This window comes from Melopsittacus undulatus, chromosome 1 (genome assembly GCF_012275295.1).
Source record: "Melopsittacus undulatus isolate bMelUnd1 chromosome 1, bMelUnd1.mat.Z, whole genome shotgun sequence".
In the NCBI taxonomy this organism is placed as follows: Eukaryota; Metazoa; Chordata; class Aves; order Psittaciformes; family Psittaculidae; genus Melopsittacus; species Melopsittacus undulatus.
In genome coordinates this window covers 114678336-114910943 of record NC_047527.1, presented here as the reverse complement: position 1 = coordinate 114910943, position 232608 = coordinate 114678336, and the positions used below count along the sequence as shown (strand labels likewise).

The 232608-nt window shown below is 40.6% G+C and overlaps 2 protein-coding genes across 3 annotated transcripts; both read left to right on the top strand.

Moving 5' to 3' along the window:
• Positions 1-71971: 71971 nt before the first annotated feature.
• Positions 71972-188383, top strand: MYO3A (myosin IIIA). The gene is made up of 36 exons (XM_031052492.2): positions 71972-72075; positions 82295-82477; positions 85284-85418; positions 103766-103870; positions 104677-104776; positions 118773-118849; positions 119946-120091; positions 121714-121779; positions 122183-122338; positions 132626-132725; positions 134899-135015; positions 136031-136135; positions 136219-136302; positions 137072-137274; positions 139904-140002; positions 140103-140217; positions 143934-144060; positions 145035-145245; positions 147189-147336; positions 154493-154646; positions 155654-155742; positions 157477-157606; positions 157727-157897; positions 160023-160102; positions 160734-160811; positions 162814-163019; positions 165136-165247; positions 166756-166918; positions 167495-167581; positions 170519-170642; positions 171779-172748; positions 173421-173559; positions 180495-180604; positions 183231-183271; positions 185029-185169; positions 186999-188383. The coding sequence occupies exons 2-36, from the start codon at positions 82310-82312 to the stop codon at positions 187111-187113; spliced, it is 5172 nt and encodes a 1723-aa protein (XP_030908352.2). The 5' UTR covers positions 71972-72075; positions 82295-82309; the 3' UTR covers positions 187114-188383.
• Positions 188384-190034: 1651 nt separating this feature from the next.
• Positions 190035-231046, top strand: GAD2 (glutamate decarboxylase 2). 2 transcript variants are annotated; one of them, XM_034065292.1, is made up of 16 exons: positions 190035-190137; positions 190403-190462; positions 190610-190759; positions 191877-192110; positions 196944-197034; positions 197866-197978; positions 201955-202070; positions 210570-210649; positions 214781-214835; positions 216057-216173; positions 217308-217372; positions 222162-222240; positions 223902-224051; positions 225790-225897; positions 227626-227715; positions 228362-231046. In XM_034065292.1, exons 1-16 carry the CDS (start codon positions 190062-190064, stop codon positions 228533-228535), a joined length of 1758 nt encoding a protein of 585 aa, XP_033921183.1. In that variant the 5' UTR covers positions 190035-190061; the 3' UTR covers positions 228536-231046. The 2 variants fall into 2 exon arrangements, with proteins under 2 accessions (XP_033921183.1, XP_030908378.2); XM_031052518.2 differs by lacking the exons at positions 190035-190137; positions 190403-190462; positions 190610-190759; ... (3 more) ...; positions 201955-202070; positions 210570-210649 and adding an exon at positions 212663-212730.
• The last annotated feature ends 1562 nt before the right edge of the window (positions 231047-232608 follow it).

The window sequence follows — 232608 nt, the reverse complement described above, 5'->3', positions numbered from 1 at the left end:
TCGAGAGCAAAGAATAGAACCCACACCTTCAAAGGAAAGTATCCTAAATAACGGGCTGGATTCCCTGTGCAGCAATACCTCGCTGTCCCTTGGCCACTGTGTGAGTATTTTGAAGAAAAGCCAGTTTTCTTTCCACTAAGGAAACTGGGTTTAGAGCAACAGAAGATTCATAAAAGGATTATCACGTCCAGCTAATCTCTAAGTTTGAAATGGGAAAACAGGAATTGTTACTGAACTCAAACAGCCGATACATTGCCCCAGTCATGATCCACACAGCAATGTGGGTGAGAATCCCTCCCTTTGCTTTTTGGTAGCTTTCAGACCACAGGTCAGACACTTAATGTCAGACATGTAATATTGTAATATGCAGTGTGCCTGTAATACAGCACTGTAAGTTTCATGCTTTGGCTTCCCAACAATCTGCTGGTACCAGTCACTATAGCCCCTTCTCCCTTCCCTCTCCCCACTCCCTCAAAAAGACAAATGAAACTTGATACTTTTAGCATCAATTCTTGATAAAATAGAATCATAGAATCACAGAAACATAGAACAGTTAGGGCTGGAAAGGCCCGTAAGGTACCCAGTTCCAACCCCCTGGGATGGGCAGCAGCAGAAGCATGGTGCCATGCACCTGCCTCAGTCAACATCAAAGAGGTGCAAAAGTGCAGGTCACATCCAGTGCCAGTGCAATCTACCAGTTCTGGGATGTGATCAAGGAGGAAGCACAGGAAACAGATTCTCCTGACGATGCTGCTTCTGGAGCTTGTCTGTCAAAGCCACACGAGGCTGGGGTCTCTGCCTCTCCTCCTCAACATCTCTGAAACAGACCTTCTTCAGGATGCTCTTGGGTGCAGCCCTCAGATCCATGTTGTTTTGTTTGTGGCTGTGCAGGACAGCTGCCCAGCCCTGTGCTTGTCCTGCTGCAGCCTGCCGGCCGATGCTGGGAGAGGCTGGTGCCTCTGCCACCTCAACAACATCACTGAAACGGACCTTCTTCAGGGTGGGTCTGGATGGGACATTCAGGTCTGTGTCATTTTCTGCTGAGCTGCTCAGGGCAGGTGCCTGGTGCTGTGTCTCTCCTGTTGCAGCCTGCTTGCCACACTCAGCAAAGAATGGTACTTTTGCCTCCTCTTTGGCCACATCTCTGAACTGGTCCTTCGAGACGGTGCTGCACGACACATGCACATCTGCACCACGCGCTGTGACGCAGTGCAGGGCAGGTGGCTGGTGCTGGGCTTGTACTGCAGCAGCCTGCCATCTAAAGCCATGAGGTTCTGGTGCTGGTGCCATGGGAACAAGAGGTGCCCGGTGCTCCTCTGCCCCAGGAGCTCTGGCCAAGCAGCTCCCCTTGGGCTGTTGCAAAGTCTCGATGCCTTTGGGCAGGGCTGGCAGAGACTTTGCAAGCACGTTCTTGTTCAGCCCCAGCAACTTGCCACAGAGGCTGCCCTCAACGTCTGCCGCTGGCATCGCTCGCTGCTGCTCTGCCTCTTGCCATGTCCTCCTGCTCTGGGAAGCACCAGTGCTCACATAGGTGTCAGGAGCAGGAGCAGGCTGAGTGGCAGTGGCCTTGCTGCCATTAGCTGCACTGACAGTGTATCTCCTTGTCACTGCAGCCCTGCCGTACACTGGGTCCTGGCTTCCCACTGCCTGGTGGCAGAGCCCCCGGCTCTCAGTGCTGGTGCTGCGCAGGACCGTGCTTACATTTCCTGTGCCCTTCACTGTGGCACAGGCTGTGGACCTGAGTGCGGCAGGCTGACAGCTCCGTGGCCGTGCAACAGTGCTGCCATGTGCAGGGACACAGGGCAGCTGGGCAGCGGTTGTGCAAAGCTGCTTTTGGCTCTTGCATGTACTGCCTATGGCCACATCCCTGAATCTGGCTGTAGGGGCAGAGGGTGCCAGTGTCAGGGGAGGCAGCCTGCGGCAGCTGCTGGCTGCTCTCACTGGCTGACATGGCGGCCGAGGTGCCCTTTCCACCAGTGGTGACAGACAAAGTGTCTGCTCCTCTGTCCTGCTGCAGGGCAGCACCACTCTGTGCCCCAGGCTGCCCACCTGCAAGAGAAGTGGAGGAGAGAGGCTGTGTGATGGTGTCTCTTGCACCCGTGACCCAGCTGGCTGAGCTCACGCAGTTGGGCTCCCCTGCCAGCCCCATGGCAAGGCTCTGCCCCACAGGTGGCTGCTGCCTGCTCCCAGAGCTGGCTGGGGAGAGGGCTGGCGACCCGCAGCCCATGCCCACTGCCCACAGCACCCCTGTATGCCCGGGCAGCCTGCGGGGCACAGCATGGGGGGCTCAGCTTCCTCCCCCCTGCACCTCCCGCCTGCCCGTCAGCAGTTCCCATGGTTGGGAAGATGTTTGGCCCTGTCTCCCTCGGGATCCTTACCTCTGCCTGCTGGGTCACGATGGGTGGAAGCCTTCCTTGGAAGGGCAGCTGTGGCAGCGTGATCCTGTGCGGCCCTTGCTCAGCCTGCCTGTGTCCCACCTGCAGGCAGGAGGGGCAGGAAGAGGTGTGTGATGGAGGCGGCTGCCTTGGCACAGCAGGCCCTGCAGGGCCAGCAAGACCAGCCCCGGCACCGAGGCTGTTCCGCGTGGCCCTGTCCCACCACTGGCCTCTCTCTCCTGCCCCAGCCCTCAGCTGGCATCTACTTTGCACCCCTGGACTGCCTTTGGCAGGCTGGGAGAGGGCGTTTGATCCATTGACCACTGGCATCTTCCGTGTCCTTGGATGCGGACTTGCCATGGATTCACACGGCAAATGCCACCTCTAGGGTGCTCCAGGGCCTTAAATACCCCACATAACAGTCGTAACAATGCCTCCGTGGTTTCCATGGAGATGCCTCTGCCCTCGCCAGTTCCGAAGGTTTCCAGCTGCTCATGGGCAACTCCACAGCAAGCCCTGAAGCTTTGTGATGGTGGCAGCATCGTGCCCATGATCACTGGGCACCCAGGGGTGCACTTTTCTCCTCCCTGTTTTTTTCCTTGACAAGATGAAAAGGGAACAGAGAAAAGAAAGAGAGGTGAAAGAAGGAAAAAAACCAACAAAAATAATAAAATACTTGGTAACTGGCACTTTCTCATACAGGTTTTCAAGTTTTGGCAAGAGATGCCAGCACGAGTGTTTGAGAATAACATGTCAGAAAAGCACTTTGGAATTAATTAAATTGTATATTTGTGGACACTTTTTCATATAATGGTCAGCTTGAGCAGCTCTTCCAGCTGACACCAGACCTTCTCCTTCACCTTTTCCACTGCAGTTTGACTACAAGGACAAGTATTGGTTTCACCCTTACACATGGATAAATGCGGTGTCAAGGTGCTGTGGCCATGACACATCAACTCCTCTGTCACTTGGAGCTCATGGTCCTCTCCCTCTCCTCCTCATCCCACATTCATCTTAAAGTGACCACTTCTCAACCTTCCTTCCCTTTTCACACACATTAGAACCATAGAATAGTTGGGGTTGGAAAGGACCTTAAGATCATCTAGTTCCAACCCCCCTGCCATGGGCAGGGACACCTCACACTAAACCATGTCACGCAAGGCTCTGTCCAACCTGGCCTTGAACACTGCTAGGGATGGGGCATTCACAACTTCCTTGGGCAACCCATTCCAGCACCTCACCACCTGCACAGTAAAAAACTTCTTCCTTATATCTAATCTAAAATTCCTCTGTTTAAGTTTGAACCCGTTACCCCTTGTCCTATCACTACAGTCCCTAATGAAGACTCCCTCCCCAGCATCCCTATAGCCCCCCTTCAGATACTGGAAGGCTGCTATGAGGTCTCCACGCAGCCTTCTCTTCTCCAGGCTGAACAGCCCCAACTTTCTCAGCCTATCTGAGAGGTTCATATTGAGATTCATCATTGAGATTAAGTGAGGTTCATAATCTCATTGTTTATCCCTCCTCAGTTTGTCATATAGAAAAATAGGATTGTAGTCTTAAATATCATTAAGATCACATCAGTATGTAAATATTTTTCAGGAAAATCAAGGGAGAACGACTTAGCATGGATGAAAAAGCAGGTAGAAGTCAGCATTACAGCTCTGTCTGATGCAGATAATTTACCAATCAGAACATACCCATCTCTGCACAACACAGTATGTTTCCTCCTGAAGTTAGATCACTGTGACAAAAGTTAGGGTTTTTCTGGGACAAAAGACAAACTCTTACAGAAGTAGGCTTCAAAGAACAACTTCTGTGAGCAGGACATATGGCAAGGATGGCCAGGACTGGCCTGAATAACTTATTTAACTTATTTCACTGAACTGATATTGGCATGCTGAAGAATGATGGAAACTGCAGGATTTTTCTACATGTTTCACCGTAACTCCACTGGCTCCTTTCTTGGGGAAATCAGACCTATGGGAGTCATACTAGAAAAGAACATGATTTAATCAGAATTTTAATAAGCTCACAATAAGTAGTTCTATGTGACATGAAAGCCATGAATGCAAGACAGCTCTCTTACTTTCAGTGTAAGACTCTCACTACAATCTGCAGGCAGTAATGGACAGCATATTCACGTAAATAAATGATCTTTCACTGATTTCAGCGAGCTTCAAGGGCAGCTCCCACTAGTCTCTTTTGAGAGAAGTTCCCATTTATATCTTTCAAAGGAGAACTGAGCTCCAAATTGCTCACAGCAAATATTCATAGAAATGCTTTCCTGAAGTCTTTTTTTTCCCTAAATATCCCACATGTAAATACATAAAGACCTTTAATCATCAAACAACAAAAGAACCCCCCAAAAGATAGAAAACTCCCCTGAGTGAGACAAATCCCAGAGTCATCCTCCTTATTGTTTTCATCATGCAGAACTAGTTTTCTTAACCCACTGCATGTTTTCAACCTTCCATGATGGCTGTGGGATATGCACTTCCATGGCAATAATACTGAACATACGTTATCCTGTCAGTACTGACTACTGGACTCAAGAACATGGATTGTGTAAGACCACATAAATGCTATAGGTTTTATATATATCTGTATATATTATATGTATATATATTTATACGCAACCAAGGAATATTTTCAATGCTGGCAGCTAAGGAAAAGCCCTCAGGATCAGGTGACCTTTAAAGGTTGCTTCCAACCCAAACTACTCTATGATTCTATGAATCTTGACTCCAAGATCATTCTTTCTTGTCAGTTTGTATTCAGTGCATGGCTTCAGAGAATTTAGAGACAATCCCATAAAAGGCCTTTGTTGTTAGTTATAAATTAGAGTTTTTAGATCTGCATCAAGCAAAGGCATTTTCTCATTGCATGCCCTACTTTACCCTTTACCCTAAAGAATTCACTGTGGCCAAACTGAAGTAAATCATGTAATCAATCAGAGCTGGTTAAATGTACAAGCAGTTTTACACAGAGTAACTTCTACATCATTCTATCAATGTAAAACATGATGGATATTTCCTTGGTTTAAGTTCATATCAGCAAAGATGTTCTTGAATAACATGGTGAGGATATTCTGAATAAACTAGAGACAGAATCTCTCAGCACTCCTAAACATGGAGAAAGCTTTAGGAATCAGAAGCAAAAATTCACCTGTAGTTGCAACAGCAATGAGCCAAACTCTGAGAAGCACATACATTGTTCTATGACAGTCATGCTTATGTGAGGTAGAAAGTTTGGGGCTAGAGAGATTAATTAAATGAACATGAAAGTACATCAGTGAGTACATTGCCATCTGATCGTATGAGATACTTAGGCTTTGTGCTGCACTCCTGGAATTCACACATTGCTGAGGCTGTCTTAATTTCTCACATGCTATTTTCTTGGTACCTATTTTCTCGGTACCTATTTTCTCTTCCACATGCTATATCACAGAGCCCTCTGGCTGAGAAGTATAGAACTGGACAGGCCTCCCTTCATAGCATATCAAAACCATCCCTTAATTAGCTGGTGGATGCAATTTGATTTAAGACACGTGAAATACTGGCTCGTTTTCAGGAACTGAATGCCTTTTTCCTTGTCATACTGAATAAAGACAGCACTCCCTAGTCTGACTGGCACTGAGCAGTCTTACAGCTAAGGCACACGCCTGCGTGTAGACACATCCTCTTACTCAAAATCTTCTTGTAACTCTGATGGCTCTTTCACAAGAACTGAGAACACACTTTGGGAAGAATATACCAAAGGCACAGTATTACAGGCATAGTTACAGTAACTTGAACCTTGAAAGATTCCTGAAGAGATTTGGGAAAAAGAAAAACACTTTTCTTCTCCTGTTAGTCTTGCCCAGTACATTCAGGTCCACATATTCTGGATATTTTCTTTCTCTTGCCTATTGTTATCTACCAATAAACTTATCTGTTGTAAATGTGACAGATTGGAAATTCAGATCTAGCTGAGTTTTCTCACGCAGTTCTTTTTCAATATGGTTAAAAAATAAATAGAAGTAAATACCACGAGGTTTAACTTAGTCACACAATCTGTTTTTTTCGGTCCGCTTTTGAATCTGTTTGAGTTCAGGGCTGATGCTAATCCTCCACAACATGCAGTTGTTTATTCCACGGCAAATCACCCGGATAGACAGGGATGCCAGCAGCTGAGCACCTTACTGGAGTAAAACATGAGGTCGGGCTGCCCCCTGCGGGCTGTATCCAGCACAGGCATGAACAACAGCTCCTGGAAGCTGGTTAATGCTAGTACACGACTTCTACGTCTGAACACCGAATTTCGACGTAGTTTGTAGATGTAATGTCAAATATAACAGTTGGCTTCCTGCTGCCTGGTTGCTACTGCTAGAGATGATGGAGGAAATACAGACTGCACATAGCTGATGCAACAGTCAAGCCCACCAGGTATAAATAACAGCTCAATATACATCAGCTGGGAATTCTGAGAGTACCCAGAGACTGGGGGTAACAGCTGCTGGACATAAAACCAGAGAAACCAAAGGGAAGGCACATGAGTTGCCAGGCAGGAATTAAGGACAGTGCATTACAGTACCACTCCAAGATCTAATCAGGAACAGGATCCCTTATTACAGACACAGATCTGCTTACTTCAGCATTTCACAGCATGAGGCCTCAATGTCAAACTAGTCCAAAGCAGCCTGAGGCAAAAGAACAGGGATGAGCAAGAGAAGCATCTCAGGATGATCCTGGGTCTGCTACAGACTTCATTTTCTCTGCTTGCCATCAGTAGTGCCTCCAGCTCAGTTCCTTAAAGGCTTCCTCCAAGTGCAGACGCTTGTTCCTACAGGGTTGATGACTCAGAAAGAATTACAAAGGATCAAGTTGTACATAGTTTTTTCGGAAATGTACTTTGGCTCAGAGTACGGCTCCTGAGCATGAAATTCCAGCTGCAAGTGTTCTGATGGCTCCCTTCACCCTCTGGAATGGGTTGCCCAGGGAGGCTGTGAATGCTCCATCCCTGGCAGTGTTCAAGACCAGGTTGGATGAAGCCTTGGGTGATATGGTTTAGTGTGAGGTGTCCCTGCCCATGGCAGGGGGGTTGGAACTAGATGATCTTGAGATCCTTTCCAATCCTAACTATTCTATGATTCTACGATCAGAAATGGACAGGACGCCCCTGCACCACCGCCTCCCTGGGGACGCGAGCTGGTGGCAGAAAGCCTCTCTCGCTGCTCACCAGCAGATGGAGCAGTCTCCAACACCAGAAGCCGCAGAAGGAATAAAAGAGTTAAAAATGAAAACACGAATTATTCCTGCAAGAGAACCCGTGCGCTCCCCGCTCCCCTGCTTCGAAGGATCGCTGCTGGCCGCTGCCCTCTCGGGCACAGCAAGTGTGTCCGTTGTGCGCACACGCAGCAGAAATGACTGTGTCTGACAGAAGCAAAAGTAGGAAGTGTGATGCAATGATGCAGCGATTCCCGTTGCTGAAAGCAGTGACGTGCTTGCCAGTGACGCTGCTTCTGCTCGTTACCGGAGCATGATGTCCAGCCACCTGCTTCCGTTACACCACTGCCCTTGAGTGACGGCACTGGGATAACCCCTGTGTGTGGGGAAACAATACGGTGAGAGCCCTCTGTGCTTTCCCCAGACCTCCAGCACATGCCCGTGTGTTTTGCTGGGGGAACTGGCAGGTTGTATTTGAACAGGGTAAGCACACAGTGAAAGCTAAGAACAGAAATCATCAGCAAAACAAATCCCAGAGCTGATGGCTGAAATCCCACAAAATGGGCACCATGAAAGGCACAGGCATGGGTTTGTGATGCTTTCAGCACAACATTCCGTGCTTCATGCCACGAGACAGGACAACACACTGACGGGAGCCAAGGTGGTGCTTAAAGTCCCTGCATGGCTCTCCTGGCTGTGACCCCAGTTCCGAATCTGTACAAGAGAGATGACAGAGCCCTCCATCTACAGGGGGCACCCCAAGCACACCCCCATTGCTTTCATCACATCCCCCATTCAGGACCCAACAGGAATTTTATGGAAGTTACAGAAGAAAGAAACACCCAACATATTATTAACAGAAAGGCAATAGTCATCTTTTCCCATTGCTTTGGGGAAGATTACATAAGTACCCAAGAGTTTACAGAGGTAAAGAAGCAAAGCGATAATTGATTTGATTCAGAAATCATGGCTCTGGGGGACAAATTGCTCACAAAGCAAATCACAGCACAGCTTTTCCTTCTTCTGAGAGAGAATACAACTGCATCAGGAGATCATCACTCCCAGGGGAAAAATAGTTCTGTGAAACCCCCCCACTGCACCTATGGAAGTGCTGTCTGTGCCCAGTTGTTCCCATGGAATAACAATGCTGGCTGCAGGGCTTGCTCTGTCTTGCAAACAGATTAAACTGCTGCCTCTTAAGCTTATTGGAGATATTGCCCCTCAGCCTTCAGGATTACCTTATCAGCAGCAACCAGATGGAGCCTATCAGGGCTGTGCCAGTCATTCCACACCCGTTGATGCTATGTGGGAGCCAAAAAATTAATTGCTTAGAAATGTAAAAGGAAAAGTCTAAAATCGGGGGGGGGGGGAAGACTAAAGGGAAAACGCGGGGCGGGCTGGCAGCTTCTTGCCTGATATCGGTATCAGTGTCAGCACATTGTGGAGAATGACTTATGCGGCATCTGATGCAGTTTGCAAACGCAAAAGAGGTGGAGACCCCAGAGAACAGATTTTTTTTTGCAAGAAATGCCTATTTAGCGGCCAGCAGCCATGTTTAATTTGCATGCATTTAACTCATGGAGATAACAGCTAATGCAAAAGCTCTCTGCAAGGATGCCGCACAGCAATGCGCTTGGCTTCCCACTCCCATTCGAGGTGCCATTACTGCAGAGATGCTCCCAGCAGGGCCGGGGTTCCCTGTCGCACGGCTCTCTGTGAGTGAGGAGCCGCGAGGAGGCGCTCCCGTCTCGGTGTGAGTTCCCACACCCAGGCGGGCTGTGCCCGTCCCCAAGCCTCGCTGTGCTGGGGAGCAGGAAGGAGCAACGTTTCCCTGCTCCCCGCCTGTGACAGCCTCCAGCTGGCCGAGACACGAGCACGAAGCAGGTCAGATCTCCGTGGCTGCACAGGGACACCTACCATGAAACAGCTTGGGAAGCAAACACATGTGAGCTTTTCCGGGCAGCATCAGGCTTGCTCCATCTTCAGTAAATCACTAGTTAGGCTTTGGATGAAGGGAATGACAGCAACAAAATAGGGGAAAATGCAAATTAAGATGCATATGGAAAGTCTGTCATTTTTAGCTGTGCATTCTGCCCTGAGAAACACCAGACCTTGGGAAGAAGTGAGGGTGTGGGGATGTTACCCTGCTCCCTGTACCCATGGGGTCCTGTGCAACCATTATAGCACTGGAGGAGACACAGGGCTGTAATCTCACCCTGCCCCACACCTCACAGTATCTCTGTGAGAGTTCTATATACAGCTTATTTTTATACATGTAACATATATGCAGCTCTGCGTGTTAGGCACACAGGCTGCAGCTGGGCAAGTCACACAGCAGTTTTGGCTTAATGGCAGTTGCTGATTGGCAATGCCACTGTGGGGCAAGCAGTGTGCTCTCAGCTGCCTGGGCCACCTGGCAAATACAAGCCTAGTCATGGCAATCAAGATAAGACCCAGAAGATGCAACTAGGGTGTCTGCGAACACACTGGGGAGACAAGTTTCCTTCCTCTGTCTCTGTAAGTACCAGTATCCCAAAGGCTATTAACTCTATCCCAGCTGAAACCAGGACAGCAGGTCATGGCAGAGGTTTGTGCTGTGGGGAAATCACCTGTCACACCCCAGAGAAGCCCCACTCCAAGCAGTTACTCTGGAAAACTGTGTTTTTGGGAATGCCTTACCATTTTGATTCTCTGAAACTAACTTTGCATGATTCACACAATTTCTGAGCCTATTAAATGGTGGCAGTCATTCCACAATCCTTTATTTACAGATACAGAATTAAAATAGCACTGCTAAAACCAGCCAGGACTGAGGAGTACTCCTATTCAATTTTCATGGCATGCGTTATTCCACCTAGTGGTTTTGGCATAGTTTTAATTAAAATTGGCAAATCTCTTAGGCCAGCCTGCATTCATGACCTTTAACCCTGAACTTGTTAATTCCTCGCTGAAATAATCAAGCTTTAATTCTCCAGCTTTGCCTCTTCCTTTAGTTCTCTTGCATGTACTGATTGAGGCAACTATCAGAAATTTCTTATTCTGCTGATTAATGTTCGGACTTCCCTGACCTCTTAAGAGCAGTGGGATTCTGATACCCTGCTTCTGTACAGAAGTCCACAGCTGAACCTCCTTGCATGGACAATTCATGCTGGGTGAGGTCATGGAAGTCTTAAAGAAGTCTATAACAGCATTGCTTGAAATTCATATGGGTGAGATGGAGAACAGCTAACAGAGGCAGCCTACTTTCATGCAAATAGATGACCTCTTCCTTAGCATTGTACTTCATGTCCTGTTGTAGATAACAAGTTTTGTTGTTCTCAGCATACAAAGTAAGCCTTTGGGAGCTGGAGACATGGCTGAAACTGGGTTTATGTACTTGTAACCAACAAGAAATAGATTTTTACACCTAGGCTGCAGCACTGATATTGAAATGGGAGCTTGGCTGGGCACAGGAATACCACTGTCCGTAGGGCCAACTTGTCAGATCAGCTCCTGATGTGTTAGCAACAGGGGCTAACAAGGGCTCTCTTGAACCACCTTCAATCCCGGGGGAATAGCACAGTTCCTGGTGGACAGTTTGGGGTGGGTCATTCAGCATCAGGTGCCTTTTCTGGCATGTTTAGCATTAGGGAAATATGTAGAAAGCTGGCTTAAGGATGGTTGATAATGGAGTGATGTAGGGAAGACCTACATACCATTTCAAACAATCTATTGTAGAGATGCTTATACTAGGTAAAAGGGGTAGGACTCTTCTTGTCTGGCTGGTCTACCCTCGGGCTGGTCACAAGGCTCCTTCAGTGTCAGTCAGCAGAACTAGTTGCCTATAAGTCTTTACCTATCTGACCTATCTGCTAGAAGTGTTCTTTCTGATAGGATGAATCACATCCCTGGAATTGCCTGTTCCTCTCCACTGAGTTTAAAGAGAGTTATATGTCTTCTTTTGCCTGGCTGAATTCCTCCACCTCAGGCAACTGGCAGGAAAAAAAGCATTTCCATTTGTAAGAAAAAGAGTCTGAGTTTCTCACTGCCTCTTAGTACCGGAGGTGCCTCACTTAGGGGCAGAGTCCCTGCACACTCATCTATAATTGTAGAGAAGAGCAGACACCTCCAGGGTAATCCTGATTTACTGACAGTGCCTAACTGCAAACAGACACCAGCAGATAATGCTGCTCCTGCAGGCAGCTCACTCCTGCACCCAAATACAGCTGCAGTCCAGCTGTGGTGAATTAAAATACTTCCCAGCAACTGATACATATAGGAGCAAAAAATCAGAATCCTACTGAGCTGCATTATGGCAGCTGTGCCACAGAGTACACCTATCACAGCAGAAATCAAAGTTTCATGGAAATGACACAGAAAAGATGCCTCTCAGAGTGCCACAAAAGGACCCAGAAACACACTCACTGTAAAATAGTAATCAAAAATGTGAGAGCCAGGGGGTTGCACAGTCCTTTAATTTCAATGCCTGTGCAGAACAGTTGAGGGGAAGGGAATATAAATACATACATGTATATATATTTACTAATAATTTTCTGACAGAAAGTTGTCAGTAAGATGTTGTCTTTCGTGAGACAACAGTGACATCCAGTGGTACTGTAGGTGTAGCCGAAGAAAGGTAAAGCCTTCCTTGGGGCAGGCTCCCTCACACTGGGACAGGCTCTCAGCCTCCCGGCCCCTTGGAGGAAACAGGCAGGACACAGGCAGCTGCCCACAGCCTGGAGCAGCACTTCTGTAATGGGTGAATCTGTAAAAAAGAAGAAAAAAAGAAGGCATTTTTTTCAGACCACGGAATGACAACACATGCATTGCAGAGCCTTTGTATCTTTACATACAGGGCAAAAAAAAAACAGCCTGTTTTCTGGAAAAGAACATCCATGTGTCAATCAAAGTCTATTTCTGTGTAAACAAATGCATGATGTAAAAATTATTCCCAGGCATCTAATTTCACTAGCTTTAAGACACAATTAAAATTGCCCCTTTCTTTTATTTTTACATCATTTTCTGTTTTGCATACTGATTAATAACCTTCTCAAAAATATTTTCCTTGGTCTTTCTTTGTAATCTCTTCCAATCTCCCTTTATTTTTCTACTATTCAGATTAGGATTGGCTCAGTTAAATTTTCTTTTCTGCTTCTGACCACTGCTTTTGAATAAGCTCTCAGAGAGTCTGTCTCATTCAGCTGTCATTTTGACTTACTCATATCATTTTCCATTGATTTTTTTGTACAAGTTAATTTTAATCCAATTTACAGTGACAGTAATCTGGGTATCTTCTTTTAGTTAGTTTTAGATTCCCACTCATTTCCTCTCCATTGACAACTGTTTGACTTTCTCCATTTAAATCATTGTACTCACTCTGTCTTGGCCAGGCTGCTCCCTTCCGGCTGGGGCTTACTGGCTCTCGCCTGCTGCTGGCTGGAAAGCAGAGTGAGGGACTGAATGGCTGGGAGATCAGGTGGCAGGAGGCAGAACACTATAGACAGACACCCTCCCCACCGTGGGTTTCAGCTATTTAGTTGTGGTAAGAGCAAGTAGAGGGGATGCAAATCTTTGTGCCAGCATCCCCAGCAATCACAGTACAAAGTCCTGCTGGATGCAGGACCACAATGCCAGAAGTGATCAGTTCTGCAAGGTCCCAAGGGACATCAGGTCCAGCTTCCCAAGGACTCATGGACGACAATGGGAACTGGGCTCTGCAGTTCTACCACTCCCTGGGTTTGTTGAGGAAGAGTTGCTTGGCAGGGGCACATGTAAAAAGGCATTAAATAGTGGTGCAAAGCCAACATCCAGTAATCAAAGCATTTTGAAGCCCTCCCCCTCTCCTCCTGAACACACAAAGCACGTTCTTATTACTGCAATAAAATGGACGAAATTTCTTGCATTTTAATTGTCCATTGTCAGGCATGAAGCTACAGTGAGCTGCTAACACTCTTCTTTCCAGGGTAACTCTAGGAGGTATTTGTAGCTGTATGATGCTCTTCTTTCTTTGGTTTTGTTCTTTTTCTTCTGTCTCATTTTCTTTTCTTGTATGATTCACCCATCCAATTCCTTCTTTGAAATGTAAATGAAAAAGCTATTCCATTAGATCTGTATAGAAAATCATCAATGCTCTTATCTATAATAGCCTAACCACACATTTGGGGAAAAAACCCACACTGTAATAGGAGCACATTTTCCTCTCAGTAATGTACTTCTTTATAATATTTAATTAAAGGAGATAAATAATCTTTACAGTTATTTTCCTATAGATAGGTTTTTCATTTTTTCTGGAGGAATAGTGGGCAAGCTCTTTAAAATGAATTAAAAGGTAGCTGTGCTTGACAGGAAAGGAGCAAAGCTGTGGTATTTTCTGCTGCTCATATTGAACACCACCACCACAAACTCAGCTGAATCTATTAGGAAATACTCTGTGCTCTTACCCTACTATACACACATCTTTTGTCCAGTTGCCAACTGGCTTAATCTTTCATCAGCAAATAATTTTCACTTAATGACAACATAATCTAAAGTGCCTTCTCCCTCAGGAGCACACGTTTCCTTTTTGTCCAACATAAATTTTTCTATGCAGATTGCGGCAGTTACTGATGCATGATGAGCCTTATTACAGGTATTGATTTGTCTTAGGCTGCTGTCTAGACAAGTAGTTACATTCAACCATCACACACACACACAGATCTGCCTTCGTTTTTCAGTGACTCCTTGTTTTACTCATTGAGGCATAGGCAGGCTTGCTCTTGATCAGCTCAGGTGATCGTCTGAAGCTGTGTTGCTCCCTACTTGTGAGGACACAGCAAGCAAAGGCAAGGTGGAGGGTGTAATGGACTGTCACAACTCACAGATTGCACGGGTTTATTTTTAGATCAGTACATCAGTCACACTGTTGGGTGATGAGAGCTTGCTCTCAGAGGATTTCTGTCCAAGAGGCTTTTTGAAGTAGCTCAGTAGTCCTCCCCACAATGCCTGCTCAAGGCTTCTCACCCCTGAGAGGCAGGTGAGGGATGGGGGATGGCTGCTTGAGCACTGCAGGAGGAAATGAGGGAGGTACAAGAGGGATTCTGAAGACAGTGAGGGTAGCACCTAGCTATAAACCTAGTAGGGCTGAAAGTCAGTACAAATATCTTCAAGATACTCTGTAATATTCCTGCCTTGACATAGACACACTTCTTGCTATACTCCTTGCACTTGCTTAATATTTAGTAAAGTCCCCTGAAGGTCTTGGACCCCAAATTTTTTTCTTTAATAACATGCAAAACCCCTTGAACAAAGTTGCACAAACATCATTCTCTTATTGTCTTGCATCTCTGCACTGATACTTGCTATGCTACATATCAAATGTGCAAACACCTTGCTATCAAACTGTTCCACTTCCGAGGAAAATGCTGCCATGATACCCTGAGGACCACTGCTGCATGCACACCGAGTCAAAACTTTCCAGGGATCAATTTGCAAACAAAAAGAAAAAAATTTCCTTCGAAGAACTCTGAAAATGATTAATCTTGTTTCTTTACTGCCTCAAATATTACTCTGGGGCTGGGTTTCATGTGCTTTGAGATCTTTACTGAAGTGCTGCTACATCTGTTCAGTATTTATGTCTTCATTCTTTTAAGGGCCATAGTGTTATTTGCACAGTCTCCACTTGGCTTCTTCTTTTAAAGAGGAAAAATGAGCACCACAATCATTATGCACCTTCGCAGACTGTGTGGAACTGTGAGTGAATGAAAAGCAAGCAGACTGGGAACAGGGCCCCAGCCCTCAGGCAATTGCCTCAGGCAATGGACGTCCTCAGTCAGGTGTCCTCTGTGGGCTTCATCGGACTACATGTCTTGTGGGTTACTATGCGGGGAATCACACTCAAAACTTGTTTCATCGGAGAATCCCTTGTTTTGATGAGTTCAACACTCTCTTAAATGTGGGATATAGGGTCTGATCCCACTCAAGCTGATCAAGTCCTGCAGCCCTGGAGAAGTGCCCTAACTAGTGCACAGCCCTCACAAGAGGACCAGGCAGACCAAACCCATGGGAAGTGATGGCACCTACCATACTCCTACGGCTATTTATGTTGGTGGAAGCAGCAATCCCCACCCTGCAATGGACTGGAGGACCCCTGTGGTGCTTCAGACCTCCCCAGCTAGTTGGTGCAGATAGCAAGGTTCCCACATGAGTGGGCTGGGTCTTTACCTGTAACAGCTTTCTCCATAGGTATACAGAAGCTAGGAAGAGCCACAAATCCCTCTCCTAAAATTCTGGGGACACTGCACCCAAATTAAACGCCTAAAGTCTACATTTACCTCACACTTACTTTAGAAACACCAAGCTAGAGCTACCAGATATGTTTCCCCTTCTCTGTCAACACCCATTGGTTGAGTCATGACATTAGGCATAAGTACTTCTGCATTTGCAATCAATATAAAATTAGCAGCTTCTTTCTTTCTTTCTTTCTTTCTTTCTTTCTTTCTTTCTTTCTTTCTTTCTTTCTTTCTTTCTTTCTTTCTTTCTTTCTTTCTTTCTTTCTTTCTTTCTTTCTTTCTTTCTTTCTTTCTTTCTTTCTTTCTTTCTTTCTTCCTTTCTTCCTTTCTTCCTTTCTTCCTTTCTTCCTTTCTTCCTTTCTTCCTTTCTTCCTTTCTTCCTTTCTTCCTTTCTTCCTTTCTTCCTTTCTTCCTTTCTTCCTTTCTTCCTTTCTTCCTTCCTTCCTTCCTTCCTTCCTTCCTTCCTTCCTTCCTTCCTTCCTTCCTTCCTTCCTTCCTTCCTTCCTTCCTTCCTTCCTTCCTTCCTTCCTTTCTTCCTTTCTTCCTTTCTTCCTTTCTTCCTTTCAATAAAACTGTCTCAGAGTCTGAGAGTAAGTGCAGATTGATAAATAGTTGAGATTTATAGTTCAAGTCAGGCAAAATTCTGAAGGATTTGGGGGTTGTGCAGAAGTTACCTGTTTTCAGTCACCACCAGACCTTGATCTCCCAAGCACTTCCATGCACCCAGTCAGCAGCTTACATTTTCAGAAATGACTAGTGATCATTGAAGCTTACTTAATATGAAGGAATTTCTGTCTGCCTGTACACACCTATTACGGTGCCTGAAATCAGACCTTGAAAATGCCCTTGGAGTCCACTGGCCACTTGATAAATACAGAGCAAGATGTGTGTGACTTTTTCAGATCTTTCATGGACTGTTTGTAAAGCAGGGTAATAGAACCATGAGTAAAACAAAGATGCAGCTGAATCAGAGGTAGGTACCTGGGGGTTCTACCTTGAATAAAGCAGGTCTTTTCAAAGAAATCAGTTTATCAATGTCATTTGTATGCATGCTGCCTTAAAAATTTTACCTTCAAGAGAAATTGTCTAAAGAAAGATTATCCTGTAATGACACAGAAACAAATTGAAGGATTTCACGACACTTGAAATCATGGAGGATCTCCCCACTGAACTCGATGGGAGAAAAGCCAGCATCTCACAGCTTACATCAGCGTGGCTTACACAGGCAGCTCTGTTACCATAGCATCAGGGCTTCTCTTGCAGCACATTTCCCATGAAATGCTGGTTAAGATTTTTTTCTTAAATCCAAGAATCTAAACAGGTAACATGTTTATGAAATGTCTTAAAAAGAAAAGATATGGTCTGCTATTACTATACCATAATAAGAATACTGAATGTGAAAGTTTCCCTTTGGTATTTCTGTCTCCTCTTTTGCAAGATGTTGAATTATCATTTTCCATCAATATACTACAATTTCCATTAGCTGGAATGGAAATCTGCCATGAACTATGGAAAATGGATGGGAGAATAAACATAGGTACTCCATCATAGCACAGCATTCTGGGTTTGGTTTTTTTTTTTTCTTATGGTTATGTGTATTATAGATGCTGAACAAACAAATACTAAGGGGAAATCTCTCCAGTCTTGGTCAAGACCCAATTAAACAGAGAAAATAATAAAGGAATGGCAAGATGGCAGTTATACCTCCTAGTATGTCCTATGGAGTATGTCCTAGTCCTATAGAGTGGATTTAGGAACTTCAGGTACTTTTCTCTGTTGCAGAAATTAGAAACCTCATCACCTAGGATCTCCCAGAACTGCTTAAAGAAATAGTCACCTTCAGAGCATTTTTGATCCCATTTCTTCAAGAGGTATCCCAGACTGATAATGGTCAGCCAGTTGTATGATTAAATAGGATAATTTCAGCCCTGTGTTCACAGTTTATAAGTATGGAGGGACTTTTTATGGAGACTCAATTTATGTCTCTAGGTCCAGGATGTAGTTAATAATTTACAGATATCTAAAATCGTATTTTTCAGCAACACTGAAATACTTTTGACTCAACTTGTAGATTTTTATTGGCTTCTTTGGTCTCATGAAACAATGAGCTCCCATTTAGAGACAGGGAGGCCTGCCACTGTTGTCCACTGCTGTCTTCCTTTAAATCAGTACCTTTTAATCAAAGAAGAAAGCTTTGCATTGTAGCAGGCAGCTTATAAAGTGGCTTTTACCAAGCTGAGCCACTTATTTTGAAGTGTCTCTACAGATAAGCCATGTGTTAACTGAGCAAGGTCTGAGGGCTGGAGACCAGGGTCTGCTCCCAGCAACACCAATACAAATTTGGAGAAACCTCCTTGAAGTCAATAGCTGGATGTTTAAAAGCTGAAAAACCCTCTAGCCACACTCTCATTCACCTCAGTTTGCAGCTATTTATTCTCTAGATCTTCCTGTTGTTATCAAATGGGATATTTCATTCAGAGGGAAACAGGAACACCACTTTGTTTTTCAGCACCCTTTTAATCTTGCAGCAGGATTAAAATGCTTTTTGGTTTAATGCTAATCATATGCTGCCTGATTTTAGAATGGCCTGGAGTTCTAAATTACTTGTTTTTTGTGACAAGGGTGCTTCTGAGAGGATTAGAGAATTGTGCACGTCATTTAAGGTCAGAAAGGCCTCTCATTCATTTTCAACATACCAAAACCTTTTTTCCTAAATATTTAGTTTCCCTGCAAATACAACCATATACATTATGCTGAAAATGAAGGTATCTTTTGTCCACTTCAGAGGCCAGTCTGGTAAGAGAAGCATCCTGCATGTAAGCAGTGATTACTCTGTGCTCTCACTTCCAAAGCGGATGTCCTGAGGTACCTGCAGCCTCTGGCTTGTTAGTAGAAGTCCCCTTTGGCACTCTGGTCTCACACCAGAGGGGCATACCCAAGGCATGTTTCTTACTTAACTTCTCCTTTTGCCAAGTTGGAATAGTAATGTTTCTCTGTAGTATTACTATTTCGTTTACCTCCTTTTGCCCCTCAGGCAAGGCCACTGCAAAGCTTGGGTTCAGGATTGTGTAAATAAGGATTAAAATCTCCTTAAGGGTCAAAATATCTGTCTGCAGATCTACTGCACATTTTGAAGAGTTGTTTTGCTTACATAGCCCGATAAGTTCTTGGGCACAGTGATAAAAGGCAGAGAGACTAAATCATCTTGGAGAATTAAATTATTTTCTTATAAATTACCCACTTCCACTTTTCCAGTCAATAAATTTAGCAACGTTTTACAATATCTCTTCCTAACACTGTTACATTTAAGTGCAAATTTTTAGTTCATGTAAGAGTGTTAACGCAAGACATTTGAAGGTTTGGAGTCTTTGTCAGCAGAATTGATTGGCAGCCTGAGGCAAAAAATATTATAGTGAGAAATATACAGAATAGATTAATTTCTTATTGCATTCAAATAATTTTGGGGAGAGCATTTTCTGTGCTAGCTTAAACTCCTCCCTTTCCTCCTGCCTCTTCTCACCTCCCCCACACATACTTAGGTCATTCCTGCTGATATTTTTACTGCTTCTTTATTGCAATATATATATTTTCAAAGGTTTGAGTGTTTGAATTTGTTCCAAGAGCAGAGCCCTAAACAATGAAAATAATCCTATGCATCTCAGTGTTATTTGAACTGATCTCCATCTTCAAATATTTATTCTTCTTAGGCATATTAGCTTTATTTAAAAACATTTTGTTACGTTACTTGATTTGCAAATAAGTCATTTAGCATTCAGATCTTTTCTAGGGGAATACATTTCAGATAAGATCAGCTTAAAAACCTTGACATAGGAGAGAAAAGTTAGCGAAGTACAGGGAAGGTGAAAAATTAGTGACTATTTCTCACGTGCAGCAGCTAAAGGACGTTAAATGACGTTTCCAGCAAGTCTCAAAAATGGAGCAATTTGACACAGAATGCATAATCAAACAGTGGCAGTCAGCTGATGCCACAAAATGCCAAATGTGGATACCCATACAATGCTGGTCACTGAAGGTACGACAATGAGCTAATCTTAGCTTTTGTCCAGCTCAGCCTGTTGGGTCTTACACTTTCAGGTTCTTGTTGTGTTTCTTACCCTGCACCTAGAAAATTTAGAAATTCATCTAGTTTCAAAATATTAGATAACAGCCCATGCTAATCTGTCATGTAGTGAGAATTCTTACTATATATGCTGAAAGCCTGACTGTCTCACACCATGGGGACAGGAGTCATGTGGCTCAGGCTGACTTCTCAGCCCTAGCCTCTTAGCCGGTTCAGCATGTGGAACAGCTGCACTGTTTTGTTTCTTAGCCCTCAAGGAGACTGATCCCATTCAGATGGTAGATGACTTTTTGAAAACAAGAAAACAGAACTTGAATAGACATGACAAGCAGTGATGCACCAACACTTTGGCAAGGAAAAATGTTTCCTTTCTGTGCCAGTCCTTCATTGTCCTCTCAGGTAAATACATTGCCTGCCAAGATCTACTCCTTGCATATACACAGAAATATGCAAATCTTCAACACTGTGTTTGGGAAAGGCAATAGGAGTGAGGCAGCCGAGACTCAAAAAGTCTAATCATGGTCAGGCTTCAGCTCCATGCCTTTTTTTCTCCCTTTAAAAGCGAAAGAATATGTCTGTATTGCTTGGAAAATTGTGCCTGACAGCTGCTGGCAACAAGGTTTTTGTATTATCCACTGCCACAAGCAAGCCAAAGCCTTGGCAAGGGGAGCATTACGTAGCCCTGGGACATGCTCAGACATGGGTGTCAGCTCAGACACCCAGCTTGGGGCTGATACTCCCAGGGAGCTCTGCTCTGGTGCTCTGGGGGTAGGGAGATTCCTGATGCAGCCGGATGGCACTTTCTGGAAACACTTGAATAATAAATAACCACTGGCTGTTCTTGGGTGTCAGCTACAAAAGGCATCTCATGAGGCTCTGCGTTCTTTTATATAACCTATGATCTGTTTTTCTTTTGTAAACTGTGCACCTCTGGATTAGCTGAATTGAGGACCTGACCTGAACTCCATGGTCATGAACTCTGTGGTCCTGACCTGAAATTCATGGTCAAGCTAGGCTAACAAAGATACAAAGCATTTTCTGTAAAACAAGCAAAATTATGTGGCTTAGTGGCCTGTTTTAAGAGAAAGAGGAATTTGATCTAACCCTTTGAGTTCTTGTACCCTAATGATTTAGAAATATCAGACTTTTCAAATTATTCTCTCCTTCTTCCTAGTTGCAACAGAGGTTTAAAAAAAACCCAAAAGTATTGATAGATTTTTGTATGTGTACCTTATATGTGCATGTGTTTTTTTTTCAAGGTTGGGAGAGCATTTGACAGCTCAGATGAAGCACCTCTGTCACTCTGTGGCTGCCCATGTTGTCAATGCCCATTTTCACAGCAAACAGGTAAGATCCCCTCTTGTAGAAAAGAAGGTCGGACAATGCAGCATAGAGGCTCCACTGCACTTCCTTAACCCTTCAGCTTTCAGGACTGAAGGATCAGTATGTATCTCTTTGGTGTGACACTGGGGAAGTTATGATCCTCCTTTATGGTCACACTAATGCTGTTTTTCTAGGCTGATTCAGTATTCAAAAACCATGCAGTTTCATATGGCAGTTCTTTGGCTCCTTTACTACATCTGCTCCAGTTCTTTTTTTCCTCCATCCTTGCAGTTCAACAGATCAGCTTCATTTAATTTGAAATAAAGACAATGGATCTCAGCACTGAAAATTTTCACCCTTTGAGAGGAGAAGGAGTCAATAAGCAGCTGCCGCGTGCACAAGTGTTCTGTGAGGGCTTTTCTCAGACTCAGCGGGGGAAATGGGATTCAGGCAGACTGTGTAATCAGTGATTCTCTCCAGCTCCTGAAAAAGGGCAAATAGACTTAAATATCCAAATTTAAAAATGCAGCTGAATGGACCATGAAATACAGTATTGACAAAGCTCACCTTTGAACAGTGCTCTTCATTTTGCAGAGAATGTGGCTCCTACATATGAGTTGCTGTGGGAAGAACATGAAGAAAATAGAAGACAGCTGTGTAAAATAAATATTTCTTTATTTCTGTTGTGAGCATGAAATATCTCTAAGCTCATCAGGGTTTGTAATAGAGGTGTATTATTTTTCATAAATAAAAATGTCAGAAGTCCAATGTATGGGTTTGTGAGTTTAATAGAAATGGTCTCTGTTGTAACAGTATGCTTTATATTCTAGTCACGATGCATCAGCAGTTTATTCTGGAGTTCATTCTGAGGAGGTAATGACTAGGAAAATGACAAAGAAAACTGTTACTGACCATTAGTGAGCAATCACTCTGTCATATTACCAAGATAATTTAGATAAATGTTCGGTTTAGCTGTCTCCAAGGGAGACAGGATGCTGATATCTTAGATAGTGCTGCTTTTTAAAGCTTTTCCATTTGATGAATATATATTTTCGCCTCAAAGACACAGACTAGTTCCCCATATCTTCCTGATGGAAATAGTAATAGCTCATTTTGGTGCTGTCATCTTTGCTCAGTTGTGTAGAGCATGAAGCTACACAGTTTTGCAGCAAATATGGAAAGCTCTGTTTGGAAACATAAGGTATTTAATAAATGAATATAGAGCATACCATGTTTTTCTTCAATTGGCTTCTATTATTTTAGCAGCTGCTAATTATGCAGTGTTGATATTTAGAGAAAGAGTAACAGATTTATCTGTTCCGTCTGGATAATCAGGCTTTCAGAGCATGTCCTTCTACCAGCATTGGACTTAACTCTTCCTGTTTCTGTTTTCCTTATGAGGCCATATCAGGTTAAATTAAAAGGTCCAGAGTTTCAGTTGAGATAACCAGATTTTTTTTTTCTACTTTGTAAATTATTTTTGTTGTTGTTCTAATTTTAAAATTGCCATTTAACTGCAGTCATCACTGGCACAAGATTGCTTACAAGGAGCTGCACTGGATCAGCTTGGTGTTAAGACATGGATTCATAGCACACAGATCAAAGACTTTCAAGATCCATCTGCCAACACTATGTTTCAGCATCCTGTACAAGACAGGTTCTTCCATGTTGTACATCAAATACCATATCTTTCTCAAAAATATATAGTTCTGTAGAAAGGTTTTGCAGCAGTCAGATGATTGCCCGTATCTAAAACCAGATATCCAGTGCAGGGTATCCAGAGAAGTAATGTCTGCATATTGTAAATACAGTTGAATTTGAGCTCACGGGAGAGTTCTGCCTAGCATATTGAAGTGCTGTAAAGCAGCTATTTCCATATGTCCATGAACTGGCCTAAAATGTATGTGCAGCTACTCATCCTGCTTGGTAGGGGTCACCCAGCTCTTGTTCCCAACCTGAGCTTTCATCTTCAAGTTGATTCCATTGGTGTGATCTATGTGGAATGGAAAACATCCTGAGCCGAGACCAGAGAGAGATGCAAATCATCCCAATTCACCTCCAAGGCTGTTAACTCTCCAGGTACAAATGGTGATTCATATCTTCAACTTCAGCAATCTTTTAACTAGGGATCAAACTAACTAAAAGGATGGCACCTATAGTGTCAAGAATTGATGTTGCAATAGATTTAGGATTAGACCATGTTACTCCTGAACCTTTGGTCAATTTTTGCAGTACAGCATAATGCTTCTACCTCAATTTAAGTAGCATAGCAATTGAATATTAGAAGGCCAAAATTAAGCAAATGGATGGGAGGTGGGGGAGCTGGGTGACCAGTGCTGTTTAATATTTTCATCAATGACCTGGATGAGGGAACTGAGTGTACCCTCAGCAAGTTCGCTGACGACACTAAACTGGGAGGAGTGGCTGACACACCAGAAGGCTGTGTTGCCATTCAGTGAGACCTGGACAGGCTGGAGAGTTGGACAAGGAGAAACTTGATGAAATTCAACAAGGGCAAGTGTAGAGTCTTGCATCTGAGGAAGAACAACCCCATGTACCAGTACAGGTTGGGGGTTGATCTGCTGGAAAGGAGTGAAGGGGAAAGGGACCTGGGGGTCCTGGTGAATAGGAGGATGACCATGAGCCAGCAATGTGCCCTTGTGGCCAAGAAGGCAAATGGCATCCTAGGGTGCATTAGAAAGGGTGTGGTTAGTAGGGCAAGAGAGGTTCTCCTGCCCCTCTACTCTGCCTTGGTGAGGCCGCATCTGGAATATTGTGTCCAGTTCTGGGCCCCTCAGTTCAAGAAGGACAGGGAATTGCTTGAAAGAGTTCAGCGCAGAGCCACAAAGATGATGAAGGGAGTGGAACACCTCCCTTATGAGAGGCTGAGGGAGCTGGGTCTCTTTAGCTTGGAGAGGAGGAGACTGAGGGGAGACCTCATCAGTGTTAACAAATATGTAAAGGGTGGGTGTCAGGATGATGGAGCTAGGCTTTTTTCAGTGATATCCAGTGATAGGACAAGGGGCAATGGGTGTAAACTGGAGCATAGGAGGTTCCATGTGAACATCAGGAAGAACCTCTTTACTGTAAGAGTGACAGAGCACTGGAACAGGTTGCCCAGGGGGGTTGTGGAGTCTCCTACGTTGGAGATATTCAAGGCCCGCCTGGACAAGTTCCTGTGTGATGTACTCTAGGTTACCCTGCTCTTGCAGGGGGGTTGGACTAGATGATCTTTTGAGGTCCCTTCCAACCCTTGGGATTCTGTGATTCTGTGGATTCTGTGAAAAGACAAAACTGATGTAGGGGCTTGTTAGATAAGCGGGTTGGAGATACAGGCTACTGTGTCTTGGACACAGTGAACTCATTTTGGGTGCCTGGGTACAAGTAATTCTCTGCTGCAATCCCCCTGTTTGAGAGGAAGGCAGTCCCTCTGCCTGCAGGTAAAAAGAGCCAATGAAACCCTAATTAATAAAGGCTAAACTTCCACCATTAATGTATCATTGATATAATTAATTCAGTTGTTTTACTCTAATGATTTATTTTACTTAGGCTAGAGTTTTTGGGGTTTTTTCAGCCTGCTTTTTGACACAGCAGAAGTCATATTGAACACATGATGCCACAGCTATTTCCATAGCAACAGGCCTTTCTAAATCTTGATTAGGATTTCTTGGCAGAGCTGTTTTCTCAATGCCTGGTTTTTGAAGGAGAAAGCTTTAGTCAAACGCAAGCCTTTAAAGAAGACATATATGGAGAAAACAACTAGGGAGGAAAAATATTTATTTTATGGAAAAGCTCTTCAGACTTTAGCAGGATGTGTTTCTATAGGGTTTGTGAACCCACAGCAGTTGTGAGATAAGACGTATGCTAAATATATCACATGGTATACGGTATCAAAAGATGAGCAAAAATATCAGCCTTGGGGGAACACTTTTCCTTTGTATCTAAACCACACATTTTTTTCCTCCAAAAGTGTGTTAGAACATTAGGGACTGTAGTGATAGGACAAGGGATAACGGGTTGAAACTTAAACAGCAGAGATTTAGACTGGATATAAGGAAGAAATTCTTTACTGTTAGGGTGGTGAGGCACTGGAATGGGTTGCCCAGGGAGGTTGTGAATGCTCCATCCCTGGCAGTGTTCAAGCCAAGGTTGGATGAAGCCTTGGGTGATATGGTTTAGTGTGAGGTGTCCCTGCTCATGGCAGGGGGGTTGGAACTAGACGATCTTAAGGTCCTTTCCAATCCTAACTATTCTATGATTTTATGATTCTATCTCCTTTTTTTACAACAGATTTTTCTTTGTGTGCAGGTTCCTCTTTCAAGTCAGATGTGTTTTCATCAGGGCTGGCTAGTCTTCATCCAGGGACCAAAGGGGAGTTACATACTTCTGAGGTCACTTGTCAGGTACTCATGTTTGTATTCTTTTTTCCCCTAATACATCTCTACTTTTCTGAACTTTTCCATCTTGAAGTATTTAATTCACTAAAAGTGCAGTTCTCAGAGGGGAAAGGGAAAGGATATATACTTGTTATGCAGTCAAAAAGCTGGGGCTAAAGATGCTGATAAGCTGACATAATCTCTCTAATATTATGTAAAGGTTTCAGGAGCTTTCTGATTAATCTGAGTCAATCCTAAGAAATAACAGAAGAATAAAGAAGCCCCAGTGTACTTTCTGCAAACAGTAGCCTAAAGGCCAGCAATTATTTAATTTGGTAATCTTATATAAGAAAAAAGTTTCTATTTATTTATCCTAGCTGGTTAATTAATATGAGCACAGTGGTCCTCCAGCCTACGGTAAGTTCTGTACTGGCAGAGTAGAGTAGTGAAGCTGGGCCAGTTGCAAAATGCCAGTTTGAATTCCTTTGCCAGGCTGAGCAGTGCAGATTTATTCCACAGAAAGTACCTGTTTTTTCAGTCTGAAAATGTTCAAGCCTACAATAGATGGGCAAAACAAATAGAAATGTATCTCCTAGATAGATTCGAGCAGGACGGCAGCTGCCACAGGATCCATTACAACATTGTAAGACATTTGTCAGTTTGGCACTCTTTCAATTCCTTTATTTCTATTTGAATAATTATTGTAAACTGTGGAAAAGCTTATTTATTGTTTGATGCTTTTTGTCACAAGAGTGGCAATAGTGGCCAGACCACAACCACAAGCAGCCCAGGGCTCTGTACTGAGCAGTGCCCAGCAGCTGGAGAGCAATAAAACCCTAGGGCAAGCTTGGAATGAAGCATCCTGGCTCTACCATTCCAGCCTCTAAACATTTACACCTCAGACACCTCTCGAGACAGAAATTACAACTCAGGCACCACTGATAACCACCTGTGCTGTTAAAATTGACCATTTATCATCATAGAATCAGAATAGTTAGGGTTGAAAAGGACTTTAAGATCATCTAGTTCCAACCGCCCTGCCATGGGCAGGGACACCTCACACTAAACCATGTCACCCAAGGCTCCTTCCAACCTGGCCTTGAACACCGGCCGGGATGGAGCATTCACAGCTTCCCTGGGCAACCCATTCCAGTGTCTCACCACCCTTGCAGTAAAAAACTTCTTCCTTATATCCAGTTTAAACTTCCCCATTTAAGTTTGAAACCGTTATCCCTTGTCCTGTCATCCCCTTTTTTCTATCTTTTTAAACAGTTAATTTATTCAGGCCAGGGTATTCCTCCCTGAGAGCAGAACTGAAGCCCCTTAATAAGAGACCTTGTCAAATAACTTCTGAATATCTAAATTCATGACATCGTGTATGTTAATGTCTGAATCTATTGATGCTGGCTGGAAATCATCTGATCTCAGCAAGTTGTTGCAGTTTGGTTTGTCCACATTTGCTCTATAACTTTTCCCACTGGCTCTTCGTGATATTTTTCTCCACGTGTATTTGATACTAGATGTCTCTGATGGTTCATAACCAGCACCTGGAGCACAGGCTCTACACATGATGTACAGGAGCACTGAAGGTAAAACAACCTAAGCAGAACCAGGGCTCCCATTTTGCATCTTCTCATTTATGAAAGTAATTCTAACACTTGTCTTTTCATGCACAATATGGATACACTTCCTAATCTGTTCTTTGTTAACCATTTGATATGTTATTTAATAAATACAGAAACTGTCACATTGAAAAAAATTTAAAACCCAGTGTGATGAAAATGGTACAAATCCTCCAGTCCTCCTCTGATGTTCAAGGTTAGAAAAAGGTCCAACAGTGTGGGGTGTGTGCTGACACACAAGTAAGTAATTTGGACAGAACATTGGTGGGATGGAAAAACCACTCAAAAGCTGCAAGGTGGCAAAGTGAAGGTTGGCAGTGCCTTGCTGAGATCATGTCAATGGTGTTCTCCTGGCTCCTGCTGAGACCCACCAGGCTGAAATCCACCAGCCATGAGGATGCTGTCATGTATGGCCCGTGGACCCTGGCACTTCAGACAGGGTGTCTTAGTCCTGGTTCAGAGACCTATTCCACACCCATGTTGCCCATGACGCCCCTGACACCCTCAGATGTCTGCACCTGTTCTCCCTCTTTAGCAGCATTATTGAGAGGGTGCTGGCCTTCTATCTTCATTGCTCACTGCCCTTCTTCAGTGCTGCGCATCAGAGCAGATGTGTGATAACAACAGCCCCAGCAAGGCAAACTATAGCATTCTCTGTCTGTCCTCTAGCTTTAAAGAAGCTTCTCTGACTTCCCTGACGCTCACAAGCCACCCCTAAAGCCTTCACACAGTGCTGCCTCCCCGTAGCCCCGCACAGCTGAACAGGCAGTATGTTTGAATAAAGGAAGTGGGAAAACACACAGTGAAACACCAAAGCTGCCCGTCCAACCATCTTCCAAGATGTTATGTTTCCCGAAACGTTGATGCCCTTATACACCTTAGGGAGAATTTTAAATTGCGTTTTCTCACACCACCATCATTCAGGTTGAGGATATCTAATAGCATGAGCAGAGGCAAACTGTGCTGCTAATAGAGCAACATGAGCTGTCCACCTGTGGGTGGGGAGAGACATGACCTGGTGTTGCAAGACAAAAATTGGAGTCTTTCTTTTCTTCTACTTTTAATGATTATAATGATTCAATGTTATACACAGTGACATTACAATTTTATTTTGATTTTCTGTCAGCACACTTCTGCCCTGCATAATCTTTATTTTCCTAAAACAGGAGGAAAAAAACCCCACCTTTCTGTCATGATCTTTTAGTGTTTTGCTTGAGGACACCATTATGTGCCAGCCATTTTTTGAGTGGGGATTTCAGTATATATAGTAAGTGGTTATATGCTTGGGTTAGTTTATTCAGGAGTAGCAAATCTACACAAGATATATGAAGTAAAAGGATGTGAGGGAAGCAAATGAGTTCCCATTCTTACTGGATCATGCAAAAGATAAGGTCACAAGACAAAGTAGGGTCACTTTCAGATAAATTATATGTAATAATATCAGCAAAGAGTTTCTTTGATTAAAGTTAACTTCTAGAGGAATTAAGTGATGTTATGAAAGCGATTTCCAAATACAGTTGCAAGATAACCTTTACTGCACTGCCTCTATGGTTATCAATTAGAATACATATCCCCATGAAATTAATCTGTCGGTTATAATAGCTTTGTAAATCTTAATGTTCTTCCATGTGCAGTTCAAGAGGTAAATTCATGGCACAAAAAGAGGACATATTCTTTCCTTCAAGGAAGTATCTGGTACTCTCTAGGCATACCAGGTATAAATCAATATAAGCTCTTACACATACTACACACACATATGCATACCTATGCATGAAAGTAAGTTATTCAAAACCTTTTATTTCTTTTAAATGTGGTGTTCTATGTTGAATAAGGTGATTAGCTCCTTTATTTGAGTGGCTTCAACACTGATCACATTTTCCTTTGGTCACCACCATAAAAATGAAATAATTCATCATAAATTAGACAAACATGGATTCCTGACATTTAGTCCACTGGAAAGAAGACAGATAAATGAATAAAGAAATAGATATCACTATTTGCTTAGGTTTATTCTCAGATAGCAGAGTTCTGAGCAAGCCAGGTGATCATTTTTGCAGTACTGCTCAGGGCCCAGCACAGTTCTGATGGTTTTGGTCTCTAATTTCAGTCAATTTTCCAAACCTAACAAAAAGTAATCCTAAAAAAGACTTCATTGGCAAAACTTCAGGAAAATTCAGTGTACTACAAAAAATATGCGCCATGAGACCGACACAATGTAGCATGCCTAGCTGTATTGCATTGCACTCATAGAATCATAGAATGGTTTGGGTTGGAAGAGACTTTAAAGCTCATCCAGTTCCAACCCCCCTGCCATTGGCAGAGGCACCTTCCACTTGACTAGGTTGCTCAAAGCATCTTCCAACCTGGTCTTGAGCATTGCCAGGGATGGGGCAGCCACAGCTTCTCTGAACAACTTGTGCCATTGTCTCTCCACCCTCATAGTGAAAAACTTCTTCCTCATGTCTAATCTACATCTAACCTCTTTCAGTTTAAAACCATTCTCCCTTGTCCTATCACTACATGCCCTTGTAAAAAAGACCCTCTCTAGAACAGACTCCTTATATTATTGTGTTATGGTAACCTGAATAAAACTACATGCCTTCTTTATGCTTAACAATCCCATGCATTTAACTAATTTTGCCTTCAAAATACTGGTGGGGGACATTTGTTCTTCAAGAGGTGTGTCATGAACATGCCACAGCCTTGATTAAAGCAGTATATATTATTCAAGCATAATCAAACATGTTTTAGGTCTGGTGAGTTACTGAACATCACAACCATAAATCACATGTCAAAGTTTCTCCAAAATAATGCAAATACCTCAGGTAAATGCTGCCACTGTTATTACAGAACCTTTTATACTCATATAGCCCTAGTAGGTTTATTATTGTTTTCTTCCCTCAGATCTCCTCAGTCTGCTCCAGATGACAGGTATAAACCCAGAAGACTGACCCTCCGTAAATGCCAAGCAAACATAAAACAATTGCAGTGCCTTTTGAAAACACATCAGTCACTCATCTCTCAGCACATCAGTCACTCACCTCCCAAGGCTGCAAGATTTTGATCTGAGTCATTTCAGTCTTTCTTACTTATTGTTCTCCATGTCCTTTGTTGGGTTCAGGATTGCGTCAAGCCCCGAGTGAGCATGCTGCTACTTGGCTTCCTCCTCCAAAATTCATCTGGTTCATTTCCAAAGAGAAAAGTTTATTTGGTTTATCAGTTACCCTGCTACCCTCAGAGGGTGTCCTGGTGCAGGCCAACATACTAGGCAGTAGTGAACTAAAAGGATTCAATTTCTTTCACAATTGCTTGCTACCCTCAAGCCCCAGGTACTTTCCTTGTATGTCTGGGCTTCAGAGTATTAACTCCCACTGAAAAAAACTTACTTTTTACTGAAACAAAATCTCAGAAAATTATGTCCAGCCTCTGTTTTTATAGGTTACTCCAATTCAGCAAAATGTTCACACCACAGTCTCTTTTTAGTCTTAAAGCTGGTCCCCTTCAGTCTGGTGGAAATGTAGAGTTGACAGCAATAACTCTTTTCAAAAAAGACCTTACTTAAAAAGACCAAACCCTCATGTTTTACAATTAAAAAGGGCACAAATCTACCTGTTCAGTGTTGTCTTTGGCTCTTGGATTCTGATCTCTCAGATTACATTGATTACTCCACATCCAGCAACTTAGTAAGAATCTGTCTGATATTCTGTGGATAGAGATCTCCATGCTTTAATGAATTCAATTGACATTTTGTTCTGTTATTAAACAAAAAGAAAAGGAAGAGTTGAATGCCAGGGTTCATCAGAATAGTTATTTTTGATTCAGTCATTAACTATCTGGAGCATAAATGTGACTGTTTCATGTAGGAGCAAGATATATTGCTTTTAGCTTTGCCTTTTGGAAATAGATCATTCACTTCCCATTGCATTTAATTTTACCATAGGAAAAAACTTAATGTGACTTATGAATAAAATCATTATAATCACGATTATTGAGCAAGATGAGAAGTTTGCCAGGAACTGAGCAATTTCTGTTCCTTGGCTTCAAATTCTATTTACTGAGTAATAATGTAATTTGGAAAATAAATGAAGACTAAGATTAGCCTTGCTAAAGAGAAGACAAGAACTGTTATTAGGCAACATTTTCTCTCAGGTTGTTAGAAATAGTGTTCCATATGTTTCATCATTTCTAGTTCTGCTGATGTAAATAGTTTTCTCTTTACATAACTGACTTAACCCATATGTCCTAGAAATCCAAAAAGACACATATGCCTCATTCATCCTGCTATAACATTAAGGCTGAAACAGCCCAAGTCCACATTAAAGTGTTAAGCTGTTAGCCATGGGAATCATAAAATGTGATTTTTCCTGCTTCTTGAGGACTCAGAGCTGATTATTATCATAGACAGGGCTTCTTCTTGACTGGGGTAATTCTGTGTTATATTAGTGGGTGTGTGTCCACATCATCACTGTGTTTCTGACCAGGAGAGCTCTGTTTAAGCAAGCCATCACTACCTAGCACATGGTGTAAACAAGAGCCTGCGAAGTATCTCCCTTTTGGGTGAAGCCAAGAAGGTGGGCTCTGCAGTCAAGGTCTGGTGCTTTGGCCAGCCTTGGGTGTTTGGAGGTCGCCCAAAGTGGTCCCCAGCTATGGGCAGCACGGACATCTGGCCCTCAGCACCAACTTCTTTGCTCAGCAGGTCTGCCACAGTGCTCCACTCTTCCTGCCAACAGAGACAGCAGTTATCTACTTATTCCTCATGTCAGGAAAAATTATGTTAGATGAGCAACTGGCAGGTTTGTCTGAGACGTGGCTGGTAACTGATGAGTGTCATGGTATTGACAGATCAGTCTATTATAAGGGCAAAGAGAGGCTGATGTGCTTGCTGTTGTATGATGGTGGATGTTGCAAAGAAGAAAGATACCTCCCTGTCATTAATATCTGCACCACCCAGTCATAACACTTGTAATAGCTGGAGGAAGCAGGGCAAATAATTAAAAAAGAAACCCAAGATTTGTTTACATTTTCAAGTAGTGGCATCAGGGACACTTCAGGTGTAACAATTTGTTCCCACGGCTTGCTACTTTCCCTACATAATAAAACCCTCATTTCAAATCTGTTCAGTTTGCTGAGCTCCAGCTGCTCACCTTTGCATCCCTGTAGCAGCCAGATAGTGGTGGATTGCTGCAGTGCATCTTGATGAGGGTGCCCCATCCATGTCCCACTGCTGCCCCATCCAGCTCCTCTCCAGGTCCCAGTCATGTCTGTACAGTTCACACATGGGCTGTTGTTATACGTCTGGTGTTCACCGTCCCTGCCACATGCAACACATGAAGTTCTTTGGGAGGAAGGACGTAGTCTGAAGAGTAAGTTCCTTTTCCCAAGCACCCCAGCAAGAGCAAAGGCAGTGCATTATCTCTGCAAGCAACTAGATGGTTTCCCAGCTGGTTCAGCAGTGGGGCATCCTTGTGGCATCATCTGTCTAGACGCCCAGAGCAAAACAATGTGTGTAATTGAGGAAATCATTTCCAGCTGCTATCACCATGCTCTGAGACACAAGTGTAGACACAAATCCATCTTTCACTCTTGGATCTGGGGCCTGCCCCTGTGAGGAGCTGCTAGCTAACAAGAATAACCCCTCTGGACCTTAGCACCACACATATTCATAATGTAAAGCAGATGCCATCTGTGTATTTAAGAAGTGGGAAAAAAAAAAAGAAAACACAGAAAGTTGGACAGTCATGTGTCATACTGGTTTTAAGAAAGAGCATCTTATTTGGCATTTCCCCCATTAAGTGGACTTTGTATGAGGGGCACAGGGTGTGGAAGGAGGAGAGTGTCTTTCTTATGATCTGTCTTTCAAAAACCTTGTATCCAGATAGAGTAAAACTTAATAATCTCACCCAGGACAATTACTTGGATTCCAATAAAACATGTAAATATAGTAAAGATTAAAATCCTTCTGTCAATAAAGAGCTTGAATCTTTAAAAGTTCAAACAAAACCAAAGGGAATGACTGCTGACAAGGACCCTTCAGTTCAGCAGGATGCTGTGACTGTGGCTTTACAGTGGAAGTCTGGCCAAGAAACAAACTACTGTTCCCCCTCCTATTGTGTGGACACACAGTAATGTCAAGTAGCTGAAGTGCTTGCAAGGCTTTTGCTGCTTGTGTGCCCTCATTTCATTTCTGCAGGCACATCTGGCAGTGTCATGCTTCACTAACAATAAGTGGTAGCATATAAATGGGTGAGAAACAAATGGGGGAATATTATTAGCCAATATGAAACTGCATCAGTGTGTTAAGATAGTTTCAAAGTAATAGATGTTGTCATTTAAATTAGAAGAAAATGCATACCATTATTAGGATCTAGCAGGAAACTAAAATAGGTCATCCCCAGGAATATGCTATGCCTATTGATTTTGTGTAATAGTACTAAATGAAGTTGTAACTCTGAACTGTTTTATCAAGACATAACCCCATTTTTTGTAAGATTTTTATTTTCAGGAGATGGTTTTAATCCTTTCTGTGTGTTTGGGAGAATGTGTGACATTTTACTTTCTTTAGTTCATTTGTATGTTACAAAAGACCAAATATACTTGTCTTTTTACAAACAGGACACTGCCAATTGCTAGGCAAGGGCTTTGTGAAATCACCTGATATGTGGCATCTATTTTTGCTCTTGTATTGCCCTAGCACAGTCAGAGTGAAAGCTTTACAAAATACGAAGCTCATAGACCTCCACAGCCAGTAGCTGCTGCTTGATTTTGCCAGCTTACAGAATATAGCCGAGCAATAAGGCTTTTTCCATGCAAATAAGCTGCTTCTCAAATTCAGTATAACATTAGTGACACTTAACTGCTAGCAAGGCTGAAGCCGCACAGTGTCACTGGGATCAATGAATTGACTGATTATGAATGGTTATATTTTAGTAAATGGCAAAGTTATTTAAGGAGAAATTTGTCAGGAAATTCCACCAGAATTTTATTGTGATTAATCTGGCTTTGGAGATGTCACAAAGTTAAATCACCAAACAGATGAGGAAATTAACCTCTGCTGACTGTAAATGCAAAGTGGTGTGTGGAATCTGTAGCAATCTGTCCATCACTGCTTACTTCGCTTCTCTTTCTCAGCTTAAAGTACCTGTTTCTCTACTAAACAGAACCACATAGAAGTAGAACTACTGCTACTAGTAACATTTTTGACACTTTTTATCTTTGCAAAGATTAACCAAATAGTCTTCCATGTTCTGAACAGAATTTGCCATCATGCATAGCCGAAGGCATTTAAAGTGTTTTCAAGACCTTCAGGGCAGAATTTTCTCGTATTTTGACAAGATTTCAGGGTTGCTGTAAGCAGCTCAGATGGATTTTTGGACAAAATGGCATTAAGACAAAGGATTTCTCTATACATACAAATTCCAGGTTGATTTTGTGAACTGTCTGTGTCCTTACGAGTAAGTTTCCAGATTCCCAAAGCCAAGGTAGGTAATTGCCTGGATTGCTGGGAGGCTGCCAGCCATACCCTGCTGCCTGCTCTGCCTGTGCTGAGCCAGGTAGCTGCTGGTACAGAGGGAGGAAAATGTGACAACTGACAGAGAAACAATTACTTTTAAAAGAGTTTCCATACGTTTTCCCAGAATCGCTTACTACCCACTTTTGCATACCAGTAGCAGCAGAGAAATTGTACTAATGACCTTTAACTGTTTCTCTTTCCTCATACCCAAACTCAGCCATATCTTCATTCTAGTTCAGATGCTTCTCCAACACCTTCATTAGCTCGTCTCCCTTAGAGGGGAATTAAATAATTAAATTTGTCTGTACTGCAATTATCAGCTATGCTGTATTTTATTCTATACACCCCCTGTGCTTGTGTTAACAAGACAGAGAAAATGCATGCCACAAACAGATCTTGTTAGGGAAGTAAAAGTACACCAGCAGGGCAGCAGCAGGAATGGAGCACAGGAAAAGTTCAGGGGAGAAGCTGCATTTTGGTGTAGGACTCCAAGTACAGGGTATCCTGGTCATATATCAAAGCAGTGAGACATGGATCACACATCTGTGTCTTACCTCTTTAGGAGAACTACACATTTTTAATGTAATCCAAAATGAATAAAAATGGCTTTTGCAAAGGATGGAACCATTCAAAGTGCTCCTGAATTGTTCAGCTGCATCCCACAGTGGCTCTGAGTTTGGAGGTCTGAGGAGGACTATACATCAACTCACACTATGGTACCTGCAGCCGGCTGGAGCAGTCAATTTTCCAAGAAATGAGAAAGGGCAGCCAGTACATTGCCCGGAGGGATGCCAGAGAGGCTGAAACATGAGATCATTCTGAAAAATTTCTGCAGAATCTGGAGGTATTTCAAAGGAAACTGGGGTAGCTACCTTGCTTAAAGGCTGTGATATCTTGACTGCAAGCAGCTATCGCTCCTCCATAGCTAGATCTGAAAACAAGAGAAGGACTTTTTCACTCAAGACTGTGTCTATTTAACATCGACATTTGAGAGATTAAATTTCTGTAGCGTGATGCCAGTTCAACATTCAGAGAAGGGGACCACCCTGTACCAGTACTATTGAACTGAACTTTGGACAGCCAGTGCCCAGGACCAGTACGTCTAGGCGTTTGTCCTTGTACCTCTGTAACTGAGAAGTCCTGAAAACCTACTTTGCTGAAAAATGTTGCCTGTGGTTCAGAGTGTAACCATCTTGTCTGAATACATATGAGAAAATAGAATCATAGAATAGTTAGGGTTGGAAAGGACCTTAAGATAATCTAGTTCCAACCCCCCTGCCATGGGCAGGGACACCTCACACTAAACCATGTCACCCAAGGCTCTGTTCAACCTGGCCTTGAACACTGCCAGGGATGGAGCATTCACAACTTTCTTGTGCAACCCATTCCAGTGCCTCACCACTCTAACAGTAAAGAACTTCTTTATTTCCAATCTAAACTTCTCCTGTTTACATTTTAACCCGTTACCCCTTGTCCTATCACTACAGTCCCTAACGAATAGTCCCTCCCCAGCATCTCTATAGGCCCCCTTCAGATACTGGAAGGCTGCTATGAGGTCTCCACGCAGCCTTCTCTTCTCCAGGCTGAACAGCCCCAACTTTCTCAGCCTATCTTCATATGGGAGGTGCTCCAGTTCCCTCATCATCCTCATGGCCCTCCTCTGGACTTGTTCCAACAGTTCCACGTCCTTTTTATGTTGAAGGCACCAGAACTGCACACAGTACTCCAAGTGAGGTCTCACAAGAGCAGAGTAGAGGGTCAGGATCACCTCCTTCGACCTGCTGGTCATGCTCCTTTTAATGCAGCCCGGGATATGGTTGGCTTTCTGGGTTGCAAGCGCACACTGAAGCTGGCTCATGTTAAGTTTCTCGTCGACCAACACCCCCAGTCAGAGCCTTGTGAGTGGCAGCAGCACAGAGCAGCTGAGGAAAGAGGTGTGACACCTTCCTGGGTCAATGTGAGGGTGGACTACAGTGGAAGTGAGCAAAGTTTGGTGCTCTCTGTGGAATCAAGCCAAGACATCTCTCAGGAGACTGATCTCTAAAGTATTTATTACTAGGGAAGGACTGATAGCAGAAAGCCCATTTCTTACATATTTTTTATTTTTTTTAAAAAACGTTTACATTTCGTGCCACCCACACAGAAATAGTGAGAATGATGCTCTCATCTACTGAGCCATACACCATTTCCAGTCTTTTGGGTTCTGTCTCAGTGAATCTTAAGTATTTTAAAGAGCAAGGAGGACAAAAGCACCTTTCACAATGATAATTACCTAACCCACCTGCATCAGAAGAGGGCCTTATATTTGATTGCTTTTAAGAAAAAGAATCCAGTGGCAAACAATGGAATTATAAATCTATTATTTGGGATCAGTCCATGACAATAAATCAATGACGGTGTCTCTTAGTTCCATTTTCAGCCTCCGTAAACTCCTTAGTACCCCTTAATTGGTTTGAGTCTCTTATTGATTTTTACAGCTTGCAGGGGTCAGCAAGGTTATAGAGAAGCTGTCTCTCTCCTTAGCCTGCTTCGTGTTGCCACCCACTGCATAATAAGGCTCCTGCTATACTTTAAAATGCTAATTTATTCTCTTTCAATATTTGAAACAAAGTACCAAAATTCTGCATTAAGCATATAAGGAACTCATTGTCTGTAAAATGCCAGATTTTTAAGCAGTTTTCAATGTCTTAAAATATTGCAGAACCTTATTATAAGGGGTTTAGCATGACTGAGTTTACTTACATATTTCAATATTTATGTCTGGAAGAGAGACAAAGAAAAGGGAAAAAAGATGAAAAAAAAAGGAGCAATTACTCACAGCTCACTTGTCTGAATTTCTGCTCAGAGTAGATATATGATGTTGTCCCTCCCCTCCATCATTGCCATCACCTGCAAGGGCTGCTAATAGGCATTATAAGGGTCTCTCAACTATAGAAGTACTAATAGATGCCATTCTAATGCTGTCCATCATAACAAATTATAATAATCTACAGCATGTCCATAGAGAGGTAAGAACAAAGGAGAGATTAGTAATTGAAATAGTGCAGCGGCAATTAAAACACTTGTGGTTAGCAGCTGCTTCTAAATTGCTAGAAATTAGTATTTACATAAACAAGGACTTTCCTTTACCAGAAGGGGCTTACGTGTCATGTAGGGGTTGCTGTTCTTTTTTTCTAGTTTCTAGGCATCAAGCAGCAAATGGAGAAGTTCAGCTGCATGATCATATTTACTCCTTCCTCCTCTAAAGATCATCTTTAGGGCATTTGTATGATGTCCTCTAATAACAAAGAAATTAAATTGCCTTGAGGAATACGCCACATTCTTAACTTGTAGTCCAAATGTAGACATTTAGTTTCTTTCTCATACATTTTTGAAAGGTCTTCCTTAGGTATTTTGGGATTCAATCCAGGACTATATATCTTCTACAGAATTCCATTTGGTCTTTAGTTTTCTCTAGGTAATTCCTGTTTAAAGGATAATATTTGACTAAACTTCCTCTCTATGGAATTGTCTTCTATCCCTGAGGCCATCAGAGCTAAAAGTATATTACTGGCAGGTTTCCTTTTCTGATTGTTATAGGTATTTTCCAAACATAAATAAGACAAAATTAATAAGGAGGATATTATTTTAACCCACTTAGTTATGTACCTATTACTAATCAATCAAATTCCTCCTTGGCTGTAGAACCAGTTATTCCAAGAGAGATTTCAGTGGTAAGTGGCCAAGGAGCAGCCTGTGCCAAGGTGTGGCAGGGACTGGGGCCAGGGCTGGCTGTTGGTGCAGGGCACTGGGAGATGAGTGAGAAAGTGGGAAGGAGAAAGGTGATGCTGGCTGTGGAGGAAGGGTTATTTCAGCACTCAGGTACCGACAGGAGGGTGTGGTGGCAGAGCAGGTATATATGAGAGACACAGCAGGGGCACAGTTGTGCCCAGTGTGAGACAAGACAGGCAGGGGAAGTCGGTATAGCATCCTCCTATATAATATTATTAAATATATTTCTGTGGTTGGTGCTTCTAACAGGCCAGAGACAGCTTCAAGCAGAGAATCTATTTAAATGATTATTTAAGAACAAGGTAATCAGTAAGCAAAGATGCTTGCTGGCTTGTTTGTTTGTGTCTCTGATGGATGCAACAAGCTGGGGACAAGGGAATGTTTTCAAGAAAAGCAAAAAGAACAGTATAGAGAGCATACTGGTTTACTTCACTTTATGAAAACATCCTCTACCTTTACACTCTTTGAACAGAATGTCTTCTCATAGCATGCATCTCAGGTAGGAAGGTTTTGCTAGGGCACTGTTACAAAAATGACAGAAGTATCTCCTAGAAGCATATTGACAAAAGGAAATTTTCAATGTGTACTGACAAGATGATGCACAAATAATATAGCCTTACCTTTATTTTCTGTAGGGAAATTTTGTATAGGAGACAGAAAGAGAACTTTTAGAAGGGAGAAAGAAGAAGTAAGAGAGAAAAGCTATTTTATCTCTGGGAACTGAACACTTTATCAGATACAACAATGTGGAACAGTAATATATTTGAAATGGTTTTTGTTACCTTTTATAGACCACTGACTGCCTCTGTAAGCATGTGGAGGGCATGAAGATTTCTCACCACACAAGGTTTTTTTTTCTTCTAGAAAATCAGATATTTAGTAAAAATGTCATATTACAGATTACCATCTAATAGTGAGAAATTAAAACTGTACCATAGCAACTTGATAATGTATGTATGCTTCATGGTGTGTGGCGGTTAATGATTCAAATTAATGCTTTAGAAAGGTAGTGGTTTCTCCTTTATTGAGATCTTAATACTGCACGTTTTTCTAAATAAAAATTATTTTGGATGAATGTTTTTGAAAATATCAGTGGAAAAATAGTTTTAAACTGTTTTTGTTCATTATTGAGTGCACAAATCCTCATTAAATTTATATCTTGCTGACCTACTGGTGTTTATGGCTTCCTTGGACGATGTCAGGGCGGCTGACTTTGAGAGAGTCAGGGAGGCTGACATTCCTCAAACCTTACAATTGACTGTCTGGTAGCTGTACCTCAGTGACTGGTGGCAGCTGCTTTTCTAACTGGCTTTACAAGACGCACTTCCAACCCTACTGGTTTCTCTGCCCATCTCCTTCTTTTTCTGAATGGCGGCTAAATTTTATTTTCTTCTCAGTGATGGTATCCTCCACTGTATGACTTCCCCATTACCAGTTTTGCTCATTCAGACCTGGTTTGTATCTTCACCACAATACCAGCTTTTACTGTGCCTGCTGTGCTGGTGTCACCTGCCACTTGCCAAGACCTGCAACACCAGGCGACACAAACTTGCTTGAGGAACCAGCCACACTAGGGCACAGGCTTCCATCTATCAGTCCCAGCGCCTTGACAGTTTGTATTGCCTGGTTTTGGGTTCTCCTACATTGGAGATATTCAAGGCCCACCTGGACAAGTTCCTGTGTGATGTACTCTAGGTTACCCTGCTCTTGCAGGGAGGTTGGACTAGATGATCTTTCGAGGTCTCTTCCAACCCTTGGGATTCTGGGATTCTGTGATTCTTCTCAAAAATTATTAAAGAAATTAAATTTTCATAGGATTGGAGTAAAGGTCATTTTACAGGTTGAAAGCTGGGTAAGGAGCAAGAAGCAAGTGGCACTATTTAACAACCACATTTCAGGATGCAGAGAAGTCAGCACTGTGGACCAGTTCTTGGGCGAGTTTTGTTCAACAACCTCATTAATCACAGTGAAATCTCCAGGTCTGCAGATGGACAAAGCTTTACTGTGTAGCAGGATACAATCAAAATCATGCCAGATGCTGCTGAATAGAAATGGCAGGCCCCACAAAAGAAGGTCGTTGATCTTCAGGTGCCTTGAAGTCATTGATTGGCTCAACACACAGCAGCAAGCAAGGAAGCCAGCAAAGTGCTGCACATCAACAGGAACAATACTGAGAACAAGATAGAGTTTTGGCACTTTGTGTGTTGCGTTATGGCATACCCATATATTCAGAAGTGAGCATGCAGTTCTGGTGTGCACAGAAACGCAGAAGGGGCAGGGGCAGCGGAGGGATCACAAAGGTGGGACAGCTGCCCTACAAGGAGAGACAAGAACACCACCACTTTTCAAATGGGGTACTGAAGGAGAGCCCAACCTTCTAGTCTGTCCTCATAAGGCAACTGTAATTCCCCCACTGAGGATGTGCTTAATATTAACAAGATTGTGAAGGTCATGGAATAAATGAATGCAGACATGTTAGTAAAAAAAAAAAAAATCCCAGATTCTCAGAACTACGGTGTTTCATGAGCAGGAGGTGAGTTTAAAGCAGATGAAAAGCAAGCACTTCCTTACACAGCAGGTAGCTGTGGGAACTTGCTATCATGGGACGTTTCAGAGGCACACACTGTCAGTAGGTTTAGAAGTGTTCACATCAAAATTGGGCAAGTTTGTAAGGAGTTCTTAAAAGGCTTAGACTGGGATAGTCCTTCTAACATCCCTAATCCAACAGTCACAGATGCTGGGGATGTGTGAGAGGATGGACTGCAGGACGTGGCCAGGCTCATGTGCATTTCCCAGACAGCAGCTCTGACTGATGCTGGCAGACAGAGAGCTGATCATCTGTCTGTGATCCAGCAGGGCATCTCCACTGTCCCAAAACATGCATGTCTCTGATACAGTAGGACAGCCACAGCCACCAGAGTGGACAGGCCCTTCTCCTCCCATCCACTGTAACTCTTCATCGCCCTGTGCAGATCCACTTGCAGAGCAAGAGAAAACGTAGCTTGCCTTCCATGCAATCTGCATGCACTCATATACCCTGGCAAACCAAAGATAGATTCTCAGATCTGTCTGTTTTGAACTTCTGTTACTTGGCGAGTTCAGACAACAATTTTAGTTTTCACACGGCCAGGTCCTATCTGGCACAGACAGAGCATGGTCATATCTAACAAGCCTTCTGAATTCAACCTGATTCTTACTAAACAGCTTCAGTATCTCTCCACTGTACTCCCCTGAGTCCCAAGCTGTTGATTAATAACTCATATAATTAAAAGTTAACAGTAAAAGAATCTCCCATTATGTTGATGTTCCATTTTCTGTGAAATTGAGATATGGCTAGCTCAGGGGGGAAGGGGGGGAAACAAGGAAAAAATAAAATAGTGAAAGATTTTGTACAGTCTTTATCACTTTAAAGGAGTAGGAAAGGAGGAACATTAAAGAATAAGAAAGTAAATCTCAAGGTCAAAAGCACTGCTGTCATCATATGGTCAGTGCTATTTTCATTTGTGTATTTCTGGTAAGAATGCACTTCATGTGATGCTGCAGGAGTGACGCAGGTGTTGTTCATACCCCTGGAAATCCTGCCCTGCCCTGCAGAGGCAGAGGATCAGGTACCTTAGTATAGGGTGGAGTCAGGAACCACATAAGTGTCAGGATGTGTCTCAGGAAGCAGACAGATTTTACCCAGGAGCAATGTGCCAAAACCCCTCAGAGGCCATACTGAAAGAATGATAAAAGATTACTTCTTCTTTTTTCCATAGTCTGGGGAGAGTGCTCTGTGCCCAGATGGCTAAAGAATTCCACTAATAAAGACCACTGTTTTCATGTGCAAACACCTGTGGCTTCAGGAAGGAAAAACTCAATGCTGATTTAACTCTCATATATTCCAGTTATTCTTTTATGTCTGAAACCATGTATTTTTTAACCTGCTGGCAAAAACTTGCGTAATAACATGGAGCAAAAGCCTGAAGGACAGAAAACCCAAATGTGAGTTGAACATATCTGATCTGGAAGTAAAGTGACATGGGCAAGAAGACTGCTGTGTCTGCCATATCTACGCAGGAGAAAGCAGAATGCAACATCTAACCAGAAGGATATATACCTTGAGTCTTCTACACAATGTTCCCAGGGATCAGCTGTGGTACTCGGCAATACCTGTTCATCTGTATGCCACAACAGACACTGTGATATATAGTGGTCACTGTTGCTCTTCCTAAAGAAGACCTTCCCACTTTGGGAGCTCTGCTCTGCCTGCCCCGGCGTTGGCAGCATTGGCACCGGACAGAGACAATGAGAGGGGAGGCTGCAGTGTGGAGCTCAGAGAGCAGAAAGTGCCTGCCCTGGTCTTGTGAGGTGAGAGTGCACACCGGGCAGGGCTGCACTCGGTATGCCCTGGTGGAGGTCCTGCTGCAGTAGGGGCTGAGCTGCAGGACGCTGTCAGTAGCCAGAAAGTGTCAGAGAAGCTGAGAGGGAGCAGGACTGCTTGCTCCAGGCTCAAACTGTGCAGGGAGTGCAGCATCCACCATACCACATACAGGAAAGGAGGAGGGAGTTAATCCAGAAAGCTGGGAGCTAGTAACCAAAAAAGAACCCAACAACAAAAAAAGGAAGAAGGGGTGTTTGTCCTGCTGTAACCAGTGCTGGTGCAGGCTCATCTTGAGTACTGTGTGCAGTTCTAGGCCCCACCATTTAAGAAGACCATGAAGGTCCTCGAGTGTATCCAGGAGGGCAATGGAGCTGGTGACAGGGCTGAGGGCACATCCTGTGAGAAGCGGATGAGGACGATGAGTTTGTCTGGTTTGGAGAAAATGAGACTGAGGGGTGACCTCATTGCTCTCTTCAGCTCTTCCCGAGGAGGAGAAATGGAGAGAAAGATGCTGATCTCTTCTAGCTGGAATCCATTCATAGGATGTGTGGGAAAAGCACAAAGCTGCACCCAGGAAGGTTTAGACTTCACATTAGGAAGCATTTCTTTACTTAGAAGGCAGGCAAAAATGGGAAGAGGCTTCATACAGTGGTGACCAATGCCCTACGCTGATCAGAGTTTCAGAGCTATTTGGACAACAGCATGCTTGAACTTTTGGCCAGCCCCGAACTGCTGGAGCAGTTGGACTTCAGCTTCCATTTCACTCCATTCTGTTCCTTTCCATGCCCTGCATTCTCACTAAGTTGTATAACGATGTGTCCATTATATAACTGAAATGCCAAGGGGTTTTCAGCACCAAAACCACTTTCAAAGACACAAATAATACACAAATCAGATTACAGGTGGAAAGAGTATATTATTTATTTATAAACACAGGTTTTTATTGATCTTATTTTACTTGAGTTTAGTTCATCTTAGCTTAGTTTAATTAATATTACAAAGGAAACCCATGGCAGGAGCAGTACTGTGGTGTTGTGAGAGCAGAGCAAGAAGAACCCAGCCAGAAAGCAGCAGGGAAGACCTGACGAGGGGTCAGAGGACAGCAGCAAGTCCCGGGTCCATGCTGAGGCCACCCTGGGAGTCCAGAAGACTGCATCCCCCAGCATGTGGGGCACGAGGGCCACCTGCGTGGAGCATGAGCAGCTGCTTTTGGGACACTATGCACCAAAGGAGGCCCTGTTGAAGTCTGAACCCATTACCCCTTCTCCTATCACTACAGTCCCTAGTGAAGAGTCCCTCCTCAGCATCCTTATAGGCCCCCTTCAGATACTGGGAGGTTGCAAGGATGTCATGCGGAACAGTGTTGAACACTTTGCAGAAGTCCAGGTAGATGACATCAACTGCTCTACCCCTGTCCATCAGTTCCGTAGCCCCATCATAGAAGGCCACCAAATTGGTCAGGCAGGATTTCCCCTTAGTGAAGCCATGCTGGCTGTCACCAAGCACCTTGTTGTTTTTCATGTGCCGCAGCATGCCTTCCAGGAGAATCTGCTCCAAGATTTTGCCAGGCACAGAGGTGAGACTGACTGGTCTGTAGTTCCCTTGGGTCTTCCATTTTCCCCTTCTTGAAAATGGGGGTTATATTTCCCTTTTTGCAGTCATCAGGAACTTCACCTGACTGCCATGATTTTTCAAATATGATGGCCAGTGGCTTTGCAACTTCATTTGCCAGCTCCTTCAGGACCCGTGGATGGATTTCATCAGGTCCTATGGACTTGTGTACATTAGGGTTTTTAAGATGGTCTCAAATCAGATCCTCTCCTAGCTTCATATTCTTCTTACATGATACTTCACTGAGGGTTTTAATACTATTCCACAGAACTGAGTCACTTGCTTGTGTTTCATGAGTGTTGCAGGGAAAACCTGCTTGGCCCAGACAGTTTAAACCAAATTGGGATCAAAACACTTTGTTGAGCTTTTTAGGAACATGAAATTAGGCAGCAGTCAGTGAGGTGTTGCTTTCAACTAGCAGTACAAGAGGTAAACCCCCAAACTAGACACATGTTAACAAACACAAGCAAATATCTAAACACCCTCTGCTACAAAGGTTACTCTGTGTAACAAATGCAGAAGAGATTTCTTGAATTCTCCTTTCCAAGAAGAAGACCTCACCATAGGCAGTGTAGTAGCAAATGCCAATTGGTGTACTGATAAGGAATGGTGAGGAAATGCTGCATGCTCTACATTTCTGCAAAGTTCATGCAGATGGAACCCAAACCCCTTTCCTTTCACCTTTGGAATCGTCACACTCAAATGACAGTATGTGGTATAAAAGCCTTTACGGATACAGTATGAACATACAGATTTATTTACAGGGACACCCCGCAGCGATGCCCAGTGTGTGGCCGACATGGGCAGGGACATCCCCCTGGACCTCCTGGGCACAGGCACTGCCTCAGGGCCAGCACCCCAAAGGCCATTCTCCAAGGGATGCTGGGTGAAGGGGCAGCAGCAGCAGCAGGGCTGCAGTGGGCAGGGCTGCGGGGGCACCGTCACCCCTGTGTCACAGTGCCAGCACCCGGCAACCCAGCATCACAATGCTCTGGGGCAGTATGAGTCCAGTGCCCTCCCCTGTCCCACTGCCAGAGTGCCCACCCGGCACTGCCACCAGGACAGAGCTGGCAACCTGAGGGCATCCGTGAGGCAGTCCTTGAGGCACCCGGGGAATTCCTGGGAGGGGGGAGGGGGTTGATGGGGGCAACCCTTGAAGCTGCATGAAGCTGCAGGAGGTTCTCTGCTGCAGTTCCAGCTCCTGGAAGGACCATGCTCAAAGCTCATTGGATGGATGGAAATCCTGCTTCAGTCAATGGGGAGCTTGCCGTCCTTATCTCCTGGGCACCAGGGAATTAGGTGATGGGGGGACTAAGGGAGGGAACACTTGAAGCTGCACGAAGCTGCAGGAGGTCCTGTGCTGTGATACCAGCTCTTGGAGGGGCCACACTCAAAGCATCATCGGATGAATGGGAATCTTGCTTCTGTCGATGGGGAGCTCGCTGTCCTTATCTCCTGGGCACCAGGGAATTAGGTGATGGGGGGACTAAGGGAGGGAACACTTGAAGCTGCACGAAGCTGCAGGAGGTCCTGTGCTGCGGTTCCAGTTTCTGGAGAGCCCACACTCAAAACATCATCGAGGGATCCTGCTTTAGTTGTTGGGGAGCTCGCCATCCTCGCCTCCTGGGGAGAGAGTGGCAGTAACCAGAAGAAAAAGGATGCACAGGTGGCTCAGTGCCCTCCCCCAGTGCTCTGGAGCTCCCACTGCCAAGCACAGAAAGTATTCGTGCTCCGAGGATTCATCAGGCCAATGGCATTTTGCTGTTGTTGGAAGACCCTGAGATGGCTTCAGGTGAAAGCAGAAAAAGCAGTGCCAGTGTCCCCTTGTCCCCTTAGAGGCGTAACCAGCATGTGGACCAGGAGCAGGTCTTGCTCACGTGCTCAGGGAGCAGCCGATCGCCAGCACTGGGGTCAGGAAGGAATTTTCCCCCGGGGCAGATTGGTACCGGTCCCTGGGGGTTTTTTGCCTTCCTCTGAGCACTGAGCATGACCACTTGTCAGGGCTCCTCTGGTCCTGGTGCTCTGTGTTATCGCCTGGTGCTCATGCTCTACGAAGGTGGCCCCGTGTGTCCTTCAGCTGGGGGGGAAGGGCTTTTTTCCCCCAGGCTGGACTAGCAAGTGTCCCTGGGGTTTTTTGCCTTCCTCTGCAGCTGAGCACAGCCCCTTCGTGGGGCTCCTTTGGGTCATGGTATCCCAAAGGCAGCTGCTCATGCTCCACGCAGGTGGCCCTCATGCCCCGCATCCGGGGAAGGCAGCCTTCTGGATTCCCATGGTGGCCCCAGCATGGTCCCAGGACTTGCTGCTGTCCTCTGGAGTATCGAGCACCACTCCTCCTCAGGTCTCCCTGGCCCTTTCTGGCTGGTTCTTTCTTGCACTGCTCTCACACCACCATGGCACCACTCCTGCCCTGGCTTCCCTCTGTAAGGCTGCAAGGAAAGGTTTTTCCAGCTAATCTGAAGGGTCTAATCTAAACCAAACTAAAATTAACTAAGCTAAACTAAATTGAATTACTTTATTTAGAAATAAACAAAATGCTCCTTCTACCCATAACCATTCTGATTTGTGTCTTTGAAAGTGTTTTTGGTGCTGAAATTCCCTTGGCATTTCAGGTAAATAAGGATCTCGTCATTGTACAACTTGTGAGTGCAGGGAATGGAATGCAATAAAATTGAATGGAATAGAACAGAAGAGAGTGGAATGGAACTGAACAGAATACAACAGAAAGCTCTGCTATGTTATGCATATAGAATCATATGATAGTTAGGGTTGGAAAAGACCTGAAGATCATCTAGTTCCAACCCCCCTGCCTTGGGCAGGGACACCTCACACTTAACCATGTCACTCAAGGCTCCTTACAACCTGGCCTTGAACACTGCCAGGGATGGAGCATTCACAACTTCCTTGGCCAACCCATTCCAGTGCCTCACCACCCGTACAGTAAAGAACTTCCTCCTTATATCCAGTCTAAACTTCCCCTGTTGAAGTTTGAACCTGTTACCCCTTGTCCTCTCACTACAGTCCCTAGTGAAGGGGGGAACCCTTGAAGCTGCACAAAGCTCCGAGAGGTTCTCTGCTGCAGTTCCAGCTCCTGGAGGAGCCACGATCAAAGCTCATCAGAAGTCCATCTGGCACAATACTCTTCTCTCCAGTGGCACCCCATACATGTCTAAAGGAGAGCAGATGAGGAGTGCAGGTCTACTTCTATCAGATCAGGTATTGCTGACATACAAAATATTTGCAAACATCTAGTTCAGGAGCGTAACCTGCTTCAGGCTGAGAGCTCCGGTTTTGAGCCTCACTGATGTTTCTGCAAAGTTCATGCAGAGGCAACCAAACCCCCTTTCTGTCACCTCTGGGATCCCCGCATTCAAATGACTGTACGGGATATGAAAGCCTTCCTTGATACTGACCAGACGCAGGGCTTAGTTGTAAATAAATAAAATATTCTATCTACCTGTAATCTGGCATTTTGCTGTTGTTGAAAGACCCTGAGATGGCTTCAGGTGAAAGCAGAAAAAGCAGTGCCAGTGTCCCCTTGTCCCCTTAGAGGCGTAACCAGCATGCGGACCAGGAGCAGGTCTTGCTCACGTGCTCAGGGAGCAGCCGATCGCCAGCACTGGGGTCAGGAAGGAATTTTCCCCCGGGGCAGATTGGTACCGGTCCCCGGGGGTTTTTTGCCTTCCTCTGAGCACTGAGCATGACCACTTGTCAGGGCTCCTCTGGTCCTGGTGCTCTGCATTATCTCCTGGTGCTCATGCTCCACAAAGGCAGCCCCTTGTGTCCTTCAGCTGGGGGGGGAAGTGCTTTTTTCCCCCAGGCTGGACTAGCAAGCATCCCTGAAGTTTTTTGCCTTCCTCTGCAGCTGAGCACAGCCCCTTCATGGGGCTCCTTTGGGTCATGGTGTCCCAGAGGCAGCTGAACTTCGCAGAAACGTAGAGGGCAAACAAGATTTCCTCACCATTCCTTATCAATACACCAAGTGGCATTTGCTACTGCACTGCTTATTGTGAGGTCTTCTTGGAAAGAAGAAGAATTTCAGAAATCTCTTCTGTGTGTATTACACAGGCTGTTTAGATATTTGCTTGCTTTTATTGACATTCATGTGTCTACTTTGGGGGTTTAGCTTTTGTATTGCTGCTTGAAGGCAACACTTCACTGACTGCTGCCTAATTCCGTGTTCTTGATACCTCAGTAAAGCTTTTTGATCCCAATTGTGTTTCAGCCGTGTGGGCTGAGCAGCTTTTCCCTGCAGCACTCAGGAAAACTAAGTAAGTGACTCAGTTGTGTAGAACATGTGTAGAAGAGTTTTCAAAGCCTCAGCTAAGCGTCACGTGAGGGTACTGTAGAGAGGGCAGAGATTTAGAGTTTGGCAGCAAATCCCTCCAGCCCATTTGTTCAAATCCTTGAAATATAGAATGACCGCTGGTCTCTCTCCCCTAGGCTTCTTTCTTCTTAATCTAGAGAGTGGCTAAAAACTGGAACAGGCTTCCTACAGCGGTGACCAATGCTCTATGCCCATCAGAGTTTCAGATGTATTTGAACAACAAACAGCCTTAATAACATGATTATCTTTTGGCCAGTCCCAGAGTTCTCGAGCAGTTGGACTTGATGATCATTGTAGGTCTCCTCCAACTTCTAATTTTTTTCTCCCTACTGCCTTCTTTCACAAATTGTACATGCTGAGGAAATTCTGGATGAGGGTAAAGACTGGCAGAAGGAATACAGGATTTTCTTCAACTTTGTGTAAAACAACTTCCTCTTGCAAGTAATAGAGGAGCTGACAAGGAGATGTGCAATGCTTGACCTCGTGCTCACCAACAGGGAGGGGCTGGTTGGGAATGTGATGCTTCAAGGCAGACTTGGCTGTAGCAGTCATGAGATGGTTGAGCTCAAGATTCTTAGGACAGTGAAAAGAGTGTGCTGCTAGACTTCAAGAGAGCAGGCTTTGGCCTCTTCGGGAACCTGCTTAGTAAGGTTCCATGGGAAATAGCCCTAGACGATAGCTGGGGCTCAAGATTGCTGGTTGGTACTCAATGATCACCTGCTACAAGCTCAGGAATGTTGTGTCCCTATTAGAAGGAAGTGTGGCATATGGGCTAGGAGATCTCCATGTATGAATAAGGATCTGCTGAGGAAACTCAGAGGGAAAAAAGAGGCTTATAAAAGGTGGAAATGAGGACAGGCAGCCTGGAAGAATACAGGGATGTTGTCCAGGAAGCTAGGGACCAGGTTAGGAAAGCTAAGGCCCAGTTAGAATGAAATCTGGCAAGGGATGTGAAAGAACACGACAAAGGGCTTCTATACGTATGTAGCAAATAAAAGATGGACTAGGGATAACGTGAGCCCTTTCCAAAAGCTATCATGAGAACTGGGTACCCTGGATTTGGAGAAGGCTGAGGTTCTCCATGACTTCTTTGCCTCAGTCTTCACTGGCAAATACTCCGACCACACCACCCAAGTCTGAGAAGGCAAACGCAGGGACTGTGAGAATGAAGACTTTGGACCCCCTGTAGGAGAGGATCAGGTTCAAGATAATCTTAAAATAAAAGCCAAAAATGCAAAATCACTGGCATTGCTTGTGCCTAAAGCCAGGCAGGCTGCCAGTTCCTACAGAAAAGGAGATTAAGAGATGACAGAATTAATAGAGTTCAAAGGTAGAATGCAACTGCAAAACTCTGAGCCTGATTCATTGCCTGTGGGTAGGTCCTGTCTGAAAACCAGCTGGAAGTCAACCACCCTCTAGAAGAGGCTTTAAGTATTTGACTGTATAAAACTAATGGAGGTTTCTGCTTAAACGTTTCTGTGCTTGGTCCAGTGTACTGCAATAACTGTTCCCATGCTTAGCAGCAGTATGAAATACCCTGTGTGTTTCCTTCCGATGAAAAGAGACATCCATAACAAGTGACATCATCACCTGATTCAAAGCATTAAACCACTTATACTGCCCAAACTTGCTCCCACTCCTTCCTTTGTTTTATCTGGATCAGATAGCACACGTCTGCACTACAGGGGAAAGTCTGTGTTTTCACTCATGCCATTTCACTTACCCTTTTGCCTCTCCTTTCTCCCTAAAGTGTTCCAAACTCACCATTCCTTGTTGTTCACATTCTCCTTTCTGAGCAGGCATTATACAGCCCATTGTCACCAGGTTTGGACCTTTCTGCCCTGATGCCAGGTACTCCTGATTCAGAACAGATTACCTACAGTGGCATGAGTCTATTGCTCATCTGGTGACTGCCCTCAAGGCAGAGCTACCCAGTGTGGAGAAGATGTTTGGACTTCCCACTAGATATGAGTTCAGCTGAACTGGGGTGGAGGATTTGATCTGACTGGATTTTGAATAGATATGGACCTATCACAGAAGGTCATACTTTGAAATAATTCATAATGATCACCCTTTCAGCACCAAAAAGCACCCCAGTAGGCACCACATGAAGAAGGGCAAGGCTTTAAGATGGACCACAAGAAGATCATAGAGGAAGATGGAAGTGCTGGGACTGAAATGTTCTGCCCTAGATATGAGGGGCTCAATCTTCTTGAGACACTTCTGAGAGAAACATCAAAGATGTTTCTTTATTTGAAGGCGATTTGCCCCTTCAGAAGAAGAGAACAAAATAAAGGGTGATGACCAAAGTCTGTGGAGAGAGAGGACACTTGAGAGTGTAAAGAGAAAGGGTCTCAAAAGCCAGGATACCTTTAAATTGCAAACACCATGAGAAGATATTCTCAGATTGCTACCACAGTCCATAAATTAACTTTGGTCTTGGTCACCACTTTGTCAACAGTGTGAGCTATTGTTTTAGGTCATATTTGCTGTGGGGCCAATCTGTCTACCCATGCTGCATGGGCCACAGCCCTGCGCTGGCTGGTCTGGCAAAAGGAAGTACAGAGTGACAAGCTAAGAAACCAAAGGCAGGCATAAATGCAGATGCAATAACTTTTACTTCTAACGAGTATTTTGTGCAATAATATGAACCATTCCAGGGTCAACTTCCCAAACCCAAATGTCCATCTGTATTGAAGCAGCTGACTCCTCCACTGACACAGCACCAGACACATCTCATGTCCAAGACTCAGCACATCCACCAGACCTGTGTGTGGCATGAGACATACATGACTTGATGGCAAGGGCCTTCTTCTGTCCTGGCATGACAACAAGAACTGCTGTCATACTCACCACTGTGATTAGTATGAAGGAGCTGAGAATGTAACAGAAAACAAGAACACTATGAGTATGCTGGACTGAGACAGGGCAATTCCACACAAGGAGGGGGGATGCAGGTGTCAGTCTTCAGTTCTGTGAGTATATACTGACTGAATGCAACTGAGTACATCTGTACCTTTTTTCTTAAAAAAACAAGCATTGCCTTGAATAAAACATCTCAGACTGACCCAAAACTGTATTTGTATTTTTTTCCCCAGTTCTTCACTTTTGGAGTGGTATCAGAACAACAACTATTAACACAATTATAATTTTAGTATCTGATTTTTAAATACAACTCTAACAATAGAAACAATCCACATCTGCAGTTCTCTGTCAATTTTCCCATCATGGCATTTCCAGTAATTTGTCTGCTTCTGATTCTCTCCATCCCCTTCCTTCCAATGAGAAAATAACAGTATTGTCCTTCCTTGTTCTTTCAGTAAAGCACGATAGGAAGTACCAAAATACTGGTACATACTTCCATGACTATATATATAGCCAAAATATTTTCTTGCCACAGAATGAAGACCTCAGCAGAAGTCATCGTACACAGCAAAATGGCATACACAGTGCATAACTACAAATGGTTCAAAACACCATGTTTATTTTATAGTCATATTTAAAAATGATGTGTTGTGTCATTTAAAAATTATGTTTATTGTATCAACATTAGACTTTTCTTTGTGTCTCTTTCTCTAAGAGAAAGACAAATAATGTCAAATTGTGACTTGAAGCAAAAAAATGTTTCATAGTTTTAACAAAACATTGTGAAGAAGTCTTCAAGTGGTAAATGTTACTTTTTGGGATAAAAATTACAGTGTAAGAGTTTATAAAACCAAACTTTCTGTATATGATTAATGTATTAGTGGTATTACTGTATTGACATCTTTGTTGTTCTACTAATTAATTCAATAGCCAACTGGTATCAATTAGGTTCTCTAGTGATTATTTCCTTCTCTGGAGGGTTTATGAAATAAGCTTGATGACCTAATGTGATTCTTGAAACCCTTTAACATTTGAACTGACTGTGCATTGGTGAACACAGGTATAACATTGTGCACCAGGATGCTTAGAGAAACAGTATAGAATACATACATTTATATATAGGATACATATTTTATATACATACATTTTTGTAGCAGGGTCAGAGCAAATCATTACTTGAAGACTTGCATTTTAGTAGATTTACTCCTAAGATGGGGTGGAGAGAAGAGTTCAACAATTTCACTCTTTCGCTGAAGGCTCTTGTGGGTCCTATCATGTCACTGTAGATCAGAAATATCAGAAGACTTACCTCAAAGAAGACTGAATATTCCCTCTTGAACCCATTGGTGCTATGGGATAAAGCAATACATGTCTGACAATCAGAAGGTATCACAGACAGTTGCATCCTTCTTGTATGGAACAAGGGATGTCACTAGAAGAGCCCCCCATCCTATTGTTACAGATCTCTGCTTAAAGGTGCTTCCTGGAATCATCTCTGCCCTGTCCAGCCTGCTTTTCTGCAGCAGCTTTTAAGGAGCAGTACACAAGTCTGTGTGGCTGTTAATCACCTTTGGCTGGCCAAGAGACTGCAGACCTTACAGCAGTCATCCATGACTCTGTCTCCATGAGGTTTGTCTACTGTAGTGCAACTACTTTAAGTCTTTGCTGAGCAGTGCTGCTGATGGAGGGAGCATCAAACGCCTTCTTGCAAAATTGCCTCAAATAGGTATGGTTCTTTTCAGTGCTTTGTCATGTATACTTACAGTGTTACGAACAACTAATTTCCCTTCTATATTGAAAAGTGATATAGTGAGATTTAGTATTGCATGATTTCTGTGCTATCTCTGCCCTTCAATGCTAAACAACTGCCTAGAATAACAAACAAATACCATTGCAGATGAGCAGGGGCTTGCACACATTCAATTGAATTGTAGGCAAAAATGCTTACGACTAGCTAATATGCTTTATGGTAAAACTGTTTGCTGATACAAGAGTGCTCAGTGTACTTGGAAGCTTAGAAGTGAGTCACTTCATTTAGTAGAGGAAATAGGCACCCAGAAACTGCCTGATTACTAAGCTACTCTTATTTTCTTTTACTTGCAAAGATTCATCCAGGTGGGTCTACAAAAGATTTGAAGCTGTGCAAATGAGGTGTGCAAAAAAAGAGAGACTTTAACAAGGTTGAACTTACAGTCCTCCCAGGATGAGTTTTTCCAAACTCCCATTCTGCAGAATCTGGCTGCTTTTCTTGACTCTTCTTTCCAGCAGGGCTTGATCCCCCCAACCCTCTGAACCCCTACAAGCCACTGAAAGGGGCAGAGCTCCTCACAAGCTGACCACAAATGGGTAGAAAAGGAGTGATTCCTACACATTTCTTGTTCCCAACTCCCAACCCATGCTCACCCACAGGGCTGGTGCAGGCAGCAGGGCTCACGGAGAGGTGCAAGCAGCCAGCTGAAGGTTGCTCTATTACTTTTTCAACCTTTTCCTTTTAAAGGGGAGTTGAAGCCCAGCACTGATTTCCTGAGCTACTTGCTGGGATTGCCCCCTACTGGGGCAGGAAGAGCTGGGATCCTGATGAGGTGCTGTAGGCAGAGCAGGCACCAAAGAGCCAACAAACCACTGCTCCCTACTCACTGCTGTCCATTAACCTCCCCGGCTGTCTTGATAGTTTAAAAAGTAATTACTAGTGGCACCAGATTTCTACAGCAAAGCTGCCTTTCTCTGTAGGAAAGGCTCTTTAGGTCTCGGCTTCTCTTCCTCCTAGTCACTGGGAAAAGAGAAGAGAGCAGGTTTGGTGTAGAGGAAGCCCAGGCACTTCACAGCCTACCATGCCCCCTGAGAAGTTTTGTTCTCTTCGTTTAGAGGCTGCAGCTTGAAAATGTCTCATGGGTCTGGAAATGCTACTGATTTGGTGGATAATGTCTTGTAGTAGTCATCTGTCACTGCAGCCCTTTCCATGCACCTCACACAAGCCAGGCCTAACTCCATCTAAAAACTCTGACTTAAATGGGGATATGGGTGGCACAGCTGTTTAAAATGCTTCCTTAGTTATTGTGTGTTAGCATATTCCTGTGAAAGGGTGTGAAAGAGAGGGCAGCAGGGTGGAAGTCTGCTCTTTATCCTCACTGCTCCCTTCCTGGCCTGAGGAAACCCTCTAGAGAAGAGACTATGCCAGACTGGGTTAGCAATTGAGTGAAGATCTGGATCTTTCAGAAAGACAGCAGACAGTGTTCTGTCTTTGTCTGTCTGATGTGACACATCAGAATGGTTTAGGGACATTGTGCTACTGTCCGTTTAGTTTTATAAAACAATGAGAGGTACTCTAGGCACTAAATAACTCTGGCTTTGCCTGTATGTGACTTCCCCCTATATACACATTAGACATAAAAAAGGATCATTAGGCTTAACTTCCCATTTTCTCTTTGCATAATCATGCCCTACTGTAGTGGAATGCTCCCTGCAATTTCATCTGGCAGTGATAATCCTCTGTGCATCTTGGTGTGAACTGTAAGATGTGGGGTGCATTACTAATCAGCTGCCAGGAACTACTCTAGCAAACTCTATTTCAGATGTAGCTGAAGCTATTTCTCGCATGTGTACATGCAATGTAACTTGCTGTTACCATTGCCTCATTTGGAACATTTAGACTGTTAAAGTATTTCACAAAGGTCTATTGAACTACGGACTTATTTAGTACTTCACTTAAAATATATCACAGGTGGCTAGAAGTAATTTCTTGACATACAAGACACATGTCAGCCTATGATCACTACAGTTTCCCAGGCTGATTCACATCATTTGCCAGGTGTTAGCTGTAACCTGCCCCTAATGCAGTGCATTTTACTGGAGCAGTTTACTGCACTAAACTTCCCAGCTAATTCCCCTAGGATACTCTTCACAAATATTTGGGCAGTGCGCAATCTGATAGAGCTGATAGGAGTGTTTGCAGTTCTGCTTTATTTTATTATTGATTTCAAGTTGAGTTTTAATAGGGGAAAATAAATCACTGAACAAGTCTGTACACTGTTCCAAGTATGAACCACGGAACTCCAGGTAGTCAATCAATGTTCAAACCAACCCAGTGACTGCTCCGAAGGACAACCTGCATACGTATCAGAAAACTTCTATATTTTTATATGCTGATATAATTTGGAAAACTGCATCTCTTACTTGTAGGAAAATTACAGTTTTTCTTGTAACCAGTAGTTAAAAAGAAGTTTTGATGCAGAATGGGTGTTGAGCTGCCTGAAACAAAAGTTTAGCTTGGCACTTAGGGAAAGGGTACAGCTAACAGTCCCCCTGGACTTCTTTTTCTGTCTTAAGATTTCAGCAAGTAACTTGTCAGGGTTTAAGCCCAGCTGGTAACTCAGTACCATGCAGCCGCTTGCTCACTACCCCTGCTTCCTCCCTCAGCTCCAGGAGGGATGGAGAGGAGAATAGAAAGAATGTAACTCCCATGGGTTGAGATAAGAACAGTCCAGTAACTAAGTTATAACACAAAACCACTACTGCTGCCACCAATAATAATGATAAGCGAAATAACAAGGAGAGAGAACATAACCGCACACCACCCGCCAGCCGATACCCAGCCCAACCTGAGCAGTGATCTAACACTTCCAGGTAACTCCCCCCAGTTTATATAGGGGGCATGGCATGCTGTGGTATGGAATACGTCTTTGGTTAGTTTGGGTCAGGTGTCCTGTCTCTGCTTCCTCCCAGCTTTCCCTCTTCCCTGGCAGATCATGAGATTCAGAAAGTTCTTGGTCAGACTAAACATTACTGAGCAGCAACTAAAAATATCGGTGCTGTTCCCAGGCCGAAAGTCAAAAACACAGTGCTGCACCAGCTACTAAGAAGGAGAAAAATGACTGCTACTGCTGAACCCAGGACGTAACTGCAACCTAAGTGTGACAGGAATCAAGAGACGTATTGGTCCTTATATGTGATCTTTCATCCTTATGCCAAATTATTATAGTCTATCATATAGCCTCTCTTCATGAATTACTCTCCTGCAAGACTTGCAGGATAAGGTCCACTGGAATTTAATCCCAGAGGGAAGGAATTACAATCAGTAATAGAGATACTGTGTGTGCTGTATGCAGACTTCTTACTGGTGTATTTAGCTTGATTCTTCAAGCCTGGAAACCTGAATAAGTGTTTTAAGAGTGTGTTAACAACTCACATTTATCTTGGTTCATAGAAATTCAGCCAGAACTAATACAGAAAACACCTTTATTTTAAAGAAGAGAAACACTTACATAAGGTTTAGATTAGTTCAGTGGATATTTATTGTAGGCAGAAAAGCTGATTCAGCAAGACAGGAGTGAGATAAAAGCTATTGTGGTTACTCTTGGATACAAACACTTTAAAAGTGGTCAGACCTTTAACAATTAATTAATTAATTAATTGGACAATACAATTCAATTAATTCATTGCTGAATAGCTGATTCTTGGCTTTTCTGTCCTTTGGTGTCACAGAGAGCCTTGGTTTGCTCAAAGCATTCCGTGGTACTCTGTTCTCTGGAATATTTCTTCCTATGGCTCACCAAGTGTAGACACAGGAGTCACGGACAACGCGGAGACGATCAATGTGATCAAGCGATTGCCAAACTTTATTAGATACAGTGCTCCTTTTATACCCTTACACCCTTATGTAACAGCCTTGGATACTGAGCTCTAATTGGTTAGTCTGGAGGTTACTACCGTTTACGAAGCTAATGTTTATAACTTGTTGTAATTGCAATTAAATACCTTACTCTAAAAATACAGTGCGAAACTACAACCTCGGCAGAGATCATTCTCTGCGCGTTTTCAGTGGAAAATTACAGAGGCCTAACAAGACAATTGACCTTGCTTATGGCTGCCAAGAATCTTCTTACTTTACAGTAATAAGGCTCAGGGTATCGGGATCACTCACTACGTGGCCTTGGTTCTTTAAGAATTCCCACACACCAAGTATGATTTTTCCTGAACAGAAGGTACTACTTTGGTTCATGCCATCCAGATTTATGAACCACCTCCTAGGCACCTGCAGTACAAATGTGTGCATTTAAATACAAAGTTTGGTTTTAAAAAACCCAACAACTGTACTGTTATGTCCTGGATGTTAAATAGTATTTGGAACCCTACCTGCAGAGATGGCACAATGTACCTACAAGTGCTGGTAAACCCCCAAGTTTTGTTTGCTAGCTAGTCAGCTGGAGGGCTGTGGGAATGGAGACCTTAGGTAAATAGCTTTACCCTTGATAGGTGACAGACTGTTCTGTATTTTTATTGAAAGCCCATTAGTAGCCTGGCCAGTCATTGACTTGTGACACATTAACACAGCTCATTTAAATTGTAAAAGTTTGGTAAAAGTCTATTGTCTGAAAATCAGTTATTCAATCATCCAAGAATGCAGCACCACAGAGTAAAGGGTGGACACTGTGCATATTAAGTACTGCGAAGAGGGGTGGCACTGAGCATACTAGGTAGTAACACTGGATCTCAAGTTCATTTTAAAAGGCTTGGTTTTATGCACAAAACAGAAAGACCAAATTTCTCATTCTGCCACACAGAGTCTGTTCCTCTGGTATCTATGTCACAGTCATAGACCAGCTGGGTGAGCCTGCAGTGCCACTTTTAGGGTACAAGCATTGTCAGATAGGATCAAGCAGGCCCAGCACTCTCTCCTGCTTTTAGCCTTGGTGCAGCTCTTTGTCTTGTCTCCGCAGCCGTTTTCTTTCCCATCTGCAGTAGGTTCCATTAGGCAGTCTCACAGCAGTCCTTGCTGTCTTAGTTTTCTGAAATATCATGGCTTTTTACCTACCCCAGGGCCTATTGTTTCTCACCCAAAAAGCATATGAAAGTTTGACCCTTTGACTGTGGCGATTTCACTTAAAAAATGCCACATATATTTCTGACATTGCTCAATATATGGATCTCTCACCTGTCAGTTTGCCTTGGTTGTCAAATGCACTTCACCGCATTGGTCTTGACTTTCTGCAGTCCTAAATGACTGCACATGGGCAGACACGAATATATGTTTTCAGCTGACATAGCAAAGGAAATTGCAATAACAAGGAGCCATAGCCATTATGTGTTTTCATTGATCTGGAAAGCCATGCTGAGTGAGCACACTGCGGCTCAAGCTCCATCGCTGCACTGTTAGTCTGTGGTGTGCAACTGTCCAAACTTAATTGATTAGTTGGTCTCTATTCAGGAGAAGTTTCTGGTAATTTGAACAGATACATAGGTATGCTTGGACAATACAATTCCGTATTTCCTCTGGTTTTCATTCAAGGATATCTCCACCTCCAGAACCTACATTTCTTACCTGGTGACACACATCTCATGAATATTCCAGACTCATCCCCTGGGCCAGGTCCCTGGCTGCAAAGCTGCACTGCCTTGGGACTCCCAAATACAACATTTTTTACCTAGAATATCACTATTTCACTTCATTTTCGTTTGGTATTCTTAAGTGGGCAAGTTACCATTTTCTTTTAGTCCAGTATTGAACAGAGCTCTCCACAGGACATTGTTGATGATGGTGATGGCCATGGCTCCTGTCATGACAGGGCCTGGGCTTCAACCAGGTGTATTCTCCCCATGCTTTGCTGTTTCTTGACTTACCTGGCTCACTCCATACTCAAGACAGGGTCAAAACTGGGGCAGCCGGATAAATTGGGATGTTGGTCTCACATGCAAGTTTAAGCCCAAGGCTAATGTAAAAAAATAGATCTGAGATGATTACAAAGTTCTCTTCCCAATTCTGCAGTTTGAAAGGAATTATCTCAGCAGCTCATACAGACAGATTGCAGCTCCAAGGCAGAAGTGAGAAAGTGAAGATTATTACCTAGATTGTGATTAAATTCTAGCTCTTCTATAAGACATAGATTAAAGGGCAAGAAAATTAATTAGTGCACTTCAAACCTGGGTGATAGGTGAAGCACCGAGCAGCTGCTTCCTTCCTCCTTCCAAATGCAGAGGCCCTGATCCTGCTAGTAATGTGTGCAGCACTGGTGAGCAAATCCAAAGCAATGGATGAAGCACCTAACTGCAGCTGCTAGCTATCTATCTGCAAATGCCTGTGCTTTCTGTATGAAATGAACTTACACCTTTATAAGGAGAGTTAGTAAGGCAAACCAGATTAATGGAGTTAATCTGCAGACAAGGTATTGAATCCACGTGCATGAACAATCATTTTTCATAGTGAAAAAACTCGCTGTGGGGAATCAGATCAGCTCCAGAAAGACATGTGGTAGTTCATGGGTAGCTTTATATAGCCAAAATCTAGAAATCCCATTTTGGATCTTTCAAACCAAGAAAGTAGTCTATGAATTTAGCTCCAGAAGCTGCCCTGCATTTGGCTGTAAAATGGGCAAGCACAGCAGGGTTATGGTAGACAACAAAACTCCCAGAGTCCTGAGATTTCACCCTGCCAGAAGGAGAAAGAGTAAGCTCTAGCAAAAGAACTGCGTGATGGATGCTGCTTGATTTCCCAGCTAGAAGATAAACTGGGGGAGTCAAACTGGAGCCAAACAAAAAGTTCAGTGTAAATCACAAGAAAAATGTATTTTATAGGTATGGAAAGTATAGCAATATGCAGTGGATGAAGGTAAGCTGACAGATGAACTGTCACTTAAAAACTATTTTTTTGCGAGTTCACAGGTCGTTTTAGTTCCTTCAATGGGACCAGACTGGACTATTTGGGGTTTGTATGTTAAAATGTTTAAAAAGAAATAAATTTCATGCAGCTGTGGCAGTGACAAGAAATGGATGCCTGCCAGGTTATTCTAGTGCCTGAAGAGCTTCTTTAAGTGTGATTGGCCAGCTATTCCTTTCTGCACTGTTTCTGCTTTCATTTCTTCAAGAAATGCCTTGGGTTTGCTGTCTGGAATCTCAGCATTTTGAAAGACCTCCAAGGCATCCACAGGCTGCATGAGGTAGGTCCTCAAATATTGAGAAGCCATTCTCAGCTCTACCCCAGCTGGCATCATTCTCAGTTCAGACAGCAGGACAGAACTCTCCAGATGCACTTCATGATTCAACACCATGCCAGCATCAAAGCAGACCACCAAGGCAATCACTAATTTCCACAGGGGTTGCTTTTATTTCAGTGTGCCACAGAAGGGTTTTTCTTAGCTGTTGCCTTTTGTAGTGAGGTTTTCATTGGCTTTGAATTAGACTAAAGCAGTAAGTCACTATTTATATATTTAGCAAATGCTGGTGCATCAGCATTATTTTTGACATTTAAATGTATGCAGCAAAATCAGCTGAGTTAGCTTCCCAGTTCAAATGAGAAGTGCTGTCAGTATGCCAATCATCAAGTTTGCATATCCACTGGGAAACCACCCATGGCTTCAGGGAGGCTGCCCTGTCAGAGTGATCCAGACAGTCATTGAAGGGCACCCCCAAGTCCTGCTGTCTAGTCAGTACGGCTGCCTCTAGAATGTTCTATTAGCACTCCCACTGCACTGGCAAGGAGAAACATGAGGAGCAGCCAGTCCTTGCAGTGTCCTCAGCCAGCATGGCCTCTCTGGGATCCTGTTCAACCCCATGTCCCACTCAAAACAGCAAGGCATTGCCAGCAACACTCCTGGAAGGACATCCTGCTCCCCTTTGCTGGGCAGTTATGCCCAGGAGAAGACGGCCTTCCTGAAGCCATCTAGCACCACTGCATTTGCTGAATCTCAGAGAGGTTTGTGTTGGTTTACATTGTGCACCAGACACATTCTGGTAATTTACTCATGAATGCACAAGTAGCAGAATAGGGCAATAAGCCTTTTACCTCTTAATGGCAGCCATGGAAATTGCAAACATCCACGACCCAGACTCTCATTTATCCTTGCAGCATGTTCAGATGTTTCCCAGCATTTGATTTTATGGTCTTTTTTCTGATTTAGATACCTGTGTGTCCTGTACTGAATAGTTCAGAGATCTGAATCTTTCTCACAGTTGTCCCTGTGATGTCCCCTTTTAGTGTTTCCATTTTTAAACAGTGGAGCAAGATATTTGAAAGACACTCTGGTAGGACTGGGTCCCAGGTAACAGTAAATATACAGGAAGAAAATCTACTTTATTTGGGCTGAAGGAATGCAACTGCAAAAAACATTATTTATTGGGAAGAAGCTATGATACCACACCATAGAAACAAAATTGCTGACGAGTAACTTGCTCAGTACAACAAATGAGCATGACTGCATTTATCATGGAAATATCTGCTTATACATTAAATAAAGTGTCAACAAGCGAATATAAAATTTACTTGTTTTATCAAAGCAAATGTCATCAATGCTTTTATTTTTCCCTGATTGTATTGCCTTCCTTTCAACTCTGCCCTTACAATGTAGATTTCAGGCTAAATATTTACGTTACTCATTCTCAGGTTTTATTAGAAGCTAGAATAATACTGTTGCCATTTACCCGTATAACACAACAAAGAAAAATCCCAGCAGAGGTGGAAGAGTGGAGGGACACACTGCATCATCTTTGTACCTCTGCTGATTTCAGACTGCACATGATAACAAGCCAAAAGTATTATTCCGTCAGTTGTTCTTGTTGTTGTTACATGGTTCAGGTTTCTGTAGTCCCTCACACTGTTCCTCATTCTGCAACTGAAAGGGTTTGTTCTCTCATCCTTATGTGAGAGATTAATTTGTCACATTCCCATTAGCACTAATAGGAGCTATTTGCAAAAACCTCTTGACAACTCTGAGCCAGGTCATTCAATAGCAATGCAGGCCTAATTCAGCTCCAGAGGCAGGTGGACACTGTCTCAGACCTGTGTGAAATGAATAAAAATGGTGTTGTGGACTCAGTGTGCTGTGTTGAGTTCCTTGCAAGTTACCCTCTTGAAGAACCGCGAGGGAAGCTATCTTGACATTGAGGAGTGTTCTCTAAAATGATGAACCTTGAATTTAGTCTTCCACATTTTTCTCTTTGTTCTACTGGTTCTAAAGAAAAACAAACAAAAAAACAAACCCAACCAGGAAATATGGAAAAATAGTAAATAGATAGAATAGTGAATACTAAACATAGAGAAAATAGTAAATAAAAATGTTCAGTCAAACTTTCTGATGCCTATCTAATGTCACTTTCTTGATTCTCATCTTGAATTAGAAGTAAGGTAAGTTGTAGAGGCAAAGTTATAAACTAGAATCGATGTCACTGGCAATCCCAATTTACCCAGTTGGATTTAGAAACTACAGAATATATGACACATGAGAAGAAAAAGTATTTTGAGCTATCTAGAGAAGAAAAGCATGGGCCCTGATCCTGCTGGCAGCCTGCAAGGTGCTGGTGAGGAAACCAAAAGCAACCCTCCTGGATGACTTCTGACCCAGGGTAACAAACATGCAGGAGACTTAAAAAGGCTGACAGAAGCTGGAATGAATTTTTTTATCAGCTCCAGCCAGAATCTTAAGAAAGGTACTGTAGGTGAGGTTTGCCTGGAAGCTGCATGAATCACGCTGGCTTCCCAGGAACTGTTTGAAGGCTGAAGGTTGAACATAATTCTGATTCATCACTGTATTTCTGACTGTAAGCACTTCAGTCTGTGCTGGGGGACTTCACCACAAGCGCTTCAGTACCAAAGGTTTTTACAGCCTGCCATGTCATCCACTTTGTAAACAAACCACGTTTTGTTTAGTTCTCAGTTTTCCATAGGATGAATTATATCTCCCATCTCAGAGGATACAGCCTCCTCTCTGTGGAAGAAAGCTGACTTCAACTAGAAAACATTCAACATGTCTGCAGTTTGATTTGAAACTTTCACTCCCAAATTGCATGATAAAACTGAGATTAAAACCCAGCATATTGCGAAATAAGCTTTAGAGACTGAGGATGTGTCCCTAAACTAGTGAAGACAGAGCTGCCTATTTTGAAAAGAGAAGAAAAAAGATAATGCATCTACTGAGAAGAGGCAGGACAGTGGTTTATTGTTCTAATTGATCACAACTCCACTGGTTCCTTGACAAATCTGTCTTAGCATACCTGCACAAGAAGACTACAGATTAGGAGATGCATAACCATCCAAGCTTTGGTAAAGACCTTCCAGCTGACAAGCTCAATAATATGGCATAAACTAGAACTAGTTATAAAAAGAGCTATTTAAAGAATATTAACTCAGCATGGATTCATTTCCAGATACCCTTTTGCAGGAAAATGTCATCACTTTTAAAGCAGCTGGTACATCCGCAAGCCCTCTGTCTCTAAGTGAAAAAAAAATAAGACCCTCTGTCTTAGTTAAACTGCACCTGACATCAGAGCAAGCATTGTAAGATGGTACTGCCATCTTCATGAATAAGGAACATTTGATTTATTTATTAGTTTGAAAGTGAGAAGATTCTGGGAATTTGCTGTCAAGCCAAAAGACTTTCTATTGCATTACCTGTTCTTCCAATTTGTATTAATGAAGCTGCAGAGAGAAGGAAACTAGCAACTGAGTTAGTCTTTTATGAGCTATTTCCTTACTTATTTCCTAAGCAAACACAAAAAGTAATGGAGTCCTCTATATTCGTGTTCCCTCAGTAGTGGCTTAGGACCTAAGTCACTTCAGGTTACCTAGGTCTTAGGACATAGTCCTATGTTAGAAGTGCCTAGGAAATGAAAGTCTCCTGTCACCTACGTGTCAAGAGAAACTGACCGGAAGGTTCTTTCCTACCTTATTTTCTCGTGGCTGGTCACTGTAACGAAACAGAGTGCTAAAAAATGAGTACTCACCCCATGTACCTTATTGTCTATCATTTTGCCCATCACGGAGTACAGTCTGTATCAGTTAAAGATACTTTGCCATTCTGAAAGTTGTTATTTTTCTGTTATATCAGAAACTGTAGACATCCAGCAGGCTGATGAAATACTTTTTATTAGTCCCAAGGGCCTAGCTGTTCAATAAATTAAGAGCAGGAAATCCAAGACATGTTATCTCTTCTCTCTAACACTACCTGAATTAATTGGCAAATTGTTCTTTGTTGCATAACAGGTGCAAAACACATCATACCCTGTGCCTTGCTCCTTCTGAGACATCCTTCCAAGGTGCCCTATTGCTTTCTGTGCAGCAGGTCTTCTGTATCTGCTTCAAAATTAAAATCTTGCCTTCTGTCAGTGAGCACAGGCATCTTTACTGCCTGCTGCAATGTCTGGCAATGGACCGATGATGTGCAGGTAGGCTGAGGAACATTCAGAAATCCTAGGAATAAAAAGTGCCAGAAAATGTAAAGTATTGCTCCTTATTGTTGTAATATATCTAAATAGGCAGTAGGGGAAATAACTGAATTTCATTTAGAGATACTGCTTTTCAAGGATCAGTTGTTAGCCCATTCCAAAGCAACACAAGTTTTACTGTTACCTCGAATGAGATGGGAGTTAGGAACATAGATGCACCTGATAACCAGAAACCCGCATCTGCTCCCCAACTAGAAAACAGTGCCATATTGAAATCCCTCATACAAACACAGTGATTAGTTGTTTGTTACTTGCATGCAGCAGTGTTCTGAACATTAAGCCAGATACGGAAGCTTTCACATAATGAATTTGAGAGTTCCTTCGCAAGTCAGACAGGTATTGGTAAAGAATTAATCTCATTGTCCTCTGAGCACTTACAAATGGAGCAGTCAGGAGGTTTTCATTGCATGGCAAGATACAGGGATCAGATTCTGAATCCCTCCTAAGCTGCAGTCCCTTAAAAAAACACAACAGTAATTGTTTGTATTTGTGGAAAGTTTGTAGGTAATTCTCTGCTTGCTACACACAGCTCCTTTCTTTGGATTGAAGCAGAATTGAATGTAGAAATCCTAGTTCAATTGTCAAACGCAAGCAGGGGAGGCAGTGGGTGGCCTGCTCTTTGCTGTGTCTCTGCAGTGAGCGCTAGCCTCCCCCCGCTGTTCTGATTTCTCTTTCCCTCTGCATCCTGTGGTGCCTGCTAAGTAAGCCAGTTGCCACAATCAAAGCTAGAACCTCAGGATACAAAGCCATCTCCCAGAAATAACAACCTCTTCTGAACCAGACAGGCTGATTGAGGAGGGCAGTGCACAGGAGAGCAGCAGCAACCCTGACCTCGGCATGGCTTAGCAAAGCAATCAAAAGTTGCATTGTTGTCTCAATTGTGTGTGAAAGCAATGATTAAGTACTGTGTTTTAGCAAAAAGGGAAAAAGGAGATAGTGTTAGCTTGTGCTGAGGTTGTTCTCCACGGGAGACTGTGGTGAGCAACAATGGGGTAGGAAAACATCCTAATCCTGAGGCCAAGTGTCTGCAGTGGAAACACTGAATTTCCATAGTTATGAACCAAACCTGTGGGATACGTAGTCCAGTGTTGGGTTTCCAGCAGTGAGCAATTTCAGATCCATCAAAGAAAGGTACAGGAAGCACTGTAGCAGACAAAGGTGTGATAAGCCAACCCCATATAAAGTGCCTTATCCTAATTCTTGACTTGGAACTGGCTTGACGTCTGAAATGAGAATTCGTCCAGTCTTTCCAAATAGTGTGTTTGTGGATGCACAGTTGTGTAAGGGCAGGTGATGGAGGTGGAAGTAGCATTGACTGTTATAAATTATCATATATAGTACATAGAGCTTAGCTGAAGAAAACATTATTATGGTTACGAAGTCAACAACAGCCATTAGCACAAGCTGTGCTTGCAACTGCCCAGGACTGAGACAAGATCACATCTTGTGAAAAGCTGTTCTCAGTGACAAGCTTTGTAGCAGTGCGTGAAGCATCCTTACCTCTACTTTCAGTAATACATTTCCACCAGTATTCTCTTATCCCTTGAGATACTGTGCTGACAAAACTAGTTCGAATCCAGTTCACACTCTAGGGACACCCTAAGGGAAACCCAGTCACCTATATGATGCTCCTAATTTAGAGTTCATTGAAATTAAATTTCACTGTGCCTGATACAGTCCTCAGAGACAGTTCAGCATTAGCAGCTACAAAGGCTGCTGAGTCTGAGAAGCAAGTTTTATGCTACTCAAGCAGTACATTAATGCACCTTCATGAAGACCATTTTTATCTTCAGGTCTGAAAACTTTCACATGGTTGGATCGATCTTGGCTTCTCTGCAGGTTTGCTTAGGAATCCTTTATAAAAAGGAATTTTAAAAGGCAAACTAAAGATCTAATTCTGGCACTGAAGAGCAGCTAGACACAGTAACTGCTGGACCATTACACTAATTGCAACTTAAATGTTTTAAAGAACAGACAGATAAGTTTACCTCAGCTTTGCAAAGGTATATTTAACAAACACACAGAGTACAGTTTTATTTGATACCTAGATAATGTAAAGGAGAAAACAAGCTTTTTTTGACTTGGCTTTGGGGTTTTGAGGTTGGCTTTTTGATTGAATTCAAATCTTGTTTATTGAGACCTTCAGAGCTTATTCAATAATCTACTTCACTCCAGACAATTTACATTGCCATACTGTTGTGTCTTACAGATCATACTGAACCATTTCAGAAACCCTCTGAGGTGTAAGTGTGTATGAGTGACAAAACCAGTAGTACCTGATGTAGAAATTATCTATAAACTTATAAACTGCAATCTGTGTCACTTATTTTTTTTATAATGCCAACCACAACACAGCACAGCTAAGATGTGTATGAGAACTGGGACCTATTCAGAAAAACACAGAGGAGTTTTAAGTTTACCTTGATTTTCTTATGAGTATTTTTGACAGGTAACGAGTATATTAACAGGTAACTTCTTAAATGTGAAACCTTCCTAGCTATAGCGGCTTATATAAAACACCAAAGCCAGTCATTCTAGATATATCAGTCCCAAGAATCTATAAAATCAGTCCATCACCACTGGATATATTGGAAACTGGTTCCTTGTAGGTCTCAAATTTAACGTGACGTTAAAAACCATTGTAAACCAGGTATGTTTCTAATGGAAGTCTGTATCAGTCGGTCTTGGTCCTAAAGAACATTTTCCTGACAATAACTAGGAAGCAAAAATATTTTCTGATAAAGTTTGTAGCTAATGGGAAAAATTGGAGGAGTTATAAAGTCATGGATAGAGCAATTGGGACCATTTAATTATAGAATTTATTATTTTTTTTATTATAGAATCATAGAATCACAGAATAGTTAGGGTTGGAAAGGACTTTAAGATCATCTAGTTCCAACCCCCCTGCCATGGGCAGGGACACCTCACACTAAACCATGCCACCCAAGGCTCCTTCCAACCTGGCCCTAAACACCTCCAGGGATGGAGCATTCACAACCTCTCTCTGGGGGCATTCCAGTGCCTCACCACCCTCACAGTAAAGAATTTCTTCCTTATATCCAAACTTCCCCTGTTGAAGTTTTGACCCATTATCCCTTGTCCTGTCATTACAGTCCCTTTTATTGTTTCAAATTCTTTGCCTTGACTTGAAGGTACTCTGAGTACTGGTATCTTTTGTACTTCAGTCTTCAAATTACCCTCAGTGTTTAAAAATCGATGATTTTATTTCAAAAAGTGCTTGATCCCTGGAAAAGTCCTAATGACAATTTGGCTCCAAAGAAACCATCACCACAGAAATGCTGGAAGTCATCTGTGGGAGTGGGGAAGAATTGCCTCCATTCCTGCTAGCAGCTGAGATTACAAGGCTGCCCTGTCATTCAGCAGAGTGCAGTGTTGGGAATGCTGAGTATGGTTAACTAACTGGGAGAGCACTGGGACACAATTATGGTAATAAAGACAGGTAAGATACTAAAAACCAGGATAGCACACAGCTTTCCTGCTTCTTTCCTCTTAAAGAATAAAAGAAATCTGCATTTTTTTTTCCAAAATAAGTATGTATTTTTCAAATGTGTTTACAATCATCCAGAAAAGAGGAGGAGCATTCAGGAAGAGAGCAAACTGCAGAGCAGGAAACTGGAGCTCAGCATGCCTGTGTGCTGCACGCATAACCAGGCATGGGCCCCTTCAAAATGTAATCCTGTTTGTGTCACTGTTTGCCTACACTTCCTAACTGGATTAAAAAGAAGAAGATGACAAATCCAAATCCTCCAAAAGCTATCTTTGGAACATCCTCAGAGATTAATGACAGATTCACAAATAGGGAACTGTTTATAAAACTCATTTGTGGTGTGCCTCTGGATTAGGAGGCTGAGGAATTTATAACAGTACTAACAGAATAATGGAGAAAAACTTCAAGAAAAGCTTTTCAGGTTATTCTCAGATTATGCTGTCGTTCTTCATTTGAGGCTAGTGTGATACAACCAACCTGACTCCTTCTCACCTGAAAGAAAAAGAATTTTCTAGGGTTTATTTATTTGTTTGTTATTTTGTACCTGTTTGGGATTAATGAAGTGTGGATTTGTGAAGTGTGTGAAGTCTGGTGATGTACTTGTTACCTCTGGCTCCAAGGGAAGGAGAATCAAGACTGACAGCAAGCTCCCAGTATGTCTGAAACTGTGTAAAACAGGAAAAAGAAAAGGGGGGGAGGAGCAGAACAAAGCACACTTGAGACATTGTGTATCCATTGGAAGTATTCTGCATTTTATATGATATTCCAAATTTGAAATTCTCTAATAATAGTAATTTGAGTAGTTCCAGTGTCAAATTTGCAAACCACACAAGCCGTATCTTTTCAAAATCATGGTACTTGCTTTAGAAAAATATGGTTTATAAAAGAAGGCATAGCAAAACAAAACTTGTGAGATTTCTTAGGTTATCATTCTTTTCCATCTTGTTCCTGAATATTTAGATTAAATCTTACAGTTCCTTATATATTATGAAGATTAGAAGCTTAATTTATCCAAATGGTAACCTCAATATCCAGTTAATCCACAGTTTAATGAGCTGATGCCCTGTGACTCTTGCCAAGGCTATTGGAACTGATTCAGTCTTGAGAGAAGTTGGTCTTATGTAAACCAGAACATTTTTAGTGTCTGGAATTGAAATTTGAAGAATTGTGATGAATGTTTGTGGGAACTGTGAACATGGAGAATCTTCTGCAGCAGCCAAGGCTGGTTGAAAAAATCATGTCAGATAGAAAAAAGTGAGAAAGTGATTTGGAGACCTACTGGTCAGGCAGATCTCACGTGCAACTTTTTGTACAGAAATATATGTGCTCTGGCTACTGATCAAGACTGATTCCCTCTCCTTTCCACTCATACAAAATGCCATCTATCATTACTGGCTGACACTTCCATTTGTGCACTGTGACCCCTCCAGAGGCAGAAGAAAAGACACATTTGCTCAACACTGGGTCTTCTTTTATTACCTTATATGAAAAGACCTCCATTTACCCCATTAACAAGCATTGTTAAATGGCAGCACCTGGAATGAAATGAACTCAGAGACTGGATACTAGATGCTGTACAAGTATATATTATGTAGGAGCCTCTACACTGAATAGCTTCTGGGCATTAAGTCTTATTTTAATTCAGGGTGGGAAAGAATTATAAATAATCTTATAGAAATATTCTGCTGGTTTTTGGTTGTTGTTTGATTGTTTATTTATTATGTATTTAAAGGTCATATCAGAACAGCACAGATAACTACATGTATATAACAAACATCATTCTAACTGCTTGAATTACCAATACCTTCATGCTGCTTATACTTCATTAGATCACAATCCTATTTATATAACCTAGTGCATTAGTAATGTCAAGAGTGATATTTGTTTAATGGGTAAGTTTTCCAGTGCTAGACTCCTGATTACATAAACCTTCAGGGGCTATGGAGAAAAAAACAGCTGTAAAGAAATACAGTTTATTTATTGTTGTTCACTTGGATTGCGCATAGTGTAGGCACTGCTACTCCAGGACTTAACGGAGACCCTCCTGATTCAAAAGTATTTTACAAAAGAACATAAAGTGCCAAACCTGAAACCTCTAAGCAGTCAGTAGGGGAACTGCCGCATTAACAACATGACCCATGTGACCAGTGTTACCACGTGACTGGTGTTTATTGCTTAGTTTAGTTTCTTAATCCCACAGTTTTCAAGGCAGCTTTTTGACTATGAGAGATCTGTTCTGCAAATTTGGACATGGCAGTTCTACACCTCCAAATCTTTACCTGAACACATTCTCAAGATTGGTGCTTTACGTTACGCCCAGGTATGCAGAAAGCTGCAATTCTCACATGTCCCACTGTCTTCTTACTAGTTCACATCACTGAAAATCCTTTAAGGTTCTTTTGGTGATCAGTATGTTCCAAGGAAGGGATAAGTGTACTCTCTAAGTAACTGCTGACACTAGAAGCCATTTTGTAGCACAGATCTTCTCTGCACTTATCACTTGGCCCCTGATCTTCACTCCTGCAATTTTTAGAACACATGTGGAAGGGTTTAATTCCAGAATTTCCAATAGCTCTTTCCCTTATATTTTATTTAAAAACAAAAAGTTAAGAACCCTTTTTAAAAACTGAGTTTGAGATACAAGTTCAAATTGTGTCTGACTTAGGACTTTCTTAGATGGAAAACAATACCTGCAAAACCTTATAACTTTGCTACCTCAAACCCTGTGGAGTAGAAACAGCTGTGAAATTTGAACACAATGCCTTGCATATGTTTGCTTGGTTTTGTTGTGATTTCATTTTTTCCCTATGAATCCCTTTTTTTTCCTATGAATGAGTTAGGCTACCAACATTTAAAGGCACTACTTTCATGCTAGATGTGCAACTCCTGGGTTTAATAACAGGGGCTGATAGTGAAATTTAAGTGAAGAACTGTCACTTTTCTAAATCACTCCTGCTTCCTTCCTGCTTTTTGATTACTATAACACTCACTGGTGTTTATGGACTTCTTGAGACAGTGAAGAAAGGTTTGGAGGGGGGATTTTCAAAATTCTTTTGATTGCAGTTTTAATTGGATTCATTAATTACCATATAATTTTTAACTATTTTCCTGTTTGTCAAATGTTCTGTATTACACTTGCAACTAAAAGAACCTGAAAACCACATTCTCCAAATTTCAAGTAATACAAGCAGTTCTTCGTTAGGAACTGGGTTAGGTCACACGGCATGAAAGAGCTGTTAAATAGTCACAACTTTCCATCTGTGCTGATCTGGGTTGGATGTGAAAGGTTTTGTATCCTATTAACAATCTCCTGAGCTAGCCAGCCCCTTAAATGTGATTACGAGGATCACACATCTAAGACCTTCAAAAGGGGTTATGGAGTTCTTTTGATCAACTAAAGAAAATACCTGGCAAAGCTCAGGGTTGTTTCAGAGAAATCTTTGCATTCAATAAGTAACTCATGCTTTTGGACATACTTGGTATTTCATTATGGTGGATACCATTTATGACTAAGCTAGCTGTAGGCAAACTCTGTGGTGGTTTTCCTAGAGGATATTTACTCAGGTGTCACAGGAAGTATTGTTTCCCTGTAATAAACACCCAAAGGGGAGGAGTTCCTCTTATTTGCTACAGGCTGTGCTCAGTTAAGCAGCTAGGGAGGTCAAAAAGCAGTTCCCCAGAGAGGTAAGTTCTTTAATTTCTATAGTGGTGATCTCTCTTCTGCTAGTTAAACATGTTTGTTTATTTTCTTAAATTATTATTTTTGTATCTGCTGATCTTTGTCTATGTTATTTGCATATGTCCATGATTGTCTATGTTATTTGCATATGTCCATAATTAGCCATCAAAACACCTCCTCATGCATAGAATAGTATTAAAGCTCAATAACAAAGAAAAGAAAATACATGAAAAGAGAGAATATGTTCCTTACGTTCTACAAGCTCTCCATGCCTGAGCTCTGCCCAGGATTCACAGCCTAGCAGCAGGAGGAGCTGCTTTTGTAGGCGGTTCCACAGTGTCCAGTACAGCAGGATTCTGACTTTATTTGGATGTAGTAAGGACTTCCACAATACAGCAAGTATTTTATTAAGTAAATTATAATATTAATTTTAGTGCCTTAATCACAAGAGCACCTTCTTTTTCTTTTCATCACTAGAAGCTTCTCAGAATGTAAAAGTGAGTTTATCAGTTCTGAAGTAAGAAAGGTCCATGTTACTTACTTATGCTTCTGGTCTATTATACTGCAATGATAAGTTAGACTTACTTATCTACTTAAAAGATAGTGTAGTATAAGACACTGTCTTGTGGCATTAAGCACAACTTAACCTCATACCAGATACAACTGAAGATGATCACTATCTTCTACTAGATGTCAATAAATAATACTTGTCCTTAATTATTTCAAACTTATTTTGGAAGAAAAGGTACATATACCCCCATTCACTCAAGAACTTTTAAAACTTACCTGGAAGGCTTCTGACAGAAAAGCAAGGCAATGAATTTGAGGAAAAAGAGAGGCAAAAGCCATGGCATGTTGATACGGAGAAAGAACATGAGGAGGTAAAAATAAATGAAGATATGTGGCTAGGCTGTGTGACGCTGAATGTCAATTAATCACTCCACATCTCAGCTTTTCTGCAAAACCAGTGTCTATTTGACATGTAAATTGTCATTCACTAAGGGCTGCAACTCCTTGTTTGTTTGAACAATGCCTACCTTCATAGACCTCAAGAGCTGGCTGTGAGTTTTACTTGTTTAAACTAGGATCCTTTCTGCAGCAATGGGCAGTTATTACTTACACATCATTTGGGATCATCTGAATGAAACAGATACTAGTTTTGGAGAGTTTCAAAGACCAGTTAACCTGAACAATTAATTAATGCAGAAGATTGGAGTGTCTAAAACACTTCACTCCAAATGGACTCAGATGAGTCACATCATGGATTTTGCCTTTAAGGCCCTCTGACAGAAGGAATCTTACATCTTCAGAGCTAAGGGAGAGTGACTTTAGCATGTAGGTATCAAGAAGCAGACAAGGCAGGTAGGAGTGGGATTATTTTAAAACAGCACTGCTAGGAGTGGAAGGGGATCTGTGAACTAATTACTGAAGTTATTGTCACTTCTGACTTTAAGATTGTTAACTTATTGTCTAAACATTTCTCAGCTCCTTGCTTCAGGCCTCAGATGCATGCCAGCTCTGCCTCGGAGAAGAGGTATGAGGGTCCACCATCCCTTTTTTGTACCTGGGTTTCCACTAGAGGCTTCTAGCCTTTCATCATGGTGCACTCTGGTTAAACTTCTGCCTGTAACCTGCCGTCCAGCCAAACACACAACTGAAAGACAGTGGGTTCTAAGCACTCAAACACAACTGAAATCAATGAGTGCCTTGCTCAAGGAGGGGGAAGCTTTGCACAGTGCTGTTCATGTAGCAGTGCAAGCCTAAAAGATATGGATGTTTTTACAACTGAGGCCCTATTCTCCTAGTGCTTCCAGTCCCAGTTAGTAAAATGGGATTATAAAACTAGGAAGCTCATTTTGGTTTTTTATGGGGGAGGAGGAATGATTATGAAGGGACAGAACATCCAGCTGAAAGGAGTTAATAAAGCCTATATGGCACCTTAAACTTTTACTCATTAATTCCTATGTGCATAATGCTGCACACAGTCTAGAAATGTTAATTTTTATACAGTAAAGAAGCAGTCATTTGATGGAGGGAATTAAGAAGGCGTCTTGTCAGCATAAATATCTGGCTTGTGGTGTTTGCAGTTTAAGAATATGTAAGTTTCTATTGATTATTTTCCCACAGCAAGGAATTTTATAAGGCTTCTTATCCATGTGATTTATTTGATGTCAGGATTGGGTCAAGCAGCCTTTCCCATCACAGATATATTAATGTGGGAAGGCTGTACATGAACTACTTGGTCTCTGCACTGATTTCATGAAAGACATATAATAGAGATGGCTTGGAAATAATTCCCCTACTGTCAGACCTATCTGAAAACAAAACCCAGGTTCAAACATTATGGGAAAAATGGAACAAGATAAACTCCGTGTGACAGGAGAAGTCTCCAATGGAGGCATGCATTCCCTGGTGCTGATTAAGTTTGGCTACTTTTTTTTTGCAGTGGAAGTGCTAAGCATCCTCCAAGGAAAACATAAGAAGCATAGTTAAAGCCTGGCTCGTATATTAGCAGCTGTACTAGAAAAAACATTAATTTCCCAACTTTTTGAATACTTTATCTTGCAACTTCACCCTGCTATCTTGTATTATGTTGTGGTGCCGCTTTGCAGCTACCCGTTTGCAACAGGCACTAACGTGAGCGCTTTGCACGCACCAGGTCTCAAGTATTTTTAGCGGCGCAGGTAAGCCTCCCGGGAAGCCCGCGGCCCACAGCCGCAGTGTAATCCCCGACGGGCGGATCGGCCCTTATGCCTGTGGTCGCGCTCCGTACGCAGACAGCCCCGGAGTCCCCGGCTGAGTTGTAGCCTTGCCGGGCTCGGCTGCGAGCTCAGCATCCGCCCGTCCCCCTGCCTCGAAGGGAGGACGGGCAGCCCGGCGTCCCCGCTGTGCCCTGCCGTGCCCTGCCCTTCCCGGGGCGGACCGAGCTCTCCCGGCTTTGCGGCGCTTGCCGGGATTAGCGGGGCAAACCTCTCATCCGCCGTTGACCCCGGGCCGGGACTGCGGCCGGGCCAGGGCCGTCCGGAGCAGGAGGGCGAATCCGAGGCACGACTGCAGGAGGTGTCCGGCCCCAGCCCCCTCGGCAGCGCTGGCTCTGCGGGGACAGGAGGTTCCGCTGCGGGTAATCCCCTTCCCGGGATCGGTGGGCAGGGCAGGAGGGGGATTCCTGTAGGCGCAGCGTGACTGGCGGCTCCGCCGCTGCTGAGCAACCACGGCTCGCCAAGGGGCCTCGGAGCAACCCAGCCCTCGGAAAACGACGGGCAGGCAGGACAGATACGACGGTGCCTCGCGCTGCCGCTCCTCTGCCGGGCCGGGCGCTCCAGGCAGCGGCGGGGCGTGCGTGCGGGGCCGAGTACACAGCGAGTGGGTCCCGTCCCCGGGAGGCGTGTGGAGGGAGCGGGTTGGTACTGCCTTGTCCCTGTCCTCTGGGCTCACTCGTTCAGGCCCCGGGGCGGATCCTGCTTCTTTCTACTTTTTAAGTTGTTTCTTTTTTTCTGAAGGAGAAACGTATATAATCTTACTGTGCTCAACAGGGTCCCGGGGTACACACATACCCCGTAACTTCTTGCCTGCTAATGTTAAGTGCTGGCAAGTTTTCTTATTGTCTAATGCCTTGCTTATCATGCCATCAAACGACTATATCGTCTTCATTGCAAGCCCTGCCAAAGCTCATTGATAAGCTTCTAAATTAATTTTGAGTTGCCACTTAGCTGCTGTTTGAAGTTGTGAGACATAGGGAGTGAGCGAGATTGCACCGTATTGATTTTTATAGCCATATAAAATTTTACTGTGTTAAAATAGGAAAATTAAGTGATGCTTTAGCTTTGAATGCTATGTTCTTTGCTAGTATATCGATCTAGTGTGTAGCCATTGAAAAATTATTCTCATCACTTGCAACGCCTCTCTTCTGGGAGCCACAAAATGAGCTGGGTATGCTTCGGTTCATGGTTTGCTAATGTCAGTTCATTACTTCTGGTGGCACAAGATCCAAATATAATTTGATAATGAACCATTCCCCCTTCCATTATTAATCTTGTTTTCATGATGGTAATGTGCCTGCATAAATATTTTCTGTTTGATGACAATTGAAACAAAAATCCTTAGCTCCAATTTGTTGTCAAAATATTAGAGCTTTTAGCATAGACTACAGTAATTTAATTCACCTTTTTGTCCCCATGTTCTTTTTGTAGCCTCTTCCTAGAGCTAAAGATTGGCTGCAAATACGGGGTTGTTGTGCTGTTGTCATAGAATCATAGAATAGTTAGGATTGGAAAGGACCTCAAGATCATCTAGTTCCAACCCCCCTGCCATGGGCAGGGACACCATGTTTGAGCTCTGAAGGATTGTTGCCCTTGTGCGCAAGATTAGATTGATGCTTACAGCCCTTGCTGATTCTTTACCTTAAAAAAACCTGTCCTCCAATGGAGTTTCCTGAGAACAGTAAACCTCAGCATACAGTAGGACTTCTATTGCAGGGCATGGAGGGGAATGGAAGAAAACCAGAGTGGAACCTCACACTGATATAGATCTCTTCCAGCAATGGCCTCCTGAAGAGCAGAGAGTGAAGAGCTGGAGCCCTCCCATAAGCAGGCTGACCAGTTCAGTTAGCAGCAAGTCAAAATGTCAAGATTAGCTGAATAATAATCAGCAGATGAAATGTCAGTATGGACACCCAATATGCATTTATCAATAGGAGGAGATCAGGTACCGACACCACACAGTTCTGTTTCTCGACTGCATGTAGAAGTTTTCAGAGGTCAAGGAGTCCAGAGGCATCAAGTTTCTCTAAAAGCTGTCTTGCTTAGTTAGGAAAGTTCTTTTGGATACCAGTCAGCAAAGAGGAAAAGTGTTTTTAGAAACAAAAGAAACAGTTACCCAGTCCTTCAAAGAGTGAACACTTAAAAGGTGCCCTCAAATATGGACCATTTTTTTCCCTTGAGCAGCCCTAAGGTTAACATGTATATTTTGAATTGTGCCTGGAAAATACATTGTCGGAGGTAAAGTTAAATTTATCACCACTTCTTGCCTCCAAATACTTTAAAGTAACAATTCCTTTCTACCATTACATTAATTTAGTGTTCACTTGCTGGGTTCAAAGTTTGCTTGGCAATGTCATTGCATGGTTCTTGCCTTTTCTGTGCATCATTAGACAGTGTCCAAGTTGCCTGCCAACTTTCAAGTGATGGGATGTGACTAGCTTGAAGTTTCCATGACTGTAGCATGGATCTCGTACTAATTTTGTCAGTTGTCAAGGTATAACTTTGTTTCCAGCAATAAGGTGAGTAGGCTAGGATTCATTTCACCTAACATGTCTACTCCTGAAGCTGTATAACTAGTTCCCTGTTGTAGTCAATGGAAATTTAGCCAGGGTAATCATTAGAGTCTGGAGAGCAAGTCTTCTTATGCTACGGGATGTGCTAACCAGATCAGGTAAATCAATTTTTGATTGCTTTGGCTAACTAGAATGGGATTATGATATCTAGCTTAGGTTCCAATAGGTATATTGTACACATATCAAGTTAGGTGAATTTCAGGTCCTGTGTCTTTCTTATTTGTATAAGCACACAAGTAGACTGGCTGCTAGAGAAGGTGATCGATTTTCATTCTTCATCTACCATAACTGGGGCTAAAGAAGGTTTTATTTTCTCTCTGAAAAGTTTCTTGCAGATGGGAAAAACAATTACTCAGTTCTGGGAAAACACTGGGGAATGTGTAGAGTGGAAAGTGGTAAACAAACTGGTACACAATCAAAGAAGATAATACAGATAGATACATGGATAATATATAAGTTATGTAATTGTGCAGATTTATATTTTTGTTCGTGTTTTAGAGTAAAATTATAATGCTGAATGCATTTGGCTTTTGAAAAATGAAGTAAAAAAAAAAACAAACCCAAAATTGTGTTCATAGCACTTGATTTTAATTAATTGCCAACCTAGATAATCTGGTCACACTGACCTTAGATTTGTCTGTACTTCCCATTCAGATATATGTTTTATCATAATTGAAATCAGAGGCCAAATATCCCCCAGAATTAAGTGGGGGTGGTACTGTGATTTCCAGTGCAAAACTTACTATTTGAATGATGGATGAGAAAGTATGCTGCCTAAGTGGCTCATTATAGCTACATTTATACTAGCTCAGGATCTGAGCTGCAATCCATGTTCATGGTTGAATAATAAAATTATTTGTACATTTATCCAAAAGGTGGTAGGTATTAGTATGATGAATGGTGTATGTAGCCTCATGCTCTTGGATTATCTGAAGGATTCAATGCAGCAACCTTTAACTTTCTTATTAAGTACTTGTCAGTGTGGCATAAACTCATGAATTAAGAGGAAATGTATTGTGGGATTTTATTGTGCTATTGCATTAAGTATTTCAAGGCCCCACTGTGCTTTGTGATTAGTACCAGACCAAAGAACTTATAAACCACATATTGTATAAAGGCATCAGGTGGTGAACAAGTCAGGTGAGAAGGGTTTTTTTCTTTGATGTAACAAGCCTCTGCAGTCTCTACATAAACATTGCCTGCAATTTCTTTTTCTTTTTTTTTTTTTAGGGTGATTTTTTTCTGACATCCATTAGGCAGGAGGTTTAAGTTTCAGAATCTGAAGGAGTGCAGATGTCACCTCTACAGAGGTAACAGACCCAATAGGCAATGTAAACCAGTGTTGCTGGCTCCTGTGACACATGTGAAGATGTCTGGCAAATTACAGGGTAAGGTATGTGCACGTATGTCAGGTTAAACTCAAGTAGTCTTTGAAATGAGAAGCGGGGAGTGGTGTGGATAAATAAAAGAAATCAAAGATAACCTTGGTAGGTGTGTTTTGAAATGAACCAAGGCAGTCCTGATTCTAATTTTCAAGACAAGAAGAATGTGGTATTCAGGAGACAAGATACTGATGGGAACCTGAAGGCTGGATTCATTTTAATAATATATGAATAGGTATCTGCTTTGGTAATCATGTTGGCTCCCTTTATGGAGAAGGATGAATGACATGAGGCAAGGTTTTATCAGCTCCTTATGGAAGAAATAGAGAGAAGCTTCAAACTTAGGTGGTATAACAGCAATAAAAATATTGGATTGATGTGTAATATTCCATGTGAAATTCAGGTTCCATTGTGCTTGCAACCCAGCCTGCAGAACAAAACCTATTGCTTATTCCTTCTTGACTCTGTTGTCTGTAATGCTCTATGGCCTTGACCATAAAGCCCTCAAGAGTGCAGTTAGCATGAGACTTAGGTTTTGGGTGTGATAAATGAGCTTCACTAACTTACCTTTGCAGTGATCTGATAGCACACAGGAGATACACTTTGTTCTTCATGAAGCTGCCCCTTCCCTTCCCTACTCCAAACTAGCTAGATACTGAAAATGATGGAGAATGCAGTGATCTACCAGCACTGATCATGACCAGGTCATTTTAGGGACACGGTTTAGTGGTGGACTTGGCAGTGCTAGGTTAATGGTTGGACTTGATGATCTTAAAGGCCTTTTCCAACCTGAACAATTCTGTCGCTGGATATCTCTGCTATGCAACCTGAGGTCTGCTGCATAGGGTATGTTTGAGGTGACCTAGGAAGTGAGAAGTCACACAGGGGCTGGCTTATAATAATTATAATCTATTTATTTTTATAACTAATGTCAGATCCCCCTATTAGAGGAAGAAAACCACCCTACCACACTGGTTTATTGTCTTGGAACTACAAAACTATTATTTTCCAGCCTCAAATACCCTGAATTTAATCACTCTGTCATAGTCCATTTGGATCTCTTAAATTTATTGAACAGCATGCTCTGTGGTTTAAACTTTATTTCATGAGCTCATTACGAAATACAACAAACAAGCACAACAAACAGGGGCTCAATCCACTTTTGCCCAGATTGATTTAGCATGAGTTCACTTATTCACCATTCACATTATAAGGCTTCGTAACTTACAACCTGTAACTCTTCATCTGTGCATCTAGGAGAAAAATGGGGTGGGGAAAAAAGAAGATAGTTACCAAGCTGAGGACAGAAGTGCTTGTCTTTTCCTCCTCCATCACAGTGTAGGTGTCCCCTGTATCCCACAGGGAAGCACCACTTGAAAAGCTTTGGGTAAGCTGATGTTTTATGCTTTTGAGCTTGGAGGCTTGGCCCACATCATTTCCCTAAGGAGACTGCCAGACAAAAGATAATGGCTATAGGACATAGTGATTTGGAGGTGGTCATGGTACATATTGGCCCTTTAGCTCTTTCTGTGCTGCCTACCTGGTGCTCTGGCTTTGACCTCATGGTGCTGCTCCCAGCATACATCAGGCCTTAGCAGGAGCCAGGTTTGACAAAATCTGAGTGAATTGTCACACTGAGAACACCAGAAGTATTTCAGAGGGTTTTTATAGAAGTTCAAGGGTACATTCCCAGCTCAGAAGTTTGGATCAAGTTGTGAGTTGTTTTTTAAAGTAAAATTCTAATGGTGAGGGGTATGATAAATTACCCAGTTGTTTGGGCATCTAGACATATTCCAGAGACAGTCCAATTTATTGCTGATATATGAGGTTAAATCATTATCAGCTTTCTTGGCTTCACTGAGATGTAATAAAACGTTATTCATCACCCAGAACAGAACACTTGAAATCATTCAGTTTCATATTTTTTTAATAACAGAAGTGGAAGCTAGAACAATTTATCTGCAGGGGCCTGTTCTTAAACATGGTGGAAGTGAGGAAATACGATGTTCAGTATGACTACTCAAGTTATGATTTTGAAGCTGTAAATTCAAAGACAAAGGATTAGTGTGAATAAATTCTTTCTGGAATGGCACTCTTAAATTATTGAACTAAGTATGACAGCTATTGAATTCAGTGTTTTTAAGTATGTGGTGACTTTTCTTAAGACGAGGTGATGTTCAACTGGTGTGATTTGCAGGGGAAAATGCAAGTACATGTGGCAGTGTTTCTAGTATGTTCTCTGATAGCCAAATAGCACCTACAGGATCATGTTTCCTAAACCCTTTTACAGTTCTCTTTGTGCCAGTCTCAACAGACAAATAAGCAATGGATTCTGGGAGTCAACGAATTTCAGCTGTGTTCTTTTAATGCATAGGAAGTTAACAAAGCCTGGGGAGCTCTCTGAAGCTGCAGGTTATGATGTCCATTGTTTTTTGTTAGAATGTTCTTGCTATAAAACCTCTGTGTACAGGGATGGGCCTTTGCTTAAGGGTGTTTTTGGAGATTCAGGGTATCAGTTCCCTGTTTGACTCTGGCACAGGCTGGTCTTTGCATTCCTGCATCTTATGTACTCATCTTTGAAGAGGAGGAAATGAGTCTTCCTTTCTTTATCTTGTGCCTATCTCCTGTCATAACCTGCCTGGGTCAAAGGCTCTTACTGTGTACTCTTGTAGTGTGGGGCATAGCAGACCCTAGGTTTTGGTGTAAAGCTACATAATCTGTAGAAAATAATTTCTGAGTAGACAGACACTGATAGGATTTGCATGTCTCAGAGTCACAAAATGTTTGAGGCTGCATGGAACCACCAAAGGTCATCTAGTCCACCCTTCCTGCTCAAACAGGGTCTCATTTCTTACGAAGGAACTCTCTATGTTTTTTTTCATCTGCAAAAACCACTAGTATAAATTGAGTATCCAGTAAAACTTAAACAAATAGCTAACCTCCATTCTAAAAAGTAAAGCTCAGGTACATAAATGTTGAAATTCCATCATTGTATCCCACAAAGCAACATTTTGGGATTAGGAATCCTAATTCCGTTATCATCCTTAATTTGCTTATTATTTTGTGTAGTCCCAGTTATGAAGTCCCTCATTACAAGCATTTCTATATAAGCATAAAATAATTTAAAACTAACAAAAAAAAATCCAAAAAAGCAGAAATCAAAACAGAATTTTGAGCAAAACAATATCTGAGAATAGGCAAAAAAAAAAAACAAAACCAAAACTAAACGAAAATAGTTCTCCCCCAAATGTTGTAACTCATTTGTGTTCATTTTCTGGTGAAGAGAATACTTTGCCTGGAAGTGTAAAGCTCCCATGAGGTGGAAAGGTAATGCCTTAGCAAGAGGCTGCAGTCAGTGTCCTGGCTGAATTGTGCCTATCTGAGTCTCAGGGAGTGCTGGACATTATGCTTTATGCACAGTACATGCAAAAACATTTCTCTTAGCATTTGTAGGAAAACAATTGCTATTAACCATTTATTGAGTGAACGTGAAAATTTCTTCCTTTCTAGGAGCCATCATTTGAGATGCTTCCATTGACTGGGAAAACGATCATATTTGATAGCTTTCCTGATCCTTCAGATACCTGGGAAATAATTGAGACTATTGGCAAAGGAACATATGGAAAAGTTTTCAAGGTGTTAAATAAGAAAAATGGCAGCAAAGCAGCAGTCAAAATTTTGGATCCTGTTCATGTAAGCTACTTAAATTACTTGTTTTGTGCTTCTTTAATTGTAAGTGAATTAATGTGGTCTTTTCTGTTTGTTTTTTTCTTTCCTTTTATAGCTTGGTAAATCATTTGCATTGGAAGTGATGGTGAAATAAACTGCTTCGGCCTGCCTAAGTGTCAGGCTATGTATCAATGCATTTTTTGAACCATAAGTGATCTTGGAAGTGGTTGCATGTGGTAGAATTTAGAAGTATACCTAAAGTTTGTTACTTTTGCTTTTGATTACCCCATGTTTATCTCTTAATTCCAGAAGCAGATCTGATTATTTTTCTTTTTAGTACCAGGAGTCCTAGCTGCTTTATTTTTACTGGTGCTCCTGTTCCTTTTTTAGTTGCACACTAGCCAGTAAGAAAATTACATGCTTCTAAGTTGCATTAGATGTACCTGGAAGCTTCTATTTTGACTATATGCTTTTAGCTACATGCTGTGAATGATAATTTAAAAATAAAATAGCATACTTTATGTTGTTGGTTCTGTGTTTTCATAATGTGCCAAATTATGTAGGTTTCACAGAGGGATCCATCTTTTCAAATGGAAAATACAAAGGAAATAGCACCTACACACAAAGCAACAGGTGACTGGGAGGTGGAAATATGTTGTAGAGTATGTTTTTGTTCTCAATAACTGACATTTGTTGGATGGTACATAAATGCTCAAAGAGTAAGGAAGAACCAGCGTATCCCACTGGTGCTGCATGTGGCTTGGGATTTTTCTTGATTCTTGAGAGCAGTGACCTATGAAACTTGGACAAATAACTGTTCTGTTTCAGGTGGCCTCTTTGAGCTCATCTTTTGCACTTCCAGCACAGGGTTGTGAGGCATGTGCTTCCATTGCACAACCTCTGGGCTGGGAGGGAAGAACATGCCATGCTGTGTGAAACACTGCAGGTCTGGAGCTGTGCAGTCACACAGGGCTCTGTCTACCCCTGCATATTACAGTGTCAAATTGGGATCTCATGGCCCATAAGTCTATGAAATGAGTTTGTGATAACATAGCATCTTGCATTTTCTTTGCTGTGTTTCATGTTCATCTGATTTTTATGTCAGCATGCTTTCAAAGCAACAAAAGGAGACATCTCTGCAGTATGTACCTCTCCCAAAGTAATCATGATTTGTAGCCGAATGGTAAGGGTCTTGATTAATTCATGTACATTGGAAACTATTTTTGACTCTGTTGCTTTCAGTAAACAAGGCTTATTTGCTTACAATGAATAGGCAGAACTTTTAGTTGGTGTTCATCTAAATGCCTGTATGGAAGGAAATGCTTCTGCTTTCATCTGTTTCACAGTTGTTCAGGAGTGATTCTTAAGTGGCAACTGGCTATGGCAGAGAGGGATTACTGAAGGCATTGTGGATGTTTTCAAAGTGGTGTGCACTTTGAAGGCCATAGGAAAAGGATAAAGGATGATGACAGGAAGAAAGAAGAGGTAGTAAAGCTGATATTAGAGGAAAGAAATAGATTAAGCAGGGGAAAAGGGAATAGAATGTAAAGAACACAGAAGAAATACAATGGACAAATATGCAACATAAGAAAAAGAAGGAGGGAAAAATGTGTAACTGGTAAAACCAGATTCCTTATTTGAATGAAAAAAATGGAAGTCAGTAATGCAGTCAGCATCACACTGCAAGACTTGAATCTTTTATCTGAATATATTGGTTTTGTTCTGAGAATAGTATTCTTTCCCCCCTCCTATTTACAGGAAGTCTAGGGTAGCTGCTGAGCCTTCATGTTGCTGTTAAAATGGCAATCCTCTATTAGAAATAAGGTGAAAGCAATACACTAGTTTTTGTTTAAACTGAAAGTATTATTAATGGCTGCAGAGGGAGCCATTGCAATGAAGAAAAAGATACTTTCTGTGTTTTCTTTACATTTTAGATTTTTTTTCTTTGAAGAGGGTCTCAGAATTCTCTCACCTGGGAGGTAGACTGAAGAAAATAACAGAAGAAATGTGTTTTATTTCACTTGATTTAACTGATATTTCCACATTAAACTGGGAATCTATTTGATCGTGGGTCATGTGAGACTGAAATAAGCACTTCATGTTGAATGCTTTAGAGCTCTTGGATTGTTTGTGTTGAATAACAGCTCAGCTTTTTGAAACTGAAACAGGAAAGCGAAGGTGTTGAAATGAGAATATATAAAGATGGAACTGAGAATGCTCTTAGTCTTGTTCTTAGGACTATTAAGTAAATACTTTAGAACTTTTAACCAAATCATCCTATGTCTAAGTCACATGAAAATATTCCCTGTAACATCTCTACAGGAGGAACTCTTATGCAGGTAAATATGTTAAATTCAACCAAATATTTAAAGTTTTCTTTTTTCATAAAATACAGAGGAAGATTTTTCTTTTTAGTATGCACAGAATGAATACTCTATTAATTTCATTCTCTCTATTTTCTTCTTATAATAGTAAAAATCTCATAAGATTGAGTACCCCTCAGGAGACACAAACCCATATTAAATCACAGTAGGACAGGGGGCTAGTTCTCTTCCAATTTCCCTAAGGCAGTCAGGGCTATTGTATGTTTTGCGTATAGACTTTTGCCTTTCTGGGTGGTTTTTTTTGTTTTTTTTGTTTTGGTGGGTTTTCTTTTTTTTTTTTTTTTTTTTTTTTTTTCTTTAATGTCTGCAAATTCATGGGGTTTTTTTTTTCCCTTGCTGTATTTCAAACTCTGTTTGAATAGACAAAAGTGTTATGTGTTGGGTTTTTTAAATGGATACCATTATTTATTTATTAACCTCTGTGTATTTCTCATTTGTGACACTAGGATATTGATGAAGAAATTGAAGCTGAGTACAACATTTTGAAAGCTCTCTCTGATCATCCCAATGTAGTCAAATTCTATGGCATGTACTATAAAAAAGATGTGAAGAATGGAGACCAGCTTTGGCTAGTTCTTGAGGTAAACAATTTGGAAAAATAAGTTCTTTTCCAGTTGGCATTCTTGTGTGGAGTGAAACTCGATAGTGGTTGCATGTGAAATGATAAATGCTGCTGTTCAGTCTCTACAGTGTCCTGAATTAATGGTCTGCTCAGAGTTCAGCATTCTTATTTTGGTATTATACTGATAGTGCTGTGGCTTCAGAATTAGGATATAAATTCTGATACAGCTTCATAGAACTTGCTGCATAAAATCTTCCTTTGGTGAAAGCCTTGTCATGGGAATCTTCCTCTAATAGTATTTCTTTAAATATGACTAAGGTAGGATATAAAAGTTAAAGAAACCACCATGGTGATTTTTTTTTCCTAAATAAAATGATAGAAATTAATTAATTGAATTGCTTTTTTTTTTTTAATGGAAGTAAATGCACAAATAGATAAGTCAATAAAAACAGGGTACTGCCCAAATACTGTTGCATGAAGCAGGATTTCCACAAATGCAGTCAATGCAAGGTATGGCCTGTGATTTGGGTGTTTCAGTCTTTAGTTTAGGAGCAAAGAGCTTGATTGTTACGGTTTTTATAGATCCACTATAGCCTATTCTGCAAAAACTGCATCCTCTCCCCAGAGGAAAAAGAAGAATGTCTGTGAAAGGAATAGTGTGCCTTTCATAACAATCAAAGCTCTTGCTGATGTTTGATTGGTGTTTAATAAGGTTGAGATTGGAGAATTGGTTGTATTTTATGATTTGTCAGGTAAGTGAATACAAATGTCCTGCCAAATATCTCGGTGACACAATATTATCTAATCCAGAAAAGCTCTAAAAATACTGAAGTTCTGAAAGCTTTTCCAAATTCTTCTAACTTGCATTGGGAAGATGTTTTTAAGAATAGTTTGCCTTGGAAATAGTAAATTATTAGGCTACACTGACATCAAAAGATGTTAGCTCTTTGTGCAATGAGCATCTTTGAAGATCTAGCTTCTGTTGTGTCTGCTGGGCAGTTGAAACTCCATCTGTGAAACTTCTGGCCTGTAAAGGACGGATGCCAAACTGCCAGGATGGAACAGACTGTGAGGAAACAGTAAAGTGTTTATATTTTAGCTTTTATTCTCACAGTGATTTATTTTCTTAATCTGAAAACCAAAAACCTACATCCAGAGTATAATTTTTATATTTATTCTTTGCATGCCAATCTGTACATGTGTAAGTGCTAGTATGAGTGTGTGGAATAATCCTGGATGCTTTCTGTCACTGCACATCCATGAATACAATGGATTTCAGTTAGGGGGTGTGTGTATAAACATCCATAAGTAGAAAAATAAATCCCAGTGGTGATTTTGGTGAAGCTTTCCCTTTAGTAAAAGTATCTGTGAAAGAAAACTGTTGTGGAAAAGATTCCTCTATTAAAGTATCACCTCCCTTTCAGCTTGTATGCACCTTTATAGAGCCATTGCAGTTTGTTTTTCACAGTGACTATTTAGGTGTCCTAAATAATGCAAATATCCTAAAATGCAAATATCATAATCATCTCCATTCTGTCTTGTTGCTTTGGGTTGTTTTGGTGTGGTTTTTTCTGGTGGTTTTTCTGGCTTTAGGGTTTTTTAAAAATTCATGTCTGAATTCAAAATGGTGGTGATTAGACTTTGCTTTAGATTACAGAGAACTCTGTTTCCATTGCTTTTTGTTTTGTTTTAATTGATTTTATCATAAAAGAGCATTTTCACTTTAGAACTGTTGTGTCCTCTGAAGAAGGAAAGCCAGTCTTGAAATTTAGACTTGTTGAGTTTGATATCAAAGAAGAAAGCTTCCTCATCTCCTTCTCTCAATAAAGTTATCAACTATTCAGAGTAACTTCAGAAATCCCCCCTCTCCATAGGCTGCACTCAGATATGCTGAACATCTGCTCCTGTGTTTGATGCTATTCTAATCACGATTGTAATGAAGAGGGTTGTGGAGGAAGCTTGCTTGCCATGTATATTTAAGCTTTGTCACATGTGTCCAGAGCTGCAGGCAGAAGAAACTGGCCTGTTGAGTTTGCATTGAAATCACTTGAGTATGTACTTGGGGTGAATCAGCTTTGTAGTTTCATGCCAGCAAACACCAGCATGATGACACAGCTAAGGCAGCATGTGCTGTAGCCCATTTCTTTTTGCTCTGGATGCTAGTTCAGAAGGGAATAGATCTGAGATCATTTGAAATCAGCTGATGAAGATTGAGCAGAGAGATAAAACATATTAGGCTCTACAGGTGAGCCTATGGGGCAAAGGCAGGTGGAAGAACAAGTGACACAGCCCTTGCCCAAGATCTGGTGCAAATAACAACCTAGTCAAGACGGAGTGAAGGCTGAAAATACTACAGCAAGGTAAATGGTAGGTATTACACAGCTCTTACTTGCTACTGTAAGCCAGAGGCCAAGAATCATAATGCAGCATATTTCTATAGTTCATTTCCTACACAGATAGCATTTTAGTCCATTTTTAAAGACACAATTATGCATGCCATATATGTGATAGATTTTGGTTTGTGAGCCACATAAGTAAGCTAGTATATTTTATAATTCTCAGTATATTTTTATAGGAAATGGAAGGAACAGGCATTGTTTTATAGGGAAAAAAAATGCTTTAATGAGTTAAACCTTAGCTTGTTATTAAAAAAAAAAAAGGCGTGAGTAGAGCAACTTCCCACCCAAAAATACAGGTATGTAACATCAAAGCATTTTGTAGAAACCCCTCATTTCCAGAGTGGTGGAGGGAGTTGCCAAGAAGTTACAGAAATGCATCCCTTTGTGTGAATGTCAAGCAGACTGACAAAATATTCTTTTTAGGTGGTTTTGTTCTCATAGTGTGTACGTGACCATTTCGAGAACATTTACAATGCCCTGCTGAGTTAGACCAGTGGTCTGTGTAGCACAGTATTTTGTCTCCTGTGGTGCCACTAGAAGATGCTATTTAGGAAGAGTCTGTCCAGTTTTTCTTCAGTCAATTTCCCTCATGCTCTCCAGCAACCATGACTGTTGTATTAAGGAAGTCCCAGACTATTCTGTTTACTATCCATTTATGGACACACTAAACTTGATGCTGCTGCCATGCTATACAGTCTTCTTTTAGAGCATATAAGTTTAATTTTTGTGTCATTATTATATCCTTATTTCTATATATAATATTCCATATAGTAGAATACAATGTTTTCAACATTAGGAAAACATTTCCAAATCTAAATGTTTTTCAGTGTGTGGCAATAAATATAGAATCCTGTTCATTTGAGAGGGAAGAATGTTACAATTTCCAGTAGACTGCTAGCTCTCTTTTCTGATTAGCTCTGATGCTGAAAAGTGCCTTCACAAACAGTATTGCAGTAGCTAGTGCAATCTGTACAGGCACTGGTTGTGCCCAGTCTTGACTGAAATGAACCTGATTCATCTTTGTTCTCATGTAGAAACCTTTTCTTGTTGTACGGTAATCTTCATCAGAGAAGCCATGTGAAACTGTAGAATAGCTTGTGCCTGGAATCTGCTTTTCTGAAGTGCCACATTAGCCTTCCCATTCCCTCAACCTTTTAACATGGGAAAATAAATGCATTAAATAATAATTTATTTTAATTAAAATAAATAATTAACTTAGTTTTAATTATTTGTTTTCATTAATATAATGCATTGGTAACTTGTATCATTCTGCATTATTGCAGGCAAAGTGGTATACTTTGAGTTTGATCTTCTGAATGTTTCTTGATATTCATTGAACCTGCTAACCAGACACTGAGAACTCAAAAGAATTGCAGAAAGATTAGAATAAAGGATTATGGTGATCCAGTTGGCAGCTGTGTTTGCTAATTTAAAATTTGCTTGAAGTGGTTCAAATTTGTTACTTTCCTTTGATCTTTCAAAGTTAACATCAAGAGGAAAAATTTTAAACTTAGAAATACCTGAGTTCTCTTTTTAAATCCTTGGGAAGTTTCTATTTGTGTTGCCATTTTTTTCAGAAAGGACAAAATCATTGAACCCAGTAAACAGAAGGGGTTTGAATTAAACTAGAACACAAAAAAGTTTAGTGAATCAATTCACCTGGTACTTTCTTCACAAATGTAGACAAAGTATGTGTTCCATTTAATCAGAGTGAGGACACTGACAGTTGTGTAGGTAGACACATATGGAAAAAAAGATTAAAGTACCAACCTGCTGTAGCAGGGTAATGGTAGCCCATTGCTACTAGATTAATTCCAGTGGCTTGGCTGGTCCGGGAAAGCTTGCACATCTAGCCAAAATACTTAAAATTGTAATAACTGAGAAAAAAACTGTGTAACAGAAACTGTTGTTCTGTGATGGACACAGAGTAGAAACCAGTGTAGTTCCCACTCAATTACCAGTTGTAGGGGCTGTTGCAGGTGTTCCGTGAACCACATATAATGTGTATGTAACAAGCTGAGACCCTCCGATATAACTCCTTTCTGGTTTTGTGGCGATCCTTTAGAAGAATTACATTTTTTAATTTGCCCAGAGTTGGAGAGCTCAGCACAATGTATAGAGTATCAATTACTCCTTTCTAATCTTAAAAGTGAGCCTTCCTAACAAGAGCTTACATCACAGCTTTAAGCCAGATACAGCAAAAGGATTTGGAAATTGACAGCCAAGAAGGTAACAGAAGTCAGTGGTGATCTCAAGCAGCTGCGTTTGTCACCACTGTAGCAGAGGAGAGTTATTAAGGAGGATTTGAAGGAGGATAGTGCTGTGGTTTTCTGTTTGTTTTGGCTGCTCCTTCAATGCAGAAAGGAAGACATGTTATGCCTGCAGTTACCCAGTAATGGATGCTAGCACTCTGAGTTAATCAAGGATAGGAGTAGATCTGTTGCTGCCTAAGGAAAGACTGCTGTGGGTCTCAACAGGAAAAGAAACTAGCCCATGTTTGATGCAATTGAGAAGGGGCAGCCAGCATGAGGGTCCAGGAAAAGAGTGGCATGGTCAGAGGTGGCTGGTTAGTGCTAAGAGCTCACTAAGGCCAAGAGAAGATGATGTGGCAGTAACTCCTGGGTAAAATGAAGACTGCTGAACAATACATCTGCACCGCTGCATCTGATCTGGAGTGAGTCTACTGTGCTGCTGCACTGTGGTATCTGCTGTCTGGAGAGAGAAGTTTAGCATAGTGGATGCTTCCAGATGTTTGCAAATGCTGACTGGTCACAAAGAGAGCCCTAGAATTCATGATGTATAATTTTTCCTCACAGAATCATAAATGAACAGTGACAGCATAATTTACATGTGTGTCAGATAGAGAAAAATTAGTATAATTAATGCCCAAATCTAGTGTGGCTAATAGTCTTGGATTCTTTACTGACTTACTCTACATGGAAGAGTTTCTGATCACGTTGCCTTTTCGACATCACATGTAATTTTAACATATGGTAAAACTCACTGAAGTGCATCATTCTCGTTTAAAGGACAACAACAACAACAAAATAAATTCCTCTGCTCTGTTATATGTTGTCCTATATATGGAGTATGTTTGTTTAAAGAAATACAAGAAATACCACTCTCAGCAGGTCCAGTTGCCGTGAGAAATGGAGATTTACCTTTTTTTCTGCTGGGAGCTGATATACTAACACTGCAATTCTAGGTTGCAGTGTAGTTCGCTAAAAAAGAGAAGAAACCACTGTCCAAAGTTCTAGGTATCAGTATCTTTCTTTTTTTAAAGAAGAAGGCTAAAATGGCCAGAAACACAATATGGATTTCCAGGATCAGGACAACGAAATTCAGGTGCTTTTCTTACCTCCACATGCATTAAGAAAAGCAGAGGCACATCACCCAGATATTTTGCTGCTATTCTGTAGCTTAACATGGATGAAGCTTCAGCTGTTTGAGAGCTGGGAAATGTAAAACTCCAGAACTGGGTGAGGTAAAACATAAAGAGAGACAAGAAACTGGAAAAAAACACCACTGCCCCTCCCTGTCCCGTCTCCCCCCCCAAAAAACTTAAATCCAAGAGAGATTCTTTTTGCAGTAGGCAACAATATATTTACTTCTGACTCATCAATTTTGACTTTATGAGCCCTATAAGGAGACTGGCATGTTCTCTGTGTTCTATAAATAGATCAGTATTTTTAAAACCTTTGTATCTTGATAATCTTTCTTGACCAGGCTATCAATTTCTTTACCTCATTCCTATATCCCAGTCTAAAAGAGCAAAGAGTCCTATAACATGTATGAGGCAGGAGATGCCTGTGGTTCTTGCGGTCAGAATGTGCTGTCACCCCCACATGACCAAGACAATGAGGCTCTGCTTCTATTCTGCATCCAGAACAGACGGCTGCTTCAGAGTCCTGTTTGTGTCAAAGCAGACTGGGCATAGAAAAGAAAAGCTGAGAGCAAGACAGGTAGTTCTATCCTTGTCTCTTCCTGAGCTTTCCAGAGCCACGATGAATCCTGATGGCTGGCTTTAAAACATTTTTCTCTCCATTAGCTTGGTCTCTCTTCTTTCTCAGCTAGTGGTGTTGTCACTGTTCACGGCACCTCTTGGCGTGTGGAAGAGGGAGAGAGGAGCTGCTGTCAGTATTGCAAAGCAGGCAGTGCTTGTTCTTGATGTGGAAACATGTTTGGCTGAAAATATCTGCAGCCTCACAGCTTGCAGGAAGACTTGGAGCCCGGGTAGATGCTGAACATACAATATCCTTTTTGGATGTTGCATGGTGGGAGTGGGAGTGACTTAGACTAGCATATCTGCAGTTTAGCAGGCCATTTCATGCCATTAAAGCTGTTGGGACTTCAGTTGTTGAAGTCCATTCAAGTGAAGGTTTTGTCTTTAAAAAATAATTCAGTTGTATGGAATGGGTAAGAGTATGGAAACTGGAGTTTTTCTTATTGCTGGGATAGTTTTGGCAAGAGTGGGAGAAAACAAATCCAGCTATATGTATTTTTGTGCAAGGCCTCCCTGAGTAGCAAGCAATTGCTGGAGTGAGCCCCACAGTATCTGTGAGAATGCCTAGAAGCAGGACCCAATAGTCTCATTTTCACTTTCAAAGAGATAAGCCTATCTGAGATAAACTAGAGACACTGCTATATCGGTTACTTCTCTTTCACATGAAATAGAGGACCTTGCGGTATGTACAAATGAATAATTTACTTAGGATTTTCCTTTGGCATGTTTATAGTCATAGAAACATAGAATCATCTAGGTTGGAAAAAACCTTTAAGATCATCAAGTCCAACCATTACTCCAGGACTGCCAAGACCACCATTAAAGCATATCACTGAGGTGTATGCTTTTGTAAGATACAGCAGCTAATATATGCAGACACTTTTCCATCTAAGGGAATAAAGGCAAGTTTGTGGAGTTTAAAAAAGCCTTTGGTTGGAAGTTGATCTGTATAATAGAATATATATGATAAGAGCTATAATAAGAAAAAATATATGCAACTTTTTTGTGTGGAAGATTTAGTATAAAACAATAATCTTTCAGGAAATGAGCATGGTGGAAAATGACTCATCCATTTGGGGTTTACAGTGGGTGGGGTGGGGGGAAGTGAGTTGTCATTTGTCTAAATGTTATCAGGTGTTTCCAAATGACACATATAGAAGAAAAATTAAACAATTGAAAATTGCTTTTTCATATTTCTCAACATGGGTCATTTTTCAATAATGTATTTGGTTATAATTGCTCCATTCAGACTAACTCCCAATATTTTGATCCATTACATGTCTGAATTATCCTTCATTTCACCATTTCTAATGTATCCCTCTTTGCTTCCCAATTATAGCAATTTTTCACTCTTGAATTATATCCTATTTTCTCAAGATCAAAGTTGTGTGGCTATAACTATCATTTGATGCTTCGAAGTTCTAGTAAAAACTCATAATTTCTGAAATAATGAGTATTTCATGTTACACTGTTGTTTCTACAGTCCGCATCTTTTAAACAGCCAGTGAGCACACATTATGGCCCACCTTGCTGGAGAATACTGCATGTACAAAAAGCTAGTTCTATGTAAACTCTAACAGTTTTTGCCATGGTGAAGTAAAGCCAAAGCCCAGAAAAAAAAAACAGTTTTATCATTCCACCATGTCATTGAATAGCATGTGAATACTATGCTCTCAGATTCTAAATATTTAACATAATTTCATTTTCTATACTTTTTTTTTAGTAAACACAGTTTTACTAAAGATGTGAAGTTATTAAAAAAAAAAGACAAAAAGAAACAACAACAAAAATGAAAACACAGGAAAACCACCATCAAATCCAAATCCTACATTTGCATAGCTTTTGGTGAAATCCCAGATTATCAAACTGTCTTTAGCTCTGGTGAGGAATGACATCGATCATCTTAAGAGTGCTTTGGCTAAGGCTTGTCTCTTTTTGCTTCAGACATCTGAGATTTAAATGCTTAAATTCAAGTGTGATAGACAATATAATTTTGCTGTGTTAGTTCTCAGTTTACAGGTTGGGTCCCTTTATACAGGGAGTGACTGGAGCAAATGGACTTGTCTGTAGTGTAGAAAGGTCTCCTTGTCTTTTGTTGGCCAGAGAGGGCTGGAGTTGACAGATTATAGAAGAATAGTGTAGCAAGGAATAAGGAGCCAGGTCCTGCAGGAAGCAGCCATGTGTCAGTGGTGACAAAAAGAAAAGTTTCCTGGGCTCCAGAAAGGATGTCAGCATTTATTGCAGTTCAGAAAGCTGCTAACTTTGATGAAACCAAACCCTGGAAGCAAGGAACTGCCTTGTCTACCGAGCAGGAAGAGCTTGGTTTCCAGAGCACTCTAATTTCAGTTCTGTCTGATCTAGTCTCTCAGAGTTAATAATTCCAGTAGCTTATTTAAAAAGATCCCAGGTCTTTTGAGTTTAGCATCCTTTTGGTTCTTGCAGAATTCTCTTTAAGAATGTTTTGGAATGATCTTCAGGACACTCTTGCTGTGATAGGGTCCCATGACAGTTATGGAGTTGCAGTAGCTCCTTTTGTAGTCACCAGAGAGAGGCAGGCAACTCCTAGAGCCATTAAGCTGACCTGTCCTGCATGCTTCTGGAAGAAGAATTGCATTTTAGCTGAGTGTGTTTCAGCTTCACTCCTTTTGTAAAAGCAGCCTTTCAACAAGCCCCATTGTTTGAATCAGTGCTTCCCCAGCCATGCTTTCAAATTCAATAGAGAATATTTCTATGGCAGTAATTTAAATTATGGTGAATTACATTAAATTATTGTCTTTATGTAGGAGCATAGACATAAAATGAATTATATGTAGTGTGCACATGGCAGTACTTGGAACTACTGTCTCGACCCCAAATCATGTAGAAATGATGCTACAAAAGAGGAAGGTGCTTTGAAACTTTTCTTGATTGGTGAAGAGGGAACAAAAGCAACGTGATTCTGAGCAAGCAGTAAAAGCTGTGGAGTGCTCGCTGTCACCACAGGGCTGCCTTATTGGCTTGCAAGTTTCTATGTGTTTTCCAGAGCCTCAGCTAAGCTTGCCGCAGTCAGTAGAAATAAGTCTGTTAATGTTACTGATCCTTAACTTAGGCCCTGCTTTTTTTCCCTTGCCAAGTGAATGGTTTTGCACTGTAACTTTTTTTACCACTGTTCCTTGTGTATAATAAAATGATGAATTGCGCTGCTCTCTATATCAAAATGTTCTGTCTTGATGAGCTGCCTCTTGCATTTGCTCAGAAAGTTCTGGGCTCATAACTGACCAGTGCCTTTCAGTTTTGTGTTTAGGTTAGTCGTGATTTTGCACAGTGAACCTTCCATTTATTTCATTTTTTTAAATAAATTTAAACCCACTGTTGCACCGTTACCAGGCTGCGAGGCTGTAGTTGAAGCTCCTTTAGAAGTTGAAGCTCCTTCAGAATTTCTATTGTAAATGTATTATCTGGTGAATTAGATCTCAGTTGCTTTACATAGCGCTGTTCCAAATCATAACTTGATACCAGTTCAGCTATACACTCTTTTGGGGAAGATATGTAGACAAGTGATAACATTAATTTCTTCATTGGCAACTTCATGGGAATGAAAAATGTATTGCAACATAAAGAATGTAAATTATGGGATGGTGCAATATGAAGTTTGCATCAGAAGTAGCTAGCAGGGGAATTCAGCTAAGATGTTCCCCGTAAACCTTTTGCACAGCACTGTTGCCTACTTGCTTTCATTCTGTTAGAGACAAAGCATTATTACAAATGCTTTAGAACATAATAAATCCTGCTTTGAGGGGCTTATTGCTTTTTTTTTCCTGTTTATCTAAAGTCCAGTGACTTCATTCAGTTATGTTGAGGTTGAAAGAAGAAATTTAGAAAGCTACAATATAGGCATAGATGCAGCTTTTTCTATTTATCCACAGCGTGAGGTTGGGATATCTATGTCCTGAGAAAAATAAGCGGCTGTGAAGGCTGGCATTGCATAAGATGAAATAAGCAAATTTTTCCTCTGGCTGTCTGTCTTGTCAATGCATGCACTTGACAAAGAAAATAAGAAGTTAAAAGCCAAACTGAAAGTGAAGAAATCAGAAGCAACAACAAAACACCCATGAGGCTGTGACTAACACAGCCCTGAAGGTGCTAGATCATGTAAGAGAGCAAAATTATAAATAGCACATGGTTTGTGATCACTGAAGCTAAGTAACTCAGGAAAGATGTCTGGTTTAGTGATATGTTTCATTTGGGCAAAATGTAATCAGCTTTACCTAAAAGCATACGGCATTGCTATAGTTTCTTTTGGTTATGGTTATCTTGTATTGCTATTAGGAAAAGTAGGAACCCCAGTATATATCTTTCTTCCATTTGAGGTGAAATTAAATCTGTGCTGCACAGACAGGAGCTGCATATTGAGCCACTTTGCATGTTGAAGAAACTGATTTAGTTCCTCATAAGTCTTCACAAGGACCTTCAAGTATTTGTGCTAGGTGTCAGGTGCTGTCAGTAGAATGTGCTCTTTGGCAGTAATACTTATGAAATCATGTCACACAATAAGCAAAGAACAGGAGTTGATCTGGTCACAGCTGACCCTGTGTGACAGCCAGCATTGTGAGATGGACAGTCCATCAAATTCTGTCTTGGAGACAAGACAAAGAAAGTGGCTGAAGAACTGGCTGTATCAGGTTGATTCATTTTAATTGAGAACTCAATTGCAAAGTTGAAGATGGAAGGAAATTTGAGTGGAAAATATACCAGAGTAATTTTATTCACTCTTCTGAGGAAAGGAAGGATGATGGGGCAACAGGGTAAGGATAATGGGCTTCAGGAGAGTATGCTTTACCCAGCTTGGTGAACTGATAAGTACCTGTGCTTAGTAAAGTAGTGTAAAAATGAAGGAAATCAGGGTAGCTGGCAGTTATTAAATGACATTAAACACACAATAGCAAATTAGCTGATGCAGAGAAAAGAAAAAAAAAAAACAACCCACAGTATGAGATGAGTAAGAATGGGTTGGGAATGTCTTCAAATAGGAGAAACAAAAATGCACAGCTAAGGTACAGGTACTTAAGGATAAACTCAGAGAGGCTAATGGAGAGTGATAAAGACAAGATTATATTACTGAGACACAAGAGAAATGAGATACAAGAATGTTTAATATACATAGGGAGAAAATATAATGACCTAGGGAAATACAAACCAGTCTGTTTAACTGTGATATCCACAATTATTCCAGCACAAGTTAATAGAAACCACTGTAGAAACACCCAGAATCCAGTAATGTGGTCAACTTGGATTGTGCCAGAACAAATCATATTAATAAAATCTTTTCTTTGTGCAAGGTAACTGGTACGACAAGGGGAAAGCAATATTTGAGATGTGTCTTTTGTAAGGTTTTGATATGGTCCCGTGTGACATTCTTGTGAGGAAAATGTGGAAATACATAAACAATAAAGCAGATAACCTCTTTTTCATAAAACTGGATTCAGTTATTCACTTTTGGGCTGGGAGAGTCTCAAATGGGCATCTACTTTTGCTCTGTTCATTAATAACTTGGGTGATGAAACAAAGTCCACATAAAAAGTTGTGAGTGGACACCTAGTTTAATTACAGGCACATTGGAGGGTAGCATCAGATTCACAGTTGTGAGTACTGGAGGGATTCTTTTGAATCACAGAAAACAAAGGTCAGTAGACACATGAAAAATACTGCTATCCATGGGAAGAAGAAATGGAGAGTCTTCTGTTCAGCTCTTCCCAGCAAAGACAAGAGTTCAAAAGGAATTCTGTATGCAGTTTGGAGCAAACATCAGTGGCAAATTTCAGGCAGTCTAAATTTAGAAAACATGGATGATTTCAAAGGGTTTCAGCAACTAAGTTTGTACAGCCTTAAAAAAAAAGAAGAATGACATATCATGACAGTAGTCTGACAGAGATAGTGTTAAGTAGAGAATAATGATAATTCATTATCAAAGACTACTGGAGGGAAGGGCAAAAATAAAGCCGTTTTATTGGAAGCAAAAAAATATTCAGGTTGGGTAGTAAGAAAAATGCTTTAACTTTCAAGCTAGTGAAACAAAAGCAGGCTACTTAGAAAGATTGGAGTCTCCCTTAGTGGGAGATTTTTAGGAGCAGATTAGACAAATACCTGTTGAGGACTGGCTGGAGCACCATCCCCAAAGGCATGCTGAGAGAATTGAGTTTGCTTGGCCTGGAAAAGAGAAGGCTCAGGGAAGATCTTACGGCAGCTTCCAGTACATAAAGGGTGCAAACAAGAAATCTGGAGAGGGAAATTTTACAAGGGCTTGTGACAGGACAAGGGGGAATGGCCCTAAGCTGCAAGAGGAGAGATTTAGATTAGATTCAGGTTTTTCACTGTGAGGGTGATAAGGCACTGGCACAGGTTGCCCAGAGAAGTTGTGGCTGCCCCATCGCTGACAGTGTTCAAGGCCAGGCTGGACAGGGCTTTGAGCAACCTCATCTAGTGGAAGGTGTCACTGCCCATGGCAAGGGGATTGGAACTAAATGATCTTTAAGGTCCCTTCCAACCCAAACCATTATCTGATTCTGTGAAAGTACCAGATTTCTATGCAATGCAAATAAAGTGGACTAAATTATTTCTCAGGGTCCCTTTTACTCCTATGTTTCTGTAGTCTTATGGCAATAAAATAGCAGCAAATAAGAATCTTTTGTTCTTACAGCTGGAAGGTAGGAGTCAGCTCAGAGACTGGCAGTGCTTCTGTACTGAAAGATCAATTGAACGGATCAGATTATTAGTCTATTCTAAAAAAAAAATAGACAAAAAAATAGAGATTAGTGCCCAAGATGCTTTTAGCATTCTTATGTATGATAACATTAAAGTGAGGTATGACAATGTGACTTTTCTGTAACTATCGTTTGTGCATGCTGTTAAGTTGTGCATATGTGATGTGCTACCCAGTCATTTATGCCTGTGCAGCCTTTAAACGCAAGGCAGGTAGTAATTGTAGTTGCCCTGCTATTCTCATCCAAGCTACAGAAATAAGATGAAAGCACCTTGACAACTGCAGGATGCTAGCAAATGTTACCTGACAGCTTAGTACACATGCATAAATTAGGAGCAGTTGGATGATTAAAGGCTGTAATAGCCCTAACAAATGTGCAACTGCTAGTTTTCTTAAAAGCAAAGCCGATGCTGAATCCTTATTCAGTGGGTATCTGAATCAAGAAGAGCTCAACAGAGAGAAATAGATCAGCTGAGTCAGACTGTGAGCAAGTGTGACCTAAAAAGAACACTTGGATGACTGTGATCTGATGGCAATTTTAACTGACATTTCATGCGTTAGGATCATGCTATTTTATAAATCTATTGCTGAAGACTTCTTTGCATACAAATAGCTCAATTAAAGTAGTACAGGGTTGTGGCAGATGGGTGGGTGGAGGATTGTATGTCATCCCAGTATGAGTCTTCGCCTTTTGAGTGCTGGAAAATCATAAGGGAGGAACCCTTTGCTACCACTGTAGAAGAGTCACAACCACCTCTTCTGACTCAGCTATGTACGGCCATCTGAGCTACAGCCTTTGCATACAGGTTTTCACATGGATCAAGACTTCTATCAAATTATTCTTTCCCTTGGTCTGAGTATGGAAGATTTCCTTAGTCCTTTCCCCCATTACTGCTGTCTAAATACCTGAACTAGGGACTGAATATATTAAAATCCAAATATTATGAATTATAGAAAACTATAGTTTGAAAGGGACCTTTGATGATTATTGGGTCCAGCCCCCTGCTCATAGATGTTTAACTCCAATGTTACAGGTTTACACAGGGTCTCTGCCGTTCAAGTTGTGAATTATCTATAAGGATGGAGACGGCACAGACTTTCTAGATAAACTGTTCCAGTGCTTAACTACTTTTGTTGGAGAAGCTTTCCCTTTATGTTCAGTAGGAATCTACTGTCCTGCATTTGGGATTGTTGCCTCTCATCCTTTGCTATGTGCCTCTGGGAAGCATCTGTCTGTTTTCTCCACCCCTTTTTAGGTAGCCTGCAGGGTTCAGTTTACTGCCCTTTTAGTTGCTTATGTTTTCGGGTAATATTTGCATTCTGTCATTGCAGGCACTGCTGCAGAAAGGACTCAGTCAGACACTGTCTCCACATCTGCCAGTAACTAAAATACTTGTAAATCACAAGGGAACGATAGAAAAAGTAGCTAAGATTAAATTGATATAAATTGCTCATGTACAAAGTTATCATGATATTTCTAAGTAGCATCCTTGTGGGAGGATCACTAATATCTTCCCTTACCATGTCCGACAGGCTGGACATTTACAAAAGTCTCTCTCTTTAAATTAAGCTTATTTAAAGAGCTTAAAAGAGGATTTCTATCATTTGCTGGGAAAATACAGCCTTTGGAGACCTCCTAAAAGCAGTTCAGAGTGAAGGGCTTTTGTTTTTTTATGCACTTCACATACCTGAGTATGTGGTACCTGAGAACCAAACTGAGAAAGTCTTTCAGTTTACATCTACTACTACTAAAGATGCCACTAACACTACTTCCATACACATTTTTTCCTCATGGAATTAACTAGCTACTTAAAATAGGTATTGTAAAACTGATACAAAGTACAAGAAATGCATCTGTGCGTGTAATAGAGAATGCGTGCATGTGTGTGTTGAGTGTGGGAGAAGGAAATAGAATTAATACTCTCTTCACAGTCATGAACTAGATCCTAGTCAACATGTCTCATGACAGGTTGAAAGACATTAGATTTGGTGAGTTACTTTGACCTTTAGGAAGCAGCCCTGTGTCACACAGCTCAGATGGACACATAGCTTCTACTCTGTGTCTGTGTCACAGATTCTCCACATGTTTCTTGTCTATTTATAGTGTCCTTCATCAAGGTATTCTGAGGAACTTTTACTGAATGATGTGGACTTACAACACAGACTGATTAGCTGTTTGATCATGTGCTTGCAACAAAATAACAGCTACCAGCACCTCTCTTCTCTAGATGCTTCACTGGAAAGATCTTTTGTAAAACCATCTCTGTTGTTTTCATCATTTCTTGTAATCCAAGCATTACAGTTGGCTTAACTCCAACAGAACAACTTTGGTAAGAGACTACACAGCTTTTTACTATGGACAGCACGCTACTAAGAAGCATAATTATAAGCTGCAATATTTAACAACACACCAGAAAACTTCCATTTTGGCAGTACTGCTAAATAGTGTTTACCCTATCACCTCTCATTGAAGGACTGCATGCAAGTTGTGAATTATCTCCAGGGATGGAGATAACACAGACTTGCAGATAATCTATTCCAGAAGAAATGTGATTTTTTTTAATGGTTTAGGGATTTTTTTCCCCTTTAAGTTGTTAAGTCGTGAACTAGATCCTAGTCAACATCCCCAAGAGTATCGTATTGCACTGTCTGCTCAGATTCCCAAGCAAATATGGTTCAGTACTGCATCAGGCAGGAGTATCATCATTTTTTTTTTGATCCTGTTAGGAGAGGGACTTTTTGAGGTGTTTATGATAAGCTTGCAGTGAACACATAAGCAATTTGATAGCCAGAGTCAGGAGAAAGAATCACCATTTGAACTTCGGTTAAGTGCATAGTTAATAGGGACATGTGGCAACTTCGCCTGCAAAAAAATAGACAGTAGAAATAGGAAATGAGACGAGATGCAACATTTTACCCATGAGGACTTGTTTAGCCTGTAGAAAAATAACCTGATATTTTAGTTAAGTTTTATCTTACAATACTGATCTTTATCTCCTAATAGGGATTTGTATCTTATGACAGGGGTAGAAAAATTATTTAAAGCTACATGTTTAAGGAAAAAAAAACCCCACATTGCTGACCCAGGCAAATAAATTCAGTCTTGGCTTTAATGCCTAAACGTTGAAGAAGGTAATTTCTGGGCTATAGTTTCTTCCCTCTCCTACCTAGAAAAAGAATATATTCCTTTCTGGGTTAGCTTTCTTTATCTTGAACAGAAAGACTAGCAGATATCCAGCTCTGTAAAGAAAACAGAAGAATATCCACCTGTGAGAAGCACAATTTTAATAATAGATAATGAAAAAAAGTAGTTTTAAGAATATCATGTATGCAATTTATTTCACAAGTGGTTTGTTACTTGTGAAACAGTTTCAGTGCTCTGAAATGCAAATACAGTACATTAACCAGAATTGTCATCATCCATTTGTTTTGATTAAACGTGTCACTGGTGTCACATAGTTAAAACAATAGAGACCCAGGGAAGATAATGTCATTGTAGAAAAAAAAAAGAAGTAACTAGAAAAAGTCAACGGAGAAGGCAGACCAGCATGGCTAAAGACAGTAAATTAAATCCTGCTTGGGAATCTGACCCTAATCCAGCAAAGTGCTTAATCTCCTCATTTAAGCATATGAGTTCTTATCTCTCTAAGCATGCATGTTGTCCCACTGAAGTAAGGGTAAGATTAAGAGAGTTCTAAGATTGTTGTCGTAGAGCTTGGCACCTATCAGACCAGTGCCTTCATTGACCTGATGCAGGACACATTTTTCACCAAGACTTACATATTAAATAGTTTTTGTGTGAGCATTCTTGTGCTGCAAGTTCAGTGCAATCCAGGGGTTCCAAAGGTAGTCAGAAAGTTATTGTAATGTTTGGGTGCAAAGGGCTATGAAATGATTTTTTGGTAAGGTGCAAGTCTTTCTGTAATTGCAGCACAGAAAAAATGTAGAGGTATAGAAGAACAGATTAAAAACATCATATAATGAGTATCTGATGTCTGGAATTCTGCAGTTGAAAGGTTTTATTTATAAATTATGCCCTTAATCCAAATAGACTTCAAAATACATACTCAAAAGGAATTACTGTTTTGACTGCATTGGTAAAATGTTGTACATAAATATTTATTGTCATTTGAAAAGCCACTGGATGATATAATATTAAAATTACAATTTATTTCACTATCCCATTGGAAGCAGCTGCTCCTCTACAGAGGTAATGTCAATGAGTATTGTTTACAGAGGTACAGTCAATGAGTATTAGGTGCATTATGGATAGTTTAAGGGCTTAAGTACCAATTTTTTCTCTGCGGGTGTGTAACTGCTATAGAGTTAGCTGCTAAAGTTGCTAAAGCTACACTGTTGCTTCTTCCTGTGGAAAAACTGTAAGTGATAAAAATGAGCATATGAAATATTGCAGATCTAAAATAATCTGTTGGTAATGTGAGTGCACTGACCTTTTAAGGGAGCAAGGCTAAATCTCGGCTTCCTGTGTATATGGGACAGGACATGAGAGTCTAACTGGACCTTGGATGGGAGAAATGATTATCCAGAGTAGATTGTGTCTCTGCATCTAGAACAAGAATCTGACATGGTTGATGCTACAGTGGCTATAATTAGTCTTACACCTCTGGCCCACCTTGTTTCAGTGGGAGTTGATACCTGCCTTTCCAAGGTGCTTTCATTGTCTTCCATGATGTATATAGCATGTGTATAGCATCCTTCTACTCTAGGAATTAAGGGCTGCTTGACAAAGAGGGCATCTTTCCCTTTGGACCATTTTCCTGTTGGGAGACTTTCTCTGCTCCCTGTCTTTAAATCAATTCTATGTCGTATGTGGCTTTTGTACTTGAGAATGGATGCAGTAATAACGCATTGCTGGTGAGTTGCACATGATGATATAAGAAGCAATTGGCATGCCCCACAGAACATGCCTTTGAAGCAAAGTTATTGCACTATAAGCTTCTTCTGTTTCAGTGAAAAGCAATCATGTGTATAGGAAAACAAAGATATAAACTGCTGTACTTGTATTTGAGCAAGAATAATTAAATGCAGAAAATAGTGGGAAAAAACGGCAAAAGTTGCTGTGTATGTTGTTTGTACAAATGATAGACATGAGAACAGTTTGTGGTTTGCCAGTTTAATAGGAGCTCATTTGGCTACAAATACAAACCCCACTGAAAACTGAAACATTCTTAATTCCTTATTAACATTTCCCTCATGTTTTGTAGCTGTGCAATGGAGGATCCGTGACTGATCTTGTGAAAGGATTTCTAAAGAGAGGTGAAAGGATGAATGAACTTATAATTGCTTACATTCTACATGAAGCTCTGATGGTAAGATAAGCTCTCAGTGAAAGGACTGTCAGTATTCAGTTCATATTTTTTTTTCTTTAAATGAATGAAGATCATGTCTTCACTAACACGGCTCACTATCTTGTATTATAGCAGTGTTTAATGAAATCAATGTAATGTGTAATTCAGATGGTTCTTTTTGAACAAGCAAGGTGAAGAAGAATTAGTATGTTTCATTATTAAGAGAATTAAGATTTATTTCTGACTATTGTTTAATTTCCTCAGTAAACACAGTTCTGCATCAGAATTGCTTTGCTTTTGAGAAACAGGAGAAATATGCCCCAAATACTGTTCATTTTCTTATGTCTGTATCTGAAATACTATTATAGCAAAATGATCAACAGATTGAGTGAATTCAAACACTACTACAAGAATACTTTTTTTCCTTTTTTTGTTGCTGATCAGGGTCAAGTGTAATTATTTTTCATTTTCTTTTAACCAGAATTTGGTGTTCTGCAGTGGAATTTAGGCCTTAGCAGTTTTCTTTGAGTTTATACTCTAAAGGTGTCATGTAAAATGTAAAGTTATAGTGCTTTTTTCCTGCTTTCATCTTGAAATTTCTACTTGACATAAAATGGACTAATTAAAAAATATCTATTCCTTAAGGTATGCTAAGTGTTGTGTTTCCTTTTTTTCTGATAAGAATGACATCTCTGTGGTTTTGGATTAAAAAAAAAAACATCTGCTTTACAGTTTTCCATCTTTTTCTGCTAGCTTTTTGTTTCTGTTTTGTAGTATAGAGGACAGAAGTGTCAGTGGAAAGTTCATGTTTACATCTCATCTTTTAGGGACTTCAGCATTTGCATGAAAACAAAACTATCCACCGTGATATTAAGGGAAATAATATCCTTTTGACCACTGAAGGAGGAGTCAAACTTGTGGATTTTGGTAAGTTATTTTTACTTATATATACAACTAATGTTGTACATCTGAAGGATGGAAAATAAAGTAAATCAGAAAAGAATAATTATGTTTTTAATAAGTTTTTGAGTTCTTCGTTAAAAATTGCTTGGATAACCAAAGTTACTTTCTAACTTGATAGAAATATAATATTCAGAGACTGTGTGTTTTTACAGCTTTGGGATTTCCAGCAATTTTGTTAATGCTGTTTTGATAGCATGGCTAACAAATAGAAGGTATAATTTGGTGGTAGTAAGTGCCAAGTGTTTTGGGGCAGACACAGTGAGTGATATGGCAAAGTTAGTTAATAGAGTTCAAATAAGGTTGGTACTTAGTTCCTTCAGGACCATGGGCTGTTTCAGTGAAATAAGAAGCTGATAGGGAAAAGCTTCCTATTATATATGAGAAGACTTAGAACTTACTACGTCTTGTGACGAATATATGAGCTTCACCTCAGTCACATATACTTCATTAGTGTGATTTGAAACAAAACAAGAGATATTGCAAGAAAGCAGTAGAGGGGGAGATATTACGTAGGTAATCCCCATTTTCCAAAGTCTGGGAAGAGTAACAGGTTATTTTTGGCAAGTCTAAACCTAAGAACTGGCATGAAGTGAAAAGGATATGATCAAGTCTGTTAGGCCTAAAGTGATTTTTGAATGTTATCATCTGGTTTCACCACCAAAAGGGAAAAGCAGACACATATGTAAGTGGATGCAACCTGTTACTTATCAGCCATACTACAGTGATTTGCCTTAAAAGTGTATTGACTGCTGTTCCATATAAGGGGGTGGGGGTGTGTGTGTGTTTGTGAAAAATAGCAATGCTCATTATTATGAACTGTTATGCCCTGGTAGCACACTGTCATCTAATGTTTAAATTCAATTTCTTGGTAACTACTTCACAGCATAGCAGAAAATTGTAAATATGATTCCATTCAGAAGATGGAGAATCTGAAAGTTTTCCTTTACCCTCCTTTTTTTTTATAAGATTTATTCAATTGATGCATAGCAATTGTTTGAATTAATCATGGGATTTTAACTCCCATTGCTGTAGCATCTTCCTGCCAGTAGACTGTGTTTGTGTAACTCTCATTACTTCACATTTAAAATCCCCACGATTATTAGGGTTACTTATCTTCTGAAGATTCATGTATTTATGTTCACTATTTTATTCATCAAATAAAATGTTCTATTGAAAAGCCTTCAGACTTCCTAAACTATATTCTGTACACTTACTAATATTTTCTGATAGTCTGGAAGTTTAATGTCAGGCAAAATCAATATTTTTGCTCACAGGTTTTTAATGTATTGTGTATACTATGTTTTTTAAGGTGCTGAAGGCAATTAGAGCCGTGGAGGATCGATGTTTCTGAAAATTAACTCACTTATGCAGATGTCAAAACATACAAGATGTAGGGATGAGGACCTGAATTCTTTATTCCCCAGTTACTGCAGTCTGCTGCTAAGGCTGTAATTGAAAAATAACCTTAAAATCTTATAGGGAAAACTGTGATTCCAAAACACAGATGAGAATACGCACAAGAAACAAATATATACACACACACATAAGTGGGTCAAGGAGGTACCTGTAGTGTCTGCAGTCCTTCATCTCAAAGGAATATAGAAACTGCACCTTAACTTAGAAGAGGTAGAAAGAAATTTTCCCTGGCCTTTCTCACAACACCTCCCCCCCCCCCAAAAAAAAAAAAGAAACAAAAAACCAAAGCACAGTATGAAGCCAATAATGAGTACTTAAATAGGAAAAAATTATACAGTCTTCACAAAATGATCGTGGAAGACATACCACTCACTCTTCAGGCTGATGTTTAAGTTATTCAGCTGAGATTTGGAAGATTTGTGTCTTCTGCTTAAGAGGATTTAAACCCACATTAATCAGATTCCGAGAGTATTTTTAAGCCAGGAATGTGACTTGATCAAAATCTCTCCTGTTGGTACTGCTATAGAGTGTTGTACATAAACATTTATTGGATCAGGGACTGAAACTCATAGCCATCTTTTAATACGTAAGCCTGTATGTCTGCAGGCTGCAGAATGTGATAGACATGCAGGCACAATCCCATTTTCTTCCAGTAAATACTCAGTGGAACAAATTTTTTTGTTTAGGTTGAACCAATTATTATGTGGGGCCAAGCAAGCAAGCAAATAAAACCAACCCAAATAACCACCCTGGCCTTTCTAGCATGCACACAGCTTTTCTGTTGTGGGGAGGGGAGCAGAGGCAGTGGATTAAGGACCTCTTCAACCACCAAACACACTTGAAAAAGGAAGTGAGCCATTCCCAAGATAATTTTGTCTGTGCCATTCTCCTGCATGCTGGTTGATGATGAAGTGTTCCTGAAGAGCCCTTTGTTCTCCTCTCCTGATATTCTTTATGGTGATTTTCAGGTAAACAGGTGCATAAAACATGTATCTGAAAGATGGATCTGTGAAGTGCCTTACGGGGCACAATACTAGAAAAAGACCTATCCTCAGTCTGTATGTGTTGTGTGGTAATACAATTTGCACTTGTGTCTTTTTTTTTCTTTTTGTCTTTTTTTTTATTTAAGGTACAGTTAGGAACTTTTTAAGAGTTTTTTCATAAACGAACAGTTAACTTTCAGTGAATTAAATCACCTTTGAAAATAGCTTTACTTTCCCTTGTTCTTTCTTTGAACTTGATGGTATAGAGTACCACCATTCTGAGTCCTGTCTTGCACAGCAGTACTGGCTTTCCAGAAGCTTCATTTTGTGACACAGTTCATACACGTTGCCTTATGGTTGTTGTGTCATAGGTATTTGTGTATGCTGTGGCCGTAGTTTCTGGACACACTACAGTCTGTAACAGATGACCCTCACAACACTCTTCGGAGGAAGTAAATTACTATAATTCCCAGTTAACAGCTGGGGATCTGAAACTTTGAGAGACTGATCTGCTTGAGGTAGCTGAGGAGGTGTGTGGAAAAGCTTTCCCCAAATTCAGGCTAATAGTCTGACCCGTTTGCCCTTCTTAGACGTATTGATAGTCAAAAAGATGAGAAGGACTTTGAAAGAATACTGTGACAGTGCCTCACCCAGATTGGTTTGAAGAATGAAATTTTTGCTTTCCCTTAAAATTCTGGTGTGATATTGCTTAATTACCCCAGTAATATTTTCATATCTAAGAAACACTCAATCTCTGTTGACATTAATGATGAAATCAAGTAAATGAGTTTATAATGTCTCCACACCAAAGCATCTGGAGCTCAACTACTTATAAAGGTATTGCCAGACAGAAGTTTTAGTCTAAACTGTCCATACCACAAGAATTTTGAAATGCTGTTACGAGGAAAGCATCCTCTCTTCTCACATCCATCCAGTATGATAACTTAGATTGGCAAAGATAAACAAAATTAGTCTTTTTTTACTACGGATAATGAGTAGCAACCAAGGGAATCTACTCTAAGCATCCCATGATCAGAGATTCAGTCCCTGAATTCATTTAACTTCTAGATACATTAAAAGTTTGTATTTTCCTTATGTGAGAAGGTTGACTGAAGGCTGTTTTTCTACCTCAACATTTGTGGGAATTAACTGTTGTTCTGGTAGAAAACCTTTGGGGAAGGATGTTATGCCTGAGAATTGAAGCAATTATGCTCTAAGCAAGGAGCATCCTCTACCACATCAATACAAATAATAAATAGCTGCACTATATTCAAGAGTAGCTGCTATGTTTTCAGTATAGGATAGAGATTTGATGGAAAAATATAGATTTACATTAAAGTAAATTCCCTGCAGCACTTTAAAGGGAGACAGCTGCATAATATATTGTATAAAAAGGGTTGGAGGCAAGCAAAGTATGAACTAAATTCCCATTTTATAAATATTCTTAATTATATTCACAATTGCTTATTAGCGTTCCGGGAAGAAAGTCTATTACATCTGTTTCTCAGCAGTCTGGTTGAATGCTGTGGATTGATGTTAAACAGCCACATTGAAAAGAAATTCTACCACTAAAAGTGCAGAAAAACACCTATTAAAATTTTAAAAAACTTCTAGCATGTAAATCCAAATTAATTTAATGCTATATACCTATTGAAAGTCTTGTGACAAATTAATCTGCAGCTTTTACTGCCTAGATATCTTTCAGTGTCTGACCTTGTTTCATCAGTTAAAAGATTGGCCTAAAGTCACTTGCACGCATAGCACACCTCATCTGTAATAAAAATTCATATATTCATCTGCATCTTACAGTGTGTAACCAATTTCGTAGGGAGCCAAGTGTATAACATCTGCTTAGGCTGACAAATATTTGCTTCTTTGAATAGTCACTCTCAATTTAATATCTTTTCTTGAAATCAGGATGCTGCACAGGGCCTTTTGTGTATTAAACAATATTAGTCTAAGACACAATTCCCACTTGGAAATTCTGAGATGTCAAATAATGTGCTGTTTGAAAATGGGAGAAACTTAGCTGTATTATTATTTTTATTATTTTAACTTTGGTCTGAAAAAGTCCAAGTGACATTTCATTTCGAAAGATTGTGTTTCTGAAATCCCCTGCCATTGCAATGAGCCTGAGAGCTTAAAACCCAGAGCTTTTCACACTTGCATGTTACTGAAAGAAGAAGATCCTATAGAACATGACTCCCTGTCAGCAAACTAGACTTGTTGCTGACATGTGGAGATCTCATGGAGGAAAGAACCACTTTTCCACTGAAAGTTCTGAAACACCTAGAGTTACGTTGCAAGTCATTCTTTTAGCTAAAAACAGGAGAGTGTAATGCTGATGGAAAATTCCTCCTGAGCTCTTTCTGAGGGTTAATCTTGTAGGCTGACAGCCTTGAGCAAAGGCACAGGTAGCTCATACTTCTTAAGGGACTGCTGAAGCCTGCTGCCACAGACTAGAAATATCTCAGGATGAGCAGTGGTTGTCTTGGAAATGCCCACAAAAAAATGTAAGCATAGATTGTACACCATCACTTAGGCAAATGTATAGTGTTCCAGCAGTATTGTGCCTTGCTGAAGGCCATGTCCTTCTATACATCTAATTAAAACATGCTTCCTTGTCACATGTAATTAGACTGTTGACATTATTACCAAGAAAAGTCATAGGAAAAATAAAAACCAAGTCAGACATCCCAACTTCTCAGTAGATATTAGAAATATTCAAGAAGCCAGACATCTAAATGGATACTAGAAATACTCGAGTTCCCATAATGAAAATAAAAAATTGGAGGACTCATTAAATCTTTGGAATTCAAGCCAATTTTTAACGACAAGAGTTCCCATGATTCCTCCCAGTTTGCCTATGACTATCACTGGGGAAAAGGGGATATTGAAAAGGATGGGCACTGTCTATTTTTAGTTTCTTCTTCATTAATGGTATCAGAACTCTTCATCGTTAGTCTCTGAATAAGAAATACATAGGAAAGATCGAAGGGCGTTTTGTAGGTAAAGCAGGTTCCAGTGGAAGATATGGAAAGAAGGTAATGCAATCTCACTGCTGCTGGCAGATGGAAAATTACAAGCTGTTCTGCATGTAGTTAATAGAATAGTGGTTTCAAGGGTTCCTTTAATACTGTGGATAAAGGGATTGCATGAGTAAAACATGTATTGTAACATTAATGGAATATATAGTGAAGGTAAGGTGATTTTTGTACTTCAGCCATGCTCAGTTTGCATTTTTTCTGCTTTTTGTTTTACATCAAGTATTTGATGTAAAAGTTGCATGTGAATATTGTCTTGGCATTCCAAATGAGTTTCAGATATCACACTTTGCATGTAGCTAGCACAGTTTTATCGTGAATGTATAGTAACCTGAGTCAACTAGACATTTAATATGAATTGGGGGAGGGAATACTGTATTGCTCTATTTAAACATACTGGAAACTAACATTACTTCGTTCAGTACTTGAACTATTTCTTCCATATAGTTTGGAAACTGCAGGTAGACAGAGCTTTTGTGTTTGGAATATAATAGGGTTATTGTTTTGCTATGGAGAGAATTAGCATTCTTCTTTTAAACCTATTTGAAGTCATTCAAAGTTAAGGCAATGTTAAGGCTGGCAGTTCTGGTTGGCCTTCTTATAATTGCAAATTGGAATTTGTTAAAACAAGCCAATTGTATGGCACTCTTTTTGGTAGTGTATTTTAATGTGAACTTAATTTTTACTTTAAAATGCATGCATAATTTCATTCAGATGATAACAAGTGAAAATATTAAGTTCATTTTATGATTCAGTTGAGTTCATAAAATAAATTTCTTGGGTTTTTTTCTCCTAGAGGGAGTGTTTAATAATTCTGCCAACATTTCTCTTCCTTACAAATTCTGTTAGTGATGCTTGACTGCTAGTAGTGATCACTGGTAATTGATCAGTGTAAGTTCAGATGAATAGATGTTTTTGTTATGTTTTATTGCATTATATTCATGCCTATTCCCATAGAGAAATATAGGTCAAAATAATTAGTATTCTGTGACTGTACTAAGCAGGTAGAGTTTCTGAAGTATAGATGTGGTGGCAGCTGCTATAATGACAAAGCAAGAGTAGCAAAATCAGTTACACTATAGAGCATGTCCAAAATATAGGGGCATCTCAAAGTAATTAAGTAGTCCATAGTAGAACTGCATCTTAATAGTTCCACTGTGTAATTGCTCACCTCTCCTGATTTTCTGGTGCATGAGGAGCTTTCTGCTGGTCACGTGGGGAAAGCATCTGAAATCTTGGGACAGAGGGTGGGGAGGGAACCACAGCTCTGTTCCCTTGCTGTGACACAGTGCTATGGACTCTCCCTTCTGTGAACAGACTTGATAGATGCAGTTTGTTGACTGATCACATATCAATCTAGCAAGCCTTGTGTGGCATCTGGCACTTCAGAGGGAGAGAAGGCTCGCAGGACTGTGCTGCAAATGCACACAATACAATTTGGGCTGCAATAGATTGGGAGTCTAGAGCCACCTTGTGCTCAGTGAATGGGTTGAGAAGACAGTTGTGACTGATTCAGGTTTGGAGCACTGTTGGAACATTCTGGGGAGGGACATTTTAATCTCTGTCCCTTTTAATATATATCATGGGTCCCAGCCTCGCATGTCCTGTGAGGAGAAACCATTGAAGAGGAACTCAACATGACCTTGAGTAATTTTCCAGACTTGTAGATTACTTACTCTGGAGTAGTCAGAATATCCTATTGCATCTCTTTCTCCTTGACCTGCATTAACTATAAATGCTGTCTGAATCATTCAGCAAAAATGAAACAATTAATTAAAATAATTTAATTTGAAAGTATTAAAAATAAAATAATTTTTTCTGCCCTTAGCTTACTTCAAGCAATGAATCATAGCAAGGCTTATATTTGCCTTAGTCATTCTAGCATGCATCATAATAAAGCTATCTGCTTCACTGATTCAGATCAAAACCAGGCTATTATGTGTTGTCATTTTTGCATACCATATAGTGTCACATTCACACATTGCATCTAAAAAGCATTTACTAAGGGACTGTGGCAGAAGCCAACAGAAGTAGGAGACTTTGAAGAAAGCTTTCTTCATGAGCAGCTTGTCAGAATGCTTTGAACCCAATCATAGTAATAATTCCAAATTTTTCAAACTAGGGTTAGCAGGGATAAGATGGATTGCATTGGCTTGAGCTGTGGAACATTTTCGTTGTTGAATGTTTAATTCTTTGTTGAAGGCTTAGTCCCTAAAAAATTATTTTATGGGCCATGTGTGAATGAAAACCTTTGTGCTGTTCAATAACAACAAAAAAAAAATCATGTGGCCAAATTCTGTATCCAGGATAAGCTGTACACTTGGTCTTTCAAGTGTTTTCTTCTAAGGCACATAAAGATGTCACTGATGGCTTAAACATTAAAGAAGCTTGATGCAGAAAGCTGGTGTCATATGCCAGAGACACATGAAGTGAGAAAATATCCCTATCTGGCCAGCAAAGGCTTGTTCTTGGTTTTCTCACGAGTCATATCTGTGTATACTAAGATCTGTTAATTTTTACCTGAAATTTGAAACCAATTACTCATTTGTACTGAAGTATTCCCATCCTTATGTATTTTAAACATTCTGTCCATCAGCGCAAATGTTGCCAGTAACCCTGATAATCTTAACAGGAGCACCAAGTCATGTAACAAAGAGAAAAATCTCCAGGGTTTTCCCATTCATACACAAAAAAAAAAATCTTTTTTGGGTCTCAAAAGTGTCCATTAGTTTGAAACCTCGTATGTAGGAAGGCAGCATCTAAAAAGGAGGACTTTCCTCACCAACATACTTGAGTGTTCATATCATAGAAGTAGTATCAGTTAGGTTGGAAAAGACCTCCAAGATCATCTTCACCAGATTGTGTGTAGCTGCCCAAATCCCTTAGGCTCCAGAGAAGACTGCTTCTCCTATCTAAATACATCTGGCCAATTGTGCATCAGAAAACAAATGTTCCTGTGCATCCCTTTCAGGAAACCAGCTGAAGCCCTGAAGCATGAGATTTGATTAGAATCATTGGCCTGGTGCCACACTGAACTGTTAGGAGCATGTGGAGGGCATCCCATGGTCACCTGCTCTACTGGAGGCCATGGAAAGGGTGCAATCAGAACCATAGACTAAGGGAAGCATGAGTACACTGCCACACCATCCTGACAATCTCCTGTATTTTGAAAAAATTCTCAAGCTTCTTAAAGAAAGAAGCTGTATTAGAACCTTTTGTTTAAAAAAGATTATGTATCTCATAGATGTAGCAAACGTTCTGTTTTTTTTTTTTTTTTAAATCACTGCTTGCTATTTTATTATCAGTACATGCCTGGTAATGATTCTGTATCTGATTTAGGATTTTTGTTTTGTTCCTCATATGCCTAAAAATGCCTTTTCTTTGCTTTTAATCTTTGTGGTGAGTTTACTGTGAAAGCCACTGGACTTTGGTTCCCTTAGTTTTAATTTATATCACACTATATTTCTTAGTTCAGACTCAGTTTTTTTATCCCACTCTTGCTGCATGCCTCTTGGCTTGTAGTAATCACCATGGATTTTTAATTTTCCAGGCAGCTCATATACATGGTCTTCTTGTGTACTAAGTTTTTGATCTTCCTGGAGTTGTAAAGGACCACTTGGTTACTTTTTGGATTTGTTTAAAATTTGCATCTACTGTGCATGTTTTCCTGAGTGGGATACTTTAGTTTTCATCATTAGCACCCTACATGCGTTAAAATAACAGATAAAGACAAGGATGTGGTGCTAAAAAGGCAGAGGCACTCAATGCCTTCTTTACCATGGTCATTAGTTGTTAGACTGGCCTTCAGTAATCCCAGATCTGTGACACCAATGGGAAAGTCTGAACCAAGGCAAAATTACCCTTGGCAGAGGAGGATTAGGTTAGGGAGAAATTAAATTCATTGGACATACACAAGTCCATGGGACATGATGGAATGTACCCAAGAGTGTTGAGGGAGCTGTCCCATGTCATTGTAAGGCCACTCTGGATAATCTTTGAAAGGTCTTGGAGACTGAGTAGGTTCCTGAGGACTGGAAGGAAGGAAGCTATTGTCACTCTGATCTTCAGGAAGAGCAAGAAGGAGAATTCAGAGAACCACAGGCTCGTTACTCCCACTTTGAGCCCTGGGAAAGTGATGGAGCAAATAATCCTGAAAATCATTTCTGAACATATGAAGGACAAGAAGGTGATTTTGAGTAGGCACTGTGGATTTGTGAAAATCCAATGCCTCATCATAACATGACATGACATAACACACACCTTTCAACATAAAATACTGATGAAATTTCTAAATATTTTTGGCTCCTCATTTCAACTTTGTTTCCTATGTTTTTATTTCCATGTTATTGGTCAGAACCTTATATTAGTTCTAGATGTAATTTGAGCCCTTATCACCAAGTTCTCAAAAGCTCACCCAAAGAAACAGTATTGTGCTATTTTCATGTAAAACCTTGGTTTTGAGGTCAGTTGATTGTCTGTAAGAAATTGTGAGCATTGACATTGTTTCAAAAATGTTCTGAAACACATGTATCTTTATGGCCTGTTAGTAACATTTTCTGTTAAATACCTTTATGCTTTCTATCCATGCTAAGTAAATAAACTTGGGATCAGCATTCTGCTCTCCCTTTACGGTCTTAGTGGGGATGCTGCCATCAGTGCAATACAATTAAAACCTGGTGTGTTTTGATATTTGCCATTTGGACTATCAGAATTGCTTTGTTTTAATCTTGTTCTTTCTCTGTTGTCTTTTGTCATGGATTTTGAAGGAATTATGTGTATTATGTTTTTAGTATTTTGTATGCATTTCAGCTGATCTGTATGAAGTTATCCTGTCTGTATATGTACCATTACACCAATACAACCTGAAAGAAGCAAACAAAGAAATGAGACAGTGTCAAGGATAACAGCAATTACAGAGGAGTTATGACACCACCATTGTTCTGTGGGAAACAGCTACTTCCCTCTCTGCTTCCTGGCAAGAATGGTGGCTTCTTCTCAAAGTGAAGCTTAGGGTGCTAAAGGAAAACCTTAAACCATTGGGACCTGTTGTCTCCAGATCTAGTAAAAAGATGAAGTTGAGTCATTTATGAGGGATTGTCTTCACACCATTGCAAGAGAGGCAAAGGAGAGTCTGCTTTTTGCATCAAACATCATGGAACAGGAATGCCAAAACTTATCTGTTGGCGAGCTTATGGCAAATGCAGTGTAAGATGCTGGTGCTGCTTTACATCTGTTTCTCTGGGAGATGAAGAAAATATTGGGAAATAATTCAAAGCATTTCAGCTTGTTTAGATCTGGTCCGGAGACTAGCTTGAGGAATGGTTGGGTTGCAGGTTATTAACCCAAGGAAGGTCACAAAGAGGATGTTTTGGTTGAGAAGTGGACACTGAAGGGAGAAATGAAGAAAGGTTATGAAAGAGGTAGCCAGAGAATGTAATAGCTAAAATGTAAGCCTTTTGGGGTAGGGTCTGTGTTTTTATGTATAAAGGCAGCGGCTAGCACATTGGTAATGCAGTCTCCCTGCTGTGTGCTGAATGTGAATTTAGCAGAATTTGATAGGGCTCACCATTCCCCCTTTAGCATCAACCAGTAAAGTGTGCATACTTCTGTCACAGGACATAACCATAAAACGATGTTATACAGCCTCCCAATTTAGATCAGAACAGTGTCTTCTCAGATTGGATGCTACTATGAGACAAATCTTTCCTAATAATAGGGAGCTCATTTCTGCACTGTTTTGCTTTTACTGAGTACTAAGGTCAGAAGTAGGTGGCTTTACTTTCAATGTTATTCCAATATGCCAGTTTTTGCAATGAAAAGCTTGAATACTATGGTGTAAATCTCCTAATTTCTAGGTTTTATTAGTAAACTAATGCCTAAAAAAAAAAAGAGGGGGAAAACAATATTTTTGTTGGGGTATGGTCTGCATTGGTACTATTAATGCACTTATTCATTAAGCTTTTCACTTTCATGAGATTTACCATTTGTTTGTGATAAAATGCTCTTTTATAACATATTTCTAGATTTTCTTAGGAGAATATTTGACTCATTTCACAGCAAAGCAATAGTGAAGGGGAAGGGGGAGGAGCAAGATGGGATTTTTATAAAATACACAAGTTAAAAAAAGCTGGCCAGCTACATGCTTGACTGGTTACTGAAATGCTGGAAGAAATGTTACTAAGTGTAGAATTGCATCATATTTCCTCTATACACAGAAAAAGCCTGAGGAAATATCATTTGTCATAAAACCTAGGCTCCATAATCTGAAATGCCACTTTACTGCTAGGAGCAAAACGATAAAAACCCCAAACAAACAAAAAGCACACAAAAACCTCAAGAGCCTGAAGAAGGTAGTGGTGAACAGTTTAAATTAAATCAGCTTTTTATTGAAGTAAAAAAAGGGGGAGGGGGAAAAAAACCTTCAGTTTAATAATTACACTTCAAAGAGAAAAAAAGCAACAGTGCACAGACAGAAAAGAATGTGCACATTAATGTTCCTTTTATATTTTGTTCTTTATCTCTACAGAAAGTCGTGATTATTTAGAATATCTGACAATGGAATCATAAAAATTTCTTTGCCTGCGGATCTAAATCCTGTTTCCTTGTCCAAAACTACAAAAAAGGCCTTAGCCCAGGGGACTCCCACAACACGTACAAAGAGAGAGAGGGAAGAGTAGCTTCCTATCCCTTCAAAAACGAGGATCATGTAATGATGCTGTTGGTATCTCTGCGATGGTGACAGATGTGTGGTGATGTGTGCTTACTCCTTGCTTTCTGAATGATGTGTTTTGCTGAGGGCTTGGAACAGCCACAGCTCAAAACAAGCAGCCGGAAGCTGGACCTCGGACAACTCCTTGAGGTGCCAAAAACAAAGCCATGCTCAGCTGAGCTGAAGTAGGACTGATGGACTTTGTACTAAGATTGACCTACTTTCCATGGTGTAAACTCTGTGTATCAGTCTTTCTGCATGTAGGGAGAGATAAAGAGATTTTACTTTCTCAAGCCTGAAGTAGACTTGGGGGAGGCAACCATAAAAGCAATGGTTGTGTTTGTCTCAAAGGAACAGGCAGGATCTTTCTTGCTGCCTTATTTTCAGCAGTTATATACATTTCTGTGACAGGCAAATGTAGATATTTTTTGTCAATCAGAGCTGAAGACATAGCTTTAGACTGAAAAACAGATCAAGCCCTTTATGATTTCTTGACCACTACTTAAAAAATCCCAAATCAATCAAATTCTGCCTAGACAGAGATTTAGTTAGTATTTCCACTGGGCAGTTACTGTGAATTGTTCCTTTTACGACACATCAGCAGAATTTTCAGGAAGATTTGTTCACCCATGTTCAAACCAGACAATATAGGGCTGAAACTGGTCAGTGGTGCTCTCTGGAGCTTCATAGGTTTCAGAAAAATGAAATGGCACTCACAGAGTGAAACTCAGTCTTTTTAGAAGAGGAAGCAGATATGCGTATGAAGGCAAATTAAGTGAGCTTCAGTGTCAGTCTTAGACATTGGAGGAAGTGTAGAACTCAGCATGTCTCTTGCCATCCGTGATATTGGCACCTCAGACTATGCCTGTGGTAGACCTCACAGTTGGCCATTACTCAAATCCGTAACAGTTTGAGACTTGCTAGTAGAATGAGAGTTTTTCTCCATGTGTGGGCCTCACAGCTGACTCATAAATCTACAATAGTCCAGAACATGCTGGCTGGGGGTTGTTTTTCTCCATATTGTGCTCTTTCCTTTGTACACACTAGAGATATTTCCAACCAATACAAACTTGGTTTGTAAAGAAGAAAATTGGTGGCAGGCTGGTCAGAAGTGTTCTGTATTCCACTTGAATTCCTAATATTTCAGTGTCTTTTAATTTAAAATTGTAAGTAATCTTCAGACCTCAGAGTTCACATTCTAGCTCTTGGCCTGAAATAGTTAATTCCTCTAAACTACAGCTCATGTTACAAAGCTGATTTGCAGGCATTTGTTGTTGCTTTGAGAGTGTGCTTTGAACATGGAGAGACTTCTTGTCTTGTAAGAATCTTTCAGGTTTTATTGCTTCTTTTTTATGGCAGAGCCACTAAGAGATGAGGATAAGTATCTTTTATAATGTTCAACCTGAAATATATTAATAATGAAACAGAAGTCTGAGCGTTAAAAGAAAAAAATAAATATGTGGAAAGTACACAACTCTTTATTTTTTTCTTTTCCCTAAAGTGCTCTACTGCTCTCCTAAAACAGGATATAGGAAAATTGTAATTAGCCAGTCAAAATATATGTCAGATTACTAATGAAGTGCTCATCTGGGTCTAAATCCCAGTCCTACTCAAGTCACTGGAAATGAAGGATGTGAAGAACTTCAGGTGAAGTGCTGAGTACCTTTGAGGACTTGGCCAGACAGATGTATAGGAGATTTGCCTGCAGAGGAAGTCATAGCATGAAGACGAGGATGTCAACACTCAGAAGGGCTGTCTTGGATGGAAATAGCAGTTGCTCTGATTATGGCTTCCCTTCCTTCTTCCAGGTGTGTCTGCCCAGCTGACGAGCACTCGCCTCCGTCGGAACACCTCCGTGGGCACCCCATTCTGGATGGCTCCAGAGGTTAGATTCATATTTCAAAACATTCTATCCCTGGTATTTGAAGGATTGCATTCTGTATTTCTGCTTGCTCTTTGTCTTTCTTCCCAGCCACTGGTCTGTTCCCCAAATGAAATATCAGTGTCCTTTAAAAAAGCATTTTCAACTCTTTTTCTTACACGTTTGCAGGGATTAGGTTAAAATTGGGTTTATTTTTGAAATTAAAAGGTTAAAACCAGAGAGCAAGATGTTAAATTGCTTATTAAAATCTTAAAGAGGAGAGAGTACTAGCATTAATCCTTTTCATCCCTCCAAGCTCTGAAACTATAGGTATGTCATATCTGCATGGACGGAAGGAGGCCAAGGTGGTAATTTTTTAATACATTTTAGGTTTTATCTTTTGATTTCTATACCTTGAAAGTTTTTAATGCTGTATATCCATAGCTGACAGCAAGAAATGGAAGAGTTTATTATGAATGAATAAGATTTACAATAATAGTGTGTGTATATATATATTCATATATGTATATATATAATATTCATAAGATACTACATATTTTGGAGGTTTTTCTGGTCTGAAATTGAAGCATACAAAGATACATATTAAGCTGAGTCAAGAAAGATATTTTGTTATAAATAAGCCTATGCACTTGCAGTATTTGTGCACCGGCAACACATGCATGTACATGGACATGAAACTACTCTGTTTATACTCGTTTTTATAAGCATACTCTATTCATAAACATTGTTCTACCCATGTAGCTAGCAACATTCATGTTGGTTTAAACCCGTAGCTAATGGCATGAAAAATTCTAGATTCATTCAGCATTGTGGATAAGCTGAAATATACATGAAATCAAATCCATTTGCTGTAATCCAGTGGCAAATGCATTGTTGAAAAAATGGCTTCATCTTGAAATTGGCTGATTTGGGTGAACAAGGACCCTGTAGGAGACAATGAGCATTGCTTTTTTTCAGCAGCAGGATGCCTTAAGTTGCTGAATGTATGCAAGTCTGTCAATTTCACTGGGCATCTCAGTCCTGTAAGAGATTTCCCCAGCTGTGGGTATACTCTTACATTTGGACATACACTAACCATGCAAGTCTTTTACTCCAACAGGTGATTGCCTGTGAGCAGCAGCTAGATAGCTCCTATGATGCCAGATGTGATGCATGGTCGCTGGGTATTACTGCAATAGAGCTGGGAGATGGAGATCCACCCCTTGCTGATTTGCACCCTATGAGGGCACTCTTCAAAATACCAAGGTAACACCTTGATATACTTATTTCTGCCAGGTTAGACAGAGCTTTTTCCTTAACTGTTACTTTCTCCAAACTTAGACTGTGTAAGTTTGTGTGTAGAGTTTCTTTGTATTATTTATACTAGGGGAAGGTTAGAAATACTTTGTCCAGCTTTGTTCTCTGCAGGCTCTGCTTCATCCCTGTGCACACATTGAGAAGTTCAGAGCTGACTGTGACTACATTTGAGAAAAAACCACAAGGCCTTCTCCTGTGTGGGCTGCTGCACAAAATACATGAGCACAGGACTTAGCATGCAGAGTCCTGTATATTTTGTCATAAAGAATGATTTATGATAGAAATACAGTCTGAGCATGCCTCTGTAGTGAACAAGCCGCATACCTGTCCTCAAGAGTTATCTCATGCCCTTTGAATCAAAGTGTTCTTCCACCACTCACATACATTTAGGCTGCCACTTTTCATTAGTTTGTGCTGCTCCTAGCAGTTCCAATGTTGCTGTCCTCGGGCAGTGCAAATAGCAACTTCTTACATGTTTTCTTTGAAGCTGGAGGTAAAAGTACCCAAATTGCCACTTACAGCATTTCAGGAAACATCTATCTCAAAGTCAGTAGGGAAGGATCATACAGCAGTTTGTGGATTTCATTCTAGTTCGAGAAGTGCCAAAACAGTTGAAACCACACAGTCTGCATGAGTGCTTCAAGTCCTTTCAAGTGAAGTCACTCAGATTAGTATAAATTTTCTTCAGGTTTAAGAAATCTTGGCTGTCTTGGCACTGAAGCAGAACATGAATGCTCTTCTTACCTTTACTTCCTATGGGACAAATAGTTGCAAACTGCTGTGGTCGGTCATTTCAGCGGGGCCTTCAAAAAACTATTGAATATAGCCTTACAAATAGTGGGTACCTTTTTGCCCTCGAGCAAATGTATGATCAAAAACCTTTCATTCCATTAGAGGCAACCTGAAGGTGATGGATTAGAAAAACAGTTATGATGATTGGTTGAAAATAGACAAAAGTCACCTTGTCTATAGGTATTCCTTTTGTTTTTGTGTCTATACTTGGTCTTCTGTTTGAATGGAAGGCTGTTAATTTTTACCAACACGTAAGGTAAACAGCACTAACAACAAAAAAGAAAGTAGTAATATTTAGGCCTTCCTTTGACTTCTGATTAATTTCTGATGGATGAGAAGTAGTTAATAAAGAGCTATTTTCTTCTGACACTTTGTTCAGCAAGTTGATTAATTCAGTCCTTCTGGGAAAACCTAAAATAGAATTTCTTTGTAAAAAGAAGAAAGTATATTGCTTCAGGCTTGTAAAGAGAAACTTGCCATTACAAGTGAATAGTGATTAATGGGTTGTTAGTTCCACTTCCCATAATTGATTTGACTGAAAAAATTATAGTGATTCTTGGCTATGCTTGGTCGATCATCTCTATGCTATTTCTCCTTGTTAGTTATGGAAAGCAGGAGAACCAGTGAGGTAGTATGTCATATTATAGCCATGCTCTTTTTACCAGTTAAAATCATTATTTTTTTCAGTGCCCTTCTAAATCTCATTACTCCGCCTGCCTTCATACATTGTTTTTGTCAAGTGAGCAGCTTATTAACTTATTGTCGCATTGACCTTTCAGGAATCCTCCTCCAACGCTACAGCAGCCTGAACTGTGGTCACCTGAATTCAATGACTTCATTAACAAGTGAGTAGCAGTTGAGACCACAGTAGCTGAATATGAAACATGTGTAAATGTCGTGTGTAAAGTGTCTTTGTATTCACTATGGAAATCTGTTGCTACTAATACTTTTCCTTAAAAACCTTTGTAAATCCAGTTTGGCTTTCAAGTGAGAGTCCAGATTTAAAACATGAAGTAACATTTTAACACACTTGATGTTTCTGTTTTTCTTACAGATTATTTAGTTTTAAAATGCAGTAATTTAACAACTTGGACTCATCAATTTGGTGAAATCTTAACAATTTTCAATATGGAGCTTTTGTGATGAAGATAGATGTATTTATTATGGAGACATGAGTAAACTACAGACAAGCATTTCAAAACTGAACAGCAATCCCTCAACAATGATATGTTTTTTCTGCCAGCACAGGTGCTTGACTAAAGATTATGAGAAGCGTCCAACAGTATCTAGTCTTTTGCAGCATGATTTTATTAAACAAATTGAAGGAAAAGAAAACGTGCTACAAAGACAACTCATGGAATTTATTGATGTTCATCAACAAATGGGAGTAACTGAAAAGGCAAGGTAAAAGTAGCTAAAAAAGTAGACCAGTTGGGACAATTTTGATACTTGAACTGTTTCAGAATGGCTAGCACTCTGGGAAAGGTTCACCTGTCATAACTGTCGCTGGCCAAAAAATACACGGCTTAATCTTTTGATTCCCCTGTAGAACCCATGGCAAGAGAGGGGCATTACGATTCACATGTAGGATGAAACAGTCTTTAGAAGTGCCTTTCCTTTGTCCTCTGACTCAAGATGCAGATTAGGATCTTAACATTCAGACAGCTAAGGTTAGGTGAAATTAAATTTATCTTTTTCTTATGTTTACATGATCAGCTAATGTTCAGTTTAAGCAAGTATGCTAAAAATAGCTATCACGTTCCTGCAACAATTGGATACCACTGACTGAATGAAGTGTATTGCAAATTCAAATCCTATGTGTTATTGTATAGATATTTTCTTTCTTCCACTGGTATTTAGGAATATCAATTCTGAATAAATCACTTAGCACCTGATGTCTTTTATTTAAAACAGCTGAGAATGGCTTGGCTCAATTTTACAATCTAAAAAAACCCAATTCAGTATACTGAAGTAGTGTGTCAGTTGTGAAATGTAGAAGATTGGTATTGATGTACTACTGGTGTGACTGCTCCTATGGTTCACGGTAAAGCATGGCAATTTTTCTTTTCTTTTAAATGGAACATTAAATTTAAAAGACATTTTGGCACTATTGTGTATAGAAAAAGCTTACTGAAATCTGCCACATTTCCTTTCAGACATATTTATAGTAACAATACATACAGCAGTCTTCAGTTTTAACTCTGGAAAATTTTCTATTTACTCTATGCTTTAAAGCTAATTAAAAATCTATTTCTAAATAATTTATAATTTTCAAGTTTCCTTGGACCTTAAATGTATGTGGAATGAGTAGTACTTCTGCTTTTCTGGCATTTCAGAGAAAAACTATGCAGTTGGCTTAAATTTAAGCTTCAGACTGGATTTGTATGTGCAGACTTGATATTTACGTAATCCAGAAAAATTCTGGAATAGAAATAAGCTTATTAGATGTCAGTGCTGATCACTAAAACAGCAACATACTCCAGACTTTAAAAAAGTATTAATTTATGAAACATAGGAAAATTATATGTTGGTAAAATTAGTCCAAAATACTAAGTTACATGAACTGAAATCCTGATAACACTTGTGACACTGGTCCTTTTGAAGCCTAAATAATTTTTAAAAACAGGCTTATAAGTTAATTTTCATAAGCTTTTTTGCCCATTCAGTAGAACTCATATATTTGTTTTCTATCAAATCCTATACATTTTTCCAAAATCCTTTTTTTTTCTAAATCCTTTCTTTTTTTTTTCCTGTGTAAATGCTGCATAAAGCAAATAACATGAATTTTATTTCCTATACAACACATACATAAAGAAAGTGGCCCAATTTGCATGCACACAGAGCAGTCAAATAACACAGGAACAGGATGATCTATTAGTACATCCAGAGATAGGCCACGAGGATGATCAGGGGCTGGAGCACCTCCTGTATGAAGACAGGCTGAGAAAGGTGAGGCTGTTCAGCCTGGAGAAGAGAAGGCTGCGTGGAGGCCTCATAGCAGCCTTCCAGTATCTGAAGGGGGCCTACAGGGATGCTGGGGAGGTTCTACCACACTAAACCATATCATCCAAGGCTTCATCCAACCTGGTCTTGAACACTGCCAGGGATGGAGCATTCACCACCTCCCTAGGCAACCCATTCCAGTACCTCACCACCCTGACAGTAAAGAATTTCTTCCTTATATCCAATCTAAACCTCTGCTATTTAAGTTTTAATCCGTTACCCTTTGTCCTATCACTACAGTCCCTAATGAAGAGTCCCTCACCACCATCCCTATAGGCCCCCTTCAGGTACTGGAAGGCTGCTATGAGGTCTCCACGCAGCATTCTCTTCTCCAGGCTGAACATCCCCAACTTTCTCAGCCTGTCTTCATATGGGAGGTGCTCCAGTCCCCTGATCATCCTCATGGCCCTCCTCTGGACTTGTTCTAACAGTTCCATGTCCTTTTTATGTTGTGGACACCAGAACTGCACACAATACTCCAAGTGAGGTCTCACGAGAGCAGAGTAGAGGGGCGGGATCACCTTTGACCTGGGTGTCCCTGCCCATGGCAGGGGGTTTGGAACTAGATGATCTTAAGTTCCCTTCCAACCCTAACTATTCTATGATTCTGTTGTTCAAGACCAGGTGGAATGAAGCCTTGAGTTATATGGTTTAGTGTGAGGTGTCCCTGCCCATGGCAGGGGGGTTGGAACTAGATGATCTTAAGGTCCTCTCCAACCCTAACTATTCTATGATCCTGTGATTCCTCCATCCTGTTTAGATTGTGTTTTATTCACTCTTCACATGAACCAGTTTAAGGGAATGTAGTACCATGTGATGAAGTTACCCATGCTTTTACAGTTGATCGAATATAATTTCTACATAAATTTTCCCAAAGAAAGATGGAATTTTCTCTCTGAAAATAGTGGTAATTTATTTTCTGAAACTGTGTTAAAGATCTAGTTATTTAACTAATTTAAATGGCATGGTTAAACTAATAGCTTGGTCCATACTTAAGAGCAGGCTGATACTAATATAAATCTCATTTGCACTGATTTAAGCAAGTCTTTCCATACATGAGATCAGTGAAGGCAGTATGAAAGACTGGAAGTAAAAATCACATTTTACAGTCACTGTACCTACAGTCACTTCAGCTTTAACATGTGTATTGTCTACATTTGCTGGAAGATTGTCTTTCATAGCAGTGCATGCAGCAAAAGACTAGCTGTCTCCTAGAAACAGTAAGAGTACCCATCTTAATATCTGTTACTATCCCTGTAAAAGCAAGAAAAGTAGATATTATTTTCAAGTAGCTGAAACTAGTAAAGTATGTACATTATTTTACTTTAGAAGAAATTAGAATTCCAGGCCTGTAAGGGAGAATGGCATTTGTTCTTTCTGCATGATAAAAGGTTTATACAAAAATCTTTTAATTCAGTGGTCATACTTTTTTAACGTCTTTAAATACTAATGTATGTATCTTCTAGCCTTCAGTCTGCACAGAGTAAATGGTGTCAAAAGCAGTGTGTGTACAAAAGTAGAATGTAAATCTGATCCAGAGTCAAGGCATAGGCTGTGTAGTGGCAAGTCACCTGGAAGAGGCTCATCTTGAAATATTCTGGCATTCTTTTTTCTCAATTATTCTGTTATAGGACTGTTTTTACGTTGGCACTATAGGGCCCTTTTGTGAAAATCCTGAACTTTCACCAGTTGCTGGCAACTTTCCTTGTACAGCTCTCTCCTGGTCTCCGATTAACACTCTCAGTCCATAATTTGAAGCTCTGCTGCTTTTTGGTACTGGAAAGCAAGTAGTTTAAGGCATTAAAAAACTTACTTCCACTGAGGGAAGAAATCTTCCTACCTGTGTCGTGTTGGATAAATGGGCATGGCATATGAACTCAAGAAATTTGGTAATATTGACTTAAAGCTGTAAGGAAGGAATCCAGTTATTGTCTCAGTATGTGTTTCCTCTCCTCTTCAAATTCAACTTTATTAATAAAAATTTTGTATTTCAAAAGAAGAAAAATGCCTGGAAGTTTATAGCTGAGGTCCAGCCACTGCATCTTCCTGTGTGTGCTCAAAATCAAATTACCCACTTTGCCCAGCATGCTAAGGTGTTATTTGATTCTGACTGCCCTCTGCAGTGGTTGTGTGTTGATGCACTTTTGTGACCTTGTCGTTTACTGAATGTGTAGGGTATATAGTTCAGAAAGAACCGATCCTGTTAGGTTATGTCACAGGCTCAGAAGTTTTTACAGAAGGCCAGATCTTCAGATCCAGTCTTTGAGCACTATGACTGCTCAGGAAGAGTGTGTGTTCTCTAGGCACAGAGGGGAGCCACCCTACAATCATGCCATTGGCACCATTGTTCCTGAGGTATTTTCTACCGTTGATGAGTCACTGAGTCATTAGAACATTGCACTGGGCCTTCTGAACTTTCCCATTATTGTTATTCCAGCAAAGAGGAGCCTAGTTTTTGGTTCTGTATCCTTTCTAAACACCTAGCAAGAGGAATAGAGCCCACTGACCTCCTCAATAACCAGAAACATCAACTTAATGGGCAATATGCCATAGACCTGCTCAAGACTTAATGTGGGTGATGGAAGACTGTACTGTTTTTTCAGTAACCTCTGAACAGTCTTATACCACTAGCTTATCTTGTGCTACTTGAGGCTCAAAAAAAGCATGTATACTAGCAGTGAGCTTCATTACAAATTCCACTTTTTTACTTTGAGAAACTGCAATACATTTTTTCTCTGAAGTCATCACTTCTTCATGCGAAAAATATCTGTTTGCAACTTAACCTTTTCTAATTCAGATCTCCTGTTGAAATTACAATGCCAAGAGCATGAGAAAATATCCCTTGATACATTAACATTTTCTAATACCATCGTAAATGAAACATCTCTAAAATTTGCAGTTTGGAATGATGAAGTAAGCTGAAGTAGATAAATTAATGTTATGAAGTAGGTGAAGTAGGCAAAGTTGCATCCTAAGTGCAATTGTGGGGTTTTGTTTAGTATTTGTGTTCTCACTGAACTGTGAATTCTAGGTGAGGAGAGCCACATTCAGGATAAGGGCCTTGGGCTTCTGCAGGGGTTGACTTTGTCATGGCTATGGCAAGAAAAGCCTTTTTCCTTGTGCAACTCACAGCATGGAATTTGCCTCTTTTCACAGGGGTTCATGACTCATAATGATATTGGTACTACTTTTCCTTTGGTCTTTTCAAATTGATGAACTTTCAACTAATAGAAAACATTCTGTTACAACCTAGTAGTATGGTCCTGAGATTTTATGCAAATAAACTTTATCCCATATCTGTTACTCCAGTCCTCAGGATCACCTAGCTCTTTACATACTATATTCCGATTCTTTTCTATATTGATAGTGACACAAAAGGCATGATAATAGAATTTATTGCACAATCTTTAACAAAAATAAGACAAATTCTCTAATGACCAAACAGTAACCTCATTTGAGCCTAGCCATTTACCTTATGTTTCCCCTCACTTTTAGCAAATCCTTCAGTCACATGCTTACATTCTTGTAAGTCACATTATAGCTGTGAGAATTTATGATTAGTGATGAAAATAATTATTAGAAATGAGTGCTGCAGCATATACCCCCAAACTGCTCTAAAAAAATCCACTTTTTGCTAGGGCAAATGAGGGGGAAAGAACTGCATTGTAAAGAGTTTTCCTTTGCAACAGAAATAGCTGTCTTTGAAATGTCCTCCAGAACTGTCGCATCTACACCTGACAGTCAGGCTTGTAAGACTTTTATCTGGAGTTGTTTGGCTGTCTTAATCTTGACTGCTTTTACAATAATCTCTGCAGAAATGTGCAATGATTAGTACAGTGTGTATTTCCTGGGAATTATGACTCATTCCAGAATGAGCTGTATACGCAAGGGATATTCACTGCACCTAGATTTCAGCAAATGACTCTGGTCCCCAGGTTAAGAGCCTCATTGTTATATACCCTCTAAGTGAACATAGGAAAGAGACCCGTGCTACTGCAAATTGGTTCCAAGGGCTTTGGGGTAAGCTGAATTACTTTCCTAAGATTTTGTACTTCTGTATTGGTCACGCAGGGATACCACTAAAATCTAGTGACAGGATGCAAAACAGTTGCTCTATTTAACTATTTGGAAAGTTCAGGTAAGTTTGTGGAAGTTCAATGTACAACATGCATAAAGGTTGTTAAAAGCATGGGGTACGCTACAGTTTCTTTCCACGACTTTCCCTGATTGCAGAGACTTGTGTCACTTGTTTTCTGGGTGTTCTCTCTCTCTATTTCTATCTCTCTGAGTCATTCTGCAAGTGGAAAGCAGCTGACAGCAATCCTTTAAGCCCAAATCTGCAGGGCAGATTATAGCTGAGGAGAAATCACCACACTAGCTTGACTAATGCAGCGTGAGGATCAGGGTAAGACAGCTCACACAGAGTTCAGTGCTGTCTTGGTCAAGGTCTCCAGATGAAATGTGTATCAGTGTGGGCTTTGTAGGATAGCTGTGCTGCAAACTGCTTTCAGGCTGCAGAAGCGATAAAGAGTTTCTGGCAACACAACCTCCAGTCCCATGCTTCTAGTTAATAAACATCTCTACAGCAGAATAAGAATCTCCTTCCGTGCAATACAACGGACAGCAGCAATGCCTGAATGACAAATAATTTAGTTGCTGAAGCAAAACAGGAGAGAGAAGTTACTCCTGCATTCAGGCCTCCCTGGAAATAAAGGTCCACAACTGCTACTTTACTGTTGTGTCAGTCCACGTACTTGGCAACTCATTTCTCCTGAAGGTGGGACACCTCACCAGGCATTTGTACATTCACCTTCATCTTCTCAGTATGGTTCTGACCACAGAGCATGGACCTGACTCATGATGGCAATAAAGAACTAATCCTAAAGGGTCCTTTTAGAGATCTCTTATTTGCTCGGTTAAGAACACGTATTTTTCCCTGAAAATTGTCAGGGATACAGCCATCCCTTGAGACTATTATGAAGATGATGAAGGAACAATACTCTGCTTTTGGAGGGCATGGTAAACCAGCACAGACTTTGGCAAACAGGTTGTGCAGAGCAGGACATGACCTAGTTGGCTAGATGTGGACCACCTCTGAATCAAAAGCCCTGTAGCTCTGCTGGGCAGCAGTGTGCTCTCAGCAATGTTGCATAAGCTTGGGCACAGCTCCCTGAGACTGCAGCCGGTGCTGTCCAAGCATTTAAACATAGAGGGAGCACAGGTTTTCCTGCAAAAGCATTGTGCACATACAGCTGGAGCCGTATCAATACACTTTTCTAAATTCAAGTGCAGAATTTGCATTGATGTAAGACTACAGTCTTATTTAAGCATATGCCACCAGGTACATCTGATGAAGACAACATTTTTGATTTGAAGTGTGTATTGTTCTGTGCAGCCTCCAGAGAAATAGTGACCAGCAGTGACAGACCCTGTACAGGTTTCTCTGTGTTACTTTTGTTTTTTTTCTGTTTGTCACTTTTAATGTTCTTTATAACTACTGGGAGGGGTACAGCTGTTCCCCCCTTCACCTTACAGAAAACAGGATTATTTCTAGTTTCTTCTTTACACCCAAACCAAGGCCAGCCTTTTCCCTGTCACTTTTTAGTTTATAGATGAGTCTTAAGCCAGTTTAAGTGGAGAGTTCAATGAGGCATCATGAGTCACACTTTTCTTTTCATGGTATTTTTGGAACTATCAGAAATCTTTTAAATACATTCTGACAATTTGAAGAAGAAAAAGCTGCAGTTGCCTCGTTTTGATTTAACTGAATCTTGAAAGATAAGCAGGGGGTGTGAAGGAGGATGCACAGAAACAATGCTGCCTTGACTCATTTTCTTGTTCATACTGGGATGATATTTCTGGCCTTTAACTGCTTAAATTGCTTGTTGAGCATGGCTGTAAGATCTGATGCCTCCAATGAATAATTTCTGAACAGAGAAACGTGGTTATTTCAGTTCACAATGTCTATGTGCATGATGATAATGAAATTTCAGTACTGATATCAACAGCATTGATGTGGGGGGTTTGATTTGGTTGGAGTTTTAGCAAGAGGAGCAGTATAACTGCCCTTAAGGGGACTGTGCCCTTTGACAGCAAAGCAGAAAAATATTGTGTTCTGCAAATCTGCTGCTCTGCTGTACTCTGGAGAATGGACAATAAAATCTGGTTTAACAAGCACTAGTGTTATCATAATGTCAGCTGAAGAGGATTACAGAGGAATCAATTTTATGTAATTAAGCTCCCCTGCCATAAACAGAGATTGTTTCCATAAAAGAAAAAAATAAAAAAACAGAAGTCTCCATGACTGGAGCATTCCCATCCTTTCTTGCAAGGGAGTTGTCAGCTTCCTACATTAAATGAACAATGGTAATTGAAGCAAATCTTGGGAAATACCACTCTGTCACTGATAGGCAGTAACATTTAAACCAACAGACAAAAATGTACACAATGTGTAACAATTCCACCAGAAATGTAAAGCATAGCTTGACAGATGCCTTGTTTTGGGTTTTCCTTTGGCAATGTAAAAATAGAACAGCAGAGCTTGATATAGTCCTGCACTTCCTGCGTCTTTCCTTCCTGTACATGTTGATAGGTCTTTCTCAAAGTCACACTAATATTAGGTGCATTCTCTGAACACAAAATGACCTTCATGCAGGAACAAAGGAGAAATTGTTTCAACTGTCCAAATTTAAATTTTCAACTGAAACTGATTAAAAAACTGTCAATGGGAGCTTGGGCTATACGGGGGGCACATTTCCATTGAGAGGGTAGGATTTTCCGTGTACCTCTGGCTTGTGAATGCAATACTATACTTCAGCTGGTAAATGCAGATCAAGCAGCAGCAGACCATGCAAGGCTGAAGAGTGAATTTAAATCTTAATATTACCACATCATTTTTAATACAACCTGGGTGTACATGCAACCAAAAATTGTCTCATAGTGTTATTTTAAGGACAGTATTATCAGGACATATCTCACAGTAAAAATGGACTCCAAAGGAAAGGGAAGAAGAGCTCAGACCTAGGAGAATTGTGATTGCTTTGCACCAGACTCATCCCTTTTGATGATGCCTGCTTGCATTCGTGTGCATTTTCTGCTTCAACTTCTGTTATATTTAAACATAATACATAGCAGATTACAGCCCAGTTTTGTATCTCTTGCAGCAAAAGCTTTCTTCTCCCACACAGACACACACACACACTCCTCCTGCGTCTCTTTTTGTCTGTTTGCACTGCTTATGTTGTAACAGGTCCATGCGTTGCTTTTCACCTCATGTAATTGGGCCTCACTACCATCCTCACAACTGTATGTAGTCTTTTGGGGGCCTGTAGGAAAGGAAGGAAGGAAGGAAGGAAGGAAGGAAGGAAGGAAGGAAGGAAGGAAGGAAGGAAGGAAGGAAGGAAGGAAGGAAGGAAGGAAGGAAGGAAGGAAGGAAGGAAGGAAGGAAGGAAGGAAGGAAGGAAGGAAGGAAGGAAGGAAAGAAGGAAGGAAGGAAGGAAGGAAGGAAGGAAGGAAGGAAGGAAGGAAGGAAGGAAGGAAGGAAGGAAGGAAGGAAGGAAGGAAGGAAGGAAGGAAGGAAGGAAGGAAGGAAGGAAGGAAGGAAGGAAGGAAGGAAGGAAGGAAGGAAGGAAGGAAGGAAGGAAGGAAGGAAGGAAGGAAAGGAAGGAAGGAAGGAAGGAAACATGTGGAGGCGGGTTGCTTTCTCATGAAGATCCAGGGAGCTAAAACCTTTTGAGAGTTGTCTGCAAAATAGCTGGGTGTAAAACTGTCAGGAATTGGTTCCTCTCTTCCACCAGGGCAATGTAGATGCCATTGATCCATACTGTTCATCGTGCTTTCTCATCACTTGGCCTCCACACTGGGTTTTGGGCAGCGATATTGGCACAGAGGCTATGCTAGCTCTTATAATAAAGTCTTATGTTTATGTCTTGATGTTAAGGTTGCAGAATTAGTCAGCTGTGGTGTGAAACTCCTGCTTTTGCATTATAGATAAGGGAAAGACTCCAGTGGTAGCTGACATCTGCATAAGGGAGGAGTCAACTGCCCCATCTTGGTGCAGCTGCCCTCTTCCTGCTGTCCTGTGTTCACTGTACAGTAAAGTACTTGCCTGGGTAGAAAACATGCTTTTACTCATGCCATATATCCAAATGTCAAAATTAAGTAAAGGATTTTGTCTGGAATCAAGGTAAAAAGTGAGTGTGTTTCACATAACACAGTTTTCCTGCTGTCTCAATTTGCCAAGGCGTATGTTCCATGTGTTTGAGAAGTGTCTTCCTACCTGTAGTATTAAGGGGAGTGAGGTCATATAAGGAGATCAGATTTTTGATTTGCAGGCAGGTGCCAGAGTTTGACTGTTAGGTGTTTTAAAAATATGTGATTTTTTTCCCTGTGCTGCATAGCTCCAGTCTTGCAGCTGATGTACAGGTGTTATCAAGCAGGGATCTATATACTCAAAAAATTCTTCATAGTATCACCTATGTGATCAAACCATAGATTTTGAGTAGTGAATTACAGGTGCGCTGCACTAAGAAGTTATATCTTGTCCTGTCATTCAAATATTTGTGTGAATTCAGAGCAATGGAAAGCTAGAATTTTTTGGTTGAATTGCTTTCAGGAAGGTTACAGATGCAAGATCGGCTCTGTGTTTCCTTACATCAGGAAATCTCAGGAAGTCTCATTCTTTTATAGATTTGAGCGTATTCATACAAAGAAAGGGAACTACAGTAAGTCACTCGTTTCAAACCAGGAAGAAGTAGATGATTTAGCAACCTTGGAGGTACTGGATGAGGTAAGAATCTCCTTTTTCACATTTTCCTGAAGGGGGGTAATTACATATTAGAACATGATGGTGTGCTTTGATTTTCAAGTTCAACTATGTTGTCACACCTGTGTCAAGTGTGTAAGTGTAAACAATGGCATTTTACCGGTTTATGCCAAATATTTTAGATTTGCCATTTTGCAGGAATAGTTCCAACTCAAAGGTAAAATACCCTCTGCAGTTACAGCCCAAGAATGAGCTGTAGTACTATTTGCTTAACGGAGTTTATATTACTGGATTTTATTACAGCTAAGTATCTAGTCTGCAATGATGTGCTAACCTGAAATAAGTTCAGGTCCAAGAACAAGCACCTTCTACCTTGCTGCTTCAACATTTAGAGTGGTTTTAAACTAGCTTACTGCCCTAGGCTGGGTTCTCACTGACTTTGGTGTGGAGATGCTTAGAGATCAATTTATGTCAGCTGGCACTCTGACCTGTCAATGCCTTCCTGTGAACTTTCAACAAAATTACTGATACAGATCTCACTGTTTTGTCAAGGTTTGAAAACAAGCCCACTAGGAGCTGGGGAGCATGCTTAAGGGAGGGGGGGAAGTCTGTTGTTTGTGCTTGAAGCTTCAAAACCAGAAAGAAGAACCACGCTATAGCACATTATCTGCAGGTCTTAGAGGCCATCAGTGGTTGTAAATAAACTGCCATTCTTCCTCTGCTGGGCTGTGGGTAAACTATAATTCACATTCTCTTATCTTCCGACATCCAAGAGCTCAGTTATAGTAAGGTAATATTAATAGAGCTAATCTAAACTTCATCTACTGCACAAAGCTGAGATTTAAGCATTTTTTTAGTATTGAGAGTAGCCATATGCTAGTGAGACTTTTTTATCTTTTGGCATGAAGCATATAAATAATCTGAGTGAAAGAGAAGACACAAAAAAACAGATGAGCTAGAAGTGTATCTCAGTATCTCTTCTGAGGCTGAGCATTCTCAGGAAGCCTCCACCTAAAGGCATCATTTGACTACGTGATATTTTACTGAATCAAATCCAGTTTAAAACCTCTTTCACATATGAATGGCAGCTTCTCAAAACTGTCTTCTTTCTTCCATTCAAACTTTTTTTCCAGTTTAGGTAGCCCATCAGAACAGCAAAACAGGACACCTTCTATCAATCAGTGCAAGAAATAATTGTAAAAAGGGCAGTAGTTCCCCTTAAAAAAATGCGTTAACGTGTATCTGGTTGCATTAATGTGTATCTGGTTATGGCCAAAAGCAAAACAGCATTCAAAACCAAAAAGGGAAGAGTTTATAAAGACAATGGTAAATCAAGGTTTTCTCCTTGTGTTTTCCTTCAAAAGAAATTTAACCTCTTCAGCTGTTGAGAATTCAGGTTTTAAGTGTTATTAACCAGAACACAGTGCACAGCACTGTGAACAGGTAGATGTGAGGGAAAACCAATTCCTTCTGCAGTCCTCTGCTGCTTGTTGTTCTGTTCCTGTCGGGATACAGCCTAAACATTTTTACATGTACCTCAAAACAGTATCAAGGCTGGTTTGAATTTCTTCATCCAGCTCTATGTCTTGTTTTGATTGGAAACCTAATCAGGTACATTACATACCCAGCTCTATGCAGAAGATTCTGAGGGAAATTATGTCAAGAAATTGGGTGTGCCACTATGGCTCTTTTTTCTTGGTTCAGGGAGAACTGGAGCTCCAGCAGCAAAGAGCAATCACAGCAGAGAGTGACTGTTAATATAGAAAGGTCCGATCCATTCAAATCTGTGTCTTATCATAAGTGAGAGTGATGTTAGACCAGTTGTAATGGCAGCTATGAATTCAAGCATATGGCTCTTGCATAATTGATTACATGATGCTGTAGCGTTAGAAATGAAGACAGGACTGTCTTAGGGAAACCTTTGATTAATCAAGTTACAGCAGTACTTATTAGCTCATTTTCCTACAGCCACTTGTGGATCTGTAAGTATATATTGTTCAAAGTGAGTTTGGATGCAAGAAGTTAGGAATGGCAATGTATTTGAAAGTGTTACTTGCTTTTCATCATTATTACCTATATTCCTGACTATTAATACCTTCCCTCTCCATCCTTACTTGTAACCATATTATTTTATAAATTTGTATAATACTCTTTTTTTTCCTCATGTGAGTCAATGTTCCTGTTTTTTCTCCATCAGAACACAGTAACAGAGCAGCTGCAGAAGGGTTATGCCAAGGATCAGATCTACACCTATGTTGGGGACATTCTTATTGCTGTTAATCCATTTCGGAACATAGATATTTACTCTTCACAGGTGTGAAACTCTAGGTTTGGTTCTTTTAAACTAGCACTGATTTCCATTGAAGTTTGAATATTAGTGTTAAGTATAAAGTAAGATCATTCTTGAGATTACGTCAGTTCACTCTGAAAAACGGAATTACCCATACAGTTGTTTCTTCAAGTACATGTTGACATACATCTTTATCACATACTGGATTTCAGCAAAGAAATGAGAAACTCCAAAAAATTTATTTTCTGACATCTTTATGTCTATGGTATAATGTCTATATCATGTCTGAAGTGCAAACAGCTGTATTTGAGCAAGTCATCCATTTTGATCAATACATAGAAATAGATTTTTGACATTGTTATACTTCTAGTGACTTTCAAAATTCATTCTTGCTTGAGGTAAATTGTGCTAGATTTCATGAGATTTGTTGACTAGAACCCCATGGAGTGCAAAGGTGCTAGCTGCCCATAGCAGCTACTTCAGAAGCAGTATCTCTAAAGAGAAGTACTTTTTTCCATGTAAATCTTACTCCCCTCTGTGGGAGGGAGTCCACTTTCCTTGGAGAACTGTAAATGGCTGGAGGTAGGAGCTGGGGGCATTTGCTCCGAAGAGAGCTGGGGAAGCCATAGCCATTTAATTGATCAGACAGTTTATAAAGTAGCTCTGTAAGATTTTAAGTTTTTGTGAATTTGCCTGTCCATTATACAAAAGGTGACAGATATGAGTATCTGGTCATACAGGAATTTTGCATTATTAATTATCGTATTCTGTAGGTACAGGAAAGTTCTTAAGTTTTGACATCAATATCATGCAGAAATACTAAATGGATGAGAAATAGAAAAAAAAATTATAATTTGGTCCTTGATGTCTGGCAGTGTTAAATTTTCTTCTGATAATTTGAGTTTCACAGCATAATCATCACTGTTGGTAACCTCAGCACGCTGTACTCTAATCTGAAAATAAAACTCAACTGTGATTTTAAATAAACAAAAGGTTGTTAAGGGACAGCTGGTAATGTTTTCATTTTCCCCACACTTAGCATTCCAAACTGTATATTGGAGCCAAACGGACTGCCAACCCTCCTCATATTTTTGCTGTTGCTGACATAGGTTATCAGTCCATGGTGACATACAACTCTGACCAGGTACAGATGACATTGTCTTGATTATGTCGTTTGCTTGACTGAGATATGTAGTGAGCTCAGAGTCATGCTCTTGTTCTCTTCAGTGTATTGTTATTTCTGGAGAAAGTGGAGCTGGCAAGACACAAAGTGCCCATCTTCTGGTTCAGCAGCTCACTGTCCTGGGCAAGGTATGTTTCAAAAGGGGTTTCTCTGTAAGGCTTTGCTCTTAGGCATAATTGACTGAACCTATGGACAGGGCATTGGTATGGGGGCAAGACTGTAATCTGTTTTGCAAAAAACTTCTGTGACTTCAGATTGGAACATGATGCAGATCTGTCTGCCCCTTCCTCCCTCCTGAACTAGGGTCATTTGGAAATATGTTGGGGATTCTGCAGTGAAGTACCCACTGCAGTGAGGGCTGTGACTTAGTCTGCTCTTGCTAAACTGAGTGTCTTCAAATCACCCAAACTGTACTAAATAAAATCCTCTTCTAGCTTTTCACCTCCTTCCACAACCAGATTGCTGTCAGTGGAACATAGTCATTCTGGGAAGTGACCACATAGTGTTCTAAATAAAATGGCATTTTTGCATGTCCCAGATGAGATGGAAGCAATCTGATCTATTGGTATGGTGCAATGCAGCAGTAAGCAGTTACTAACAAGGATCCTAAAAGCAGGCCAGTCATCTCAGAGTGCTGGGCTGCAGAAATTGATTACTTCTGGTGCTGTCATTATCATTATGTGTGTTATCTCTTCCAGCCAGCCCTTAGTTTTGCAGATTGCTATATTCTGACAAGTTTCATGATTTAAGCATGCTTGTATTTACATACAATTCACATGGGAATGGCTTCCCTAGTGATGTCACACTTCACAATACGAACTAGAAAAGGAAAGAAACAAGAATGAATGTATTTGAATGATTATTGATGATTTTAAGCATTGTCTTTTCCATATCCAGGCTAATAACAGGACCCTACAGGAGAAGATCCTCCAGGTGAATAACCTGGTAGAAGCATTTGGGAATGCAGGCACTATCATCAATGATAACTCTAGCAGATTTGGAAAGTATTTGGAAATGAAATTCACTTGTGGTGGCACTGTAGTAGGAGCTCAGATTTCAGAGTATCTCCTTGAAAAATCCAGAGTTGTCCACCAGGCAGTGTAAGTATGAAAACATTTGACCTAATTTGGGGGCTACGAAAAAACTGTATTTGACCTAATTTGGGAACTACAGGGTAGGACTACAATGTAGGAAATTATCTTGGATCAGAACCTGAAGATGAATAAGGTGCTGGGATTTTTTCTTATAAATGATACATGAATAGCTTATAAATCTGTAAGCTAGCTGAAAACTGTTTCTGATCTTTTCACTGCCTCCTGGGTTATTTAAGCCAATCTCATAAAAATGCAAATGTGATATATAAAGTATATCATAATGTGTGAAGAATTAAAAGGAGAAGAGAAGGCTGCATGGAGACCTCATAGCAGCCTTCCAGTATCTGAAGGAGGCCTATAAGGATGCTGGGGAGGGACTCTTCATTAGGGACTGTAGTGACAGAACAAGGGGTAACAGGTTAAAACTTAAACAGGGGAAGTTTAGATTGGATATAAGGAGGAAGTTCTCTACTGTGAGGGTGGTGAGGTACTGGAATGGGTTGCCCAAGAAAGTTGTGAATGCTCCATCACTGGCAGTGTTCAAGATCAGGTTGGACAGAGTCTTGGATGACATGGTTTAGTGTGAGGTGTCCCTGCCCATAGCATGGGGGTTGGAACTAGATGATCTTAAGGTCCTTTCCAACCCTAACTATTCTGTGGTTCTAAAATGTTTCTAATAGTTCAGTTGTACCTTTCTTTGTGGAAGTTTGAGTAATGTATTAAGTATATTACTTGGATTTAATTCCTCTACATTTCCTTAGTACTGCAGTTTTGTTTGCAAAATGCTCATTTTCCATTTTGGGGTATCTAGTAGGATCTGATCATTCAGGGTTATGGACCAAAAAGCAGAACAGACCCATCTCTGCCATGTGTGTATCTCATAATATAAAATGACAGAAAAATTAAATGGCATTTCAAATTAATTTAAATTATTGTCATGTATTTTCCATCCTAATACATAGCACAATCAGATAAAATTTACTTGGGCAACTCCATTTCTGACATAATAATAATAATAGAAAAAAACCAAAGTTTGAGACAAAGAATGTTGTCAGTGATTTAAATTTTTCCCCTTGCTGATCACTTACTCATTTTTACTCATTTTGTAGTTCTACATGATCTTGTTGCCTGTTGTAGAGCTGTAACAAGAAGAACATCAGAGTATCACTTGGAATGTTTCAACAAACAATTTAAAGTTAAAAGCAGTTTTATGGAATGGTGGGGTTTCCCACAGTTGAACATAAGCACAGATACTTCTTTTTCAGAATAAAATGAGCTTTTTCCTTAAAATACCACTGTTTTCATAAATTTTCATGGGTTTATTCTTTGGCTGTCAATTTATATTTAGCCACATGCTGAGACAGGAAGTCAGCAAAGCATTTACATGCCTCAGATGCTATTTAGGTAGGTGTTTAGATGCCTGAAATCACTAGAAAATGCCACTGAAGTGTTCAGCATGAAAGTCACTCTAAGAGGTTATATTTTGTGGCATAAACTTCCAAGGGCACTTGAAGATGTTTGTGCCTCTTCTGCTCTTCTGCTAGAGCAGGAGTCCCAAACTCACATGGAGAGCCAGGAATGACTTTTTGCAGAAAACCCAGTGACTGATTACCCAGAAAATGGGAGACTCAAGTTCCAGACTTACTTCAAGCCAAGAGATTTTGAACCTACAGGTTCTCCTGCCTTTCCCAGAGAGTACACAAAACATCAGGACACTGTGAGGTTTCAGATTGTGCAAAGCATGGCTATGCAACCTTGTGTAACCGTAAGGGGGGGAACTGAAGGACTGACACCGAGGGGGAAGATAAGGGATCTGATCCTACCCCTAAAATTGATCTTGTTTTCTACTGCTGGCTGTCCACAGTAAAATATAGCAACTAAACTGCCTCTGATCTAGGCAACCCCCACAGACAGGAGTGCCCTGGGCTACGATCCTGTTTCACAGGAGCATGCATTAGTGCTCCTGAGACACATGCATCAGCTCATTCAAAAAGCAGGGGTTTGAATACAATTCCTTTTTTCCATCTCATAGTGACTGACTTGGCTATCTCAGGGTTCAGTGGTGGTAGCAACTTCCCACCTAAGCATCCAGTTTTTCCTCATAAGGTGCACTGGAACCTTGAATGTGCAATAAGGCTTCTCTTCTGGGTTTGGGCACCTAACTTTTAGGCAAAGCATGACAAGTAATAAGGCCATTTGCTGAATATCTGCTTCTGTGCTTTCTTGGTTCAGGGCTAAAAGACACAGCAAACACAGTGACTCAGGAATGCATAGTTTTCCTGTGGTCAAAAGCTTTTTATGAAATAGCTGGAGGTTGAGCAGCCCATTTAATACAGGTGGGTGAGCAAATTGCAAGATCTCACCCAGCATCTACCAATTGCATCCATGGTAGAGCAGCATTTAGATGGTTGTAGCACCGAGCAGCCACCCTGGCAGCTTTGGAACAAACACACAGAGGCACACAAAGGGTGTTCATTTCACAGGAATTTATGTAATAGAGCTTCTTTCAGAGTGTTCTGTCAGTTTGCATCAGGCTTGCCTATTATTAAAAGAATGTTTAATAATAGCATGTATGTCATCAGTAAATGTAACCAGGTTACATTACTAAACCAGTTCGTTTTTTCTCTTGTTTCAGAGGCGAGAGAAATTTCCATATTTTTTATTACATTTATGCTGGTCTGGCAGAAAAGAAAAAACTGGCACATTATAAACTGCCCGAATATAGACCTCCCAGGTAATGGAGTTTATTTGTACATAAATTGATTACTAAGAAATGCAGTGTTGAAATCTTAAGCTTATTTATATTCTAACTCTGTATCCATCAACTCTTTCAGATATCTGCAAAACGATCATTTCAGAATAGTGCAAGATTTCATGAACAATAGCTTTTATAAGTCGCAGTTTGAATTAATTGAACAGTGCTTCAAAGTCATAGGTTTTACACTGGAGGTGAGTGATGATAACCCCTGTTTGGGATGAACTTTCACAGCTACCTTAACCAGGAAAAACTTACATAAAGCATTCAAATAATCTCCCTTGTTATTTTCTTCCTTTAGCAATGGTGTTTTTATTGTTTAGGATATTGCATGGTCAACTTACTGTTATATTACCACATTTAAATTTTTAAGGTTTCAAGGTATTGATAATCTAATAAAAGGGTATTAGTCAACAAGACTTTGAAATCAGTGAACACAGCATAGCTGAGTAGCTGAGGAAAAAAAGGCTTTTGCAAATTAAATGCATAGAAAATGATGCTGCAACTATTTATTAGCCTATAATTTTAGGCCTGTGAATATGAGTCTCATCTCTGTTTTAAGATAAAATCCATGGTGTGAGTTCTAAAAATTCATTGAGTTGATTTGAGTTTTGATGAACTCAATACATTTTCACAACTCCAGGGGTAAAGTTGAATGAAGTTTTTACATCCTTTTGGAATGAGTCTGATCACTAAACATTAACCGAACCCATTCTTTTTTTATTATCTCACATCATTGCTCTGCTGGCCATTAAGCTCCTCTCATCAGGCTGTCTTTGGTATAATTAAAATAAAAACAAGCCTCTGAATTTAGAAAGTAGAATGCAAGGGAAGGAAACCCCATCCTGCACACTAGTTCTCTCTTAGGGGAAGTGATGTATCTCAGCCAGAGGTTACCACTGACTTCATTTATCACAAATGATAGTAGGGGTATGACCTGTGAAACACAGCAGTAGTGCTGCAGAATGGATGTGTGTTTTAATTTCTTTGACAAAACCGTGTGTTGTAAGGATCTCTTCACAGAAAATTACTCCAGTAGAATATTTCTGGCTTCCCTCAATGTAGCTAGCAGAACAGATTTATTCTCTTCTGTTCCTCCATACTAATTTTGCATTAAGTTGTGGTAGCAGTGGTGTTCACAGTCTCTTTCTCCTTTACATGGTTATTCACAACTGCACTTAGTAATTTCACACCTGTACTATCACATCTTTTCATATCTGTACTTTCACCTTTCCAGAAGCAGCATCCAGAAGGATGCACAGCTCAGCACTGATAGCAGTTTTGTCACAGCACTGGAGACCTTGATAAGTCCTAATTTATACCATGAAAAGCAGCAAGCCTGGTTTTGTTCCCAATTCTTTTGTTCACTTGGATGGATGGAACACTTGGATGGATGGAAACAATAACCCTGACCATCCAAAAGAGACCTCCCTATATATTGAAGATCCAGTTAGAACTAGGTCACTGGCTGCATTGTGCAGTTCTAGCATGGATCTTTACTTGATTAACTCAGCAAGCCACTGTGAGCTGAATCTGTAAAGAATTACTCACCTGTACAGTAATTCTCCCACAGTTTCAGAAGCAGGTTGAGTACCACAGGCAATCTAACTGTGATTACATGTGAGCTCCATCCATTTTAGCCTGTCTTACATTCTCCACAGGGTGAATTAGTGTGTCTGAGGTTGTGTTTGCAAGTGAAGGAACAGAGAAGTCACCTTTCCCCACTGAGATTCTAATACAGGATACATGTGCAGAGACAATTTATTTTCAGTAAGAAAAAGGTACTTCAAGACAATGATTTTGTTCTCTAAATTCACTGTTCAGTAATGCAGCCTTCAGTTTTGACATTCATGCCAGTGCACAGAGGAGGAGGTTCTGTATAAGCTTGTTCCATGTTTTGTTGGCAGAAAACCTTGGACAGAATATCTTCTGCACTCCAATTAAAACTGAGACCTAAACAGGGCTTGATTTCTTTCAAAAACTTCTGAAGTGACTGGCAGGCTTTAATAATACCTGCTGTCAGTTCTCACTGTCTTAAAATCACGCTGGTTTATTTCAGGCTGCATGGCAAAATTAATAGGAAAGGACTGCCTGAGGTGAACAGTAATCACACTGTATGAGACAGATCAAGCCAGATTTCAAACACTCTGGAAAAGGGCACAAAAATGTCAGCAGCTATACACACTGTACAGCATAATGGTAGAAGTTAAGCTATCCATTTCTTTACACTTCATCTATGTCCCTAAGCTTAAAATGAAAATGATTGCTTAAAACCTAGGTAAACTGCATACCAATTATCCTAAGCATAATGTTTTAGAGTGAGCTTATCTAGTTTGTCTTGCTGTCACAGGAATAATTAATTTAATAACTGCTAGATTAGGTTCTGAAAGTGTTGAAAACAAGCTCAAGTATTCTAGAGCAATTAAGAATTTTGTCTGAGTAAATGATGCATGACAGGGTACCAGTAAACTATTGAATATAAGGAATAAAGTGCTGTGAAAAGTCCATCATTATAAAATACCAATTATATTTTTAAAAACTGCTTCATATGAAACTACTACAAAACTTATAAAACTGCTATATATAAAATATGCTATTAATGCATACCTCAAAATATATAGTGTCAGAGATTCTTAGCTTAAAACAGAGTCTCTTTTACAGGAACTCAGCATTTCTGAGTAGAAAATATTCAAGAGATCGTCAAGTATACTGAGAAACATTCACAGTACGGATGAAAATTCACAGTTCAAATCTAAGTCAAACCTGCAATGAAAGCATTGTTTCATTATTCGCAAATCTGATTTTGTCATATATAAGTACTTAAGATAATTTACTGTATGTATCACTTCACTGTTCAGATGGATATTTGTCTTTTTTCAAGGCACAATCCCTCTTCAGAACCTACTAAATCATTTGAAATTTAAATACATTTAAGTAAAGTCTGTGCTTAAGTTCTTTGGTGAATACACAGTTCCTAACTGACGTTTTGAAGGGTAAGGTGCCACGGAATGGACTCAGTCAGAGATCAATGTGATCAGACAAAAAGCCATTTATTGCAAAGCATTAACTCCTTATATACTATTGCTTACACACACCTACAGCAATTTGGCATATCATGATTGGATACTTGTCCTGAAGACCCTTAGTGACTAACATATAATTGGTTAAGCACAGGTGTGAGAACTTGACCTCGAACGCTTGCCAACAGTCCACAGTTCTCATCACTCAGTGAATTCCAGCTTCTTCTTATCTTGCTTGCTTAGGCTTCCTTGGGCCTCTCACGGCCTTGCTGTATCTTTCAGCGTTATTCAGAGCTCATGTACCAAATATCCATTCTCCTGTGAGAACACTGTCTCCACAGTAAGATGCTTTGCCAAATCAGGGATGTGAGGTCTCACTCTTCTCCCAGTGAAACTTTTTCTGATTATGTCAGTGAGAGCCATTGCAGACCTGTTTTTTTTCAGGGTGCCTTTGTTTCCGTGATCCAAGAAACATAGATGCGGATTTTTTTTGTGTTTTTGTTGATTTAGGTATAACATTCTTAGATGTGGTTGTGCCTGCAGGCACAGTAAAGGGCTGATACAAATAACCTTTGAATTATTTCTGTGTAAAAGGATTATGTTCACCACTGTTTTGTGCTTTCCCTAGTCAGTGTCAATCCTGTCCTGTTGACAAGTGTGGAGGAGAGATTAGGATATAGTGTGTCTTGCCCTCTTTGGGTGTCTTACACTTGAAAGACTACGCTGAGTACAGAACAGGCAAAGAAATACATCTGCTGAGGAAGTATTCCTAAAAGTAGTGGGCATGTGGCAGACAACAGGAAGAACACATACACATGCCTGTTGCACAAACCAAAGTGATAAATCTATCTGGCTATTCAGTATTGCATCTTTTTTAATATATTTTTCAGGAACTTGGAAGTGTGTACAGTGTCCTGGCTGCCATTTTAAATGTGGGTAACATTGAATTTTCTGCAGTAGTATCTGAACATATGATAGACAAGAGCAACATTTCTAATCCAGTAGCCCTTGAGAATTGTGAGTATTTTTTCTTAATTTAAGATTATTTTCCTTTACGACTGATAGCAAATTTCTTTTCTTGCAAGTGAGTTATCAGTGAAAACTGTATTCACCTGGAAATTTTGCAAGAATAATTAAATGCTGAAAATAGATAATTCCAAGATCACATGATTGCAAATACAAAATGAAAAAACTTTCCATGTTATGCACCTCATTTGACTAACCAGTTCACTGGCATTCAGGAAACATGACTAATATTGCAAATGCCTGAAAATCAAATCTTTAGAAGTTTTCCAAGGTTCTTTGAACATTTGATGCAGAACATCATTAACACATTGAATAGGTTTTTCCCAGTTTCTTTTTCACATTATTCATTATTTGTTCCCCACATGTGTCTGTTGAAATATGAATCACTAATTCTTTGGAAGGGATGCCTTATGTTGCAGGCTGCCAGGAGGCAGAGGAAGGAACGAGTCAAAGATTCTCAAGAAAGTTGCTACTCTTTCTCAGTAATTATAGGTGGGGAGATAACAAAGTCTTCACAGCATCTTCTTAAACATTTCCCGGCAGAAAAATACTGTAGAAATGGGAAAGAAGTACCCCATTTTTGGCTCAAAAGGAGGGAAGCAGTGGCTTATGTGGATAGATTATAACTGAGAGAGATACACCTCACAGCTTACATACTCTTGATATAGTCGCCTAGATTCCCTAGCATTTCTCTGTGGAAAGTTAGGAGAAATAGCCTTCTTGGTAAAGCACTTTAGAACCTAAAGGCTTCTGCTTTGAATCACTTACTCATTGATTGCAGTGGAAGGTAGGAAGGTAGATAAATAAATTAGATACTGACACTTGTTTGGCATGAACGTCCTCGTTAGTCATAGTTCAAGACTTTAATTTGGCACTTATTGTACACTGAATTTGCAACTTTGATTGCAGAAATGCTCATCTTCAAAAATCTGCTTCTGAGCTATGCTTGTGACCTTCCTTTCTAGGTGCATCCTTGCTGTGTATTCAGGCAGATGAGCTGCAAGAGGCCCTCACTTCTCACTGTGTAGTGACTCGAGGAGAAACAATTATTCGTCCCAACACTGTGGAAAAAGCCACTGATGTCAGAGATGCCATGGCCAAAGCACTGTATGGGCGCCTCTTTAGCTGGATAGTCAATCGCATCAACACTTTACTCAAACCTGACAAACATTTAAGGTAAAAGAAGCTTTTCAAGAATAGAGATTTTCTGTGGGAATAATATCTACACTAAAGCATTTAGTATTCTTATACACTTATTCTCTGTTACCTTTTTGTTTATACCACCACCATATTAAAAAAAAAAGGTTTTAGCCTATTCAGACTTTGTAGTGAAATTACAGTAGATACGGATAACACAAACATCTGGTGTTTTCCTGTTTTACCTTTACTCATTTAACCCTTCATAAATTACATATTAACTACTTTTTCATTTATACTTTTTCAGGGTCAATTTTTGACATTCACCTGTTGATTACATAGGTGAAATTCTTCTCTTATTTGCACGATGCCATTGCTTCTGTCGCTGTTATGAGTGTGGTTTCCTGTATGTGTGATAGTACTTTCCAAACACACTCACTGAGGTTAATGTCCACCCTATACCCTTACAAGGTGACAGTTTAAACACAGAGACAAGAAAGATGTTGGGAATGAGAATATAACACATTTTGTGGCTTGCGTTGGAGATCCTATTGGTCAGAGCCCTCTATGCCTGTTAGTAGCAGTGGAAATGGACAAATTTACAACTACCTGAAGAGGAGTATCAATAATAAATAGCTTTGTTTTGCACTCAAGGCTGCAATCCTAAAATTTGTCTAAACTTTCAAATATTTGGTTACAGCAGAGCATCAATAAATAGAACTTTAATCAGTAAGTGATAGGATAAAATTCATTCCTATGTCTCTCTCTCACATACCTGTTAGAGAGACCTTTTCCAATTGCATACTTATTATGCTGGTGAGGAGGAAGAAGGTTTGATCTGACATAGTCACTATAGAAAATAAAACCACCCAAAAATCTGCTTTGGTTTTGTGGTATTAAAATAATTTGTATCTTCTATCTTTATATAATTAGCTCTGAGAAGGGGCAAGACAGACAAATGTCAGCAGTGTATTCACCAAAAATGTAATTTATAGGCAGATAAAATACTAACCAAATTCAGGTCAAAATAAACAAATACTTTTGGTCCCTCAACAATTAAACACTTCCATTTCTGAGGTGGACTTCACAAAAATGTTAAACTGCTGTTCATGAGTATCTTGAGGCTGGTTCTTCATATCTAGTTTCCTTATTATTTTATTCTAAAAAATAATGAAATACTGTTTAGAGATAGCCCCTCAAACGGGTTTCATACATAGACTGTGATTTATTTTTTTAGTTTAGCCAGGGAAAACACACTAATGTCAACTTCAGTTTTATATAAAATTATGTCCTCTTAATTTTTTTTTTCAGGAAATAAATACAAAATTAACACTTTTTTTCCAGTTGCAGAAATGGCCATGTGTCTCTCAGAATACCTTAGCTAAAATTTCAAACCAATGCTTTTACTACTAGTACTTCTCTGGAACTTAATTGGTAATTTAAATTAATATCACACTCCAGTACTTAAAGTAGTTATTTAGATACAGAAAAGGTCTTGCCATTTCATTTTTTTACCTTTAATGTTGAAATAAGTGGATTTAATTGTTGCCAATAAATAGCAGAGAGAAGTAATATTTAATGACAGCAATCTTTAATTTCGAAGATGGTGAGTAAAGCCTCTTATTACATGAGAAACAAAAAGCACTGCTTGTTTCAGTGCTGTAGTCAGCTTTAACAATAGAATAATAACTAGCAAATATTAGTTTAAAAGTAAAATTGTAGATCTGCTATGCACTTATCACTTGACTCAGACGTGATTCAGTGTATCTGGTCTGCAAATACAGTCATCTTTCAGTTGATGTGTATTTATTCTATTTCAAACAAAAAGTGATTGTTACTTTAAGAGGTATCTGTTCTAGCAAAAATGATGCTGTTTAACTGGCTTCCAGATTTGGCCCATTATTTTCTTTTGTGAAATACTAAAGGAGCTAGTCAATATAAAATAAAGATAAAGCAATAGAAAGTTTATTTAATCTTTGCAGTGGAAACGATGATGGTTTGAACATTGGAATTCTTGATATCTTTGGCTTTGAGAATTTCAAAAAAAATTCTTTTGAACAACTCTGTATCAACATTGCCAATGAACAAATTCAATTCTACTTCAATCAACATGTCTTTGCCTGGGAGCAGGTATGTGTTGGTAGTTTAATAAGGCTTTAATATTGCTGAACATATAAAACCTTGTCTCAAGAAACTACATCATTCCTTCTCCATAATAGGTTGTAAATTGTGGACTATAACAACTATTTTCTGAGTATGTGTTCTGTGATGCAGTGCTTGCTATTTGCAAGTAAAATGCCTACATAAACTGCATTAAACTTGAAATTTACAGTATCTAAGCAACATTAACACAGTGATAGCTGACTTGAAACAAATGCAATGTTGTTTTCTTGAGGAATAACATGAGTGATGTAATGTATGTTTCTACAGTAAAAAAAGTAGTGGTAACATAATTTTTGAAGTGCAGTGTTTGTAACACCTTGCTAGCAAGCTTAATGAACACTGAAATTCCATTATTAAAAAATTAAAAGCTCAAAATTATCTTGTTTTTATTCAGAAACTAGATCATCTGAGCTAAACAATGAATGGTGGATTTAATGTAAATAATTTTATTGAAAACAGAGGAAAATAATAGAGTTGTAATTATAAAAGTTTATGAAATTCAAGAGGATAGTGAAAAACCTCAAAAAAATAATCTTAGCTTTGTAAATAATTCCATGAGAATTAAATTAACCATTTTTAAGTCATTATTCAATATTGTTATTTGAAGAAATAACATATTCAGGGAAAAAAAATAATAATCTTGCTGAAAATAGAAATATTCCAGAATTCTGAATAAGCTGAACAGTCAACATTCAAACTTTCTGCTTTATTGAAATTATTGGGAGTTTTGATACATAGGTGCAAATACTAATTCTAATTATTAATTTAATTATTAATAGAAAATTAGTATTTTGTGAGTGTTAATCACTGCAGGTATTAAGGGCAAGTCAGGTATAAGTTTGGAAAATGTCTGTGTATGGAGGTGTGCATGTGCATGTATCAGTCTAGAGGTCTATACATTTTTGTAAAATTAATATTTTTTTATATGGATCAATGTTTTATTCTGTTTCCAGTTATTTCAGGAAATGCTGTCTTGCAGTCTAAGATCTTGTAATAGTTTCTATAGATTTATATGGAAGATTCTCAGTCACACTTATTTCCTTCTCTTTAATACCACCAAAAAGTCAGAGAGAAATTAGCCTGAACTACTACAATTACTTAGATATCTTCTTTCCAAAGTGCATAAATTCACACAAAAAGAGCACCTGTTTTCTAAAAACTGAATAATGGAAATAGCACAGACTGCAGCACTGTTATTTATTCCTGTCAAATCCAGGCACTGACCAGGTCCCATGGAGGGGAAGTTGACCATATGTCAACTTCGCTCAAATGATCCCTAACTTGTTTCTCCCCCATGGAGGGTGAGTCTTCCTTGTTCCAGACTTTCCCTCTGGTCTCAGGGACCTGGGATTATCAGTCAAAACCACAGCAAAGAAGGCATCAAGTATCATAGAATCATAGAATCATAGAATCACAGCATAGTTAGGGTTGGAAAGGATTTTAAGATTATCTAATTCCAATCCCCTGCCATGGACTGGGACGCATAAGCCTAGACCATGTTTCCTAAGGCTCTGTCCAACCTGGCCTTGGACACTGCCAGGGATGAAGCATTAACCACTTCTTTGGGCAACCCATTCCAGTGCTTCACCACCCTCACAAAGACTTCCTTACATCTAACCTGAATCTCCCCTATGTAAGTTTAAACCCAATACCCCTTGCCCTATCAGTATGGTCCCTGATGAAGAGTCCCTCTCCAGCATCCTTGTAGGCCTCATTCAGATACTGGAAGGCTGCTATGAGGTCTTCATGCAGCCTTCTCTTTTCTGTGGCATCCTTGCATTCAGCAACAGGCACACAATTTCCCTACTTACCTTTTTGTAGCTGATGGACTTGGCTTGGCTTTCCTAACTCTATCCCTGAACTTCCAAATTACATCTTCCTATTCCTTCTCTTTTTTAATGGGACTTCCATCTTGTTCGTTGAGTCTGCCTTTACTTGTTTCTAGATATCCTAATAGAGGACATTTTGGCCAGACCTATATCAATGCAGAAGTTTGTAATGTCGTCATCTAGTAGGAACAGTATGCTCTCCTGCACATGTCCTGCTACAGTGATGTCAGAGTGGTTATTTTGCTGCTGAGCAGATGAGGAAAAACTGAACTTCTGATTTTGACAACATAGAGTTTACCCTTTTCTCCCGTTAGGCAATTAGTATGACATTACAGATCTTATGCAAGGGGAAGATGATCCTTGAAGAAGACGATCTGACATATTTCAGTTTTGGCCAGTCCCACTCATTCTGTCATAGATTTCATTGGCTCACACTCATGTAGAAAGCACTAGGATGTGTGAGTTCAGGTGGTCTGGCCAGGATCATTTGTGAGTGACACAGAGAACAAAGGATGCCAGCTTGCAAGTCTTCATCATGTCTCTTAGGTTCTTGCCAATATAGTTGTTTGGCAGATCTTTTGCACCATTTATCAATCATTAGTTATTACAGGGTGGTTCTTTGCCTCAGAACCTTATTTACGTTAGCCTCTGTAATCTTTAGGCAAGGTCATTATCTGGTTTTACTTATTTGGAATATATGCATCCTTATGCCTATAATCTGTTTCCTTGGTAGGTTTGTAGGAAAAGGGAAGGTGTTATGTGAAATGCTGTAACCTTGCAGCCATCCTCTTGTTGCCAGATTTAGAGGTTGTTCCACTCACTGGCTGCCTGTGCTGTGTTTTTGTGTGAGTGAAGACCTTCTGGTCCTGAGGTAAACAGTGCTTTCCTCAATTTTATTGCTGTGAGTAAATGTTCTTCATAGGCCATTCTTCTAAGACTCTTTCTTCAGGTGCTTACATGCACATTTCCATTCATACTTCATTTATACTAGTCCTAATATTTCCTTTTACAAATGTCCACATCCTGCCTATAAACCAACTAAGATGTCTAATTTACATGATACAGCTTCACCAGACTATATCAATCTTCATTATATTATCTTGTAGCAGTCTCCAAAGATACTACTGCAGCAGTGCGGAATGAGCTATGTAGATTAACTTCATGCAAATGTGGGTGTAATTCACCCCATTTTGGAGCCAGGAAATGACGAATGCATTATTCTGCATTACAACTCAAAGGCATGGGCTGGTATCTCTCCACAGCCCTGTGCAATGCCAGACAGACATGTTGGTGTGCTCTGTGCAATCTCAGAAATCTCTAACATGACACTGAATGCCCCTGTAGATGTACCCAAGAAAGACTGCAGAATTTAATTTCTTTCACACTTCCCTCAAGCAAAGTAAAACTTATAGGTACAATATTTCTTCTTTTTTTTTTCTTGTTTTAGCCTTTTCAATTCCATACCACATACAGTTAGATGAAATTTGACATATTCATTGGGAAGTAAAGGCCTAAATCTGTTGATGATAGTCTAGTTCTCAATTAACCCATGTCAACCTAATGAGTGATTATATAACTAAGAGGGGTGAATTATTTTTTGTCAACATAAACAATAAAGCCAAATAGTAAATGACCTCATAAGGCTGAATTGTACTTTCAGTGTTGCAGGTGATATGTTTTTAACAGTCAGTGGTTTGTGTTGTGTATCTAAATCTGACAAGCGTTCACTGTTTTGCTTTCCTCTGAAGTATGACCTACAAAATAGGGCCTCAGAAGTGATAGGAATAGTGGGAAGGAACAGTGGTACTATCACCACCAGTGGCTCAGAGTGTCTGCATACCAGCATGGAGAGCTCAAATTAAGGGAATTTATTCTTTATTGTTGACTTAACCTTTGCATCAAAGAATAAAGGCTTCTAGGCATGAATGCAATCTCTTTTCCGTAATTTAACAGAAAGGCTGAAGAGGGGAGTATTGTTTAAAATAAGGATAGTTTACATCCCCAATAATCAGTGGGGACAAATAGATCTATATCTATCTCTGCTGATTGGGGAAGAAATGTGGTCTCCCAATTTAGTCCCTTAGTCTGCAGTTAAGTGCAATAAATGCTGGCACAAGTGGTTTTAGGTTAATATTAAGCAAAGCACCTTCAGTTCTATCCTTCAGGGTGTTTTCCTTACATGTAAGGTACTGATGTAAGTTCATTCTGACAGCTCCATGATCTGCAGGTAACATTGTCCAGCAAGACAAATTTCCTATTTTTCTCATTTGTGATTCTTCTGCAGAAAATAAAAGGTGTAAGGTCAAATACCTGACACATTTGGAAAGTGTCAAGTTTACTGTCAGTTGGAATGATGCTACTTTGTGCATTAAATATATATAATATTTATTTTGCATTCATATGACAGTTTAATCTTTTACTTTAAGCTAGGAAATGTTCCTTCTGACTAAGTCTCTGGTGTTCCTACTTAAACCAAAGCGTCATCATACCGTGTTCTCAACAAAATGCCATTACTTTATTTTTATTAAGTATGACGACCATTTCCTAATGCATTTAATAATTCTTTTGTTATTAAGTGAAACCAAGTTGCACAAGCTGTTACCTGCTTTTGATCACAGAAAAGATACCATGCAATACTGAGTTGAGATAGGAGCCCAAGTACTAGTGTAACTCAGTCATTCCTTTTGACATCCCATCCATAAGAATACTTTACAGTGGATTGTGCTTTAGAATTTCAATGAGCAGCTGCTATTTTAAGGGGCTTTCTTGTCATAAAACATCATGGGGGATTATAGAATCCTTTAGCTGATGCAGCTTATTAATTCAAATGAGATCTATTTCATTGAAGGTTTATGATGTGCATCATTAAGGCTGCTTGTATCCTAATAATATGTTTGAAGACCAGCACTGCATAAGACAATGTAATACGGTATCTTATTTCTGAGCCATCTGTTACACTGGTAGCTGGAAGAATTAGTTGTCAGCCATCCTCCAGGAGCCCATGGGAAGTGATGGACTAAACTCTTTCCATATCCTACTGGGCAGACAGCAGCAGGACCATTCTCATCAGCACTCAGTTGTCGAGGTGCAGACACAAAAGACTGCATGGCCACATACGCTGCAGGCTTGGAGGTCAGGGCCCGCTGGGCAGCACATTCTGAGCAGGGAGGGGAGCAGATGTTGCTGCTATGGTGTAGTAGTACAGCTATTACATGCCTCCTTTCAGTTTCAAAGAGGAGAACTCTTTTATCAGCTCTCTAAACTAGCCTCTCTCACATGCATTTGAAGTTGGAAAAAGTTAGTCATTAAATAGGTTGTCTAAGAGGATTTTGGGGATATCTGAGTGTCACAGAAACAATCTTCTCTGATAGATTGATCCTGAGCAATCTCTTCCCTTTTCCCACTTCCTAAGTGTACTTTTAATAATCCTAAGCAGTAACAGCTGTTTTCATGAGCATAACATCTGCGTGTCAGTACAGCCATAGCCCTCAGGTAAACTGCCCCTACTCCCATGTTATGACTGGGAGACAGCATGGGCTCATTGCTTTCCTGCCACTAGCTCCTACAGGTGCATAATTAACTTCTTGCTTATATCAGTGATACATTTTTTACTCTCCTCTCTTGTTCTGCTACTTGGGTTATTGATTAAAATAAAAAGCAAAACTCCACCTGTCCACTGCTCCAGGGGAGACATGAATGAAGTTAATGTTATGTGTCTGAGATGAGGAGCCCTCATGGGGCTGTAACAGAGATTCTTACTGCTTACACCCTTGTACAGGCATATAAAGTGAGCCATAACCTATCCTCAGAGTGAAGAGTGTCCTTGGAAATTTGATTAATCTGGTTACTGGAAGGGTTTGGGTATATATTCTCTCTATATGTTCTCTTTCAAATGGATCAGTAGATTTATTTATTGGGCCTGTATTTTGAGGACAGTGCTATGGATTTTATTAATTTTTCTGTTTCTCTCTAGCTTAGAGATTAAGAGGTATGAAGTCTAATAACTCGCTTTTCTGTTGTATAAGGCAGTTAACTCCTTTTTGAAACGCCTTCTTCCCTCCCTCAGACATGAGTGAATGACATACAGAGAGGTCTTTCAGGGTTAGAGGTCTTTGAACTCATTAATATTAGCCATCAATCACATTTATGACACTTCTCACAATGAATTCAAAATAGCACAACTGTGATGTTTGCACTATACATTAATATAATAATTTCATAAAGTCCTATCCTTTGGAAGAGGGATTATTTTTAAAGTAGATCAAAAGGCTTAATTAAGTGTTTCATATTATAGCCTTCACAGGACTGAAGGCAGCCTTAGTATCTGTAGGAGCACTGTGCAGAGGATAACTGCTATTGCACTATGTGATGCAGGCAAAAATAATGGAGGGGCAGCAGTCCCTAGGGCATCCCTCTCTTGGTAAGTCTATGGCTGTCCTTGGCCTTGCTGAAGGATTAAAGAAAGTAGTTCTTGTATTCTTCAGCTATAACTTGTTTTAAAGATAAAACCGTTGCAACACAATGTGGGCACAGCATTTATTACCAGGCTTTTCTCAGCCTAGTAGGAATTCAAAGATATTTGCAGTCTTCAGGAGCAAAAAAAAAAAACCCAAGCAACGAAACAGAAAACCCACAAAAAACACCCACCAGTTTTCTACTGCTTTTTAATCTTACTGAATGCCTTTCCTTGATTCCTTAAAAGCAGTGAAAATGTTGTAGAGGCCAACCTGAGACTATTTATTTCTTTTTTAAAGTATGTACATTGTTCTTTAGTTATTAGAAAGCATGTGCACCATTCTTCTCCACGTAAGACCTTTTCCAGGTGTTTGAAGCATGAGATCAAACAAGTGAGGCCCCTATAATCTGTAGTCACTTTTGTAAATCTTGGCCATTGTACATCATATAGATCTGAGCAATGAACTGGGAATGTAAATGTAGCTCTAAATGATTAAGAAATATTTTTTACATTGCAGGTGAGGGAAGTAAATAGTGCAAACACTATACTTCATCTTCTTCAACTCTGTTTCTTTGATTCTTGCATATTCCTGCAAAGTATCTTGCTTTACCAAATATGCCATAGGAAGCACCTACATATGCAAAGGCAAATTAAAATCTATAGCCTGACAGTATGATACATCCCAGCTGACATTTGTTCCTGCAAAACCTTGATGTCTTTAGCCACAGGGAATACTTTTTCAATATAGTTTTAGTTTGCCACAATTGACATATTGTGAATTATTTTCTGAAGCTGTTCTGTATCATAAACAAAGCATGCCTTCTGTTGGCTGTTACAGAATGAATACCTGTATGAAGGTGTTGATGCAAGAGTTATAGAATATGAGGACAACAGGCCCCTCTTGGATATGTTCTTGCAGAAACCAATGGGTTTATTGTCCCTGCTGGATGAGGAAAGTCGATTCCCACAAGCAACAGATCAGACACTTGTAGGTAAGTTCATGGTTTATTTCCTAGTTCTGCAGGATGTCTCCCTGCTAGATTTCTGTTTGATGCTACACGCTAATTATGTTTTTAGCAGGCCCACATTCCAGTTTCACAATATGTTTGTGGGAGGCATGCACGCATGTATGGATGTGTCTTTGAAGTAGATAAACATCCAGAGTACAAATGAACCTAGGCTGCCGATCCAGATTTTTAGTTCTTCTGCCTTTAATAATTCTTAGCTGCAAGGTGTGAAAGATAAAGATCAAACTGAGTTAAAACTCTAGGTTCATATGCCAAGACCACTGTTTTCAATGTTGAGTCATGTTCAGCTCTGAGATTTTTGATGACCTGTCTCCAAACAAGAATTTTAGTACTTTTAAAAGGTAGTGACTGCAAACCTGCCTCATTGCCTTTCAGCAAATTATGTTTCCTGTTTTTTTATTCAGAAATTAAAATTAACCCCCCTGAATATATTTTTATTCAGATCCTGAATATTTCAGTGCTGCTGAGTAATTGCAGTTACAGTTGATGTAGTTGTTTCAGTGAGGTTTCTATGCACATAAGTCCTTGTTTTACGCATTTTTGAATCTGCAGAGTGTCAGATGAGAGTTTTAACCAGCACCCAACCACAAAACCTAATAACAATATCCTAGTTATAATGCCCATACTGAAACAATTATATGAGCTTGTTATCTTTCTATCCTCATACATTTTAGTCTAGAGTCCAGATCAATCAGTTGGTAAATGTTTCATTACAATTCCCCAAAGAATCCTTAGGAAGAATTACTACATTATTTCAATTGGTACAAACTAAGTAACTGATCCAAGAGCTCCTATATTCTCTACCCAGTACCTTTTGTTACAAGACTATTATGGTACCTTTGTGCTTAAAAACATCAAACACCTTTGTGCATCCTTGTTGTCTGAGAAGTCAGGCAATATCCTTAGAGAGATGCAGCTTTAGAAGACAATTATTGTGCAGTAACTCCAGTAAGCTATGCGTTTCCTTTCAGAAAAATTTGAAGATAATTTGAAGTCAAAATATTTTTGGAGACCCAAAAGAGTAGATTTAACCTTTGGGATTTATCATTATGCAGGAAAGGTAAGATACCTAATGATATTATTTGGGGATTGTGAAATGGTAGAGCTGTTAGGAAATAGATGTCAGCTGGATTAGTTCTCAGCCTTCATCTGTTAAGACCTGACATAGAAATGTTGGTAGTGCCTTACACATTAAAAGTAAATCAAAAAGTTATTTTGCCTCATAAAAAAAAGGTAATAGCAGGAGTGTATTTTTCTTAAATGTCACCAAGTAAATGACTGTATTATAGAAGAACCAAAACATAACCATTACGCAACTCAGTGATCTTCCCCTTAGTTCCTCAAAGTCTTGTGTATGCTTTTTCCCACTGCTTTGAATCAGGATTCAGCTCCATTCTTTCTATTACGCCGTCAGCCTTACTTAGTTTTGTACTTTGCAATCAGCCAGATAGATAGCTCAGGCCCTGCTTTCTGCTTAATTTCATGGGGAGCATCTTGCCCTCCTGTACAAGGTGACTTGTTGCACGTGCTTTTCAGAGTCAAGGGGAGTTGCTGTTGCTCTGCAGCAAGATGCCACTGGTCACCTAAACCTTGCCTTGTGAAAGCAAGGTGTCCCACCTCCTCTTGAGCTCTTTCAAAGTGTGGAGAGTGAGCTTTGCTGTCTCATAGGAAACAGCACTGGAGCAGCTGGCCTAGAAAGAGGCAACATATTGCCCATCAGCTGATGGAAGATAACTTGCTCTTTGTATAAGACAGCCAGCTACAAAAGGCGTGCAGTAGCTCTTCTGAACTTTATCTCCAGCTAAAGCACACATAACCAGTATAGCATACTTACTGCTGAGGAGTGGAGAGCCAGGTCTCCCTTTACCAGTCCAGATACAGGAAGATTCCACCTGTGCCCCATCAGACGTTTCCAGTGTTCAACAGGGTTTCTCATTAGGAAGTTTCTCCTACCATCCAGCTTGTATCTCCATTTCTATGATGTAAGTTCATTACTCATAATCCCATTTACTGTGGAACTGGAGAACCATTTATTTGCACTCTACAAACTTTGTTGTTTTGTGAGGTTTTTTCTAAATTAAATAATGTCAGTATCTTCTACCCCTCTTTGCAAGCCAGGTTTTCTTGTGGATCCTTTACACCATCGTTGGGATAGAGCCCTAAGGGTACATTTTGAGTGAGGTGCACCATTCCTGAAATTTTTAGAGATTTCCAGTTTCACTATGCAGTTTGTGATTTTGCAGACAACCTCTACAATTAACACAAAGATCTCTAGGAAAAGTGACAGGTCCTAAGTCCAGTACAGCACAGTCTGAATGGGACAGAAAAATTGTACAGTCATATGGCTAATCCTGTGTGGTATGATTGAAATCAAGTGCATTGCTAATTGTGCATTTATATATGTACTGGTGTAAAGAAGGACTATAGTACACTTGTCCTAGTGATAAATGCACACTGGCTAAAGCTAATATCAAGGTATCTTCATTAGGGAAAATAAATGTCTCAAGCTACTTTGAAATGCTGGATTTGTTTTTAATGATCTGCATCATAACAGTTCTCAGTATTGAAAAGTTGGAATTTACAGTGATCAAAAGGAATACTGTAAGCAAGAGAGAGCCTGATGGCTGAAAAACTATTTGTGTGTCTTGATTTATTCAGAGAATATGAAAATATTGAAAGAACATTAAATATTCAAATACTGTTAAAAGCCACATTCCATTAAGCATGCTTAGGGCTTAAATTTACAATTACTTTTCAAAAGCCCAGAAGGTGCATAAATACACTTTTTAAACAGGTTCTATATAATGCAAGCGGATTCCTAGCCAAAAACAGAGATACTCTGCCAGCTGATATTGTGCTGCTACTGCGATCATCTGAAAACAATCTGACACGACAGCTGGTAACCCATCCTCTTACAAAAACAGGTATTGCTATTGGGATGACCCTCTTATTCTTCTCTAACCTTCATGATGACCACCATTAGGTTTCATATGACCACTGGTTGATGACATTATACACTTTGTGGCTTAACTTTCCAACCCTAGAATCTATACAGAATGGAGCCCCAGCCATCTCAAGCTGCAGGGGAGGGATTGGTCTGGTCAAGTGCCAAGGAAGTGGTAGAGGCTTCTTTCAGGGTCCTCTCTTCAGGGTAGGGAAGCAAGACAGGGAATCAAGTGCATCCCTTGAGTTGAGGACTGGACAGAAAGGATCAGGTAAGTCACTAGCCATTTTTGGGCAGGGCATGTATAAATTGCCTGGTTTTCTCTAAAGCAGTAGAGAACCAAGGTTGGGGCTCCTACTATCTGCTTCAAAGAATGAGGAGACATTCCTCTGTTTCCCCAGTGTTTTAGGCCTTTACAATAGCTTAACTGATGCACTCCTAGTAGTGAGAAATTCCTCAAGCAGTTCATAAATTGAGGTGGAGGAATATGACTGGCTCTACAGAAATAACTCCTAAGTTGCACCTAAATTGAACCACACCCTTGCACAGTGTCCTACCTGCTGTTTTAGGATGATGGGTAAGTCTCCTTACAACCAGTTTGCTGTTGTTTTGTATTACTCCCTGTGTAATGGCACTGATGCCATACAATAAGTACTTTACAACATTACTTTCTTGTACAACTACATGGGAGATGTGCTTGCAGCAGAACAGAAAAGCTGAATTGGAAAACCTAATGGACATTTCTCTAAATGTTGTTGTAGCTTACAGAATCTGAGGTTTTGGCAAGGCTCCTGTTCTTCACAAAGGGAGCTTTGCTGGAGGAATGAAAATTTGGTCTTGAAGGTCTACTTAGAGTCAGTGTTCCTGGGAAAACACTAAACTCAATTTCCTTGCCTGGACTTTTTGGCTTATTGATATCTGCTAGGATACTAAACTGTAATTTCTGTAGGGCCAAAGTCAGGTCTCAAATGATCCCAAGAACTGATCGCAAGTCTTCCATAATGTTTTGTAAGATAATTCTGTAGGTTGTTTTAGTCTTCTTATTAAGTATCATGAAACACTACGTGTAGCCTTTTGAAACTGACCCAAACCATCCAGGTATAACAAGATAAAAGTTAGATTTCTAATCTAACTTACTTACCTATAATCAGTGGAAATTTAGAGGTTCACCCAGAATCCTACCCATCTCACCTTCCGCAGGGATTTTTCTTAGGATGGGATAAATCTCTGGAGGTGCCTCTCTCCACTAATACAACAGAGATCCTGTAGACACCTCACTTTCAGATAGCTAAAGTTAGCTCAAGTTAGGCGTGAATAATCCTCCCTTTTCTTCTCACCCTGAGATATTCAGCTAAGCCCAAGGGAAGTTTAGCTCTTGATATCATTATATAATATATGACGAATTAGCTCAGCATGCTGTATATTTGCAGCTGTTTATCCAACTCTTATCCAGCTCTTAGTGATGGCAGCTGAGCACAGAGAGATTACAGAAGACAGTGAGATTCCAGGGGTGTTATGTTATTAGCAGAAGCAGTAGCAGCGTGCAGCAGTGGTTGGGGTTTATCAACACAGAGTGACATGATGGAAAGCTCAGCAAAATTTTTATTATTCCTTTAGACTTGTGTCTGTGCAAGCCACCCCAATGCACCTAGTTCTCTAAGTCATTGTAATAAAGGTGTTACTTGATTAAGAATTCCAGGGTTAGAGTTGTAAGACTAGGTCCATGCTAATGAACCAAACAGGGCCAGTGAAACAATCCCACACGATTGCCCATTCTGACTATTTGATAGCATGCCTTCCTAGGACAGTTTTGGATCGTGTCAGCTAGCAGTCTCCCAGAAATAAACAAGCACACTTCAAGAGAGGACACAGGCCAGTAATGGTTTCCAACAAGCTCTGTGGAAAGATAGAACCTTATTTACCAGGAGGTTAAAGGAGTAGTTAAGTATAGAGTTTAGCTGTATAGACTTGAGTTGTGATATGTCACTCGCCCTTGGGGCCAGAGAAGGGTGCTAGCACTTACTGTTGCTTTTAACTAATATATATGTAGCCTTAGAACTAAAATAGTACAGTAACGTCATTAGGGTAAAACCACATGGATGTTCCAAGATGTATCTTTCTTACATTCTGCAGCAGTCGGTTTATTCTTTTATTCTAGTAGGTGACACAAGTGCTGAAGGAGGAAAATTCAGCCCATGTTCAACCTTCATGCAACTTCTTCAGAGCTTGTTCCACCCCAAGGGTGAAGGGGGAAATGAGGACATACTCCAGAAAAGTCAACGACCTTTATAATCATATGGTTACGCTGGGGTCATGAATAAGGTGGTTCAGTGTAGATTTTTGTTTAGCTGAGATGTGAGCATTTTGGTTGCTTGCTTCCTTTCATTTTCCCATAGGTAACCTGGCACACACAAAAAGCAAAACTACAATCAGTTACCAAATGTGGACCCCTCAGAAATCAATCAGTCATACAAAGGTAAGAAAATTGATTTTGTTATTCTTCATTAAATCCTACTTTAAACTAGAAAGGCAATACTGTTATTGGTACTAAAAGTAAGTGAGTAACCCCTTCCTTGATTTTTCTCTCTCCCCTATTTTCTTTTCTGTTTAGCTGGATATCTTTGTGTTGTGCAATTCATATTCCTTCCGTGAGGTAAAAAACTAACATTTCCCTTCTTTCTGGCTATAGTTTTGTGACAACTTCAAGTGAAAAAATACTATTTCCCAGCTGTATTGTAGCAAAATGAAAAAGTAAAACATTGGTGTGGAGTATAGCCAAGTTCCTTAGAGAACTACCAAAATAACAGGGATATTGAAATAACAGATGGGACCTCAGACACTGTCAGGTTATTTGTGACAGTTATTTAGATGCTTTGTTATCAAATTGTGTCCTCTGTGTGTGAATATTTGCGTATTGTGTAGCAAAGTAATGTAATGCACTGGTGTAACTGATTTGTGCTAGTTATCATGCTGTAACTTTTTCTGTTTAGAATACTTTTTTTCCCAATTAATTGTGTTTTGTGAGGGCTGCTTCATTGTGGCATTGGAAAAGGCTCTACAGACTCCACAGAGATAGAAAGTGACATTTTCTTTCTTCATCTTTATAGAACGAAGCAGGAGATACGGGACATCATCCAAGGGAGACAACCAGCATGAAAACACAGACAGTTGCTTCTTATTTCAGAGTAAGATTCTAGATCTTTTAATAAGTTTTTCAAGAGTAGAATGAATGTTTATTCTTTCACCTTTTCAAATGCACCTGTTGACTTAGAGTCAACAGTGACCCATTTAGAGTTTGTGAAGCTCATATATGGCACAGTGGTCTGTGCAGTGCAAATACCTAGAGATTGTGACGTTTCATCTTTAATTGTACTTCATTACACAGACACATTTCTGTCATGATGATGTATGATGATTGATACTAATCTGCCACTTGACTGTTTTTCCACCAAGGGAGATAAAGGGAGGTTAGACATTAGTGGTATAGCATTTCTTTAAGAGTTTAAGAAGCAAGAGGGGAAAGTTAAATTGAAACAGGAGCTCTGAAGAAAGATCTTCATGGTCACTGCGCAGAGGCTGTTCTGACTCCATCCTTGAGGTTCCTTCAGTAATGCTCTTGACTTTCCTAAGCACTGGATGTGCTGCTGGTCCTGCAATAAAAAGCAGTGTGAAGAGCACTTTCCTCCAGTGGTACACTTGGGCTCAGCTCTGAATTTCCAACTCTTATTTAGTTATCTCTCCCAGGAAGAGCATAAAGATGGCTGAGGTGATGTTCATGACCTGTAAGAGTTCATTTACATCTATGACAGCAGGAAGGATCAAGATCTCTGATTAGTAGGTACAGTTAACACAGCTCTGTGGACTGCAAAGGATAATTTCAGCCTAGGTAGAATCATGGTGGCCCAAAGCTGCATGGTATTGTAAAGTTCTAGATGGAAAAATTTATTGAATCTCACTCAAACCTAATGTCTGTGATTCAGTGCATTACCAGTACATCTAGCATCAGAGGCTGCAAATGAGTTAATTATATTTACACTTTTCTGTTATTATTTTCTGTAGTGGAAATCCCTGCTCACATCATGCTTGCTAATGCTCTTAAATGAAGATTCTGCTTCAGTCCCACTGGTTTACTCATACAAAGAAATCTGTGGGTGGTTGAGAAAAGCATCTACCACTTCATACTGAGCAGGAAAAAAAATCCATTAGTGTGTCCCACTTGTTTGTGCTAGATTGGCATACTAGTGATGGAGCTAATTATGCACTTAGCTGCATGGTGCGGCATCTGTCCAGAATGAAATTGCACATTTTAATAGGAAACATATGGCTATTGACGTCCTAGACTAGTTTCATGTACCCAACCTACTGCTGAACAGCATCACCTCCTGGCTGCCTCTTTCTGTTGAGTGAGGTTGAATCTTGAGGAATGAGCCTCTTCATTTGTGTTTTACTAGGATCCTCCCATGAGGCAATTTTACAATACCAGTCAAGGTTATTTACAGTCAGATTCACCTCAGTAGGCATGGGGAGCTACAAACTACATCCTCTCTGCCTGCCTGGTAACCTGGTGAGGTAGAAAAAGTGCAACTTTGGAACTGTGGTTTTGTGTAATTCTAGTTTTGCCCTCATCAAAAGTTTCTTCTTTCACTGTAGTACAGTGAACAGGACATGCTAGATCAAAGCAGTTTAAGCAGCCCCTCTTCTGGGGTGGCCTTATCTTCCTTCAGTCTAACAAAGGGATGGCAGTATATATTGTCTTACTGCTCTTCCACTTCCCATGCACAGACTGATGATTTACTCTCTGGGTGAATAAAGATCTTCAAGTAAGTGACTATAGGAAAAAGAAATGGACTGTAATTACCTAACAAGGCTCCAAAAGAAACAAATCACTGTATGGAGAGTTTTTGTCATATGGCAGTCTGTGAGAGTGTTCTGGGTAGAACTTGGTACATCCTTTTGGAACCAGTGTTTCACTCAAGTAGTATATGCTAGTAACTTAGAGATCTTATCAAAGCTAGAATTGTTGTTAGGTGATTTGCTTCATCTACCTTTGAAGTACCAGGTCACTGAAATTTAAGTGGGTTTGGTCATGATTCTAATCAATTAAATAATCAAATAAAATATCAGCTACACATTGACCTTTGTATAAGTTTTATAACTGGTGGCAGATATCTTTTTACTTTCTTGCAGTATTCTCTGATGGATTTGTTATCCAAAATGGTTGTCGGGCAGCCTCATTTTGTCAGATGCATCAAGCCAAACAATGATCGGCAGGCAAACAAGTTTGATAAAGAAAAAGTGTTGGTTCAGCTGCGTTACACGGGAATTCTGGAGACAGCAAGAATTAGAAGACAGGGCTACTCACACCGTATACTGTTCGCTAACTTCATAAAACGGTAATGTTGATGCAAAGAAGCCTTTTCCTATCGTTGCTGCCCAGTGTTTGCTAAGTATCAGCAGTATCCTTGGCATGGTCTTTGAAGAAAACATACAAAGTCATTTTCTGTGACAAAGAAAATTACAAACCGAGTGACAAAGAGTAGTTCAGGCACAAGATTAGTGAACTGTTTTGGACTGGTAGGGGAAGATGATGCATTTCAAGATGATTGTTTCAGGCTCCCTGCACATTTGAGTAAAAATTGTCTTACTTGTAATCTGCAAGTTTTCCTCCAAGACTTGAGGTTCAGAAATTTAATGCTTCAAATTAAAGCTGAGAATTCAGAGCATTAGCTTCCAAGGGGCACTACAGTTTTTCTAGCTCCTGACATTCAGCACTGTGCAGAGTGGATGATAATTTGGTATTGCTCATCTAGAGCCAAGAAGTTCATTAAGTGCATAATTTCGTTTAAAATACAATTTCTAAGTATTAGTCACTTGTTAAGAAGAAAAGTAATGATCTCACTATGATTTTATAAGCCCTTTAACTATCTCTTCTTCTTCCACCCCAAAAAATTAATCCTGACCATTTAATCTGTACTTTTCTCTCACAAATAGAGACCCTGAGTATTTGCCTCAATCAGAACTGAGATTTCTGGAATGTGCATCAAAACTGGGAAAGAGCAAGCAGCACCCTTTCAGACAGAAGCACTTAAAAGTAGTAGTGCACTAGATATAAAGAGCTAGCAGCAGAGTGCAGCTGCAGGTGCACAAGGAGGCAGAGGAAGGTCAAAGTGATATTTTTATAGCACTGTTTCTGGAAAGAATAATCCTGGGATTGTTACAGTTTCAGAAGAGTGCTGCATGGGAAAAGGCCGTTATCCCTGTACCAGGATGTGCTATGGCTTTTGGCCACTGCTTTTTATTTAAAAAAATTACTGTTCAGGTAAAAGAGAGGAATGTTGCGAGTATAACAGGATAGATCTCCAGAGAGTATGCCCCTGGTTGCAGTGAGGCCATGCAGATCAACAGCACTGAGGCACTGAGGATATTGCCCCCAGATAAAAAGGGATTTTTATTAAGCATCTATCTCCTTGTCCTTTTTTGTTTTCCCCTAATAGTTGAGAGTTACAGGTAGACCTGAGATAATGGCAAAACTATTTTGTTTGAATCAAAATAAGCTAATTCATTGTGTAGTAAAAAAAAAAAAAATTAAAAAAAAGGGGCTGTAAGCATTGGTGACAATGCAGGAATCAACATTGTCTCTTTTAGTATTCCATGAGGAAAATTTTACCATTGTGTAAAGCTGGTACAACTCAAGCTTTGTGTATAAAGGCTGAATAAAAAGAAAAAAGGCAGAATGTGCTGTCAGGAAGCACAGATAATTCATGTAATTTTCCTGAATTAAAAACACCAAGATAGGTACTGTTCATTTTGTTAATGAACATTTGGGAAAGTCCTGGAACACTCAAGAACTTTCCTACCCAGCAGCTGAGTTGACTAAGTTATGGGTAGTTTTTATACTTGAATATCTTTTCCTAGTCAGAATTAATTCTGAGTTATGAGTTTGCCAGGTTAAATGTTTATATATGAAGCGGCATAATGGCACGTATATGCATAATGGAATGTTCCAAAAGGATCTGCAAAACTAAGTCCAAAGAGATAACAAGACCTGGGATGCATCTCACATCGTGTTAACTATCTCAAAAGTAAACGGTCTAGCACATGACATAACATATGAAATTTCTATTACGTTTGTAGATATGAATGAGATAATTTAGGCAGAAAAGCTTTAAAAATATTTTTATTTTGCCAATGAAATCACTTTCACAGAATGCTAAGAGCCAGAGCAGCATAGAATTGGTGCACTCTATTTGGGCTGCACGCTGTTTAAACTCCTTCTGGTGTTGATACAGAATTAATCAACCCTCCAGGGTGTGCAATATGTCATTCATCTACTTTTGACTGAGTTTCTCAGTACTGCATATAAATCACAGCAATTTATTTCATGTGCTGTTTTGGGTTTGTTTCAGTGTTCTTTCATGTAACTGTTTTATTATTTAAATAAATAGTTTAAATATATTTGCAACTATTGCTCACTATTAATAGAATAAAGAATCATATATTTGTCTTTAGGTATTACCTCATCTGTTACAAAACAAATGATGATCCTCCAGTCAGTCCAGAAACCTGTGCTGCCATCTTGGAAAAAGCCCGCCTTGACAACTGGGTTCTTGGGAAAACTAAAGTAATTTTCTGATATACTATATCTGCATTATTGCAGTCTGTCATTCTTAACTTATTAAGCGATTTGGTTTCTTACAGCTTTGGTTGGAGTTGCTCTTGGTTTCTGTTGGTGTAAAACAAAAATGACCTTTGCTGGATGCTGTTCCCTCATACCTGGCTAATATCCTGATCTGTAAAGTGTTAAAGTTCTGATGGCCTTTAGTGAGGCCACAGTGCAAAACAGTACGTGACAACAGCACTGCTTGCATTTTCTTTCAAAAAATGCTGTAACCAGGATCCAAATTTGCTTAGTCCAAGTTTTCTTAAGGCAAAGAAGTTACACTTCTTCCCTGGAGCAATCAGACCCACAGAGGGAGAGGAAAAGATTTTGGCTTTCCAGCCTGAGACCTCTGAGGCAAACTCTGCTGAGCACTGGGGGAAGAGATAACAGAATTATCCCATGTATGTGAAGTGGGATAAGATTTTATTGTAAGAGAAGCATGTGTCTGTTTCCATACTTGCTTTTGGTTCTAGGTCTTCCCAGTGTGTCAGAGAGGGACACCCACCCCCCTCACCCCCCCCCCCCCCCACTGACAGATCTCAGGAAGTCTGCCAGAGAAAAGAAGCATCAGACAAGTACTGTACCAAGTCTCTTTATTTGCTAATGTAACAGAAGTGCCCAGGAAGGATATGGATAGAGGCATGGATCCTAAACTATTGGAAATCATCACAGTGTAGAAGAAACACCTGTTCTCCTTATGAGACATCTTCCTTCATAGGTGGGAAAGAAGCCATAAAGTTACCTGCTCCCCAGCCTTTATTTCCTTCTGCTGTCTTAGCGAGGATAATGGACAACATGCAGCCAAAGGAAGCATATCTTGAAATGCGAGATCTACAGCTTTCATTTACTTTGATTAGGTTTAACCTTTATCTGTGCCAACAAGTGACCAAAGATCAGGTGAATTCTTCAAAATAAGCCTAAATATTGTCTTAATTGCACAAGCTTTTTCTACACATTTTATTTTATCCTAATATATAGCAGGGATGTGTTTGTATCCATTGTGCTGGCCTGATTTTTCAGGAGTTGCATGAGCTTCATGCTTGATAAAAACAATTTAGTAAATAAACAATGCCTTAGATTCATAATTGGAAAGCAGGGAAGTTCAGATTTGGATCATGTTTATGTAGCATACATCATATTTTTATGGTTACAAAACTGCCAGCCTCATAGTTCTGAAAACAGATTTATAGTCACAGATTGAAGTTTGCAATGGGACTTTAAAACACCTTCCCATGAAAGCATGAATAAGCAGGGGTTGACAAAAGTTGTTGAAAGTGAGAGTAAGGTAAACTAATACCCCAAGTAATGAAAATGATGTCTTTAACAAGAATGATCCTTTAGGTACCACACACAGCTGAAGAGTCATGATTTGAAACCAACTTGTAACCCTTGTTGATATTTAACAGATTGAGTGAATACAGGGCCTGGAAAGGTAACTAAAACTGTTGCTTGTCTGCCTACTCTTTAAGGTATTCCTCAAATACTATCACGTGGAGCAGCTAAATTTAATGCGGAAGGAGACAGTTGACATGATTATTTTGATTCAAGCTTGTGTCAGAGGGTGGCTGGGTTCAAGGAGATACAAAAAGATAAAGGAGCAAAGGGAACAAAGTGCTATTAAAATACAGTCAGGTAATAACTTTAAAACTTAACATTTTGCTTAAAGCTAGTGCACGTGTACAGTTGATAGATGGATGTATGTGCTGGATGTGTATTTTGCCTTTTTTTCTGCTGCTATATTTGGTGATGTCTTTCTTATGAAGAAAAATTTCTTTAACCAGGTTATGACAAACTCTTTGCTGAAGTTACATTTATCAATGTTACATTTAAAAGGCAATTTTAACAATGGAAGGACATGATTGCACAGATGATACTGTTATTAATAGTATTCTGACATGCTCTGACAAGGTTGTGTAATATAATAATGAAAATAAAATATATCAACTGTCCTAGATAATAAGACCAATTACAGTGTTGATGGAGACATCAACTGAAATTTTTAATACTTCTCAAACTTCATAATAACTTTTTTGGTGAGTAAACATAATTTTTATGTAGATTTACTGCTTGTTCTTATTTGCCATTTATTTTTAGAAAGTAAAGCCTGCAAAATATTTATGAATATTTTAATGGAGGTCTGTTGCAGACTTTTTTTATGCTTGCAGCTTTTTGTATACCTAATAGGTTATTTAATTTTTGACATTTCAGCTTACAGGGGTTTTGTTGCTCGTAAACAATACAAAAATGCAAAACGTGATAAAAAAGTGGAAGAGTATATTACGAGGCTTCAAGCAAGTAAGAATTGTTTGCTTTCTTGGCTTTTAATATGCTTTTCATACACAATATGTTGATCCAGATTCTTTGCTATTGTGTAGTGACTCTGACTGTGCTCATTTACACATTCTGAGGTACAATTTATCTATTATATATTTATATACAGTGGTTGAAACCAGTCAGTGTATTCTGTTACCTGTACTTCAGAGTGGCTTAAAGGCCCTTTCCACCACTGTGAAGTGGGCAGGTTAAATGCCATAGCAAGCCTTTTTACTCCTAGTCTGAAACCTTGAAGTATTGCATCTGGTATTGTTGAAGCTCCATATGACATTGTCTGCGTATAATCTGTGTATGCATGCTATCCTTTAGAAATATGTTTTGTTATGTACCAGTAATAGTTATGTTTGAGAAAACAACAACCTGTAATTTCACTCATGTCTCTGATTCTTTTTTGTCTTTGCTCAGTCCAACCTAGCAAAATATTCTTTCTTTTCTACAGCAATAATCACCTTAATAAAATAATCAGATGTATGCTATGTGACATCCCTTTTCCCTCCTTATGTTTCTGTCTCCCTGATCCCTGCAGAGATGCTCTGAAATCAGCAGCAATACATCTAGAGGGGCACTGGTCTGAAAACATCTGGTGCATATCTGCATAATACTTTAGTAATTACAAAGGTGGCAACCACAAATATAAGCTACTGCTGCCAGTACCCCGGCTATCTAGATTTAAACTACCTCAGATATGCCTTCATGAGTATATACAGACACCAGAGCTGGTTTTAATCATTGCCAGATGCATCTGTTAATTGCACTGTGCCTATGTTAGCATTTGCTGAAGAGCACTTCACTGCAGTTGGTAGAACTTCATCAGTGTAGAAAATCTAAAATCAGAATAGAATCCAGTAATGTGCCATCTGAAAGCTGTCAGTTATACTAGGATATTTAAAAAAAATGCAAAAGTAGGAATTTACCACTTTGCTCTGTTTGTTGATCTCTCCAGTGCTTCTTGTTCACCTTCTCTGTCCTCTGTGCAGTTCCATTTCAACCTTTTTCAGTGCATGAGGAGGCAGAACAAAATGGATATCCATTTTTCTTACATTTCTGTTTCCCCCACCCCATTTATTTCTAAAGCAATACAAAACTGCTCTTCCAGTTTGAAAACAAAGCTTCAACGAGTATTATCACATAGTTCTCAGGAAATTTCAAAAGTGAACCAGAATAAGTCTAAAAAGACCAAACATAGCTTATATTGGCATGTTTGTTGACAATGTAACCTGATTTATTTCAAAATAACTCCTGTTCAGTTGCTTTTATATGACAATGGAATGAGGACTGCCTCAGAAGTCCAAGAAGCTAGTATTCCAAGTGATTTGTAATTAGTGCTTTTCTAAGGCCCTGTCATACTGCTGTATAAAAAACAGTTGTGCTGCTTCCAGGAAGTATTTGGGTTTCTTTGCCCTGTTTTATGTCCCTTTTATACCGTGCTCATTACACTGAACCCCTGCACCTAGTAGAGCCCAAGATGTTCTAAATTATGAGTAGGGAATGCTAAAGCAAGTAAAACCAAGTGCCAAGTTAAATGAATGTGTCAGAATAGACTGTTTATGCTCCCTTCCCATTCTTAAATTGGCTTAGCTTTTCCTGTGATACAAAGCACTTTCAGCAAAGTTAAAGTAAGAGCTCCCATATCTACCATCTCCTCAGGGTAGTTAAATAACCTGAATCCTCTATGCCCATAGTCTTGGTACTGCATTAGGAGTTAAACAGAGATATTTTTAGAAAACACTATGCTCTTTTTAATTTGCCAGGGATTAGCAGATTTGTGCTGAATCCCTGGATCTGCAGACTTGTCCAAATCACAGTACTGTGGAGACTGTGCCAGTTCCCATAAGGAAATTTTTACAAGTTCAGGAACTTTTGAAGCAACATTCTGAATGCAATTCTGTTTTTCATTGAAACATTTCAGTGTAGATGTCTGAAAGTGACCTAGGTGTATGAACTCCTCCTAAAATTAGCAGAGCCTAGAGTTTGATTCATTTTATTCAAAATTACCAAATGCTCAGCTCATTTGCCCCTATACTGGTATCTAGTATTATTTGAGATTATAGGTTATCTTGTCTGGCCTCTGGTTTTATTTCATGTGGTATACCAGACTTTGTCTCTCCAGAAAGGCCTTGTCTGTCTTATTCTTTTTGTCAGCTCCATGTAGAAGATGCCTTGGCTATCCTGGAGCACTTCAGCTGGCACTAGATACCCATCAAGCAGTCAGCACCTTCATGTCTCAGGAAAGACCCCTGTTTGAGTCGTTATTCATCCTGGTTCAGACCAGTAACTTGAACTTCTGCCTCTGACAAAACACAAGTAGCGAGTACCCTTGCCATGGTGTAGCTGATTACTGTGGAGCTTAGCACATCTTTCATGTTGAGCTTTTTCATTTTGAATTAATCTTTGCGAAAGAAGCATGAGCTGAGACTTCTGTAACTGCTGAGTTAGTTTTTCAGTTTTTTTCTGATCAATTGAATGTTCAGCTAATTCCAAGCCTGTGCAAGAAGAGAGTCTGGTTACCTCTGTAGTCTGATAATCACATGTTTCCCAAGGAAATGAAAGACTGAGTCAAATTAATTGCCTGAATCAGACAAAATAGATACATGAAGCTGGCAACACTGTGTTCTAGAGGCATTTCCGTACCCCTATGCTTCTGCTTCATTCTGCATCTTCCTGTATTTAATTTAGTCCAATAAAACACAAAGAGCAAGCTTGTTTGTAAAACTGGGAATCTCAAAAAAATGTTTTGTAGGACAGAATAATTTCAGATGAAACGTAACTGTAGTAACCACCCCAGTCTGTATTTCCTTATTGTTTTTTATTTAATGCTGTTACCATTTGACTCTCTGAAATGTCTGAGACACCCATTGCTTGTTACCTAAAGTTGTTTTGTATTACAATTTTTATCAGTTGCCAGAGGATACTTACTCAGGAAGAAGATAAAAGAATTAACTGAGACAAGAAATGAAGCAGCAGTTACAATTCAGTCTCACTACAGGGGATATAAGGAGAGGAAGAGCTTCAAAAAGAAAAGGTAGATTTATTTTCTGTGTCTTATGTCACTCAAATGTTCCTTGCAGTAACTGCACTGCTGAAGAGCAACTATATAAGCTAAAAGTAAAGCAAATTAGGCTTATTCTAGGTATAGATGCAAAGGTAACGTACCTTTATGTGGAGACTTTTAATGTCAGTAGCAAATATTCTCATACTTTTAAGCTCAGGGAATAAAAGCATATTTAGAGGAAAGATCAAAAATATTGTGCTTACTTCTAATATTAATGTAATCTGTAGATTAGTATCTTTTTGGAAGTAGCTCATCATAAATAATACTTGGACAAGAGCAAGAAATAGGTATCTGCAAGGAACCGTTCTTGTCATCTTAAGTCACTCTTTGAGATAAGTATAGGTGATGACAGCAGGAATTCAGATGTCTTGCTCAGATCAAACAGCTACAAGTCAGGTGAGATGAAGCACGTTCTGAATATCTCTACAGTGTGGTTGTAGGACCAGTCTCTGAAATGGAGCTAGCAGCACTTGCTCATCACCATCATTTTTTTTCAGTGATAGAATTTAAGTAGGTGAAGACTAGGCTAGGGAGGTGGAAAACAGCTGTGAAGGAGTCCAAAGTCTTTCAGAGGGAAGGAATAGGGTGGCATTTCACCTGGCACTGAAGTAATATTGATCATAACAGAGACAGTTTAGGGAATAGGTCTTTTAAATTTGACCTGAACCTGTGGCCAGGTTTGTTGTTTTTTGCATTTCTAGTGTGAGTGTGACTTGAAGCAGTTTTCTTTCATGAATACATTTAGGATTGTGTGTATTTATGCATATTTGAGGTGCTAAAAAGTTTCTGCCTTATGTTCTTGTTAACATTTAAATAAATTTTTTACTGTTTTACCAGCCCTCATGCAGCCTAGATTGATCCTCTAGCAATTTTCCTTGAAGAGTTTAACAGGGATGTCTGTTTTCACTTAAGAAATAGTAATAAGCAGAAAGACAGCAATTAGCTTGCTACCTTTAATTCCAGCTATATGCACTACAGTCTTTCCCATGCTTCAATGCATCAAATTGCCATTTAGTACACAAGCACCACCAAAGATAGTTGTAAAGTTGTCACTATCTTTCATCTCCTTCAGCTATAATTTTTGCCCTAAACTCTATTCCATTCAGGGAATCACTTAGAAAGAAACAAACTGAAAATGCAGCATCCATTAGTGAAAAAGATGAAAAACTTCGAGATAATGAGGAAAGTCCAGCTGGACTGAAGAGGGTCCTTCCTAAAACAAAAGAAGAAGCAGCTGTCATTGTTCAGAGCTATTATAGAAGCTACAGGGTCTGTAAAAAATTAAAGGAACAGCAGAAAAAAATAGCAGAGGAAGAATTATCTGCTGTGGAATTCCTTGAAGCACAACTGCAGCCAGCTGAAAATGCTTTACTGGAAGAAGCAGCAAATGAGGAGACTCCAGATGAAGCTGATGTTATTAGTGACAGTGAGTGCCCTGGGCCTGGTGTCACAGAAAATGTACAAGACCAACAGACAACCTTTACTGAAGGAGAGGGAGCTTCTGTGAAGCAGAACCCTGCAGTAAAACATGTTGTTGAAGGTGAAGAACAGGCCTCTTTGGAAGAGTTGTCCAACAAATCTGTCAAAATCACAACTGAACTTAGCCCCCAGCAAGAGCAAGATAATCAAGACAAACTCAGTGTACATGGGCAAAATCAAGAACCTTCTGTGGTCCAGCCCAGGACTGACAGGGATGTGGAAAGAAACCACCTGAAACATGAAGCAGTGATGCCTACAGGGTGTAAAGGAATTATAAGAAAAGAGTCACTAAGAGGCTCATGGAAGCAAGTTGAATCAGAAAACCAAAGTTCTGAAGACCAAGAGAAGGCAGCAGTGGTTATTCAGAGCACTTACCGGGGTTACAGAAGGAGGGGACAACTCAGAAAAGAAGGGAAACTACCTTGCAAAAGTCAAGAGAAAACTGTAAAGGAGCCAACAGAAGCAGTCCATATTCAAAATACTAATCCCCAGACAACAAAAGATAGGGAAAGCACTAATACAGAAGCTGAAGACCCTAAGACACCAAAGGGAGACTCAGAGAAAGAGGCTTGTGATTTGGCAGCCTTTTCACGACAGGTAAGAAGCTTGTAAGCTACGTATGTTGAGCATAATACTCCAAACAGTGACAGAATGGCAAGGTTTTTTTACTGGCTTCAGTGGCACCAAGGTTTTACTCTCTAAACTGAGACTGAGGTTTTGTAATGAGTGTTCTATAAAAATGCATTTTTTGGACTGCAAGAGAAAATACCCTTTTCAGAAAGCAAGAAAAGACAAAGAGCACTGGCAAAAAAATGTTTGTTTTAACCTGGTTTAAGTTAAATGCAGAAGCTTTGCCTGTGTTGAAATGTGAGTTTACCAGGCAAGGACCTTAAATCAGTAAACTTGTAAAATATCCTGTAAGGGAAACTCAAAGTTGCTGTGTCTGTCACTCACACATGTGTAGGGATGCCTACAGCTGTAGAAGCTAATTTGCATCAGCAAGGTATCATCTACTCATATATGTGAACCAATACGAAGTAGCTGTAGGACTGGGTGGCAGTGTGGAGTTTTCTATGAGTCTTTTTCTTCTTCATTTTCTTCTTCCTCTTTAAGGAGGATGGGGAGGTAAATGTGGTAGGAGTCTACACTACAGTAAGTGTAGCAATACCATTTATCTTCATTCTCTAGTCCACTCTTTTACTTTTGATTACCTTGGAACATGTATACTTATTCATATAATGATGTCAAATCCTGTGTTATGTTTATCAGATATCAAAATTATCCGAAGACTACTTAGCATTGCAGCAAAAATTGAATGAAATGATACTGTCACATCAGCTGAGACCCGTCATGCTGCCCAAAGATAAGCAAGCTAATGGCCGACTTCCTTCTCATGTTTGTCAGTCAGGTAAGGTCAAACCTTCCTGTTAGCAGAATTCTCATTGGTAAATTGGACTGTTTTCTGTTGCTGACCCAAGTACTTCGTACAACTTTTGTTGCTACTGATGGCAGGTATAACAAATGTGTCTTTTACCAGACCTGAACTTTAAAAAAGCATAAAGGACAGCTGGATTCTAGTCAAGCACTGCTTTCTGCTGGTCTTCCTGCCCATGATGTGACATATCACTCTGCAACACAGCAGGTTGGACAGTGTACACTAGGCTCAGCCACTCATCTAAGGTATGGAGCGATGGCTGCAGGGACCTGAGCCATGATTTCTCACATCCCCATGGCCATATTTATAATAGCTAACAGGTCCACTGAAAGACCTTTCTTTGTGTGGAATGTGAACTTTCTCTTTCCACTTTTGAACGTAATCCACAAGACAGGAAAACTGTTTCCTTTCTAGCTATGACCAAAGCACAGGATATTAAAGTAAGATAACTATATAAAACAAAGACTTGAGGTAATACACTGCATATTATCATGCTAAAGTGAAGCAGGTAGATGTGGTGAGTGATCCACTGTCTGTTAAACAGGGAGAAGCCTTCCTGTCTTCTTGCCTATATTTTATGTTACAGTACAATTTGTACACATACATTTACAGGAGAAAGATAGGCTTTTACCGCAGGTTTCTCTAGGACTACCTTTGCTGTCCTACCCTTATAAAAGCAAGGATTGTTGAGCTTTAGCTGTTCCATAAATCATGTGGTACTTAAATATTTGTAATTACTTCGGTCTTTTGCATTTATTTACACTTCTTCCTCAGCTTCACTAGTTTTATATGTTGTTTTACAGCTATAACACATGAATTGTATTTTATAGCTGTATACCAGGTCGGAATACCTGCCTGCTTTCATCTGTGGGTAGGTGGCCATTGATCAGCTTGATAAAACATTTATTACATTGCTACCCACAGAAGGGGAGGAAATGTGGGACAGCTGTAGGGCACACTGTAACAAAATGTTCAGATTTTCAAAACTGCATATTTAAATAAAAATGCAAAGCCTGCAGTTTAAAGAACATATGAGCAAAAAGGTTAAATGAATCTTAAATCCACAAGGTTAAGTAATTCTTGAGTGAATTTATTTGTATTTATAAAAATGCATAAAGCAAGCTGCACACAGTTCCTGGAATAAACAATTTTCCCTGTGGCTCGAATTTCTGAGTAGGTTATATTTACTTGCTAAATGCTTTCAGCTTAACATAATGGCTCTATCCCAGGACTGCACCTTTGGACTATTAGTGAGCCTTGGATTACTGTGGTGTCAGAATAGATGCACAAATGGCCACTGCAAGTTTTTTGAGGTCAAAGCCTGAAGTGAGAGAAATTTGATCATTATGGAAGCAATTTTTTTCTCTTTTTCTTTTCTCCAGATGAGTAGTGGTGCCCATCCTTCTAAGTATTAAATGACAGTTCAAGTACAAAATCTCAGGAAGATAATTTTCTATATTTAGAATGAAAATCACATGGTACAAGTCGCTCTGCTGCAGCTGAGGACCTTTTCAGCTACACGAAGCAGTGAGACACACAGGATTTTAATCCAGGATTCCCCCTGCTGTAGTCTGCCTCAGCACTATTTATAGGGGTTTCATGGGCAGTCTTTGCAAGGAAAAGGGAGCCTGTGTAGCTCTGGGAGAGCACAGCAGTTTTCACTGGCCAGTCTTTCTTCTTTGCAAGCCAGGGAACACTAAGGCGTAGGACTGGAGAAAAGCACGGTAGTCAAGCACTTCTGCTGTCTGGTTGTTCTCAGCTATTGGAGTCATCCTTTGAGCACTGTGCAGCCAGGACATACTAAATCTGTTCTGGGAGTTGGCCAGATGCATGGCAGAGCATAAGACTGTGGAAATCACAAAAGTGGAATACAGCCATTTTCTATAAACACCCTTTCTGCTATAGCAATAATCCCAGGTTACCAGACTCTCAGAAATGATTTAGTGTCAGCCAGAGATGAAAACTAGTTCCCTCAGTGAGTGTGGCAGGACTTAGGCATTTGCAATTGTGAAGTTCTCACTCTCTTCCAGTTCGTAGTTCTGGGTCTGTGCCAGACTAATCCCTCAGTTTTTTCCTGGTTGCTAAGAACTTGCACTATCCAAATTGGGCAGTGGTAAACATCCTGTGAATAAACAATACCTAAAAATTGCTAACCAGAATGCTAAAGAGAAATATATTCGCATATATTTCTATATGCGAATCTGAAACTTGAGTGATTGTATCCTCATGCTGTGTATAATTAGGACAGTAAAAAGGTGTGTACATAACTGCTGTAAGCAGTAATACCTATTAACTTCTTGTTGTCAAGTCCTGGGATTCCAGTTACTGTATTTGCATTTTCTGATTTCCCCCAAGATCCTCTACAAAACCCTGCTCTTACTCTTGTTTCCTTCCTGCTTTATTCTGAGCTAGTTTTTATACTTCTGTCCCCATAAGATGTGGAGCAGAGCTGAATCAAACATGTAACATTTCACTTAAATGACCAGAAGACAGGTTTATCTGTTTTTCCAGGTGGCCTAATAAATAGAGACCTTTCAACACTTAGATGCTTATCACAGCGGTAACCACACTATTTCTTCAGTCTTCAGTATAAGATCTGCTGTAAGACATAAGTTAATTTACATTAGCATCCTTGGATGTTGATTCCTTGAGATTGTTGTCTTCCAAGCTTATCATTGTATGTCAGAATGTGCAGACACAGTTCAACCTAAAGGGCTGTTGATACTGTCTCATCTTTATTCAAGCATTTCTTGCGCATACTTGAATGTTTCAAGCACATGCAGCTCTCTACACTTCCCCCAGTTTGTGGTGGTGTCCAGGATGCACATACATTAGATTAGCTGGTCCTAAATTAAATTTTCTTATTGTTTTCAGTGTATCTGCAGCTTTCAGTGAGGGTTGAGTATAAAAGTAGTAATACCTTGTAACTAAACACCACAGAATTAAGAGTATGCATGCAACTTAAGTGGGAACCATTGAGGTAGTGTTAAATGAGCTAGCTGAGATACTGATGGGAATTTTTCTTAGATTTGTTAAACTTTCCTTAATGTTACCTGGCAGCCACACTGTTCACATGCCTTCACTGACCCTTAACTCTGTATTTTATTCATTCTGATGGAGAATGACCTTAACTTTTATTAAGCTTTCCATCATCACTTGATCAAATGTATGTTTTGACAGACTGCATCAGGTTTGGGCAAGAGAGAGATTTAACTTCCTGGGTATGGGTTACAGCATAGCTAACATTCAATCTTGATGTTCAAAAGCAAAGCATCCAGGTCACAAGAGCAAAACCTCTTTCTTTCGACTGAGTACTGACTGTATGCGTTTGGTCAGTTTGAAGAAAATCCTTCCTTTCAACTTGTTTGACCTGTCTTCCTCTTGGTAAAACCTTTACGAAGGAACGTCTGCATAACGTCAAATGTGGTGGGGGGGAGTCAGTTTCTCCTATGCGTTGCTTACAAGGCATGTATTGTGGAACTGACAGCACCTGTTCAGGTGGATATAATCACAGGGCATGGGCTGCTGCAGAGACAGGAGTCTCAGCACAGGCCTTTGGTCCAGCCCTTAGTTGTGTTAATGACTAACTGGGACATAAACCCTAAGCAAGTCTTAATGTGTCTTGCTTTGTGCATCTTATTTACCCTGTTAGTAAAATAGGAATGATAGCACCAACGTAATATTTCCAAAGTGCTTTGACTGCTCCTGTTGTGAATGGTTTCCTTATCAGTGTTGTAATGGATGTGTTTAAATGTTTGTTAGATAGAAAGCCTCAATTTTCCTTTTACATATAAAGCACACAGCCAGATCTAGCTGGGGATACTTGAAGTCTTAAGGAAAAATAGGAAATAAGGTATTTTACTATGGAGAGAGTGGGCTTCAATAAAACCTTTTATTTGTCATGGATTCTAGAAGCAACATAGTTGGCCTAGTAATAAATTAATGATTTTACCCCTCCTTTCTGCTTCATCTCCTACTACAGAAAAGTATAGGCCGTCTGAAAAACAAGTGAATCAAGCTCACCCTGTATCAGGCTTGGGTGTTTAATTTCCATTCTGCCTTTAACTCTACTAATTAAATGTTTCTTTAATTATTGGCAACTAATAAAAAAACAAGTTTTGCTTTGTGCAGTGAGTTGTCCAGCACAAACAACTACCACATCAGCTTATTTCAATAGCGATGAACACACAAATCTAAGTCCAGAAGGAAATCACAAGTTCACTTTCTGGTAAAGCAAAGCAAACTAAACCCATCAAACTGTGTTTTACTTACTTACTATGTAATTTGCAGACAAAACTCAGAATTGCATTTTCAGCCCTGTATGTAATTCTAAATAGAAACAATAGAGGTCCAAGCTTTGAAGCCTGCCTAACCCAACATAGTATTTCTGTTCGTTTTTTGCATAGCTCATACATGCATACAACACATAAACAGAGATGAAAAGCTATTTTTCCTGAAACCTTTAGCATTGTCAAAATGCTGGGTTTTCAATGTAATAAGAGTCTTCTTTGCAGAGCACATACAGAAGAAGTATGTAAGTCATTTCAGTTGGAATAATTGTAATCCAGAATATGATAATTCTTTATGTGTTTGACAGTGATGAATTAAACAATGTAACAGCACATATAGTGATGGATTCTTAGGGAACAATAACAAATCTTTAGGTGTTATGAGAGCCTTTTCCTTGGGATTTTCCTAAAAGCCCAGTTTGGCTTAATTTTCTTTTTCCAGATTTTCATGCAGCCATGATCATTGACACGATTTTTGAAAACATCCTACAAAGGGTTGGGTGTTTCTCCTCAACTACATTGAAATTTAAGTTTGGTTGTTGTTTCTTTTTTTTTAAATACTGTTTCCAGTTTAGGCTCCTGTTGTGTTTAAGATAGGGAAGGTATGCCTCTACTCTCTCACAAATGGAAACTCCCATAACTCCAGGTGGCCCATTTGAAATGCAGCATGGTAACAACAGCTCACATAAGAGCACAGTCAGGGCTGCTATACCTATCCAAATCAAAGAATGTAATTTATATTTAACGCAGGTTAGTGAAATGAATTTATTGCATCTAAATTTCATTGTTTAACATGAATTATCTGTACCCTGGCTTAGAAAAACACTGTTGTTTTCTTGAGTGTAAAATGTTAAAAGATACTTGTTCATTGATTACATGAGAAGCAGTCTGCACTTCAGATAAGAAACTAAAACAATAAATGTAATCATTATCCAACTACAATTTAAATTAACATTATTCATTCTGGCTCCTGCGTATATCTGTGACCTTTACAAGTCTTTGTTTATCACACAGAACAAAAAACTTACACACCTAATTCTGCAGGAGTCAACACTGATGTATCACTGATCATTTCTCATTTTAAATGATTGTGCTACCTCCTAATTAAAAAGTTGCCTGATGTACATGCAAGAGTTTTTACTTTTATCATGTAAAAGGGGTTTCTGATGGTCATTAGAGAACAAAATACATTCTTCCTTCCAAGGCTCGATCACATGTATTTAGCACATAAGGTTTAGAGAGTTAAAGTTGCTTCATGTGAAGGAGGATTAGATCAGCAAAACACAATGCAGCAATTCATTGGGAGCTAAATCCTCATTCTACCCTCACACTATGCTCATTTCTAAGGAGATGTTTTCTCTCATGGACTGTCCCCTGAATACTTCTGTGACTGGACAAGGACAATATAAAACCTTACTGGATAATGCAATATACCTGGACACACAGTTCACTGTGCCAAAACCTTCTGCTGTGACATTGTTCATCTCCCTGCATGTGTCCCAGTGATCCACCTCTAGCATCAGTGTTCTGCTGCCATACAATCCCCTTCATCATGAAGAAATTGCTATAGCCTATTAACTTTTCCTGTAACTGAAGCTGACTGTAAGGTGATCATGCTCACTATGCTGTACATTTGTGGTCCCTCAGCCCCCCAGAGTCAGTTCTGTGGTCTCAGCCTCCCAGAGTCAGTTCTGCAGGAACCCTGCACTCTCTGTTAGCTCTGTGACAAACAGGCTACGCATCCATACCAGCAGTACATCTTAGCACTGCCAGAATCATAGAATCGTAGAATTGCATATAAGTTTTAAGCATGCAAACAGCCAGGAGATTTTTCTGGTTTCTTGTGTGACAACCAGTGGAATCCACAAGTCAGTGTCCAACTCTGAGTTTGGAGACTGCCAGAGAACAGCACTTCCATTTTGTGTTAAAAAATCTTAATTTTGTTTCCGTTAGAACCTAAAGCATTTTTTGTATGTTTGCAGAAAGTTTTTGTAGATATAAAGTCCAAAAGTTGAGTACACTAAACTAGATTACACTGGATGCAATGGACATGGTTATGCTATGTTGCCCAGTGGTACATGATTTGGCTTGAATCAAATAGTCTCAGCAGGAGACCTTGAGGAAAATCTACATCATGATAATGTAAAGGACCAACCTCTGAATCAGACATCTGATACTATTGCTCTGATTCAGCACCTTAATGATCAACTTGGGCCTGAAAAAAATAGCATCCACAGCACCCAGATCCAGCTATAAGATGATAGCCTTCCAGTAGCCATTACCCATCTTTTCCCATTTTTAAACCATTACCCTTTTCTCTATGTGGAGCATCAGCCCTTTTCAGAAGAACCCTGTGCCAGGTAGACCGCTGGGCTGCCTCAGCCTGACATTTGTTACATGGTATGTGTCCCTGTGGGTAGTCAGGACCCAAATGGATAAAAGCATTCTTATTTCCAGGCTCATGATGGAAATGTCTGAAACAGTTGCTTTCTTCAATTACTGAAAGCAGTAAAAGTGGCTATATGGATTTTTTTTTCTCTTCAGTGAAATTCCCCATTTTTCATAAAAGCCTTCCATTCTATGAAGAAATAATCATTGCAATCTTCTGCTTTTTTACAGTTGCAGCCAAAGTAGAAGACTCTCGCCCAATGAAGAGACCCCCAAGGAGGCCACGGAAGCCCAAGACATTAAATAATCCAGAAGACTCCACCTACTACACTCTAATACATGTGAGTTTCAGGAAGAACTTCTTTACTGTAAGAGTGACAGAGCACTGGAACAGGTTGCCCAAGGAGGTTTTGGAGTATCTACGTTGGAGATATTCAAGGCCCGCCTGGACAAGTTCCTGTGTGATGTACTCTAGGTTACCCTGCTCTTGCAGGGGGGTTGGACTAGATGATCTTTCAAGGTCCCTTCCAACCCTTGGGATTCTGGGATTCTGTGATTCTGTGACTCTGTTTAGCAAGCTTTTGTGAGCTAAACCTGCCAGATAATTCCCACCTAAACTTCCTTTCTAATCACCCAACTAGCTATAGTCTTTTCTAATGTGGCATTAAAGCTGTGTCCTGCTGAAAGGAGGCAGGCCACAAACTTTACGTTTCAAACTAGATTTGAAATTGATGTTCACTTATCCTGACTGGGGACCTAAGTCAGACCAATTTTTTTTGTACATACTTAAATGTACGTACATCCATTATATGCATAAGCAGCATTTGCAGTTTAATACCCAAATTAAGTGCCCGGTCTCCATAGTTTCTTTGTAAGTCATGGGAGAGAAAGAGGTTTGTTTGGAGAGCTATTTTGAGCATCTAAATTAGCGCTTGATCTTGCAGAGAGGGGAAATATTAAAACAGGCTGTATTAGTATGCACACTGTAACTTCCTTTACAAATGTGTCAGATTGTGATTATGAAGGAACTGGCAAACACCAGCAGCTCAGGAGACTAATGGATTTGAGTGTCTCTATATATAGCCTTTGGTCCAAGTTCAGATACCAAGTGCTGCTTTCCACTCTTGACTTCAGTGCCCTGAAATATAGAAAAAAAAGGCAAGAAAGTAAGCAGGAGAGAAAATGTAGAAGCAGCTCAGAAAGCAGTTCCAACAAAAAAGCAATTAAACTCATTTGCTCGAGGTGCCTGTATCTTAGTGACCTATTTTAACAGCCGGTGAGAGCCCAGCTAATAAACTAACCGTAGCAATTGCTTCTCCTTTCAACAGAAGGTGTCACCAGGGCCTTTAGGGATAGTTGTGTCTGGCATACCAAAAAGGGCAAATAAGACTACGTTTTGCTATGGGGGCTTTGAAATAGCACAGCTTTGGAACAGTGATATTCTGAAAAGAAATATTCTTAAGAATAAAATCACATATAAGCGTAAGATTTGGTTTGTGAAAGCAAGACTGGTGACATAAAGGACTGAAATGAAAGGCATATCACTGAATTCTGTATTAGGAAATTTCTGAGGAGAAGGGGAATTCTGAAGTAAATGCATATTTAGAAAACCAATACTATAGATTCAGGAATATAGTATTCTCTGACAGGTGATTTGTTACACAGCCAGCTCCATATCGGAAAACAGCCATCACAACAGTGCAAACAAAAACTGCAGTAGTACTAGGGAACTTTTAAACTAATTTTAAACAAGGTATTAATCAGTATTACCTATAATTAGTTATATTTTCCAAGAAAGTGTGAAAAAGAGAATCCTGTCTTCTTGACCAGAAGTTCACTGGTAAGGGAAAGGTTCAGCAGAAACGTCTATACACTGAAGCTTAGAAAAGGGACTTACTAGTTCTTAAATCTGTAGACCTTGGGTAAGTCATTGAGCTCTAACCCAAGGTCCTTGAGGGTAGTCAGCTTTCCCAGCTATCATGGATTTTTTATCTTATTAAATTCACTGTGACCTGCAGGTATTCTCAGATGATTATCAGGTGCAGAGCACATGAAAGTGGAAGCACACAATCTAAATGCATTTTTTGACATTTTTTCTGTATCTTCTGTGAAAAACAGAATTTGTCTCACATCACGTCACAGATATTAATTCAACACCTTCCATTCTCACTCATTTCCTTGCATATCAAATGAGCTAAAGGGATACATGGGTACAAATGAAGCCTGATAATATTGTTCATACAAGGCACTAGAAGTTTATTTTGTGGTATATTTCTTTAAATCAGCCTGTCATTTTGAAATTATGTGTCTTGTCAATTTGCCTGCATTCTGAAGTCCATCAGGTTTTCTGATTCTCAATGACTTTCTGATTACTAATCCTAGTAAGTTTTCACTCATTTGCAAGAAGCACAAGATCAAAATTAAGACCATCTGCACTTAAAAGTACTGCTTTTGAAGAGTGGTGCATTAGATGCTGCAATATAACATTGTTTTTGCTGTAGGGACAGAAATCTATTAGAGGCAAGAAATTACTCACATTCCCTATGAATCTTCTCTGCCTTTTGAGATGTCTTGTATCCTAAAGGGCACTCTTGCCACCTAATGTACTGCTTTTTAAATGGGGCCTGTGTCCATTTTATTTTACTAAAACCTGACGTGCCACAAGAAGTGGCAAGACTGCATGGACATTGAGAATAGGATTATGCCTGCTTCCACTGAGTTGCCTGCATTCATGGAAATTCTCATGGCATCACAGTGAGACACTGATCACTGTCAGTGAGACAGTGTTGTCATTAAAACATTCATTAAAGTAACTATAGATACTTAAAAGTTTTAGATATCCTTTTTTCTTTTTCTTTCTAGATATCATTTTTTTTCTCCTTTTTTTCCTACCTAACAAGCTGATGAATTATATCTTTGCATAAACTTTTGTTTTAGTATTTTTTAAATGGTTTTGTATTTTCTTAGAAATCCATACAAGATGAAAAACGGAAACCAAGGAAAGAAAGGTAATTTTTTTCATTATCTTGCTATTGTCATTTTAGTACTCTAGAACAGTTCTTATCTGTACTTCAACCAGGAGAATAAAGCATGAAAAATAAAAAAAGCATGGTAATTTGGTGATTCACAGGAAGGACATCATATACAAAGTTAAAATAGGCAATTTTCAGCCACAAAAAACCCATTATACAATTCAGTCGTTCAGTTTTTACCACAGCATGGCCCTTTACCATGGCAACACAAGCATAATAATAAGTTAAGATAAGGTCCACATCAAAGATAGTTCTGACACAGAAAATAATTGAAGGTGCTTAAAATTCCAGTCAAAGCAAATGAGCAACCAGCTCTTTTTTGTTAGCAAAAACACAAAGACTCTTAAAATTCTCACCTAAAAATATATGACTGGAAATAGATCATAAAAAAATAAAACAATAATTATTAATAACAGGTAAAGAAGAATAGTCCTTGAAATTTCAACTAGAAGTCTTTACAGTGTAACTAACCTATTCTGATGGATCTCTGCAGAAAGAAAGCAAGCAATAGATGTATTCTGCCTTTCTGTATCTTATATCCTTATGTGTGCTATAGACATGGTTCACAGCTTTTGACATACATCGTAGCTTTATTTTATTGGTGTTTCTGTATTTTTCTGCTGCTCCCCAGTGACATTGCTGTGGTACCACAGTATGCCTGTTATGGTAGCCAGGTCACACATGCAAGACAAATGAGCTCTTAGCACTATCCTCCGTTGAAGTTGCAGAATACAAACTCTGTATCTAAAATACATATCTTAAACGAAGTTGAATGCATTACATTCACACAATATGTGCTCAGAGCATCTAGCTTCATTCAGTCACAGTTTAAATTGCACTTGATTGTGCCACTGCTTAAAGGATCCACTTAATGTCCGTGCCCCCCATGTCTGGTCTGTTACAGCTCTTTTTCTGATGTCAGTTGCATCCTGAAAAAAAAAAAAAAAAAGAAAAGAAAAAAATCACACCTATTATTGCCTTCTGTTTAGCCAAAAAAAAAAAAATCCAAATCTAGTGTTTTCTCTCATTTGACCTTAATTAGGTTTTACTGATCATAAATCTAGTTCCATCTTAAATCAGTTCCATGACTGCCTCTTCTTTCATGTGCTGACTCTGTATTAGTAGAACATAGCAACCAAAATCAATGAGTTATTTCTGGTTGCTACCAATGTGAGAATTGAATTCTGAACTTCTTTTTTTCAGGTTGCTTTTAGGAGATTATTTTTTCCCTGATCATTCTAAGCTGAATGTTGGGATTTTTTTTTCTGCACCTATGATACCTTGGATAGCATTCATCTAACAAGAAACATCTGCATTATTGACACTGATATCTGAGCTACTTTCCTTAGACTCTCTTCTTGTACTGAGAGACAAAAATGGTCATTTTCAGCAACATAATTCGTCTCTTCTTCAAAGAGATATCTAAAATAGGTCAGATAAATTATACCCTAAAAATTCCTCTCCATTAAGTATAATGGCAAACCCAAACAATTTCAGTCATATATGTCTGCTTTATGAACATATAAAAGTATTTTGTATTTCAGAATTTTCAGTATCTATCTGCATCATACAGCAGTCACATTTCAGAGACTCATTTATGGCACTTACATATGCTTTTCCTTAGAACCTCAGTGGTTAAACACAACTCATGATATTTGGTTGCCTTGGTTTTGAATGTTGAATGTAATATCCAAAAGTTTAACTGTTAACCTAGTGTACTTATTTATTGACAGTCTAAGCAAAGTCCTAGATTTAGATATCTACTACCAAGAAATTTCATCTACTGATTCCACCTCAAAGGACAGCAGCTCTACCACAAGAAAGAAGAGACACCCAGCTGAGCGCAAGACTTCAATATTAAGAGCTGCTGAAAGGTAATTCAGACAAAATAATAGTAGTAAAAAATAACTATTGTATAACCTTGTTGAGATATTCAAAAGATTCACCTAAAGAAAGATAGACTTTCAAACCTATTTTTATTTGCACAATCTTGACAAATTAACTTGTAAAATGTATAGCTGAAAATTTCCCATCTTTATGCAGCAAGGACAAATGGTGGTATGACTGGTGTTCAGCCTACCTGCTAGTTTTTGGCTTCCCAAGTGCCAGATGAGATGGCCAGACATCCTGCTGTATATCTGTTCTAAAATCAGATTAAACTGAAGGAGAACCTTAAAGTTGTGTTTCTGATTTAGGTTTTAAATAGGGTGGATCCATGCCAGTTTTCTGGCTGCTTTCTGTAGATATATCTTATCTTGATAGGCAGCTTGACTGCCTCCTTTTCCTACTGTTCTATAGCAGCACTCATGTTTCTAGCCTATGGTGGACCCCACCAAGGTGGGCGGCCAGGAGGGGAACCCTAAAGGCAGGGTTTACTCCACCTCCTCTCTTCCCGCATAGACTTCATAGAGGGTGACCTCTGCTGGGCTAAGGGAATTCGTATTCTCATTCTGGCCAATGTACCCACACACATTGCACATTGTGCCTTCAGATATGTAAGAAAAACTTGGGAAGTATAAAGGTCAAAAGCTTAAGGGAAACAGTAAACCTGGGATGATCAATGAATTTGAAAATGGATCTATAATAATAAAGAAAATGTTCATAGAAGAGGTTGTGCCACTTCCTTTTTTACAGGTTTTTTTTTTTTTGGGGGGGGGGGGGGGGGGAATGAATTCTTTCAGGTAGGATCTAACTTAGTCTTAGGAAGGTGTTATGGAGGCATGCAATTACAAATAGTAATATCAGGGAGTTACCATATAACTTACATCCCTTGGAAGTGTTTCATTTCTAAGGTGCTTAAATACATCAAATCTGTTACCTTGGGGTTTGGTTTAGATGAATGAGAATTTTGCCACTGAGCTTATCAAAAGGAATTTCTTCCCTTTTACCAGGTGCTGCTCTGGCTGCATCCTACTTACCCATAGTGAAAATATCTGTGTAACTTCTAAATTTACACTGTTATCTGTGAGAGCAGATGAACGCAATTAATAAATACTTCTGCCCTTCAGCATCTCTCAAATGGGGTTACCCATATCTAAAGACTACATAATCTTTTCAGACTACAGAAGTGAAGCACTGAGTATTTCTTATTTGGCAGTTTACCTCCGATGCTGTTGTCTGACCACTGGTGGGGTACACCCCTAATGTACAACACTAGAAATGTTTGTAATTATTTCAACATAAAATTCTTGCAAAATAATTGAGTTTTATTTTTAATCTTGCTCTGTGGTAACGCCTGGTGCCAGGTCACCATTCCAGCCTGTCAGAGGCAGCTTCCAAGGTGCATCTTGCCATCTGAAAAAACAAATATATTAGATGAGATGGACATTTACATTGTGCTCCATAGGCAGGTTAGAAACAGAGCAAACAAACTGACTGAAAATCTGGTTCAATAACCATCAGGCAAATGCTACTGCAAAGCACCCCTGTGTTCTCAAGGGTTTTGTGTCCTTTTATTGTGTTCCCTTTGTAGAAGAACATGTTGTTTCTTTTGTGTTCATCTGCTTTTAGTCTATAGTGTGTTTGTTCTGAGGTGCCTGCTTTATGCAGCGCAGGAAGAGGCCTAGCAAAGTCAGTTGGTTTTTTTTCGTTCTCCTTTTATTTCCCCCTTCTGAGGGGGGAGGTGAAGCAGTCGATTAGGAGTGTTTGCCAAGGTAAATGTTTTGACTTCAGTTTCTAAACCACTTCTGTACTGAATCCCTAGGTCGAGGGTTGCAGAAAGCCCCCTGGAAGAGAGTAAAAGTGAAGATAATCCCTATGACTACAGACGACTGCTGCGGAAGACCTCACAGCGCCGGCGCCTTATCCAGCAGTTTTAGCTGCTGCTGCTGTTCCTGCTGCCATTTGGCTGTTATTAGCATAATCTTTTTTATCATTTTATACCATGTGCTTCCTTATTTTTTTCTTTTTTTAAATCTCCAATGTTTCAAGTTTACAACATGTGTGTTCATGTGAATGTGAATTGCTGTGGTTTACAGCCCCACACCATTGCAAAGGGACACTGTCAGTCGCATCATATCCTTTAAAAAAAAGCTAATATAAAAATCATCTTTCTTTTGGATATGACTGCTACATCTTAAAATTATTAGACATTAAGGAGCTTAAATCTAGTTTACATTCCTCAATACATAGTTCTTTTTGGCATTTCATCAGTCTCATCCAATTAAAATAGATCATTTAGTTTATAGTTCCCTAGTTAAGCTTTCAAATTCCCACATGCACCTTCAAAAAAACTTAGTTATTGTTGCTAATAAATTGTTTTACAGGGCAGGGGGGAATGACAAGAACACCATAGGGGAATTTCTGCTCATTTTAGGTTTACAATGCCTGAGTTTTGGGATGAACTATTTGTGGCAAGCATCCCTTTAATGAAAATAAACATAAATGATTAATTGGATAGCATATTATGGCAGTTTATTTCATTATTGACTTTACTGTAAAGCTAGTAGCCAGTTTTAAAGGTCACTATCATGTGTATAATCTTTATGTTGGCAATGTCCATTTATGGGGAGTATATCCAGCCCTCTGCCTCTGAGCTTTGTGACTAAGTGATGAACTTTTAAATCGTGTTTGCTTCGTTCTCCTTTGCATTAGATTTTTACAAATCTTAATCTCTGGGGTGCCAAGAGAGGAATAGAAGGAATAGAAATACAGTCTCTGGTTGATTGCTGTCAAAATCTAATGATCATTCTTAATCAGTTCTGCTAGAAATTAAGTGGAAATAAAAGCAATAGCCACCTTGTTCAAATTCCCCCCCTCCCCCCAATTCCTTATTCAAAAGACCTTGTTTCACAGAAACCACACAGATAATTGCTGTGCTTCCTTTCAGGATTCATAATTGCGTGTTCACAGCTGCAGAGCAAGTGATGGCAAATTTCAGGATGCCAGGATACAGGCCTGATCCTGCTCCCTAGCTTAGCTGTCCTAAATCCCACAGTTGGCAGCAGCAGCCATCCACAGGGGCTGGGCTTTGTCTGTTCCCCACATGCACTTGGCCCTTTCTTTCCCTAGAGACAGGTAATCATTGCTTCCTCATCTCTAACTAGTTATAAGGCTAGGTGCTGGATTAAAAATTGCTGCAATGTAAAATTTGTGACAAACTGTTTAAATATCTATATCTGTTTAAAAGTTGCTTTCTCATGTACTAGTACAATGGTAAATAAAAAATGCACAGAGCAGTAATACGGTTGGCTGTGTCTGAATTACACCCCGAGCTGACGCAACACCATGGACTGGGGCATGAACAAGCCAAAGCGGGAAGACCTCACAGCAGCCGCTTGCTATGGGAAGCCAGAGTTGCCCTCTATTTTACCTTAAAGCTGATGTGATTTGGAAACTGGAATATACCTCTAATTTCACATAGAGATGCCCAGGCTGGTTTTATTTTACCTTCCCATTAGGATGGTGGTTTAAAGTATCAAAACATTTCAGTGAGCTTTCACAGGGGGACAACCATGTGGATGCATGCTGAGAGATTCCCTTGGCTGACCACAGCCTAGGAGCCCTCGCGCTCGGCTGTGAGGACCCGGGGGGACTGCCTCACAAGGGCTCCCGGCAGGGCCGACTCCTGGTCTGCCTCCCTTCAAGGGTTAGGGCTTAAAAGCCCTCCTGTGCTGCAGGAGAGGCAGTCACTGCAACGAAGGGCTTCGGGGTTGCACGGAGCGGAGAACCGTCTGGGTGGAAGGGGAGGTTTGGTTGCCCTCAGAAACGACGTCGGGGAGGAAAAGGAAGTTGTTTTCCTTCTCTTCCAGTCTCGCTTCCTAGCCCGATCTCCGCCGGGCTACCTATCCCCGGGGATTGCGGGGAGACCCCGGGAGCGGCCCCGGGACGTCGGGAGCCGTGCCTGGTCGGCAGGCGGAGGACACAGGGACCTCCCCAGTCACCAAGGCATCGCGCTGGGCTCCACCGCCACCTCCGAGGGAGCGCAGCTGGGACCTCTCTGTCCAGCTTAGGGGCAAGAGCGGGGAACGGAGTCCCCTAGTCCAGCACACGCCCCTCCGCCTGCGCCTTCCAGGGCCGACGAGGCCGGGGGCCGGCAGGGACTCAAGATGTTGTCCCTTCCCCGCCCTGGGACTATCCCGCCTCGACGCTGCTGCCCGGGAGTCCCCTCCTCGCAGCCGCTGGTGTGCCCTAGTGAAGGGTTGGGAAGGAGAGGGGCATTTCTCGGCGCTTTGTAGCTCACAGGATTGCGATGGCTCCCCCGTAGCCCCAGTGAGCCGTATCCCAGGCCTCCCCTCGGGGCATCGGGCTGGACCGTCGCTGTCTACAGCGCTAAAGCCCAGAAAACCACCCTTGCCCTCCACTCGGATCTCGGCGACGCCGAGGGGATCTCGGATCCCCACTGCCACCCTGCCGGGCTGCGGCCGCAGGGACAGCAGGACCGTCGTTGTGTTGGAAGCGGCACAGGGCACCTCGCTTCCCTCCACCCCAGCTGTGACATCTGCAGCCCCACATCACGCTGCCCCCATGGCTCGGCTCTGCAGCGAGCGTCCCCCTAGGCGCAGGGCGCGGGGGACCCTTCGAGGCGCCGCCCGCCCCGTCGCGGTCGGGGGGCAGCGTGCGGTGGCAGCGCGGCGGAGCGCACCCCGGGGGCGCCCACGGGACATGCTCCCACCCACGCGTGCCCGGGGCGCCCCCGCCCCTCCTGCCGCCGCCCGGCGCAGACGCGCGCACTTACCCACCCGCCCGCCGCGCTCACGCACAGTCGCTCGGGCCGCCGGGGCTGCAGCTCGCCGCTCCGTGCCCGCCCCGCCGGTTCGTCTCCGCCATGGCAAGCCCCGGCTCCGGCTTCTGGCCCTTCGGGGCCGAGGAGGGCTCCGCCGCCTCAGAGAGCCCCGGCACAGGTAGGGGAGCCCCCAGCAGCCGGGATGGACCGGCCCGACGGAGCCGCGGAGCCGCAGCGGCAGAGCTGCCCGGTCACCGGAGACCCCTTTGTGGCAGCTGAACCGGAGGGTCGGAGCTGCGGGGACCGGCAGCGGTTCTAGCCGGACTCTGCGCGGCTGTGCTCGGCGGGGCAGGGGGTTCTTGGGGAGCAGTACCGGGTGTCGAGCGAGGTGCCCTCGTCCCGCGCCCGTCCCCACGGACCCTCCGCTCCATTTTCTCTTGCAGCCAGAGCCTGGTGTCAGGTCGCCCAGAAGTTCACGGGAGGGATCGGAAACAAACTCTGCGGTAAGGGGAGAGAGGCCCCGGCAGCCCACGGCGGAGCCTCGGCTGCGCGACCGCGGAGCCCCGAGGGCCCTGACCGGGGCGGGGGGCGGGGGTCTGGGCGGGAGTGAGGCCGTAGGGCTGAGGCCGTGTGTTCCTGTCGCTGTCAAGCCCTGCTCTACGGAGATGCCGAGAAGCCTGTGGAAACCGGAGCCAGGGCAGCCCCGGGGGCAACGGAGACGCGGCCGGCCTGTACCTGCGACAAAAAGCCCTGCGGCTGCCAGAAAGCGGAGGTGAATTACGCCTTTCTGCACTCAACAGGTAACAGCGCTCCCGGGCCACGCTACATCTCTAAAACTAACAAATTAAAACAGCTGTCCGGTAGGGAAATCGCCTCCTCCCGCCGTGTGCAGAGGTCTGGGGGGAGTCCGGTGGTGAACGGCGGCAGCTCCGCGGAGCTCCGCGTCCCAGACCCGGGCTGTTCCTGCGCCTCCGTGGGAGCTGGGCAGTTCCACAACCCTCCGAAAAATAAGTCAAAAGGCAAAAGATTCCGGGGAAATAATACAAGGGCAATAAAATCCCGTCGCGCTGGAGCCTGCAGTCTGCTCTTTCTACGGAGTACTGAGAGCAGCGACCTTCTCGTTGAAGGGGAGGAGGGAGAAAGAGCGTTCTCTTGGTGATTTGTTTTAATTCGAGGTATTTTTGCGTTTCATCTTTCCTGACCTTAGAGGTAGCTTCCCCCTACTACATAGACGCCCGCTCCGCGCTGGAATCCGCTGGCCAAGAACGTTCCCGTTGGCACGGCGGAGCGGGTCAGCGCGGCGCGACCAGCCCCGCCGAGCAGGGAGAGAAGAGGGGAGGGAGGGTGGCTGCAGACCCGCGCTGCTCCCGCTGAGCCCCAGCGTTCCCGGGGTACCCGAATTGTGGAGTTCTGCCACAGCTCGGCTCCGCCTGAGCCATTGCACTTACACAAAAGATGTCGGTGTGCACACCGAGACACCGTGCAACGTCGCCTCAGAAAAAGACCTTAAATTATCAACAAGTTACTTGCATGGGAGAGTCACAGTGGAGGTGTTTTATTGCAAAGCAGATGGCAGGTTTTAGAGGGCTTCTTGTAGCGTTTGTTTTCCAATACTTATTTTTCCTGAGATTCGTTTTCCTTTTTTTTTTCCTTGTTTCCCATTCCAATTGTCTAAAAAATTGGTCTGAAATATACTGTGTGGAAAAATTGCCATTTTAGGTAGGATATTAAAACCTAGATATCATCTCTCAGAACACTCCTTAAAGTAGTCTTACCAATTGGCTTATTAAATGAAAACAAAGTTCATCTGTATTCAACACAATTAAACGATTTCCTAAACGTAAACTGGAGAAGCCCTTGTCCAAAACCTGCGTGTAAGGTTGTAAAACGAAGTTAACTTAATTTCTCTTTTCCCAGATCTTTTGCCAGCATGTGATGGAGAAATAACAACTATGTCTTTTCTACAAGACGTTGTGGACATTTTACTTCAGTATGTGGTGAAAAGTTTCGATAGATCAACAAAAGTTATTGATTTCCATTACCCAAATGAGCTGCTCCAGGAGTATAACTGGGAACTGGCAGACCAGCCACAAACCTTGGAAGAGATTTTATTGAACTGCAGAACAACTCTGAAGTATGCAATTAAAACAGGTAATGACCACTTTCGTTTTCCACCTTCTGTGGTCTCCTGCATTGATTAAAGGTGTCATTTCATTTTCTCTTGAAATGTTAGAGATTGAAGCCGCGACTGTGTTTAGTCACTTCCAAGCAATTCCTAGCAGAGGCAGGAATGGTTTTCCCGCGTGACGGAATCTCGGTTGCTGGTCGTGCAGCTCCGCGCACCCTTCCCCGTTTAAAGACGGAGTTGCCGCGTGTGACACAGAGCTGCCTTTTCACCGCTTTGCTACTTTCCTCCTTCCCTTTGCATCCATCTGACATGCGATGGCCCGGGGCTTGCCCCTCTCTCCCCGCAGACAGGAGACCAGAGGCAGCGGGAGCGGGGGGTGAGGATGTGAGGGGGGTGTGTGTCCCTGAAGGGGGGCAGCAGGGACCGGCCCATTTAGCAGCCAAAATCGCAATAAACATCCTGTAAATGGGAGCTCGCAGCGGCCATTTGCTGTGTGTCTCCCGTTACCTGCAGGACATAAAAATAGGAGAATCTGGCGAAACTGTGCACAAGGGTATTGAGGGCTTTTCCCCCACAACTTGAGGCTCAAGCAATAAAAACAAAGCCCGAAATGGTTTAATAGCCTTTTGTTGCTGTATGTTTTCTCTGTGGAAGCTAGGGTGGGCTGATTCCTGCTTTCTGGCCCCCCTCATCTCCCGTTTAGCTGTGCTGTCGTGTGGGCTTCGTAGCGGGCGGGGGTCAGCGGGGGTCTCCCCTTGGCTTAGTACCCGGGGCCACCTTAAATAAACTGCGGCAGAACGGACAAAACCCGTAGCTGTGATTGAGAAATAATGTGAAGGGAGCTCTTAGTGGGAATCTGAATTACTGAGCAATTGCTTAGAAATAAATGTGTAGCAATTACTGAAAGAGGCAAAATGCTGATTTGTGAATGGAGGTTTAGGGGAAACAAGAAACAAGTTTTGTCACCTTCTGGGGACAGAACAGACTGATCTCAGTAAAGGTTGTGTGTGTATAATCCTTCCCATTTAGATGCGGAAATATCTAGCTGAATATTTTGGATGTAGGAGTTGGGTGCTGTCAAAACGCCCGTAAAATACTGGAATAAATACGTAGATAAATGATGTCCACTGGAACAAAGTCGATCAGTCCAGTGATCCATGTGATGTGTCTGGGCATGGCATAGGAAAGATATTTCCACTGAATGCTGTGAAACATAGGATCTGTGGATCTGGGAAATCAAACAATAGGGTTTCTTCAGTGATTTTTGTTAATCGTTTTTTGTTAAAGACTGTTTCACATAATGGACCCATTTCACTTTGTGTATCCAAAGCAGACCCTTTAAAAGAACATTACAATTTGTCTTCCTCCCTGAAAATATGTGAGGCTTTCTCTTCTTTGCATTTTTTTAATGTGTTTTAATGAAAATAATATATTCAGAATCCAAGGACTGATGCTGAGGGGGGTGTGTGTGAGATGTGGTGGGGTTCGGCAGAGGGGTGCAAAGCCACATGGCTGCCGCTGCTCCTCAGCATCCTCGGGATTTACACCCAAAGCCCTTTCACTTGTGCTTCAGAGCAAAACACTTGAATTGCCCTCAGAGGAAGGGCAGTGCACTGAGGTTTCTGGTGGCAAGGTTCTGCTCCGGCTCCTGCAAGCAGGAGGCGTTTGGACATGGCCCCTCCTGAGCTGGGGGGAAGACTGGGCTGTGTTTGGCTGAAGGGAGCCGGGAGGCTGATTGGAAAATAAATTGCATTGCTTAAATTAGAGCCTCACAGCTGGAACCCCAAGCCCAAGCACCAGTCCCCGGTTGGGACTGGAGGAACCGGCTGGTTGATTTTTTGGCCAAGGGGCAGGTGTGGGATGCTCCCAGGTGTTGCCTGTGTGCCACGGCTCAGTGGGGTTCCTGGGGGGGTCACACAGGGCTTTCTGCCCCTTACCAACTACCAGCATCCACCCCCAGCAAGAATTTTGTCTGTGAGAATGCAAAAGGCAGCTTGCAAATGCAGGGAAAATGGATGTGGAATTCAGTTCCTGTGTGACACTCAGCAGGGGAATTGAAATGTGAGCATTCAACAATGGCCTAGAAACCCCGGGAAGGGTGAGAGGAGGTGGTGCTGGTCGAGCCTTGATTCCTGGCAGGCCCTGATGCTGGCAGAAGGCCGTGCACAGAGGGCTGTGAGCAAGGCCAGAGACGGTGCTGCTGGCCATATCTTTATCCATGCTGTTCGGCTCTGCTCAGACCTTCTCATTTCTTCCCTGTAGAGGCTGTGGATGCTTCATGTTCATGCTAGAAGATGTCTGTGCCTGAAACCAAGCATAGGCAGAAACATATTTGAGAGGAGGGTGCACAGGGCAAAGCAATAACCTCGGCATGTAGAGTGCAGCTCTGGGTGTACCCAGTACCTCAGCTCTGGTTCATGCCCATCATCTGCCCATTTACTCTGGATTATCTGTAAATACACTGTGTACTGCTAAACCAATCAGTAAGCAGTAATCTCCTATTTTCACGTCTCATCCCTTTCCCCACACCCTGTTGGTCTCTTTTCCAGGCACCTCTTTGTTCAGTGACGGCCATGACAAAGGATGTGCATTTCAGGCAGACGGCACCAGGGTAGCTATTTTTGAGCATCTCACAATTTCTCCTTACCTCGCAGTGGAGCATGTATTTTAAAGGAAAACCACAATTTTCTGTGGCCACCAAACTGAGGGAAAGGAGCTTGCTTATATGTTTGGGGTGTCACATGGATGGACAAACCCTTTCAGCTGAGGCTGGGGTCAGACTGGGGCATTGTGTCCTCTGCCATTGCATGTTAAAGTCATGCTGCAGAAGGGAGCAGCTCTGAGTGGAAGGGACCATCTTACAGGTGTAGGCATTGCGAGCTTTGCCAGCAGCTGTGCCAGCAGAAGCAGCTTCTGCTCACCCTGAACTTATGTCTTTGTTAGGAGCACAGTGCTGCTCCCCCCACCTCACTTGCTCCAGGGTGCAGCTGCCCTGACCCCTGTGTGCAACCAGCTCTCTTCCTCCCACAGTTCCCAAAGCAAGAGGTGTGCTGTGAGGTTCCTTGAAGAAACAAGCAGTGACAACAGGGCTGTCGCCTGGGGCTGGGTACAGGGCTGACAGAGAGCTGCTGAGACACTGCAGCTGCAAATATGAATTCTGCTATTCCCCACTTACTCAGTGTGGATTTATTTCCAAAGCAGGAGTTTTTCTGGCATCTTTAAGCTTTCCTGTGGCACAGATTCACCTAAGACTTTCAGCTCCTAATTTTCTGTTGCTTTCTGTTGGAATTTAGGACCCTGCTTAGAGTCTGGCTGAGAGACTGAACCTGAGCTGTGAATACTGAAATTTCTCTCAAAATCCCATAATCAGGGGAGATGCAGTCCTCTGCAAGCAGAGCCCCTGTGTTCACTGTGGCTTTGGCAGTGGTGGTGGGGTGCACATGTGCCCTAGAGCCATGTACTCCACTAGACAGTATGGAGGGCAGGGGCCAGATCCTGTTAATTCTGCAGGATGTTGGGAAAGTCCCTCTGTCCCTGAGGGGCTTTGGTTACCTATCCTGGGCAGTGTGGACCAGGGGAAGGTGGCAGTTCATATCTCTGGTGGGGAGGGCTCGGTGCAAAACACAGGCTGAATGGCGGTGGCATGAGGCTCATCTCAGACTAAGGGCACAGGGAACTGGATTTTGCATATATGCACCCCCAGCTCTTATCCCCTGCTCTGGTCTGCCCACACAGTCCAATTACTCTGCCTTTGTGTACTGCAAGGTGGGAGCTGGGGAGCAATTCCCTATGCTGTTCTGCCAGCCATGTGTCTGTGCCTGATAAGAGGCCACTGGAGACCAAAGATAAGTTCTCTCTTGGTGCTGGGTCTGCATTTCGTCAATCATCTTGCTCTATCTTTTGTTTCCTGTGATGGCAATACAGCATGTTGTCTGTGGGTCAGGACAGGTGTTTTCCAAGCAGAGTCTGCCTTCCTTTGCATCGGATGGTGTTTAAGTAATTGTGAATCATCCATAATTTGTACTGATAATTATGCCACTTAACAGGGGGTTGTGCGAAGCAACCAGTAAAAGCACAGCTTTAATGGTGCCTGGGTTTAATGGGTCCAGGCACATTTTAAAGAAAAATCTCTAGCAGGATTTTAGGAAAAAATTAGGAGCCAATTAGATTAACCAGGTAAATGGACTGTCAGCTCATTGAGGATATTCTTAGGCATCATTCTGCTGGGGCAGCAGTGCTGGTGTTCATGGGGTTTGTTTAAAATCGCAACTGTGAGCAGCCAGGCTATTTGTAATTGCACTCTGACAGGGAAGAAATGACAAGGACCTTCACCTTCCCTGCCATCTTCGTACGATCATCAGCCATTGAGTCATGTGCAAAGCAGTCACCAAAATGTTCCATTTTCTCATTTCGCCCTGTCTATTATAATCATTAGCCATTCATCACTGATGTTATATGTACTGGCAACCTCTTCAGATGGTGTCTCGTGCGCGCCTTTCAAACCTAGCCAGGCAAAACCACATCCAGTGACAACATGTGACACACTAACAGGAGCAAACAGCTATTTTTGTGAGGCAGCGTTGTGCTAATTTTCAAGGCATATTGAGAGGATAATACGGATTGTTGGAGTTCATTATTCTGTGTTCAGTATAATTATTCTGATTTTACTGAGTTTCCAATGAGAAAGAAGAGAAATCCTGCCTTTTCCAAGAAATGTATTTATTGGTATTTGCTTTGTTCTGTACCTTGAAAGCACATCCTTCTCTATAGAAATCAGGAGGTAAATACACCGCTTGGCACTGAATAGTTTCATTCAGAGTCATCAGCCTTTCAGTAACAATTTCCATCTTATGCAGGGCACCCTAGATATTTTAATCAACTTTCAACTGGATTGGACATGGTTGGATTGGCAGCAGACTGGCTGACATCAACAGCAAATACTAATATGTAAGTAGCACGTTTTTTTTCCCATAATAATGTTTAACATTATTTTATAGTTATACTCTAAAACAGTGGCTGCTGTAGCTGAAAGAAAGAAAGAAAAAAAGGAAAGAAAGAAAGGTTGCTGGAAAAACAATTGTCTGCTTTTTAAATGTTGCTACAGCTATTTACATGGAGACTTTCAACATTGTCCTGTAGGCTGTCTCTGATAAAATTTCATCACACTAATATGATGTTGGTTTTGTTCTCCCCCTAAAATATACAGAAAAAATATTCTAGCTTTTTGCATGCATAAATATGTAAAAAGAAAGGCGTGCTAAGTGAACAGTTGTGTTCATGTAGAGGAGGTACGTACAATCCATACTCAGAGCAGTTGGAGCCATTGCTTTTTATAAGAAAGAGGTGCAGAATTTAAAGCATGGGCTTTCTTTTCACTTTGTGGCTAGGAAGCATTTTTGTACATTTGCTTAGCTTCATGCAGTGTCTTGTCATGAATAGGGCTGCTGATGTGTATGCTTCTAGACATGCACACAGGTTTTTGCAAGGCAAAGGTCTGGCTCTGCTCAGCAGCTCTTGAATATAGGACAAAGCCTTGAGCCTGGAAGAGCCGCACCAGATTGGTTTCACTGAAAAGGGTGGAAATTGAAAGCACTCTCAGCATTTCTACTTCTAGACATTTGACGTCAAATCAGAAGGAAGGCTATCAAAAGTATTGTAAAACAGAACTCTACCAGTGCAATGTAGAGTATATTATAGATATAATGTAATGTAATATTGGAAAAAAGATGTATTAGTATTGTAGATGAAGCATTAAATATGGACATTACTACATTTCAGGTTCACCTATGAAATTGCTCCAGTGTTTGTACTTTTGGAATATGTCACACTAAGGAAAATGAGAGAGATGGTTGGCTGGCCAGGGGGCTGTGGCGATGGGATATTTTCACCTGGTACATGACATTTCAAGCTTTCTATATTTCTCAGACTATGCTATATGACATCCCCTGTAGTTAAAGAGTAAACATAATTAAATATGCATGTTTGGGAGGACACTTGCTAATAACCACCAGTGGCCTCTTTGAGATAAAGTTATTGCATGTTTTTGAATTTCAGGGATGGGATTATGAGGGTCTGTTTGAGCAAATTGCACTGCATTATGAGCAGCTGTAATAGCACATGGGAAACATAATCAGAAAAGACATTTGCCTTGCAGTTTTGCTTTGCCCCCACTTTTTATGGAATACATGAAATAGAAAACCCATTGTGTTAATAATGGAGGGAAGAAACACAACAATGCTCTCCATTTCTCCAGGGGAAATTAGAGCAAACAGGGAAAGACATAGCACCCCTTTCAGAGTAATTTTAGTAGGGTCAACAAGATCCTGCCAACATTACAGTATGTGGTTAGCTTTTCACGTGTGAACTGGCCTGTTGAGGCCAGGGAGGATACTTGGGTGGCTAGTTAACCTGAGTGCTTAAAGGCTCAAAACCTGGTTCCTTCAGGCCAAGTCAGTGAGGCAAAAAATGAGCATGGTTAACTGTAGAGAAATCACTGACTCTGATAAACACTACATTGTTCAGACATGTTTTTATTTCAATCATTCCACTTAGCCTTTTGATTTATACTCTTTGTCACCTCCTGTCTTACTCTGGAATTTCATCACTAAAAATTTTGGCCTATCTATCTCACCAAATTGCAAAACATTTTAAAAAAATTGACATTGGGCGTAGAATGTTGGCTTGTCAAAAGAGAACAGACTGATAGCTGATGGGAAGGGAGCCCTTCTGAAAGGAAAGTTCATTGACCTAATGGAGAGGGAAACTGTTTGGACTGTTGAGCAAAGGAAAAGCCTCACTGATAACAACCTAGTATGTTTAGCTCTCCAAGGACGTGAAGGGTAATGTTCATGCTGTGCAGAGGATCAGGCAAGGCTCATCTTCAGCTTTTCACATGTGAATGTACATGTGGGTAGTGGTGCAGTTTTTTCATGGGCCTTTGCAGAGAGCTGGAGAAAAGGATGAGAAGAATTTACACTACTTTTTCTCGAGTCTTTATTTAAAAAACACTGAGAGCAAAAGCTCTGACAGCTTTTACTTTGCTCCTGATCAAAACTGTGGCCTCCATTACACAGGGCAGCATCTAAATGTTTATCATGAGCCCAGGACATAAGCCAAAGTCTCTGGAAACCAGACAGTGGTTGGTTACTGTGTAGTCCCTGACCTGACTCAGTACAGCTGGTCTTGCTGTACTTGTAAGGAACTTGGAAGTTCCTTGTCTTGCAGGCTTGGGCTGCAATAGCCCAGCCAGGTTTGTCAGGGACCTGAGAGGAAAGAGCAGAGCAGTAGCAATGCTGCTCAGCCAGACCTGGTGGGCAGGGGCTGGGTATGGGTGGCAGGGAGGGTGAGAGCCTCAGTCCATGCACCAGGTCTGCCCAAGTGTGGCAAGCTCTGCTCAGGATAATGTGAGTCAGGAAAGATATATGCCTCAGGAGGCACTGACATTCCTTCCAGGTCTGCAAGAGATCCCTGCCTGATGGGGGGGACCAGGTTGTCATCAGTGTGTCAGATGTGGGAGCTCAATTCATCTAGCTGAAACCTGCATGGGGTCGGGCTCTCTGGCAGATGTGTGCCTGTGCTGGCGTTTGCAGTGCTGCCCCCTCTCATCCTTTCTTTCTCTCCAATATCTGGTTTGTGCTAAGTGCATATTTCTAATTCACTCTTCAGCAGCACCCAGTGTTCAGGTTCTGCTTTTTTAGGCAATAATCAAAATCATCTCTATGCTGTCTTTTCATTTCGAACTGTCATGGCTTCAGCTGAAGACGTTACTGTTGAAAAGATTCTCACTCTCTGCATTCTCTGGAATGCAATATACAGTATCAATACATGGCAAAGCTCAAAGGCCTGATTAGGTTCTTCAGATTCTGTAGGTGTGTTTTGTTGCCTGCAATTAACTGTGGGTGTAAACACAGCTGCAAAATTAAAGGCAGAATGCAGGCTTATTAATATGCTTAAGGTTAAATGGCAAAGTAATAAATACTGATAGGAAAGCCCGTTAGTGGGGAAACTTAACGTTTCAGTCTTGATTCTTTTGACACTGAGCCAATGACTTTGGACAAGTTAGGCCAAATTTCTTCAACTTGGTCACCTTAGTTCAGTCACCTAAGTCATCAACAGCAGCCGTTCCATGACATCTGCATTTCTGGGGGACATACCTAAGCATTTCCCCTTAATCTCTCAGTTTCTTCTTTTGTCATTTGTGAACAGAGGTGTAAGAATGTGTTCATACCTCTCAAGGTAGTTGAAACGGGAAGAAAGAAAAAGCCTGATTTGCACTGACCCCCAGGCCAGCGATGCCATCCCTTTATGGCATTTTCCCTTGGATTCACAGGGGATCAGTGAAAGCCGAGAGCAGGGGTAGCCTCACTACAAGAGCAGAGCTAGGACACTGATTAGAAACAAGGGACACAGTTTCTCTGGGCTGTGGATCAGCATATATATCTCCAGTGGGATAAATACAAATCTTACAAAAATCAAAACAGTGTTAAATTTCCTAGCACATACACCTGCTGGTGTAACATTGTGTAATGTCACTGCTTTCACCAGAGCTACGTTGATCTGCTTAAATGGTGGATTATCTCTTCTTATCTCAATTGGCTATCCAAGCATTGGGTGTCTACTCAGGGCTAGTTACAACTGCTGCCATATGTTCAAGGGAGAGGAGTGTATGTGTCTGCAGTGCAAGTCATCCCACTTACCACAAACAGCTACCTTAGGATGAGCTGAGCCGTCTTCTGGAAGTGCATGTCTTGTGCTCTTCACTCCATTTTTAGGTAGTTAGAAATTGGGTTAGTTGAACTCTACCTCAGCTGCACTCTGACCTGTTCATTTAAAACCCTAAAACCATGATCAGTGTACACTTTTACTTTATATAAATATACATATCAATACGTAATCAGTCTGTATATATATATATATATAGTATATATACAGGATAAAACTGGTGGATTTTATGTGTGTGTATGTGCGAGAGTGTGTTTGTGTGCATACATACATAAAAGTACTCAGAGTCTGCCTCAGGTTCTGTATTATATTCCCATAGTGCTCATGCAGCATTAATGTATAACCAAACATTGTTCCACTGTGGGCACAAAGACTCAAGTTTATAAAAATCTTTTAAAGGAAAAGGAAAGTGCTCGCTGCTAATTTATGCTTTGACAATTGAAATAAGGGAACAAAGTACTGCAGAGCTGTCATCCAATACCCATCTTGAAGTGGGCAAAGTATTCATCTTAAAATAGGTATTTTAAGTGAATGTATGGCAGAGATTTTATGGCTGGTGTTAGGGACATATAGCTTTTTTTTCCTTGTTCCCATCAGAGGACAAATAAAAAGAATAGTATGTGTTAGAATGACCCTTTTTGTTTTTTCTTACCTCCCCAAACACCAGTTATCCAAAAGATAGTGTCTACTGGGACTCACTGTGTGGGTTTCCTCAGAGCTGGGACATGAAACGCCACCTGATCTGGGAGGGGAAGGCACAGACTAGGTTTCACGTGGAAGCCCCATAGGAAGTTGCCTTGTAAGGTGTCTGCTTGGGAGGTGGAACAAAGTGGGGACTATGTATTGATAGCATATGAAAATATAAGATTGCAGACTGAGAGAGAAAGGGCAGAAAAAATGAGGATGAAAGGAAGCCACAGTCACTTTTTTGCAGTAGTATTTTAGCCTGAATTGCTATTTGGGAGTAGTAGATTCTGTTATTGCGCAACCCAGCTGTGGGGGCATCAGGAGGAAGAACCCATATTTCTGCCATGTGGCAGAAATGTTAGCGTTAGAGTTAGAAAATCTGTAGCAAGACTTGTCGTTTGTTCTGCAATGATATTACAATGCATAGAAAAAGTAACAGTATATTACTGTGGACTCCAGGTGGTGCCATATCTAACATGTATGCTATGTTGATTGCACGTTTCAAGATGTTCCCAGAAGTTAAAGAAAAAGGAATGGCAGCTATTCCCAGACTGGTTGCCTTCACATCAGAACATGTATGTGTTTCTGTTTTTTCCTATCTGTTGCATCTGCTTGTATGAATTTATGATGAATAACTGAATGGGAATTTGTAGCCAACTGTCCTCATTTCTGTTATTCCTTCACTGGGAATAGAAAAATGGAAGGGGATGGCTTTTTGATATGTAGGGAGATGAGCTGTGCTGATATCTGTGTCTGAACAAACCACTGCCATTATTTTGCTCTCACTTGTGCCTGTATGAATATCGATGTGAATGGTAAGGACCACATCAGAGGAAGAGAGCTCATCATCAGGCTTCAGCAATTTTTGCAAGGATGTCTTTTGTTCAGGTCACTCTGGGGGAACAGAAAATCACTTTGAGTCAAAATGTTTCTAGCTGAAACTACTCCTGATGTTGTTTAATGAGAGGGTGATAACATACATGAAGACAGTAGTATGGAAATGCTCTGTGTGTGTACAGCAGAGCAGCTGTGGTGTACAGTGGGGAACTAGACTTTGATGTGTGTTTCTACCTGTGAGCAAAAGCTTCAGCACAGGCATTGATGGGAGCTGGCAGTGCAAGTGGACAGGGGAGGTGGACAAAAGAGATACCTGAGTGGTCTGATATGGGAGAGGCAGAAAGTATTTTGCTCTTTGAACAGCCATACAGAAGTCATACTTACTGGGGAGTTTATTTTGGCTTTATGGCCATTTAAAAATCCTGGCAGCTTATAGTAGAGAACACGTGCAGGGGGAAGGGGAAGAGGAAGAGGAAGGGTTATACCCAGGATGGCCGGTGAGCTCTCTTTGGGCTTCATGGTCCCTTTCAAAATTTCTCTCTAGCTGTAAGGGCTCAGCCATAAAGGACTCTTCCATGGCTGAGGCTCAGCAGGATGTTGTCAATGTGAGGTAACGATATCCTCCTGGCTGCCTTTTTTGACTTATCAGAGAACCTGTTTCCATTCTGTGCAAGTATGAAGAGCAGAGTCCCAAGAAGTCTAAAATCAGAAAAATCTAAAAGGAAATCCCTTTGAGGATGCCTTTCCTGGCATTAGGATGAGGTGTAATAACACAACTGGGGGCACCACAATGCAGAGTAGTTGTCCCCAAAGCAGTCAAAGAGAAGGGTATTCTACAAATGAGTAGCAATTCTCCAAAGCTGGCTGTACAGCTAGAGATGCATTATTCATATGGAAGCTACAGACCTAATAAGTCTTGCAAATAAGGTTCAGCATGATTATTTAAAATAACAAATCCTATTAATCATTAGAGAATGTCATTGTGTTCATAGTGATGGAATGTTAAACAATGAACCAAATTGTGCTATCAGTCTCAAAATAATGAAATGAGCTTTAATAGTTGTGTTTTCATGCCAGGGAAGAAGCAGTTCCCTTAGCAAATTAAACATTCCAAAATCAAATATATTGGAAAATCCATAGAAGAGCATCTGAAATTGTTAAATTTTAGAAGTATCTTGAAATTGCAGGTTTGTCCTTTCTTCTATCAAGTTTTTTATAAAGTATATAATGACACATCTTCTAGGGAAGTTAAGAAACCACACAGTGTGAAGACAGAACCCTTTAACCTTTAATTGCCCAGAGGATATAGGATCAGGATTTAACCCTCAAAACAGCAGAAGGTGTTTCACAGGAATTGCAGAGGCCTAGAAGTACAGTCCCATTTTAGATAGGAAATGTAGTGTAGAACCTGAATAGACACTAACATCGGAGACTGTCATTTGTCTCATTTATCACAACACGCTGACAATCTACGTGAAGTTTAGACTCCCCAACCTGATTTTGGTTTCTGTCTGTCATAGTTACATGCTCTTGTAAGACAATAGCCATGGAACAAGCACATGTGCTTGCACATGTGGCATGATAGTAAACAAAGCTTGAAGCTATTGTATGTGTTTTGAAACTTGAAGATTTTGCTCTCAAAATTTTCAGTCAGAAGCAAGGATTCAGTATCAGCAGGTCTCAGATAAGATTTTCAGCATCATAGATCAGACTTTATTTTCATTTCTACCAGTCTAGATCTTCCATTATTACAAATGAAGTTATGCCACAATTGCCACTAGTATTACTGTAATCTGGCCTCAGTTTGATACCGTGACAGGTTTGGCTGCTAGTGGGGAAGAAGGAAAGGGAGAAGTAATTCACAGTTCCTAAGTAATTCCCTTCCTAATTTAGGAGCGCATCATGTTCCTAAATTAGGAGCCTCACTCTCTGCATGACCAGTGAAGAGAGGCATCTCTGGAGAGAAACCGGGAGCATCCGAATTAGGAGCCTAAATATTCCTTAATTTAGATGTTCTAGATCACCTTCGGGGACGTGAGGGAGTGGGATGGGGAGGTGTTCACCTACTTCTGTGCATTTACCACATAGAGAGATCAGCCTCCTAACATACTCAACCTACATTAGGCACCTAAACCAGGTTATGTGACTATTCCAGCTATGTACAATCCCAGCAAGCAGATCTTCCCTGATCTGTTCAGTGCAACTGTGATTTACCTGCCACTCTGATTCTGTTTGGTTTTGTTTCACCAGTGAAATACACCATAACTGCTTGGGTTGGTCTTGGCCCAGGTATAATTTCACTGAGGTGCACTTGTGCTCAGGACATAATTCAGTCCTCTGTAGTGCATCATCAGTACACTGCTTTGATCTGCACCAGTGCAGGAGCAAAGTGATGTCCTTCAGGGAAGCTGTTCTGGACTGCATATGATAGAAGAGACCTTGACTCAGAGGGGTAAAAGTGATGGATGTCAGTCATAAAAAACTATTTTTGTCTGTCATTTCAAACACAGTGAAAACTGTAAGATAAAGGCCTCCTACTGTGTCCCAGCACATTAGCTTTTGGTTTTTGTGAGTGTTCAGCTGAGCACATCCCTTTATCAGTGTGCAGAAAGTGGCTGAAAGGGAGAGCTGCCTTCTCAGAATATTTTTATTGATCCATTTGTCTATAAACTAAGTCCTGCTAAATTTTAAGCCATTCCCTCTTGTGATTTTGACCTGGCCAACTAGCACTCTTAAACAACAGTAATCCAACAGTAGCTGGGAATAGTGTGGGGCAGGAATAACCCCTAGCAGGCAAAAAAGACAAAGTCATCTTACTCTGATGAGGAAATGGGTGTAGAGAAGGAAAGTTCAGCTGTAGATAACAAGTCGGGTTGCAAATGAGCCTTTGCCCTTTTTATTAGTAGTATAAATGTAGCTTAAGAAACTGTCAATTTTTCCATGGATTTGATATTTAATTAGGGGCTATACAGACTCAATCTACAGTTCAGAGAATGAGAAAAAAGTTGGGCATAATTGGAAAGGCTTATAAATTTCTTCATCTCCTCTGCTCTCCAACTCAGCAAGATTTACAATAGTGCTTATGTTGTCCACATCAGCTTTCCTTATTTCCCACCCCTCTAGCACTCCCCCAGGGAAGAATGCGTGGTCAGGTGCTCACCAAAGAAATAGCAATAAAACTCCTGTTGTAGTCCTGGGAAAGAAAATGCAGAACAAGAACTGGCAGGTGATTGAGTCTGACCTGACAATAGGGGACCTCTTCACACACTTAGAGACCCAAAGGGACACAGAGAAGCTCTGTCTGCTTCTGGCATCCACCTTGCACTGCTCTTGGGGTGACCTAGCTTGTGCCTGAGGCTTCACTGGGAGTAGAGCTCTGGAATCCATGTGAAGGGAGGGGCTGTTGGCTGCTCGGGTTAAGGTCACATTCTATATAGCCACACATACTTGAAGGGACCTCATCTCAGGGAGCACGGGGAGCACCTGTGTGAGGTGGATTGTCTGTGGTGGTAGGGGAGCACCTTCACAGCAATAGTGCACGCAGCATCTACACAGCAACTAGATCAAAGTAGACAGCAATAAATCACTGCTTCAGCTTTGTGCATGCTGATTTTCCCTTGTGGATAAGCCCCATTACTTGCAGGCAATACAGAAAACTACACTGATAGCTGTGGGAGAAGAGTGGCTTTGGAAAAGGTTTTGTCTAACAGTCTCTGAAACCTAATGTGGAAGTTCTTGGCACTTGAGGCAGAAGGAAATTAGGAAGTGACTTCTGTCTCAAATCAAACAGCTCAACAGACCTCCATTTCACACAGCCCATGGAAGATTTTAGGTAGATTTCTGCATAGGATGAAAAACTGATCTCTAGTCCCACTGCTTCCATGGCAGGTAGCATTGTCCTCTGGCTGGTAGCTTAGGAGGGAGTTTGCAGGACTGCCACATGAAAGAAGCAGCCCGAGGCATGACCTGTGTGGCCGGGCTTCCAGAGTAAGGATTCGAGAAGCCTAGAGATCACATTTTCCATTTAGTAGCATGAATGATGAAAGTGTAAGTTATATTTCAGAGCATATAGGGCAAGTAGGAAGTAGTTTTATTTCCACCTAAGGAAACAAAAGGTCTTATTTGAGGAGCAACTTAATTCAAATAGCACCATTCAAATCAAACTAAAACCATTATCCAGAAAAAAAACAGTGCTTTAGGGCAGCCTATCCCAAATGAGTCATTTGGGATAGAGTCAACTTGTGACTTTTACACCACTACAGGATCCTCCTGTACTCAGTGCAACACTTCTTATCCACAGATAATGCTGTAAAATTACCCTTACTGGAAAAACAAGTGTGTTAGAAAAGCAGGATGAAGTCATACATTTAAAAAATGCAAAGTATTAGTATGTTGTGCAGAAACACTAATACATCCATTTCTCTCCTGACATTAGCCAATAGCTTCGAAAACTGAATAGCGGTAGCTACAGGAAACAATAGGAAACATATGTCATTACAATGTATCTAAAAATGTGATAGAACGCAGTCTACTCTTTTTGTAGATAATTGAAGGAAAAGCTTACAATTACGTGTTAAAGACAGGACTCATGTCACGTCACTTTAATCACCTGAAGTGTAAACATATAAATCTGAATTTGTCCATACACTTTTTATAGCCGACAAAAAGAGAGCAAGATCTGCAGAAGACAACTCATCCTACTCTAAAATGGGTGCCAAAACCTCCAGAATGAGGTGCCTTCTGGAGGTGGTTTTTCTTCTCCACGATTGCAGGAGCCCAGACAGCAAGCCTAGACCAGCCGCACATGTTTAGAGGATTAAAATTAAGAGAGAAATAGCCCAGCCTACACATCCAGGGATCCCACATTGTTTAAAGTCTAGGAGAGGTGGAGCAGAAAGTGTGTTCACCTCCTTTGCTGGTGGGTGGCTGATGGGGTGAGGCTGGTGGTGCAGGTTTGCCAGGCACCAGGCTGCCAGCCAGAGGATTCAGCTGCTGGATGGCTCAGCTTGATCAGCGTTTGGGAACTTACTGCCCCTCATAAGCCCTCCACAAAGCTTGTGCCACTCTGAATATATGTGAGTAAGGAGAAAGAGCAATCTGAAAAACCAGCTCATGGAATTAGGATGGTTCTTCCTGACAGCTTCAACCATGCCAGGTTATCAGCAAGTAATTTAGCAAGCTACAAAAATAGAAGCACCCGTGTATTGAAGCATTGTTCATTTAAGATAAAAAAAACAATATTTTCATCATAACATTTTTAATTACTCTAGTTCCTCCTTTTTCCAATAGGCTTATTCATTATTGTACCTGTAATAAATTTACACTGTGTTTTGTAAGTAAAAAACCCCAGTGTTTCTATTTACAAAGCTAGCTATGAAAAAAATTATCAGGCAAGCAGACCTATTCTTAACAACATTTGAAATACTAAGCAAAGGGCAAATTCCCATGGCTCAAAATCACCAGTTTATTTTCTGATCTATAATATGCTTTTGTCACTAATATTGGCTAATTCTTTATACATTCTCCTTCTGAGGATTTTCTGAGAACTACTGAACTTGAACCACATTTCTTTTCAGAGAAAAACTGAGGTCCTGCTCCACTGGGAGGTGTATTTGTAGTCTTCCATGCACCCTTTTGCAGTGCATGAAGGGAGGGAGGGAGAAAGATGCTGTGGCAGCCTGTTCCCACCTCGTGTCCTCCTGTCTCTGGCAATCACAGAACAGTGGTGAAACCCTAAACTTGCCGGCTTCTCCTAGACTGGCTTTTCCTTTCAGGACCAGCATCAGGCAGTTTGACCCATCCTCCCTCTTTGACCCTGGTTTTCCCACCTGAAGACTTAAGATCTGCATAACTTCTACATGGCTGTGTTGTGAAAGATGATGTTCAAACCCACTTCCTTGTGTAACCAAACAGTCTGTAGCCCTGTATTCCCAAAGGGGTCACAATTAATGTCCTCTTTCCCCATTAGTTCTGCCTAATCAGGCTCATTTGTGCAAACCTTTCCTTCTCTTTGACCTTTATATTTTTCTGTGTTTACGTTTATATTACACAGGCAACAAGATTTCTGGCACCATCCCAGGAATATTAACCCAAAATTTAACATTCATTATCATGAGCAAAGTTTTCTTTGCTCTTAAAACCATATCTTTTCCATTTTCACTTTCAGCCTAGCTCTTTTAGAGCCTCTCAGGCAATTGGACTAATTCTTCTGATGGTAACTTAAGACAGAACAGCAGTCATATGTCTGTGACTGTATACACAGATTGACAATATCATGTTCAAAGTTTGTTCAGAAATTGTAATTGCATTTGCCCTTCTGTGCACAGATTTCTATATTTCTTCCCAATTTATCCCTAAACCTGTTTTGGTTCCTGACTGCTATATTCCCTTCAGTCTGTAAAAAGCCTCCAGGCAGCCAAGCCATCAGCACTACATTAATTTCTTCCCCCAGGGCTGCTTTAGCAGTGCCATGAGACTTCTCAATGAGGCAGCTAAACCTGGCCATTTCCAGTGGATGATGTCTTTGAGCACATGGGCTTAATTTTCTTTCTCATAGTAAGCTACTCAAATCTGTATTTTCTTTTTTGTTAAGGCACTTTAAATAGTTCTATTTTCTATTAGAAAAACAAATTACAATAGTAAATATATTTTAACTAGTACGGAATAAGAAGAAAAATTAACCAGCGTAATGTCATTGACTAAAAATCCAGTGAAATGTATCTGTGGCTCTTCACTCCTACATCCCTATCTCTATTTATATATTACACTATGTAGTATGTGCACATCAGTTTGTGTAATACACAAATAAAAACATTTTTTCTTTAAGTATAGAAATCCAGTTCCAGCTTCACACAGCATATCAGCGAACTGTCCTTACAGTGACAATATTCTAGCTCTTCTTTGGTTTTTGCAGAGTTCAAAGATATCTTCCTGAACTTGAGAACTTTTTATAAACCTTCTCCTGCCAGTAGTCTTCTCATGGCCTCTTCTCCTCCCTGCTCTCATAAATCTGCACTGCTGCATCATGGAGCTCAGGGACACCCGTAGGGTTGGGAAGAGACTTCTTCCTCTCTCATTGAGCTGGTTTAGAGTTGATTTCCATTTCTCAAAGTGTTCATTTTGTACAGAGCTCTTTAGCATGCAGTGAAATCCCACTGACTTCACAGCCTTAAGGTGAAGCAGACGTGTAACCATTATGTCCGTCTCTCTCTAAATCTCTCTGCTACTCACATTACCATTGAAGCCAAATACTCTCTTGGCAAAGCAATAGTGGTTACTCCTCTGCTTTGTGATCTTCTGCAGAGTATATGTCTTCCTTTCTTCTTTAACATCATGGACACCTAAAAAGCCCTGTTAGATTTTTATTTCCATGATCTTTTTAATAGTGTTACATCCTAAGCTAATGGTACTATAGTACACACAAAGTGTACATTGCCCTTTATTTTAAGTTTAACAATCTGTAGTTAAAATTACTTCGGACGATACTGTTACAGCTGGGAAAAAGTTAATACAAAATCAGATTCTTGGAGGTATAATTAGATCTAAAACTATTTCATTATTATAATCATTAGGATTTAAAATTACAAACCAGGACTGGCTCAGGAGTTAAGTCCTATGAGCTAGAGAAAATTAGGCTGACTTGTACTCCAGTGTATAATGTCCACATTTTATTTTATACATACAGATTAACTAATAGTCTTACTAATAGCCCAGTTCTGGCTTTAAACTGCTGTAGCTCTGTTTATTAATTGGAGTTTTACTAGGTTTCACTGGCATGAGATCACAATTAGACTTCCCATCTTACTTTCTCTCAGTATATTATTTCGCCAGAAGTTACACAGCAGAAGCACGTCACTCTGGATGTCACAAACTAAATTATTTCCTGAGGGAAGAATTTTTTGTTTCAGTAAACCAAGTTCATAACTGAATCCATACAAGCAATAGAAGCCGCAGGTATGCATCAAGGACAGACTTTGGGTCCATTATCAGTCACAGTTATGGATTAATATTCCAGGAGTAAATCCAGATTATAGAGTGATTGCTGTTTCCTTAATTGACTGTGGTGACCTGGTATGAAGCCTCAAATTACAGTGGTAGGTTTCCAAAATGCATATGAATAGAATTACTGCCTGTGTGGGGCTGGTTGCTGAAGGGCTTGCAAGGGTGTAGTGTTTCATGTTAAATTAAACAGGAAATAATAGTAAAAATAATACATAATAAAATATTTTCTTTTCCAGAGTCACTTTTCTGTGAAGAAAGGAGCTGCTGCCTTGGGTATTGGTACAGATAGTGTGATTTTGATTAGATGTGATGAAAGGTAAGTAGGGATGCCAGATATGTCTCTTTTTATCAGAAGAGGATCATCAGGTGCTCAGCATAAAGACAGTGTATAGGATGCGGTCAACAGTTGGTATAATTCATTGTAGAACTGTCATCTTCACCAGCCTTGCACTGACCTACCCCACTTGAAGGAACTGGCTCTGCAAGTAGCTTCTTTACAAGTCAGGTTTTGGATCTCATCAAAAAAGTTGCCTTCCTCAGGGATTTCTGATACTTCTTTTTCTTTCATTCTGAAATGAAACAAAATGCCAAACTAGCAATCATTCCTTACATGTTCAGCTACGAAACCAGGAAGAACCATGTTTTGATCAAAATAGAGTGTTTAGAGACTCCCACATTTTGATCCATTAAAATGAGTTGAAGTGGGCCTTTTATAGGAGTAAAATATTGAAGGGCAAATGTAATTCTGTTAATTCATGCCCCCACCATCTTACTAGCTGGACAACAGTTCCTGTGTTGCCCTTGAAGGAGACACCCTTGTGATGGGATGTAGAAAGAAGAGTCTTGGCAGGATTGTGGCCAAGAGGAGGATGGTGGCCCATGGAAAGGAGTAGTGCAACAGGCACCTAACCTGCAGGTCTCACAGGCTCTACAAAATCAGTGGTAGATAACTTCTTGCTTAACTCACCCACTAAAAAGTTTTGATTCACTGTGAAAACCCATTTTGAGAAAACAAGGATATATTAACAAAATCAACATGTTATGATGAAGATTTTCAGTTTTAGGGAAAAACTTTCTATGAGACAAAAATTAATAGAATGCATCTTTATTGATTCTACTGAGAATATTTTCAATACAAAATGCTCTTACAGTGAATCCCAAATATCACTGTTATAAGGTACTGAATTATTTATGGGCTTAGCATAATGGAAGATTTTCCTGCTATCAAAATATTCTGCTCCCACATTAAAAGAAGAGCACCACCTAAGCAATTCACAGTGCTAAGCACGGCTCCTGCATATTGACTTATTTACCAACAAAATACTAAGCACACTGTGAAGAAGAATTAATGACAGCATGAACACAACCACACATCAAAATAAACATCCAGTTGTTTCTATTCACTAAAGACAGACATGGATCAACGAAGTGGTATCTTCCTTTTCTTCTTGTGCAAATTAGCGTGATAATTTTCTTTGAAGACCACAGTGTTTACCCTGCCCACCCTGAAGTAAACAGCAGGATTACTGCATGTCTCACAAAATCCTAACAGATGTCACCAGAACAAAGCAGGCTGCTAGCACAGGATACTGAGCTGGTGTGGTGGAGACAACCCTCCATGAAGATGTGGACCTGTGGGAGAGTGAAGGAGCATCATGACATCCTTTTGATGTTTCCACAAAATTTGCCTGGTTTTGCTCTATAGTGTAAATGTGTGACGAATTTTAAGCCAGAAAAATGTGCAGAAAATCATGTTCTTGCTCACACTGCAGACTGGACAACCATATATTTCTGTTGCCTTTTACTACCATGGAGACATACTGGTAGCAGTAGTGCATTAGCTGCAGCTTTGGGGTCATAGAATCATAGAATCACAGAATGGTTTGTGTTGGAAAGGACCTTAAGGTTATTTAGTTCCAACCCTGCTGCCATGCACAAGGACACCTCCCACTAGACCAGGTTGCTCAAGGCCACATCCAGCCTGGACTTGAACACTGCTAGGGATGGAGCATTTACCACTTCTCTGGGCAACCCATTCCAGTGCCTCACAACCCTCACAATAAAGAACTTCTTCCTTATATCCTATCTAAACTTCCCCTGTTTCGGTTTGAACCCGTTACTCCTTGTTCTGTCACTACAGTCCCTGATGAAGAGTCCCTATTCAGCACCCTTGTAGTCCCCCTTCAGATATTGTAAAGCTGGGAAGGGTCAAAACACTTCAGTCTGATGTGGCAGCAGTGAAGACTGTGTACACATGTGGGTGTACCTTGACACCAATTAATTCTGTTCTCAGCATCCTTTTGCTTCTGAAACTCTTCTGACTCACCGGGTAGCCCTCCTGCCTGTAGACATTTGCCATCTAACACATCACATGCAGCTCCCTGCCACATTGTCTGGGTAAGATTCATGAAAGGACAAACCTATTATTTTGCTGTGTATTTTAAGCGTTGCAGGTCATCTGAGCTCAGGTGATAACCCACGAAAATGCTGTGCAAGTAAGCAATGCTGTTGGCTAGCTTGCTAGATTTGGAGCCAAAGAGTGTTGTGTGCTGCAGCATGTGTTTGGACTGTACTCAAAGCCAACCTACTGCTTGTTCCTTGATAAAGCTTGGCGCTGATTGGACATCGTACTCATCTGACTATGAATTCCTGCACATACTCAATGTGACCAGGGGCTGAATAATCACTTATCTTGGTAAAAATATGGGCAATGGAGGGATCTGCCCAGCTCCTTGTTTTTCTATGCACAAGCTCAATCAATTAGAAACTGCTAAAAGACCAACATCTGTGTTTGGAGGAGGAACCCATTACCTTCCTTTGGCATGGGATTTGGTGGGGTTTTGTTTTTATTGGGATTTTTTTGTTTTGGTTTGGTTTTGGCTGGTTTTGTTCAGTTTTTAGTTTTTTTGTGGGGTTTTGGTTGGTTTTTTGTTTCATGTTTTTGTTTGTTTGTGCTTTATGGGGTTTTGTTTGTTTGATTTGTTTTTTGTTTGGGGTTTTTTATTCCTCTAATGATGCCAGAAACAGTTTTTAATGATAAAACAACTACTGCTTTTCTCTGAACATGTGGATGTAACTAACTGGGGGAAACTCACAGTGAGTTGAATATTCTTTAGACCTTCCTTGAATTTCTGCAAGAAAAAGTAGGGATTTTTAGGCTTTCAGAGCTTCTCTAAATGTCTATTATATTTTCAGAATATTTTCAGTTATTCTTTCAGTATTTTGAACAAGTGAAATACAGAATAGATTCTGCAGAAAACTCAGCAGTACAAACCTGTTATTTCTACCAAAATATTACTGCCTTACTATGAGCTGTGTAAGGATGAACACTTAGAAAAACTGCTAGTATCTTTTTACAAGAATTCTTCCTTTTTTTAAAAAAAATTCCATCCATCCAAATGTCATGAAAACACTTCAGGTTTTTTATACAAAATCAAAATGAAAACTAATGAGTTTGTTACTTTCCCTGAAACTACTATTTTGAGCTTTAGTACAGATTGCTCTTTTTTTATAGCAATAGGAAATCAAGGCTTAGTGAGCAAAAGAATCTGCACAAGTCTTTAAAAAAATAGTGTTAATCTAAATGGACAACATCCAAACCAGTGAAGATATTATTCCTCTAATATAAGCAGCTGTAATGTTTGTATTGCCATCAGGCACACTCTCTTCTTAGATAGTCTTGCTTGTGGCTAAAGCAAAGAAAATATTAACCTCAATATTCAGTATCAGCACTGTTCTGTCTTGCACCTAATCCATTTACAGGAGTTCATAAATTAGCCTTCAAGCCTTATACCACTGAGTCTGAATCTCAGGTAAATGTTTCATACTAAAGGTGTTGCAAATACAGTCAGTATAAAGAGCCTGACAGTGCATTTAATGCATCTGTACTGGTGGTTTCTTCTCCTATCCTGGTGCAAGCAAATGCAAGCATGTAATGCACCAAACTGTGGAATAGTTGCCTGAAACAGGTTCATCCCAGGGATGGAAACGCAGAGGTGACTGCTTACACCAGAACTGAGTTGCGCTGCTCAAGGCCATGCAGCTCAGCTGGTATTTTCTGTGCCTGCTGGAAGGGAGCCATGGGATTTGGCACCCAGTTAGCTTCCTGGGATAGTGGGCTGAGCCTCTCCTTAGGAGCCTGAAGCATATTCATAGGACTGTAGTTTCAGGAACAGGAGGTTCCATGGAGTAGCATCAGTCTTTAATGGGGGTGGCCACAGGATAACTTCTCTCAGTTACCATCACCATATTGATGCAAATTAGTTGACAAAATAATTAGGGTAGAAACTCAAACTAATGGACAGAATCTTTCAGTGCTCTTCAAAGCTGTATAACCCTTGGGGAAAAAAGTCACTTTGTTTCTATCTGGGCTTCCTATGAAGCGAAGAAGTAACAGCAAGAGCTGAATTCAAGATCAAATTATTAATACAACTCTCTCTTGCTCCAGAGGGAAAATGATCCCATCAGACCTTGAAAGAAGAATTCTTGAAGCCAAACAAAAAGTAAGTTTACTGGCTTTTCTGCTTCCAAAAGAGAAAAAATCAATCAAACAAACAAAACCAAGCATGAATGATACAGCTAGTTGTTTTGTTTTCCCTGGTAAAATAACACCGGCTTTCCCATTAACGTAGACTGGCAATTAGTAAGGGAAGCATTGCTGAAAAAATAGGTTTAGAGCTACTTTATAATCTCCACGAGTTATTTGGCTTTATTTAAATATGTTGTTCTGCATAACATCTTTCTTTTTTATATCAGCCTGTGACGCAGTTACACAGCTGACTGTTGACAAGACCAGAGTAATCATTTGAGGAATTTGTATATATTTTAACACATGGAAAGTATTGCTCATAGACTTACCAAATTAACAACACAAATATTCATTAAAAGCTCACTTTTTCTAAGAAAGGCAATACAGTAGACAAAAATTAAGGCAAAATTACCTGAGTGCCACTCAAACCTGCTGACAGTCACAGAAGGAAGTTTAGGCTTTTTTGATAGTTCAAACCCTAGTCTAAGCACTCCACCTTTGTTGCTCAGAGTACTGTTTCTGAAATCAGTATAAGTACAAATTAATTTAGAATGAAACACTGATATAAAAATGGCAGACCAAAGACATCATAGTGCAAGAGCAATGAGTGCTCCTCTGTGAGACACAGGCTTTAGCAGAGGGAATGCAAGAGATGGTCCCTGGTCCTTACAGAGACTGCTGTCTTCAAAAAGAGCTGTCTCCTGCCTCTGCACAAGGAATGGAGTTAGAGGTGAGCTCTACCCAGGCAAGGTGCTCCCACTGACAGGACTGGACCACCGTGTGTTCAGACGCTTGCTGGGATAGCTAATAATGCAGTCCAGCACGCAGTCCATCAGGGATACTTCTTGTACTAAGGTGCTTGGGTGAGGTTTGTTTTACACGACATCCTGAAGAGCAGACCTGTTTGTTTCAGGCGGGTGGTGTGGAGCAGAATTGTTCTTCTAAGCTCTTATCTGTCTCATGCATCCTAATAAATGAAGGATGCAGGTTTGGAGGTTTGCTGCCACCTTAAGGTAGAAATTATAGTACCACTAGCAGCTAAAGTAAGAGTAGACCAGTGTAATCGCAACAGGGATGTCCTCTAGGAGACACTTGTGGGCTCACTGTGGAGGCAGCACACAGGAGTTGGGGGTGCTGCAGACTGAGCAGGATGCAGCACTCTGACTTTGCCAAATGCCTCTGTGTTTTCTTGCAGGGCTTTGTTCCTTTTCTGGTGAGTGCCACAGCTGGGACAACAGTGTATGGGGCGTTTGATCCTCTCATAGCTATTGCAGACATCTGCAAGAAGTACAAAATCTGGATGCATGTGGATGTAAGTATCATTTTATGGGGGGGGGGGGTGGATTATAAGGCGAATTAGCATTAATTAATTAATTAATTAGCATTTTGGACAGTGTTAGCTTGTACAAAATCAGTTGTATTTGGTTTCTGTAATTAAGCCTAATATCCAAGCACTGACTTCCCACTCAGAAGTGCTCAGAGCAGGGGGACATTTTAGAAGCTGTGGCTGTGCAGTACTTTTAAGCAACTGGGACACTGAAGATGACCAAGCTTGAAGACTTTTGGCCTTCATCTTTACCTCTAAATGCTATTAGTACAAGAAATACATAAGAAACATACTGAGCACTGGCTCAATTTCTGCAGCAGCTGCAAAATAAATACATAAGAAAAGCCTACATTTGTCTAGAATAAAGTTTCACAAATTGCTGAACAGGTTAATGCAAATGCTAGAGAAATTTATCAGACTGGCTACTTAGCTTCATCTGAGCTCCTGCCAATAAATCTTTCTGGAGGATCATCTTTCAGCCCTCTAATGGCTTTTGTGTCATTTTTGCAAATTCTCTCCCAAAAAAGGCTTGGTGATTGAATTTCCATAGGGCTGAGCATCTTTCTCTTGGATTACTGTGTCAGCCAAAATCAGTCCAATTCAAAAGAAGAATTTGTATGTACTTTAAATTACTTTGAGTCATGCGAAAGGTCTGTTTGTCCCAGATCTTTGTGAGCAAAAGCAAATGAGTAAGGGGCAAGCGGTAAGCAGCAGAGGTCAGAAGAACGATGAAAACTCACCAAGCAGCTGAAATCCCAGTCTGGTTTGTTATCATCACTTTGTCACTAAAGGAGAAAAGGCAGCTCACCCCAGGGCAGCTCTGCAAGTCAGTAATTGTAGTGTGGGGAAGCCCAGTGTGTGTGTATCAGAGGAGGTGGTGAGGTAGGGAATAGCAGGACAATAAGGGTGGGCACTCAGATTATGGGCTATAAACTGCTGCTTCCAAGCTACTGGAAGAAAATTGTTAGCACAGTTAATGTCTCAGACCCATTTGCCTGGTCATTTTGGAACATGCACATCAGCAAGAAAAAGGAAAGGACTCCAAACTGATCTGAACGCACAGATGCCATAATGGAGAAAAGCAGAGCTCTCATTAAGATAATGTGTCTTGCCTTCTAGGGGGCATGGGGAGGCGGGCTCCTGATGTCAAGAAAACACAAATGGAAGTTAAATGGTGTTGAAAGGTATGATTTATTAATGTTAATTAAACACACTTATTAAGTGCATTTTAACTCACTTGTGATTACCATAGCAATGTCTATAAATAAAAACAAAAATCAATGTTATCTCCGAGATACAATATGAAGAAATTATGCAAACTGTCCTTCCAGCTGGAGTAGCATTGCTGAGTGGCTTTGTTCGGTGCTACAGTAGTGCAGGTACAGAGCTGTTTTATAGTAAAAACAGCAGACATTTCTTGTTTGCTTTTCTGTTCCTTGCAGCATCCATTTGTAAGCCCAAAGTGGTTTCTGCAACATTCTCTGATTCAGCATCCAGCATGAATTAGCAACTGCATCTCTCTAAAAAATTAGAAGTTTCATATGGTGAAGTCTTAAGCATAAAGGTGGATGCATGTGCAGTTTGGATAAGTGTCCTTGCAGTCACTGACCACTATTCTGGCATATCTGGAGAGAATACCCCCTCTCCAAGCTGTAAATTACATCTTCTCAGTAAATGTGTGCCTGGATATATACACGGTTGTAGTCATGAGCTCATGAACATGATATAGAATCATAGAATCATTTAGGTTGGAAAACACCTTTAAGATCAGAAAGTCCAACGTTAACTGCCACAGGTGAACAGAAATTATGACAGCCCAGTTCAGAGTCTGGAAGGACTTAGCTTAAACTTAAAACCAGCTGCTTATTCAGAGACTTTTAGTTAAGATGTAGAACTCTTTGCTATAGGATGTTAAGATTTAGGAGAAACAAAAAAAAAAAAGAAGAACATTCAGGAATTCTGTGAGCCACAAATAAGTGGGAGCTTGGAGAGTATTTAGAGAAAGCTTGTATGTGCTTGCCCTGTTTTGTATTCTTCCAAGGAACCTATTTAGGCCACTTGCTAGGGAGAGTATACAAGGCTAGATGGAGGCACTCTCACATTTGTGTATTTTCCAAAGCTCATGAAGTTTGAGAATTAATTACTACTCCCTTCTGCCTTTTTATCTCTAAATTGAACTGCTGTTCCTTGTCATTTAAAATAACAACTTCCTTATCCTATTTCTGAAGATTAGGAGGATACCTTGATAATTCAGTTCCTTGCTCATACATCTCACATGCAAAATTTGGAAAGCTGCCAATGGTTCTATGAATTTGATTTAATTAAAACTGCTTCTAACACTCAAAACTTACATATTGTGCATTAAAAGGACATCAGAATACCCAGCAAGTTAAAATATTTACCCAGCTGCCGATGAGGACAGAATCTGAGAACAAAAGTTTCCCTCCCAAATTGTGCAGATTCTGCTGGAATGAGAAGTTCAGGTTGAATCTGGATTGGAGGATTTTCCAGATAATATGCTTTAGATCCAGAATTCCACTGGATTTTATCTAGTGCTTTGATAGGCACCATCTCCATATGTTTGGCAATGAATTAATGAAATTTGTCATTTCCAGTGCTGTTCCTCTGCTTGATGGACACGGCTTGTTTCAGTTTGTCCAAGTCTCAAATGTGGATACCTTTAGAGCAAACTAACAAGAACAAGACTAACAACTTTTATGGACATTCCTGTTTCATGGTAGATATTCAAGTACAACCCAGTTATTACAGATGAGAATAGAAGAGAACTGGAGCTGGTACTCATGTTTGATAGGGAAGCAAGGTACAAGGAGAGATCATAAAATGGAATGCTCTGAGTACTCACATCCTTCTGGTAACAGGCAGTCCAGCAAAAACACTCCTATAAAAGGCAGGACAAGTTGCAGAACCATTCTTTCTGTGCTCTAGAGCCCCCACAGAGCAGATTTCAAGCTGTTCCAAGGCACCCTGAAGGAAGCACATTCCCTGGTTTGTGCAGCAGATAGGTCTGGCCACCATCAGGGGTTTCGGTCTGGTGTCCCTCTCCAAGAGTAACGAGCAGGCTATGACAGCTACCTGAGAAAAGCATGTCTGCAGCCAAATGAGTGATCCCATGCAGGCTCTGAGAAGCCTTCCTGGGGCTGCAGCTGGTCAGTGAATGCACCTCAGTCTGTTTTTAATGATGCTTGAGGACCAAATTCTGCCAGTCTTGAATCTCTCCTTCATCCATTTGAAATCTCTAAAGGAAAAAAATTTCTTCTTTATTTTCTGCTAGAGGGAAGGAATACCATTCAGAGGGACCGTGACACACTTGTGAGGTGGGTTGATGCCAACCTCATGAAGTTTAACCATAACAAGTGCAAGGTTCTACACCTGGGTCAGAGCAATCCCAGGCACAGCTACAGGCTGGGCAGAGAAGAGATTCAGAGCAGCCCTGTGGAGAAGGACTTGGGGGTGTTGGTTGATGAGAAAATGAGTCAGCTGCAGTGTGCGCTCACAGTCCAGAAAGCCAACCATATCCTGGGCTGCATCAAAAGGAGCATGACCAGCAGGTCGAAGGAGGTGATCCTGCCCCTCTACTCTGCTCTCGTGAGATCTCACTTGGAGTATTGTGTGCAGTTCTGGTGCCCCCAACATGAAAAGGACATGGAACTGTTGGAACAAGTCCAGAGGAGGACCACGAGGATGATTAGGGCACTGGAGCACCTCCCATATGAAGACAGGCTGAGAAAGTTGGGGCTGTTCAGCCTGGAGAAGAGAAGGCTGCATGGAGACCTCATAGCAGCCTTCCAGTATCTGAAGGGGGCCTACAGGGATGCTGGGGAGGGACTATTCATTAGGGACTGTAGTGATAGGACAAGGGGTAACGGGTTGAAACTTAAACAGCAGAGGTTTAGACTGGATATAAGGAAGAAATTCTTTACAGTGAGGGTGCTGAGGCACTGGAATGGGTTGCCCAGGGACGTTGTGAATGCTCCATCCCTGGCAGTGTTCAAGGCCAGGTTGGATGAAGCCTTGGGTGGCCTGCGTTAGTGTGAGGTGTCCCTGCCCATGGCAGGGGGGTTGGAACTAGATGATCTTGAGGTCCTTTCCAACCCTAACTATTCTATGATTCTATGATTCTGTGACCCACAGCCAGAAAATCACACAGGAACTTGATGCTCAGCTATTTAGTACCGAGCATGCTTTAATACATGAGATGCTTTAAAAAAAAACATCTGTAGATCCCTGCAGCTTTTTTTACTTCACTGTCTCAGTCAGCAATTTATGATGATTGAAGCCCAGAATAACTGATAACAAATGAAAAATGGTGGATTTTTATTTTACTTTTTCTTTTTCCTGTGTGTATTTGGATGTAATTGGGGAAATGAGTGACTTGAAGGTAAATCAAATGTTTTAGGCAGATAATTAACATCTGGTTGTTGTTGACAATCCTTTTACTTGAGAAAACCCATACCACTACTATTACCTAAAAGTCTTAAAAGAATTTCTGCCTGATTCTGCATTGGCACAGATAAAAATTAAACAGTAACATATCAAAGGAAATTCACAGACCTGGATGCATGTTCAGAATCATTAGCTTCGGTGTTGTAATCAGATGACTGACTCTGAGCTGATTAAAAGCTGCCAAGTACTCGAAGAGATGAGCCAAGTGGCCAGATGTTGCCTGTGGAAGATGATTCCCTACAGAGTTTGCACCAGGCACTTGCAGAGTTCCATTTAAATAGCAAAGAAGAAAACACAGAAGTGCTGCCCGTTGTCCATGTGAATTATGGAGTTGCTTGCTTTGAAGGAGTGGAACAATTTGGCAGGAAATTATAAAGATATGCATAAACCTACAGCTCTGTTTCCAAGTCCTACAAAGGAAAATACTGCCAGATTCTAACATGCTCACCTCTGTTCACATAAATGTTACCCGCAAGTGTATCCTGGATCCTTTAAGGTTTTTTTTGTACCAGTTGACTTATTCATACCAATTTATATGATCAAAACTCAAATCACTGCACCATATGAAATTTCATGTACTATGAATCCTTGACAGCCTGCCAAAGAGGATGCAAATGTATACATCTATCAGCTAATCATCATATATAATAATAGTAATTTAAAAACAGCAAGTCAAGCATAACACAAAATTAGAATAATAAACAACTGGACAATCTTCCATTCAGCCCTTGCCACAGTCCCTAATGTCTCTTCCCTAGGCTATATTGCAATAGCACCCTGTTTGTTCACAAGATCTAGGCTGACAGCTCATTTTTGAAATGAATGTGTCCTGAAGGGAGACAGGATCAGACTCTTCTGTGGAAGGGTGGATCAGTTCTATGTTTATTACTGTGGTAATTTTGGACCCAGTCCTCCCATTGTTTGAATTACCATAGCCAAGCTAAAATTAAGCAGCTCTGAAAGTTTACCATCAGCAGAGCAATGATAAAAATTACTTTGGGCCAGGTTTTCTGAGTTACACACAGACTTGGACACACAGAGAAGCATTTAAAGGCATTTTTTTAAATGCCTGTGTCAGCTACTTGTGAAAATCTTGCTGAAACTGGAACCAACAGGAAGGAATCTGCTCATTTGCCAGCTTCCTATCTGCATCTTTAATCAGCTGTGTGACTTTAGAAATTTCATCAGTCAAGTGGGTGTTTTCAGGAAGTTTGCCCAATGTTTCTAAAGTATAGGTGACTCCCCAAAAAGCTTAATACTGGTTAAGTTCTGTGAACAGAGCAATTACCCTGTGGTAAGTTGCCAAGATTGTCATCCAAAAACCAACTGATGTAGATTAGTTCCCTTATGAAGACATTGCTTTCCTAATAATCAGCCATGATTATTTTCAGTTTTGCTTGCTCAGAAAAAGGTGCACATTGTTTATTATTATTCTAATTATTTCTAAATGTCTCCATAGTTTCACTATCATAGTACAGTGTCTGAGTTTCATGTGGTTTACTGTCCCAGGGCCAATTCAGTGACCTGGAACCCTCACAAGATGATGGGCGTCCCACTGCAATGTTCAGCCCTGCTAGTAAGAGAAGAGGTATGTCCCAGTATACTTGCTTCTCTGATCTTTTCTGACTTTTTGCTTCTAAATATCCTGGATGTTTTTCTTCATAACTTTGCCATAGCTAATACTAGCTAATGTAAGGAGGTTTATGAGAGAAACTGTGAAATAGACCTCTAGTGCTCAGGCTGTGACTGCAAAAGGAATTAAAGCAGCTGTGTACCAGAAATAATAGACCTAATCCATGGCAAAATCTTTATAGAGTTTTGTGGCTTTCCATTCAAAATGTCCATAGTTAAATACTGAGTGCATAACTGTGTAACCCCACTAGTTGCTGTGCAACATAAAATGTAACTGTAGGCAAATTCAAGTCCTCTTGGGGTGAATGGTATGGCATGTGTGCAGAACATTTGGTTCAGTATCTAGGTATCATTACACTTTCTAGACTTTTATGATAGATATTTCCATCCAGCTCTGATCCAGATATCCACTCTGGGGCATGTGGAAGTAAAAATGGAACACTAAGAATATAAAGTAGACATTTCATTTAGTACTAGAATTCAAATTAGCCTCCAAGCTTGTAATTCTCATATAACCATCAGTTACTGGGACAGCTGCTATACAACCATCACTTACTAGACCGGCTATCAAAAAGCTGGTTGCTTTTTTTGCTAACAGCTGTACAACAGATTGTACACAAAGTGATTGCACTTAGGAAGAAAGAAGCTGGCTTTTATTTGCCCTCTGGGTCAGTTCCCTGAGACAAATCCTGCCTGGCTGAAGTAAGTACCATCCTTGACCTCTAGTGAGAACACATGGCTCAGATTAGGGGAAACTCTTTTTTTTTTTTGCTCTTATTTTGCTATCTCAGTTTTGAGTTACACGTAAAGATTAGACTTGATGATAAACAGCCATATTGTGATTCTTCTTGGACTGGAAATTGCAGTTTTAGGCAACAGCCCTAAGGTGTACTTTAAACTTGGTTAAGGACTTAACTAGAGCCAGAATATGGCTCCCTGCATTTCACTTAAAAAGATAAAAAGGAACCGTCTTGCTTTTCTGTGCCAGGTGTCTTCACCTTGTTGGCTTCTGGCCCTCCCACAAAGCTGCCTCTCAGAATGGTGTCCTGAAACCCAGAAATAGCTCTAGCTGGTTGTTTAAAGTCCATATGCTCTTCAGTCTGTCCAAAGCTTTCTATACCACTTAAGCATCTAATCTGCAGCTGAGGGCTTTGCAGAAAAGAGCTGTGCCTACAGAGAAAGGAAACAATGAAAATCAGAATTTCAGAGCCCAAAGCAATTGGAAAAGTAGTGTAATACTACTTAGTCACCAAATAGGCTTTGTCTGACTCAACTAGAAAAGATGCCTTCTGAGGAAAGGAGGAAAAGAATAAAGGCAACATCCAAAAGTAAACTAATGTGTAATGACATTAAGAAGCACCATGTCCAGCTTCTTAATAACAAAATGTCTGTGTTACACATTACCAAAATGTCCTGGTCCCTGAATGGGATGTGACAAACTTAGTCCAATACTGACCAACTAAGTCTGCTTTTGTCACTTTTTTTTTGGTTTTCCTTTTGCACTTGGACACATATTCCACTGCATTTGGTTGTTTGTGATTTCCTGCCCAAAGCAACCCTCAAAACAGTAGTCACATCTGTGCCAAAATCATGTTTTTGTGTCTTTGTTTCTACAAGGGATTGATGCAGAGTTGCAATCAAATGCATGCTTCCTACCTCTTTCAACAAGACAAGCACTATGACCTGTCTTATGACACTGGAGACAAGGCTTTGCAGTGTGGACGGCATGTCGATGTCTTCAAGCTGTGGTTGATGTGGAGAGCAAAGGTAGGACTGTCTGCAGTATATTTGTTTGCATTAAAATAATGCACACCAGATACAGGGGTTTTTTCTGCAATCACCATTTTAGAAAATATCTGACCTGAATCTCCCGTATATAACATGAAAGAAAGAACATTATTATTTTCTGGGATTTCACTTTTAACGATTTAGCTTCAAAGCAGCACACAGGATTTTGAAACTTGAACTCTGTGGCTTTGCACAGCATTTGCTTTGTGTAACTATAAGAGTCTGACAACATAAATCATATATCTAGGAATGTTGCTATGAAAATTTCTGGAAATAAAAGGATTTTTTAACAACACTCAGAAATTAGACATGGCAAATCAAGACTGGGATACCCAGTTTCAGAGCATGCAGAAGGTACAAAGTCATTGAAGGAGTGGAGGAAAACTCATCAAAATCTGTTCTCTGAGAAATCTGATTGATTCATCTGTATTTGTAGCATGTTGCTAAGTTCTTCCATGTATTTATCCAGTCTGTTATGTCAAGTTGTCTCAAGTTTTTTCAGAGGAGATGACATCACTGTTTAAATTTCCAGAAAGCCTAAAAGATCCTCATGTGCTTCATTAAAACTCTGAAAGCAGTTCTGAGGCAGACATCAAATGTCACTGGAGGTGTGGGAGTCTGTAAAGGAGGGTGGAAGTTTCTGTGGTCTCAGTAACTGTTGTGCTAACTGGTGTCTCCAGAGAGGCAGGCAGTTTTAGCCACATGTCTCTCTTTTACCCCAAGCCTTTCTCCTGGGGCTATGCTAGCTCTACCCTGTTTTGAAATCTCAATACACAGGGATAATGACATGGCCTTTTAAGTCATTTCTGCACTGGCAGAACAGATTTAGCAGGGACATGCATCTATTATTCAGGCATTTCTTCTTCTAAACCCTGAGTTTTCAGTATGCCTTGTACTGCTTTTTCTCTTCTCACACCCTGCTTTTAATATTAATGATATGAAATAGGATGTGTGTTTCTTAAATGGTTTGTGTATTCCAGCTGTTTATTCTCCTTCCTGCCTCATGAAGCTGGAGCCTTTCTTTGTGGCATCACAGCTTGTGATTGCAGGAACAATTATGATGTCACAGGGAAAGGATTATGGACTTCCGCCAAGGATGAAAACCCAAGATTTGCTGCAGCTCTTGAAACCACAGCCTCTGAGTTTATTAGAAGAGAGACAAAACATTACAGAGGCAGGGCAGTATCTAAAGGAAATGTGCATTTTCAGAGGCATCAGGCCAGGCTGTAAAAGCCCATGGCCCATTCTGCATTTAACTGAAAAGAAAAATTATTCTTGAAAAGCCCCCAGCACATCACCCCTGGAAGATTAAAATCCCTTACTCTCAAAATAGCAGGAGGCTCTCCATGTCTGAAACTCAGCACCTCTAGACATGCTCTTCTGTGCCATCCAGGCTATACAAAACTGTGCTCAGGCTCTCTGCAAAATCTACCAAGGATGCCCTTCATTGAAAGTGTCACTAATATTTTGTGGAGAACCAAGCTAGTACCTGGTGCTTGTTTTGTAGACGTGGCTATAGAGAAGTCAGTGGCAAGAGCTAGAGACAAAAGAGCTCTGCTTAGCAAAGTCCTTCATCTCACAGGATCATATCCTTCATCTGTCCCAGGGAGACTGATAAGTGACTTGTCTGATGCTTTGTCAAGTGCTGCATGGTTCTTTCACTCTTCTGGTTTACAGAACATTTATGCAGTTTTGTTTTCTCCCTCTCTTTCTAAAGGGAACCACAGGATTTGAAGCACAAATTGATAAGTGCTTGGAACTTGCTGAATACCTATACAATAAAATAAAGAACAGAGAAGGGTATGAAATGGTGTTTGATGGAAAGGTATGTATTGTAACTTCTTTTTGCCATCTGGGCAACAGCACTTGCCTTAGCCAACCTATTGGGATGTTACCAACACCTCAAACCAAACAGTTTATGACAAAAAGCAGTGTCCCTTGTAACAAATCCCACCATTTCCACATCTCTCTGCCTTGTGTGATCCAGGGACAAGGGATTTGAGGCATCTGTGCACACATTTTCAGTTTGCTCAGTTTCACCCTGGCATCTCAGGCTGACACAGCACACACACAATTGGAACCAGCTCTTAAGTAATGAATAGAAGTTGCAGTTCGTAATAGCAGAGTCTGTTATGAGTGGGGGTTACAGTGCCTCACACAACTCTGAAAGGACAGTTGTGCAAAGTGCTTTTATCAGCATGCTCCAGTGGGCAGTCACAGGAGACCTGCAGGGACGTGGGCTGACCTGTAGGGACCATTTGCACAGCAGTCCCTGCTGTGATGGGATGCAGTGGAGTTGCTAGTGTTGCTCAGAAGCCTGGCTGGCTCATGTGGCAGAGGTGATGCCACCATGGAGAGTGTAAACATCTCTAGGCATGTTTTTAATGTAGGGTGGGAAGCTGAGATGGGACCGTAGGTGCCAGGTACTCAGCTGGAGCACAGTGTTCAGGGCAAGGTAGAGCAGCCTGGATTGAGTGGCTGTACCTGTGAACTGCATCAGACTGGTATTTGGCCATCTCTTTGTGGGCAGCCCTCTCTGGATGGGGTCAGGCTGGTGAAGGCCTGTTACAAAGTTAACTGGTGTTTCGCCTGTAAAACAGAAAAAAGAAGGTCTAATTTTAGCTTTTTTCCTTATACTTGTGATAGCTTTTGCTCTCTGTACTTGCTCTGGAAGGTTTTGTCAGCCAGAACATTGCTCCCTGGTAGTGATCACTTAGTGCATGCCCAAGTGCTCTGTAGCACAAGGATAAAGTCACTAGATTTCTTCAAGCAGAGATCACAGTCTCATACCTGTATGCCTCTATGTGATTCATTTCCCCTGCCTCACACATCATCAGTGAATTTGGTCCACTGGGTCTAATGATGAGTAAAGGAGCTGGCAGCAGAGAACAGCAACAGAGGTTGCTGTAATTCATACATTTAGCATCCAGCAAAGAGGAACAAAGCAAGGCAAGCAACTGCTGGGACATTACAACAATACACAAAATGTCAGCTAGGTTTTACGTCTTTCTACTTGGTGCTCCCATGCAAGTTAAATTAGCTAAGATGCTGTGGTGCATGCATATTAATAGCGCAGCTAGCTGAATCAAACTGAGAAGTAATAAATTTTATTAAATGTAAGACAGTCTTAGACTTGTCTCTTGCACCACCTGTGGCTCCTATTTACAGGACCACATTCTGTATTTTTTTCTCATGTAATAACAGCAAATGACACAGTCCTTACCTCTAAATGAGACTCTAGCCTTAGCTGCACAATCTCTTCCACCTCTGGAGGACACAGCACCTACAAAAACTAGATGCCTCTCAGTAGGGCATAAATGCATTTGCTCAGCAGGATGATCTGTTTCTGCATCTGACACCCTGGGAATAAATTGCCTAAAATTATTTTTTCTGCATTAATAATGATGATGACTCTCAATGGACCACAGTAATGAAAACCATTGACTGCTGTCAACAGCATGATGTATGAGAGGGAGAGAAGGCATGAACTTAATTGCAATTGAGATATTATGACCATTTCTTTCAGCGTAAACCATTATTATTCTGTATTTAGCCTCAGCACACCAATGTCTGTTTCTGGTACATACCTCCCAGCTTGCGCGGTATGGAAGACAACGAAGAAAAAATGAGCCGCCTTATGAAGGTAAGCAGCATCCTCCACAACATCATGCAGGGAACAGTGAAAGCCTTGAAGACAGGCAGCCCCTGAAATGATCTCCCAGGACACAGGGCAAGGTCACCTCACGATATTCTGACAAATGATACCTCCATGGTCATTTTACTGCAGGTTAGCCTGGCCCCACCTTACTCTGTTCTCAAAGTTTGTATTCCCAGGTTTGCTTCATCTGTAGAGCACTTACTTGCTGTGTATGTATTTACTGAAGTTACTGTGAACTGTGGTCACTAAACTCAACAAATGCAACAAGAGCTTAGTAATACTATGACAATCTCACATATGAAAAGAAGATGGAAAGTTACTGTAACAGTGTTTTCAGCACTAGGAAAAAAAGAGCCACTGTGTCCCTGTCAGCAATATTGAGAAAGTAGGAGAGTAAATTCCCCAGTGATTTTAAGAGCAGGGCAAAGAAACAGGATAAACAAAATGTCTTTTCAGTGAGACATTTATTCCATAACAGAGTTTAACATTTTCATCTATATTGGACATATTTTCATTTAAACTACTTCTTGTAGCTCTGTGTTTTGTTGTAATAATAATATTGATGATGGTAATAATGAAAATAATGATACTAAGCATCATCAGAATCCCCTGCTTTTTTGTTACACTGCAGGTGGCACCAGTGATAAAAGCCAGGATGATGGAGTATGGCACAACCATGGTGAGCTATCAGCCCCTGGGAGACAAAGTAAACTTCTTCCGTATGGTCATCTCAAACCCTGCAGCAACTCACCAAGACATTGATTTCCTGATTGATGAAATAGAACGCCTGGGACAAGATTTGTAATAATTGGGTGTGAAAGTCTGTTCCTGGACCTCCAAGTAGACAATTAAGTTGTCACAAACTGTGCGAATGTATTTGTAGTTTGTTCCAAAGTAAATCTATTTCTATATTGTGGCGTTGGAGTAGAGTACAGTTTAAAATCAAGAAACATGGCTCCTTTAAAGTCCTTTCCTGAATTTTAGGAAGCCTCCTTATAATTAGCTACAAAAAAAAAAAACTGCATTGAAACAAATAAGGAAGAACAGAAGATACTGAAAATTTTTCCCCCAATTTTAACACAGCAACTACTTTAAATTAAAAGCAATTGGACTGAATGATGTAAATTTGCCCGAAATGATGACAAAATTACATTGAGGGAAGTGGGAGGGCACAGTGAGAAGCAGAGTATAAAAGCTGTGTGTTTAAAAGTGACAATGTTTTGCCTTTTTCGTAGTAGTAGAACAGAATTTCTAATTTACCTAAAGCAGCATTTCAAATGTATTTAAATAGGTATAGTTTTACAAAAGGAAATATATATATATATAAAAATCCTATTTTGTAAACTATATATTTTTATTTTATATGGGTTATAAAACTGTGAGGACAGAAACTGAAAATTAACTAGGATCCTTTTTCTTTTGATTGAGGTGCCTCAAATATTTATTACTGTTTGTTTTAAAATATAAGCCCACATACTACGTTCTTAAGAGGTACCAATACCTCATTTCTTCATATCATATGAATTGTACATCTCCAGGGTTGATTACTGAAAATCCTCAAGAGTACTGCAGCTCTTAATACCACTTAATAAGATCAGTTACAGTACAATAATAGGATGCTATTATTCTTACTTATGTTTCCCACTTGGCCTAACAAGCAGACACAATCAATATACAGTGCTAACCAAGACTGAAATAAGGTTGTATTTGGATGGTTTCTGTGTCCTGTAATAAAAAATCCAATCCAGAAAAAAGTCACATGTTTGAATTAATGCTCACCTCATAGCCCTTTATGCTATGAGCAGCCCAAAATGGCATTGAAAATTAAAATTGGCTGAAATTCTTACTAAAAAAAATGGATTCTTACTAATGAAACCTCACAGCTGCATTAAGAAAGTAAAGGCTTCTTACAGATGTACAGGTCTGCAAGACAAGGCCTAAATTAAATGTAACTAATCTGAGTGACAGGGATGGGGTTTAAGTAACAAGCTGCTTTGTCAGAGGTCTTTCCCAGTGCTGGACTCCATCCTTGTCTGCAACAAGTTTTGAAAGTGCAGAAAAAAATGACATAAGGCTACATCTGCCTAAAACAGCCCATGAGGAGCCTTGCAGCCTTTTTAGAAACCATGGGCACAGCTACTGAAGAATTCATGTGCTGCATCATTCTTTAATATTAGAGGTGTCTCTGGCATGAAAACTGAAATTTATCCTCTTTAACATCTGGGAGTGTTGGTAAGAGTTCTGCAGCTCAGGCCTGTCTACTTATAACCCTACTAAAGTTTTGGTTTCAGCTTTGCCTGAACTTTTGTTTGTAAAGCAATATTGGTTTGCTGTCTCTAAAATATTTTAAGACAAAAAAAGAAAAAAAAATAAAGAAGTGCAGTGTGGTTTTAATTTAATTTAAAATAGATAAGTGGAGTATTGAGTCAATGTAATATCAAGAGGACATGAAGTAAGAGGAAATAAATTGTGTCTGTAATTGTGTTGCCTTTATTATATTGATAGTACTGTTTTGTCACCTCAGATTGAGGCTGTGCACTTTAGATTTAAACTGTACAATGTTGCAAATCAACATGTGTTGCTGTATAAGCTTGTACAATATATTATTGATATGTCATTATTTGTGTGGTAGTAGTATTGACTCTTGATATTGTAACAACTGCATTCACGCTGGTCCCTTTACTGTATCTTTGCTTGGTATTAACCCCTCCTCCTCAGCTTGTGGGTAGACCTTGCTTTGGTGGACTTCCATTGCTACCTGCGATGCCTAGTGTTGCAAGTCAGGCTCTAGAGGAGATACCAGTTCCATGAGGGAGGCCTTTTATGTGACCTTTGCTAAATGTGTCAAAATCAGCAGACTAATCACTGAAATTCTTAGAGCCACAAATTAGATTCCTTTTTTCTTGCTGAGAAAAAGGCAAGCAAAGAGCTTAAAAAGTAAAACTAGTACAGGGACAGTAATGAAGTGATCAGTAGCCTGGTTACATCTTGCATGTGCAATTCCATTTTAAAGTGCTAAGTGCAAATAACATTTATTATCTGTATGTGCCAATCCGAGATTTACATTCTGTGTTCCAAGAGAACCAGCACTTTTTTTTCCACCTTACTGTATTTACTGCAGCCAGGAAAGAGCGGTATAGCAATCTGTTCTTGTGTTTGACCAAAATATCTTATCTGTGGTGTTGATCTAAATCCAAATAAAAATGTAAAACATGACTCTGGGTCTTTTCATTAGCAGCACTGAGGGGCACTTTGAGCATTTATCACTTGTGCCATTTCAGAGCAAGGCCCCAATAAAGAGAATGTTTAGTTGTAACTTTCTATGGCTCCTGTTGAATTTTTTCATGGCGAGATGCATTCTGCTAACTATTGTAACATAAAAAAAATCAATTCCATCACCAGACCCTTTTTGAGGCAATGTTCAGCACCAGCTTACAAGTGTAAATCTGCCATCTGGTATTCATTTACCTTATCTGTACAGACAGATTTAGTTGCTTTATTCTCCTCAGACAGGCTCAACAATTTTTTGTGTTTTGTTTTGTCTTTTTATTCCACAAGCACTTATCCTCAAATTAACCATAGGCTCTAAACAGCCTCTGGCACAGCAGTGAAAGCAGTCAGGGCACTTTTCAGAGCAACACAGACTAGATGATGGCAGCAATTTAAAAAGGCCATGAAGTAAAAAAGACAAAACAGCTGATATAGAAATAAAGGTTTTAATCCTCATGTCTCCCCTGGTCCAGGGCCTCATTCCTCCAAAATCTGTCACCTGTCTACTGTATTTTCCTTCCACCGTTTTAAGTGCTACCAAGCATGATGCCAGCAGCAGAGAAAGAAAACAAAATGATGCCATTGGAGCAGCAGTGGTCAGAAAGCTTATGCCTGAAATGAGATTTTCTGTATCATTTCTTTAAGTCTGCAGCAGAATTGGAGCTGAATGCCTATGCTGAGTACCCGCACAGAGCTCATCTAGGAGCTCTGGAAGGAATTGCAGAAAGGGAGAAGATGTGGGGATTAAGATGCTATCCAACCCCAATAAAGATCTTTGTTTGCCACTGGGAAAGGGACCACTGGTTAAGTATTTTGCAGTACTAGCCCTATGGGAGTGCATGAAGCTTGGCCTTTGCTGTAAACCTGCTGCACCCAGAGCTGCATGAAGGAATGGATTTGCTCAACTGAGTTGAGTACATGGTCCTGACTGTGCTCAAAGAAGGCAAAATAAAATTCCCAAGCTAGAGGAAGTTTGCACAGCAGCCCAAGTGTCTGCTTTTCACAAAGGCTGGCTCCTTTGGCATTGTTCTAGGAGAACGAAAGCTCTGGTTGCTTTCTCTGCTCCTTACCACAAAACCCCCCAAAAACACCCTGCACAGGGGGAGTTGTGAATCTAGAGGAGATGACATCATTTGTTGCAACAGCATACCAGCATGGCAATCTCACGTTCTTTCCTTTGTCATGGTCCAAGCTAACCCCATGAGAAGCACCGTATCAATGGATAACCCTATCCTCAGGCTGGTCTGCTCCAAAACAAGGCAGAGTGCTATGGAAGACCCACACAGGGAGGTCTCAAAACCTGTCTGGAGCCATCCCAACTGACCACAATCCACTAACTGTGGTTAGTGTTCTTGATAAACTGTTTCATATTTAACTTCTTATATCTGGATTTAATAAAATATGTTTTAATAAAGCTTAGATAAACCAAGTTCTATAAAGCAGAGAATGGCTGAATGAGCAAAAGTAATAGTGCCTGTACATGGCTTTGTGGAGCTCTGACATACTGTTATATGGTATCCTCTGTGATATCACTCAGTGGTGCATAATTTCATCCAGAGACACACTCCTCCCACTACTGAAGACATCCATTCTTACCTAAATGGATGC

Excerpts from the sequence above, each read along its gene's own strand:
- MYO3A (XM_031052492.2), top strand. The coding sequence starts at position 82,310 with ATGCTTCCATTGACTGGGAAAACGATCATATTTGATAGCTTTCCTGAT. Across the intron at positions 163,020-165,135 it reads TTCGCTAACTTCATAAAACG|GTATTACCTCATCTGTTACA; the intron begins GTAATGTTGATG and ends ATTTGTCTTTAG. Across the intron at positions 172,749-173,420 it reads TGGCAGCCTTTTCACGACAG|ATATCAAAATTATCCGAAGA; the intron begins GTAAGAAGCTTG and ends TATGTTTATCAG.
- GAD2 (XM_034065292.1), top strand. The coding sequence starts at position 190,062 with ATGGCAAGCCCCGGCTCCGGCTTCTGGCCCTTCGGGGCCGAGGAGGGC. Across the intron at positions 190,463-190,609 it reads GATCGGAAACAAACTCTGCG|CCCTGCTCTACGGAGATGCC; the intron begins GTAAGGGGAGAG and ends GTCGCTGTCAAG. Across the intron at positions 216,174-217,307 it reads AAATCTGGATGCATGTGGAT|GGGGCATGGGGAGGCGGGCT; the intron begins GTAAGTATCATT and ends CTTGCCTTCTAG.